The 288,358-nt window shown below is 42.3% G+C and overlaps 1 protein-coding gene across 5 annotated transcripts; it reads right to left on the minus strand.

Annotated features, from left to right (window-relative positions):
- Positions 1-7,695: 7,695 nt before the first annotated feature.
- Positions 7,696-188,782, minus strand: RAPGEF5 (Rap guanine nucleotide exchange factor 5). Of its 5 annotated transcripts, XM_032643882.1 has the most exons (25): positions 188,737-188,782; positions 187,076-187,182; positions 182,278-182,399; positions 180,652-180,820; positions 165,864-165,930; positions 146,492-146,540; positions 118,588-118,661; positions 108,343-108,468; positions 79,517-79,635; positions 78,964-79,052; positions 55,999-56,077; positions 53,423-53,567; positions 51,732-51,829; positions 49,915-49,945; positions 48,888-48,966; positions 46,114-46,281; positions 42,457-42,554; positions 38,857-38,979; positions 36,978-37,156; positions 31,319-31,409; positions 27,161-27,211; positions 26,386-26,473; positions 20,708-20,772; positions 14,812-14,866; positions 7,696-11,815 (listed from the first exon to the last, which is right to left on the minus strand). In XM_032643882.1, exons 3-25 carry the CDS (start codon positions 182,327-182,329, stop codon positions 11,697-11,699), a joined length of 2,214 nt encoding a protein of 737 aa, XP_032499773.1. In that variant the 5' UTR covers positions 182,330-182,399; positions 187,076-187,182; positions 188,737-188,782; the 3' UTR covers positions 7,696-11,696. The 5 variants fall into 5 exon arrangements, with proteins under 5 accessions (XP_032499773.1, XP_032499774.1, XP_032499775.1 ...); XM_032643883.1 differs by lacking the exons at positions 79,517-79,635; positions 108,343-108,468; positions 118,588-118,661; ... (4 more) ...; positions 187,076-187,182; positions 188,737-188,782 and having other exon boundaries at positions 78,964-79,297; XM_032643884.1 differs by lacking the exons at positions 79,517-79,635; positions 108,343-108,468; positions 118,588-118,661; ... (4 more) ...; positions 187,076-187,182; positions 188,737-188,782 and having other exon boundaries at positions 46,114-46,263; positions 78,964-79,294.
- Between the last annotated feature and the right edge of the window lie 99,576 nt (positions 188,783-288,358).

The following is a 288,358-nucleotide window of genomic DNA, read 5'->3' on the forward strand; positions in this document are numbered from 1 at the left end:
AGCTATTAGATGCTGGGCACTGGGCTAGGCCCTACCTGGGTGTCATTTCGATTCATCTCTCATGTAGGTGACCAGCTTATCCCAGTTTGCCTGGAACTTTCTAGGTTTTAGCTCTGAAAGTCCTGTGTCCTAGGAAACTCCTGTCTCAGGGCAAACCGGGACGGTTGGTCACCCTATACAATAATCCCATTATACCAGGGAGAAAACTAACGCTCAGAGAAGTTATCAAAACTTAGCTAAGCTCACAAAGCTAATTAGCACTGGGTCCTGGCTGTGTACCTCAGAAAGTCGGCACTCTTTCCACCATAGCATGTTGCCTCTTCGTGGGCAGGGACTGCATCTTATTCAACTTTGCGTCTTCACGCCTGTCATGATTCCTGCATATATTAAATAGTTGATGGATGAGTGAATGAATGAATGAATGAATGATCGAGTGAACTCTCCAACAAAGAATCAAAACAGCTGCTACCTGGTGACATAGTGAACTAACCAAGCGGTGTCTCCTCCCTCTCTATGATTCTACCTCATCTCAGAATGTAAGAGAATTGGGCTCAGAGAGCACAAATGACTTGCCCAAGGTCACAGCTCCTGGAAGAATGCGGGGCAGGGAGCAGAACTCAGGTTTCCTGACTCACACTCCAGGGATCTTTCTACTGGAACACTGAATGAAATAAACCAAAGGGCAGAGGAAATAGTGGGAGAAAACTGGGCTTATTTTTTAACATCTAACTGAAGACGCTAAGCAGCTCTGAATTGCCAGAATTTGCATCATTTAAAAAACCCCTAAGAGTGGGAACTTTTCTTAAAAGAAACATAACCCTGTCAAAAAAGAGTGCCTCCAAATGAACTTATCTACGAAACAGAAACAGACTCACAGATACAGAGAACAGACTTGTGGTTGCCGTGGGGGAGGGGCAGTGGGGGAGGCATGGATTGGGAGTTTGGGATTAGCAGGTGCAAACTATTACATATAGAATGGACAAACAACAAGGTCCTACTGTATAGCGCAGGGACCTATATTCAATATCTTGTGATAAACCCTAATGGAAAAGAATATGAAAAAGAATATATATATGTATAACCGAACCACTTTGCTGTAAAGCAGAAATTAACACAACGTTGTAAATCAACTATACTTCAATAAAATAAAGTTAAAAACAAACAAGAAGAGTGCCTCCACCTTGGGAGGGCTGAGTACCAGAGCATGAAATACAGGAAGTGCCGTATTTGTTGTCCAGAGGGAGCCTTTGTTCTTGTCAATCCTCCCCACTGTGACCCAGAACGAGTCAAGCCTTGGGTCCACAACAACCTGGCATCTCCAAAGTGGAAGGGCTATTTGGAGAACCAGTGGCCAGGCTCTGCCAGCCAGAGAAGGGGCAATGCCCCACACCCACCTCCTGCACCACTCTGAAATGCCCATTTATCTCCACGCTTATGGGCGTCTTTTGGCTTCCAGGCTGTGTTTGTGCTTTGTCCCTGGCCTTTATTGACCTCTTTGATTCTGTGGGGAAGCTCGGCCCCGGGGCAAACGGGAATTTCAATGCACAATGGAAAACACGGGTTCCTCTAGGGCCGCTGGCTGATCCCAGCCTCTTGACCCTGTCCTTTCCAGAGAAGTTGTGGTCCCAACCCTGCCCGTGCCAAAAAATAAAAGGAGCCCAGTGGCGACCACTGGGGCCAATGCGAGTGACTGAGGGGACTTGCCCTTCTGTTCCTTCTGGGTGTGCCCTTAAGGCTCTTTCCTGGGAAAGAAGGGGAGGGAAGGAAATGAAGCTTTGTCTTTGCTTTCTGTCCCCCCCGACCCCAAGCTGGGGTGGCAGGCTGCCCACTGAAGCCACACCTGGTAATGTTCCAGCTGCATATATACGGCTGGGGAAGCAGGGTTGAGAGAGTGAGGGAAATGCTTAGCCCTCGTGGCATCTGGGAGTGGTCAAAGTTTAGCCCTGGCAGGATTGTTGGGGTGACGATGCGGGGGTGAAGGCTGAGCAGAGGACAAGGACTCTCAGTTCCCCTATCAGCGACAGTGTCGTTGCTGAGCAGGGCTCAGCTAATGCCTCCCCTGGTCTCCGCTGAACTGTGGACAGTGTTCAGAGCCTCGAGGAAGAATGTGACAATGGTGGCCAGGGGCCCCTGGACTGACTGCTGCTGGCGCAGACCTCAGGCCTGGCTTACCTGGAACCTGCTCTGGGACAGGGGACTTGGATTTACCCTGCAATAAGCATTCAGGAATGTGCTGGAATCACTACCAGCTCCACGGACAGGCAAACACCACAACACTGGGAGGGGCCAAAACGACCTCGCTGCGGCTCCCCCTCCTGTCAGGTCTTCTCAGCAAGGCTGTGTTAGTGTCCTGGTGTAGCTATGACACAGTCCCACAAACTGGGCGCCTAAAACAACAGAAGTGTGTTGTCTCTAGGTTCTGGAGGCTGCAAGGTGTTGGCAGTGCTGGTTCCTTCTGAGGGCTCTGAGGGAAGGGTCTGTTCCAGGCCTCTCCCTTGCCTTGGAGATGGCGTTCTCCCTGCGTGCATCTCCAAATTCAACATTCTTATAAGGACACCGGTCCAACCTGATGGCTCACACCCAAAGGACTTCATTTTAACTTGATGACCTCTGTAAAGACCCTGTCCCCAAATAAAGGCACACTCTGAGATCCTGGGGGTTAGGACCTTAACCCGTGAGCTTTGAGGGGACCCGATTCAACCCGTAACAAAGGCCTTTCCTGGCTACCCTGTCGAACGTCTCCCCCCTCTTCCTGGCACTCTGCAATCCTCTTCCTGGCACTCTGCAATCCTCTTCCCTGCTTTAGCTGTTTTTCTTTAGGAACTTCTTATCATCTGATGTACTAGTACATATTTTCCTTATCTGTCTTATTGTCTCTCTCTAACTGGATCGAAACTCCATGAAGGCAGGGATCTTTGTTATGTTTGTGGCTGGTTTCCCATCACCTAAAGTACCTGGCACATAGTAGGTGCTCAAAAAATACACATTTGATGGAGTTGATGAAGTTTGTGGCAGATTAACATGTTACTAATGAACGAGAGGGGGCGGGCTTGCTGGTTGATTTAAAGGAAGTTAAACATTGGCAAGTGTTGGCAACCTCAGGCCCAGGGTGAGCTGTCCCTTCTTCCGTTGGCCTCCCCTGCTTTTCTGCCTTACAAAGGGGACTTCATCTCCAGCCAGGGCTCAGAGTCTAGGCTCAGCCCTTTCGTGCTCACACCAACTGACTCAACGAAACCAGAGAAAGTTGTCCCAACTGCTGAGGACACGAGTACAGAACAGTGAGCACTGGTCCTTCTCAGTTTCATGTCAGAATCAGGATGCTTCTGTGTTGCTGCCAGGACACCTGAAGCTTGTGAGGGGAGCTGCTGTCCTGGAGTTCCCGGGCCTGGGGTCCGAGCAGAGGGACAACAGGGAAAGGGGTGGAGTGGGACCAAGGAAGAGCCCTTCCGGGAGCTTCATGGAGCCCGCAGAGAGGTCGTGGCCCTTGACCCGATGTGCACAGGCTCCAGGTCTGCTCAGCCTTTCTTCTTCCCGGGTCAATATGTTAATGACAATGTTAGGACTAACAACACCATTACCCCAGTTGTGCAGGCTGTGTCAGACATCTTCCTTCAGATCAATCGGCAAACATTCAGGGAGTCGCTGCTTTGTCCCAGTGCTGAGCAAAGCATGTGGGGATTCAGAAGGCAACCACACGTTTGTATCTCACTTCAGCGCGTACGGAGGACGCTCACACGCTTTGTCTGTTTCGTTCGCACGGCTGCCTGGCGGCAAAGATGTTGCTCATCATCTTGTTGGACAATCGAGAGAACTGAGGATGAGAAGTTATGGGCCCACAGCAGAGGAGAAACGTGGGTGCAAATCTTCCGGCACGCATCCAGGATTCATCCTCATCCTCATCATAGTTATCGTAGATCATTTTCATTGAGTGTCTACTATGTACCAAGCATTATACTGAGGGTGTTACATCCATTTCCTCATACAACCTTGTAAGGGAGGAGGCATACGAACCCCCATTTTCTGAGGTGCAGAAACAGCAGCTAAGATCAAGGTGGAAACTTGCACCAGTTCTCCCAACTCTAAAATGCCTGAGCCTGATTTGAACCTGGCAGTCTGGCCTCAGAGGCTACACTGTTAACCCTTTTCCTCACCCTCGAGGCAGCCCGTGTGTAGGATGGGTGGACAGATGCTGCATTATGGGACCTGCTGTAGGAATTCATACAGGGATAAGGGGGTTCAGCGGGGGACGGGGTCCTCCAGGAGGGCTTGGGAGTGCACGCGCCTTCCTTGGGGGGTAGGGAAGGGGGGTGGAAGACAGAAGAGCCTGGCCAGACTTGAGTGCCGGGTCCAGGCTGGGTGCCTGGGAGAGAAGGCAGGGTGAGGCCATGTTATGGGAGCCCAGAACACAGTGACAGCAGAAAGGACGAGGTTCGCCTTTGCTGTGGACCTTCCTTACCCCTCGGGAGGTGGTGGCCAGCTTAGTGCTCGGTAGCAGGCCCTGCTGCGTTGACTCCAGGGCTTTATTTGGCTGTTTACTGCAGGCCTTGATCTCTGATAGGACTGTGGAGTCAGCACCAGGCACAGGACGGGGAAGGGGCGAGGTGCTCCTTTCCGCCCTCGTCCCACTGCCTTTCCCTTCCAGCTGGGGCCCAGCCCAGGTCAACGGAATACAAAGGATCATGAACAGTCCTTTCTTCCCACATCAGCCAAGTCACTTCCTGAAACAAAACAAAACCAATTATCTCTAGCAATCGCAGATCTGAACCAGTTTTCTTAACAGCCAGGGGCTGGAAGGGATCTTAAAGGTCTTCTCTCAGAGCCTCGTCTGATGATCGGATTGCTAGTTGGTTTTAGGTCTGTCTGCACAGCTCTGGTAGGAAAGAGCTCGTGATTCTCAAGGCAGTTCTGGTGATCTGGGCAAAGCCAGTCAGAGCCCCTGCCCCGACTCCAGCTAGCTCTGAATACTTCCCAGCCTGGCTTCAAGATTTCACATCTGAGAAGGAGCAAATAAGTCTCACATACACTGATTTATTTAGCAAACGTTTGGTGCTTTTTTTTTTTTTTGGCCACTGCCACGCAGCATGCGGGATCCTTAGCCCCCCAAGCAGGGATTGAACCCATGCCCTCTGCAGTGGAAGTGTGGAGTCTTAACCACTGGACCGCCAGGGAAGTCCCAGGTGCATGTTTTCAGCTGGCATTCTTACTGGTATGAATCAATGAATCTCCCCGAGTAGAAGAGCAGTTTCAAGGGGATGCCAAGTTATTCGTCTTCTGGAGGCCATCTTCCCAATCTCTTTGGCCCTGGACAGGTAAGTAGAGGCCAGAATGTGAACTTGCATACTATTGAGGTTTAGTTCTATAGCTTGGAAGGTGCTGCTGAAGGATTCTGAGCTAGGACAGACACGATCAGATCTGTATTTTAGAAAAAAAAAAAAAAAAATTGACGGGGGAAATTTAGACTAAAGGGAGGAAGCCTAGGTAGACAGTTGCTGTAATGATTAAGTAATGGATAGTGAAGGCCTGAACTCATGCAGGGAAAGTGGGGACAGAGCAGCTGGTGGAGAACTTGATGAGCAAGGGGTGCTGGACGTGAGGAATCAAGATAGTTCGTTCCCATGGTTTGAACTTGGCCGTCACTGGCCATACAAAGGTTTCCCAGGAGAAAGGGATTTACCTGTTACGAGACACCGAAGAGCCACCGTTGCTGTAGAACTTGGGAAAGATCTTGCCACTGTCTTAATTCTCGCATGTGGGCTCACTGGTTTTGAGCCTTCAATCTCTCTGATGCATTGTTTTGTTTGTTGTTGGTTTTTTTTTTTTTTTTTTTTGGTCGGGACTCTCAAGACCGAGGTGACCACTGCACGGATTTTCTCAGAATGTAACTATTTTCACTCAAGTTCTAACTAGAGATTATAGCCTCTAACCCTCCAACCACACACAGACAACTTGGGAACCTCTAAACTTCTCAGAGGAGGAAAGGGGCCTTCGGGAGAGGCGGGCTCAATACCACTTCCCAGGGTTGCATCTCAGGCGAGTAAGGCTCCACGGTGGGGTCTGCCTTAGGGTCTTCTCTATTAAGGCGCACCTGCTGCCTTCAGAAGCAGGGATGCTTTACTGAAGGACATCAGCAAGTCTAAAGCTTTAGGACTTTCATTCGTCTAAAGTCGTAAATGGAAAACAAATACACAAGTGGCTCATTGTGGATCCAGAAGACTTCGAAGAGCTGGACCAGACCTGGAGCTCCCATCCTCTGAAATCCGATTTTGTAGCTAGTGCACCAGGACCAGAAAGTTCATGTTGAGGCTTGCTAGAACAAGAACCAGCTTCTGAGTCTGCGGGAGCCTTCATCTTCCCAGTACGGGCAATCCCAGCAAAGAAAGTCTCCGAGAATGCTGAGCAATGGCGATTTCCCTTTCCCCTCCGATTCCCTTCTGAAGCTGGAGCCTAGGGCTTCCATCCTCCCCTCATCTCCTGCGTTGCTCCAGATCCAGACCTGAGCCCACAGATGTAGTGATGATGGGTCAGAACGAAGCATCCAAGCTCAGTGGTCCTCCTCTCTCTGCTCCCCAGGGTCTGAGAGCCCATTCCCCCACTTTGGCATCTCTTCCCATTTTCCCTTGTTACAGAGAGTACCACTTCCTAGTGATCAAGAACCCAAGAGAATCATCTGGTCTTTACCTTTTCCTACATAAACACTAGCCCTTTGCATGGATAGAGGACAGCCGGTGGTTTTATCCATCAGGTAATGTGCAAAGTCAGTACTATCACCCCGACGTGGACCGAGGGAAAGGGCCGTTCATCAAGAAAGCAGTGTCCTGGAGACTATTAGTCAGCTTCGGTGAAACTCCACCCGGGTAGTCACCTACCCCCGCCCTGCCACCCAAGTGCAGTGGCTTCTAATGATGATGCTTTATTTCTCACTCAAGGGACACATCCTTCACAAGCTGGAGAGTCCAGTGGATGGAGACACCTTTACTTGGACACTGCGGGTCTCCTAGCAGAGGAGACATGGCAGCCACAGGTTACCTCAAAGCTTCGGTCTCCAAGCCACACGGGTTGCTTCTCCCCGTTTTTCACTGGACAGAGGAAGACATTTAGCCGGTTCTCAGCTCAACATGGTAAACGACATAATCCTCTTGCAGGGGGAGGGGTCAGCACCTGCCAAAGGCCAAGCTTGACATCCATGGGCAGGATGTATAATTCTTCCGGAGGGAGGGGGAGAGAAGAGTCTGAAGGATAAGTCTACCCCAGTGTATATGACCCTCATCTTTCCATTCCAGTAGAGCATTATTACCACCCCTCTGCTTCATCGTCCCACCCGTAGCTTTGGTCCTGCTGCTATTCCAGGCCCAGGGCATCACCACCGGGGCTTGGAGCTTGCCTCAGTGTCTGGGCTGGTAAGGAAGGGAGAGTACGTGGTCCCACTTGAGTGGGGTGAGGTAATGACACGGGTTGTTGGAGTCTCCGCATCCCAGAATACGATGCGATGTCCAGGGTCTTTAGGTTCTACGATAACTCAATGGCAGCACAAGTGATTCAGGCTTCCATGGGTCGCCTGAGAATCTCTTCACCTACCTGTAGCGCTGTCGGCAAGTAAATGATTTCTGAGTTCCACACATCTGAGCGTAATATGCTGCTGGAACACAGGCTACAGAGCCCCCAGACATCACAAAGCAAGAAGCTCTGAGGCATGAATAGTATCTTTAACATCATCTTATATTTGGAAAAGCCGTTTTTTAAAAAAAACACTTGAAAATACAAGATAAGGTAACAGTGACTTATATGTAAGTTTTCACCTTATATTGCTTGGCCATTTTTACATATAAATTATTGCTTGCTAGCTTTGATAAATACACAGCACAGTCATATATACAGAAGCAGAAAGCATGAAATATGAGAAAGAAAATACTGTTAATGGCAATTCTGGTAATTCCACAAATGTTTCATATTTACCAGCTCTTCTAATGGTGGAAAACTACAAAGTGTAGTCCCTGAGAAGTTAGGTAGACGCCCTGACTGTGGGTTTTCTATCTTCTGTTAATGCAAGCTGATAATGTCACAGCGGTCCTAATTAATGATACATTAAAAGGCAAGAGTCCTTGCTTTTGGTCATCGATTTCATCCCAGTATTTGATAACAGTGTAATACGAATAAATAGGCTATGCAAATAAATATTACTCTGCTAAAAAATGTTTAGTATATACAGCTTTGCTTTATATAGTACATTTTCATCTAACTTTTTGGCAATTTTTAAAAACTTTTTTCCAGCACTAGTTTTAAGCACAACGGCTCACTCGTTAATAAGCAGGCTGAAAATTTACGGCCATGTCTTTGAAGCATTTAAAAGAAATGCTATCCATGTTAGATCACCAGAGTGGACCTGGTCTTCCCCATTTTAATGTTTCTGCCTAGTTTCTGAGAAGCTCAGATTAGCTGTGCCATCTAGGGACACTTGGAATCTGTGGTGTGTGTGATGGCTGCAACAAAACCACTGGGCAGGGATCGGGGCAGCAGTGGAAGCCCAGCTCCAGGGATCAAACGTCACCAGCACCTTCTCGCTGATGCCACTGTGTCTCCCTGCTTGGAGGTGAGTATGCATTAGTGCAACATCTCCCTACAAGCTGGGAGGTATGGGTTTTTACTTTGTCCCTATGCTTCTGAACTTAAGGTATTCTCCACCCAACTTGCTTGTGGACAGGGGTCTAGGAAAATGAATTTATTCTAAAGAGATACTAGAATAAAGTGAATGCAGGCCATAATATGTATCACTACAACCATCTGGCAATTATACAGATTATAACTAAGAGTGAAGTTATTATAAAACACTGTAGTCTTTGGAGCATCTGCAAATGTGTATGGAAAAATTAAAAAAATTCTTTTGAGTGGTTGTGATTTTGCCGATAGGAACTTGCCCTGTGCTAACTTCTAAGCAGGGCTGGTTTGCTGACAAATCCAAAGACCCATAGGAGTGTCTGAAAATTGTGCCATAGCAAAAAGAACCCCCTTAGAAGTGCCCACGCACCCGTCGCTGGTGAAGGTCTCAGACGATAGGAGATTTTTCAGAGTGAATGGAGATTTCGTGTGATTGTGAAAATCTGACAGTTAGAAAAGAGCTTACAGGTCCTCCTGGCCACCCTTCTAGCCAGAACAAAACCTATTCCAAAGAGGCCTTGGCAGATATATGCAGAGGGAATATGACCCATCCCTCTTAACAGGGACCCTGCTTAAGTCCCCTGCAGCCTGTTCACTTGGACAGCTCCAGACTCATTAGAAACAGCTTCATGTTGAGCTACACCTGGTTCCCATGATTCTGCCTTGAATTCATTGATTCCAGATTCACGTCTTCTCATTGCTTCTGAAATTTCTGAGAGCTGCTGCCTGGGAGACCTCTGCAGATCGTTGTTAAATTTCAGGAAGATTTAGAGATTTTGACTTTCAGAAGACAGGGATGGAAAAGCACATCTCAACAAAACAAAATCCTTCCCTTTTGCTGCCCCAAGAGCCACAAGACCATGGCTGGAGGAAACAGTGGGCAAGCGCCGTTCTCTCCCAGTCTGTTTCCACCCATACCACGTGGGGTACTCTGACTACACCCTCAAAATCTGTTTAGGTGTGATGTACGTGTGGATTCGTTTGGCCACGCACACATCTGAGTTGAGGTCCAAGCAGCAGGTGCTGTGCTAAAACAGTTCTCCACTGGAGCAATTGCAATACTTTTTGTTGGAGCAATGTAGATCTAATGTGAATAACCATTTAAACTGTAAAACACAAGAGACGATGTCCAAATGGCCTCGTAGGATTAGAATGGCCCAATGCTACTCCCGAGCATAGAGAAAAGACCAGAACACACACTGGTGCTGTAAGCCCACAGCGTCCTCAGTAACTGCCAAGGGAAGCGCTTTTCCAGTGTTTGATCAGCCACGAGAAAAATCTCTTTTCCCTGGTTCTGGTGGGTCTGATCTCCTCCAATGAGTCTCATTCCATTCCCAGGAGCCTGGGGCATTTCTCTGAGTGGACCAGCCCTGGATGGTGCCTTTCTATAAAGCCCTGTTAATGTTCAGGGCTGAAGCTTGACATGCTGGGACAGACTCTCTTTCAAAGTCCTACCTCAAATTTGCTCCCTGGGGCTGCTAACAGGGATCTCTCAAGCTCAGTGCGGTTCCCGAGCCCAGGAAACAGCATTGCTGTAAAGGTGTAAGAAAGCATTGGACACATCTCAGTAATGAGGTGCTGATGAGACATGAAGAAGCGGTCCAAGGAGAGGACCAGGTAGGAGGGGTGAGAGGGGCACCGGGATCACGTGTGTGGAAAATGAATGAACCTAACAGGCAAAGCAGGGCCCTTGTATTTTAGCAAAGTGACAAGGATCTAGCTGGCAGGGGTGGATTTCATTACTGTATCCCACAGGCTTTTTTGTTCATTTGAAGGTTGAGGGAAATCCTCTAACCAGTTCTTGAGAACAGCAAGAGGTCATATTTACTGTAGGAGCCCCAACCTGTAAAAATGGGAATAAAAAGACTTAAAAGACTCTGAGACTTTGGGGGGGAAAAAAAAAAAGGCAAATTATAGAAAGGCTCCCTGCCTTGGTTGGGAGGCAGACTATAGGACTTCTAAGTGTCCAACATACGTAAGACATTTAGATCTTTGGGGTTCTTTTCATTTGCTGAAAGATGGGCAATCACCACTATTTTAACCCCTTGTTCTTCTCCAGGGGAGTGCTAAGTGCTTCACACATCAGATCCCACTTAAACTCCCTGTACGGGCCGTTCTCATTCCAGAGTAATGGACATGAGGCCGCTGGAAGCAAGCAACACACGAGGGCATCGCCAGGCACAGAAAGGCGGGCCTTTGTGACCGTCACCCCCAGAAACAGTTAAGAGTGCCCGCAATGTGTCAGCCACTGTGCTTTTGTCAAAAATCGTATTGTACCCGAGATGAGAGCCTGCTTGCACGTGGAAAGAAAATCCCCAGAAATTCAATGAGTCGGTTTCTTAAAAGTGACTGTTCTTCCGTGTTGGCAAAGCAACTTAGTCTAACTTGCCTACAGTTGTGAATCAGTTGCGCAGAAAAGCATTTCACCTGCGAGCATACATCGCTAAGTGACTGGGGATGCCAAGAAATGCATGCCTTGCCATTTCTCTTCTGGAGATCAGAGCAGGGATGCCAGCTGCCAGTCCTCACTAACTCCCTAGACACAAGTGGCTTTTGGTGATGTCATAGTTCATAAAGACAGAGACCGGTGCGTCTCCCTGGAAACCTAGAGATGCCGTCACTGTCTTCAGGTGTTCAAATGAGCTCCCGCTTGGACAGCCTAGAAATGCAAAGTAAAACTCCTCTCAGGCTCACACACGCTCTTACTGAGACACCTGGTCACCGTATGACAGGAGACGGTCTCTCGTCTTGACGCTGGCGCATCTCAAAGTGAAAATTGGATTGGTTCAACAAGGTGATCCTAAGAAACCAGACTTCTCCATTTCGAGAAAGTTTCTGCCTTCTCCTTCCGACAGCAGCCTCTCCGCATCTCTGGCAGCTGACATCACTTCGCGAGCACGCTCTGGCTGGCTTTCCTGTGTATGTCTTGTGATACGCTGATAAAACTCAGCAACTTCTTTTCTCTCAGGAAAGCAACGTGCTCGGCGCTGCCATCCCCGGAGCTCCCGGGGCTGCGGTTCCAGGGTGGCGAGGCGTGGGGGGGCTCACACCCGTGGCTCGATCCTGTGCGACAGCGCAAACAGGGCCTGCTGGCTGTCAATGACGCACAGGTGATGAACGTAGGATTTTAACTCTGGGTGCTCTTTTGGAGATATGTCACCTCCTATTTTGGGGAAGGAAAAAAAGTCAATCTCATGAGAGCAGTAATGCTGTTTCTGAATACCAGTAACACCCCACCTGAAGGCGTAGAGTAAACCCAGAAGGCAGACTCGCATTGGTCAGAGTCCCAGAAGAGATATCTTTATCTTAATCCCAGAGATGCTTGTCCAGCTCAGACCAGATGCCTCAGGTCAGGTAATTAGACTGGCAAGATGTCTGTTCTACCAACATTGATAGAGCAATTTCTCCTAATATTATATAGTATTTAGTGATTGTTATTATCTCCCTCTACAGAACGTGAAACAGCACACACCTAGCAGGTAAGCGGCAGAGAAGGACCAGAACCCAGGCCGTGAGGCCCCCAAGTCCATGGTCTCGGCTCCCACGCCATGCAGCTTGTCACAGTGACTGCCCCATTAAATGGCTTTCACAGGCTCTTATATCTCAGGCTGGAACTGTCAGAAATCACTGCTAACCTGGTGACTGCACGGACACATTAGTTCTTTTTTTTTTTTTTTTTTTTTTTGATTTTGTATGTCCTTATTTTGGTAGGAAAATCTTTTGGAGTCCTTATTTGGGGGAGAAAAAATTAAGGGAACAATCAAATGAACGAATATCACAGAAGTGGACTCAAGGTTTGGTTTGCAGGCAAAGCAGGTTCAGAAAGTGTGTGGATGGGGTAACGTCCACGCAGCGAAGGACAAAGCAAGGGAGTTTCTACTCCCAGACGCAGGGCGGTTAAAGGGCCACAAGAGGCTCTGGTGCACTGTGAACCCGTGTGTGCCATGCTGCTGACAGCTCTGATAAGGAACCAGAGATAAAGTAGCCTGGACAGTGGGGCAGGCCCACTTCCCATGGTCAGGAACAAACAAACAAACAAAAAACGCATTAAGGCCTGGGGAGATGGGCTAAGCTGCCCTCCAGTGACACAATGTAACTGTGAGTCTTCTTGCTTTGTGGGATTTCAGAGGGAGAAGCCGGGGGTGAGGCTGGAGTTCAGCTGGGGCAGAAAAGGGGCCCCCAGGAGGCTGAGCATTTTAATGCAGAAATTTTATCTCCTGGTGAAAACGCATTTTTTCCTCCTCTGTGACAGATACGTTTTATGAGGAAATAATTTAGGGCTTGTATGTCACGGACGGCTTGTGGTTCTTCGGTTACATAGAAGCAAGGCTTCTTGGTTTCAACAAGTAAAAGCACCAGAGTTAAAGTTTTACCATTCCCCCTTGTTTGGTTTAGAAAACATGATGCTACCGAGGTAGTTTTGTTAACTTTCCAGCCTTAAAAAGACGGCAGGCGGAATGCTTCCAACCATGACAAGTGACCCTTGCATGGCACTCTGTAATCTCTAAGTGGCTTCATTAACATTGTTTTATCCCAAGGGCTGACGTTGTTTAACTCTGCCTATATAAACTGTCAAACTGAATTTAGATAATTCAGTTCCAAACTTGATTTTTAAAGATATATAAATACAAAACACAAACTGGCCTGATAGTTATTTAAATTCCTCCTTTGCCTTTTGCTATGCAGACTTACTCTCTGGAGATGGGAGGCTGGGAGATGGGAGGCTGGCAAGGTCAAGGCCAGCCCCACTGGTAGAACCTTCCTGCCCACACCTGCAGCGTATACAGACCGGAAGCCCTTGGTGAGTGAGACTGAGGTCTCAGAATTAGCTGAGTACCCATAAATACTTGGGAAGCAAAGGGGGGTGAAAGAGATACAAATCCTTTACTCATCAGCAACAGAATGCTTGTACATTTGAATGAATCTCCATGACAATGTTATTGCTATTTCTATTGAAACTGCATTGTACTTGGGTAGTTAATGGACAATTATACAAGCATGTATCAAACGGTATTCCTTGATGTGAGCACTTAGAAAATTAGGTCCTGTGTTTATAATTCTCTCTTTCACACAGAAACTTTGTAATCCACACAGAAGTTCAGTTGCTTTGTTGGAGGACAGTATTACTACCCAAGTCTGGCATGAACGGAATGAAAATTCTTAAGAATATGTACCAAATTGTTAGTAATATTTTCCTTAGGAAGTGGGACTTTGATTGTTCTACTTTAAAGATACTTCTGTATTGTTGAAAAAAATTGTTTTACAATGAGGATGTATTGCTTAACAAAGTAAGTTTTACTTAGTGGTCACTTTTGATTGATTTATAATTACTGAACTCTCTGTTTTTTTAATTGCCCTTTATAATTATAAAGTCTGCACAAGGCGAAGGAAACGGTATGGGCTGGGCAGTCAGGTACTCGGTCTGAGTAACGGCTGAAATTTAGCCTCTCCGAGCCTGAGTTTTCTGCTCTGCACCCACAGGGTCTATAATCTCCATTCACCAGCACGAGGGTCAGGATCCCACTGCCCATGTGAAAGCTCCTTGAACTCAATACAGCTGATTTCCTTCCTTCCTGCAATGTTTTAACATCATTTAAACACAGTGTAAATTATTCTTGAGATTTAAAAAGGAATAAATATTCCTACATACATCAGTCTCAGTGGGGAGTCAACAAAAGCGCTCAGAAAAATACTTTTTCAGTGAAAGGCAGCTCCAAACAGGAAGTTTTCATTGGACAGGAGAAAAGATTCTGCAAGGCTGCTTTAGGCATTTTTACAAACTATATTCCTATTCCAGGAAGGCTCCAAGCAAGGAGGTTAAGGACAGGGTCACCCCTGATAAACCCACGGGTAATTCTGAGCCAGCAGGCAAGCAAACAAGACTTTCTGGGTCAGGGGTACAGCGGGAGCTTCTGATCGTCTAAAGTCACTCTGTACAGTGTACGCTTGCTGCCAGGAGAGGATAAAAAGCTGCCATTTCTTCTCCTACTCTGCCTCCCAAACATGCAGTGATGAAACAGAGAGAATACAGTATATGCATGTGATGTGCATATTATATTTTACAATCTTTTTTTTTTTACCACCAATAGTTGTGATATGGCCACAGTCCATACCAATGTATGATAGACTAACATGCCATACCCAACTTCAATGACTCACCAAACTGGTTAGTCCTGCAGTGTCTCAGTGTTCGGACAGTGTCTGCAATCATATGCTGGAAGGCAAAAGAGGAAACACATCAGCGGAAGGGTCATTTCGGGTGTTGCTGAACTAGCGGTGCTGTGAGGCTGGTTGGATAGTCTAACACCTTTGGGTGTATTTAGAGGAGCTATATTTGGTGCGGGACCTAACTTTAATTGATAATATATATTGAGTTTGGATTACAAAAGAAAATTTGACCTTGTCTTCAGAAACAGTGGCTCTCAACCCCGGCTGCACAGATTCTAACTGAGCCACGGGAAAACATACTGTTAAGAAATGCAGTACAAGACAACCTACTGAATGGGAGCAAATATCTGTAAATGATATGACCAATAACGGGTTAATATGCAAAATATATAAAGAGCTCATACAACTCAACATCAAGAAAACAACTCGATTAAAAAATGGGCAGAAGGGGCTTCCCTGGTGGCACAGTGGTTGAGAGTCGTCCTGCCGATGCAGGGGACACGGGTTCGTGCCCCGGTCCGGGAAAGATCCCACATGCCGCGGAGCGGCTGGGCCCGTGAGCCATGGCCGCTGAGCCTGCACATCCGGAGCCTGTGCTCCTCAACGGGAGAGGCCACGGCAGTGAGAGGCCCGCGTACCGCCAAAAAAAAAAAAAAAAAAAAAAAATAAGGCAGAAGACCTGAACAGACATTTTTCCAAAGATGATATACACTTGGCTGACAGGTATATGAGAAGGTGCTCAATACTGTTAATCATCAGAGAAATGCAAATCAAAACCACAATGAAACATCACCTCACACCTGTCAGAATGGCTAACATTAAAATGACCACAAATGTTGGTGAGGACATGAAGAAAAGGGAACCCTCCTACACTGTTGGCAGGAATGTAAATTGGTGCAGCCATTATGGAGAACAATATGGAGGTTCCTCAAAAAACTAAAAATAGAACTACCATATGACCCAGCAATTCCACTCCTGGGTATATATCCAAAGAAAATGAAGACACTAATTCCAAAAGCCATATGCACCCCAATGTTCACAGCAGCATTATTTACAACTGCCAAGATATGGAAGCAACCTAAGTGTCCATCAACCGATGAATGGATAAAAATGTGGTATATATGTACAATGGAATACGACTCAGCCATAAAAAAGAATGAAATTTTTCCATTCCCAACAACATGGATGGGATTGGAGGGTATTAGGCTAAGTGAAATAAGTCAGACAGAGAAAGACAAATACTGTATGATATCACTTATATGTGGAATCTAAAAAATAAAACAAACTAGTGAATATAACAAAATGAAACCGACTCACAGATATAGAGGACAAACTAGTGGTTGGTTACCAGTGGGGAGAAAGAAGGAGGCAAGGCCAAGACAGGGCTAGGGGATAAAGAGGTGCAAACTATTATGTGTAGAATAATAAGCTACAAAGATAGTACAACACAGCGAATATGGTCAGCATTTTATAATAACTATAACCGGGGTATAACCTTTAAAAACTGTGAATCACAATGCTGTACACCTGTAACATATAATATCGTACATCAATACATACCTCAGTTAAAAGAAATATTTAAAAAAATATATTAAAAAAATGCAGCGCGTCCACCCTCAACCTACCTGTCCACATTTGCATATGCTTTTACTTCAGAAGGTGTTCCACCTTCTCCCCATGAAGTCTTTGTGAGTTCACCTGCACTTGGGAAGCTCCATTCTCAACCTTCCCACTGCTCTGTGTACAGTGTTTATTGGGTTTGTGTTGCTGTAATCACTTTGTGGAACTTTCTTCCTCCTCTAGAGCAAGTATCACGAGAGGGCTTTGTGTATCCAGCACTAACCGTACGGCACACACGTGGCCTCACACGTACTTGCTGAATGGAGGCCAGAAGTTTTGTGGAATCAAAGACTCAAGTAACTCAAATGGTGACAGGAGATGAGATATTTATGAAACAGGTACATTTTCTAAAACATCAATATCTTTACAGAGACCGTTTTCTGTTTATAATGTACATTCCCTTTTATAGTCTTCAGTTTTCTTCTTTATTTCTCTAAGCTTCCTACTGATCTCCAGGCAAAGATTTCTTAAACTCACAGCTCCTTCCTTTGGACAAGATCCCCTCGCCTCATACTTGTGTACCTGCAACCGCCTTCTAGCTCTCTCTACCACGGTAAAGGAAACACGGCATTTAGGACCAGACCAATCTCCACTACACTTCCTCCTGCGCAGTTGCCAGAATAATCTCCAAACACTTGTCATCATGTTCTAGTCCTCTGGAAGGCAACAGCGACTTCATACTGTTTCATACAAAATCCAAACATAACCCTGTAATTCAAGAATCCACATTATTCACGATCTGGTCCTCCAAACCTTCCTAAATGGGCCATCATATTTTTTTTTTAACAATTGAAGTACAGTTGGTTTACAACATTAGTTTCAGGTGATTCAAAATTTATAGATTATACTCCATTTAAAGTTATTATAAAATATTGGCTATTATTACTGTGCTATACAATATATCCTTGTGTATTATTTATTTTATACATAGTCGTTCGTACCCTGGGCCATTGTTTTTCATGTCCTGCCTACACACATTGAACATAGGATCGTCTATATACAGCAAACGCTCAACAAATTACTGCTAAAATAATAATGTTAATACTAAAAATAAATTTACTTAAAATTCAGCAGACCTCCAGAAACATTATTGGAATATGACCTACTTATTAAATTGTTCTCACCGGCTGCATTTCTATTGTATTTCTACTCAATAGTGAAAAATAAACAGGACAGTGATTACAGCAACAGCTCGAGTTGCGTTTGTAAAGGAAATGAGACCTGACTCATGTCTGAGAATGTATTGTTAAATTTCCTTCCCCCAATTTTACCACTATTCCCAGGACAGTTCGGTCGTTGTTTTAAGGTATGGCGTCACCTTGATTTCTATCACGTGCCATTTGCACAGCTGATGTAAGGTGAGGTACTCAGGGCAGCACTGAAACCAGAGCCCTGATCTCATCTTTAGGTTTTCTGAAGGGAGCGGGGAGGAAGCTACGATAAAAGACGATGCTCTTAACACGGAGTGATAAAGAGAAGAAAGGGAGAAAGCATTTGTTTCTTCATTATTTAATGGTCTGAGGCTGAAACATTTGGAGCTGCTGAGGCAGTGTGGGGAACAATGGAAAACTTATTAGGTCCAATAAGCACTTCTGGGTTTCGTGTTCTCTGACCTAATGCGTTGGCCTGGATCAGCCTGATAAAGATAACACACTGAATTATCTGTTCACTGGCTAATACCCATCATGAGGAATTGGCTTCCCACAGGTTAATTCAGTTAGGTTCTACTGGTTCATTACTGTGAAAGATGATGCTATTTTATCAATAGCTTAAGTGAAACCTTGTCTTTTTGCTAAGAAACGTGCTGAAACTACTGACTCTACTAGGAAATTCAGTTTCACTCTCCAGCATCCAAGTACAACATAGGGCTATGTACAATGTAAAATACAGTTTTGTCTAGAAAAAATTCTGACTTCAGCCTGTCTTCTCTGTGCAAGGAGTGGGGGTCAGCATGAGGCATGCTGTACCTTAAATGCCATCTGCTTTGAGGACCAGGAACCCAGTGACCCTACAAAATCTGCTCTCTTTAGAAATGACGTGATGGCAAGCACCTGATGGGTGAGCTTGTGTGCCGTGGGCCTGCTGCACGCGTGTATAACTGCACTTACCTTCTAGCTGTCTTTTTAGTAAGAGTTCTCTTCAGGAATTTGAAATAAAAGATTACCTATTGACGCCATGTTATTTCCTTAAGCTTTATTAAAGGGTTCGGGGTACATACAATTATTGACCCTAGGAGCAGTACTATTAGTTAGACTTTGTTTCAGTCCCCACGGTTAGTTTTAAGTCTTGTCTCTATGAAAGCAAGACCCTAGACTACGTGAGTCAGCGTTAAAAGGCCTCCACTGGACCACTGGAGAAAGCAGGGGAAAAAAGAAAAGAGACGCTGGTCAGAATGAAAGAGAGAGGGTGCAGGAAGCTTTCCATCACTCTTTCCCATGCTTGCCTTTACTGAATTGTTCTCTCACTTGGGGAGCTCCATCTGGGGGGAAATGACACAATGAACTTAACCAAATCACTGGTTCTCTTTGGGAAGGGGGCCAACCACCACTGTACCCTTAACAACTGACCACAGTCAGCGTACAAAGAGTACACTGGCTCTCGCATGTTTCCTCTGGGTTAGTCAGAGGGAAGGGTACTAGACCTTTAGAGGGAATTCCACTTGGTGTGACACAGCTTGTCCCACATCTCTTACATGCTCGCCAAAGCTTATTTGGCGTTCTTAAGCAGAGGTGTTGGCCAAGATTTGAAGTAAGTATTGACCAGAGGCTTCTTATTCCTGCAATCATTTCATTAATACCAAACACTGAAGATTAACCTGTCTACAGACTAGAACGTTAGGGCCTACAGTCTTTGGCTACAAAGAGGGGCCCTGGGATCTTCAGAACATTACTGGGTGACACCAGGACAAATCTCTAAAGAGTAAGTACAAGAAAACCCAATACTTTAAATATCTATTTCGGGCTGTGTTGGTTTGACTGTAGTATCTAAAATAACTGAGCTGGATCCCAAAGCACTTAGTGCACAGAGAGACTCAAAAAGTTACGGACATGTCTACTTCATAACTAATGAGCCAGAAAGCGATCACCCTCAAATCATTAAAACTGAGCTAAGGCAAGCTATCCCAAGACGTCAGTCTTCCAGATTCAGCTGCTTGGGTTTTCAGGTTGTACCAGAGCCTCCTGCACTGGCTCTGCACCGCCTCATCCCGTGTGTGGCGAGTTAACCTCACAATTAGAGCGGGGCACCTCTGAGGCAAAGGTCAGAGGCCAAACCTCGTTTGGACTCATCAGGTGGTACCGTTCTTTGGTCATGGTCTATGGCCCCCGTCTCACTCAACCTTCTCTCAAATGCCTGACCGAGTCTCACAGGGAACCGGGGATCCATTTCTGAAAGAGTTCACACAAATCTATTACCATTACGGAAAAGGTCACTCAAAGTTCAGGGTCTACGGACAGGGGTCCCCGATACCATCTTTAACCGTGCATGGCAGGCTCACCTATGACACTAAAGTTCAACTGTCAGACAAATCCATTCTTGTGGTCCCCAGGGTCTCTTCGGGGCACTCCTATTTCACAGTCGCAGGCAATTCCTCCTGTGCCCACAGCCAGTGAGAAAGGCTAGTAGGAACCGGCTGCGTGACAAAGCACTTGAGAATGTGTCCTGGAAACAGTTCTCAAAGAGGCATTTCAGCGACTTGTAAGAAGGGACTGGCCAGGGACCCCTTTCTCATGAGCTCACTTTCTCACTTTGCACGAGGTGATCTCTCCACAGTGGCATCATCTGTCCACAGGCTGATAGAGGGGTGGTCCTTCCCCTCCCATGCAGACCCTACAAATTCCATCTTCATATCCAAGATGGACGTATCTCCCCAGAAGGAGAGCTTTGTCCCGTGCCTCAGAAGCAGCGTAAGCCAAGACACAGGGAGATGCCTTTAAAGCAACAAGGCTGAACCTCAAGACTGTGAACTCCTGCTGACAGGAACCTTACAGCTTTCATTCTAGTTCAAACACATACACTCAACCACTGATGTCAATCTAATGAAGTTCCGTTTTCAAAAATAAAAAGCAGATTTTCATATTTGGCCCCAGAACTTGCCGGCACACTTATTTTTAACTGGAACGCACTGCGTTGATAATGTACAACATGCAGCAAATAAATCACCGCACATTCAGAGGAGAAAAGCACTTAAACCATTTGTTTCTTGGCGCAGAAAAGCATACACTTCCCTTACAGTGGGAAAAAGGAGAAATAGTGAAGTTTTACGTACCAGTTTTTCAAAATTGACAAGATTATCCAAAAATGTTTTATTTCCTTCATGAATGAATGTTACATCTGAAAATTAAAAACAAAAAGATATATGTACCATTAGGAACGGATCATGACGCAGAGTTGAAGAGGTATAGATGCAATGCAGCTTATTAATTTTTCTTAAACGTTATGGATTATTTCATGCAATTGACCAGGCAACTTGAAACTGAATCTCAATAGTATTTGATGTGAGGGGGCATAATGTATGCGTGTGGAGAGAAAACATTATAACACTCACGCAAGTATGTATCTTGCTTTTACATTGCAGGCTTTGACTTCAACCTGCTTAACATCCACTAACACTATTCTATAACTTAACTGGTCCATTATGTTTTTAGGCCAGAACACCGAGCAGAAAAGAACTGAACCCCCAGAAACAAAAAGGATTTTTAATATTTATGTGTTTGCTTTTTAACAATCCCTGGCAAAGTATATGGATCTGCTTTACTTAAAGCATTAAGGTTTAGATTTTTGGTTTTCAAAGCCAGGGCCTGACTGTGTATCTGAAGTGAATGAGTAATGGGACAGGTTTGGAAAAGGCAAGATTTCTGGGCCTATTCACTGATGAAAACAACATAAGGAAAGTAGGATGAAGATACATTTTCAGAGGACGGGAATGTTAATTTGATTTGAGCCTTACTGCATTTGAAGTGAAAGAAGATATTCAAATAAAAATCTCCTTTTGGTCGCAAAACTTACTGGAGTGTCTCTTCAAGAGACAAGGATTAGTTACAATAATAACAGAAGCTGAAGCTCTGAAAGGGGGTGGCTTATAAAAACTCAAATCAGAGGGTCAGTGACTGAGCATTGGGGAGTCCTCACAGTGGAGAATCAAAGTAAGAAATATACTACAATTTAAAGAACATGCAAATAATCATGTTATATCACAGACATGGAGGACAAACCAAATGAACATCACTTTCAAAAATCTTGTTAAAATAACATGATATAAAGAGGGAAACGAACAGATTAAAATTCCTCTAAATAGAAAGGAAAAGCATTTGCATTTAATCAAGACTTTGATTCTGCTGGTCCCTATGGGGCAATTACGAGATAGGTGCTTGGGAAATCTGCCTGAAACACACCCAGCCGCTGAGCTTTGACTGCCCACCAGGGGGCAACACCAGTTCCACAGTTACAGACTACGCTGATGACGACCCTTTTCTCATGGCATTCTTTATTCACAGCTTCCAGCCCCACCAGACTGCAACGTTTTCCTAAGTTTTCTCCCCTTGATTTTTTTTTTTAAACTGATGTCTTACCAGGGGAGCAATTCACAATTACACAGTCATCTGACAAACTCTCTGGTTATTTTCTTTCACTGTTTTGCTTTCAGAATAGAATTGCAAGCTTTCAACCTCTGACACAATATTTAGAAAAAGAGTAGCCAACACAGTTAGCTTGTACCTTGTTTGTACAGCAAGCAAAGCACTGTGTGTACTCTATCTACATTAAACACCACCTACAAGCCTAGTAACTCCTCACTCGTGGAGAATTCGGATTACAAATGCCCTGTCAGAGTTTCTTCGTCCATTCCCCCAGTGTTCCAAGGTTTGTCATCCGCTCCCTATGTTCCCAAAGATGATGATAATAACGCAGCTTATATTTATTACCAGCGTCAGACAGCATTAACTCATTTAATCCTCACAAAAGACTATAAGGTAAAAGCCCTAGCAGGAAAAGAATGTGAAGAAAGGATGGTCCAAAGAACAAGCACAGCTGGCCCATGATCACAGCTCTAAGTCTCAGAGCCAGGACCCAAGCCCAGGCAGCCTGCTTGCTCTCTCCACGGTGCCTCTCTGGTACCCGAAAGGACTTGGACATTTCTGACCACCCGTTACAGCCACCTTGCTGAATTCATGGGAGACGGGGGCCTCTGCAACTTTTACAGTGTTTCCTTTGTCCCTCTTTCTATCTCCTCCCTCTCCTCTGCGTGGGTGATCTTGCTTAATCTCAACTCTCAAGGACTTGTCGAGGCCAGCGCACGAGGACGGTGGCTCTACTGAGGGTGGGGGGCTGTTAGGCTGATGCTGGCCTGAGGATAAGGCAGGGAAGGTGTGTCTGGCCAGGTGGGGAGGCAAGAGGGGCTGGAAGGGGCTGCTGCCCAGGAGAAGGGGGTCAAATGGCTGAAGGTTTTGATGCAGATGAACGGCAGGTGTATGATGAGGCAGGTGTGAGAAGGATAAACCAATACAGGTGTTTGAGCTCAAAAACGGGGGTCTCAGAACCTAAGTCATGGGCTGTGAAGCAGTTCAGGGTTCAGAGTGCTAGAAATGAGCAACCGCCAGACCCCTTGATCTGGAGACATCTGAACACGCTCCTAACACTTCATATAACAGGACGGGGGATGAAAGGACTCTGTTTGAAGAGATGGCAAGTGAAAGAGAAGGAAGAAACATACAAGCACCTCAACATTCCATTTATTTAAACACCCCCGCAAATGTGCAATAATAATCTGCGCCCCAAGATACAAACACGACCTCAGTTTACCTTCAGACACCTGTTGATCATTCACTCTACTGGAAGGACTACCATCTCCCAAAACGCCACGATACAGATTATTCAACTGCTTTTGACCTTTAGCTCAGCTGGATCCTTTCCCCAACACTTACTTAGGGTTTCTCACTCACTACTTTCTGAACTGGATTCCACAGTATGGGGGGGAAAGTAAATCAGAAGTAAGAAATTCACTGGAAAGTAGAAAAGCTGATGGCTGGAAGCATTTTTAGGTTACCTGCTCACTTGATAATCTGCATGGTATTGGGAATTGACTATCTCAAAAAATGAAACATGGGAGCCCTAATCCTTCTTAACACCCAAGGAGTTCAGTTTGGTCTCTTTCTCTAACCAAAAGCAATGCAAAGCAGGAGGCACAAGAGGGGAGGGCTGGGAAGTTTTCATGAAAATGTTGGTTGCTCTAGTTTACAGCAAATTTTAAAATAATTTTGCATTTAACAAAAGCTAAGAATGTCATTTATGTTTTCCAAAATGTCTTACCTCAGATGTGATATACACATATTTAAAAGTTTCATCCTGTTTTCCTTTGGAAATTATTTCAGACAAAAAAAAGTAACTTTAAATGCAAGAGAGTACTAACGTTTTATAATGGCAAAAAATTAAGATGAAGGAAAAACAAGTGCTTCTTTAAACTTGAGCTTCTAATGAAAAAGAAAATGTTTAATTTACTAGCGGGAATGAGAGAATGTATTTTCAGTAGAAAAAAGGGAAATTCGAAAAGCTGCTCAACATCACTAATTATTAGAGAAATGCAAATCAAAACTACAATGAGGTATCACCTCACACCAGTTAGAATGGGCATCATCAGAAAATCTACAAACAACAAATGCTGGAGAGTGTGTGGAGAAAAGGGAACCCTCTTGCACTGTTGGTGGGAATGTAAACTGATACAGCCACTATGGAGAACAGTATGGAGGGTCCTTAAAAAACTAAAAATAGAATTAGCATATAACCCAGCAATCCCACTACTGGGCATATACCCTGAGAAAACCATAATTCAAAAAGACATATGTACCCCAGTGTTCATTGAAGCACTAGTTACAATAGCCAGGTCATGGAAGCAACCTAAATGCCCACTGACAGACGAATGGATAAAGATGTGGTACATATATACAATGGAATATTACTCAGCCATAAAAAGGAACGAAATTGGGTCATTTGTTGAGACGTGGATGGATCTAGAGATTGTCATACAGAGTGAAGTAAGTCAGAAAGAGAAAAACAAATATCGTATATTAACGCATATATGTGGAACCTAGAAAAATGGTACAGATGAACCAGTTTGCAGGGCAGAAATAGAGACACAGATGTAGAGAACAAACGTATGGACACCAAGGCGGGAAAGCGGCGGGGTGGTGGGGTGGTGGTGGGATGAATTGGGAGATTGGGATTGACATGTATACACTGATGTGCATAAAACTGATGACTAATAAGAACCTGCTGTATACAAAAAAATAGAAAAAACCTATTTATTAAAAAAAAAATTTAAACACACACACACACACACAAAAGAAAAAAGGGAGATTTGTTTTGCTGCCGACAAAGAGGTCTAGATAAACTCAGTAAAGCAGAAAATTGCATCCAAGCTAAGACATAAGTGTGAGGCACCTGACTGCATTAAGTACCTTGGGGGAAAAACCACTAATATATAGCAGAAAGCTCAGCTCATATCTAATTAAGTTAACGGGACATTGTCGACTGTTTTCTCATTACCTTAAAAACATCCACTGTTTCAAAATTTTGTCTTCCTAAAATCAATTCCTTTCCCAGATCTGTCTTCGCTTCCTAGTTTTCCTCTTTGTGTCTAAATAATTCTAAGTGTCACTTCCCACAGGCCACCACCCCCGCTCTCCAGCTGGTGTTTTATTTTAAATAAAAATCAGAAGCCTGAATAAACTTATCTTAGAAATAAACATGAAAAATTAAATGAACTTTTAAGTTGGTATTCTGGCTTTACAATCTCTCCTTATTTCATCCATTTACATTTCGCAGAATCTTTTGAGCTCGAATGAAGCATTCTGTGTGACTCTCAATTGTCCTAATACATTATTGTTTCCCAGAAATTCTTGCTTTATACTAGATGAAGATTGAATAAATAGCTGCAGGGATGCATAGCAACTCAACACTTCTCCAAGCTCTGGCTGTTCTTGAGAGAAGCCGAAAAGCGAGTATCAGCTTTATTGCCAGTGGGGCTGGCGATGGGGGGAGGTGAGGGAGGAGACGGCCAGGCCAACCAGCAATCCAGTTCCCAGGTATTTCACTTCCAGAATCACATTGATGGGTGTAGGCACCGGGGACTGAGCCAGCAGAATTTACAAGCCTCTGAAGGGTGAAGGCAATATAAAAGAGTATTCCTATAATCCCTTGGAAAGAATCAAAACACAGCCAAGAAAAATGACCAACCTGCTTTTCCTGGAAAGCACATAGGTAGGATATATACTAAATGTCAGGAGCATAGGCCAGATGAAAACGAACTTCACTTTCATTAATCCCCTGGGTCTGAAAGAGACCCCCTGAGATCGTTAGTAAATTTAACTAACATGTTTCATGATGAATGATCTGGCGCTCTCTACAGAAGACAAGTTAGTCGACTAACTTGGAGCTGTCAGATACTTTCCCAACTGGATTCACTCCTGGAAAGAAGAAAGTACATTCCCTACCAAAATTCTTCATACACTACACTGCCTGGGTTGACCAAAGGTACTTCTCACACAGCAGCAGGCCACGGGTTGAATCTCTGAAATTTAAGTTGAAAACATAGACCGTGACTGATCACTGTTTGGATTCTTTATGCCAGCCTTATTCTTGGTTGAATTAAGTGAATTGTAGACTCAAATAAGACGATGCTTAAAGCAGAGTAAAGTAAAAACACAAACGTTTCCAGTGCCAAGTTTTGTGAGTCAATCGAAAACACTTTGATGTCTGCTTAAGTACAATTAAGTATTTTAAGCATTTCAGAAATAATTGAACATTTGAAAAACAGTCACAAGCCAACACAGTTAGGGCTGAATGTCAAAATTACTATAAAGAAATAAACTGAGATTCCTTTTCTTGCCCTCTGTAGAGTGACAAATTTCTGGAAGATGGAATTATATAGCATAGAAGATAGAAAACCGTTACCTTTAAGCAATAAGGGCATGAAAGGGATTTTGGGCGGCTTCATCTTTTTGAATGCATCTCGGTAGGCTTTGTGATTCAGGGAAGGATCCTGCCGAACCAAGAAGATTACAAAGAGAAAGAAAAATCAATGTGCTATAGAAACAATTCTAAATCCACTTTTACTATACCATTTGAACATGATTTAGATATAGAGTGGTTCTTCCTAAGAACAAAGTAGATAAAGGGTTCCTAGGAGAATAAACTCACTAAATTAGGGCAGGAAATCTAGGCAATGAATGAAAGTCAAGTTACTGGTTGACAATAATGGGAAATGACTGCAAAGGACAGACACCTTTTGATTGCCCTATTATTCTTCCCTCAAACAGGTTCCTTAAGTACAGTTTCTTCTCCATAGTTTCTACCATGAGGTGACCCCACAGCCTTTTGTTAAGCACACTGCAAAGAAAAACTGCGCTCGTAATGCACAGATAATGCAGAGAAAACAAGACAACAGTTTTATTGTGATCTGAAGAGAGACCGAAAATTGAGTATACTTAAAAATCTGCCTTCTGAATATCATGCCAAGAGGACCATTCTCACTACCTTTTTCCACGGAGAGGAAGAAGTGTTAACTTGCTTCACTCCATAAGAAGCAAAGCTACATTTTCATACCCAAGTGAACTAGCCTAAGCTACCTGACACGGTAGAGTGCAGACACCGACTACTGAAATCTAGAAAGAAACTGGACACCAGCAATCAGTTTGAAGAATAAGTCTACTCCGGCTCAACTACTTACTGTTAAACTTTCAAGTTCAGAAAAAAGTTTCTTAAACTTCCCAGGGATTTTCTAAAAACAAACAAACAAAAAAGAAAAGGTCAAAAGAAATCAGTTATTTTGAGAGGCACTAAGGGGAATGTTCATTAAGTTGTGTTATATATGTCACATTTCTGAACATAAATAGCTCTATCATCTGGTTCTACCCTGATTGCTTCTCATTATGCAGTTTTCATCATTCCTTAATGCGACTTTCCTTGGGAATGTTGCTAAAGACAGGTTAAAATAAGTAACAGCCACATGAATCGGGAATCCAGCTGGTTAAACATTCCACACACTGGTGATCTTTTAATAAAAACTTGGATTTTGGTTCTGTATCTTACCTCTGACAAATGCTCTCACCTTTTTTTTCTTTTTTTAACTTATTATTTTGGGCTGCTTTGGTTCTCCGTTGCTGTAAGCAGGTTTTCTCTAGTTGTGGAGAGCGGGGGCTACTCTTCATTGCGGTGCATGGGCTTCTCTCATGGCGGTGGTTTCTCTTGTTGTGGAGCACGGGCTCTAGGCACGTGGGCTTCAGTAGTTGCAGCATGTGGGCTCAGCAGTTGTGGCTCGTGGGCTCTAGAGTGCAGGCTCAGTAGTTGTGGCCCATGGGCTTAGTTGCTCTGAGGCATGTGGGGTCTTCCCGGACCAGGGATCGAACCCGTGTCCCCTGCATTGGCAGGTGGATTCTTAACCACTGCTCCACCAGGGAAGCCCTGCTCTCACCTTCTTAAACAGTCTTGCTGAGTGGGAAATAATAATGTTGGCTGATGTTTTTTGTATAAATGATATAATTATGTTTCACAGCAGAGGGCTAAATAGTGAAAGCCCATGAAAACCCTAAATGATGAAGCCTGCACTTTGATGGATAGAATCACTGAACTGTAAAGATCACCCACACCAACTGGTGGCATGAAGATTCACAGAGGATGGAAACATAGGTCATCTTCCCAAATAAAAATTTGGGCCTAAGGAAGAAGGGCCTGGAATTTTCTAGCCTGCCTTTATTTATTAATAAATTTATTTATTTATTTATTTTTGGCTGCGCTGGGTCTTCACTGCTGCGTGCAGGCTTCCTCTGGTTGCGGCGAGCAGGGGCTACTGTTCATTGTGGTACGCGGGCTTCTCATTGCAGTGGCTTCTCTTGTTGCAGAGCATGGGCTCTAGAGTGCAGGATCAGTAGTTGTGGCTCATGGGCTCTAGAGCGCAGGCTCAGTAGTTGTGGTGCATGGGCTTAGCTGCTCCGTGGCATGTGGGATCTTCCCGGACCAGGGGTCGAACCCGTGTCTCCTGCATTGGCAGGAGGATTCGTTGTTTTTTTTTAAACATCTTTATTGGAGCATAATTGCTTTACAATGGTGTGTTAGTTTCTGCTTTATAACGAAGTGAATCATTTATACATATACACATGTTCCCATATCTCTTTCCTCCTGCGTCTCCCTCCCTCCCACCTTCCCTATCCCACCCCTCTAGGCGGTCACAAACCACCTAGCTGATCTCCCTGTGCTATGCGGCTGCTTCCCACTAGCTATCCACTTTACGCTTGGTAGTGTATATATGTCCATGCCACTCTCTCACCTCGTCACAGCCTACCCCTCCCCCTCCCCATATCCTCAAGTCCATGCTCTAGTAGGTCTGTGTCTTTATTCCCGTCTTACCCCTAGGTTCTTCATGACCTTTTTTTTTTTTTTTTCTCAGATTCCATATATATGTGTTAGCATACAACCACTGTGCCACCAGGGAAACCCCAGCCTGCCTTTAACATGGTGAAGTGAAAAGCTAGATGCCTCAGAGTAAGTCACTCTGAATCTGAATTCTGCCCCTTTCTAGCTGTGTGCCTGCAGTGAGTCTCCACATTGTCCGATTGAAATGGAGACAACTCATAGGAAGTGTACAGTCCGTGGTCGGTGCTCAGCTAACTCCAGCTATTAACACTTATGACTGTTCTAGAAGATCTGTGAGATTTTCTGTTTCTAAAACAAATCAAAATAATGAGGTAGACCCCACAATAGACTTTTAAATGATTCAAAATTATCACGTTGATAGTTTTGCATCTGGACAGCACACAGGTTGCTTGATCTGGCAGCTACTGTTACACACACCAATACACGTGTATCGATAAATGTTGATAAGACAAATCAAGCGAGAAAAGGTGAAACACAGACACCCGCAACTGATGGCAATTGCTCCTCTGAGCTGCGTATCTTAGTGTGTTGGATATTCCACACGAATATCCCGGTGTCATCTCAAACTCAACATACCTAAAGCCAAACTTATCTACTCCAGGGGTCAGCCGTGGGCCAAATCTGACCATCCGCTTTTGCGAATAAAGTTTTACTGGAGCACTGCCACGCTCATCATTTATCAACTATCCATAGCTGCTCTTGCACGTCAATGACAGAGATGAGTCACAGAGGTGGAGACCACATGGCCTGCACAGCCGAAAAGTATTCACTATCTGGCTCTTTCCCCAAAATGTTTGTTGACCTCTGTCTTAGTTCCTTAAACCGACGTCTTTTCCTGTACTGCCTATGTAGGACAGTGCGATCACTTTCCAGGCCTAGAGACACGGAGCTCACCTCTGCGAGGGAGGCCCACCCCAATGCCCCCAGCAACTCCAGACTCAACTTCCAAGGCCCTGCTTGCTTAAGGCTTTTCAGCCACCCTGAGACAGCATGATTCCTCCATTGCTCTGCTGGGGTCCACCTGGAACCAGTTCAAGACCTCCTTGACCATAGCACACCCTGTGCTAATCTGGCCACGCTCCACCTGCCACGGCATTGATGCAGAGCTGCGCACGTGGCAGGCGGTCACTGTGCACGTGAAATACACACTATGTGAAATTCACTGAATTGTTCTCCTTTCAATGTTTGCAGATCAAGCCTTCTTTCCGGGTATAATTTAAAATTCCACTCTCCTCCCCGGACCCTTGCTAGCCACTTGTTTTCCTCCTGCTCTGATCAACTGTGGCTTTTTTTGCCCACCTCCTTGAATCTCATGAAGTGTGTGCGCATCTGGTTTGCTTAACCAGAGATGCAAGCCTTTTGTCGCTTTTCTTTTGAACCTCTTTAAGGAGCACTGACCCTGACCCTCAGGTCACCACCGCGCATTCCATCAGAGTGTGGGCCCCGACGCAAAGAAGGTGAACCCCAAAGCTGCCCACAGACCGTCGCTGAGATGGAATGTGAGAAAAACAACAGTTGGCCTGTCAGCTTCTCTCCTGCAGGAGTGTGAACTGGGGACCATGAAGAGTGCAGGGTAGGCAGGAAGAACAGCTGAATCTGAGAGGGTGGGGAGAGGCCGAGGGAGCCGCAGAGAGCCACAGCAGGCTGGACCCGTAAAGGAGAAGACTTGACGGTGAGAGAGAAAGGACGAGAGAGAGAGAAATGGTACGGGGAATTAGGTACACAGTCAGTAGCGAATGGAGAAAGAAACGAAAGCCCAAAGAAAGAAGGTGTCGGGGTCATGGGGGAGGCAGAGGGCCCTACATCCGTGTCTGGCTACATTTAGGGACACCCCAGTTTCCATTCTTCCCACGTAGACCCTCAGAGTCCATGTTTCAGAACGTGCGCTAACTTGAGTGGCCCTCTCCCACTTCGAACCCAAACAGCCTTCGTCATACAGCCCTGACAGGCAGAGCCAGGACTGGGGAGGCCCGAAACTTAAAACCTTTTGTGAGTCCTCTTTAGGAAAAAGGCATATAAAATTACTTTTGCAGATTTTGTAAAGATATCCATCATCCACATGAACATACTGCCAGAGGCCCCACAAGCGAGAAGACTGGTAGCTTAAACTCATTAGCGTCTCTGCAAATCTGCTTCTGGACACACAGGTGAGCTTTTGAAATGACCAACAGGGAACTGTAACAATGCCATCACAGGAGAAAAGCAGAAAACTGGTTCTAGCTGGGAAGCATTTTACAAGTCCTGCTTCTTTCATATATATTATAGAACCATTCTGAAGACCATTTGATGAAAATATATCCTGACGACTCGAGACACTAATTTTTAAACATTTTTTTCGAGTGCTACATATCTCATTTAAACCGTTTATTTTAAATAAAGACTGTTAGCTGGACCACTTCCCGTTCAGTTTTATTTGTCCCCAACTCCACCCTCCGTATGGACCCCTAGGGCTCACCTCCCAGGTCTGGGACAGCCGGCTGACAGAAGCAGTGTTGAGACCCATCACAATAGCAAAGAAAGAATTCAGGTTTCTCTGGGCTTTGCAGCTACGGAATAAAAGAAAGCAGAAGGCACTCTGAGGCAACATCCTTTCACCAGATGATCACAAAAGATAAAGCTGCCAAGACTCTCCCAGGCCACAGAGTTCAACCTCTAGGGCAGGGTTGAACTCTGCTCTGTGACCTACACAGTCTTGACTGTCCCTGTGGGATGGGGCGGTATCCCCTCAACACAAATGAAAGGATTCCAAATGCTTCCTTACCTTTAGGAAAAGATCTGTGTTCTTGATACCCTCTGGATACTTCAAAAGATTCCTCCCTTTTAAAAATCTATTTTGGATGCATTGACAATTTTAACTGAAAGCTCTTACATTCATATTTCTGTATATATCCCATACTCATTATAACAGCCCCTGATTCTGTATCTTTAATCTGTATGTTGTCTTTCTTTTTTGAGAAACAAGGCCCTCTTACCTCACAGGGCCCCCTCCCGTTACACTCAGACATATTTTCTTTGCTCTCAACAAAATAGCTACTATGTTATGTATGTATTTAAAATGTGGCATATATTACGGGGATGGTGACTCACATTTCTCATTTAAGGAATAAAGGAAATAAAATGCAAAATAAGGCCATGTTGAGCTCCATTCACTCTGGAAGGTTATATGCTCTGCAGAACATCAATCTTGCCCTTCAACTTAATCAGTCAAAACTCCATTAATTTTCAAAGCCAGCAGAGGGGCTTGAGGCAGCAGAGGGAAGGGTGTGCCTCCAGGTTGGCCGGAACAGCCTGTGAATTCCAGATATTCCTTAATCTGGGATGTATTAGAAAACAACTTCTCTGAGGAAAGATTTAAAAATTTAAAAATTACCCTGACTTAATAATTAAATATGAAAAAAGATGAAAGTGCTTAGCAGTAAGCCAGAGGCATAAAAAGTCCCTAGTATGTGTTGATCGAGCTGCCCTCACATGTCATCTCTTCCATGACATCTCCATCAATGTCTCAGATGGAATTTGGGAACAGTGTATATACAACTCTGTATCCCGATTTTTCAGTTTTATACCATGTTATATAATATATTATGGATTCTTCACTGTTAACATTAATGGTTATAGAACACTTCATCAAAAACGTATTTCATGTCATGAAGAACCTAGGGGTAAGATAGGAATAAAGACGCAGACCTACTGGAGAACGGACTTAAGGATATGGGGAGGGGGAAGGGTGAGTTTTGACAGGGCGAGAGAGAGTCATGGACATATACACACTAACAAACGTAGTAAGGTAGATAGCTGGGGGGAAGCAGCCGCAAGGCACAGGGATATTAGCTCGGTGCTTTGTGACAGCCTGGAAGGGTGGGATGGGGAGAGTGGGAGGGAGGGAGACGCAAGAGGGAAGACATATGGGAACATATGTATATGTATAGCTGATTCACTTTGTTGTAAAGCAGAAACTAACACACCATTGTAAAGCAATTATACCCCAATAAAGATGTTTAAAAAAATAAATAAATAAATAAATCGATGAACTAAAAAAAAAAACAAAAAAAAAACGTATTTCATAATTTGTTTACTTATTCCCTTGTTGTAGACATTTAAACTATTTTCAATTCAATACAATTCAAATCAATGTAAAATGCTACAATAAATATCTTCTGTGAAAAAAACTTTTTACTGTATTTATGATTTTCTAAAATTAAGTTAGACTTCCAGTCATTACATGATTGATCAAAAGCTATCATGACTTTAAAGGTTCTCAACACATATTAAAAACTTCTGTCTCTCAAAACTATAATGATTTCCAGTCGCACAGGTGTGTACAGGAGCATTGATTCAGAACCAGGAAACTGTTTTTGGCTCTTAAAGTGGTAATACATAGAGGCGGCTGTGCCCAGGCCGGTCCTGCCTAAACCTGCCTGTTCCCAGAGCCAGCCTCATGGACTGGACACTGCCCAGTACAGCTGCGCGTGGGTACCAAAGCAGTGAGGGTCAGCCATTTGGGAGCATTTTGGAAATTCTAGCTCCACTAACAGGGGAACCTGGAAAGGCACTGCTGCCTATGCACCTAGTGTCCAAAATACCTGGGTGAACACAGTCCTGCAAGCCCCTCACTGCTGAGTCTCCACTGGGCATGGTCTGTTCCTTTCAGTCTTCCTGTCCAGCCTTGGACTCTGCCTATAGTTCCCCGGTAGGCAAGAGGACCTGAAATTCAGTCTAACTGGCCCCTTTCGCTGGTTTCTGCCAACTGTCTCCTGGGTAGACCCTGCTTGGTATATTCCATGAACAAACAAACAGGACACTTCCCTGGTCTATGGTTCAGCAACTTCCTGTTTCTGAGAAACTGGTGCCTAAAGGCATCAACACTACAACTCTGTTTCCCTTCTGCCACTCTCTTCCCTCATTCCGCCCCTTCTGTCTCATCACACCCTGGCAAGTTCACACCAGCCAGAAGAGACTTGAGTCAGCTCCATCTCCTGATGAGATGATGCCAGGCTCCCCTGCCAAGACGCTGAGGTCAGCGAGAAGTGCCCCATCCCTATGCCAGAGGCACTGGATGCCCTCCCCTTATTCCCAGTCCTCCCACCTTACTGCATGATGGAAGCCCCACTGGTTCTGTCATGGCCCACCAGACATTTTTATACTCTGCCCATCACTCAAATGCAGAGTAAACAGCAAACCTTTCAGACAGCAACTGCCGGAGCTGAAAACAAGACTTTTCGGGGAAATCGTTTTATTATTAGTCATTATAAAAAGTTTCTTCTTCTTCTTTGTATTCAGAATCATTCATCTACACAAAATCTTAGATATAAGTCTCATCTTTTGATCTTTTATGTCCCCATAAACAATTTTCCTGGTTCAGATCTCTTTTTTAGTCATACTTAAAAAAACAAAAACCCACATATACCTAACATCTGAATCTGTAAAAAGAAAAAAAGAATTAATATAGAAATGATTTCTCTATAAGACGAATTGATACAGTACAAATATGGGTTACCATTCCCATCTGGAATCTTCCTTTACCAAGGTTCGTTCATTTCAAGGTAAGAACAGACTGACACTAAAACATTCCAGTTTAGTGTCAGTCTAACACTCCTTTGTGTAAGGAAATAAAATCCACTCAACCCACAGAGGTGGGGGGATGGGACTGGTAAGAAGGAAGGAAACATGAATATGCAAATTGGATGCCTTAGGCAGGGAAGACACTTCATGATCGCCGACATGATTGTTTTCTCTTGGCTATTCCTACCAGTATGATCATGAAGAATTTAACTTTGTGTTTCTGTTGGCATTCTCTTCTATGGGCCAGGGATAGAGACCAGTACAGCAAACAATTCAAGAGCATGGGGCCATATGGCGAAGATGTGAATATACATATTTCATTTCCCTGAGGACAGATATAATCTTATACTGGGAACTAAGCTATGTGGTGTCATTTTACTCCTTAGGACATTCACGTCCCATTTCACCAAGCAACTGGCATTTATAAGAAAGTTTTTCATCCCAAAGAGCCTCACATTTAAGAATGTCACAGGCTATTATAGAAAATGTACTGGCCAAACAAACAAAAAAGGAGCATTCATCATAAAAGTAGTCCAAGATTTAGGCATATCTGTTATCTATCTCTCCTTCCATCACCAGTCACATCAAACACCAGGTCAGGAACCGCCATCATCTCTCACCTAAGTAAACAAAATATCCTGCTTCTGGGGTCTCCTTACCGACAGTTCAGTCTATGTGCTACTTTCAGATCAACCTTCCTGAGGGACAACTTGGATCAAATCCATCTCCTGCACAAAAACTTTCAAGGAATCCCTCCCACCTTCTCAATTCAGTCTAAACTTTTCATTCTGAAATTCAACATCCTTTACAATTTGGTCCCATCTTCCTTTTTAGATCAGTCTCCCACAACTTCCTTACAAACACCTTCCGCTCTGGCCAGACTGGATGAGGTTCCTTTCTCTGACCACATACTCTCTGCCTCCAATGAACTGCTTTGCTTCTCTCCCATGAGTCTGACCTCCACGGACAGTGTGCTCTTTTCCGGAATTCAAAATGCTACTTTCTTCCAAATGGTTTTCTAATCCTCCTTTCCCACACCCTTGGCATATAAGCTTCCCATCCTCTAAAGCCCCTGAAAGAAATTCATCTCATAATAGGGCACCCTCAGGTTCTATTTTGCAAATTAGACATTTGAGTTATAGAAAGTATCCCCCCAGCCGATTGGGTGCAGGCTCACTCTGACTTCCCCACAATACCCTGCATGGATGTGCAAACATTAATGAGTGATCAATACATATTTCCTACATATATTACACTGACATGTACTCAGAAACGGTTTGATATAAAAACTACTTTGAAAAACAAAGGAAAAAAAAATGGGAAGACTGGAAGGTAGAAGGAACTGGGAAAGATTTTGATTAATGTTGCCTGTTTCTGTTGGGAAGCTGTCCCAAGAGTGGTTTCAGAATATTCATCTGGTATTTTAAGAGATGCTCCCAGGAAGTTACTAGAACGTCATTCAATGGACTTTATTGAGTCACTGCTATTTACCAAGTTCAGTACCAGGCACCCCAGGTACAGTGATTGATTAGAAATGGTCCCTGTCCTTTGGAAGCCAACACAGTCCACTGAAGGAATTCTATATAAAAAGGTAAGTTTAGGGCTTCCCTGGGGGCACAGTGGCTGAGAGTCTGCCTGCTGATGCAGGGGACACGGGTTCATGCCCTGGTCCGGGAAGATCCCACATGCCGCGGAGCGGCTAGGCCCGTGAGCCATGGCCGCTGAGCCTGCGCGTCCGGCGCCTGTGCTCCACAACGGGAAAGACCACAGCAGTGAGAGGCCCGCGTATCGGGAAAAAAAAAAAAAAAAAAAAAAGGTAAGTTTAATCAATAATAATAAAGAAGTTTTTTTAAAAAGGAAAAAGAAAACGTGTGCATGGTAGGGGGAGGTCAGGGTAAAAAGGAGTTGACCCTGCATTTGAAAGTCAGGGATGATTTTAGGAAGGAAGCAACATACGACCTAGGTCTTGAAGAAGGATAGCAATTTGCTGGGTAGAAGTGGCCATTCTTGGCAGAGCTAACAACACATGTCCAGGCTTGGATGATGGTGTGCATGGGAAAGGGAGAGCCATTTAGAGTGGCTGTAGCATGGGGTGAGGCTCAGAGGTCAGGTGTGACCAGACAGTGCAGGGCCTGCTAAGGAGTTTGCAAAGTTCATACTCTGGGCATCAAGGAGCCAAAAGCAGAATCTTGAAATGCATCTGACTTTCAATGGTTCTCACCCACCTCACATCACCTTCCCCCATTTTCCTAACCTACTGTAGCTCACCTGGCTACAAGGGTAATTTAGCTGCATGATGGGGCATGTGTGCACTGCCTGCTTTTTTCTACAGCATAGAGCAGAGTGCTTTGGTCTAGTATTTTGACCTTTACTTTAAGATATAAATACTTCAAAGGCGAAGAGAGAAATATTCAAAAAGAGACCTTTTCGATCATTTGGTCACTTAACTCAATAGTACCCTTTTGCATCTCATCCCTTCTTATCATCACAAGGAAAATAATGTACCCTCTCACAGAGAGGAAAAGAACTGCATTTTTTTACCACTAGAAACTCACTGAGCAGCAATTTTGATGAATTTTTTCACCAGCTGCACTCTCTTGCCCAGTTGGCTGCAGAGCAGAATCTCCGTGGCTACCCAGAGCTGGACCTCATTGCATCTCTGGAGTAGGAGGCTCAGGTTCACTGTGTGGTCCCCACTTCCTTGTCTGCTGAACGTGAAGTAGATCAGCTCTTGCTGAAAGACAATGTATTCATACAATTGTTTATTGTTGTAGCACAGAGTCAAGTTGATACAAAATTCAGTTCATTTTTAAGAGCTACTTCAGGTAGGCACTGTCATATCATAACGTGTTAGATATGACAAATAACAATATATTAAATTCAAGATAATTTATCTTGACTTCCAGAAAAGCCTTCACGCAGAAGGCTTACATAACTGTAATTTTTTAGAATGCAAGGATGACACTTTTCGTGAAAACCTAAGACATTCTAAAGTTTAAGTCACAGGCTGAATCAAATCCAGACTTCCCAAACTTGTTCTATGAGCAATGTCAAGTGCAAATGACTATCATTACGTTAGATCCTCACAGGTAGGTTCTCTAGACAAGGGTTCTTACATTTCAGTGTGAATCCAAATCACCTGGAGGCCTGTTAAAGCACAGATTGCTGGGCCCCACCCTCCAGATTTTCTGGGTCAGTAGGTCTGTGCTCTGGCCAAAATCTGCATTTCTAACAAGCTCCCAGGGGTGTGATGATGCTGGTCTGGGTACCCGCTCTTTGAGAACCACTGACATAAGACATTGTCAAATCACAGAAAGACAGCGAGATTAGGACAAGGTACAAAACTGACAAAATCGAGTCAGACCAGTAACTAGTGACATAGACTGACCATATGCAAAGCAATGGAAGTGATGTGCTTCTACCCGGAGGGGTGTGCATGTATATTTTACAGGAGTAATTCACGTTCTCCTATTGCATAAGCACATAAGCAGGGACACATCCCACTCTACTACCATTTGCAAAGTCACAAGTCATTTAGCTTGAACGAGTTCACTACTTGCTCAAATTTAGATCATCAGGTTGGAATGTTGTCAGTGAGAAAATATGAGGACATTTAAAAAACGTTCCAAAGTGAAAGTGAAGCTTGGGGGTCCCTAAATTGGGCACGAGTTCCTTCTTCAGGAGGAAAGGCCTTCTTGTAATGAAACATTTCACTACACAGCAAAGTAAATGCAACATATTGTAGCACAGAGCTGCCTCGTTTTTCATCTCCTGATTCCTGTGAGCCTTTCCACCAGCTACATTTATTCATCAAATGTCAGTAGCATGTTGCCCCGCATCTACTGTTTTATAAATGTTTAAGCTGTCCTCAAGGGAGAGGTTGATGGACATACAAATTTGAAATATATCTCAAAATTTTCAATAGAGTACTTGAAGTCTCGCAGCATAGTCTAAATGTATAGAATGTTCTTGGGAATGTGTGAGTGTGTGTGCATGTAAGTACATACATAAATGCGTTTCTCATATAAGTACTGTAAATAAAGCTCATGGAAAAATAAAAATGTCAATATCAAAGGTATCAAATATAAAATGTCTCTTCCACCCCATTAGACCTTCATATATATATATATATATATATGAATATGTTTCCAAACAAAAAAATAGCATATTTATACTACATTAACACAAATATCTGATTGTACAATATTAGGTGCAAATAAAGCATGATCACGTATTCTGATTTTCCTAGGTTTGGGTCAGTCTTTTAATATATTTAAAGTCCCCAAATATTTTGGGGCCATGGTATCCTAAAGCATAACTAGATCACCAGATGATGGATCTTCTTAAAACCCAGTCACAAACAAATATTCTTCAAAAAGAACTCACAGTTATACCGGCACAAGCATTTATTTTATCATTTCCCTTCTTACTTACCTCGTGAATTGAATTGAAGAGGCTCCAATCAAAATTCATTAATTCCAGAGCAATATCCCAAGTGTTCATTCCCAAAATCCTAATCGACCTTTGCTGTGATTCTTCATTTTCTGCAAAAGGATTCTAAGGTGACAGACAAAAGTAAAAGAATCCTCAGTCAATTCTGAAATATTTGGCACTGAATTGTCTGGCTATCGAAAGGCATTAGAAGCCCACATTAGAAAAAACTCTCGTCTGAGCGCACTTAATATTTTCCCTGGTCCGTTCACTTTCTGTGAGTTACAACCAATTTAGCAAACAGCCTTGGAAGCCGTAGAATGTGATCAATGATACTTCACTGAGTTGCCCCTCCCCCCCGACACACACACACACACACACACACACACACACACACACACACACACACACACAAATCTAATTATAAAACACTGCCCCGGGCAGACAACATAATGAAAGTGAAAGCCCTGAAGTCACTCTGGCTTCTGGTAAGAATTAATGTGCTAGCAGGGTGAGTATAAAAACAAACAAAAGAAATGTCACAGTGCACTTCAATAAAGACAGATATGGCTTTTACAGAATATATGTTTGACGAGTCTCATCCCAGACATACATTTACAAATTTTATTAAAATGCCCATGGAAAGCAAAAAAAAAAAAAAATTTTAAACAGGAAATAAAAAATAAGTTACTTCATTTATACCATGGTGGATGATTATTTTAAATTTTTTTTAAGGGAATAGTTTTTTTGTTGTTTGTTTTTTTAAAAATTTATTTATTTTATTTTTGGCTGTGTTGGGTCTTCGTTTCTGTGCGAGGGCTTTCTCTAGTTGCGGCAAGCGGGGGCCACTCTTCATCGCGGTGCGCGGGCCTCTCACTATCGCGGCCTCTCTTGTTGCGGAGCACAGGCTCCAGATGCGCAGGCTCAGTAGTTGTGGCTCACGGGCCTAGTTGCTCCACAGCATATGGGATCTTCCCAAACCAGGGCTCGAACCCGTGTCCCCTGTACTGGCAGGCGGATTCTCAACCACTGTGCCACTAGGGAAGCCCAATGGATGATTATTTTAAAGTATCAATTCTTTCCCTATACAAAGGGATATGAGTTTGGTAATAATAGTATTTCCTTAAAATCTGACGTAAAATTATTAAATGCCACCACAATTTTAAATCCATTGTCACTGTTAAATGTATTAAAATTATCTGGCACCTTTTAAAAATATTTGATATTTTCTAATTAAGATATAAATTCTCCCATCTGACTTGAACAGCTAATGACGTTAAAATAGTTAATGACTTGGGAAAAAAAAGAAGGGGACTTTGCAAAAATAAATGCCATAGCAGGATAAAGGGAACATTTCAGAATCCAAATATTAGTCTCTATTTTTTGAACTGCAAAATAAATTATTAGCATTTTCAAATTCTTATATTTATGTAAAGGTTTCCTAATTTAAAAAAATGACAAAAGACCTTCACAAGCTTTTCCACAGACTTGATTCTCTTCAGAGTAGGTTTAGGTACAAATTGTCCCTGCACCCCCAGTGTGGATATGGAGTGGAACTCAGTAAGGGCTGAATGAATGATGTGCATGCAAACACTGAGGTGGGGGAGAGCCCAGGTTTCTCAGGAATTGGTCTGGCTAGATTGGGACCAGATGGACACCAGGCTGCACTGCAGACATTCAAAGAGCCACGAGTTGGGAAGTAACACAGATCTCTGCTTAGTAATTTGGAGGTGTAAGGGTATTTTCACTTGGCTTTTTATCCCTCCTACTTTCTCCCTCAATGTGCCCCTTATCCTGGCACTGCCCTCTGGTTACTCAGGTAGTCCACTGCCCTCTCCAAGAAACACTTTCTATTTCTCTATTCCATTCATTCAGGGCTATGATTCCTGCTTTCCACGAAGGCTAATCTATGCACAAGCACAGTGCATATGAGTGGTTTCACATGTTATCCTTCCCTTATAATGTTCCATTTCAACTGAAATCTTTTGGAGATGAAATCACCTAAACTTTGATTCCAATGGGAAATTTTTAGGTGGTGCAAAAAGCTGGTGGGGGAAGCATCCGAGTACAGGATAGCATCTGGCTCAACTCGGAATTCACAGCACCTGTTTATCCCACAAGACACTGCCCCAGGCCTGCCCTCTACTCTTCCGAGGCCCTCGACCACAGCAGAAGAGGGCTCTGGGAGCGCACACGAGGGAACCGCATGAGGGGTCTGTGTGTGGTGGGTGAGGGCCGGGGGGTGGGGAGACAATTAGAGTGTGGGTCCTTCCATCACCAGGAGCCTAGGGCAACTGCATATTAGATTCTCCTCCTTCACAAGGTGCGGGGGAGGGCGGTGGGCAGTCACATCAATCCCATTATCTACTCAAAGGTGCTGTGCAGCATCCTGTCTGTCAAGTTTCACTGGTGGAATTACATCGTGTAATTCCATCGTATAATTACATTGTGTACACAGGCCTGGTGACCTGCAGAAGGACACCCAGCATCGGGAAATCCCAAGTAAGACAAAGGGTTTCCCTCTCCTTTTCTCCCTCACGATGTACAAGGAGGAAGGTGCAGGAGCTCCAGAGTCAAATATAACTGGAATGAAATCCTAGCCCTCTCCCTGGCTTGGCTGTGGGAAGCTAGAGTAAGTCACTCAGCCTCTCTGAACTTCACAAGGTTAGCAGGAAGGTTAAGTGACATACTGTATGTAAATTACTTAGTACATACGTGTCTGGTAGAAAGTGTGAAGGTAACAGTGACTAATGTCATTATGGTAGCTTGATATCTTGCAGATAATTTTACATAAGATACTTTTATTATAAGCAGTTTTGGTTAAGCCACATGGTATACAGATTCCTCCATTATATATACAACAGGAGCCAGATGGAAAGACCCATCCTTGTGATGACTCCATGGAACAGACCAGGACCATGAGTCTGGATGATACAATCACAATCCAGTACAGCCCACTTTTTATGGGCGATGGATCTGAGGCCTGACCCTACCGTTGAGAAAGCAACCATGAGACCGAGGTTTTTAGGAACAACAACAAATCATCTAGTTAGGCGTAAGTGTTCTTAAATTTAGGATGGAAAACAACATACAGTGTGGGTTCTATATTTCTTCATACGCTTACACTTCAGTGGCATCTGATGTTGCACTGTTAGGTGCCATTTTACACAGGGAAGGCTAACCATCCACCCTTTCTTCAAAGGAATGGCACACTCAAAGTGTACCCAGTGGACAGGAACTAAGGACAGAGTCTCCTTCCCTTTAAATCCACACAGGATGCGGTCCTCAGCCTAACCTCCATATAGCCACCAAAAACGAAGAATGGAATTAAGATTCCATCAGAGAAAGAGTCACATCTCTCAAATCCCTTGTTTCACAGGGACTCAGAGAGAAACAGCGTTTGACTTAGGAGGGGTTGAGAGTCCCTAAAGATGGGCCTGCCTTTGACTTCCAAACGCAGTGTTGTTTGAAAAGTGTATTGTTGACTACAGGAGGAAACAGCTTGATGTATTTTTCTAACATTCATTTTAAAACATACAAATACATGGTCTCAGTCTGACGTTTGGGTCTGTGTGTTTCAAGTACAAGGCTAAAGGTACTCACCAAAGTGTCAGCCAGGTCTTTCCGGTAGACATATATCCGACCAGATGCTTCAAGGGATTTGGAGATGGCCAAGTCATTTGGCTGAAGTTCATGCTTTTCTTTATTTACAAAAAAGAGTAATTAGAAACACAAGAACACCTAGTAGGCATTCACAGTACATCTAAAGAGTGAAATTTGCCAAAGAAAAATATTTAAAAATAAATGGGATGTGAAGTAGATTTAATTCAGCTCTGCATATGCTATACAATGATACCAGAGAATCAATGCTCATAATCCATAAAGAGGTACCCTCTGTGATTCATTCATATAATATTTAGTCATTCTTTACACAGAACAGCTTAGGGAAGAAACTAAAATTCATTCATAATCCCATCACTCTAAAGTAACCATATGATAGTAATATTGGTAACAGTTGAGTATATTTCCATCCTGATCTTTATGCAAATATGTGTGTGCACACATGTACATATGGTCAAAATTATTATTTATATGTTTGCATTAATAATCACTATAGATACATGTATTTGTAATTATTCCTTATGTGGTTTTATATTCCTATTTTAAGTACTTACCCACTTGTCAAAATTATTTATAATGTCATGTCATGTGTAATTGGTTATGTAACTGTCTATTATGCCATCATTTAATCTTTCCTCTGTTGAACATTTAATGGTTTCCAGTTTTTTTTGGTCATATAAATTAGATGGCGAGAACCATGCTAAATACTAGCACAGGGACCAGCACATAACAGGGGTTTGATAAATGGGATCCATTATTACAGCAGCCATATATATACTGCCAAAGTCAACATCTTTGTGCATAAATCTTTGGCTGCTTATAGATGATTTTCTTAAGATAGATTCCCAATAGTGGAATTCCTAGGTCAAAGCGAAGGAACGTTTTTAAAGTTTTTGATACAAGCTGCCAAACTGCTTTCCAATTCTTACACCCACCAACGCTCACCATTCTTTTGAATAAGTTTACTGTTTTGCTAAAATCAAAAATAGATTCTCGGTTTACTTTGCATTTCTTGACTACTAGTAAAGGTGAATATTTTCATCTATTTTTTTTTTTTTCATCTATTCTACTTCTATTCTATTCCCCTATTGTTCCTGTCCTTTGGCCATTTTTCTACCATAGTTGGACTCTTATATAACACAATAGGCTTCTCATAGAAAAACGTCCTCCCTCCACCTACAAGATGCAGATGGGAATCGACCAAAGTGATACTCAACTTTATTCCACTGTGACATAATCAGCCTCTCCTAAGGTAGCCCTCCAGTTACCCAGCATGGTTGGAAATACCATATGCCACATCTCTTTTTCTAGATAATCAGTTCAAGCGCCAGATTTTGTTTTGAACATTTCTGTTTGATACAGAGTACACAAATGATACTCGAATACATTCTTTATGGCCCAGCATTGCAAAGATAAGTAGTATTTGTCATGTCGGGCCGTTGACGTCGGCAGTAAATGGTCCCACATGGCCGGGCTCTGACGTTCTTCTATCTCCTCCCTCTTTAGCTACAATTTCTTGCAACCCTCTGTGTGCCCATATATACCTTAAATCTGACTTCGTAAGAGCCATTCTGCATTTGCTATGGAATTTGCATTCTGCAAATGCCATGGCTTTCAGACAGTAATTTTTCCATTTGCTAAGAAGTGTTTTTCTTACTTTCAGATTTGTCACTACACCATGAACGATGAAAGGATTTTAAGCTCTGAGTAACTGGGTAGGTTTCTGCCACTACATACATATATATACCTAACTTGGGTACAAAACAGCTGGAAACCTAGTGAAAGCTGTGAGGGTAATAATACCAGTCCTTTTAGAAAAGTCCACAAAACCTACAACATGGCCAATATCTCTAAACTTTTTTTAACAAAAAGAAAATAACTGTAGATCTCACTGTCATTTCACTTTGATGTAGCATTTAAAACATTTATTAAAAATTACTTAACTAGAGCAAGGAATACATTAAGCTCTGTGGGCTTTTTTTCTTCATAAGAACATTATTGCTTGGGGGATATGAAGCAGCAGGCAGAAAGGTTCTTAACAGACAAAACTACTAATTGATGGAAAGTGACGGCATATTTCCAAACCTGTGAGATAATTCAAGAGATAAACTGATATTGCTAGTGATGATTCGCTATGAGTCTATACACATTAGAACGACAGATGAATCTAATAGGGTGTAAAAATCGGATTTCACAGCCATCAAATAGATATCGGGTAGTAAAAGACCCACTCATTAATTCCCAGATTCACGTGTGGCCCTGGGCCGACTCTGAGTCGGCCTCCAAGGGGGTGTGGGTCTCAGCTGTGCCACCAGGTTCTCTCAGGGTCCTTCTTTCTCCAGCACCTTCTGTCTGCATGGAGACCCAATGATTACTTTCTGTTATGGTATTGCCTTGAGAGGCAAATGCTGATTTTGATGAAGCTTAATACTGTTTAGAATCATTTAATATCTTTGGTCACTTAAAATTAATATACAAATATCATATTTATCTGGAATACCTAATATATTTTATTAAACATTCAACTACTCCCTGATTAAAATTCATGTAGTCCACATGTTTCTGAAATTTTTGCTCTTTTTCTTTAGAGAATGTTTTGATGGGAGGCACAACGCCCAGGGAGAGGAAGGAGTGCCTCACTTAACTAGGACAGGGGAGATGGGCTGTATTTGTTTGAATATGTAATCAACTAGCCTGTAGGCCCATTTTACCTGCCTCTGAGTAACAAAGCGAAAGAGGCAATGCTCCATCCCATAATGCTTTCGCATCAAGTACAATACATTCTGATCTTCTTCTCCTGACTCTAGAATGGTAACAAAGGGTAAACAGGAATGCCCTTTATCTGCTCCCCCCTCCCCGGCCCGCCCCATCTCTGGCTGATTAGTTTACACAGTACTCCCATTTTTCAACTACTGGGACTAAGTCACTTTCTTTGTATTTTTCTCAGGGTTAATAAGATATTAAATAAAGATCGTAAGCCAAAAAAGGAGGCCAGTGACACTGAGATCTGACAGGCTCCAGTGAAAACGCAGGGGTCTGTTCGGGTCACACAGATCAATAGTATCAGCTTGTAATCTGTGTGATCTTATTCAAAACAGACAATAAACCATTCTCTGAGGATAAATAAGGCCCAACAGAGGCAAAAACTATAACCAGGGCTCCCTCCCCACGTCTGCCTGAAGGAACACTGCCTGTGAGCTTTCGGCTTATTGTACAGTTTTTATTTCCTTCAACGGGGAGTCTTTAAGTATTAAACTGTCAGCCAGCAAAAAGACTAGTTCAAGGCTGCCTTTCTTTTTTCTTCGGAAAGTAATTTCATCCTTTAGCAATTTCCCAAGTTAATTTAAATATGAAAACAGAAGGCTTATCTAGAGTACAAAATATGTAAAGCTTTATAATATATTTCAAAACACTGGCGCGCCTCTCTGCTCAGTTCTTGGGGAGGAAATTCAGCATCCAACGGTACCCAACTGTTGTCATGGAAACACCTCTGGTAGGTGGCTTCTTCTTGTTAGAGTGCTCATCCAGCTGCAGACCCAGAAGGGACGTGCTGCACGTCTACTCCATAAAAATGTCAACTCTCTCCTTCTGGAGGCAATCCAGTGAAAGATTAATATTCAAAGACAGAAAATAATTTACCCCCAGAGAATGTGACGGCTACCAGAGCCAGATCCTCTTCCGCATGCTGGATCTTTTCCGCCACAACTCTCAGGATCTCTTGGGCTGTACTGGAAACTTTTGCCTTCACGCTGACATAGGAGTGCTCCGTGATATACACGTGACAGAAAACTGCATGAGGTGAAAGAACTGTGAGTAGACAGAGAACAGCTGTGGCCATGAGGTACAGACGTTTCACCCAAATCAAGGCACCCGCCACACTATTCCCTGTAGTACAGAGCAGACACGGCTAGATTTACATACACAGGCACACGGGTGCCTGAGGGCACTGCAATGCGAGCTTGCACACACGTGAGACGGAGACGTGATAAAGCTGCTGAGCAAGGTGGAGTAGCGCTTAAGCATCCCATACTGTAGTGAGAGACCCACACCATGCAAAAGCGTCTGCTCAGGGTAGAGGCAGCCTGGCCACAACACAGTGGGATCTGTGCAACAGGGACTAGACCTCGGAGTCCCTTCTGTGAGGGTTACTGTGATCTCCCAAAGCAGTCTATTAAAGCGTCTAACATTTCTGTTTTACACTTCACCTCTGGACAGGCACAGCGGCTCAGTAAAGACCACCACATTTTGTTATTTGAATTCTCATAAGCTTATCTAAAAAATCTGTCACTTGCTATGGTTTTTGGCTTCAGCCTTCCTGCTCGTATAAGAATGAACCTCCCCGTGCCGTCCCTCCACCCATATCAAGGTGGTAGTGAGTTTAGTTTTCAAATGGAGGTCACGTTTCCAGCCTTTTTAATTTCCTTTTTCTTGTCTGTGGTACTAATCATTATTACTAGGACATTATCACTATCAGGGTGAATGGGCCCTGGAAAAAATGTTTCTTTATGATTTAATAGCAGAAACTGTAGCAATGGAAATAACTGACACGTTATTTGTCTCTTGTATCAGCCATTCTGAATGTATAAAACACCAGCTTCTTTACTAAAGACAGAAGGACAATAATATACTTATTCTTCTCTTCTAGATTGAAAAAAAAAAAATGGGTAGTGCAGGTCCTAGAGAAATTTCATATGCAATTTAAATGGCACCACAGAAATAAACCCAGGAATGTTTGCACAGAAATGCAAATGAAGCAAAAGACAAACTAGGGGTTTACTAGTACAAACCTCAAAGTAAACACGCCACCAAGAGGCACTGACAGTATTTTGTTTTGGGTTTGGTTGGGTGTGTCACTAAAACCATAGCATCTAACAAATAGCTGTTTTATGTGTTGTCAACAGACTTGTGTGAGACAAAATGTTTTTTTCCTTCCACAAAAAGACGGAATTTTGGAGCAAGGCAAAGCTGCAGTCTACAAATGACTAAATGTGAGGAAAGTTTACAGCCTGCTCAGTAAGATGATAAACAAAAAGAGGAGGGGGGAGGTCTTGAAATACTCAGACTCTTTGAAACTCAGCTTGGAAAATTATACAATTAATTGTAAGACAAATGGGAAAGGAAGGTCAGCAACTGAGAGATGAGGTAAGGTCATTCCATTTGTTCCTCCACTTGGTACAGGTGACACTTATGACCCAGCGAGTGCCATCATGTTTGGTTATACACAAACAATGGAACAGAAGAGGTATCCCATGACATTTTGTTGTTTAAACATTCAATAAGTTGAATAAATATTCAACGTCCACACCTAAAATTTCAGCGCTGTCGGGAAAGGCGAATTAAAAGAGAAAGTCTCCAATTCACAATAGCATGCACATTTGAATTGCTGTGTTTCCCAGCTCTGCCCTTGACTCAACCTTTATCTAAACAGGAGGAAACCATTTCCAGTTCCGTTATAAAACAGTAATGTAGCAAAGCACGCCAAGGGCTTCTCTGGTGGACCAGTGGTTAAGAATCCGCCTGCCAATGCAGGGGACGTGGGTTCCATCCCTGGTCCGGGAAGATCCCACACGCCGTAGGGCAACTAAGGCCATGTGCCACAACTACTGAGCCTGTGCTCTAGAGCCCGCGAGCCGCAACTACTGAGCCTGCCTGCTGCAACTACTGAAGCCCGTGTGCCTAGAGCCCGTGCTCCACAACAAGAAAAGCCACCGCAATGAGAAGCCCTTGCATCACAACAAAGAGTAGCCCCCGCTCGCCGCAACTAGAGAAAAGCCTGCGTGCAGCAACGAAGAGCCAACACAGAGAAAAATAAATAAATAACTTAATTAATTTTTTTTAAAAAAAGCACATCAGCACTTTCAGAGTGCTACAAAGGTGTCTCCCCTGCACTGATGGAGCAGCCCTCTTCAGGGTGGGTCACGAGCCCTTTTGCCAGCAGCACTGATTGAGGACACACTGGACGTGTGGCACTGCCCGGCAGAGCCTTGCCTTGGAGGAGTTTCGACTGCACATCCTTCCTTTCATTATTTTCTCCAAGATTTTCTTCTCTAAATCTCAGGGACTGACTCAGCCAAAGCCCTGCACAGTGGCTTTAGGGGACTTTCCAGTGAGTCACAGGCGATGGGCTGACAGCAGAGGAGAAGGCAGCCAAGGGGAAAGGTTGCCTTTCCAGTCCATTTTGCACATCTCCCCAAGAACGCAGGGGGCTCTTTGCAGTCTCCTTTCCCTACCTGGGGCAGCACTCTGTGATAAAGAAACTGTAACGCCCACAGCAAGAGAAGATGCTAACATGCGTGTCTTAGGGGTGTGGCAGCTAGAAAGGGTTAAAGGCAGGCTGATGTGTTAAAGTTGGAGAACGATGGTGATTAGCTGCTACTCCACCTGCCCCAGAGCCTTGTTCAAACCATACTCACTTTCCTCTGTTTCCGTCACAGTTCCTCTATGCTGGAGCCAGTTCTCCTTAAGACTGAATTGGTGGAAAAGGGCTTTATTCTGCAAGAAGGGAGAACAAGAACAATGAATGAATGTATTGCTGCCCTTTGGAAAACCAGAGCTGTTTGCAACATGTTCCAAAAGAGCGTGCCAATTTTTTTTTTTAATATGAAATCCACCCATCTAATCTTTGATGAATAAGCTGGGAGCTGCCTCAATTAATGCATGTGGAGGTGGAGAGTCTGAGCAACATGATAGACCTTGGCATAGGGAAAAAGCCCCCCAAATGATTCTCTGCAACATGCCGGAGAATATGGGCGTGATTTTTAACACTCGCTACTACAAACATCCATAGCTTCGTCTCCCGAGAAAGACATGGTTTCCCCATCCCAACAGCAACCTTGCTTTTGGATAAAGCCACGTCGAGATAGTTTCATACTTCTGCTGTAGTGAAGCAGAAATGACTTGCTTAAGAGAAACAGGTACGTGACTCATTATGACTATCCATCACCTGATGTATCAGCTCCTACAAAAGTTGTGCCTGACATCTCATTTAGCATTTCCCCCCCTCAAGTTGAAGAGGAAGCACATTCATTCTGGCTACCATCTCTCTTTCTGTTGGGTTGAAGGGTTCCAACCTTCTTCTTACAAGACTTCCTTACTCTTTCAGGCAAGAGTCTTGCATAGACGGTTTTCTATCTTTATATCAATGACTAAAAATCAAACTTATATCATTCTGGGGACGTTGGGGAAACTCTGAGACTCCAAAACGCACCACAAAAATTCAGAATGTCATAAAGTCTAGGGCACCTGGCTGAAACTGAATCTGCACAAGCACAGGGAAAGCTAGGTGAGGTAGGAGTGGGGAGGCAAGGTGCAGCCCCCGGCTCCCCACCTGGCCCTCCTCTGCTAGAGGCAGCGTTCATTAATTATGAAGAAATACCAAGTGGGCCAAGGCCAGGCCTCCAAACCAGATCACCCCGTTTCAGACAGAAGGCGCTGCCTTACCTTCCTTTGTGGTGAATATTCATCTACAGTGCTGAAAGGAAAAGGACAAGACATCAGTCTTTGTCTCAAACCCAGAATAGTGTAGTGATTGTCACAGAGACTCCTTTTCAGGCAGCGGGCAGAGGCTTTTGCTTTTCAAAAAGATAAAACACACAGTGTTCATTAGTTTACTATGCATAACACACTTGACACTGGGCTCTGGATTTCCAGTGAACCAGGAAGAAAAGAAGCTATTTATTCAACAGGTATATTTTGCTTTCTGCCCATAGAAGCTGAGCATTGAGGAAAGAACTGGATTTATTTCCACAGAAATAAAGTTTTCTCATAACTGCCTTTCTTCATTTACTCAACCCCTCGGTAGTTTTCTCATATTTGGCTAGATTTTCGGTGAAATTATTCTTCTTTAGATAGCTAAATAAGTCAGCCAAGACAGATCTTTTCCAGGATGTTTCTATGTGTGGTGGAACTGGGGGATCTTCTGCTGGTCCCCAGCTCAAATCTTATTCCAGAATCTAGAGATACTTCATCACCTTGTACCAAAGACGTAAGAATCATGTCTTAGACAATTTTCTTACTTAAATCTTTTATTTCCCAGTTTTATGTAAGTTTTAAAATGGAATGTATTAAATTCCATTTATTTATTTAATGCATTTAAATGTGTACTAAACCAGAATTAAATTTTCCCAACTGTAAGAAGGCCTGCCTTACAGCATAGATCAACTTCCATGTAGGGGATTATTCTGATGTAAAGGTTTCTTTCTTTTTCTTTTTTGCTTCGTTTGTTCATATTTTCTTACTAGTCTTAGGCTACCGAAATTTATTACAGTGTAGACTGTGACAAAAGACGACCACCAAAATTCACAACATTCATTTCTAACACCCTGCCCCTCATTTCTGAATTTCTAAATGTGTGATTTTCCTGATTGGGACTAAGGTTTATACATAATTTGTTTGCATCCTAAAATTCTTTATATAGCCTTTACTAAATAGGATCTCCCTTTACTAAAATTAAGTCAGGCTTTAAATCTCAAATCGATAATCTGAAAGGCCTGAATTAACATTTTCTGTGAGAAGTGCATTTGTGACTGCTGAAATCTTAATAGGAGTTTTTCACAACTTGACAACAGACGTGTTTTATGTTTAAAAAGTAGAAACTACATTGTAAATCAGAGAACAATTTTTCCCTTCAGATTAACTTTGCAGCTACATCTGAAAACTGAATAATGACTTGATGTTTTCATTTACCAAAATTAATAAGAAGAGTTAGTGGTAAATCAGAGTAAAGTTAGGTATTAGCAATATGAAAGACTAATGATAGACACCTCAGTGATACACCTTGGATATGACAAAAGTCACTGAATAAATGCTTTCCTTTAAGTTTTCTGAATTGATAAAGAAACTTCAGGGAATCCATAAAACTGAACTTTAAAAATGCACCATGACTTGCTGGGACCTATTTATAAAACGTTTTTCCTATTCATTAGAGATAGCTATGAGCTCCCCCAAATGACAAGTTAAATACTTACACTTTTAAAACTAAATAATAATTTATTAGATAATTGTTCTTAATGTACCCAGACTGTCATGGCGCAGTTTGTTTCTACCATACCAAACAGGGTTAAAAAAAAAATAGCCAATAAGCTTGATCTAGTGTTCATTCATCTTGAGATATAAAAACAAATATTTACTACTAGAGAACCTAAGGAATCAAGATAAATCTCAGATTCAAAATGTTCCAAATGATACATATGAGACACCCCTAATTCTATCACATGTGCTGCTTTCTTTTACTAACTGTGATGAGGAAAATTACTTACTGACGACGGTGCATTCCAAGTATCTTTTGAAATTCTTTCAGTTCTTTTTCAAGTATTGGGTATTCATATACATCATCCAGTACATTTCTGTATATGGTCTAGGGGAAAAAGAAAATTTCAGCTTAATTGGTTTGATGCCTATTTTGTAAGGATTAAGATTCACAGAGTGGTTAACCTGCTCAGGGAAATAAGTGGAATCCAGAACAATGCTGGGGGTTAAACCAGGTACCAATGAGATCCTGAGTGGGATTCCACCTCCTAGCCCCTTGCTCAACTGGTGTGGCTCTGTGGAAGCTTTAACAGGCTGTAGGTAGGGAATGGGGGAAACTTAAGAAATCTCTGGCAGGCTACTCAAAATTTCCATGCCTGTTCTAAATTTTTAGAAATACTATCCACATAACCATTTGGGAGTGAAAAAACCCATTGAATTAAACTACCCAGTTTTTTTTTTTTTCTTTTGCGGTACGCGGGCTTCTTACTGTTGTGGCCTCTGCCGCTGTGGAGCACAGGCTCTGGACGTACAGGCTCAGTGGCCATGGCTCACGGGCCTAGCCGCTCTGTGGCATGTGGGATCTTCCCGGACCGGGACACGAACCCGTGTCCCCTGCATCGGCAGGCGGACTCTCAACCACTGCGCCACCAGGGAAGCCCTACCCAGTTGTTTTGAAAATAACACTAGCTTAGTCAGGGACTTGATTTAAACCAGTTTTTAGCTGGATGTCTAAGTGATATCTGAATTTTGAAATCAAAGTGATTTCCTTCATGAAAGGCAAAATCAGTTTAGATATTTGCCTATTCTGAAATAGAACTCTTCCCTGCTCAAATTCCACTGTACCCCTTCTCTGTGTTAACTTGCACAGCTAATACGGTTTTGGTGGCCAAAAGAATCCAACTGTTTACAAGCCATCTCCAGAGAATCATCGGTATTGAAAAGATACTGCAACCTACTAACGATTAGACACATATATCAGCTTATCCAATTTCAAATATAAATCTAGGTTAGTATCTATTTTATAGGTTATTATTGCTCTAATGTCTCAAAATATACCAGGTCCTGAAAAGGTTTCATAATGTATACATTGTCACTATAGGTTTTAAATGATAAATGTTTTATCCCATTATTGTAGATATGGGAATTGTTAGTTTAAAGTTATAATACATTTCAACATATTAAACAGTATCAAGTTTTAAAGTATCTTTTATTTTACATTCCTTAATTATTTCATTTGCAGTCAAAATTCCCATGACTTATATAAAATAAATAACCTTAAATGAGTGATGATAAAACTTGCCTTCTTCTATGTAAGGAATATCAGGCTTCAGAGGTCAAAACCAATGAATACTTTGAATCATAACTTCAATATTACAAACAAGTTAGATGACTGTAACCTACGAATGAGATTTTTGTTTTTGTTTTTGTGTTTTTTTGCAGTACGCAGGCCTCTCACCGTTGTGGCCTCTCCCGTTGCAGAGCACAGGCTCCGGACACGCAGGCTCAGCGGTCATGGCTCATGGGCCCAGCCGCTCCGCAGCATGTGGGATCTTCCCGGACCAGGGCACGAACCCGTGTCCCCTGCATCGGCAGGCTGACTCTCCACCCACCGCGCCACCAGGGAAGTCCACGAATGAGATTTTTGAAATGAGTCATTTGGCATAAAGGAATTACTCAATAACTGGATGTTTTACATTACCTTTAAAAACATTTTTGAATGTTCATCTTCATGTAACCAGTCTTTGTACAGAGCAATCCACTGGGAAACAAGATGCAAGACCTTCCGTTTCCGACAAGGAACATCTGAGTTTTCTTCTTTGCCTTGATACTTCTTAGCAGAATAGGTGCAAATGGTTAAGGAAATTACATTGTTGCAAGTAAAAAATGTGAAGGGATCCGTTTATTCTTGCTTTCACAAACTATGCTAAGGCACATTTTCCAAAAAATCTACAAGTACCTGAATATGCAGGAAGAAAAGAATATGTGTAGGGAGAGTAAAAGGTGTGCACTGAAGAGGGTAAGCCCAGGAAAACGATTCACATAACATGGTGGCAGGCCGTGAGGATAAAGACTGGACGGCAGAACTGACAGCTGCTGACATAGCTCCACAGTCAGCATGGGTTAATGCCACCTCCAAGAGACCCTAGGTGGCCCATTAATCACAAGAGATTAAGGGGCTCCAAGAGATCTGGCCTCACTACATAGGTGGACACTGTTTCCATAAAAGTTAGATCAGAACTGGGCCAGATATACTTTGATCATCAGAAATTCACATTCTAAAGTAGCGCCAAATGAGCACAGATTTCTGGATCATAATTTGTGATATGATTCAAATGCTCACCCTAGGAATTTATGTGAAAAAAAAAAAGAAATGGATAAGTGTGCAAATGTAAGTAAAAAAGGGCTGCTAATTTTCATTTTCCCTGTAAGGGAAAAAAAATATTAAATAGGAATAACCTAAATGCTTCAACCATTGAGGACAGTTAAATAAATTACTGCATATCCATTTAAAGGGCTTTTCTATAGCCATAAAACTGATGGTCCAGCACTATATTTACTGACACAGGACATTCACAGTATACTGTTAAGTAGGAAAGCAAGTAAGAAAAGTATACGTTAGGATCACCCATTTCTATTAACTATGTTTATTTATATATTCATTACCTGGAAAGATATATACTGATAGTTAACAGTGGCTTCTTAAGGTAATGAGATTTCAGAGAACATGAATTATTTTTATTATACTTATAAGCATTTCCCAATTTGTATACAATGACTATGTATTAACTATGCTGTTAAAATTATATAAAAATAACAACCTCAAAGGCAACATGCTTAAAGCCTTAGGAATGAGACAGAAGCTTGGTGCTTTCCAAAACAACCTAGCATTTTTGCCCCCCACTCTGAGTATCTTGGACACACTGAAAAGTTAACTAGAAATAGAAAATGCTATGATACCAAACGCAGGTAGGTTTTGGGGTTACTGGACAGGATTCTGTATTCTTTAATGTTGATATATAATTGTAAAATAGGAATCAATTCTGTATCAGGCTTTGTAACTATTTTAAAACATAATTCAGTCACTGTCTCCCCAACCTGCAAAAGGACATCAAGGACTGAATGGATAAAAATGATGTGGTACGTATATACACAATGGAATACTACTATACATATATATATATATATAAAACTGAATCACTTTGCTGTACAGCAGAAATTAACACAACATTGTAAATCAAATATGCTTCAATAAAAAAATAAAATAGCAGAGAAAAGTAATAGCTAACCCTGAACATTTTAGAATGGCTATATCTGGAGAAAAAATACTTATAATCCTTGTTATGTCACCATAAAATTAAAGCAACTAACTCAGGAAAAAAAAAAGTACATCAAGGACATCTGATTTCTTTGATTTCTACCTGTGAAACAAACTCAAGCAAACACAAAAAGAATCTATTAAAGTATCTATTTCTTCTAGTTTTTCTCTTGAAAGGCATAATATAAAGATTTATCTTACATTATTTCCACTTATGCAAATGTTGTTTTCCTCTTTTCCTGTAACTATCATGGCTTGACTAATGATAAAGAAAAAACTCTTCCTTAAACATTGTGAGGCAAGACACTCGTTCGGAAACTCTGAGTGCCTTTCCTGGGCGTGGCTTTCCAGCCTTTGATCTGTTGCATCTCTTCTTGTTAGTGTATGCAATCCTAAAGCCTCCTTAACTGGTCATCAACCTTCTAATCACATCCATCACCCTAAGAGAGCATGCCCTAACAAAGCTCTGAAACGATGATATTTGACTACGGGGATAAGACCTCCCAAGTGGGGAATCCTTGTCTCCCCCGGGATACTTGCCCAGAAACACACTATCACATATGTATGTTTTCCTATCACATGGTCTGGCACTGACTGATTGTCTTCTAAGTTCAGTTATTGCCAATCCACTCAACCTCTTGACTCTGGTGTTTACCCAGCAGGCCAAATTCATTTCCAGATTCTAAAGTCTTGAGACGTAGGTTTGAAGAAAACATAATATCGACAGCACAATTTACCCACGACGTAGAACGTGAAAACAGCGGCTCTGCATTCATTTCCAGTTCCCCCTGCCTGGTCTGTTTCATTTCATCTTTTGCCTTGGCTATCATGACATGAATATTTAACACAGCCACACTCTACTGAGGGGTTGAGTAAATGAAGAAAGGCAGTTAATTCCTAATGTGAGACATCTGTCTGAGAGGAAGCCGACACAGCATCCTGAAGTTAATGAAGGATATTGCCTCAACAGCGCCTGGCACAAGTCGTCAGTTGTCATGAAGACCGTGTACGTGAGAAGGAAGTCATCAAGGAGGGTCTCTGCAAAGAAAGGAAAATAAACACAAGGTGAGCAAATCGGTGATAAGAGGGGCAGCTGCTTAGCCAAGCCCTGGAACAGTGTGCACAGAAGGAATATGACAAATGGTGGTGGCAGTGGGAGGGGTGAGGTTAGGGGAATTTTAGCCACAAGATACATTATTTAGTAAAGTTATTTTTAAAAACTCTTACATAGAATGCCTCAAGCAATGAGATTTTTTTTTTATTACAAGGCTTTCTAAACATACAAATTTGTCACCTTTTTTTCCTTCCCTAAAACATCATCTATATTTTTGGGTACAGACGTTATAGAAAACCAATGCATAAAAAAAAGTGCTTTTAAAAATAAATTTTATAAGATTTCTGAAGTATGCACTCCAGACCTACAGGGAATGACGCTTATATGTTCTAATAAATAAAGGCTTTCTAAAGCCATTTACCTAAGTCTAGGACAAGAACAACGGATAATAAAACCCAGAGGACACACGTCAGGTTCCAAGGCCATTCACCTGTATCTCTCAAAAGCATCTGTAAGAAGTTGGGAAAGTGGTGAGTGATTTTCTTACTGTTGTGAAGAGAGGCAGAACTAAGTCCAGTTAAAAATGGAAAGAGAGGGCTTCCTTGGTGGCGCAGTGGTTGAGAGTCCGCCTGCCGATGCACGGGACGTGGGTTCGTGCCCCAGTCCGGGAGGATCCCACATGCCGTGGAGCGGCTGGGCCCGTGAGCCATGGCCGCTGAGCCTGTGCGTCCGGAGCCTGTGCGCCGCGGCGCGAGAGGCCACAACAGTGAGAGGCCCGCGTACCACAAAAAAAAAAAAAGGAAAGAGAAAGCAGGTAAAATGGATCATGACATACTCCCTCCTAATTCCTTTTCTACCTCTTCAACCAACAAAAACAGGTTCCACTGTTATTGCCTCTTTGCCTGAGTGTTCTTCGAAAAGTCCAGCTTACATGTAATACGGAACTCCTGAACGGGCAAAGTGACCTCCAATAAAATTTCAAAAATGATAGAAAAGATTTACACTCAGAATGCAAAGTAGACCTTTTGCCATAGTAGTCTTTAACCAATCTCCTTACCTTGAAATTCATTTAAAAATATTATTTAATTCTTATATCATTTACATTCTGGATATCAAATTTTTAGCTATTTGAAATAGTAGAAAATTGTAAGAATAGTGAGCTTGTATCCTAAATAGCACTGATGCTCTCTTACACTACAAATGTGGAAATAGAAAGAACTGCCCAATACACAATTCTATAGCTCTATGCTGAAGATTAGAAAAATTCCAGAATTTTAGAAATAACCAGCAACGTTTCTTTAAAAGTTATCAATGCAAAACAAAAGGCCGTGTTGAAGAACACAAAATTCTGATAAAAAGCGGTTGTGAATGACACCTATAGTCCTTCATGAACTGCAGGGGTTAATTTATTTCCATGGTTTGTTTATGCTGCAAAATATCAAGACAGTTCTGATCCAAACAGGTAAGTGGCTGCAAACAGTAATAGTTGACCAAAAAAGCTTGCTTTCTAGTGGCAAGAGGCCCTTAATTAAAATGAACCAGAGGTGTTAATGAAGAGTATTAGGTAATTTTTTTCAAAGGTATTTATTTTTTTTATAATAGATAAGGATCAGTATTCATCACTAAAAAAAATTAATTCGACAAATGCCACCTAAAATGTAAATTAAGCCTAAACTTATAATGTTGTATCACACTGTAGTATGTGAACAGTCACTGGTCTAACCCACTATTACTCTGTGGAAAAGCAAGTTCTCAAACAGATGTGCTTGGGCCTTGCTGGGCACATATTAAGCCCAGTACAGGAAAACTGGGAATGTGGCTGGTTGCACAACTGAATGTGAGTGGATATGCACAGCAGAGCTGGGAGCTCTCTACTGGAGTCCCTGTTTACGAAAGTTTCCAATCTATGCACAAAAAGGCAGAAGAAGCTTTATTGTAAAATCTACCCCCAAACTAGTTAACCTGGCAGCACAAGTTAATCACTGGCATCCTAGGGAAAAATTTGGAATGTGTATGTGAAATTCTGTGTCTCTTTCATTACAGTGTTTTATTTTTTATTTAATTTTTTTTTGGCCACACCTCCAGGCTTGTGGGATCTTAATTCCCTGGCCAGGGATCGAACCCATGCCCCCTGCAGTGGAACTGCGGAGTCCTAACCACTGGACCACCAGGAATTCCCTCATTACAGTTTTTTAAATAGTTGAAATTAAGATCCAACAATGGCATAATGTCTAAACCCCTAGGATATTTTGGAATGCAACTTGAAAACTATCACTCTGGGATGCTACTAAACAGTTATGTTCACAAATTATAACATATCTCTGTACTAAACATGGTTGATGAGAATCCTTAGCTTCTCTGGTCTAATTGGAAATTAAGTCTTTTTTTGCATTCAATGTTAGATACAGGCAGCAAGGACCATAGAGCAGCCTAGAACCTAGAATTGACTTCAGGCTTTCCAATGGGCCCTTACAGATTGGAACCCACAATATACAGAAACCACTGGGCGACGGCACTGAGAATCTCAGACAATTCAGCATGTAAAATTCTTGGTCTGACACTCAGGTTCAGACTCTTTGGGATGTTCTTACACGTAGCTAATTTAGTGAGGTGGGAAGTATTTTCTAATCAAGATTTCCTCCATGAGTAGCTCAGATTAAAAAGAGCACCATTAACTTTGACAAAAGCATTCATTCCATTCTGGAAGAGCCTTAGATAATGAACTGAGTGGCTGTGAGAGTTTGGTCTGGATGGTGGCAAAACCATTTGGCATTCAATTCAATTAATCAGCTCACATAAGATAATATTTTGTTGAGGGCTTTGACCCAGAAATGCTTATTTCCCCTAAGCTACTACCATATTTAATATTCATCAGCATTTATCTAATTATCTCTCTGCCATAGAAATATTAATTAAAATAAAAACAATGATGCTACATAAAAACATCTCCAGTTAAAAACCTAATGAATAGAATAGCTAAAAATCCAATGAATAGAACAGATTCCCAATACTCCTAACTCAAATCTTTCTCTAACTACCATATTGTTCTGAAATTTTTCTGTATACAAAGAGCTTTCCTTTATTCCTTTTCAACATTGGTATTTATTTTTGGCGCATATGAAAGTAATCGAGTGATATAATCAAAACAACACACTTCAAGTAAAAGTGCATTTTATAATATCCATGCTTCAAAAAAGGCTGTCCCACTGCTATTTAGAGATATTTTTAGAACCACAATGGCTATATAAATGATCCCCTGAAGACTATTAGCCAAAAATGGCCATTTAGAAAGACTAGCAAATCCACTGGCATCCACATTAAAACACTATAATTATCTATTATATTATATACTGCTTAATTAATAGTAATTTAAGACTCTAGGTAGAAAAGCACCTTTGTGTATAAAAACATCTTTCATTTAAACACATTCATAATTGCCATACAGACTAACACTCTGAATAAAAAGATGCATTCATTTTGATTTCTAGGTTAATGAATACCTAGGTATTAATGTACCAAAAACTTTTCTTTGAAATTCTATTCTTTAAATCAATCTCTAAATCTAATCCCAAATTCTTGGCTCATCACTGACAAAAATACTCATCCATCCTTTTGGGAATACCCCTCTTCTTTCCCCAAATAACATAACATTTTGTAGTGGCTTTTTAAAATACAGGAATTACTCTTTGCAGTATAAAAGTAACATGCCAATACCTATCAGAACTGGAGGGAAAATACTATTACAGTTTTAAGAGCAATGTAACCTGAAATAAAATATATCAATATGCTGTCAAAATCTAGACTTGATAGAAATGGCTCTAAAATTCAGGTCTATAATTAGCCATAATGTTAATTAATACAGAACTTTTCCCTTTCATTTGCTACCGTTTTAAGACATAAGAAAAGAATTATGTATTTTTATTTGATTTTACTTGAATGTATTTTTCTTATACGCATAAATTAAAAGATTTTCTCACTGTCACTTTAAGTGTATCAAGCACTAAAAACTTCCATTTTATTTCTGCAAAATACAAGTGTTTCTAGAATATCCCAGAGTTGTGTCAAGGTGGAACGGTAATTGGTTTGGTACAGACTCTTTTTAAAGGTTTCTGTTATATAAATTTAATCAAATTAAAGAAAATGGTCTAAGTGTTTCCAAAAGGTCTAAGCTTAATGCCTTTTTTGCGGGGGGAGGAGGTAAAAAAAGAAAAAACAAAAACATAAAAACGAACCCGGAAGTCTAGAAATCATAATGCATATAGGGTGACTTAGAAACAATCAGAGAAATCTACCTCAGTTATTTTTCAACACTCGCCAGCAAAATGCACTGCCGTAATGAAACCACTCACCAGTTAAAGTGAATTACCAAGAAAGCAAATGAAAAGAGTTTTGACAGACAATTGCCCATAGGAGCCATTTAATCTAAGTAAGGTAATGTGAATATTCAACATTTCTCTACTAAGTCATATCCCCTAAAGTACTGTTAGTAGTTTTGCTTCACCCATATTTCTACTTGAGATGCAATGAAATTTAAGGTGCTCTAAAACATGCTCTACTTAACCTCTATTCCAAGGAGCCGAGAAAAGCTTTGTACGTGAAAGCGCCCATTTCTGGCCCTGGAATGTTACAACTTACCATTATTTTTTGAGAAGCAGTGCCAAAATGTCCATGTAATTTGATTAAGCACAAACAAAAAAAAACTTACTGTTCGTGTATGAATCACAGGTTAAAGTGCGATGCCACCAATACAAGCTCTGCTTCTTGCTCAGTGTATTTTACATTTCAAAAAGCAGTATTCATGGCCTCAAATGCAGCTGTTTACCACAGCTTTTCAATTCACTTAACTCCTGCAGACTTTTACAATTTCACCAGAGTCTTGCTTAGCCATTCTAAAACTGTCAAATCTTGATCTAGTTTTATTTTTAGATATTGGTTGTACAAGAAAGGCTTATTCATTCAATGCTGTTTCTACATCAAACCTGAAAAGTCATCCCTTTAATGACAGGAACTTACGATACGGATTGCGTGGCACTCTTCCAATGATGAAATCCGTTTTCATTTTAACTTGTAAAATATGGTTCTGGAATCCCACCATATTTCTTTAGGAAAGAGTGATTTGCATACAGCAGGTTTTATGTTCTTGGCCAAGTTTAATTGCACATGCTGCCTTTTAAAAATGGCACTAGAAGCAGCATGGAGTATTAACAGCAGCATTTTTATCTTCTCCACACAGAGAAAGGGTCAGTTTTCAGGTCACTCTTGTTACAGAGTGGACGGGCCCCATGAGCTCCTGCTGTCCCAGCCCCAATCAGCTGCTCTCAAGTGTCCAGGCACACTTCATGTATCTGCCAAGTCCGCTGGGAAGCTCAGAACACAGTGTAAAGCATGCAAAGGGAGTCAGAGAGCTGGATTCCTACCTGGGTAGCCTTGAGCAGAGTACCTAATCTCTCTGGGCCTTAGTTAAATCAGCCGCCGTGAAGTGGATGTCACATCCACACCTAGCAGAGTTGTAGCTGAGTTAAATAGGACAGCTAATGCACCTGGCAAAGAATCTGGCATATATCAAGCACGGAATAAATACTACCTGTTCTTTATTCTCCTAAAATTATTTATGTCTGTCCTCTCCCAGTTCTCCAAGTGCTACCAGTCAGCCAACCAAAACTGTGTATTGGGGAATGACTATACATAAGGCATTTGTTGAGGCACTAGGGGTTGACACAGGGAAGCACAACGCTGGTCCGTGGCTTCAGGCTCATAATGAGAAAGGGAGCTGAGACGTGTATCCCCATGGGATGAACTAAGTAAGGTAACACGGCAACTGAGCAACACCAAGCACAGATGTCACAGGGGGTGAAGGAGAGACTCCACAGGCCAGGGAAGGTTGCACCAAACAGGTGGCGTGTGAGACGACCTCCGAACTTCTGAGCAGAACTGGCGGAGAAAGAGGTGAAGGATGTAAGCAAAGGAGTGGGTAATGGGTGTGTGCCTGTGGCTGAGTCACAAACCTGTGGCCTTTGAGCCTTGTTTTGCCCTTAAAGATGTTTTCTGTTAGATGACAATATTTAAAAATCAGAGATCTGGCAACACCACGTCCATATCTCAGATGGCAACCGTGGTTTAGACCTGAGTTGCGCTCTTTACGCAGGGTGCCCTCCCCAGTTTAGCAACAGTTCTGCTCTGGTTGGCTTCATTCGTTCACATGAACTGTCTGGGGACACGCGAGTATGTAAGTCTCAGTCTATGGTACAGTTGTGAAACAGTAATGGAAGAGGTCACATGGTGTAACTGAAAAGTAGAAAAGTAAGTTGGAGCCAATTCCTGGAGTGTTTTTGAGCTCTGGACTAAGGAGCCTGGGGCTCGTTCTATAGGAAAAGGGAAGTGAACGAAGACTTTCAAGGTGAGAAGTGACAAGAGATGCAGATTACACCTGCTGCATCCCGGAAGTCCAACGGGATACAGGAAGAATAAGGAGAGGGAGGATGAGTTTACTTTTAAACGCACTGAGCTTGGGTTCCCTAGGCTACTTTAAATGGAACTACTGAGCAAAATTATCGAAGACCAGAGTTTGCTAAAGAAGGCTAGATGAAGATGGGAGCAACTGTATAAAGAGAGTGCTTGGGAACAACATGAATTCTCAGTGACAATCCTAGGAAGATGTAAGCAGGAGGTTGAGGGTTGAGCTAGGGTGGATGTTCATATTTGGGCAATGGCGGGAGAAAGATGAGTTTAAGAAGAGAAGAAATTGGAGAAGCGGGAGACATAAATGTGATAGAAGCCAACAAGAAAGGACTGGAAAAGAGAGCAGATCATAAGAGTCAAAAGTTGTTGGAAGGAGGTCCATGAGACAGAGCATTCAAAGGCCACTGGATGTGGTGTGTGATGGTCCCTGGTGTGCTGGCTTTAGAGAGATGCCCCTTAAGTGGTAGAGGCATACTCTTGATAGACTGAAGAGAACTAAGGATATTGTTGACACTCAGCTCTCATGCCATCTAGCACGCTGTTTCTCCCCAAAGACTCTTCTTGTGGTTGTGTAGCTCACTGATCAGTAACGGCAGGTGCTCTCACAAAGAGCCAGGAAGACAAATTTCTTCATGATCAATGCAAGTATCATTTTACTTAACAATATAGATGAGAACATGGGAATTGTCATGGGTATGAAGCTTTCAATACCAACCTGCCAGCATCTACCAATAAAATATCCAAAAAAAAATTAATATCCGGTTTGAAGATTCGCTCAGTTTAACATAATCGACCTGAGTTGCTGCATCTTGTATGATTAACATCACACATGCATTCTTAAGCTACAAACTGTGCTCCTAAGTGCCTGTCAATTAAATATTCTAAAATGTCATGAAACAAAGAAAAATTAAATCTTAAATCACCCAATCCAAAAATGGGCAGAAGATCCAAACAGACATTCCTCCAAAGAAGATATACAGACGGCCAACAGACACGTGACAGGATGCTCATCATCACTAATCATCAGGAAATGCAAATCAAAACTACAGTGAGGTATCACCTCACACCAGTCAGAATGGCCATCATCAAAACGTCTACCAACAGTAAATGCTGGAGAGGGTGTGGAGAAAAGGGAACCCTCTTGCAGTGTTGGTGGGAATGTAAACTGATACAGCCACTATGGAGAACAGTATGGAGGGTGTTTAAAAAACTAAAAATAGAACTACCATATGACCCAGCAAGCCCATTCCTGGGCATATACCCCGAGAAAACCATAATTCAAAAAGAGTCATGTACCAAAATATTCACTGCAGCTCTATTTACAGTAGCCAGGACATGGAAGCAACCCAAGTGTCCATCAACAGATGAATGGATAAAGAAGATGTGGCACATATATACAATGGAATATTACTCAGCCGTACAAAGAAATGAAACTGAGTTATTTGTAGTGAGGTGGATGGACCTAGAGTCTGTCATACAGAATGAAGTAAGTCAGAAAGAGAAAAACAAATACTGTATGCTAACACATATATATGGAATCTAAAAAAAAAAAAAAATTGGTTCTGATGAACCTAGGGGCAGGACAGGAATAAAGACGCAGACATAGAGAGTGGACTTGAGGACACGGGGAGGGGGAATAGTAAGCTGTGATGAAGTGAGAGAGTGGCATGGACATATATACACTACAGAATGTAAAATAGATAGTGGGAAGCAGCTGCATCGCACAGGGAGGTCAGCTCGGTGCTTTGTGACCACCTACAGGGGTAGGATAGGGAAGGTGGGAGGGAGACGCAAGAGGGAGGGGATATGGGGAAATGTACACATATAGCTGATTCACTTTGTTACACAGCAGAAACTAATGCAACACTGTAAAGCAATTATACTCCAATAAAGATGTTAAAAAAATTCTTATATCAGAAGTCTCAGGCATGGTTATTCCAAGCAATAACTCTAATACTTGACTCAACTTAAAACAAGGTATGATATTTTTATCTCCTGAGCACTAAGAAGAATCTCTATTGTCAGCTTTCTTTCAAAACTTGAAATATATCACCATTCTGAGTGTTAATTTTTTTTTCCCTTGGTCATTGTGAATCATTAGTGCTGAATTTCAGACAAGTAAAATTTTATTTATTTACTAATTTACTTTTGTTTCTGGTTAAAAGAAATTTTATGGACACTAGAGAGAAGTTATTTTAAATAAAGTTTAGCAATGGATAGTCAATTGCCTATTTTAAACCTAAGAATTAAAAATCTATTCTGCAAGCTTACTCATTTAAAGGAAACACAACTAAGGCTCTTTCTAAGCAATGTGGCACAAGATCTTACACAAACTGAACACTTCCGATACAAGAAAATTTACTTTAATGTACTGCCTGTGTTTGAAAACATTTCTAGAAAAAGTATTTCAACCAGTGACTGACAGCAGACATGCCTCTGTGTCTGGTTTCCAGAACAGTCATTAGAATTCTTTCTTTCCAATATCACATGGCTGCTATCTTTCTCACACAGGTGGAAGGGAGACTTGTGGTTTAGGGTCACAAAGAAAGGTTTGGTTGAAACGGATGACCAAACACCTGTTACTTAGGGCTGAGCACAGGGCTCTCCGCTCTGGTGAAGACAAAGTTGTAAGATAAAGTCTCAGCTTTTGCAAGGATTTGGAATTTGACTGGTGAGATCGTTAAAGGACCACAACGGGCAGTCTACAAGCTCCAGCCTGATGAATATTCCATCCATGTGAATGTCTGAGCGAAACTCCATACCCCATCCCTGCCCACCACTGCCACCCAGCACACATGTTTTAGCCCCAGAGAGCCCCAAACCATGCTTTGAACCACACCTATTCCTTACCGTGCCCCAGGAAGCCAGTGGTAGCTTCAGTAGGTGATGGGGAAACGTCGGCTGGTGGGGGGGAAGACAGTAGCTAGTCTGTATGAAAATAACCATACCAGCCAACCTTTATGGACCACATATTGTGGGCTGTACCACAAGCGTCACCCACATGATCTGAGTTCCTCAAAACCACCTTAGAAGGTAGGTCTTATCTTTAGCAGGATGATGACACTGAGACTGAGATAAGTACAGAGAATAACCACCGGGTTAATGTCGGAAGGGGCCTAGGTCCCAAGGCGTGCTGAGCCACAGCAATGGCTCTCACTGCACAATGTTCTCCTGAGGGTGTGGATACAAACCGTCCATGTCAGGGATGAGAGGAAAGGAAGTACAGGAAAGTCATGGAATCCTGGGTTTGGACAGGGAAAAGCATCCTAGATACGGGAACTTGGTCTTTTTACTGGCCTTGAATTGCCAAAGATGGCCCTATGGCGTCTTTTTCCACCTGTGCGCATGCTACAGTTCCTTTATTCCTACTCAAATTTTGTTATTTTGTTTTTATTTTCTAGCAAACACCTGGCAATAGCAAACAGCTATAAGAGATCAGCCAATTTACTTTTCTAAAAATGGAAATGACAATCACATGGAAGGATTCAGACAGTCCACAGATTCATAATGTTTTTAAGATATTTTAACGATCAATTATACATATTTATATTTTTAAGAATTGAAATGTAAAGGCAGAAAGGAAAACAATTTTTTTAAAAGGTCAAACCATAAAACCCTTTTCTTCTATATAAACTTCTCCGTATTAGACACAGTAAATACTGAAAACCATTAGTCACATTACATTTTGTTCACTCTTTCCCAAATCACAAGAAGTGACTTGCATGTCTAAGTCTTGGCTATACCTCACCTCAGTTATCACCTGTCAGCCCAACATCTGGATCAAAAGACCATTAAACATGTACCAACTGTCACTGGCCAAGATATTTTTGCCTTTTGGCTAAAGGCGCTCATACATATCCCTTGTCTCAAATGGTTCTAAGAAGTCAGTTTTGTTTTACATTAAATGTACTACTTACAAGCCTACGAACATCCTTAAGCCTTTCCGTTAGCATGATTCACGGTGATTTGGCTCACACAGGTATGTAATGGGTACATATGAGTTCTGAAATATCACCAAGAGTACAATAATATAATTATATAAAATTGTATACTATAACCTACTCTTAAAAGAACAAATTTAATTTGTGATATTGTTAAAAAAACTTCTTCAAAGCCATATGACATGAACTATTTCTTGGTATATGTCAAATTTATTTTATGAAAAATATTTCTAACGCCTGGAAGGGAGAATTTTGGAGTGAAAAATGCAGAATTCTCTAGCATGAATTCAGGGGCTCAAATCACACAAGAAAGGTACTTACCGGTGAGTAAACCTTGAGAATTAAGAATACATGAGATTATCTAATGTATAGCACAGGGAACTACATTCAATATCCTGTGATAAACCATAATGGAAAAGAATGTGTGTATAACTGAGTCACCGTGCTGTGCAGCAGAGGTTGGCACAACATTGAAAATCAACTATACATCAATTAAAAAAAAGAATACATGAGATTAGTGTCAACAGTCACTTGTTGAGAAGCATGTAAGACTTCATCCAAACCACTTTATAGGCTTTTAAAAAGTGATTATACAGCACTTTAAATTACAATGTGTTTGTATTACTTTGAAGGGACAGAAATACATAATTATGGCCTCGGGTCTAAAGTATCAAAACAAATTAACATAAGCTTCCATTCATAAAATTTCATGCTATTTTCCTCTTCTTTAGGAACCAAAGTTTGATTTTTCTTGGGCATACTGCTCTCCAGATAGCTTAAAACCAAACCAAACAATACATTTCCCAGTCTTACTTGTAAGCCAGATGTGGCCACAACTAAGTTTTGGTCCATGAGAAAGAAGCAGAAGCCAGGTGTGATGAACAGGTATGTTCTTAACTAGCTCCATCCTGCTACCTGGACTGTGATGCTATATTCACTTTGGTTCGTGGGATGCAGGTCAGACTCTAGGGACACTGGAGCAAAGAGCCGGAAGGAACCTCACTCCTGGCTGATTTCAGAGGGGCCTCACCAGCTCTGGACTGCACTTCTTTATTTTTATTTTCACATGAGAGAGAAGTATACGTATACCTGTTTATGTCACTGTTTGAGATTTTCTGTTGTATGCAGCCATGCCTAATCACAAATAATATATACACACAGAAAATTTTCAGGAACTCAAACACATGATCGGTAATGTGGTCTTGTTCTCAAGTTTCTCAGCTATCATAAGCAGGAAACGTACATTTAAGGAGAGATGAGTGTTGTGAATTTATCCTGACCTCATTACTGTGGATTTGTAGAATGTGCTGATGAAGACACATTTCCCTTTTATGTTTTTGATTATTTTTTAAAAGAACAAACAACCTCCCCAGAAGACTGTCAAATAGTGTAAACTGTCATAATAATTCTGAGATACGCACTCACAGCATGCCGATCAGCACTGGCAGAACTTGAGCTTACTACAATCTTTCTACAAAAGTCATCAGTGGTAAATGAAAACGACTTTGCAATGCCTTCAAATTCAGATCAAACTGAACTAAGACACAAGGAGTCACATTTCGTACGTTCAATTCTTGGGAAAAGATCCAAAATTAGGATGAAAATATCTTCACCCTGTTCTTTTCTTTCTTAACAAAATCATGACACTGGATTTATGATATCTATAAGCCTGCTACACAAAAACAAACTATGTGATATCAAGCAAGACAGGAAGAAAATGTGGGGGGAAAACCTAATTTGCTCTATGTACTCTGTAAATCTTTCTTCATAACAAGTCTATTTAAGGCGCATTCAAAGGGATGTAGCAAGAAGGAAAACACCAGATGCTTTAATATTAGAACTACCATCATGAGCCCTGATATATACAGCCACTCACCTAAAACCCTGTTCACTTTTAGACTGAGAATTTAGGTAGAAATATCCAACCAGGCATGAGATGGGCAATTTTAACTGATGCTTTTCATCTTCACACTAAGTGAAGCCCATTTACAGGATTAAAAGATTTAAAACTTAGAAGACTGACCAAGTATCCTGAATGCTGAAAAGAAGGATAAGTCTGAAGCAGGAAAGGATACAGGATGGCTCTGAAAGTAATTTTCTGTCGCTATTTAGATTACAGCAAGATATTCTGGGGATTACAACAAGGTATTTTAGTTTTCCACCACACTTTCCCTTCACACATACCTACCAATTCTGTCTAATTTCATATTTATTTCTGAGATTTGGGGGAAGGACGGCCAGCCTAATAGCAGCCTTAGCACAAGGCAAAAAAGCTGCAAACAGAATGAAAAGAATGGTTTCAATTGTAGAGCGAGAAAGCCCCAAGGGCAAAAAATGAGGATAATGGGAAATGGGAGGGGAAGGTTATAATGAGAAAGACTGCAAAAAGAAGTGAGGAAAAGCTCAATTATAGGTATGTTAAAGGCAAAAATTCTCCCACTTGAAGAACGTCCCTTTTAGACATGTGCTTGTCAATTACAGCAATTCTGTGCCATTGCACCCTTTACATGAGGCCATAATTTGACTGAAACATGCTGTGAGAGATTAACATGGAGCGATCATAATCAACAATTGCCATTTACTAGCATCCCTTCCTCACACTTACAAGACTGTCTGAAATACATACTCTTATATAGAAAAATCACTTTTTTCCCCATTTTCCGATAGGATGCTAAATTTTTGACTGAGGATGATGTCACAGCATTAAAAAATACACACAAGAACATCTGATAATCTCACTTTAAATCCATCAACTGGAGAGATGGCACACAAGATCTCTGAGGGAGAGAAACAGAGGGAGAGAGAGAAGAGAGTTTTTTCATCCTTTGAATTGTCTTAAACACAGTCTCGAGTAATTTCATGTGCTGATGTTACATTAAAACTATGATTCTGCTAAAATTACTCGATTGTCAAACTGACTTTTGACACAGTATCTTGTCTCCAGAAATTTCAGAATGTGTTGCTTCTTTCAATTCACTGCTCCAAAAATACCTGACTCACGTCACACATTTAAACAAGTTTCTGGAAATACAGCGGGACGCTGGCAAAATCACAAGTGTTTCTACTAAAGTACAATATTAAATATGCCAGTGGACCCCAAATTCACTGAGAAAATATGGTCATTTTTAAAACTTTAAGAGTTAAGAATAGCATTTTCTTTTTAAAGAAATAAAAATCCATTTTCCTTTTAAAAAGAACAAAAAAAGAAGAAATTTATAAGAACAAAAATCAGCACCCAACTGAGAAATTGTGCTACAGAAATTATAGATTATAGAACTATAGATAGAAAAATAGAAGTAGCAGCCTTTGTTCTTAAAGGGTATATATTAGAGAGACAAAATATAAAGGGAAAACTCAACAAAGCTATTACCTTTCTCAAACGCATCTTTATGAGAAAAACTACAAGTAATATTGGATTTGTGTTTAAAAAGCAACCTTTAGGGACTTCGCTGGTGGCACAGTGGACAGGGCTCCGTGCTCCCAGTGCAAGACGCCTGGGTTCGATCCCTGGTCAGGGAACTAGATCCCACATGCATGCCGCAACTGAGGAGCCCACCTGCCACAACTGAGACCCGGAGCAACCAAAATAAATTAAAAAATTAAAAAATATATTTTTAAAAATTACAAAAAAAGAAGGGAACCTTCACCCTATGTCAAAGAGACTATACAGATTTAAGCCAATATCTTATTCATGTAATTATAAAACCGAAGACTATTCTACATGAACTTTGTGACTTATTAGAAAGGGCCTTTATATTTTACATTTAAAAACAGACTGTAATTTTATCTATTATGATTCTTTGAAAATTGACAATTTATTTACATATTTATGGCAACTCTCAGTGTACCAGAGTATTTTGTTATTTGTAATAATTTATCCACCAGCCATTCTAGGAAATTAGAAATTTACTGAACTACAAAGAAAGAAATACCTAAGGTTCCCCACAGTTGTCTACCTAAAAAGATGAGTACCAAATTGAGCACCTGAGTTGGAGGAAAAGCATTTTAGGGGAAGCAAAGAAAATGTAAATAAGGGGAATAAAGCAAATAAAATGTCCAAGGTGAATAAAGGAGAAAGTCCATTCATTTCTAAGCCTTCTGTTCTGGCTACAGTTTACATAGGAAAACCCTCACGGTTTGGGGGGTTGAGGACATCACCACCAGGACAGACTTCACAGAAACAAGAAGTCACATCTGTATTTCATCTAGAATATAATGTGTGAAGGAAACTTTCAAAGATCCTCTATCTCACTTCCCAACTATAGGACACAGCCTTCCCTCTAGCCCATCAGAAAGTTGTTGATATTTTCCTTAGAAGTATTCAAAGAAGAAAGTCTAAAAACTCTTCTTCAGATGCACAAGTTTTTCAAAATCCTTATAGTCAGGAGACTAAAGATCTAATTTCTGAGGTGATTCTCGCCGCTTGTGTATTTCACTTTCCATTTCCTATCTTCAGATCCTCCTGAAATTAATTTCTCACAGCCCTACAATATTTCAGTTTGTTTCTAGGGTGCTCTAGACTTAGAGTTGAACTTTACGTACTGGAAGACATCACGTGGACTAAACATGAAAAGGATGCGATTTAATAAATGCACTCCGATGATCCGGTCTCGTTCGAAATGGGGACGGTATCCCTGAAAAGTAGGCTGTACTCCTCCTTACATCTTTATCCATTAAAAATCTTCTTTTGCCCATTGGTTATGCTGTAATGAAAACTTCCACATTTTCACTATTAATCAGTGTACACTAATGACCTTATACTTCATCTCTCTCACTGCATTTCACCTTGCTTCATTACCAACAAGAGTATTAATTAACCCACAATCTACTGGCAGTGTAAAAGCATCAATTCCCTTGTTATCATATATAGTATCACATGTTCAAAGGTGGTGTGAATAGATTAGTTCAGAAGATGAACACCTCAAATGAAATTCACAGTCATAATCTGATTTTTTAACATTATCTGACGTGAGTGGTCTGATACAGCATCAGCTGCAACTAGGACCTCTTCCCCTACACCCCGTTTTTTGTGTAACCTTCTTGAAGCAGTTAGCCCACCCAGTGGCCACCTTGCTCACAGGTGGAAACCAAGAAGCAGGTCTTTATGCTGAAGATTAGCTCCCTCTTAAGTGGCTACTGAAGTGCCTGATTTGGGGTTTATAGCTAGAGTCGAACGGTAGGTTTTTTATTTCAGTTCTGCCTTGCATCCAAGATTTTAGCCACTAGACAAAAATGATGTCTAGGACAAAGCTAGGAATATATCTGGGTTCACTTTCAGATTCAAATGACCACTCTATCTCTGAAGCAGCTTAGTTAACTTCTGCCTTAGCATCTACGTCCATTAGATGGAGATAGTCATCCTGAACAAGCATCCATCTAATGGAGAGGATGTTTGGATAAACAGAGTGGTGTCAAATCGCGGCTCTCAAATTTGGAAGGGGCCTCAGATGTCACGTGGTCTAAACTCTGTGATTTCATAAATGAGGCAAATGAGAAAGAAATTTCTACACAATTCTAATTATCTCATCACTTAGTCAGTATTAATTTATAAAGTCTTCCAATGTTTCAATCACAGTCAGCAAAAACATTACATTCTCCACATTAGCAATTAGGAGAGAAGCTAAGGGAAATGCCAAAAAACCAAACCAAACCAAACCAAAAGCACAGAGATTATAAAGCAGAACAGAAACCAATATTCTAATATGAGCACTTTTACTCCCAGTACTCTCTCAGTGGCACTTTTACTCCTAGTACTCTCTCAGTGGCACTTTGGGGATTTTCATTGTCACCGTGGATCGCTGTTTCAAGCCTTGGCTTTATCTGAAAAAACAAGCCTTCGCTGAACAGTGGGGTTCTCATCTGCATCTGAGGCACACCCAGGGCAGCTGGAGTTGGTGCCAATGAATTTATTTAGTCTTTCGTTGATTTTTTCATTAGCATGTATGCAAACAAAATTAACCTAATATTTAACACTGACAGTGTCATAAAGCTGAAAAAGACCTCGCCTCAAGTGGCAACCTAGTCCAGTTATTTGTCTCTGAGAAAGCTACTTTCACAGGTCAAGAAGGTAAAAGGCTGACATCCACCATTTCCACGGATTGCAGAGTCTACGGCTCCTAGCTGTCGCCAGTACCATCCAGGGATACTTATACCTACTTCCAACTCCTTTTATTTATTTTTTTCAACTAAGTCTATTTCCTTTGGTTCTGAACTTTGCTGAATAGGACCAGACATTTCACATTCATTCTCTATACTACTTTAAACACATTAAAACATCCTCTAGCTTCTTCATTTTTAAAGACATGTGGATATAGTTCTCCCAAATTTGTGTCTATAATGAGATGGGTTATTTAGCACCACGAACATCCACTCTTTCCCTATTTGCTTTTTGTCTGACTCCCTCCACTAAAACGTAAGCCCCACGAAGGTAAGGAATTTGTGTGTATTCTGTTTACAGCTGTATGTTCTAGCTGTTTACAGCTAGAACAGTGCCTACATAAGAGGTCGAAAATATCTGCGGAAGGAAGGAATTAAATTTTTCTATGGTATTCATTCACCCGCATATAGAAACTGAACACTCAAATATGCACTGCTGTATTTTATTACAGAAGTAGTGTGTAAAGTTAAAAGTAAAGGAATTACAGGGGGAGGGCTAGTATAAGAGCCAGGATGCAGAGTATTTCATCGCTGGGGGAAAACCGCTGCTTTTCTCTAGCAACGTACTGTTTCTGAATACCCCAAAATGGCCTGGTAGTAAAACTCTCTGCAAACGGCTATTACTGGTAGGTGATAAACCAAAGCTATTCTTTGTAAATGTTATAGCATAATTTCCCAAAGGAACTTAAAAAGTTTCCCACTGGACAAGGTTATACACAAACACACTTAAATCATCACCGGGTATGGCCACTGAGCCTTGAATTCCAAGCGTGCTACGCCATCAACATTCTAACTACTCTCTGAGCGAGGCCGAAGAAACACAGCAGTAAGACAGGGCAACATGAAGTCAGGCCAAACCGCCTAAGCCCTTGTGCAAAGCCTAAGTGATGGTGAGGTCAGCACAAAACGACCGCAGGGCTAAGGTCTCCTCCAGATCTAGAATTCTACGGTTCTCTGACATACTTTGAAAGGAAAGGGGTTGACATAAATCTCTTTAGATCAAAGCATTTTAGCGATGAAAGATATGTCAGAACTCATCTCACGTATAACTTGCTCAAGGTCTCAGGTTGGTCTATTAATAGAGCCCAGATCTGGGGACCCAAGGTTTCAGAATCTCATTTTAGTACCCTTTCTACTCTGCTGCGTGCATATTCTCCTTCCTTAGAACATCATTTCTTACAGAAGTAAGCATTCTTGGCTGTGAGACTGAAGGACCACCCAGAGATCCCTGGAGTGTGACAGAACCCTGCAAAAATCCAAATGGGTTTTGTTCACTATACCGTCACCTCCTCATTCCAAGAACTGAGAGCTAACAGCTGTGTGGCCAGTACCTCTGTCCGCTCTGATTGTTTCCCTTTTTCAAAACCATTTCAGTGGATGGACCAGCAACGCAGGTTTGTGAATTTTGAACTCACGCTGCAGAGGCTCTAGGGCAGGGACCAGTGGATACGAGGCTGGACACAGAGACCAGGAGAGGGAGTGGGGAGGGGAGGTGGAGGAAAAGAGAAATGACGCCCGTGGTTCTCAGGGGCAAATTGATAACTATTAGACACTTTGAATATGTCTCTGAAAAAAGTGGAGAGACAAAGTCACTGTCCTAGCTCTGTGGCTCTCACACCTGGCTACATATAGCTTCATCTGGGGAGCCTTCAAAGCCCGTAACTCTTAGGCCCCAACTCGGGTCAACTGAACCAGGATCTCGGGGGTGGGACCCAGACATTGATATCTTGAAAAATGCCCCATGTGCTGCTAACGATACAGCCACAGATAAGATCCACTGGTCTATTATGTGTTACATGATACCACAAAAATAAAAAGATAGATCCAAGATAATTTTACATGCATGTTAATTGCACAAAATCATGGAGAGGCTTACCACCATCTAAAAACTTCCATGTCTACCCACCAAAAGTTTTAGTCCTGCAAAAGCCATGCAGCCACAGCGTTATAAAGGTCTTGCCACCTGCAAAAGAAAGCCTAGAAGAGAGGCACCAAACATCTTTCCAGAAATCCTAAAAGGTAAGGAAAATAAGGAAGAAGTTCACCTAAACTGTCTTCCGTATTTCCAATGATCAGGAAAAAGGCATTCTTAATTTTCCTTCACAAGAAATATGTATCAAGTATTTAGGATACGCTTGGTGCTGGAACGGGAAAGAAGATAAAAGAAAATGAAAAATGGCTTGCCTGCCCTAGCTTCACTCAAGGTTCCATCAGTGCAATGCTCCAAAAAAAGCCATTAAGCTGGCAATGGAGAATAGCTTTGGGACCCTATCAATTAAGTGAGACACTCCTATGATATAAACCAGGTACTTGCACGGAGGTGGTTGCCTCGTTACAAAGGTAAGGGTCTCACTTTCTCCATGATGTAATCAGCCTACTAGGTGCTGTTGAAAGTACACCACCCACACAGAGGCATCCATGCCTTCCGTGGTCAAAGCAGGATGCGCAGACATTTCCACACTGAGTACACAATATACTGAACGATAACCTCATGAAGTAAAAACAGCCATACCTGGAAGAAAGCAGGCCAAGCCTAGTAAGAATCGGCTAATAGGCTTTACCTGTTCCCACTACCTTATCCCCTGCTTGTTTTTTCTTGAAAACCTGTAATCATAAGCACATTTGCTTCAAAAAGATGAATAAAAACCCAAGACATGGGAAAAAAAGGGGGAGCAAATAATGTTATTTCCTCTTGTGTTTCCCCTAAGGTAGACTCATCATAATGCAGATGTAGAAAGAAAAGTCAGTAAGAAGGATTTTCTCTATGTATCCATCTGATCACAGTGTTGTCCCCGGCCACCCCCCTTAGAACAGAAATCGTTATTCCTAATAGAAGCATCTCTAGACAAAACACATTTGATCCTTTCCAGAGACGGGGCTGGTGGTGGGGACCTGCTCCTCTACCCCTCCAGCTCCTCTATTCACAACACATTTTCTTGCTTCTTGCCTTCCTTGTAATTCTCCTGGGCTGGGAATGCCCAGTGACGTCTGCCCTATTTCTGGGAAGATGAAAGATAGAGCTGCTTGATTTTTCCCTAACATTCCAAACGCTTCAAGTCAGACCCTGAACCTCGAAAGAAAAGGTAATCTTTGAAAACAGCTTCAGTCCTTCAACGTTCACAAATAGGTATCCAGTTTCCAGACTCAAACAGTTTTTCTATTTTAAACAATGAAGAATTATTCATTCATTCATCCATCCATCCATCCATCCGTCCGTCCATCCATCCATCCATCCATCCATCCTCTCATTCCAGATATTCCCAGGATGACTGTTTGTGCCTGGTAGTACCAGGGAGGGAAGGTAGGCACATAGGGGATTATGAAAATAAGCATGGTAAGTGTTGTGTGGATCAAGTCATTTATGAAAATCATTAGTAGGTTGCTTGTAAGCATCTCTAATAATGTTTTTTGCTTTTGAAACTCAGTTTGATATGGTGATAGAATACTATATGAATTGTTGTTTGCTATTTCATTTTATTCTAGATTTGGGTAATAACAAAAATACAGTATCTCTTATTTCTATTCCATTCAATTAAGTAAACTTTTTTTCCACTTGCACGTACACAGCAATTACTAATCACCTGAACCTGTCCTTTGTGAGTATAGGTCTCTTAGCCTATTGGGCCTTGCACCTACATTTTCACAATGAAGTGACGTCTGTGGGGAAGAGATGGAAATAACTTGCATCTCTTGCTTGGTTAACTTCCCCAGCCTCTGGTGGGTACAGGAATGTAAGAATCCAGAACAGGCTCATCCCAGCCTCCAGGACCATTTATTTCTTCCCATGAATGCTTTCTTCCTCATTGCCGTTGGGGCCATGTGGATAACCACCATATGGCTCCACCCGGCTCCATATGGCTCCATCTCCCTAAAAGGGGCGCTCAAGAACATAAAAACGCTGCTGTATACGTTTACTGCAGCCCCTTCTCGTTTTCCTCCATCTGTCTTCCATATGTTTACGCGACTCAGACTCCTGCACACGTAGACCTTTTATAGTGAGGGTTGCCAGCCTGACCAAGATAAAGAACATTCACCGCTGTCAGTGACAAGGGGCCCCAACTACTCTAAATATATGACTCGTTTAGTATTCAAACTAGAACGAACTCATAACCACTTTTCTTCAATTTGTAAATGAAATCGATTTTATATTTATATTTTTAAAAATGTTACCAACAAAAGCCACCCAGCGGCTCTTCTGTTGTATTTTCTCCAAGCGCTGTTCGTGAAGTGTGGAAGAACTGCATGGGACTTCCACTTGGGTGTCCCTATCATATTACACGTCAGTCTCTCTCCAAAGTTGACTTTTCATTTTCATAAAACTCTCCTTTGATCAGAGGAAGAGCTGTTACCGTTTTCCCCCTCAGGTGTCCCTGCAAACATCTGAAGTTTTACATGTGTCCTCTGCAAACGCTAAGGAAATGAGGAGGAATGAGGAGAGACTAACCCCTGCGGGGCTCTACCTGCCCGGCTTTGGCCACACCGAGTCGTGGTCCTTTTAGCTTTGCTCGGCACCTGGCAAGAGGGACACACCTGATCCCAGTGTTGGTATAATCGAGAAGAAACTGGGAATACCAGTCACTAGACACCAGGTACAACACTGTTTCCCAGCAGGAAGCCATTCCTGGCATTAGTAACAGGAATTAGGGTGACTTCTCATTCCCAGGGGTAACTTGTCAGTGGGTACCTAGGCCGCCTTTCACAGAAAACTAATGACAGTGAGAACGAAAGAAAAAAGAAATCAAGTAGGCCTAGTACTGGCTTCAGTAATTTCTACTCTTATTAATATGACTTAGACACTAAGTCCTGTGTTATAGAACTGCAGTGCTATTAAAAAGAACGCACTCAGTCCCCCAAACTGCTACGCACGTTCAAAGGTGTCCTCTTCGTGGCAGATAACTTGCCTGTGATCTAGTCCAAACCACCTGTGTAAAGCAGTCTGCTAACCAGTACGCGGAAAATTATGGCCAGTTCCATGATGACTATCTCTGACGAAGGAGAACACGGAAATAGTGCTCAAATGCACAAAATATTAATAGATAGACATACAAAAACCACCCAGCAAATGCCACAACAATACGTTTCTCTTTTAGCTTGTTTGTGTATAAATGACAACTATTCCTATTTTTCCCCAAACACAGATATGCAAAATAAAGTTTTTATTTGAATTTCAAGATCAAACAGTAACACTAATGCAGGATGCGTGATTGAGTCATTTTTGGCTTTTTTATAAAAACACTATTACATATTTCACACATCTTTGTTTCTCTTAATGTCCTTTATAATGCAGTATGGAGCCACACATCAATTAAGTTCAGACAAAACTACTGGGACCCAAGGAAACTCTTGTTCCCACCTAAGTTGTCATTTCACAACCCTTCCTGCATGGGAAAAACCTAAGGAGTTACTTGTACTAATAAAACCAAAAATGCCTTTTATTGACGCAGTTGATACACTGCAAACTGCAGCATCACAGGTGCTACGGTGGCAGCAAAAAGCGCATTTTAGTCAGGGCATCAAGTTGCAGAACTCAGGCTACAGCCAGAGGCCTATTCATTGGAATAACTGCTCCAGGCTGGAACAAATTATAAATTTTGGTTAAGAGAAGCAAGCACTGCCCTTGTGTGATAAAGGAAGTTTGGGTAGATCATGCAATGGTAGTGTTTCCAGAAGTGCAAGGGAGAAAAAGCTAAGTGGGTATTTTGCTCCCAGATTAAATAGAAAGGACAAGAAGCCTGATCAGTAAGACTTCAGTGAATCACAGTTTCTGGTCCGAGACGCTATGAGTATCACATCCTGCACAGCAGGGCTTGCTCTGAGCAGTTTGTAAACCACATGGAAAAAGGCAGAAGTTGCTGCTAAGCTAATAGCTGCTGAGAAGTTGCATTAATTGTTGACTTTTCGGCAGGGAGGCTACTCCCCCCAGCTCAGTGCTTCCCACAAGCCAGGTGCACGCTATAGCTGGTAACCCCATCCCTCATATTCCTTCCTGCTGGACACTGGCTATTAAATGCTGGCCTCTCGCCAACTGCCTTTAGGTGAGATGTGGTAAAAACGGCCAGCGAAACAAGAACATCTGCCTTCGTATCATTTTCTTTGTACAGCTACTTCACAGGCGGCTGCTTGGATCTACGTGCGTCCATTTACTGGATTTAAACAAAACAGCAGGAGGCTAAGGGGGAGGCCCAAGAAGCATATGCTGGGTCAGCCCACTCTGGTTTCAGCTACAGCACAGACGGAGGCTTTGCCCCTCTGGAAACTGACAAGGGCAGCCGCAGCTGTGAGTCTGGAAGCAGGAGACACCCCCCCTGCCTTACCTGTTTCTTTGTCCTGGACTTCTTCCAGGTGCAAGTCATTCAAAAGGTGCTCCAAGATCTTCTCCGGGGTCCCGGACACGACCACGTATCTGTCGGAGAGCAGAGAGTCCACGGAGTCATCCTCAGTGGACGACTGTGAACGGCTGCTCCATTCTTCGTCCTCGTCCTCCTCGTCAATGTATTTGAAAGAAGGCACATCGAAGGTGGGCAAGGGCAGCTCTCGGTCTGAAAGCGCGGCAGAATCCTTCCTCTCTAAATGAGGGTCAAAGACTCTCAGCCGGGAGCTGCCCATTGTGCACGGCTACTAACAAAGGCATCCCCTAAAGGCTCAAAGATCTTGCCATCTCTGTCCTTTCACTGGGAACTCAGTCCATCTGGCTGCTAAGAGCTCTGCAGTCAGCTAGCACGCTGGGCTCGAGAGGCGGAGAAAAAAGGGAGGGAGGGAGGGAGGGGGGGATAGAGGAGGCAGAGAGAGCGAGTGAGATGGAGCGGGAGAAGGGGAGGAAGGCAGGGAAAAGGAAACAGGAGCAAGGGGCTGGGTGGAAACTCTGACCTCCAATCACTCTCTGAGCTCCCCGCCTGGGGGGCTGGGCCGCAGCTCTGCACTTTCTTCAGCACCAGGACGTCCCGGTCTTGCTCTTTAACCTGAACGGTTGTCACTTCATCATCCTGCTTTCATTGCCGATGGGAGTGATGGATGGAAGAAGGAAAAACAGAGAGAAAATTTAAAAGGCAAAAAAAAAAAAAAGAGCTAACTAAAGCTGCACCTTCTCAAGTTGCTTTCCCACCTAATATCTTTACAGATTCAGAACAAATTAGGAATCTGGTCAAGAATCTCCCTCTAATGGTACAGGGTCCAGGCTCAAGTTGTATGGATACATAAAGCATTAGAAAGACATAAATACTTTAAAGGAAACTGGAAAAAAAGAATAAAGTGGGGATGGGATTCAGAGTTCATTTTTATAACTACCTGAATGATGTGAACTAAGAAATCCAAAGTTCAGAGTCTCAAAAACACAATATACTAATTGCATGTGTGCTAAACTCTTTTACCTGGTTAATACTTCTTAAACTGCCACTATATTAAAATTAGAAAATCATATAAAACGTCATTTAAACACTAAAACAGTGAGCAAGCCATATTAAGTAGATGTAGCAGATACATATCATATTCATTTACATCACAGCCTTATTTTAAGGTGGGAAAAAAACTACTCATTCTATCATTCAGTTCATGTTTTACTCCCAGACTTGAGGTGGCCTTCATATTTATCATGTACTTGGTTTGCCAGAATACAAGCAAAAACGGATCTCTAGTTAGAATCTCATCTAGGCTGAAATTCGGATGTCACGGGTGAATGCATTGACTTTCTTCACCGCGGTCCCTTTTAACACGGAGAGAAGGCTGAACAATCATTCATTTCTGCACACACAGCTTCCACAGCCCAGAGCCTAACACGGCCCGCTGACGTGGCTCTGTCAGAGTCGGGCTCACTGCTGACCCAGCAGTGTGGAGCCGACCCAAGTGACACCCAAGTGACAAACACTTCCAGAGTGTGGAGTGTGAAATTCTCCTGATGGGTGGCGTCCAACCAGAGGCAGGTAGGGGCGGAGGGGGTAGGGAGAAACCCATGTAAAAATATTTACCTTCTGTATTTCTGAGGATCTGAGCAAAAGATGGAAGCAAGAAAAGTTGATAGCAAAGAGGCTGCACCTTAAAAATTATGTTGCCTCTTTAAAAAGGGAAACACGTCCTAGGGTTCCTAGCATGCTTCTGTGTTTCTGCTCCTGGCAGAAAACCCTACCTCAATTAGGTACAAACACACAAAAAGAACATTTTCCCGCCCCCCCCGCCGCCCCGCCGCCGTTGGATAAAAAGTACTATGTCCTCGTGCCTTATTATCAGTTCCATAGATTTATCAGAGATGCCGATGTATTTATTCACCTTCCGTAAGAATAGGAAGGCACTATTCTTGTCGTAATTGCCAACCAAATCAGTGGGAAAATGATGATTTCAACTCTCGGTGTGCTGATTCCTAAGAAAATGTAGTGACCTAGTCATTTGAGTCCCCCAAGATCTTCTTAAAAACAAAAATTACTAGTCATTCTAAACAGCAATATAATTTTAAGATCATCCTGTCTAAATCTCTCAGTGGCAAATAATTTTACTATGTAAAACTGATGTATTACACTTCAGCAAGGTCAGACACGCAGTTACTGCGGCAATTAATACTGGATATTCATTGTGAAACTCCCTGAGGATGGCAGTGTGACTCCTGTAACATGAATACCAATGTATAATTGCCATCTTTCATTTCTCCAAAGGGGTTCTTTTGTTATCCATGTGGCTGAAGTGAAGCAAGGTGGCTGGTGAGAGGAGCATAATATTGACAAAAAAAAAAAAAAAAAAGGGGGGCGGGGGGCAGAATGTGAGTCTGGGATACTGAGACACAGAAACAAATAATTCAGTAAAGAGCAGGTTTGAAAGGACAAAAATCTTTCCCTAGCTTTCCTCTCGTCATAAGGCAATATTCATTTTATATGAGCCTGCTGTCATTCTGAAGTACGTTTTACATTCTACGTGTATGTGATATACGGCATTATTAACTTCCGCGGGCCATGCACATACATATGGATGGGAAGGGCTTCTCTAATGTCTGTGTAACTAATATGTATTACAGGGCTGTGCACAGAGCAGCTACACTCTGCTGGGCAGGGGAATAGCTGAACCATACTGATGTACTATCAATAGCACCTTATGTCACAGTGATAGTTTCCATTTTGAAAACCTGTTAAAAAATAAAGAAGCAAAAAAGCAGAAAAATCAATGTATAAAAGGAGATGGAAGTTATCTAAAATTGCCGTGAAAACGTAATAACCGTATGTATTATACCCGGCTCTCAAGAAGGAAGGTGAAATTAATACCTCCTGACCAACCTATGTACCCTTACCTAACTGCTCTTCCTGAAAAACAGCATAAGTACCAGAGTTGAAGTTCTGGGTATGAAACTTTACTCTGGTGCTTGCTTGGTTAAGAATAAAAGTATTTAAAGAACTAATGACAAGAAATATGTTCAATGACAAACAGTTCATGAAATGCAAGTAAAGCATTAAAATGCTTAATTTATAGACAACCACTCAACAAACAGTGAGGGTCTGCTTTGGGTAAGGCACTGTGGCAGACACTAAGGGGCAAGCAGTGGTGAGTAAGACCGATGCCCTGCCCTTAAATGACAAGGTGATAGCTCCATAACAGCGTAAGTCGAACGTGGTGAGCTCCCCCAAGATGAGGCCACACGCAAGAGAGAAAGCAAAGGTAGAGAACCCATGCGATTTGACTGTCAAAGATGACAGATCAAATCCCAGATCTGTGGGTGAAAGAGAATGGAAATGCCATTAAAGGGGACAAAAAAACTGGTTCTGCTGAGAATGATGAACCTGGTTTCAGACAACTGATGTTTCAGTACTGATAACACATCATGCTAGAGATGTTTAGCAAGCAGTTAGAAATAAAGAACTAGGGCTCTGGACAAAGGCCAAGGACAGAGATAAATCTGTGAACTACCCAAGTTTGGGAGTGGATGAGATTGTTGAAGGGAAGCAGGACAGAAAGGGGACTAGGAAGAGAAAACATAGAAAGAAGGAGGAAGAGGGAGGGGATCAGAGTCATGAGGAAACCTACCAAAGAGATGACTAAGCAGTGAAACCAACACAAGCCAGGAGAAGGTGGAGGGCACTGACTCCGGAGAGTCAAGGGCAAAGGCTGTCTGACGCTGTCAAATTCACCAAGATGAAGAGTCTAGGAGGAAGTGCTGAGGAGACCACAGTGGGAAGGCGGGTGTTGAGGTGTAGGTAGATGTGAAGGAAGTGCACAAACAGGCAAGACCACCTCCTTGGAATTTCATCTCGAAAGGAAGGAGTCAGGCTGAAGAGGCTGCCTGGCTGGGCAAGTCGGCAAGGTGAGGGGCTATGGAGAAGGGGCGAGGGATCAGGAACGTGCATGGAGGGTTTAGGCTACAACAGGATCGAGCCTTCCTCCTTCCAGAGAGGATCATGGGAAAGAAGATGGGTGGAAATTTAGAAAAAAATTAGAGCAGGGAAAATAAGGTAGCTGAGGTAGACAAAATGAGATGCCTTCTATCATCTCCGTAGAGTGGGGGTTCCCACCATCTTCTGGAAGGGGAGGTTCCTTGGCGGCCTGAAAACTGTTGGAAAAATGGCTTTAGGGGTTGCAACAGGGAATAAACAAGTTATGAAAAGAGGAATTGCCAGGCAGCTTTGTGCTGCTGAGGGTAGAAAAACATATGTTTATGGTTTTAGGCCTTCCTGCCAAAGTGCTCAGAAATCTGAGTGGGCGGGGGGGACTTCCCTGGCGGTCTGGTCTGGTGGTTGGGGCTCCGCACTGCCACCGTGGGGAGGTGGGAGGGTGGTGCGGTGTGGCCCACGGGTTAGATCCCTGGTCAGGGAACTGGGATCCCCACATGCTGCGCAGTGCGGACAAAACAATTTAAAAAAATTTTTAAATTAAAAAAAACAATTTTTAAATTAAAAGAAGAGAAACCTGAGAGGAGAACAGCGAATGACGCCCCCTCTGCCCACCAGGGGAAGAGATCAGCAAAGGAGACACCAGGAGGGAGGGAGGAGAGGTGTTGTGGGCTGCCGTCAGCACACACGCAAAACAGCCCTTCTCCACAGGGCGTCTGTCTGGTTAGGGAAAGGAGTACGCCAAGAGAGGAGCTGATAAGCGGGCAACACGGAGGGGCCGAGAACAAGCCTCCACAGCAGTGAAGGGAGCAGGCAGGCGGTCGAGGAGGAAGCAGGTGGAGGCTTTGATCAAGGAGGCTGATCTCTGAAGTGGGGCAGTTCAGAGCAGGGAAGACGGAGCAAGGGAGAAGCAGCCCCTAACACCTGGGAGCCGGCCTGGCACTCAGGCTGGGCCTTGTGTTCTCCTGTTAAATGTCACTGATTCTGCGAAAAATCAACATCAGATAAGGCCACTCTGTGACTGTGGTGGGACAACACAAAAACACGGCCACTCGGAAGTCATATCTGAACACAGACAAAGCATAAACATTGATCACGGCAGACAATACCAGAAAGCCCAGCGAGTGAGCAGCGACTGCTGCTTCTTTCCCAGTGACAACTTTGGCTTTGCTCCTCTCCCTATAGATAAGATTTAAGATATCGTCACAGAGTTGCCCAGTTTCCTGATCTAGAGCAAAGCCCTGCTACTTGAAATCCTCCCCAAAGTCACCAAACACAAACCCAAGTCTGGGATGTCCTTTCTTCTATCACCTTCTTGTGCTGAGCTGCTGTGAGGCTCCCCATGGTGCGAGGGCTCCATCACTATACCGAAAGCAATAAACCCAACTTACTCAACTACAGGTGTGTTCCTGGTGGTCTCTGGCTAGGGGACAGTGACCATGGACAAGGGTCATAAGATGCTGCCCTGCCGCTGGCATGGCGCAGTGTGGAGAGCATGGTTACTGGAGTCAAAGATAAAATGCATTTCCTTGTCAGGAGGATGAGAGAGTCAGACCCAGGGATGTTCCTGAAAGTGATGAGAGGATGGGTGAGGATCGAATGCCCGAGGACTTCCCTGGCGGTCCAGCGGTTAGGACTCTGTGCTGCCAAGGCAGGGGGCGCAGGTTCGATTCCTGGTCGGGGAATTAGGATCCCGTGTGGCGCAGCCAAAAAATAAAAAAAAATTTTAATTAAAAAAAAAAAGAACGCCAGCGCAAGGGGCACAGACCTTAGGAGAAGGGACTTCTGTAGGTGCAACACTGAAGAGGAAGGTGCAGTGGGGAGTGGGATGTATTCCCAGAAGGCACCATGCTTCCCACCACCCGTCCCAGCCAAGGCATGGGGGCGCTCAGCTCTGGTTGGTACAGGCTAAGTGAGAATTCTCCCCGCTCCCTGACACACACTTTAGCTCCTAGATCTGCACAAACCAGGTCTTTGCCCTACTCTCTTGAAGGGATGGCAGGAAGAACAAGAAACTCTAAGGACCAGGCCAGACGGATTCTTCACAGCTTTGCCTATGGGATGCAGTCTGGGATGAGCTGGGAGATGGGGGAGGAAAGGAAGTGTAAAAATAAACAGGTATCCTCAGCTGAAAGGGGGAGGGGAGGGGGGAGGGGGAGGGGGAGGGGGAAGGGGAGGGGAGGGGGAAGGGGAGGGGAGGGAAAGATGTTTGATCACAGACCCACAGGACCTTTTGAACAGAGGCCATGAAAAATATGAAAACATAGGAGGGTTTTCAGCTTTTCTCTGCCCCTCATCTCTTTGTTCTATTCTTTGGTGACTAGCTCTGATTTCTTTTCTTTTTATGGCTACACTGCTCCCCTGCCTGCAAATTCTGAATGAATGACAGAACCCGTCCCTTTGACTTACTTTAGATTAACTTCCTTGACCAAGATCAGCTTTTATACTTCTAAGTCCAACTTTTCTTTTTTCATTTATTTACATGAAAGACATTTATTTTTAAGATGAAAATACATATAGGGTAATAAAAATACTGATTTTTTAAAAAAGTAAGGTGAAGAACTGATGTTCACAGTTTAGCAAGTCTACGCTGTCCTGAACCAAATTTCTGACTGCATTTATATTTTCACTTGTCACCAGCACTAGCAAGAAAAAGTCATTACTAAGGGATTTCTCAGGCCTGCTGGAATTGTCACAACTACTTGCTTGATTTTCCATTATCTCTGATAATGGAAAATATTCCTCTCCCAAGTACTGACATAAAGCAGCCACTGGTATTCCACTCCACGGCATTGTGTCCCTGATGCTCTGTGAGTATCAACTCTTACAAGAGGGCTTAGCTGGGGGTTCATGGATGGGCTTTAGTGACTCAGAGAAGCTTCTGAAAGTATATAAAATTTTTATGTGTAGGCACATTTTCCCAGGGAGAGTCCCGAGTTCTAGGTCTCACTGGAGTCTAGGAACCCCAAAAGGTACAAATCGTTCCATACAATGACACTCATATTTATCACTGCATCTAAGTAACCTTCTTTGACAATCTCCTGCTGGTAACACTGCCTACCCAGATAAGATGCCCAAAAAACCCTGTCATGACATCCATCACACTGACCTCTGATTATCTGCTCCCTCTGCGCTCACCACGAAATGATGACATCTCGAGGGCAGGGACTGTGACTTCTAGTTCTCTTCCTAACACACAGCTTAGGACCTGGTACATGATATTAACTTGATAACGGTTTACTGAGCGTGCAAGTTCAAGCAAGAGAGCGAGTGAGCGAGCGGACTACCTTTAAAAGACAGAACTCGATCTCGCGTGGTTCAATGGTCACTCTCCTCTGAGGGCGCCCCTACCCTCTCTGCTTAGTCACTTTCCTATTACCATGCTCATCACATGCGATAACTGTGTTTTGTACTTGAGCGCCGTACTTGCTCCATCTGTCAGAATTCTACCAAACTAAGCTCCCGTGCAACTGACATATAAGAGACCATATAACTAACACGACAATGGGAAGGCATTCACTAAATGGTACTGTCCCTGAGTCTAGGGCACATGGTAAAAAGGGTGTGGGCGTGAACAGGTCACCCTGTGGGTTGAAGTGTGAACTGGGCAAGATGTGAATTTTGTGCCCTCTAAAATCCCCCTTCTGCCCCCTTCGGTTCCAACCAGGATCCTTAACACTCCTCACGTGACCCAGTGTTCCATCATCAAACCTGTGCGAAGCAGGCAGCGCCGGAGAAGCTTTCAGATGGAGAATGCACAGAATCATCTAGCTTGATGCCATGGCACTCAAGAAGTCAAACAAGTAGCACAAGGTGCAATGCTGCTTTCCCTCAAGCTTGTGAACACCATAACTGAAGATGCTAACTTAGTGGTAGGAAGGCATTTGCTATGGACTGAAGGTTGGTGTCTCCCCCAACCCCCAATTCCTATGTTGAAACCTATCCCCCCAAGTGATGGTGTCTGGAGGTGGGGCCTTTGGAGCCCTCATGAATGGGATTAGTGCCCTTATAAAAGAAGTCCCAGAGAGACCCCTTGCCTCTTCTGCCCCGTGGGGACACAGCAAAATGACAGCTATCTGTGAACCAGAAAGTGGGCTCTCATCATATATTGAATCTGCTGACACCTTGATCTTGGACTTCTCAGCCATCAGAACTGTAAGAAATAAGTTTCTGCTGCTTATAAACCACACAGTCTGTGGTGTTTTGTTACAGCAGCCCAAACAGACTGAGGTGGCATTTAGAGCCGACAGCTTATTATGACGCCTTTCATTTCCCAATCTCCTTGGTCGAACTTTCATTCCTCCTACGAAGTTCTCTTCAAGAATCACCTCCTCCAGGAAACCTGCTCCCTCTACCTCCAGTCTGATGTGGCTGGCCCTCCTCTGCAACCCCACAGTGCCACACGAATCCTTCGGGCTCAGCATTCCGAGAAGCACATACTGATGACCTTTTCTGTCTCCCTTCTAAAGCATAAGCTCACGTGTGGGCAGGCACCGTATCTCCTTCAACTTTGAATTCCCAACAAACAGCCAGGTCTTGGCACTTCATAAATACTTGAAGAACCTTACCCAAATGGATCAATGAACAAACAAAATGAGGAATGGATAAATGTGTAATTTGGGGGGACTTCCCTGGTGGCGCAGTGGTTGAGAGTCCACCTGCCGATGCAGGGGACACGGGTTCGTGCCCCGGTCCGGGAGGATCCCACATGCCGCAGAGCGGCTGGGCCCGTGAGCCATGGCCGCTGAGCCTGCGCGTCCGGAGCCTGTGCTCCGCAACGGGAGAGGCCACAACGGTGAGAGGCCTGCGTATAGCAAAAAAAAAAAAAGTGCAATTTTGAGTAGAGGTTTAGAGAACAGCAGCTTACTCTCAAAAGATACATTTCAAGTGCTGAACTCTGATGGTGCTAATACAGGGGACAGTTTGCTGAGAGGTGCTCTTCCTAAGGAAGGGTAATCCAACTACTAGGGTTGTGGATAACAATGGCCTGCACTGTTCTGCATCTTGATCATCAACTTGAGTGTTCGGGACACTCAAACAGATATGGGTAAACTGAAAAGAAGAGCTGCACGCTCGTCACACTGGACAATGATATAGACAGACAAGGGGTTAGGAGATCAAAACGACCTGCTCTAATTCAGGATCTTGGCCTGAGGGTGGTTAATGTGAGGATCACTAAGGCAGCCCCAAAACTTGGCCAATATTTAAGAGGAAACATGGTGAAGTATTTAACCATGTGAAGTGTAAAGCATCATGCAATCATTAGCTACTAGACAATTAAAAAAAGCTAACATAATTTTATCTCATAGTGGTAGAGGTAACCACAGCTCAAGAACTAAGGAGACAGCACTGCCATATGCAACTAACAGACCCACTAGGAACAGGCAACAAGGGAGGGATCCAGCCACGACCAGGCAGATAAATCTATCACATTTATTGAGGGTTTACCATACATCAGCAAAGCTAAGAGTTGCACATCCAGTATCTTATCTAACCATTACAACAATTCTATGAGGTACATACTGTTAAAACTCCCATTTTGATAAAGTAACTTGGCCAAGCAAGATCTTATGTGAGGGTGTGTGGTAAAGCTGAGACTGAACCCAGGCAGACCCAACAAAGGAGCCCTTAACCAGAACCACAGACGTCCCCAGAAGATGGTCACTAATACACGTTAGAGACTAAAAGTATGGAAGGGGACTTGGGCTACCCTGGTGCTGGCAGCCAAAGCAGGCTAATCTGCTTGGCAGATGAGGCAACAGGTGTGTCTACGTCATGCTGAGTTCCAAGAGGAGAAGAGGGTTGCCAAGGACCGAACGTAGTCTCAGGACCACAGCTAAGCAAGCTCAGCCAGGGCAGAGCTCAATACCCCTGGCAAGGGGGAAATGAAGTGCTGGCAGGAAAAGAGTTAAACATGGCAGGGATTAGTGGGATCTGATGCCCACAAAACTTGGGTACCCAGAGACATGCAGCCTAAGATTAGCAGGGCGCCCAGTGCATAAGCTGCCTTCGGCCTGATGGGCTCAAGCACTGGGCAGGCATGGAACTGTACACTTTAATATAGTTAATTTTATGCTACGCAACTTTTACCTCCAACAAAACAAAACAGGGCTGTGATGAGCCTCTGGGCCCAGGACTTTGCTGATCAAAATACATGGGACTCTGCACCAAGGAGCTACAAGGGGGTCTGGGAAACACACCCTTTGAGGTACTGTTCGGGTAGCTGGAATGTCTAAGAACAAAAAGATGGGGAGAATGAAACCACAGCAGGAAATTTTCACTCTCTGAGCTACCCTGCCTTGTGGGATAGGGTGCCATAGGATTACTTGTGATGTTCTAGAAAAGTTACCTTCCGTTAATGGGTGGCTATATCAAGGAAGCAGATGGAGGCTGAATTTAAGGAAGTACTGATGGCAGAGGCAGAATGAGCTCTGTCTCAAACTGGAGCAGAGCTTGTCAATAACATTATTGACAAGTGAAGATGGTTCTTCAGTGAGTGAGGCTGGACAAGATAACCTCAGCATTTTTTCCCAATCCTTAGATCCTACAGAATTCAGTTCTCTTGACATCACTTTTCTTCACAAAAGCCCAAAGTGCTGCCTCTCCTAAATAGGAAAGTGGCATGTGATTTAGTGGTTAGGGATCTCTCCTCATCTTGTCCTATGGAAATTCACACACAGCTTAGCAAACCAAACCACCAATGCCTGCATCTATTCTTGTACCGTTAAATGTGGGTACAGCAGAACTGGAATACTTATCTGAAAGAAAAAATCTCCTCTGGCCAAAAACAATTTTGTCTGAGAACAACCTTCACAGAATTTGCTGACAATGTATCTCATGACCCTCTATTCTCATGGAAAAAAAAAAAAAAAGGAAACAGACCTTAAAAAAAAAAAGTAAAAAGGATATTGCTGGCAAGATAGACCTGATTAAGAGAGCAGCTAAGGGAAAGACAAAGTAAGCAAGATATGTGTCAAGGTGAGTTGTGGTTTAGATTTACCATATCACAAAGTTCTGGCCCGGCAAACACATCATTTGTATAGATGATTCTGGCAGAATGAGAGTATTTAAATAATGATAATTAGTTCTTTTCAAAAATCCTACACATATTGTGATTAATAACTCAAACTAACGCCTAAATAGGACTAATAGAATTCATCATCCCCAAGCTTACAAAATCTAGGTCAAGTCTGACTTCCATAGTGTGAAAGCAAACACAAAGTTGTTACGGAACGTGACTAAACTCCCACAGAAAAACGAGTACACAAGACTGGATAGAAAGTTCTGGCTGCTAGAAAAGAACTGTATTTATTAAATGTTACTGCCTCTAATAATTATCATGTAAAGCAAGTTTTCTAAGAACCCTACAATTAGGGCAAGGCTAGGAATTTGATCCTGAAGCCAACTTCAGCTAGTAAACCTATTGCACAAGAGAGCAGAGGAGATGGGGATAGAATGCAATATCCTGAAATACAGGCACTGTTTTTCCATCACAAGTATATTTTGATATACACTAATAGCTTGATGGATTATTCTGGATACTGGTAGAAAAGAGGCATACTCAGCAAGGGTTCTGAAAGTGTTTAACGGAGGGACTACTTACAGAAGTATGGGTAGGTTTGATAAAATTAACCAAAATATGGTGAGATAACCATGGACCAGCAAAGGGAGATACTAACCACCCCTGGGCTTGAAGGGGCAAGAGGAAGTCAGAGTGAGTACTGGATCCCATTGGGAGGGAGCTGGAGAAGTAACTGAGAGGCTTGCAAGGAGGAGCTGCAGTCCCAGAGGGGTGCCGTCACTGCCATAACTGCAGCAGAAAGCAGGACAAAGTAGGAAGAAACACCCTGACCCCGTCTCCTTCTACACTCTGATCTCCTATGACCCTTCCCATTGCCCAAGCCCCATTTGGAGATGGAAGGCAAGAGATCCGGGCAGGTTAGGTCCATGGGGCTCAGGTCTCACTGCCAACCAGCACAGAGCAGAGGTGAGAATGGAGGAGGGGATGCAAATGTACATGATCTAGCAAACTTGTCCTTCCAGTTTCCAGAGAAGCTTATGTCAGCTTATCACTAAGTTAGATGGCACCATATAGGTCATGGAGTCCATCACCTTGCTGTCAGGAAAACAACTCAAAAACCTAATAGCTTGGGCTTCCCTGGTGGCGCAGCGGTTGAGAGTCCGCCTGCCGTTGCAGGGGACATGGGTTCATGCCCCGGTCCGGGAAGATCCCACATGCCGCGGAGCGGCTGGGCCCGTGAGCCATGGCCGCTGAGCCTGCGCGTCCGGAGCCTGTGCTCCGCAACGGGAGAGGCCACAACAGTGAGAGGCCCGCGTACCGCAAAAAAAAAAAAAAAAAAAAAAAAAAACACCTATTAGCTTTAGGGTAGGTTATATTAGCATCTCCCTAATTGACTTAATCTAATTCCTGTACGTTTTATTTTCTTAACACTCTTTCTGGTCTAATATTTACATCAGTTTACTACAGTTCAGATCCTACACTTTGCTTCATACTCGACACTCCCCATGTGACCCTTGAGAGTTATTAAATCACACAGGTGTTACTGTTTTTTTTATCATAAAATCTTAAATTTTATTAAATCTTTCCCAGAAAGTCCTCTAGATCCAGTATGGAAGTTCTTGGTTGATGACAAGATTGTGGGTGGGGATAGAGAGGAGAAGAGAAAGGCGAAATGGCAGGACAAGTTTCACTCTGATATCTGTTGCATGGGAACAGGGGCTTGGTCTGTCTTGTTCTCTGTGCTGTCCCTCCATCCAGAACAACACTGTCTGTTGAATGAATGGTCTGGTGAATGGTGGGTGAGCAGACAGATTCTAGACATTGGGATGGCCCAAGATCAAGGACAGAGAGGTCGGCAAAGGCAAGGCGGAAGAGGTTCCAAGGGACTCAGCTCAGAGAGTAGGCTAGGGTAGAAAGGAGAAATTTCAAGAGTCAGTTAATGCCTTACAAGGCCCTAGTTTTGTGGCGGGGTTCCTGATTATCTGCAAGGGAGCAGTCAATATCCTTCAGCATCAGCAAGTCTAAAGTACAAACAAGATACAACACCTGCAGCAACAAGCAAGGCGTGATGTCAGCCGTGGTCACGGGGTGAGGCTGCTGTACTCCATCACTTCTGCAGCCCCTTGGTCCCAGATATGGTGGTTATTTCATTCTGCTAAGGCTCAGAGTTACATACACTCTCCCTGGTTAGTGGGCCCACGGGAAAATGCAAAGGCTCGGCTGGGCTGGGAAGTCACTAAGACTTACCCCTTGGATTCAAAAAGCCTAGGTCAAAGGGCAACTGAGGGCACTGCCTTGTGCATATATGATCTGACAGAGGCCTATCAGAAGGTAATTCAGAAGAAATGAGGATGCCTTCAAATTCTAAATTAGATCATTAAGCATTTCCTAACATACTGAGGTCACTGGAAAAAAACTTTGTCTATCAATACTTTGAACCTGTGAATTCCATCAATCCACAGCGTTCACGCAGACAGTTTGCACGACATGTTCACGACAGATTCGGCCACTTTGCAAAAAACTCAGATAACTTAGTGCTGGGAACAGCACTTATTTCCACTTCGCATTATTAGTATATCTTTTGTTTTTTTTTTTTTTTTTTATTTATTTATTTATTTTGGCTGTGTAGGGTCTTCGTTTCTGTGCGAGGGCTTTCTCTAGTTGCGGCGAGCGGGGGCCACTCTTCATCGCCGTGCACGGGCCTCTCACTGTCGTGGCCTCTCTTGTTGCGGAGCACAGGCTCCAGACACACAGGCTCAGTAGTTGTGGCTCACGGGCCCAGTCGCTCCGCGGCATGTGGGATCTTCCCAGACCAGGGCTCGAACCCGTGTCCCCTGCATTGGCAGGCAGATTCTCAACCACTGCGCCACCAGGGAAGCCCTATCTTTTGTTTTTAAAACATCTGTATTGGAGTATAATTGTTTTACAATGGTGTGTTAGTTTCTGCTTTATAACAAAGTGAATCAGCTGTACATATTGGTATATCTTGATGGCCCTGAACATACAATACATATGTTACTTGAGATTTAAAAAAAAATCTGAAATCTTGCTTCCTAGGAAATTTTATAGAAATGACAAATATAAATTTTAGAAATACCTTCTAGTTCCCAAGAATTCTTATATCATTGTGTGTGTGTATGTGTATATGTGTGTGACACACTTATGAAGTTATTCTGAAGGGAAAATATCAATATTGACACTTTCCTCAAGCAGCCTAAAGATGAGATGAAAACCTATGGCAAATTATGACTCGGACAAAATTTCTACGTACTAGTTGCAGATATACTCGTCACCTGGGGTTTGACTAATTCACAGCAGCAGTTTTACAGAAGCCTTTAAAATCTGAGTAAAAAGAGGACAATATGGATTTTAACAGCAGCCCTTGATAGCCTCTCCTGACTAGTTCCTATGGCGTTGGTTTCTCCTCCCAAATTCCTCTTATAGGAAACATAGTTGTGTTTGGAAATGCGTCCTGATTAAGTAAAGATCTAATTTATAAATTGAAATAACTTGAGAAAGCTAGCTCTTAACTGTGAACAGACCCAGTGGAAATATTCTTCAAATTTAAAAAGTATTGGATCCATGAAATTGGCTAAGAGAGTACATCTTAAGTGTTCTCACCGCGCGCGCGCACACACACACACACACACGCACACACACACACACACACAATCTAACGTAATCACGTGAGGTATGGATATGTTAATTAGCTTGACTGCAGTAATCATTTTACAATGTATGCATATATCAAAACATCACATTGTACACCTTAAATATATATGACGTCATATGTCATACGTCAATCATACGTCAATAAAGCTGGAAAAAAATTTTAAATGAAAGTAAATAAAGTGTAAAGTAATACACTTAGAAAATGGGAATGCTTCGTCGAGGAACTCTTTCCAAGTCTCTTTTGTGTGTATATAAATGTGCATTTACACGTGAGTGCTTGCGAATATGCGTGTGTGTGTGTGTGCGTGCGTGTGTGTGTGTGCGTGTGTGTGTGTGTGCACGTGAGTGCATGTGTAACTTTAGAGAGGGCAGAGCAGTAATAAAAAGGGCAGCCTCAGTCCTTATACAAGTTATGGAATGAAAAATTCCTAGTTACCGTAGCAACTGCAAGATCACATGGCATGGAAGCAAGGAGATACAAAGCATCTTAAGTAAACACTCTTGTATTTTCATGTTTTGCACATTCCTTGGTGCTTTTAGAGAGGCACGCCTTAGGTCTCAGCAGGAACCATCTCAGAAATTTATTTCACAGTTTAAAACAAGATTGGGAGAAAGGTAGGACTGTGTCACTCTTGGTTTATTGCACAGCCACAGAAAGTTGGTGTTAAAACAGGTTAAGGGAATTTAAACTGCAATGGAATATTGGCACAATTATTTGAGAGACAAACAAAATTAGAAGGTAAAAAGGAAGAGAGAAGGTTAAAAAAAGACAAAAATGAATTTGGTTGCAATGGAGTAGGTGTTTCTCCCTCTTTTTCTGGAGTGAAGGATGGGTGTGCGGGAAGAGAGGAATGGATTGAAAAGAAATGGAAGTACTTTGATAATAAAGAACAGCAAAACAATCTTCTATTTTCCTGAATATTAATGTGCACTTGGGATGCCAAAGAGGATTGAAATCCTCATATACAAACCTGCCCCAGTAAGAGCCTTGCTTTGTAAACTATGACTCATTGAAGTTTGAAAGTTTGTGTCTACTCTTTACCAAGTATGTATTCTCCCAAAAGCTTGTCTGTAGTTACAAACTGACTACTGTGGTGAACCTCCCTGTCCTTTCTGCTTGCCATTTCCAGGTTAATTCCCCATGGTACAAAACCCTTCAATTTAAAACTTTAAATCTCCAATGAACCGGAATCCTGGAGATGAGACGAAAACCTTGGATTTGCAGAGATACAACTTTGGTTTTGCAGAGATTCGGTTTGAGTGCTTGAACTTGGGAAACATTTCAAATCACTCACAATTGTCCTCTTGACCGAATTCAGGCCCGCAAATATTGATTGAAAGCCTAGCGCTAGACACTGGGGGTAAAAGTTCAAAAAAAACATGGAGATTACCCTCAAAGAGGAAATATTCTTTATGAGAGAGAAATGGGGGAGAGATATAAATTTGCATTTTTAAAAAAACAGTGGTTTGGAGCTAGGCTGTGCATAGCGGTCAATGAATTTGGCCAGTATAAATAAATAGACTCCTTTATACTTATTCCTAGGAGTTCAAGGCAGTAAGATCTGGAAGTTTTTTAAATTTGTCATTATCTGGGAGTTTTATATCTCAGTCCTGCTCAGGACATTCTGAACTCAGAAAAACAATTCCAAATATTTAATGACATGACTTGAAATATGGTTTTAACACCCTGACAGCAGGGATACTTCTGGCAGGATGCTAGATCACCATCTGTCCATACCAACAGCATTTCACAAAAAATAAATTTTTAGAAATTCTAGCCACAGGAGTATTTTTAGAACATAAAAGAACAGAATGATTATTGGCATTGATAGGCATAGTCAATCAGAGTAAAAGATGGCTATTCAAAACCTCCTGAATAATCAACTGGTATCCACTTTAAAATGGCAACATTTCCCCCCAAAGTGTTCAACACTCAGAAGTATGAATGCTGCTGAATTTGGGGGAGGGGGGGTGGGTCTTCAATTTAAGACAGGAATTTTAGAGCTAGAAGAAATCGTAGATGTCCAATCTACTACCCTTATAGATGAGAAAACTGAAGCTCAGAGAGGTAATATGACTGACTAGATTCGTGCTCAATATATTTAATTTGTAGGGAGTTTGTTAACAGAATTTCAATTTATCAAGAATAAAATGGATTTTTTAATGCTGGTAACAAAACAGTAAAAGTTTGAAAATACGAAAAAATTCGCATGTGATAACTAATCAAGAAACCTTACTTTTACATTACAAAAATAAATCCCAGCTATACGAAAGACCTGAGTGAAAAGTGCAACTCTAGAAGAAAATAAAATTGAGTATCTAGCCACAGGATTGGGAAGAACTCTCTGATTTTAAAGGTGATTTTTGAAATTAAAAAAACATGAATCAAGAGTTTTGCTCATATATGTATAAAAATAATAAGAAACAAACTCGGCAAAACTACATATAACAAATATTACAAAGATTAATGTCCTTAACATATAAAAAGCTTATTCAAATCAATAAGAAAAATCCCAATGGAAAAATGGGCAAAGGAGGTGAATAGATTATTTACAGAAGAAATATAACTGGATTGATATAAATTGCAAGTATTCAACCTCACTAGAAAAGAAATGTAAATTTGAACAAGATAATACTGGTCCTTGCCATCAGCCCGACAAGAATACTTAGTTTCTCCTTCTAAGAATCGTAATAATCAATGTGGGTGAGGGTATTACAAAATAAGTACTTTAATGTAGTGCTAATGTATGGGAAAACTGGAACAAGCTTTATGGAGCGTAGCTGAGCGAAAAACATAAAAGAGATTAATGCAGTTCATACCTGTGAGTAGTAATTACTCAGCTAGGAACTTATCCTTAAGAAATATAAATTTACATAAAGATTTTTTTAGAGATGTGGATCTCAGATCACTTATAACAGCAAAAATTTGAAAACCTATTTGCCCCCAAATGGGAAGAGTAAGTAAGTGAAGTATGTTATGGAAACGTAAGGAAAGCTTCATAATGTATACACTGATATAATTGGGAAGGCGAGAGGAAATCGTAGTTAGTTCTCACTAAATTTTTCTGTTCTTCCTTGTAGCTTTCTATGATTTCTAAATTCTCTACAAAAGGCACGTGTTACTTTACTATTAGTAGAACAATTTTAAACAGTCTTTAACAGAAATGTGCTATAAATTCCTGCAAGTTGCCTGATGCCTTGTTCTGGCATTGCCTTGTTCTGGTCAAACACCTATAAACCTCAAGAATGAAGCTTGTTTTCAAAAACAAATTCAATCAGTAAAACAGGACAAGAACTATATACAGTATTCTAATTAAAATATATTTTGTAACTAGAAAATGGGGAGAGAGGAAAATGGTAAACACCAACAATATGTAACTCTCTTTAGATATGAGATCTGTGATATTTGCCATTTATGATTTGTGTCCTTACGTGGTCAGAACCCAGGAAGTAAAAGAGATGATGTTTAATTTAGCAAATGCCTCACCAGAAGGCAAAGAAACAATTTTCAAGAAACAAACACCGTATTCAGAGTACACCCCTTACTTTCTTCTGTCTGCGTATCGCCCTTCTTCACTCTCGTGTCTTTGTTTTCTCATCTTTCTCCCTCATTAACAGTGGGTGGCTTCAGGGCTCAAATCATATCTTGTTCACTTATGTCTCTGTTCTACTGTGTGTGATGCCTGGTTCATCGGTGCTTAACAAATGCTTTTCTCAATGAATATAGGCAAGAATAAATCTTGGCCAAGTACTTTAAAAATCTGCTCTATATATGAAAAGGAGAAAGTTCTACTGAAATTAAAAATTATTTAGGCCCTAGACAAAGTCAACTTTATGTGCCATGGCTGAATAGCCACTACTGGTAACAGCAAGCTAAACAGCTATCTGGCTGTCTCCATCTTCATCTAGTAGGATTCTTTCTAATCATCTGTATGAGCTCAAACACGGGAATCTGAAATAAACTTCTAACGATGGAGAAGCTAAGTGTCTGATTGATGAGGGATGCTGGTGTCTGTCTGAAGACCTCACTGCAGTTAGGTAAGTGAATGAATTCCCCGGAGTCGGTGGGTCACCATATCCAGCTAAGGAATGCACAGTTAATTCCCCCTGAGTCTTCCATAGGCCTGTGCTACCTAACTTTTCTTTTCTTTCTAGGGTCCCCCAGACCGGGAGGTCTGCAGTTGCCATGCTCCATCACTCAGAAGGAAAAGACACCACTCTTGGCTTTTCTTCTGGAGCGGAGCCCTCTCAAAACTTAGGTTTAGGCCAAAACGGGGTCAACAAAACTCACTACACTCTTCCCCGGAGATTCTGGCAAAGCCGGGTGTGGTACCTAAAAACAGAAGTCAGAGCTCAGAGGCAGGAACGGCAAACCACAGAGGCTGGGGCCGGGGGAATAAGCCGCTGCAGATGTTGACTACACCTAGGGCCAGTCAGATCTTTATTAAGAAGGATTTTTCCAGGGTGTGGCGAACTTTTCTCAGGTCTCTGCACATCTCCTCTATATGCCAAGATTATGAATAATACTGAAGGACAGGAATTGGAGATTTACTGACTTGGGACAGAAGTGGGGTCTACTTAAAATTGGGATACAAGTCAGATGAGACTGACAAATTACAATGGAAATGGCATTTAACAGTTCAACGAGTCAGGAAACGTGTCTGCCCGCAAGCATCTGGCATTCAGGTATATTCCTTAAAAGACAATCAGAATAAAATTGGCTCTCTACTTTATTCCAAAGTTTCTTCTCTTGGATTTTAAGGGTTAGTTAGAATTCTGTCTCATCTAAGCTCAAAAGCTTCCCTTGTCCACCTCGGTGTACCCCTTAACCTCGAACTTGTAGGTAGAAATCAGCACCAACTTGGGCCATGGGTGCTCTGTCCCTGCCATTCTATATCCTGTAGTTCTATTCATGTACATCTTTTAAAATTCCAGTCATACAAATTACGAGAGGAGACAGTATTGTCTCCATGCCTTCAATTACCCTCTCGGTTCCCATGATTTTAGAGTTATACCTGAGTACTGTTTTAACACGGAGATCATTTTTAGATCTGTGCTTCCCTATGAGTGTTTAATGAGAAGCACTGAATGCTCCCATTTATTTTTGTTGACAAAACCGTGCCTGTGTTCAGGACTTGCTGTGTTAACTTTCTGATGGGATAAGTGCTAATTAGTAGGAGAGAAGTAGTTCAGCAGAAATGCTTTATTGGAGCAAGGGTCATTTCAGTCAGGCTAGTCTCCATTAGAGTCCCACAACATATACCTTCAGAAACACAAAGAGTTAAAAGCACAAAGACTGAGTTACACCTTTCCCTAACAAACCTGAAGGATCTCCGATAATGACTATTTTAATTAATGATCTTTTGCTTCTGATAACAGAGGCTAAAAGGTACACATTTTACTAGAAGAATATTATCAATGGAAATATTTCAACATCTTCTTGTGATTAATGAACTTCCGACAGAATTGATGGAGTGTAAAGTACGTATTGCCCATTTCAGAGGATACTCTTTATAATCCTATTTAGCAGGTACCAGTTTCTGGGTGAAACTTTTTCTTACCTAATGAAGACGCATCACATCAAAAAAGTTCTTTCCAATGCCTATGATTCTCATAGGAAAACTCCAGGATACTCAGATTGATTGCAAAAAATAACACGTCACCACAATCCCCCGACCTGTAGTAACAGTAAGTTCACCGAACAGGGAGAAAGTGATAGCATCCATCAACCATAAGATTCAGTTTGGGATTTTATTATGCATCGTACCATCTGGGGGTCATTAGAATTCTTTATGCACAAGAGTATCAATATAAACCTTGCTTTGCCTCTATAAATCCTACCCAAGGCAAGATCAAGCAAGGTTTAACGAGTCATCCTCATCCGTGTGATTTTGATCTCACAGGGTCAGATTTTACCTGGACACCTTCCACCCCACCCCCACCTGGGAGGTCACTAAGATATGCTTCTGTGACTCCTTAAGTTTTCAAGAGACCTTCCTTAGAGATCCCTACCCCCGAGCCACTTCCTGCTCATCTTAACTGTGGTTCACTCCCTCTCTTTGTTTCTTGGACCTGGAGGAGCCCCTGATCCTTTATCCTGACTCAGCTCACCTCAATCACGCCCAGCCATTCCTGGAACCTGAACAAAGAGGATACTTACAAGGCTTTGTTAAAATTGTTGAGCCTTGTTCACTTAGTTACTAGGAATGTACAATAAATGAACAGACATGTCATATCTTATTTCTCCTTTTTTTTTTTTTTTTTTTTAATACGGGAGGGAAAGATTGGAAAAGAAAGAAAAAAAAAAGCCACAAAAACCTATCCCAGGTAAACCTAAGTGTGACAGCATTAACTTCTACGGACCCAAACAAGTCTTTTTTTGCTACAGTAATGGAGTGGGTGATTTTTTTTAAAATTAAAGACAAATTTTTATGTAACGACAAATAAGAACATGGTCATGTTTTAAGTAGAATACGGGTATTTAACATGATTTATTAGAAAAATATGTACTGTACATTTACCCACAGTCTGTTATGTTCTGTTACGATATTTTCAGCAATCTTCTATTTTTGCCATCTTAGAACAACATCTAGCGCTGCTGTATGCCAGATGGAACTTTTCCTTTCCACCCACTTCCCAATGCAAAAGGAAAAAAAGGTTCTTTGCATCCCACATGGAAATCTTTTATAAATTTCTTTTCCTCATCCGTATCAACTGAAGTATCTGAATCTCTCAGAAATCACCAAACTCTGGCTGAATCAATGTGCAGCAAATATCGTGCAGCAGAGTAAGCGCATTTAATGTGAACATACATGCCTGCGGGGTGTTAATTAACAGAGAGTATCACATTACATGCAAGTTCAAAATTCCTTTCTATAAAAGCAGGACGGAATCAAAGTCAACTTTTTCAAGAAGAATGATGATGTAGTATATTTAAATAAGTAAGAGTAGAGCTATCATTGGACATTCTGTCTTCACAGCAAAGCTTTACTGTTTATGCTGGTTCCTGTTTTACGTAGTAAAACCAAGAGAGGACTATGAGGAAAGGAGAGTCAGAAAGCTTTGAAAGGAGTGCGCGTGACCCATTCTTTGCTAGCAAACCCATCCCCACACAGCAGCAGAGGAATCTCAAAAATTCACATCTAATCATCTTTCTCTCTCTTGTTTACATTCTTCACAAAAGCTCTGTATGGCTCTTAGCACGCAGTTTTTGGCTAGGCCTTTAGGTAATGCCTTGCATCCTCTGGCCCTCCCCGCCCTCTGACCCCTTGGCTTCAGCCAGTAGTTCTGCCTGCAGGGCTGCATCCTCCTCTCTCTGCATCAGGCCCTTCCTGTCCTCACCCATGCTCGCTCTCCTCTGCCTGGGATGCCCATTCTTCCTCACTTCTCCTGGGAGCTCTTCTGACTCTTCTCTTCTCTTCTTTCTCTTCCTCAGGGACACACGATTGTCTCCCTAGACCAGCTGAGCTCCCTGTGACAAGCTTCCATAGCACCCTGGAACTTAGCATGCAGGTAACTGTGAACTCAGCCTCTGAATTTCTTGCAGCGTTATCTCCCCCAAAGCAGTGAGGTATCAGGGCACTCTGGGGAATCAAGGCACAATGTATATTGGTACCTATGTCTCCATACTCCTTAATGTCTCCATGTTTTACTTCTCTGAGCCTCAGTGGCACACAGTTGTCATGAAGTACTGTCCATCTCTCTGTGAAGGACTGTCCATCTGTCTGTGCATCTTTTCTCTATCCTTTTGTCTTAAAGCACCCATTATAAATTCAAATGAAACCAAACCACCAAAGATTTCTAGTGTTACCTGATCAGACAACAACCTACAAAGTATTAATATGGCTATATTAATGCAGACCAGGCCTTGATAGGGGTAGAGAAAAAAAGAATATAAGGTTGCCAGGGGTCTGGAGTGAGGTACACCACTGAGAGGAACAAAAGTCACAGAAAAATAACCTATTTTTCAATATTTCACCTTAAAGATTTCTTAGACATACTAAAGATGATATGGCTATTTTATTTTTACAAGTAGAAGAAATGAATAAACCTGGGGAGCAGCATCTGTACCATAGGGAATCCAAGATCCACTGAGAATATGGCTTTGATAAATCAAACTAACTGAGACAGTATCAATTTTCTTAACTGGGCCTTTAAAAAAGAAACTTGAATATTTTCAGAAAAATAAATGAGTATCATAAGGACAAGTCCCTCTCCGCTTAAAATGTTAAAAACGTTAAAAACTGAAACTAATATTTTAAAAATGTTGAGACTTGCAGTGGGCTTTCTGTGAGAACCTAAAAACCCAGCTAATGGGCAGATGGCCCCCCAGGCGCCATGAGCACAGCACTGATGTCCACCAGCTGCCATTTTTCCGGAAGGAAAAAAACAAAACAAAAGCAGAATTTAAAGTGAACCAAACTTGTAAACCTTGCTTCTGAAAACAGAGAACTTCTTTTTGGATTGCTGCCACCGTGAATAGGTCCACCAGAGGTGTTTCCCTCTCCCTGAAGGCCTGGGAAATGTGTGGTTCACTTGTTTTCCAAGTGTGAGTTTGTTTCTCCAGCTAGACTGTAAACTTCTTAGAGGCAAGACCTATCTTCTATCACTTTCGTGGTTACTCTGTGACCAAATTAATCCAGATTAAAAATGAACTAAAACAACTCACTCAAGGAAGCCTATTTCCTCTAAAAAGGTATGTATGTTAGTACCAAACCAACACAAAGTCGGGATTTTGTCATTAAGAAAAATACATGGTTTCTACACAGAATTTCTCAGCAGTGGGCAACTTAATATATTATGACTTGCCTAATACATTTGAATTCTGGCTTTCAATACTAAGCAATAATGTTATAACATTCTATTTGTCTTTAGTTTCCTGGTTAAACTAAATTACTGGTAAACTTCAAATAATGCCATGATTGGTCTTAACTTTACTCGCTTAGATGTATAATGCAAGTTTGAATACAGAATGATAAAACCATTTCCTTTTAGTATTTCACGTAGAGTATAAAGAGGGCTTTCACTTTATATTAAGCTGCTTTTTTTTTTTGTTAAGCAATAGACCAAATGAAATGCAGAGACCAACTTCTAGTGTGTGCAGTAAGAGTAGCGGTAGCCAGAATACTCCAACCCACTTCTGCCCTAGTAATCCACAAGCTGCAAACCCTTTGACGCAAGCAGGGGTCCAGGATGAGGCTGCAGGAAACAGGGGAAAGGAAATTCCGGTTGAAGTTGAGAGATAGGGACCCTACCCTGGCAGCAGGCTATGCCAAGATTCATTTTCAGAACGTGTAAAATCCCCTTCCCACCCATATTTCATGCGTGAATTGGATAAGGGGAAGGAAGTAGGGTGGGTCCCCAGACATAACAAAGGAACTGAAGAAAGCAGGGTGGGGAGAGGGAGGGATACAGACAGGGTCCCCAGGGAAAGCATCACTTAGCACGGCTCTCACATACGTTTTACAGGCCTTCATTTCTGCAGTTTGGAAATTAGGAAGTCAAGTTCAGGAGCTGCTTGTTAGTATTTCTACTCTAAAGGTTAATACACTACAAAGCATAAACGACATTTCAGGAAAAACTGGTAAACAGTGCGGCGGTGTGCCATTAAACAGCACCCACATCTAGATGTATACTTTAATCCAGCTATTTCACAGATACTAAATGTGAACAGTTTAGACACTTTAGAAAGTTAGGACTCAAAATAAGCTAGTAGCTTAGCATTCCCTTTTCATTTTTCCTTCCCACACTTCACCACCACCATCCCTTCAACATGTAGCCGTCTGTCTTTCCTTCAGGGCTGTCCTCCTAGTGGTGCCTCTTTCTTAGGACTATCATACTTCTTGTCATCTCAGCTTCCTGTCCTCCTCCCAGGCCTCCCTCCGGTGATGACAGCTGAGAGAAGATGCCACCCAGGGGCAGTCAGACTTGAGTTCACACTTACCCCAGCTCTGCTTAATCACTCACCAGCCTCAGCTTTCTGACTCATCACACTGAAATAATATCGTTTACCTCACAGAAGGGCCCCCTCATCCTACTTTCTTATGAAAACTAACAAAACAAGTCAATGCCTCTTCATTATTTCTAGAATGAAGTGAAACGTCTCAGCCCTCAAAATCCTCCACAGTCTGGTCCCAATCTCATTTCTCACTAACTTTTCCATCTCCTGAATCCTTGTCACCATCTCCCTTACCCCCATTCTTGGTACCCTGGTGACAGAATGGTTTCGCTTTCCAAAAAATACCTTGTATTTTTAGATATTTCTGTGCATTTTCTAATGCTATTCTTTCCTCCAGGAATGCTCTTCTTCAGTTTGGATTGTTTAAATCCAACCTAAAACCTACTTTAAGGTCCACATCAAACTCAACCACTGCCATGAGAAAGAATCCTGCTTCCCCAGGTGTAAATTCTTCCTCTGACACCCACGTATCTCTCTGGGGATTATCACCACTGCCTCCTTGTATTGCTGTTATTTTTGTCAGTATCTTTTCTCCACAACCTGACTTATACTCCTTCAGGTAGGAACCACCATGGTTATTCTGGATCCCCTACAACATCAGCTTCAATAAACGTGTACTGAATGAATAAGCGACCAAGAGTATTCTAGAATAACAGTAGAGAAACACCAAGTCAGACTATGGGTTAGGAGAGCATCTCTAAAATCACAGTTAGTTCTGAAGGAGGCACACACATCATTGCAGCCAATGCCAAAGCTTTGGCCAAATAATTTAGTTCATTTTGAGGTTACCAGAGATTCCCTGTGCTTAAGGTATTGTCCAAGTATCTGGGTCTCAGAAGAAGTAGTCTCCATACTGTTAGCCAGAAACTCCATCAAGCAATTTGTTAACGAGATAAACAGTGTTCTGTAGCAATAAATCTCAGACACTTGAAACAACACTGCAGGACAACAAAACAAGGTAAATGTCTATGTAGCTTTTTGGCAAAGGTGACCAACCACTCTGGTGATAAACAGAACTTTCTCATGTCTGTACCAGGAAACCGTAATAACAAATTCAAAAACTGCTTAGTGTAAACTAGCACACACATTCCCCCATTATCCCCCATCGATAATTGGCAGAATTATCAAATTCTGCCAATTTTACCATCTAAACGACTCAACTTCTGTGGTCTTCTCATTTCCCAGAGCTGCCGCCCTGCTTCAGGCTTACATCTCACACCTGACTCACAACAATAGCTCTCTAAGGTTCTCTCCAACACTTCCCTGTTCCCCACTCAATCTTTCCTCTAAACCAATGCCAGAGAGATCTTCAACAGACCACATCTGATTATGCCACTTCCCTTCTTTGATGGCTTTCCTTTACCAGAAAGGCAAGTCCAAACTCCTTAGAGCGGACTGCCAGGTCTTTCACAACTTACAGCCCACCTCACCCCACCTCATTTCCCAAGAATTGCCCAGGGCTCAACTCATGTGCCTTCCTGCTGGTCCCCCTGCCTAAACTGCTCTCCCTTGTCCTGCCCTTCTATGACCATTAGTCATTCTTCAAGCTCAAGCTCAAAAGTCCCCATTTGGTAACATGTGCCCCTTCCTCTATGGATATAATCATAGAATTAAGCCTAGAAAATATGATGCCCACATAAGAGGCAACTTCTTTAGAGAATTAATGGCCAAATGTTCATCTCACTCTCATAATGTTTATAAGAAACAGCCATTTCTGTCCCCTTCTTAAAGTTCTCACATAATTTTCAACACTTAGGAATGAGTGCCGGCTAATTTTGCCTACAGCTTGTTAATATAAAATAGGAAAACTAAGTGCTTGCTGAGAAACTTGTGATAATTATACATTTAGCTTTTTTTAAGTTTCAGAAGCCCCTTGGCAAAAGCACAGAGTCAAGTGTTTCTCTAATTGCATCCATTTATAACCTAATCATGGCGTTTACCAGTTGAAAAAGATATTAGCTATGCCCACTCAGAAATCTCGAAGCCCCTTCAATTTGTAACAAGATGTACCAGCAACAAAAGCTTTATTCCATCAAATTCATGTCTATCTCTATGCGGTAGTAGTAGTACCTCAAAATAGTTGTCTCATTTTCGCATACATGTACAAAAGGGGATGTGACATTCTAGGACTGGAGAAACAAAGTCATTTAGTGAAAAGAATGGCTCAATAGGCAACTGGGATTCTAACTCAAATTTTACCACTGTGCACTTAAATAATTTTGGCCCAGGAATGGTAGATGAGGTAGTTGACGCATTTGAGAATCACAAAAGAAAGGAAATCTGTACGTAACTCTAGGGTTTGGTCGTTATTGTTATAAGAATAGGAAACTGCAGACCGGGTTTACATTAAGTAAACTGCAATTTCCTCTGTATATTCTGTGTGTTATAACTGAGTTTTCATGAGCAAGAACAGATGACTGCTATCAAAGAGAAAATGAGGGCAGGAAAAATGAAAATGCTGCAATCATCTCATGGACACTGTGAATTCAGTGGGCAAGCAAAGGTACCTTTATAACGAGTGCTTAAGACATAAAAGAGTGAAAAAAGCTACCAGATGATTTTTATTCCTTATAAATTACTGTAAAAAGCAGAAGCACCTAGTATCAAATATCCTGTTTGGTAGAGTACTATGGAAGTCTCAGCCTTGAGGGTTGATCAGTTCAGACGGTGTCACCCTGCAGGAGGGAGACCACAAAATGGCTAAGTTTGGATTTATCACTAAGGAAGAAAGATCCTTCATAGTCACCTTTCCTGACTTTCAGCTTCAGCAGGAAAAGTCTACACAGAAAAGGCCATCATTCCAATATTTATTGATACATCATCTTTCCTCTCAGAAATGTACACACTTCAGAGCTGTTATTGCATCAATATTATGACATTGATGCAAGAAGTAAAAAAACCTTAGTGTTCTCTTTTACAATCTTAAAATGAAGGTGTAAAGAGACTAGTAAGTACACAACTGCCAGCAGAGTTACGTAAGCAAACCTTCCAGCACTAAATTTCCGTCTCATGGTAAAAGTCCTTATAATAAAGAGCAGCGAGTTCAGATTTCTGTTACTATACATTTGGAGTGTATTATACGCTCATTAGCTGTAACTATAATATTCTGGATTCAACTAATAAGGCAAAGGCAACACAGGTACCTTTTTAATAACCATAAAGCTGTCTGTGGCCTAAGGCTGATGATTTCTCATCTTGGTGAAGTGGTACTCTATCTCCTATTGGTTTGATTTTAAAAGATCTCGCCCTCCCCTCAGGTTGTCACTGATCCACTGAATTGAGTATGCAATCCGTCGTAAACTATGTCATCCATTTTAAGGACCACTAAGAAAGAAAAATGTTCCCAGTTAAACTAGGACATGTTTTCCTATCGTCAACTTTAAGACTCATCCTGATTTCAGACATGCTAAGATGTGTGAGGAAAGTGCACCTTGAAATCAATAAAATGTAGCATATGAAAACTACTGCTCTTCTAATTAAAATGAATCGAAAGGAACATTGTTTTGAGAGATTTAGGACATGAACCAGGATATTCAACTATTCTAAGGACGCAGAAGAAGTTAGGGGTCAGTCTTAGATATACATGCAGTCAACCTTCAGGGTGCTTTTTAACAATTCAAACAAGTCCCTTAACTTTTCAGTCGTACCTACCGAGGTGAAGGCTCCTGAGACCTCCACTCGCACTTAAAGCCAACGGTCACCTCTAAGATCATTGCAATCACAAGGCTTTGAAACTGCTAATTATTCTCCCCCGAGACACCGACGCTAACGACTTGCCGAATGGTTAGAGACGCGTTACCGTCATCAAACTAAACAGCGTGCCATCCTTGGACTTCTCACCTCCTCTCCAGCTCAGTAAATCCCTGGCCTTTCTACTGATGGCCTTGGAGCAGAAAAAGCACGAAACAATATTTTTCCCCCTTGGAAAGGGTTGAAAATAAAACTCCAAGAAAAAATTAAAGTCAGAGAAAAGAGATGTTCATAAACACTGAGGAATTTTTCCCCTTCATGAGCAATCCTGGAGAGCTTAGCACGGAGAGTGAAGCCTTACAAACAACAGCAAGAAGTCAACAGACAACAATGTAAAGCAGAAGAAAGTGGTCCCATTGTCTCCCTAGCATGACGGCAGCGTTCTCAGTTCTAAGGCTCAATCTGAATAACTGCTTTCAGGAGAACTGAGCAGAGCGTCCCTTTCCTCCAGTTGAACTACATCCAAACAATATAACTCTCGTTGGAACACGAATGCTCACAAGATACTGGGAAAACTCCCTTCTGACTCTCTCACTTACTGTGAGCATCTAGAAACTGTTCGTCCATTCTTATCTGTCTCTTGTGACTTAGGATGCATTTGTTTGATAACTAGATTCACCCCCTGTGCTAAATATAAAAGTACATCGTAATGTTCTCTCAAAACTCATATTCCACAAACTATCTGATGGGGTGAAACTCCCCAAGTCAAACCTGAAAGCCATCAAATAGACATGCATTCTTTGCTCCCACATATTTGCTCCCATGCATTCTTATGTTTCTACATGATTTACTTCTGTGAAGAGATCTCTTACAAAACCACTGGCTTAGAAAATTATAGTAGTTGTCATTTTTTACTAAGAAGCATGCTTTGGGGGGGAAAAAACCCCCAAACCTAAAGAACTTAAAATAAAATATTCTTTCCTTCAAACATACAAGCAGGCAGAAACATTTTCCACCCCTTCAAACCCGCATCCCCAAGAGGAAAAGGGCTTACATGTTCAGACTTCTCCTGTTCTTTTTTGTCCGTCTGCAAAAATTGACAGTTTTCTCTTGCCAGCTTCTGGACCAGTTCAATTCGCCCGATATCATCTCTCTCCTGAAGTTTGCATATCACCCCAGCCTTAAGAGTTGGAGAAAAAGCAAAGATATACTTAAATCCACAGTCCCAGGACATGACACCACTGCAAAGTTCACCTTATAACAGACTCATCTTCTCTGTCGCCTGGATTAAATCATGGTCTTGGTAAAATATTTTGCCTTTCCAAAATTGAAATTGTAGTATCTTAACCTAATGCCTCACAAAAAGACTTAAAGTGAGATCATTTATCAGTCTAATTTAAGAGAGTGAAAGGCAGAGCAAACTAAATCATTTGCTACTAAAGGGCGCTCCTGATATGCCACTATTTGTTCCTGACAGCCTGTTTCCTGTTACATAAGCCCAGCAAGAGGTTAAAAACTCATGGGAAAGTTAGCCAGGAATTACTCTGGCAATAAGGGTGAAGTGATAGAGTACTAAAAATAACAGTACATAACCTCCTAATTCCTCAGCTCCACCAGCTCATTCCATGTACAAATTCACAGTTCACAAGAAGATCACAAGATAATTCTTCTGTTTTCATAACTGGAAAGTTACTATGGGGCATTATTAGTAAAGTACCTCCAATGTTGCATAAAATCTGGTGGAAAAGTGTATTAAAAATAAACTGCAAAAAGAAAGCTTCAAATTTCATCAGGGTTGAGAAATGGTCCACAAAGCATCATACTTTTTATTATACCCACGTTACCAAATAATAATAATATGAAGAAGGAGAATCTAGGACTTTGATCAGAAACAGAAAATGGTTATATCACACACATTATGAACTGTTTCTGCTCAAATTCTTTCAAAAATCTTTCACACTGACATATCAGGACACGATCTAAAAGGAAATCAGAAGTTACTTTTGGCAGGAACAGCCAAAACTATCAAGTCTTTATTTTACGCTATACAATCTATAGGATTCGAATGGACGCAGCAACATGACCAAATATGGAGAAGGGGGCAGCAAGTGATCACATTTTCAGGGTCTTAACAGTTTGTACTAAAGACACACATTTTGTTGAGTGGGCATCAGAAAAATGGAATTTTCCATTCAAAGCAATGACTAAGTATTTATTCCTAAGGGCAAGGACATCACCTTAACTAGCAGTTTCTCCAACAAATAGGAAGGAAACAAACAAACAAAATCACTGACGTGGCCCAAATCAGATTCCCATGGAACAGCAAGTGGAATTCCTCCACCAAAGTCAGACATTTATGTTTACAGCATCCTTCACAAGTGGTCTTCCAGTTTGTCTCCAAGGTTTCCAAGGACAAGGATCTCAGTTTATCTTAAGACAGCCTGTGCAGTGCTGGAGAGCCAGAATTATTGGAAAGTCCCTTATCATGCTAGACAAAACGCTGAAACCACTGAACTTCAAACAATGAGTACTAGTACTGCCTTTAAAGCAATTGAAAGTATGTCTATTTTTTATCCAATATGACAAACTTCCAAATATTTAAATACCACTATCTATGATATCCTCCTTTCATTCACTCACTCATTCAACTGATTTTATTTGAACCACCACCATGTGCCAAGATCTATTACAGGTTCTAGGGATAGAGTGGTCAGTAATAATAAAAACAAAGTCCCACATGTCATGGAGCTTATATTCACCAGGGGATGTGGATTATATAACATCCAGATATGAAACAGCAGATGGTAATATATGATATGAAGGAAAGCAAAGCAGGGTAAGGGACAGAGAAATGTTATTAAGATAGAAATGTCAGGGAAGGATTCTTTGGTTGACATTTGAGTGGAGATATAAAGGAAGTGAAGAATGTTACAGGCAGAGGAACAGAAGTGCAAGGGCCCTGAGGCTGGGGTGTGTTTGGCATGTTCAATGGAGAGCAAAGGGCACAGCAGGGCTGGAGCAGAGCTGGTAAGGGAGAGCCCGGTGGGACTGTTCAGGGAGGTGAAGCCGACCAGAACATGCAGCTTCTTTACAGGATGTGTAAGAGGTTTACATTCTTTTTCTGAACAAGATGGAAATACTTAGGAATGTTTTGAACATGGGATTGGAATAATCTGACATTTTAACAGGATCGTTCTGTCTTCTGGGTTGAGAAAACACTGTTAAGGTGGGGGGAAGCAGTTAAAGCTAGAAGACCGGTTAGGAGATCGGTCTTCAGACAAGAAATGGCTTGGATCTTGTGGTAGTGGTGGAGATGGGGAGAAGTGATTAAAATCTGGATCTGTTTCAAAGAAAGGGCTAGCAGAATTGGTCTCTAAGATATTTGGCCTGAGTCACTGGAAGGGTAGGGTTGTCATTTCCTGAGATTGGGAGACTTGGGGAGATCTAGTAAGGGATATGCTTATTAGACATCCAAGTGGAGCTGCCGGGTTGGCCGTCTGGAGGTCCAGAGAAGTCTAAGCTGGAGATAGGACTTTGGGAGTCATCATAATGTAGATGGTATTTAAACCAGAGGAAGGACTGAAGATACCAATGGAGTGACGTAAACAGAGAAGAAATCCATGAGCTGAGTCTAATAGTTAGATATTGGGAAGATGAGAATAAGGAGGAGGGGCTCTAGGAGGAGAACCCAGTGAGTAGTGAGGGCGGTGTTTCAAGGAGGAGGGAGTGAAAAACTGTTATCCAGCGCAGCTGAAACATCAAATAAGGAGTTCAAAACAACTGACGCTGAATTTAACAAACGTAACTGGTGACTTTGAAAGTAACTTTTTTTTTTTTTTTTTTTTTTCCGGTACGCGGGCCTCTGACTGCTGTGGCCTCTCCTGTTGCGGAGCACAGGTTCCGGACACGCAGGCTCAGCGGCCGTGGAGTTTTTAGAGGAGTTTTACTTCAAGAAATGGGGCACTAGGACTTCCCTGGTGGTCCAGCGGGTAAGACTCCTCGCTCCCACTGCAGGGGGCCTGGGTTCCATCCCTAGTCTGGGAACTCCCACATGTATGCCGTAACTAGGAGTTCGCATGCTGCAACTAAGAAGACCACCTGCCGCAACTAAAACAAAGAAAGATCCCACGTGCCGCAACTAAGACCCAGCAGAGCCTAAATAAATAAATAATTTTTTAAAAAAAGAAATGGGGCACTAGTTAAAGAGTGATGCTGCAGGGGGCTTTGCTTGCTTGTTTAGGGTGAGGGATATTCCAGCACATTTACCTTTATTAGAAATGATACAGTGTAGAGGGAAATTTGATGATGTGGGCAAGACAGAGGGCATTTTTAGGAGAAATGTCCTTGAGAAGGAAAGAGCATAAAGACCTACTCTCAGAAACATGAATATGAGTATTTCACTCACTGTAATAGGAGGGGAGGTGGAGTACGGGGGGAACATGCCAGTAGGTTAGCATATCTGGTGCTGGGAATGAGGAAATTCTTTTCTGAAGGCCTCTATTTCAGAAATAAGAAGTCAGGTGATTAGCTGAGAGTAAGGACTGTAAGAAGATCCTGGAAGTATAAGAAAAGAAGGCATGTAATGGTCATTTCAGTTCCAAGGGTTGGCAAACTTTTTTTTGTAAAGGGCCAGAGTGTAAATATTCTAGGCTCAGTGGGGCGTGTGGTCTTTGGTGCAACTACCCAAGTGTCCCGTTTTAGCATAAAAGCAGCAAGAGACGGTATGTAAATGAATGAGCATGGCTGTGTTCCAATAACACTTTATTTACAAAAACAGGCAGTAGGCTGTGGTTTCTCAACTCCTGACCTGAAAGAAGAGGCAACCAGACAAGGAAAGTAGAATCAGATTGCCAAGCATTAATAAGGGCCCACCTGACTTTGGTTTTAGATCCTTTTACCATCCTAGCCGTCCTCCTTAGCGTGTATTCGCTTGTCAGGATTTTAATGGAGCCCATAACCTGAGATAATGCTGAATACATGGGCCAATCTTGAAGATGTTCTTTTAATCAATACTAGATCAGCAGTGTTAAGGACGCTCCTTTAAACTATGAAGGCAAGGAAATTATTCAGGGAAATTTCTACACAAAAATTATTAACATTCTTTAAATGTTTTGACACTTAAAGGAATATGTTTCTGTTATCTAGAAAATTCATTTATGTTGACCAACTAGGATTTCTTCTCTCTCCATCCCTGTCATCCTCACGGTGTTTAATATATTGTCCTGCTAGAGCAGAGAGGGTGTTAATGACACTGCAAGCTCTGGACCTGCTCTGTGGCTGCTTATTCAGTAGTGTGATGGATTGGTCCCCATCTCTCTCTGCTCCCCAGTGTGGCAGCCCTGTGTAATAGAGGGCACTTGTGGGATGGGGCCAGGCAGGGGTGGCGCACAGGAGGAAAGCACCGTGAGCTAACTAATTTGGTGAGTGAGAATATGAGTCTGCTACCTTTTCTCACCAGCACAGGCTCCAAAGCAACCGGATTAAGCTTCCATAGACTCCAACTTGGAGAGAGAGTCTTTCCTTCTGTCTGTGGGTGCCATATGTATTTTTAAAAAAACAACTGATAATAGCATCAGCAAAAAAACGGTAGGACTGAGTACAGGAAATTTAAGAGACCTCGACTATTTTTTTGGTTTCTGTGTGAACATGAGTTTTTTGCTTAGGATCCTAAACAGAGACTTTTCTTTCTTGAGGAAATACATTTTTATTAGAACCAGATAACTTGGGTTTACAAATTCTGTATTTTAAACACAAAATGCTATTACTTTTAAAAATGGGTTTCAGATTGACTTAATTATTTCTTATTTATAATTAAATCATCTTATAATTTAAAAAGGAATATTGCTATCTTGATTTTCTGGTTTCTGCATAATTTCTAGATGCATTTTCACAAGATAATCAATTCTACAGCACTCCTTACATATAACTATCAAAAAAAGCTTTCAAGGAGGGTTATGAAAGCTTCTTCATTCCCTAGAGAACTTGAATCCCAGAGAGATGCCCATACATCTTGGATAGCTTTATAAGACAGTCCTCTTTGGAAATACCACACTAAACCAGATGTTCTCTGGGGGGTTCCTTTCACAGTTCTGTAATTTAGTGATTTAATTCAAAAAAGCCATGAATTTATTAATATATTTTGAGAGCTTTGTTATGGCAGGAGAAGCAAGATAACAGCCCTTGATCTAGACTTTCACATTCCTGGACTACTTAATTTATCTATGTGAAAATAATTATAAACAGTTTACCTAACACTGTTAGGCCAGCAAAAAATAAAAGATTAATGTGTAACCATCAGAAGACTTATTTAAGAGCCTTATTTCAAGGTCTGCTTTGAAAAAAAAAAATCTCTGTAATGCATAATTAAAGCTATTTATATATTTTCAGTATTTGAGAAGAGAAATGTTATCAATGTAAATGAAAAGTCTGCTTCCTTTATAAATGGAGTCATAGAAATGTTTGGTCCACTCTTTCAGTGGTGAAATGAAACTTGGACAGAATTCCCTTAGGAAAAACTGCAAACTAAACGAACAGCCTTTATGACATAAGGTGAAAGAGCACAAGTTCTATGTATGGAAGCATTTTCTGCATTATCGTAACCTTAAAAATCACCTTTTCTAAAACACCATGCAAAAATTGCTATCAAGGGAAGGAAAACCAGGATGAAAGAATCCACCCTTCATGAAAGCACTTTTGTAATAACAGAATGCTTTTCAATACAAATTCAGGGTATTCGGGTAAACTCGTATTGATTATTACATAATAGATCCATTTCTGCAAACTTAAATCTTGAATAGAAATTCATAAATTTTTTTTTTTGTTACTTTGAACACAAAGTCCAAATGACAGAATAAAACACTGATGGGCTGGGATGGTGTAATACATTACCTATTTCCAACACAGAAAGTAGAATTCTTTCCAGGAAAATTCAGAAGACAATTCATAATAAATGAATAATTTTAAAAATTTCATTTTATTATCCATTTTCTCAAATTTCTCCAGAGAAAGAAAACTATGACAAATTTCCTACTGGTTGGAATAGAAAAATACACCCTTTGGTAACTGCAGAAAGGATCGAGAAAAGAACATACAGTGAAAAGTACAGGCGATAGAAAGTGTGATGGTAAAGGCAGGTTTACTAATGCCCAGGGCATCACTAGGACGGGCCTCAGACACCGTGTTGGGGCATCACAGCGCCTTAGGAAGCTTTCAGTGATTCCCGGTCCCTCACTGTACAGATGAGGCAGTGCAAGTTCAGGGGGGGTTCACTGCTCCGGTCCCCCTCCCTTGTGGAATTATCTGTGTTGATACACCACACTGGTCACACAGACCCGTCCTCTACAAACACCGTGTGATACTGTGTCCTGCCAAAGTGGGCTGGGGGCGGGGAAGGAGGCAGAAACCGTAGCTGCGTGGAATTTATTACTGTTATTTCCCTTAAATATGTTCTTAATCTATTACACTCATATAATTATCTCTTCTGATGAGACTAAATACATTACATATTTACATAATCGATGAAGTAAGGGGTTCATTCATTACATATATTTAATTCCTTGAATTTTCTGACTAGAATAGGGAGGTCACCGATATTTTATCTTGTTTTGACCTGAGAGAAATTACAGCTCAGATCTGTATACATTACTGATCATTTTGCTAACCAGAGCAGCAAAGTTGGCAAATAATAAAGTAGTTTAAAAAAAGAGAGAATAGGGCTTCCCTGGTGGCGCAGTGGTTGAGAGTCTGCCTGCCAATGCAGGGGACACGGGTTCAAGCCCTGGTCTGGGAAGATCCCACGTGCCACGGAGCAGCTGGGCCCGTGAGCTACAAATACTGAGCTCTGTGCGTCTGGAGCCTGTGCTCCGCAGCAAGAGAGGCCGCGACAGTGAGAGGCCCGCGCACCGCGATGAAGAGTGGCCCCCGCTTGCCACAACTAGAGAAAGCCCTCGCACAGAAACGAAGACCCAACACAGCCAAAAATAAATAAATGAATAAATAAATTTAAAAAAAAAAAAAAAAGAGAGAATAAGTAAATGTAATAAATTCTAACACAAAGGATTGAAAAGGGTCATCTGTTTCCTATGATAGCTATCACAACCTTAAATAAGAGCTTTCTTCAGTCTATTTTTTTTTTTAAATCACACTTTGCTGATAAAACAATCATGAACTATGTGGCAATCGATTTGTATAATTGACAGTTAGTATCACTTAATATTAAAATGAGTGATTCCAATGGAGGAATAGGAGACAAAATAATTACTGAATCCAGGGGTCTATGGCCACCCGAACAAAAGAAAGAATTTCCAAAGTTCAGCATGTTATAAATTACTCATTGAATATCTCACTAGGACCTGCAAAAATTCTACACATTTGATAAAGATTCTTTAATCCTTTAGTCCTAAATAAAGGGTTACAACGAGTGAACGGTCTAGAATGTTTTCTGTAAGTGCAGATACCATAATGGCAGACAGAGCAACACTGCAGCCCAGTCCTGTTAGATACCTTAAATATCCAGACCAGAAAGCAATGTGATACTGATCATGACAATGATAATAACTCCAGGAGGCTATACTTACTGTGTGCCAGGCAGTGTTCTAACTGCGTCACATATATTCATTTGATCTTCAAAACAATTGTCTCCATTTTACAGATGCTAGAAAGGCAGCTTAGCATAGGGGTTAAAAGCAAGGATGTAGGAGCCAACTACCTTGGCTGGATTCCCATCCCCACCACTTAGCAGCTCATCTGTGAAGTGGTGGTAAGTATATTATCTGCCTCATAGGGTTTGTTGTGAGGTTTAAGTATGTTAATAAAAACAAAGAGCTTAGAAGAGTGCGTTTGAAGTACTGTCTAAGTGTTAACTCTCAATACTCTTACAGAAAAGGAACATGGGGCACCAGGGAGTAGTGTAACTTGCCCAGGGCTGCTGTGACAGTGCAGCCTGGCCCAGGAGGCAACACTCTTAACCTCATGGACGCTGCCTGACATTCACGGAAATTCTTTTATGTGCCAGGGTGGCACGCATTTTTATGTTGCTTCATTTCAACCTCATGACAACTTTATAACATCTCTACTTTACGAAGATGAAAACCAAGCATGCTAGTCACTGCCTAGCATGGTGGGGACACTTTGGTGACAAAGACACGGATGCCACCCTACAGGAACGAACTGGTTTAGAGACAATAAAGAACTTGCCTCCAGGCACCAGCTATGAGGAAGAAGGGCTGGGATGTAAACCCCAGGCTACATGCTCCCTTCACTCTTCCTACACATCACTGCATGGAAATAGGGAGTTTCCTAGGCAGAAAAGATATTTTTAGAGAGAAAGGAAAGAAAGGAATCAACATATGAGGAGAGAACTAGAGTTTTCCGGTAGGTGGTAAACGTGGGTACGGCAAGGCCCAGTCTCTCTGGAGTTAGTGACTGCCTTAACCCTTTATACACCCAAAGTTTTCAACAGCCAGGGGACATTTTCCCCATAGTGACATAATTCATCATGTACGGGGAAAGAATGAGAAACCAGTGAGCACTTAACTTGTTTAAGATATACTCTGAAGACTACATAATTATGCATCCCAGTGAATTAACTCATAACTCTCCAAACCTAAAGAGAATCTGTTCCTGATCTAATTATCGATTCACTGGTTTCAATTGGTTTCATGATTCCATTCCTCTGTACATTCTGTAGATGCGCAGAGATGTCACCGTTGCTGAAGAAAAACCACAAAACCTCGTAGAACAAGGTCTATGCATCCATTTGAGATACGTAGAGGAATAAAATTGCGTTGAAACAGACTTTTGTCCACAGAATAAGTCCAAAATAAATTAAAAATAGCACTTTAAATTTAGACACTAAATAATAAACTGTCCTACTAATAACTTAATGCCTTAAGAAACCTTTGAGAAAGCTATCCTTGCCCAGGTTTGCTTGGAAGCCTGAAGTATAATTTCAGTATGAGCCTGTGAATGGCAGCATTCTGAATATCACCACAGCAAAACAATCCCAGACAAGTCCTTATATGAACTTACTAGAACATGACCACCTCTGCAACCCTGGCTGAGAAAGCTAATGTGATTATTCTGACCAGAATCCACAGACTTACAACTTTAAAGGTGAAGTGTGCGGGGTCAACCAAACTAAGAATCTTTTTTTCTCCAGGCCTACTGAGGTACACTTAATATACAAAAAGTCACACACATTTAATGTATCCATTTTGATGAGTTTGGACCCGCGTGATACCAGCATACCATCACCGCAATCCTGAGAGGCCGTTTCCTCTGGAGGTCTAGCTAGTAGAACCGAGCAACGCCCTGCATGGAGTAAGGGCTCAAACGGGCTTGTCTGTTTCCAGAGTTTTTCCACTCCTTTCCCCCTGAGTATAGAGCAGCTCCGATTCTTCTACCTGGGTAGATCAATCAACCCATGGCTCTCTACACACCATGATCGATTTCTCAGTAGGACACTCCCCTGGACCCACTCCTTTCTCGTTCTTATGTATAATAAAATGCAATGGCTTATTTATTCAACATACTTCTCTTTTTAATCCTCACAACTCCCCTATCAGGTAGGTTCAGAGATGAGTCGCCTAAAACTCAAAAGGGTTAACAAACTGGCTTATGGTAGCTAGGTACTTAGCCATATCAAACAAGGCTATAGCTGGGTGTCAAGGGGGTGGAACTCTGAGGAGTGGAGTTGAATTGTTGAGGGCTTGCAAAAGAATGTCCTTATGCCATCTGTTCTGCTTCTCGCCCTGCTGTCCCCACAAAGAATCTCTAAATGCTCTGCACTTACATAAAGTTAACAGTTGATAGCAGTAGGGTACCCAAAGTTTTTATGCTGCCATAGTCTTTGGAGGTCAGCTGCTACTAAAAGCGTGTCCATACCACGAGGTAAATGCTGGTGGTGGGCACAGAAACTTCGCCAGGTGAGGCATCGCACTGATCTGTCTGGCCCTGCCCCGGCTGTCATGCTGTCAGCCGGCTGATTCTCCTCTGCCATCTCCAGGGGACAGTCTACCCTACAGCGGTCTCGCCTGGTTCTTCACTTACTTTGCTTGCTGTCTCTGGGAAGTGAAGGATGTCTCCGGATCTGTCCCTCCCCCATGAATCAAACTATAAACATGAAGAGCAATTTAGGTTTTTCTTGTGAAATATCTCTTATCAAAAATAAGTGCTTCATTCCCATAATATGACTATTGTACAGAACACAAAAGGTGAGACCTGTATCATCTGCAAACACCTGTGCTATCTCACCACAGAAGAAGGGTGTAAGGAGGGGCTGTCACAGAACTTGTCACACCTTAGGATCTGCAACACCTTCAGCCTCTGTCACGGTTACGTGTTTGTCACTGTTTTCTTCATCTTGTTCAATTGCTTAAATAAAAAAAAGAAAAAGAACAATATTAGACAAATGTAGCATCATAAGAAAATTGTTTCAGGTCATTTTCTTTTCAGATGGCAATCTGGCAGGAAAAAATAATGTTAGGTAGAGTCCCAAAATGTAAATATCAGTACTGCTTTTTAAATTATTTGGAGGAAAAGTTTAACGAATAGCACTAGGCACTTTTCATGTACATTATCTCATTTGTTAAATCAGTGGCATTGGAGCAGTCCGATCTCAATTTTCCTCGTCACCTCAACCCATCAAGACATCATCATGTCAGTTTCGTATTTCACCCAAGGGGGAGCTGGGGGTAGAGGTGAAGGCTTCTATCCAGTTCATGTGAGAACATCATTTTTTTTTTTTATGTGATTTTTTTGGCTAATAGTTTACTGTTATATAACGAAGGAAGCGTGATTTTTTCAAACTTAAATATAGTTGATTTACAATGTTGTGTTAGTTTCAAGTGTACAGCAAAGTGATTCAGTTATACATATATATATTCTTTTTCAGATAATCTTCCATTATAGGTTATTACAAGACACTGAATATAGCTCCCTGTACTATACAGTAGGGCCTTGTTATTTATCTAGTTTATATAGAGTAGTGTGTATCAGCTAATCCCAAACTCTTAATTTATCCATCACCCCCCCTTTTGCCCTTTGATAACCATAAATTTGTTTTCTATGTCTGTGAGTCTCTTTCTGTTTTGTAAATAAGTTCATTTGTATCATTTTTTTAGACTCCACATATAAGTGATGATATGATATTTGTCTTTCTCTATCTGACTTACTTCACTTAGTGTGATAATCTCTAGGTCCACCCATGTTGCTGTAAATGACATTATTTCATTCTTCTTTATTACCGAGTAGTATTCCATTGTATATATATGTGCCACATCTTCTCTATCCATTCACCTGTGGATGGACACTTAGGTTGCTTCCATGTCCTGGCTACTGTAAACAGTGCTGCTATGAACATTGGGGTGCGTGTACCTTTTCGAGTTAGAGTTTTCTCTGGGTATATACCCAGGAGTGGGATTGCTAGAGGAAGCAAAATATGTCATATTTGGATTGTACAGAGCATTGCTACCACAAAATTCCAAACTTTGGAGTCTTGAATCTACCTCCTCTCCCATACTTCCCCAGCATCTCCCTATCCAAGTCCTTGTCACCCTTTCTGCACTGGTGCAATAACCCCCTACCACAAAGCCCCTGATTCCAACCTCTCCCTAATAAAATCGGGCTTGAGCACAACTGTTAAATAATCAGTCTCAAAAAATATAACAATAAGTGCCCTGCTTTGGCCTCTGTATCACTCATCTCATCAAGTCTGAACACTGTTCATCACAGAAGGTCTTCCCTGAATTCTCCAGCTTCTTCCTCATCTCCAACTTCACCCTGACATTTAACATCAGAACGTATTGTACCAGCTCTGATCCAAACTCTACGATTTCATTATTTTTCTCCTTGTATAGCCTGCTCTTCCATTTTAACAAATATGTACTTAGTACCTACTAGGTGCTTGGCACTGGGGTCATTCCTGTGAACAAGATAGGTAAGCCCCTGACGTCATGAAGTACACATACTAGCTGGGGGGATAGCTAACAACTACTGTTCCAACGAGTAACAATCATAATTATTACAATAATAATCTTTAAAAATAAGATGGGATTAAAGATCATGATAAATGGTGAAATGACAGAAAACCAACTGGGGGAGGTCACTGCAGAGAGCAGGCCATGCACGGTGCTTCCCTGAGGAAGTGATGTGTGGGCTGAGACCCGAGGGTGAGACAGAGCTGCCCGAGACAGGTAAGAGTGATGCAAGACAAGCCTGGAGAGACCATGGGCCACGGTCAATTCAGATGTTAGTCTAAGAACATGCGGAGGCGCACCAAGGAATTTTAAAATCGGGAAATGCACGATGCATCTATTTTCAAAGGTACTTTTTGCCTGCTCTGTGGAGACCAGACTTACGAGGAGCAAGAAGGAAGCAAGGAGTCCAGTTAGGTGACCGTGGCTTAACATCTGGCCTAAAGATAACCAGGGCATGGACCAGGGAAGCGGCAATGAGCTGAAGAAACATGGAGGACTTGAACTGTGTTTTTGAGTTCATTTGGCAATGAACTGAATATGAGAGGCAGGGGACTGTGCAGGTGGGGGAGGGAGATGAGTAAGAAAAAGTAATCCAGGGTGATTTGTAAGTAGAATAAGGCACTGCTCATACACACTGTACCACTTATTCTTCTTGCCGTCTCCATCAAAAGCAGGCCCCAGACATAGCAACCTCGCCGACAGTGAGGTCGCCCACTGCACTTTTGGATTCAGTTTCCACTGTTTTGTGTACTCTTAAGTACTATGCTCTTTGCTCTGTATTTTTAAAAATATTATTTCACACACCTTTTGCTTTTATATGCCTTTTACGCCCACTGCGTGGTGCTTATGATGGCACCCACCTAAAATACTGTGCACGCAGCATGAGCTCTGTAAAAATTAACTGAGATGAACAACGTCTCCCCAAATGACCAAAACGGCACAACTTGACTACACCTACATATATGAGCTACGTCTTTCATAACCACTTATTAAAAAAGAGGGGAGGGAAAGTCTTCTGTTAAACTCCACGGATAACTAGGATAACTCCTACCAGCTGAGCATTTAAGGGCAAGGCCAGAAGAGTGGAATCGGAGAGAAGCTTTTCTTCTATTGTCAACAAAACGTTCCATTGACGCTACTGTTGCCCAGTTAGGAGGAACTTGAAGAATAAAGAAAAACACTCCTGTTTTCTTTGAAAAACTAGAGGCACAAATGAAAAGGGGAAAATAAAATACAAAATAATATCTGAAACTCCACTTAAAAATGCAATGGGCTGTAGAAATAAGCAAACTAACAGCTAATATAAGAAGCCTTTCCTCATCCTGTAATGGGGAATTACGTTTTTGGAGGGCAATTCAGTAATATACCTACAGGGGACAACCTGGCCCACATGAAGTATCCACCGTACCTTGGCACTTAATTGATGCTTTGTTTGAATTTTTGCCCTTTAAGGTTTCAGTTTTGATGAAAATAAAGAAAATTAAAATTTGAAGTATTTTTGCCTATTACATTCATGTTTTTGTTTCTAAAGCAACAATGTTCTGGTGTCTATGCACTTCTTTTTCTCACCTTATTATACTGCATCATACAATATGCAGGACAGTGAATAGCAATTTCATGATTGAGAGTTCACACTATTTTTTGAGATTTAGGCATAATTCTTAGTACATATAAATAGAACCAAAGGAAGAAGAGACTAGCACAAAGGCATACTTGGAATAAAATAAAAATTCAGTCCTGTACTTCTAGCTTATCCTCAACAACACCGCTCCATTTCTTATCATATATTTGAAGACCTCAAAATGTGTTGCCCAGAGTTACATGTTGATTAACAGAGCAAGAATTAGAAACACAAGTTAAAGGCACGTGGCAAAGGTCACTCAGCAACTGATTGCAATGTGGGTAACGAAGAGACACTCAAAGTTCTAGTAGACTCTTAACCTCAGCACCTTGATAATGAAGAAAAGAGTGTGGTCTCTTATAACACGTAACATAATTTTATTGGAAATAATGAAAAAATATGATTCCAAGAACGCATTTTAGCCAGGGTTTCACATACACCACTTGGGGAAAACACCTTATTTATCGTGGCCTTCAGAGGATTTTATAATCACCCCCATGAAGTCTCATGGACCACATAGTTAGCCACCTAAAAGGGAATGTCTTACTGACCGTTTAATGTGAGATTAATGTCTAGGAATATATAAGGGGCAGCTTCTCTTCCTGCCTTCTCATAGTGCGGCTCGTGTAGAACAAGGAGGAAGCAGTTACTTGGATTCATGAACTGAGTTCGTTTATCTGATTAGAATAAGAATATGTTGGGGGAAACTTTCCTATGCAAATATTGATTCTGGGACAGTTCCCTCCAGTGGAACACAGATACAGGAATGACTGCTTCTGGGACCGAGGGAAGCTCGAAGCCGCACTCTGCCAACATAAACCATCCCCTTATCTCTCAACACACAGAGTCCAAAAGCCAGAAAAGACCTTTGGAAATAACTTACCACCACAAAAGTTACAGCACAAGCTCTGAAGCGTATGCTTTGAATGGTAAACATGAGAGCCCCCGAGAGAACTAAGGATATATGTGGATTAATTAGCACTGATTCACATAAAAGTACTTAGTTTAGTTGTATCTATTTGTAAGTTAGCCAAGAGCAATTCAAGAGGAGTTACAGCCTCTGAGGATGCCAGGGCTCGCCTGAATGTCACTTTCTTGCTGCCTTGGGGACAACAGGTTCTCTCTCCCCACGACTTACTGGGATGGTTGCTAAGAAAACTCTCCTAATAACTCTGTCAAAACTATTATTTAAACACACAGGGGACTGATACACTATCAGAATGATGCTTACTTAATTTCTGATCAATTGTGTAAAGGTCGAAGCCAAACCAGCCGGTCATTAAACACAATGACCGTAATGCACTATGTGACTAGAGTTGCGAGCGTTCTTTAGGAATCAACCAAACTTTTTATTTTTTTAAAATTTACAAACCAACCAAAAATCTTACTACAGACAGAAATTTAGCACTTCAAGTTCCAATGTGAGAAATCAGCAAATACAGTTGAGAAAAATAATTCACAGAGTAACTTGCCAAGAATTAAATTTTGGCAATAATGTCCTCTTTCACCTATGTGGTATTTTTTACAGAGGGAAAGCTGTTTCATGAAGGGTCTCATCTGATGTTCACACAACCTGAATAGTTGGGCAAGTAAAATCATCCTCATCTTATAGATGAGGTGAAGGAACCTGTCCTGGTCCTCCCACATACAACGTATGTATCTGTGGCAGTTCAAGTCGCCCTCGGTCAAGGATGGAGCAGAACAGGCTGGTCAAACTACACATCTGCAAATCCATTCATGTGGATCCTGACCAGGATCCCTTTTCCTTTCTTTTTTAATGAAATAGAACAGAATACAGTAGAAAGAATAGGGAAAAAAATTAAAAGTCAAAGGCATTGCAACTAGTATTTTTCACAAATGTGAATTAGCTACGTGCCAGGTCAAGCTCTTTTGTGTGTCCTGTGGGTTGTGAACATTAAAATGTTAAGAAAACACAGAGGTATCTTCAGGCCACAAGAGGCAGAATCTAGTTCCTCACTATCTAAGTAACCAGCTATTTTCTGGTACCATTCCTGGAGAAACGTCATTTTGTTTATTTTAGGAGGCCTCTCAACAAGACTCCATCCACATTCAACAAGGAGTGTATTCCCCGTGAGAGGGCATGGAAATGAGCTGCCAGCAAGATACACTGATAGAGTACATTCATTTTTAGTTACCAACATACATTCACAAATGCTTCCAAACACTCAATCTTTCCTAATCTTTAAAAAGTAAGGGAAAAAGCAGTTGCAAGCCTCAACTCATCACTATATATGTTTTTGCAGGAAAATTTGCACAATAGTGGTCAGTAGTCACCACTGAGTCATTCCATACAGTATTTTTATTATTTTTTTTTTTACTGTTTAAAGTTTTGTCTGTTTTTTTTCAGTTTTATTGAAAAATAATTGACATACATCACTGTATAAGTTTAACGTGTACAGCATGATGGTGTGATTTACATATATTGTGATTACTATAATCAGCTCAGCTAACATCCATCTTCTCTTATAGATACAGTAAAAAGAAAAGAAACAAAAGGAAAAAAATGCTCCTTTTGATAAGAACTCTTAGGATTTTCTCTCTTAACAACTTTCCTATGTAACAAACAGCAGTGTCAGCTACAGTCGTCATGTTGCACGTTACATCCCGAGTACTTAGTTATCTTTGAACTGGAAGTTTGTGTCTTGACCACCTTCCTCCATTTCCCCCTCCCTCAACCCTCTGCCTCTGGTAACTCTAAGTCTGATGTCTTTTTCCGTGAGTTTGGTTTTTTCTATATCCATTCATCCACTGACGGACACTTAGGCTGTGTCCATGTCTTGGATATTGTAAATAATGCTGCTATGAAATGGGGGTATAGATATCTTTTCAAGTTAGTGTTTTCATTTCCTCTGGATATATTCCCAGAAGTGGAATTGCTAGATCACATGGTAGTTCTATTTTTAATTTTTTGAGGATCTTCCATACCGTTTTCCACAGTGGCTGCACCAATTTACAGTCCCACCACACTTCACTATTATAATCTGGCCCATCCAGCGCCATTTGAACTTCACTTTGAAAGCTGACCAATAACCACTATATCTTTGTCCCAGTTTGTACAGCCTGTCAGCTGAACTTGAGACTGTTGTTTTAAAATTCTTTTCTGGGTCCTTATCATGTTGAAACTCTGAAAATGCAAGTTTTCTGCAGGCTGTCTTTTCTCTCTTTGCCTCTTTCCTCAGTGATCTTATCTGTTCCTATGGTTTCAACTTTCCCTGTTATGCGGGTTATTCCCAAAGCTGTGTCTACATCTCTGCCCTCTTCTCTGAATTCCAGGCCCGCATCTCTGGTTACACACTGAGGATGTTCATTTCACAGACCGTCACGTGCCTGCTCCGTACAAGCTGCTATGATAGGTGTAGTGGTACCACCTCTGCCCTCAAGAAAGAGTCATCTATTTAGTAGGATGTGAGGACACAAAGGTCTGAAGTCACATGCATCACCCTCACTATCACCCACAAGCCTCTTCCTCCTCCGGGGGCCTGTTCTTTAGTTCAGATCGCCACCAGGTGTCTTCATATTCTTCCTTCCCCTCATCCCTCACCTCCACCTCTCACTAGATCCTGTCACTTGTACCTCCAAAACGTTTCTATCCCTCTCCCTCCCTGCCACTGTCACAGCTCATGACCCCGCCACCTCTCACTGGGGCCACTGCCACAGCTTATCAGCCATTCTCCACCCAGATGTTCCACTTCCAAATCGCCAGTCTGATCCCGCCACGCCCGCCCCCCAATCCCTTTAGACTCCTGCCTCTCACCCCTTGGAGAACACGACAGTCACACAGGGAGCTCAATACCAAATCAGACTCCACAGCCCGATCCCAGCGTCTCTGATGCAGTAGGGCTCCGCCCAAGTTTGTGCAGGTTTGAAAGCTTTGACACCTGGGCTCCCTACTCTACTAAACACTGGCCGTCATTCAGGCTGAAGCCTCAACCTGGCCTTGAAGGCTGGGCATTTGGGTCTCACACTCTCCCAGGGCACGCCCCACATTTCTTTGTTTCTAGCCTGGAATGCCCTTGTTGCCACGTTCACCAGGCGAAATTCTTGTCCACTGGGCTCTCCAGCTCAAACCTCATCCCTCTAGTGAGAATCCTTCCGCATCTTCACGACCTGTACCCCTGGCCCTCGACAAAGTGGGGAGTCCTTCCTTCCTGGCCTAACAAAGCTCTTTTTCTATACAGTTATGCTTTTTCGTCTCAGTATTTTATAACTAGCTACACAAACATCTGTCTTTACTCATCTACATCACGAATTCCTCAAGGGGAGAGAATAACTTCTAGAAACTGTGCTGCTGACTACTGGTCTACTTAACTGAACAAGGGCGACCAATTCAGAAACAAACAGATACAAACAGAATAAAATGTCACACCCAGTTTGAGGGAGAGGGTGAGATTATGAAAGAGACTTCAAGGAAAAGGTAGATTCTGACACATGAACGAGGTGGTGAGGAAAGGCAGTCTACATAGAGAATCGGCATAAACAGACGTAAGGTGTAGAAAAGCACGGGATGGGACCAGGGAACAAGACAGTGTTGGGAAACAGCAGAGAACAAAGCTGGAAGAGTTAGTTGGCCTTGGATGTTAGGCTGAGGAACTCGGAAGTCACTTAGCAGCAAGTGAGGCGATGTGAGCAAAGGAAACATCACCATCATTACGTTTATTACAAACAATTTAAGCAAGAATTGACTTGAATTTCCTACTAGGACTTCAGTCTCTTTGAAAATTAGAGCCATATGACATACTTATTTTTAAGCTCTCCTACACATCCCCTCCCCTCCAACTCTAGCCATGCCTCCCAACCCACAGATTTGTACAGAGCAGATGATAAACGTTCGCTGCGTAAAAGAAATGTATTACTTTTTACTAACATTTGAATATAGGTGTGCTGATAATTCTGGAAATTCTTGGCACCCAGACATCATAATCAATCTAGAGTGTGGAGGCTAGTATCACTGCCATCTCCCACATCAGACGCTCCACACTCCCCACACTTGTCTGGAGGCACCTCAAGCCACTGAGAGGGACTCTGGCTGCTTCCCTGCCACCTCACTGACTGCATGATTTATCCCTGCCCTCAGGCACAGAGGATTCCATTTCAACTCTTAGGCCTTTGCCTTGTAGTTGAGGCGGCCCTCCAAACTTCCTTTCCTCCACTTCGTCACAGGTTTTTACCTATTAGGTGTTTTTTTCGGAGTAACATTTAATACATGTCCAGCCAACGGAAAAGTTATTCAACGGAGAAAAATGATAATCTCACCAGAGCAAAGTGTATCATTTAATTAGAACATAAATATTTGCTCCATTGGCAAGGGTAATAAAGAGCTCATCAGTACCTGAGCCCAGCAGCCTGTTCCCTTGCCCTTCTTAAGAGGAAGTGTACCAGAAATGAACAAGTTTCCTTTTAATGCAAAGATGGCTTGTATACAATCCAACTAAAAGAAAACCTCAATGGAAAACAATCGAATTAACCTTAGCAAAAAATTTCTTCAACATTTTTCTCTGGAGACAGAAAGGCTTTCGTTTTTTAAGTGCCTTGCAAGGACTATGTTCTGGTGACAGGACAGGTTCAGGCTGATCACATGATAAAAGATATGAGCAGCAATGATGCTCAGACACTGCAGAACATTCATTCATTAAAAAAGATCCTAGTGTACTCCACTACTCTGTACAGTTTTGCTGAGCAATTAAAATTTTAAAAGATTTATCTTAAGGAGTAAAAGAAAATTATTTCTAAGCCTAACTATGTGCCAGTGAGAAGCTTCATGCTTTAGGCCATCTAGCTCTCTCCCACCCCCAAGAGCCCCAGAGGCAGGTGCCCTTTGCTCCATTTCACAGAATAAGAAAATGAGTGTCTGAAAGCCACTACTTCACAGTAAGGGACTAAGCCAGAACTGAACCTGAGTCTCTTAATTTCCTTTTTTTTTGCGGTAAGCGGGCCTCTCACTGTTGTGGCCTCTCCCGTTGTGGAGCAGAGGCTCCGGACGCGCAGGCTCAGCGGCCATGGCTCACGGGCCCAGCCGCTCTGCGGCATGTGGGATCTTCCCGGACCGGGGCACGAACCCGTGTCCCCTGCATCGGCAGGCGGACTCTCAACCACTGCGCTGCCAGAGAAGCCCTTAATTTCCTTTCACAGCTAACAAATTCTGCCTCAGGGACTGTAAACCAGAAAACACAACAGGTTAGATCTACATGGACACTCTTGTTAACTAAGGTTTTACAGTAGACAAGAAACCTACATTTCAAAGATAACGTTTATTACAACTTTCTGCTACTCACACGATGCTCATTCTTTTTGTTGTTGTTCCTGAATGGTCAGCAGTTCTACTGCTGAAGCTTCCCTTGACATCACAGTGAAATTCTAAAACATACAGAGGAACCACCAAGAATCCCCTAAGAGTCCTTGTGTTTGCAAATACAAGCAGACACTAAACGGTACGATCGATCAATCAATCAATCAATCAATGGGGGCGGGGGGAACCAGACAGGCCAAGAGGAGGCCAGGAAAGAAGATTTGAAAATTTTCCTTAACCTTCATTGAAATCTATCCCGCTAAAATTTAAAGAAATTTCCTTTTATTACACAGTTGGGAAAAAATACAGCATCATTCCTACGCTATTTCTAGTATACGACCTTTGTCGAGTGATATCAACTCACCAACCTTGAACCTCATTACTTGCAAAAGAGGATGATAATAACCGTGACCCCACAGGGTGGGTGTGTGGAAGAAAGGATGGAGGTCAAGGGCTTGATCAAGGGTAGCTACTACTTATGGTATAAAACATGTAATGCGCTTTTTTCTTCTGAATTTTCATCCTTGGATGGAAACTTTTTCCTAATCAGACCCACCTACAGCTGGGGTAGAGCAGAAGATAAAGAACATAAAAATGAAGCCAATATGGATAAACAACAAGGTCCTCCTGTAGACCATAGGGAACTATATTCAATATCCTGTGATAAACCACAATGGAAAAGAATATGAAAAAGAATATGTATATATGTATAACTGAGTCACTTTGTTGTACAGCTGTAATTAACACAACAGTGTAATTCAACTATACTTCAATAAAAAATAAATTTAAAAAAATTAAAAACTTGAATATAAAAAAAAAAAATGAAGCCAATAACATTTGTATTCCGACACCCAAGGCAGAATTGTGCAGCAAGACAACAGACTTGAAAGGGCAAAATCTGTAGAGAATCTCACCTTCCTTTGCACATCAAGAACCAACTCCAAAAGTCTCAGATGACAGATCTTTCTCCTGGGATGGCTAAGCCACAGGTTTGTTCCCCTCAAGGGGACAGTCAGGAAGTAATGGGCTAGAAAAGCTCAAGGCTGTCCCCGTGTTTCTGCAAGTGGACCGTGGGCTGGGGCAGGGCAAAGAGGTAGCAGAGACAGAAGGTCAGAGCAGTCCTGATTCCCCCAGGTGGGCTTGGGCTCTGAGGCCGAGGTCAGTAGATGGTTGAAGGGACACTGACCGCGGGTGCTGGTTTACACACTGACAGGGCCGTGGCACATAGGGGAGACTGCCTTGAAGCCTACCTCAGCCCCACGCGGTGGCCAGTGGACACGCGGTGGATCAGCAGTGAGCATCATAAGGCTAGGGGCAAAAAGGGGCAGAGCTCACTTTTCTGAGTTGCTCTTCTTTCCCTGACCAGGAAGTCTGCAAGGACTCAGAAGTGTCTCCATGGCCTGGGGAAAAGAGGCCTGTGCTGGAGCCTGCCCTCAAAAAGGGCCAGGGGCTGGTTGGAGCATGTAGCAGGGAAGCAGTGGGGATTACAGTTCCAGCAAAAGGCAATATGGAGTCGAAGAGCCAGGAACGTCCAGACACTGACCCAGCCAAGATGGGCCCCTGACTGCCGCTGCAAATCCCACAAGGCAGCAGCCACTGGCATGGGCACCTCTGCAGAGACCAGAGGAGCCCAGGGGCACCATGGGGCTCCAACCACCTCACATGCCAGAAATCAAGTGGTCCAAGAGAGGAGATTTAAACTAGGTCCAGGCAGGACCAACATCCTGAACAGAACATTTACCACAACAAAAGTTCAAATCAGAAACAGCTGAAATATTGCTCACTGGCAGTAGATAGGACCATACAGCATAGCTGTTGAAAATGAAGAACAAAGCATTTCCCACCTATATTTCAGTGCAGTGAATAACTCTGACAATCTGTTACACTACCATTTTTGAGTAGTAGTGTAAATGCTCCAATGACTCATAAAATAAAATAATTGCATAAGATCACCAGATAAGAAAATCAAACCAGGATATATATGGAAAGAAAAAGTTTTGATACAGCATTGGTTATCAGCCCAAACTACTTTTCACATCCATGATGAAGGCACTAAGCCAGACATATTTCCTCTCAAATAAAAGTATACATATTTTGACTTTTCATATAAAACTGATAAAACTACTAGACTGTCCATTTGGTTACAAGACTAACCCTGAAATTATTTGATTCATTTAGGCCTAATGTTACTAGTAAAATGAAGCAGCTTCAACAACGTGGATTTAGGTACAAATGATAAGCCTGAATTCCACACCTGTAGTTAGTTTCAGTGATGACCCTGAGAGGACCAAAGGGTCCAAGGTGCCCAGTGTCCAAGCCTACAGCCTAGGTGTGCTGCTCTAATGCCATGAGATCAGATGATGGAATCTGCTCTTTCCCTGACCAGACAAGGAAGACAGACACTCCCCGGGGCCCACAGGCTGCTTGGGACAATGCCCACCAACCCACCTCCACTGTCAGCAAGAGGGGTTTCCAGCCATGGACTAAGGACAATCTCCAATCTCCCCTAATGCCCCCCACCTGAAGGTGGAAGTTTGTTTTGTTACTAATATATGTTAAATTTGTGTTTGCTCTATGAGGTCCCCCTCAGACAGAGGAAAAGAACCTTTACTTAGCTCTACCTTCAGAACTATGATATAGAAATGGGCCTTTTAAACACAGGAAAACAAAACTAAAAATCAAAATGAAGAAAATAGGAACATATAAAACTAAGATGGCAATTCTATCTGTCATGCTTTTCTCTCTATTGCAGTTAGAGTGGAAGATAATGGGCAACATCTCTAAAAACTTCCATCTGTTCCTAAGGGTAAAAAGATAACAATCTCTGGGCTTCCCTAGTGGCGCAGTGGTTGAGAGTCCGCCTGCCGATGCAGGGGACGCAGGTTCGTGCCCCGGTCCGGGAAGATCCTACGTGCTGCGGAGCGGCTGGGCCCGTGAGCCATGGCCGCTGAGCCTGCGTGTCCGGAGCCTGCGCGTCCGGGAGAAGCCACAACAGTGAGAGGCCCGCGTACGGCCAAAAAAAAAAAAAAAAAAAATTATAACAATCTCACTATAACAGCTAGCACTGAGGAAGAAAATCTTAAATAGCTTATTAATTTCTGGATTTAGGTTCTAATTCCATAATAACACCAATGAAAACATATTGTAAAATCTAACGAGCTAATAATTATACAGTATCCTTGTTATCTCCACATGCTTATACAGGGAATACCTAGAATACATCTTAAAATAAAAAGATCAAATGTTTACTGAAAAAAAAATAACATTAATCCCAAATTTCTCACAGTCATTTTTCTACTAGAAAACAATAACATGATAAGGTCTAAACTTCCTCCATTAATTTTAATAGGTCTTAAAGCAAATGCTTTGTTTCTATTAAATGTCTGCATTTTTAACAGATAGAAGTTAGCCCCTTTTTGGCAAAAGGAGAACCAGACAATCTCTTTAGTTCTGTCAACTTGGAGAATTTATGAGATATGTCTTTGGTTCAGGTGCCCTTATTTAAAGCCAAGGTTAAATTCACTTCCTCTTTAAACTAGTGGAACACCCCACCCCACACAAATGTCTTCCTGGTAAGTTTCGTATAGAAACTTCAGTGAGAATGTTTACTTATTCCGAGTCTGCCCACCAAATAAAGCTTGGTAATAATTCTCTTCATTTACAAAGGTTTTGCTGCCAATGCCATGAGAGTTTTTAATTCTGTTACCATTCCCATGACAAAATTTCCATTCAGGTCAAGAAAGACTAAAAAGTTGGGCAGGTGTCCAATAAATGAGTTAGTAGCAAAAGCATAAGTAACATTTTGATTCCCTCTGCCACGCTTGGTTCATGAGACCAACACCCTTTCTAAAACACCAACTCACTCTGAGACTGCAGATCACACAGACTTCGGAACGTGTTTGTCAAAACATGGCACCTAAATCACCTAGGAGTGAAGAGTGTTTAAAATCCAGATACCAGGGTCTCCATCCAAACTTAATTGGAGTGGGGGAGGGGTGCTGACAGGGCAGGAATTAGCAGTATTAACAAGTGCTGCAGGTAACTGCTAGGCAAATTAAATTTGAGGAACCCTGCTTTAGAAAAACAAAATTTCGTTTAGTTAACCGGGAATTCTGATACAACTGGTCAGAAGGAAACCTAGGATTATTCTTTAAAATATCTATCCATCTCTGTTTCCTCATCTCCAACAAAAAGACTTATGTCAAAATGTATATGCTGAAGTTGAAGTTGTACAATATAAGCCTTCATTGTCGCCAGGGTCAAAATTTCTATCACCAATCTCATTCCAAAAACAGATTTCAATCACTGCAGTATTAAAAATGCAGTATTTTTATAACCATCTGAAAATCCCAAGTAGCTAGAACCACAATTATCCAGCCACTTACAAAGACAATGTCTTAGTAAGAAATTCTCAAATGTTAAGTATTTATGGGTCACATAAATGGAAAGAATAGTACATTAAGTAAATTTCACTTTTTGTCGTCATGGCATCACTTTTTCTGGTAGGATTCAGCTGAATCAAACTGCGTGCTTTGTGTTACATACTATAATACGTTATTTAACTTATATTCGTACACGTTGTGCCCGTGTCATTTTCCGTTTTACTGAGAACAGCTCCGTTTTCACGGCTGTTTATACAATTAGTCTTTTAATGTGACGAATGATGGACAATACCTGGGTTATGTGGCCAAGACAAAGATTTCCCTTGATAGCTCTTACTTGTCAATACAAATGACAGCAGAGAATATTCCCTGAATCGGTGGTGGGGGGGGGGGCGGCTAGAAAGAGGGCCTTGTGTAGAGCTTCACTAAGGAAAAAGTCTAAAAGTAAAAAAAATGTTTGGAAAAGAAATTAAGCTATCAGCAGTTGTTATTCTTACATTCTTACCAAATAGACAGCAATGTATGCTTAAGAGAAGTAAAGCTGCCCAGTACTTGGTACTTAGGACCTGACCTGCAGGACCAGCATGGCCCCTAGCATCAACCAAGCCCACCCTTTCCTTTTATAAAAAATGCAAACTGAGGCTGAGGGAAGCCAGTGACTTGCCAGAGTGAACACTGGCCAGTGTAAGAATCAAAAGATTTCCTGACTACATGCCCAGGCCTGCCAGATTTGGTAGCAGACTATGTTCACCAGACCACAGAATTTCATAACTTTACAAACTTTATAAAAACAGCATATAGCAAGGATGTCACTTCTTAAGGAATATTTTAGTTCCTAAGAGACCATTTTAGCCATTAGCCATAGCTTTCCATTTAATTATCCAATCATCTTTTTCTTTTAATATTTCCTTAACTATTCTAATATTTAATATTTTTAAACATCTACAGACTGCTTTTATTTGGTACCTTAGGGGTATACAGAGAAGCAGTCATAACATTATAAATTGTAAAAATGGATCACGGGTCAATCCCCCTCCCTGCCCTCACCCATGCACCCCGTCCCCCATCAATGTACACCTTTATTCGAGCCCACAGAATTAGTCAGATACAGGGTTTTATGTGGATGCTCGTCCTTTTGGGGCACTTCATAATTAGCATACTAGCCTCTCAGACTGGCCTCCAGATGCAGGGTGGCATGTACCACATGTTCTTCTGGGAAGCAGCTCCCAAACCCCAGAAGACCAAGAACAAAGGAGCTAGCAGGCTCTGGAGAAGCTACCCCGTCAACAGTGTATTAAAGACACCCATTAGTTGCCTCAGTCAGCTAATTAGCTCAACAAATCCAAAACCTAAATCATTAAAGAAAGTGGCCCTGATTGCATTGCTGGGCTCTGATTTGGTGTCACTAACCCAGCAGGGTAGGAACTGGGCTGTTCCACAGAAAACAAAAAACGGTCCACACTGGGGAACTGCCATAGGATGCGAGCACATTTTTTATGAAAGTCGAGCCCTGCCAGGAAGTTTCACTGGTGAAAGAAGTGCACCAGGGAGACTTCTGTGTTTATGCTTTGAAATTTAAAGCAATTTAAATATAAATTGCTCTCCTTTTTGTCATTATGAGAAAGAAAGAAAACGTGGGTTTCAGATCTCTGGTGTGCAAATGGTCATTAACTTTCATTTGACCTTGGGTGTAGAACTAATATTGAATTTATGCACAGGGTACACTCATTATACTCATCTAGTTTCCTCACAGAAAATATGTTCCCAGGAGCTGCAGTGCTAGCAGCCATTTTTTCTACACTCGAATAGAAAACTTGAGTCTCCCTTTCATTCCTCTCTCCCACCTTCCACCCACCTTTCTGCTCCAAACCTCAGAAAACCGTTTCCCAAGGGTCGGCCGCATTTATAAAACACAGGCAATAACAGGTAGGAATCTGAATGACGTAAAATCATTGTCCTGGACCACACGAGATTCAGGAGCATCAGTGCTCAGTTCTCCTTCCCAGTATCTGATTCCCGAAAACACGAACAAGCTCCCATTTAAAGTGATAAATACCTTTGTCTACGGAGCCTTATAAACATTACCTACCGCCACTGAAGTGCCCCTGTAGTGCATTTTTTTTAAAACAGAGGCCCCTAAACCCTGCATTCCCGAGTACACTCTGCTGTGGTTATTATAATTATTCACCTCCTTGGCAAATCAGTTCCATTTACTCTCTTAATTGACATGACCATGTGGAAGGATGAAAAACAAAATCATCTTGCCTTGCTTTGTAATTTCCTAAATTCTAAGCAACCCTCAGGGTTAAAGGAGTGCAACTTCCTACGCTGGATACTCTCAGATCTCTGGTTATTCAGGAGAAAGGAGGGCAAAGGGCTATTTTCTTTTAATGTATGTCACTGAATGGTTATTTATCATTTCGACTTAATAGCTCTAATTACAAAAGACAGCGTCATGGGATTATTTTTTTAAAGGCAATTTTCTTGGTATCCCAGTGGGAGAGTTAGGAAAAATTTACAAAGCGTCTGCTTCATGCATTTTCAATTGTTCCTGGGTTTTACCGTTGTTATTATTTTCTGGATTGTAAGATTTTTACATTTTCAAGTAACCTTTAACCTTGCACTGCCTTGAGAGTTACTGTTTCAAGACTCTTATTATGGTTTTATGCCATTAGATAAAAAAGGAAGATACAACTTGTCAACCGCTGAATCGATCGCTGTTCAGTAAGAATATGCCCTGGTGGAGATGGGATGTGAATGTGCAAAATCCGTCAGCAAGCAGAAGAGTCTCTGGAAATGTCAGAACAGGAGTTATTATTGCACCAAAGACGGGTGGAGATTTTGCAAACTTCAGCAATCAGCGTGGTGTTAGGCAAAGCTCTCTCTTCTTGGGAAAACATCGTAGATCATCAATCAATCAGGAAGACCAGAATGTTGTGTTGAATATTTTAGGGGAAAACACATGCTACTTCTTTCCTCTTGGTTGACAAATGCTAAATAGCACATTTGTTAGTGGGGCTAATGAGACAATCAGTGTGGGTCTGTGCTGACCAAGAAGGAGAGTGATGGCCACTGCCACCACAGCATCCGGGAGGAGACAAAGGAGAAGGAAAGGACACAACACAAACCATGTGGAAATGTCAATTCTTAGAGGACAAGGTGCGCCCTATAAGGACAGGCTGGGAAAGACTTGGAAAATTTTAAGTGATTGAAAATATCACTAAAAATTAAGCATAATATCATAATTGCTTAAAATACAGCTAACAGACTTCTGCCATTATAAACTAGTATTTTCTAGCTTGAACATTCATTATTAGAGATTAGATGAAAAAATTATTCAAGAGAAGACTACTTTACTTTTTTTTTTTTTGCAGTACGCGGGCCTCTCACTGTTGTGGCCTCTCCCGTTGCGGAGCAGAGGCTCTGGACGCGCAGGCTCAGCGGCCATGGCTCACGGGCCCAGCCGCTCTGCGGCATGTGGGATCTTCCCGGACCGGAGCGCGAACCTGTGTCCCCTGCATCGGCAGGTGGACTCTCAACCACTGCGCCTCCAGGGAAGCCCTACAGTTTTTACTTTTAAGAGCATTTAAATTTTTTCAATAACAAGTTAATCACAGAAAACCAGAAAGGGAGAAGGAGTTTGAGATAGCAATAAACGTACCAGCGTGTAAGCCTGTCTTTGCTGCCCCTTAATTTTATTATTACCATCTATACTCTAAAATCCCATTTTATTGTGCATTCTCCTATATATGAGCAATGTGTTCACGAGAGGATTAAAGTCAAACACTGCGCTACATTAAAAGAAGAATCTATCAACTAAAAAGTAAAAAGTTAGAGGACCATAAAAGTTGGAGCAATTCCATAGGCTTAATGGTTATTTTTTTCTTCTAAATGTGCAAAAGGAAAAGCCTGTCTCTGCTGTTAAAAATAATCAGTCAATCTATTTCATTTCTCATGACACAGTGACAGGGATGGCTTTTCTTTGGGAAGCTTCTGCCCTGAAGGAGAATATGTCTCTTCAGTTGTGTCAGACCTCAAGCCTCATTGCAGAGCTTCCTGTCAACATTGACTTCCCCGCAATCCCACAGACAAGGGGCCTAAAGACGGGTGGGAGCCTAAAACTGCTAAAGTTCCTACAACGTGTTATTGGTGACCAGTGATTGTTACCAACAGGAAATCTTCAAAGCTGGGAATTTAGCCAGGCTCTCAGGGTGATAAAAGGCCCTCAGCTTGTCTGATGGGTCCACCATGATTACCAGATCCAGGCGTCGCCTGCTTGAACGTTTTGCACACACACAGTTCATTGTATAGCAAATAGTAATAACCAGGTTGTAGAAATCACATACTCATTCAAATGCCTATTTAAGCTTCAGCATAGGATTCAAAGATGATTAAACAAACAACAGGATTTCTAAGGCTAGGAGAAACAATTTAACACGAATGTAAAACAATGGCTTCCCTCTCATCCTTTCTGGTCTATTAAAAATAAGAAAGTTTCTTAAAAGCTAAAACTAAACACAACAGGTGAAACCATTTTATACAATTTTATGTTATATATATTTTAATATCCCAAAGAAATAATAAATCTTGGCACAAAAATAACACTTTAACCTGAATCCCTGGATGATTTGAGAAAGAAGAAAAAAACTGCTCCTATCTACTACTTGAAAAATGTCAGTTTTCACTCTATTCTTTTCCTTTTCACAAACCACATCTTTACTCCCCTTAATCCAGAAAATTCCTAACAAGGGAGGGGACATTGTGTAGTTGGGAAAACCAGAGACTGGGTGCTGGAAAGCCTGGGCTTGCGCTCTGGCTGTAGCCTTTCTAGCCTGTGTGCTCGCTGGCACAACAATTCACCTCGAAACCGTGAGACTGGGACAATACAAACAATTCCCCCTGCAGTGAGTACCCTGCCCAGTAGCCATTCCCTCTTCTGCTGGTTTTCTTTGGGGAGCCACACCTGTCCTAGCCTCAGTCCGTGGGTCTCGTGGGAGGCTGACTTAACTTCTTTATCCTGCCACCTCTCTATCCTGCCTTCCAACCATGTGTCTACTGCTACAGAGATGGGCATTCCACCCTTCCACCGAGGTCCCCACCAAGACTTCTGTTGGACCTACTAGAAAGAGGTTCTCTCTGCTGAGACTGATTAACTCCACAGATTCCCTGAGACAGTACATTTCCTTGGTGGATTTCAGCTTGTTTATCTCTCGCTTATACCTAAAAGAGTCCTGAATAAAATATTCCCAAGGTTGTGACTCCATTAAGGATAATGAAGGAAATTAATGAAAATACTCATTGTTATAATTAAACACTGGAGCTGGAAGGAATCTCTAAGGTGCCCACATTCTACACCTACCCCCTCACGATACAAATTGGAATCACTTTACAAAAGTCACAATGACATTTAATGGTATAAACAGAGCCTAGAACCTCTTCTTTCTTTCCCAAACATTAATATCCTTGCTACTTAGTTTTAAAACATTTAACCAGATATGGTCTAGGCAGAGAGAGTGAAATATAACAACTGCCAAGAGGGTTTACCAATATGAGATTTCTGGCTTTCCAGAAATAGAAGCCCACCATGGCACACAAATTTCATATGATCTAAAGATAATGAGAGCTAAACGTGCTTTGGCAGTAGATTCCCTTGAAAAGGGGAAGAAACATATCTCTCAAGACTCTAACTGGTGAGCAATTAGCAGTAGAATAAGCAATTCAACAAAAAAGAAAGAAGTGTAAAGATATCTGTGCTAATTTTTGAAAATCTTGTAAAGCCTTAAAATGCTATTCACATTCACTAGGGTTAGCATTTAGAGGAGAAAACTAAAGGCACATCCTAATGGCCCCTTAGAAAATTACAACAAAATGGATTTTTTACTAAGCTAGAGCCTTGAATCATTTATATAATCTATTGATTGACAGTTACTTTTATTTCTGTTTGTATGATGAGCTGAAACCAAAAACTTTTTCTTTATACTAATTCTTGTTTTAATAACCCTTCACAGTGAGACATAAATCTGGCATGACCACCTGAGCCCTAATTAACACTTTTATTGCAAGACAGATATCAGGGTAATCAATTCCTTCTGTCAAGCCCCAGATGTGACAACTATCATTTTAATACTTTTTTAATTAGAAGTATACCAGCTTCTTTTTCTTCTTCCTTAAAAAAAAAAAAACAACTCAAAATAGTTTTAAAAAACAGCAATGAGCATACATAGGAAGTACCATTCTACAGCTACAATTCTGTTCAATTAAGGCTGTGCTTAATAGTTCTTCATTTTATCACCTCCTAACTACTCAGTAATCCATTTTCCTTTTTCAGACAGCTATTGACTTAATGTTTTTAATTCATGAAACATACATTGTGGTTTAAAATTAGCAAGAGCCATATTTGTCCTCGCTCACCACTGTACCCTCATGCCTTACAGTGTACCTGGCATACAGTAGGTGCTCAGTTAGAATTTGATAAAGGAATGAAGGCAATAACCTATGATTTAGGCTCTCATACTTTGCCACTTATTTTTCATCCACTCTCAGTGTCAACTCAAGCAGCGAGAGCGTAGGGCGAATCAGGCAGATAGCTCCTTATTTCCATATCTGAATTCTCTGAATATTTTAATATCACCTTGTTGGTTATTTTTGCCCCTAGATTGTTTCCCAAACTTGTTGTGGTTTGCGGAATGTATGACAGAAAAGTCTGTTTTTCTCTAAAACGATCTTTTCTGTGCTTATACTACTTTTCTAATCAGAAAACATATTCAGTTTTGTCAGGGACAAAATAAGAATGCCAACTATCTTTTTATTAGTCAACTTACATCATAGGACCCTAGCTCATGAAATAGTATGAGGGAAAAAAAGGAGTCATATGGATTGGTAAGACAGAGATAAAATAATCATAATTGACAGATGCTATATTTTCCCATACAGAAAACCCAAGATAATTTTAAAACAAGCTATTGGAAATCATTTGAGTTCAACACTCTTGATAGCCACAAAAGCATGAGTTCTCATACAGCAAAAGTAACCAATTAGAAAAGATAATAGATGTGGATCAACAAACTGATTCAAAACTATATATGGAGAGGGAAAAGACCCAGAATAGCCAACACAATGTTGAAGGAGAAAAAGTTGGAGGACTGACATTACCCAACATCAACACTTACTATAAAGTTACAGTAATATAGACAGTGTGGTACTGATGAAAGAGTAGACAAATAGGTCAATGGAACAGAATACAGAGCCCAGAAATAAACCCATACAAATATAATCAAGTGATCTTTAAAAAAGGAGCGAAGGCAATAAAATGGAACAAGGACAGTCTTTTCAACAAATGGTACTGGAACAACTGGACATACACACACACAATAAAAAGAACCTAGACACAGACCTTACACTTTTCACAAAAATTAACGAAAATGGATCACAGACTTAATGTAATGCAAAACTATACAATTTCTACAATGTAACAGAAGAAAACCTAGATGACCTTAGGTATGGTATGAATTTTCAGCTATAACATCAAAGGCAGGATCAATGAAAGAAAGAAGAAAGGTAAGCTTGACTTCATTAAAATAAAAAACTTCTGCTCTTTCAAAGGCAATGTGAAGAGAATGAGAATACAAGCCACAGACTGGGAGAAAACATTTGCAAAATATATCTGAAAAAATGACTGTTATCTAAAATATACAAAGAACTCTTATAACTCAACAGCAGTAAGAAAACAAGCAACCTGACTAAAAAAATAGGTCAAAGACCTTAATAGGCACCTCACCAAAGACGATATAAAGATAATAAATAAGCACATGAAAAGATGTTTCATAGCATATATCATCAAGAAAATGCAAAGTAAAACAACAAAATGTGCAACACTGACAACAACAAACACAGGTGAAGATATGGAGCAACAGGAATGTTCATTCACTGCTGGTGGGAATGCAGAATAGTAGAGCCAGAAGATAGTTTAGAAGAAGTTTGGCAACTTCTTACAAAACTCAACATACTCTTACCATACGATCCAGAAATCACACTCCTTGCTATTTACCCAAAGTAGTGGAAAACTATGTGTTCGTGGGTGTGTAGTTGAAACCTGCACACAGATGTTTATAGCAGCTTTAGTCATAATTGCCAAAACTTGGAAGCAACCAAGATGTCCTTCAGGAGGTGAACAAATACATAAACTGTGGTACATCCAGACAATGGACTATTATTCAGTGCTAAATAGAAATGATCTATCAAGCCATTAAAAGACATGGATGAATCCTGAAGGCCTATTATTATTGAGTGAAGAAAGCCAATCTGAAAAGGCTACATACTGTATGATTCCAACTATGTGACATTCTGGAAAAGGCAAAAACTATGGAGACAGTAACAAGATGAGTGATTGCCAGGGGATGGGAGTAGAGAGGCACAAACAGGTAGAGGAGAGGGGATTTTTAGGGCAGTGAAATTATCCTATGTGATGCTATAATGATAAATACATGTCATTATACATTAGTCCAAACCCATAAAATGTACAATACCAAGAGTGAACCCTAAAGTAAACTAAGGACTGTGGGTGATACTGATGTGTCAATGTAGATTAATGATTATAACAAATATACCCCTCTGAGATGACGGCAGTAAGTGGGCTGTGCATGTTGGGGCAGGGGGGATATGGGAACTCTGTGTACTTTCTGCTCAATTTTTCTGTGACCTTACAACTGCTCTAAAACGTAAAGTTTATTTTTTTATACAGTGTCATGAAAGACAAAGAATGAGAAACCGTCACAAAATAAGAAGAGTATAACTTTTTTAAAAAAGTTAAATCATAATAGTAACCAAAACTACAAGATACCAAAATATACATCAAGCAAAAAAATGTACAAAGCTTTACGGAGAAATTTTTAAGACAGTACTGAAGATCTGAAAACAATGGAACGGTATCCTAGGTTCATGAATGCAAATACTTATCTCCAAAGTGTCAAATTTATCTGATGACCTATAAATTCAATACACTTTAAGAAATCCCTATAGGGGTTTTCACGGAACTTGACAAAATAAAGCTATGAAGAAAACAGAACAATAAGAAGAAACTTGCTTTACCCCTTAATCCCCCAAAAGTCTTCTTATAGTGTTGGTTACTGAAACAGGAAAGTGTAGTCAAAGGAATAAATAGATCAAAGGAATACAGAGACCAGAAATAAATTCAAGCATATATATATAAACTTTATATATGATAGAGTCAGCATCATATCCAATGAACACTACTGGGGTAACTGGTTTAGCATAAGGAAAACATAAAACTGGATTTCTACCTGACACCATATACTAAAATAAATTCCAGATGACTTGAAGTCTTAGACATGAAAAACAAAATTTTAACACTCTCCATACCAAGCTACTGACCTAGCAATCCATTTTTAGTAACTTATTATGAGAAATTAATTGGTAAAGGGCAAAAAGATATATATAAGAATATATCTTCGAGCCCTTCTATTATCATTCATAATAGGAAAACTATTAAAACCTTAAATATACAACAAAGAATTAGTTAATAAGTTGTATGGTATCAATATAAACATACAACAGCTAACAAAAATGATACAGAGCTGTATTAGTGCATGAAAATGAATCCTATAAAAAGTGGATTTATAGATACAGTAATCAAGGCTAGTACTGATGGATACCAATGGAGTCTGTTCAGTGGAACAGAACAGAGAATCCAGAAATACACCCACAAAAATATGGCCAACATATTTTTGACAAAGGTGCAAAAGCAATTCAATGGAAGAAAAGATGGTCTTTTCAATAAATGGTGCTAGAAAAATTAGACATTCATAAGCCAAAACAAACACAGAAGAATCTTGACATAAGTCTCACATCTTATATAAAGACTAACTCAAAATGGATCATGAACTCAAATATAAAACATAAAACTATAAAAACTTTTAAGGAAGAAAAAGACGCAGGAGAAAATCTTTGGCATCTGGGACTAGACAAAGACTTAACCCAAAGACATGATCCATTAAAAAATATTAATAAATTGGACTTCACCAAAATTAGAAACTTTTGCTCTATGAAAGACTTTGATAAGAAAATGAAAAGACAGGCTATAGACTGGGAGAAAATACTTGCCTAAGGATTGCTATCTAGAATAAAGAAATCTCAAAACTCAACAGTAAAAAAAAACCCTAAAACAATCCAATTAGAAAATGGGCAAAAGACATGAACAGACATTTCACAAAGAAGACATTCGGATGGCAAATAAACACATGAAAAGATGTTCAATATTACTAGCCATTAGGGCAATGCATACTAAAACTACAGTGAGATGTCACTACACACCTATTAGAATGGTTAAAATTTTTAAAAATGCGACAACATCAAATGCTGGCAAGGATGCAAGAGCCTACATCACATATACGTTGCTAGTGAGAATGTAAAATGGTTCAGCCACTCTGGAAAACAATTTGGCAGTTTCTTAAAAAACAAAACATGCGGGGCTTCCCTGGTGGCGCAGTGGTTGGGAGTCTGCCTGCCGATGCGGGGGGCACGGGTTCATGCCCTGGTCCGGGAAGATCCCACATGCCGCGGAGCAGCTGGGCCCGTGAGCCATGGCCGCTGAGCCTGCGCGTCTGGAGCCTGTGCTCCACAACGAGAGAGGCCACAGCAGTGGGAGGCCCGTGTACCGCAAAAAACAAAAACAAAAACAAAACATGCAATTACCAAACAATCCAGCAATTGTACTCCTGGGCATTTAGTCCAGAGAAATAAAGACTTACATTCACACAAGAACTTATACATGTAGTTTTATTCATAATGACCCAAACTGGAAACAACCCCAATGCCCTTCATGGGTGAATGGTTACATATAGTGTAGCACATTCATATGACGGAATACTATTCAGTTATAAAAAGGAATAGCCATTGATATACACAACAACCTGAATAAATCTCCAGAGAACTATGGCAAGTGAAAAGAGCCACTCCTACAGGGTTACATACTGTATGATTCCATTTAACTAATATTTTTGAAATGACAAAATTATAGAAATAGAGAACAGATTGCTAATTGCAGAGGTTAAAGAGGAAACAGAGGTAGGAGGAACGTTAGTGTAGCTATAAAAGACAAACATGGAAGATCCTTACAGTGATGTAAATGTTTTGTATCAATGTCAATAGCCTGACTGTGACACTGTACTTGAGTTTCACAGGATGTTACCATTGAGGGGAGCTGGGTAAAGGGAACGTGTCATCCCTTATCATTTATTACTGCATGGGAATATACAATTATCACAAAATAAAAGAGCACATGTAAAAAATTATCACTTTTATAAAACTGTATATATTATATATAAAATATCTACATATTAATAGAGAAATATCTGTAAATACATACATAAAAGAGTATTATTGGTTATCTCTGTTGGTGAGATGATGGGTGATTTTTCAATTTCTTCTTCATACATTCATGTATTACCAAAGTTTTTCAATGACTATGCTATACTAATAAGAAAAAAATGAAGCTATTTTCATTACGATAAAGACAAGTAATACAGGCTCATTGCACACACTTTTTTCCACTGAACATTTTACTGTATTAATTCTTTGAAATATCATTTAAAAAACTATTTAACATTCCATTTCATTGATCAATTTTACCATTTCTCTATTATGGGAACTTAAGGGTTGTTTCTAATTTCTTACTGTTAAAATAAGCAATGAAATAGGTTTCTTCTACCTGAATCTTCACATGCGTCTCTGATCACGCCCAAAGCTAGACCTCCAATCATGGAGTTACTGGCTTGTAGAGTAACTATGCTAGAACGCACTGAAAAGTGGCTTTTCTGAAAAACTATAAATTTATGTCCCCATCCTTGGTGCATTTGTGTTTCACTCTGTCCCTGAGAGGTTGCCAACGTAGTATTCACACTCCAAGCTCCACAGATGAAATGAGTAAGGAAAACAGACCTGTTAACGTCATGGCGTAATAAAGTCAACTTCATACCAGTCTTTTACTTTGCACAAGCTACTGTGTGTGGGTCTTGCTTACTCCTCTTCATTTCTCTTCACCTCCAGAAAGTTCAAACTTCTTAGCCTGACACCCCAAACCCGCCTCTTTCTGCCTCATTCACTTGGCTGCAGCCACTCTCACATCCTTGCTGTTCCTCAAACTCATTTCACACACCTCTGCCCACGGCTCTTGTCTGGACGTCCACAAGGTTCACCCCTCAGTGACTTCACGTCTTTGCTCAAATGTGCCCTACTGGGGGCCTTCCCATCCCACGCTGTGTAAATTAGCAACCCCCTTCTCCAGCATCATCTGTATTTACTTGCTCTGTTTTTCTCCAGCAATGACAAGAGTATATGTTTTTACATTTTTTTTTTTTTTTTTGGCGGTACGCGGGCCTCTCACTGTTGTGGCCTCTCCCATTGCGGAGCACAGGCTCCGGATGCGCAGGCTCAGCGGCCATGGCTCCCGGGTCCAGCTGCTCCGCGGCATGTGGGATCTTCCCGGACCGGGGCACGAACCCGTGTCCCCTGCATCGGCAGGCGGACTCTCAACCACTGCGCCACCAGGGAAGCCCAAGAATATATGTTTTTGATTATTTCCCCAACTTTTTCCGAAACTTAAGAAAAAAAATTTTTAACCCCTATCCTCCAAGGCACTGTCATCCCAACTCATACAGACTGTAAGTTTTGTCTCCTTATGTTTACAGGAACCACCATCAGCTCTAGCACAAGTTATTTTTAAGACTTCCCTCCTACAACCTTTATACTGGTGTCCTTTCTCCATCTTGGCCTCCACCTATGCAGATACCCATGATCTAATCCCTGTTCTTGGAGGAGCCCTTTTCACACTGCCCGAGCTCTGTGGGTCCGGATTACCGTTCCTTGCGTCTCTTCTCCACCACCCTTACAGCACCCAGTCTCTGCATCCGCTACATCAGCCAAATCAACAAAGATATAGTATAAACACAATAAGCTACTTCATACTAAGGTGTGTTTGATTCCAGAGGTCACTGGGAGAAAAGCAAATTTTTACAGTTTCTAGCTAGAAAAAGGAAGATGTAAAATGTATGATTTCTGTTCTGAAGACATTTCTGTTCCACTTATTTTTTCAAACTTTGGCAACTCTTCGATTTTGTCATAGAGTCTTCACCTGAAAAGTCTTACTCTAGTTTAACATCTAGTTTAACATTATCTAAGTCTTATTCTAGTTGAACATTAATGTTAAACTAGAACAAGACTTTAGCAGCGACCTCCTGCCTCTGAACAGCAAAGGATGCCTCCTCCTGACACTCCTCCTTTCAAAGCGAGTTTTTTTCTACCTCATTGAGTCTCTATTTCATATCGAATTTCAGCAGAGCCTGGCTTTCTCTCCTCAAGATGTATCTGAAAGCTCCCTCTTCCTTTCCACTTCTTTACATCCACAGATTGTTTCCTAAGGTATTAGGAATCAGATCCACACAATCAGTCCCTATGGAAAACGCTTGCTATTAAATGTTATGAGACAATTCAATTATTTTTATAAGAAGCTACTTTGAGATGAAAAATATAAAAAAGAGACCACCATTATGTTATTTAGTTTCCTCTGTCATTATGATAGGTAATGCAATGTGGTTTGCTTTCTTTTCTTGGGTACCTAGACCTTTTCCATGCTTGCAGTGGACTACAAACATATTTTTAATTTCACTTTTCCATGAAGTATGAAATAAAGCAAGGCAGTGTATATCTAGTTTTAAAGAAGTAGATATACACCTGTGCTATTTTGATGGTAGGATAAATAATTTTTAAAACATAATGGAGATACTTTTCTGCATTTTATACCAAAGCTTCCTGAGATACATTCAACTGCTCACAACCACAGGACATGTGAAATATCCCCAAAGAATCAGAACCTTCCTCCAGCCCCATGAAAGACTACTCACCAGACTTCCTTGCTTTCAAAGCAATAACAGCTGCTAGCTCTCTCTGCACCTAATAAAATATTAGGGGGAAAAACCAAATTAGAATAAGAAAAATGTAGCTTTGTTTTTAGATATGCAACCAAAGTTAAGAGCTGTTGCATTAAGTTTGCTGCCATGTTTTTGTTTATTTGTTTTTAATAATATGGAAAAACCTCTGCATAGGAATTTTAGGCCAATCCTCATAGAATCTGATGGACTTACTTTAAAGAGAAATTAAACAGTTGCCAGAATGTACACATCGGAAAACATTGGTACTTACGCCATGATGATAAGTACCGCAAAAACACAACTGTGTAACATTCAGAAATAATGCAAATAAATTATTAAAACAGGCAAAATACTGTGGCAAAGATATTAAATATTCTTTATCTTTCAAAGATTCTAGTTTATAGAGAAATTCTAGAAAAATTGAGGTAGGTGATCCTAGTTTAATTTGACCTCTGTTTGAATACAATGAAGGATCACTTGAGGCCTCACAGGTGTACAGCAACCATTTCAGATATTATGCTGCATAAAAGCAAGTGCTATCAACACACAGGGCAGGTGAAATGGGGATAGGCAAGATGACCTTTAATACCCTAAGTGCCTTAAACCTCACTCATTTGTCCAGATTTTTGCTTGCTTTCTCTCTCTCTCTCTCTCTCTCTCTCTCCCCCCCAACACATATGCTTAAATCCTTTCTCAAAAACATTCTCAAAGAGTAACATAAAACAGAGACCAAAGAAGATAACCACAGTCACTTTCAAAGATAACATGGAAAAAAAAAAAAGATAACACGGGGATAATCTTTGGGAAATCTATGTTTGATAGCAAAAAATTTTCATAATAAGCAAGCTCATTCCTCTTCAGGACACAATCTTTTAAGCTTAGAAGAGTGTGAGAGTGTGTGTGTGTGTGTGTGTGTGTGTGTGTGTGTGTTTGCAGGGGTGGTGATACTGAGTTTGGAAGGGTCCTGCAGCTTATTATACTAATGACATTTTTAAAGGCAGAGCATGAAAGCTCAATGTTAAAGATTTGCTATTGAAATCAATCTAATTTACATTGATGTACGTGAAGGCAAAAGTAGCCCAGTGAGTCACTGGGACTCTGTTTAGGACCAATTTCACAATGACCAGGGTATCATCATCCCTGAAAAGGGCAGCTTCCCCGCCGCGCCCCCCCCCCCCCCCCCCCCCCGCCATACTGCTTTACTGCTGTGCTTTCCCTTGCTGGCTAGTATGAGTGCCATTCAAAAGGGTATATATACTCCCGATTTAACTGATTTGTCAATTCCTTAAGACTTTCTCAGGAAAATTATATTGTAATCAGAAGATAATCCGTCCCTTTCTAACCGTGGGAGTCTGAGACCCAAAAATATTCATGGGTAGAAGAATTTATAGTTGAAGAACTTATGAGGGAAAAGAGAGCTGGGGGAGACAGGAGTGATGATTAATCAGAGGAAAGCCTTTATAAATACTTGTATGTGTAGTAATAAAACAGCAACAAAATAAAATATAAATTAGTGCCTATTTTATATATTTGAAATTACGTGTAAGGTTTATCGTAGTAACAGCATCTCTCTTCAGAATTTTCCTCTGTTACAGTGTCACAAATGTTTGGGGGTAGACAAAGATGCAGATTAGAAACACTCACTGGGACCTTGTGGATGGCTTCCTGATTTTATGAGCTTCTAGGGAAGACTCCACTGTGGCTCAGAGACAGGAAAAAAGCAGAGACGGAAAAGGATGCAGAAGGTGGATCACTTAATTTGCATACAGAGGATCAAAAACTGTCTTCTCCACCCTCCATCAGTTTTCCATACTTGATATTCTCGTCATGAGAGCTTCAGTTTTTCTTTCTCAAATTAGAAATAAGGCTCAAAATAGAAATAGCTCAGAAAAGGAAACTGTTATATTCCCAAAACTGTATAAAACTACATCTTTTCAAAGATTTGGTACAGAAAGAAAGGGAGAAAGGGGATGAGAAAGAAACCAACATAGCACTTTTTGGGAAGCCAAGAAGATGAGAGATGAGCAGTGAGAAAGAAAAGAATTTCACAGTTAAAGTTACAAGGAACCTAAGCTTTTTCCTTTTTTTGTATTTTTCCACATAAAGTAAATGAGATTATTCTACTGTACTACACTACATCCCCTGAACATCTGCAGTCAGGGAAGACATAAAAGTGTTATGTTTCCGCCCCCGACGGAAACTGTTCCTGACCAAAACCCCAAGGGTAGGTTATTCTTTCTCCAAAACACAAAGGGGGAAGAAAAGACCAAGCAAAACACAAACTGGGTAAGATCCCGTTAGAGGCTCCTAGAGCATCTTCCCGGCACTTTTTTTTTTTTTTTTTTAAACACACAAGCAATGATGTAATTCATCATTTTCAATTGTGACTAACGCCTGTCTTCTGGGCAGAAGCTCCTCCAAGGCAGCCATCTTTTCATCACACTATCCAGGGCCATCAACACCCATTCAGTGATCCACAGGAGGTGGATGTAGAGGTAACCTTAAGAGAACAGAGACAGAACCTAGGGAAGAGAAAAAGCTGCCTGAGGAAGGACAAGGAAATCCAAAGGGAAGGCACTCCCCGGCAAGAAGGGACTCGCAGCAGAAATCTTCAGAACATATTAGAAGGACTCAAAGCCTCCTTTAGCAAATAATTGTTAGGTTTATACTGAAAACTAAAACTTTGAACAACTGCAGAAACAGGGACTAGAATTTTCATTAAGCACCAATAAGGGACCTGTTGGCACTGAAAAAGAAATATAACACTCCAGCACCGGTCAAGTCTTCAGGTGTCTGAAATTCTGGCCCACATTTTGGTAACAACCCAGAGCAAAAACCATCCTGCTAAGATGCTCCTGAATTCCTAACATTCAGGAACTGGTTAAGATAATAAATATGTGTTGCTTTAAACCAATAAATTTGGCAGTAGTTTGTCACGCTGAAAAGTCTTTTAGAGATGATTATTTTTTCTACTTGATCTACTTGTGTTGTTGGTTAACATAAGTTTCTCTCAACATGACAGAAGTGGAACCCTCTTCTCAGATCAGTTTCAAAAAAAAAATGTAGACATATAGAGCCAAGAGCCATGATCTGACATTCGCCATTGTTTTTATTTAATGCGGGTGCTAAACCACTGCCTAGGAAATTAGAAGAAATGCAATTAGAAATTCTTAATCTGACAGGAAGTACATTATTACACTGGTCTTCCCTATTACAAGCCTTCCCTACTATGATCTGAACACTTGAGGCTAGATGTATTCCAGAATTCAACATTTTATATAGTTCGGAAAGGTACCCTATCTAGGGCACACCCTCAGTGAGGTCTTGGGCAGTAACTTATAATAAGAAATCAGACACATTAATATTTCTGCGGGGACACATTAAAGGCAGAAGCCCACTGTGCCCCCCTTTGCCTGGCAAAGTAATAAAGCTATCCTTTTCTATTTCATCCCCCACCAAAAACAATTTTCTGCAATGAAATGTATGATTATTCATACTAAATGGGATAAAGACAGACTAGGAAAGGCCTCAGGATTTTCTACTAAATATATTCAGTTTAGGTTAGATTTTTGCCACCAAGTAAGTTATGAAACCCTATTCTTTTTCAGGGCTTTTATATTTCAGAGCTGTCAATAATGGATTGTAAACCTCTATTAACTTTACACTAAAAGTTTCTCCCCATCTTTTTCTCTTGTATCTTCTTGTCAAATACCTATGTAGTCAGTACGTTTTGTCTACCAAGAAATGCTTTCTTTAAATAGCTTGGATTTTCATGTATTTCAAACCTGACTGCACATGAGAATCACTTGGGGAGCTTTAAAAAAACAATTGATACCTGGGCCCCAACTAAATCAGAATCTCTGGGGTAGAGGTCCAGCCAACAGTATTTGCTGCTGCTGCTGTTTCCATGTTCCCTAAGTGATTCTATCTAGGTTGTATCCAGGGCTGAGAAGCACTGCTCTACTTAATAAGATATCTTAGTTTCCCGAAGACTCAACCTTTTAATCTTATAATCATTTCAACTGACAATCAATCTTTACTTTTTATTTTGTTCTCCTCTAATTTAATTCATTTGTAAAGGAACATGGCCTTCACTGTCTTTTAGGTATTAAATTATGATATAATCCAATCAAATGATAAGATTCAGTTACTACATCAGCAGTTTGACAGACACGATCTACTCAAGCACGAGGAAAATTGCAAGGGAGCTTTTTAAGAAGCTTAAACTTTAAAACATAGTTTACTCAGTATAAAAAGAACCATGTAACTCAAAACACATCTGCAGCTTCGGGTATATTTGTTCTTGTGAATATTTAAAGAGAGGATAATTAAGGGACTGATAAAACACATCTCTAATTTTTCTCTCTCCTCTGGGTACTCACCAGCAATTTTAAAATGTTTTAAAATGCTGAAATGTTTTGGCTTTCTATCTTCAATAACCACCAGGACTGTTCACAAAATAGCCCTGAAATTCAACAAGAATCAGAGCCAGTCTTAGTTCCAGTATTTTGTCTTTTTTCTCTGGCACTTTATAGTGCCTTCAGCCTCAAAATACAAATGCTCGAAAAGCTGTTTTGCATCAGTACAAGACTCAAGAGGCAACAGGAAGTGTCAAATGCAAACCCTGAGCGCCAGGGATCACGTCCATGGGAGAGGTTAACTGAGAAGACATGGCAGGCTTCCTGGAGGAACAGACCCTTGAAAACCAAGCGTGAAGCTGGATGGAAAGTCAGCAAAGGTCATTGTGGGAGGACAGATCAACAGTGGCAAAAGTCTTACCTAACCACAGGGCCATTCTTAAAAACTAATTTTAAATAGGATCATGAATTCACAAATTCCCTAAAGGTTTTTAGTAAGTCTATTAATCTTAGAAACATTTAAATGTTGATACCATGATAGAAATGTTTTTAAAACACAGAACCCATTTTCTCAATTACCTAAATTAAATGTAAGAAGAAACATAAGCCAATACTCTTCCCTGTTTTATTCCCAAATGTACTTACTTTTAAAACACTATAAAATCTTAAGATACTATGGACTTAAAGAATTCTAGAAAGATAAATAACTATGCTTCTTAAAGCCATCAACGTACTTTTGGATAAGACACGAACTGAGCAGTGATGGTGGCTAGACTTCTGTCCTATGAAGGAATAACCATGGGCTCAGTAACAATTTTCTTTGTTCCTTGGAGGCCTGTTTTCCTATTTGCAAGTTCATTATTTTGTTCTGAAGAGTTAATATTGCCACAAGAATGACACATGGATAAACTTGTGATTGCCTGTTAATGTCAAGCAATAATTAGAAAATTAAGAAAGTTATTTATTTATCTGTCTAGACAGTACTGCTCTCCATCTAATAGTTTACTTAACAAATAGTTCTTTTCCTAATAATTGCTCTCGCCATATCGAACATGTGTTTGCTAAGCATGCTGGAATGATAAAATATGCTTTTGCTTATTCATCTATTTCAAGGCTATTAGGGATATTTTTTAAATTTCATATAGACATTGTTGAACACATACAGATATGCCTATTCATTTTATTATAACTTAGACAACAGCTGACCATTCAAAGACTAATACGTATATAGAAGTGTCCTGAAACTAACAAAATAAAGTGGAATAAAGTCCTACACGCAGGTTTTTTAAGTCTGGTATTTAAGTCTGCTATGCATACATACATCTACTATGAGACAGATTCACATGAAAAAGATGTGATAATTTTTAGTTGATCGTAAGCATGGTATAAGTTAACAATGGAAACGTGATTATCTAGAAGCGGATAACAATGTTTTTAGGAATATTACTAAAATAACATTCAGGTCAGCAAAAAATGATAGACTCCAGAGAAATCAACATCTGGATTGCATTCGGTTTGAAGTACCATTTGTTTAGGTTTAGGAGGAGTCGAGAGCATCCAAAGGAGGACGACCACAGGGTGGTCACCTCCTTGTAGACAGTGAGATGGATGGAGCAGTCTTCATCTACCTTGTCCTCTCTGCAGGGTTTGGCAGGTTACCCACCCCCCTCTTCTTGACCACTGGGATTCCATTACACCATATGCTCCAGGCTTTTCTCTTTTCTCTCTGACTGCTACTTCTCTTCTCCCAAGGCTTCCCTTTCCTCTGTCTTGGTTTTGATGATCCTCAGTGATCTATGCTTAGCCCTCTAGACCTTCTTCTCTTTCCGTTCATCCTCTCTAGGCAACCTCATTTACTCACAGGGCTTCAATTATATCTGCACCTCCAGGGCCCAAAAGTCTCATATCCATCCACCTCCAAGACCTAAATGTCCCACAAGCAGCTCAAACTCCACATTTCCAAATGTGAAGTCACAGTCTTACCACTTTCCTCCACCCCATAAATCTGCTCCACGGCCCATACCCCCAGTCAGTGAATGGTACCACCATGTACTCAGGGTCTCAAGCCAAGAAGTGAGGTATCCTTGATTTAGCTCAGCCCACCATCTTCTCCCAACTCAGACCGCTGTCTCTCATTTATCTCTCTTCATACCACATCATATATTATATAAGATATAATCTTGTATCTCTCGCTAAAAAACTCTTCAAAGACTTCCCATGACACCAAGACAGAGTCCAATGTCTAATATTGCATATATAGTATTCTTTTCATCTGGTCTTCAGTATCATCTATTTCCATACCTCTTCTTAAAATCCATCTCTTTAAAAAAAAAAAAAAATCCATGTTCCAGCCTTAGTAAAATAGAACACTTGCAATTCAGTGAACGCACCATGGTCTTTCTTTGCTCTGAGACTTGCCACGGGCTCTTCTGTCTGGAATGCCTCCCCACCTCCCCACTTTGTGTGGCTGTCTCTTACTTGTCCTTCAGGTCCCAGCCTAGCTGTCGTCTTCTCATGAGTCCCCCACCTCCCCCAATGGAGTGAAGTTCTCCCTGTTTATTCTCTGATAGCATTATACGTACCTCAGTTGTAGCACTACCACATGCTAGTGAAATCTCCTCTTTAGCTGAGGGTCTCCAACAGTAGACTGCAAGCCCACTGAAATAGACTCCTTTACTCATCATTCTGACCATGACTCCTCGTACCACTCCTGACACGTATTTGTGATCAGGAATGCAAGTCAAGTGTTCGCAGTTGCTGCTGAGAACAGAAGACTTAGGGGGAGCATGATCATTAGCTTCAAATATTTGAAAGGGTGAGGGTAAAATTCAGAACAGTGGAGAGAAGCTGCAGAAAGGCACGTTTTAGCCCTACGAACATTCAAATAATCAGAGCTATCACAGTGGAAATGGTCTACTACGTGAGGTTCAACAGAAGATGCTTTACAAGGGAAGGTAGATATCAGAAGCACCCCGACCAAGGGTTTGTTCTAAAGATTTGTTTTATGACCGCCTCCTATCCAAATCATCCACTATAAAAAGAGAACAAGCGTGAGCCTCCTGGGAGAAGCCGTATCGGTCAGCCTGCAGTTGAACAGGTGGTGATGTTATAGCAATCTAATCTACCCAACAGAGATAGAGGGAGTGCAAATCTTAACAGATGAAAAATAACGGTTGGAGTCCATTCCTTCCTGTGGAAATCTCCTAAATTTCATGGCACAAAGAACAGAAGAAGCTATAGGTGTACTGGCTGAATAAAATCTGAAAAGAGCAAGCAAATGACACTGACATCTTTTCAAAAGAGCAGGTGTATCTGCTCCTTCAGCCTTCAAAGATGCTCATACAATTCTTGATACAGCAATTTCCCCAAAGCCCTAACTGCTGATCAACATGAATTTTTTGACAAATAAAAATTTCATATATATGAAAAGTGTTTTAAGGAAACAACTATACATTGGACATTCTGGGTTTTGCTATAACAATGAAATAAAACATTGATTATGCGTACATCATTAAATTTAAAAAAATTTTTTGTCTCGAGTTATTTTTTTCCATTTTCTGGTAAGACCAGAGTACTTTCAATCTGTGTCACATTTAAATGATTCTTCAATAGATTTATATGACATAATGTATTTAACAAAGTATCTTTAAAGACAATATAATTTGCAAACTCATGTCTTAGTATGTCTTTTATTTCATATTATATGTCATTCCTTACATGTCTTTTCTCAGTCATCGTGCTCTTTGGAACTAAGTTTCTAAACTGTACCAAGAGTATAAGTTCAACACTAGACATTCTAGGGATCTTCTATGGTAAGGATCTCCCATCCGTAGGGGTAGGTCCTATAGAACCTTGCAGGGATGTGATATTAGAAACTCTTGCATTGGCATGAATCCAGATCAACTAAGACTCTTTCCAACTAGACAGTCTATCTACAAAACCCGCTAACACAGGAGGGCTTCCCGGAAGAACAAGATTCAGAACGCAAGATCCAAAAGCCTAAAACAGGACTAGGAAATCTCCTATGCCAACCTTGAGAGAAATTCTGGGATTCTGTTTGTTGAGGCTGAATCACAGCTCTCCACCCCACAGCATAGGACTGCTGTGAACATTAAATGAGTTAATACCTATAAAACATCTGGGAATGGTGCCTGAAACGGTAAGTACTATCTGAGTGTTAGCTATCATCACCACATTACCGTAAGTAATATAGTTGAGCTTAACAATACATTATAAGAGCAAAGTCCAATCTCTAGTTGCTTTAATATTTCATATGTTTAAGACCCTTTTTCCCACCTAAATTTTGACCTCCCTGACAACCAGTAATGCTTCTGCTTATAATATTCCACCTACACGGCCCCCACATTGCAACTAGCATAGAAGGGACTGATGTTTCACCGAAAAGTTGTGAACGGTGCCTACAGTGCTTGTACTTCTAAAAGCTTTAAAAATAAGCTTTGAGATTTCCACAGAATTCCGAAGCTTTTACAGATGTGTGAAAGACAGACTTCAGCTTTAAAAATTCACTTTGAAACTTCAGAGGGATCAACTGACTAGCTGTGGCCTGGCAGCTTTTGACATCTGAGACATAACTGCTGATTAATGAATCAAGGGATTGCAAATACGTATTCAACAAGGAGTGTGTATTAATTTGGTATTTCTGCCGTAGCAAATCACTACCCGTTTAGCAGCTTAAGAAAGAGGACATCCATTTATCATCTCATATTTCCATAGGTCAGGAGTCAAGGGACAGCACGGCTCAACTGGATCCTCTGCCTAGAGACTCATGAGGCCAAAAACCAAGGCATGGGCAGGTCAGTGTTCCCTACTAGAGGCTTTGGGAGAGAATTCCAAGTGCATGCAGGTTGTTGGCAGAAACTGGTTCCTGCTTCTGTAGGACTGAGGTGCCCATTTCCTTTCTGGTTGTCACCTGGCACCTGCCCTTGGTTCCTAGAGGCCTCTCTCTGATCTTTGCACGTGGACTCCTACTTCTCAGAGCCAGTGACACCACACTGAATCCTTCTCATGCTTAGGCTTTTTCTTTACTCTCTCTTCTGCTGTTTCTCTTTGATGCCTACCAGAGCAAGGTCTTTGGATTAGACTGGGTCCATGCGGACAATCCAGGTCTGCAGCCTTACTTATATCTGCAAAGTACCTTTTACCATGTAATGTAATATTTACAGGTGCCAAGCAGCACATTTCATCTTTGGGACCATTCTACCTACCACAGAATGACAACACAGATCCTCAGAGCCCTCCTGAAAAGCTAGCCCTCAACACCTTTTTAGGGTTTCATAGTAACATGTTAAGAGAGTCTAGTCCTGGAACATGATTTGACGGGTGTAACATCTTTACCAGGGCACACCTCTGAGTTCACACCATGGAACCTGAAGACTTGAGAACCAGTCTGAATAAATTTCTAAATTACTAAACCATGCAGCCATGTTTACACTATTTAATGATTCCTAACGGGTTAAAAATTAAAATGCTGTTTAATATAACTTCATAGGTTTCATTTTCTAAACTTCTTCAAATAAGGAGGGAACTCTATATACTACTACACATAAAATGGATAACTACTGAGAACCTACTGTGTAGCACAGGGAACTCAATGCTCTGTGGTTACCTAAATGGGAAGGAAATCTAAAAAAGAGTGATTATATGTATATGTATAACTGATTCACTCTGCTGTACAGCAGAAACTAACACAACATTGTAAAGCAGCTATATTCCAATTAAAAAAAAAAAGGGAACGCTATAATCAAATCCCAAACACAATCGGTTGAGACCTATTCAGTAACTATGAAGTATTTTAAGTGAAGATAATAGAGACAATTGCTTTTTGAACCCTAAATTATTATTTTTAATTAATGTGGACTCTCAAATGCTTTATCTCTCCAAATGCTTTATCTCTCCAATGCAAATGACAGTACACTCTGCTATCGAGGCTGAAATGTGACAGTGCATGAAAAGCATGAGCAGAATGCCTGCACAAGGGAAGAACTCAGCAAAAATCACCCATTCTTTGCCTTTTACCCAGATCTCACTTGGTCTTCTGAACAACAGGCTAATAAATTAACATCTGCGAGCAGGTTTCCTCAATAATTTTCCCACACAGAAGTTCACCTCTGGGACTTCCCTGGTGGCGCATTGATTAAGAATCCACCTGCCAAAGCAGGGGACACGGGTTCGATCCCTGGCCCGGGAAGATCCCACATGCTGCGGAGCAACTAAGCCTGTGCGCCACAACTACTGAGCCTGCGCTCTAGAGCCCTGAAGCCACAACTACTGAGCCCATGCGCCACAATTACTGAAGCCCACGCGCCTAGAGCCCATTCTCCCCAAATACTGAGCCCACGCACCGCAACTACTGAAGCCCACATGCTCTAGGGCCCGCGTGCCACAACTACAGAGCCTGTGTGCTGCAACAGCTGAAGCCTGTGCGCCTGGAGCCCGTGCTCCGCAACAAGAGAAGACACTGCAATGAGAAGCCCGCGCACTGCAACAAAAGAGTAGACCCCGCTCGCCACAACTAGAGAAAGCCTGCACGCAGCAACGAAGATGCAGCACAGCCCAAAAAAAAAAAAAAGGTTCATCTCTGTGTTGTTTACAATAGAAAAGATGGAAAATAACCACAATGTTCAAAAATCAGGGGATGATAAGTCCATGGAATGGGGTACTATGAACCCCTACAAATGTTGTAGGAGGTACTGTTAACACCGAAAATATATTAAGTGAAAAGAACAGACCACAAAATAAAATGGTCATTTTTTTTTACACATTTTACAAAAAATATACACGCAAGAAAAATAACCTAGAAAGTAACAAACACTAAAGTGTTAATAATGAGTTATTTCTAAGTGGATTCATTCTGGGCATCTTTTTTATTCTGGAATTTTAAAAAGTTATTAAGTCTTTATATTCAAGTTAATCTAAAATGTCAGATAAACTTTTAAAATTTGCAAAGTATAATCCACAGTAATGACAACTCACTACCAAATTTACCACCCTTTTTTTTCTTTTTCCGGTACGCGGGGCTCTCTATTGTGGGCCTCACTATTGTGGCCTTTCCTGTTGCGGAGCACAGGCTCCGGACACGCAGGCTCAGCGGCCATGGCTCACGGGCCCAGCCACTCCACGGCATGTGGGATCTTCCCGGACCGGGGCATGAACCCGTGTCCCCTGCATCGGCAGGCGGACTCTCAACCACTGCGCCAGCAGGGAAGCCCTTACCACCCTTTTGACACTTACAAATATAGAAATAGAATTCACCCGATTTCTACGCAGTATCCACATAAAATTTCCTTATATTCTGATTTTTACAACAACATAAAATAACAAACTAATTTAAAATCTACCTTATTCCATCACCACCGAAAACTCAAGTAGTTTTCACTTTTTTATATGCCTCCTGGTCCTGCTTCACATATGGACATACTATTTAAAGCTATGCCATTGAGTTAAGTATGCAAAATTACATTTCATCTAGCAGCAATAAGAAGTTCTATTTTAAACAAGTGCACAAAGAAGAAACCCAACACGAAATATTCATGGATCACCTTTTAAAGCTCCTTCCACCTCCCTCAGATAGGGTTTCACAGAACACTTCACAAACCCATAACTGCAAATATACAATTTTTTTTGACTTTTAAATTTTTTAAACTGAATATAGTTGATTTACAACGTTGTGTTAGTGTCAGGTATACAGCAAAGTGATTCACTTCATATATACTTTTTTCAGATTATTTTTCCCTTGTTTATATACAAACTGATAGCTAAATGATCTATTTCTATTCCTTGTCAATTAAAAATGCTTATGTTTTCTATGTGTATTGCAGGTAAAAATTATTATCTCCATCTTGGGAACAGATACCCAAAAAGCATAATATACTGTATATGTACACACACACACACACACACACACACATACACACACACACTTCTTCCCCTATTAACAAGGGATTCATCAAGACACGTTTTATTCTTGAATGGGTTCTGCACACTGACATCTTTCTGAACGAATGCTTTTAAATAAATACCCCTACACTGGGCTCATTGCAGTAGGCAAAAGACATGTATTATGCTGTTCACCAAAACCAACTTGACAAGGCTACAGTTAAATTAGGTTACCACATGATCTGGGCATGTGCAGATGGTTTCTTTGGAAGTAGAGACAATAACTTAATAACTATTTTAAAAAGTGGTGTGCATGTACATCTGTATCTTTCAGTATTTAGGGATCTATTCCCAGGATGAAGAAAATCACTTTGATGTATGATAGACATAGAACATATTAAGCCTTTTTTATTGACAAAGGAGAGAAAAATACCATTCAGCTCTCTGTTCACATGTTGACAATCATGGACTTTGTGGCATGTTACTGTGAGATCCTTCCTGAGGGAAACTGAAGGAGCTTTATTTAACCAGCTCTCCAAGTGGTCCTAGAGACTTAAAAATCCACGGCCAAAGGCACCTTGAACACTGTAACAGCTGATCAGGGTAGCTCTAAAGCACAATGAGGGAAGGTACTAACAAGCCCCATGGCTTCTTATGAATACCAAGAACAAGGAATACTACACCAAGAATGTGCTACAAGTCCTCTGGGGCCTTCTTAATGCTCTTTGAAACCAGAGCAGTCTTCCAGGGCCTCACTTGACACTTTCTCAAAACTCAATCTACCCGGCCCTTCCCCAAATCACATAGTAGCTCTGAAGCCACTGGAAGGGCTGGAGCCAGGCTACAATTCCACATAAGAATTTTATGTTCCCTAAAGACAAGAAATATAAGATGTTCACAATCCTGTAGCAGCCACACAGAAGGTTAGTCATTCACTGGCAGAGTCACTTTTATTCTCTTAACAAACATGCCCACTCAAGTCTGTGATAGACTTAGAAAATGGAGATTAACTACACTGCTTCTCCATTCCTCAGAGAGGAAGAGGCAGATAGCCAGGAAAAATGGTGAGTGGAAATTAGTATTTCAGCATTTTAAAAAACTGCATTTCTAAATGTGGCAAAATTCATCACTGGACTGTGCTCATCGGGTACTCAATGTGACAGATTCTCCCCACCTTCCCTAAAGTTATTTCTAGACCTAACTAACCTGACGTATCACCTCTTAAATAACTCTCCAAAATTCTAACTCTTTAAAGAGCCAGCAAAACTCAAATCCCATGCTATTTCTGCTTCCTGAACTGGTACCAATATGAACGTTTCCAATCAAAAAAAGCTGTCACCGTTATCTTCAGATACTATTGTTCAACAAGGAATTTCTCCAACGTATCAACCCAACTTGTAGATTCATCAAGAAGAACAAACTAAAGGAAACCTGGCCACCTTATACGCTTCCTGACCCGGAAAGGGTGTAGACAGAGTCCTGTGAAAGACACACCATAAAGAAAATGGTGGAAGGTTCAAGTGAATGATTAGACATGGCAAAGGAGAGGAGTTTTTTTTTTTTTTTTTTTTTTTTTTTTTTTTTTTTGCGGTACGTGGGCCTCTCACTGTTGTGGCCTCTCCCGTTGCGGAGCACAGGCTCCGGACGCGCAGGCTCCGGACGCGCAGGCTCAGCGGCCATGGCTCATGGGCCCAGCCCTCCACGGCACATGGGATCTTCCCGGACCGGGGCACGAACCCGCGTCCCCTGCATCGGCAGGCAGACTCTCAACCACTGCGCCACAAGGGAAGCCCAGGAGAGGAGTTTTAAATGACTGAAAGCAAGATATGACAACAGGCACGTGAGGGGAATGAGATAGTTGACAAGACAGAGAATCTTGGAAAGTTGGGGTCTTTGAGATTCCTAGTATCATGCTTTTGGTGATACAAGACAATTGGTTGTTCATTAAGACTCAGTTCCTTGGGCCTCCATGAGAAGTATTTCCCAAGAGAATTCTATCTAAGGAAAAGATGACACGGGAGAAGAATCAGAGGCCCAGGGTAAGTGCAGGTCTTAGTTAGTGAGAATAAAATCAGATCCTTTTTACCTGTAAAGCAGGATCCCACATAGGGAAAAAATGAGAAGATGACTTTTACTAGAAAGAATGCTAGGAAGCATGAGAGAACGAGTTCATGGTTGATGTGAAAACTGATGGGAGTTATGTCCAACTTCTGGACACTGAGCGGGGCAAAACCTTTCTGCGAAGTTGACAACATGCTGCAGTTATAACCACATCTTTTTTTTTTTCCCCTATAGAGGTGCAAAAAAAAAAAAAATTCCATAGCAGGTCTCTTTTTCTCTAACACTTTCACCAAAAGTTATATATCTTAGTATGGCTATTGGCTTCTTGGGGCTTCATCTGCTTCAAGATCTTCTAGAACTTACAGCAGTCACCCCATTTATAATTTGGGTTTGATTGCTCAGTGGTATTTCTCAGAGGAGTGATAATATACCCCATGAGAAGGAATTTGGAAAATACCACTAAGAGCATCAAACGCAGAGCTTCTACATTAAAGTTTGAGGAGCTGAAGAAAATAAGCAACAGGACAGAGCAGAAACGTACCAACAGAGAAATCTAAACTGCTGAAAATTATCAACTACATCAGCTTTGAGAAGGAATATGCGGGTGTAAGAGTGTCTAGTTAAATGGTTCCCGAGTATTAGATTCTGTTCTCATCCACACTGACCTCTCTTCCTAACTTCTGTATATTTGATTTGTCATTTGAATTCATCTCTCAAGATATGGCCACAAACTCTTCGCCACTACCACCGCCAGGTTCACGTTTATTGTAGACACTCAACACTGTTCTCTTCTGCCATCCAAGTGATGGCTGACTTCGCTGGACCAAGTAGCACAGAGGACCATGCCACATGCCCTACCCCTGTCCTTTTATAAACGTCATTCATATAACCATGGCATCAAATAAGCATCTAATACGTAAAATTCACAACTGAGCCTAACTCACATCAACTCAGCGGTTTGACCGTGTGAATAAAAATCATGAATTTCACTCAGATGTTTGTGTTTTCTTATCTCTACAATTTCCATCAAGAAAATTTAGCCCGAAGTAACAGAAATAGCCCAAAATGGTTTGTTTAGGATGTTGATTTTAAGGAAGCATGAGCTAGAAGTCCAGAATCAGTTTTTATCTCCTATTTAAGGATGTCCATGTTTCCACTTCCTGTCTTTAGATGATGCCCAAGTACTTCTCAGTTCTTTAAAATGCCTCAAAGTTTAGCTGATTTCCTAACTTTACATCCTAAGAACTATGACTGTAAAAGCAATATTTCATTCACTATAAATTCTTCCCTATGTCTAGTTTATCCTGGATTGTAAAACAAGTATATAAAATCTATTTCATCAATTCTGAACACTCCTTTTGGCATATACACTGGGAGAATTCATGTTTAAAAATAAAATAAAATAATGCTCAGAATTTCAAGGACAGGAACTGGGAGACTGTATCATCCAAGGGCCCTTCTTGGTCTGCCAGCTATATCAGACTAACAGAGACTCATAGGAAATGAAGAAGAGAAGATTTTCAAGTTAACAAAATGTGTAAGGTCAGAAGATATTAAAAAGGAAGCTAAGACGTTAAGGCAGAAACCACATGTACCGCGGGGAAAGCCAGACGATTTTCAGATAATAATGCCCAGAGTGTTTCTGTAGACTGTACATAATGGAAGGAGCCTATTATAGCCATGTCCTTTTTCCTTAAGCTGAAAACTTCTTACAAAATTTTCTTCTTTAGGTTTTCAGATGTCAGGTGCTTGGGAGGGTGGCTCTTTCCTGAAACTCACCAGCAACGTAGCTGGAACATTTTTATTGTCCATGTTTGTGTACATTTAACAGCTGTAAGTCTGACTGAATTATCAAGACGTTTTTATTTCTGTACACATTGTCTTCCTATGTTCCTTTAATATGAAAACTCACTAGTGTTTTCTTCCAGGGTAGAATTTTAGGTATTATTTTTTTAGATGACAGGACCTTTCTCTTGATTAACCTGAGACTAAGAAATAAACTACTTTAAAATGAGGATTTTGGTTTTTTTTAAAGATAGCAACATACAGGGCTTCCCTGGTGGTGCAGTGGTTGAGAGTCCGCCCGCCTGCCAATGCAGGGGACATGGGTTCGTGCCCCGGTCCGGGAGGATCCCGCATGCCGCAGAGCGGCTGGGCCCGTGAGCCATGGCCACTGAGCCTGCGCGTCCGGAGCCTGTGCTCCGCAACGGGAGAGGCCACAACAGTGAGAGGCCCGCGTACCGCAAAAAAAAAAAAAAAAAAAAAAAGAGAGCAACGTACAAAACCCTGAAGTTTGAGTAAAAGGAGGTGAATATACAGGGCAGTACAGTAAACTCTATTGCGGGAAACTGCTGCCCCCTTTCCAGTGCCCCCTAATTACGCAAACCTTTTGAAGACCACTTTAACAAGTCTGCATTACAGATGTCATTTTTGCTTTCCTTTAATGCATTTAAGGGTCATGCTAGATGATAACTGTTACTTGACTGATGTATGCAAACATCTCCCTTCCTACATGGTGTTAACAGCTAGGTAACAGAGTTTTCATAGCAAAGCCAACAGGAATAACTACATCGTGAAGAGGTGAAGCACAACAGTCCCTTCATAAATGGCTTATACAACGAACAGAGGAATTTTAGAACTTAGATATTGTCTAGTCCAGCACTCAATTTGGCCAGGGTCATAGTGTTGGAGGAACTAAGAATCAAGGTCCACGTGCTCAGTTCAAAGACAGTTTCACTATTCCAGGCCGATCAGCCATCAATTAAGACGTGAATTTTTCTCCTCTACCCTTTATTCTCATTCCCACTCTAGCACCTTACCTCAGTTTACTCAGTCTTTTAGCTTGGAGATTTTTTCTAGCAAGATTACCTCAACCAAATACATTAGCCAACACTTTGCTGTCCACCCTCCTTTTTAGAGGCTTTCTTGAATTTAACTTTCATGGTATAAACCATTCAGTATTTCCACCTCACTGTCCTCTCATCTCCCTACTGCCCTCTTATCATGGGTGCTGCCCAAGACTCCATCTTCCACTACGCTCTTCAATCGACAACCTGGACTGGTTCCCATAACTCTAGCCCTGACCTTTCTGAGTTCCAGATTCGCGCCTCCAGGTGTTTCCCGAATATTTTTACATCCTTATGTCCTCAAACTCAGTGTGTGCAAAATTACATCATCTCTCCTTCCATGCACTTTACTCAGTTTCCTAAGAGTATCCTCACTTTTCCATTCGGTTATCTGACTTCTCCTCTACATGTACCTGTCCTACTGATTTTTGTTTTGTTTTGTTTTGTTTTTGCGGTACATGGGCCTCTCACTGTTGTGGCCTCTTCCGTTGTGGAGCACAGGCTCCGGACACACAGGCTCAGCGGCCATGGCTCACGGGCGCAGCTGCTCCGCAGCATGTGGGATCTTCCCGAACCGGGGCACGAACCCGTGTCCCCTGCATCGGCAGGCGGACTCTCAGCCACTGCGCCACCAGGGAAGCCCTACAGGTTAACTTTTTAATGTGCCTATCTTCCTGGTATAGCTGTAGGAACCACATCTTACCTGTCTGCTGCTTCTGAAACTTACCTACTAACTGTATTACGTTATCAAAAAATGAGGTGTAGTAGTTAAGAGAACATGATTAGGAAGCAGAAAATTCTAAGTTTAGATCCTGGCTTTGTTCCTTTCTAGATGGGTGACTATGGGCAAGTTACTTAACCTCTAGAAGCTTTCACGTCTGTAAAACAGAGATAACGCCACTTATTTCACAGGGCTGTTGTAAAGTGTAACGTGTGTGTGTGTGTGTGTGTGTGTGTGTACGTACACACACACACACACAATGTTTAACATAGTATTTGGTCTGTAGTGAGTGTTTTTTTTAAACAGATGGCTGTTAACAATTTTGCACCTAATAGGCACTCCTCTTCGGTCAATATTTTAAACTGCAAAGGTCATGTTAAATACTTTTTCATAACACGATGTCAAGATTTCATTTCATGTGAAGTTTTTTTTTTTTTTTTTTTTTTTTTTTTTGCGGTACGCGGGCCTCTCACCGTTGTGGCCTCTCCCACTGCGGAGCAACAGGCTCCGGACGCGCAGGCTCAGCGGCCATGGCTCACGGGCCCAGCCGCTCCGCGGCATGTGGGATCCTCCCACACCGGGGCACGAACCCGTGTCCCCTGCATCGGCAGGCGGACTCCCAACCACTGCGCCACCAGGGAAGCCCCATGTGAAGTTTTATACCACTGAGCACTGTATTTAGCCAAAAGTTACTTTTCTAAGCTACATTCCAGAAGAGTAGGAAAAACAACTTTTAACTTTCAAGCTGTGCCCAGATGCCAAGACTCAGTGTACGAACTGTGTAAGATCAGTTTCATTCCACATATATAACCCAAGCCAGCATGACTTTCAGCAAGCACCGCTTAAAGAATGCAGTTAAAGAAGAACTCAAGAATCTTTGGTAAGGCTATTTCGTTTCCAGAAAGCCCAGCCAATGGATAAAGATTTTGTGAGATAGGATTGCTAGAGCCTGTCAAAAACCGGAGCTCCATGATTAGAGACCATGGCCAGCTTTTTCTAGGAAGAAGGGGATAAGCTTTCCTTCAACCAACAAGTCAGTTACTGACTCTAATTAATGGCTTTAAAAGACATAATGAAAATGTTGCAATCTACTACATTTAAAAACTGAGGACTTGATCTTTTGTTGGTTGAGGTGATCTTTTTTTCCTAATGAAACATACAGTCTTTTCTCCTTTGTGCAGCAGGTCACAACTTTCCCTACGTTAAGTTATACTGTATTAAAAAAAAAAAAATCTTCCACTAAGGTTCCAGGAACTTTCCACCAAGAGCATCTATGATCTTGCAGGAGAGGTTGCATCAGAGAACAAGTTAATGCCACTGACTCCTTTTGCCTTGACGTGGGCCTCCCACAGTGATGAGCAGCCATAGGGCAAGTGTCTCTCTACACCACTACCCAGACTGCCGCCCTTCAAAGACCCCTCATTATCTCTGCACCCCTGGGCAGGGAAATCACATGGCCTTACCGCAGACGTTAGACGACAAAGAATTTCATCGCTGCTCTCTTCTGAGTCTTCAATTTTCTGATGAGATCTTTGAAAAACAAAGAATAAATTACTCTTCAGCTTTGGTTGTTCAAATTTATTCACCAAGTGATGGGAATACATGGTAAATAATAGCATTATTGCTTAATACATTAGTGAAAGTGCCCATGCGAGTAACACGGTGACAATAATGCCATAGGATCACAGTTCTGTTGCAGCCCAACTGTTCCTTCGAAATCAATTAGCAAGAACGTCTTTCCCATACATCAGTTAAATCCTGAGGGCTGCGTACTGCTCTCGAAATGATACCACAGAATAATCCTGACACACCAGATTTACAAACACGGGCATGCACAGAGCACAAGTGGATGGCGAATATAACGTAAAGTACTGACATTCCTGCTCAGTCTAAATGAAATCCAGATTCCAAAAATATGAAACATGAATTTTCCACTACATCTGAGTTTCAGCCCAAACAGATTTATTATGAAATGGTATATTAGAAGCCTAATACTGTGATAGGAATTACGTTCAATACAACAGCAGAAGCACTTTGGTCTTTTTTATGAGACCACAGCCCAGTTGAGAAGAAAATTATGCCTGTGTTAAATAACTAAGGAGACATACAACACAATACACAGTATAAGATCAGTGTGTTTAGAAAAATTATCTTTCTAATGTAATTCACGAAAAATTTTCACCGCACGAATGTACATGCTAACATAAAAAATTATCTACTTCAGACAAATCTTATAAAGTTACATTTTTTTTCCTGACTTGGTCAAAGGAAAAAAACATTGACTAATGCCAAGTGAATATATGTAATTGTCTCCCAGATCTATTTCCACAGGCAATTCCTTTCAACACCTGTGGACTGGGGGGGATTGGTGGTAATTGCCTTGCAGAGTGGCGGTATGGCACTGGCAGTCCAGTGACTGATTTCAGTCTCGGGAACTGCAGTGGGCCAGCTGGAGCGTGAGCCTCGCGGGGCAGGAGGGCTTCTCCTGGCTCCTAAGACAGCTAGGAAGATGCTCTTTAAGAAAAGAAAAGCCAGGGCTTCCCTGGTGGCGCAGTGGTTGAGAGTCCACCTGCCGATGCAGGGGACACGGGTTCGTGCCCCGGTCCGGGAGGATCCCACGTGCCGCGGAGCGGCTGGGCCCGTGAGCCATGGCCGGAGCCTGTGCTCCACAACGGGAGAGGCCACGACAGTGAGAGGCCCACGTACCGCAAAAAAAAAAAAAAAAAAAAAAAAAAAAAAAAAGAAAAGAAAAGCCAGTCGAATCAATTCTGGCACTGGCTTCCTGTTTCTGTAAATGTTATTAAACCCTTTCAAAAGAAAAAAAAATCCCACCCTTCAAGTCAGAGCAATGAATTACAAACTACTGCCTTTACAAGAATTGCATGTTCTGGATATGAAACAGTGGGCATGTTGTCAAATAATTTCATTCCTAGTGCAGTGAAGCATCTGAAACATGACCTTGATAATGAACATTTCAAACAATGAGCCTTATTATTAAAATGATCTATTCACAAGGTTTCCACACACACGAAGTTACACTGAGAAGAGATCTGCAACCCTTTATAACATAAGCCACCAAACTAGGTTTATAAGATTATGCCGAGGTGACACACAGATCTGAGAGGAAATTAGGAGCCAAGAGCATTAGACAGAAGAGCACCAAACAAGGGCTTCAACGTCCCGTGTGTGTCTGTGTTGAAGCGCAAGCTGGTCGTGCCCACTCACGCCTCTCAGCCCCCAGCAGCACCTGAAGGATGAGTTAACGTGCGTGACGTATTTCGCATTAGCACAGATTCTGTCATGAATGTGTTTTCAACAAACTGCTGAAAGGAACTCAAAACTCCAAGGGAAGCTCTTGTGTATGTCACTGATCGTGGCTATTTGATGAGTAATGGCCAAGCTGTTGCTAGCTCAGTGACAAATAATTCATCTCTGTTCAAGCAAAACTATCTTTCATCACGCTTCCAATACAAAACACGCCTTGGCAGAAACGTTTCTAAAGGAAATACATGTAAGACAGACAGAGTGATGCTCTCCCGAGAGCTGTCCCACAGCCCGTGTCCCATTTTTATCCCCTCAATCACTGTAATTTACACCCAGAGCTCCCAAGTCCTTCTCTAGCCCCTGAATCTTCCCCGAGCTCACCCTGTGTTTCCATCTAACTTCAATGTGGCTCTAAGTGACCATTCCAGAACATCTTCACCCACATGGGAATCTCACAGGCTCCTCAAACTCGACGTAACTTCCACTGACATCCTCTTGCCTCCTGCCCTCACCGGTTCTGCCAGCGCCTGTCACCACTCAGCTTTATGTCACCCTGCAGCCCTTCCCCGCCTCCGGCACTCACTCCCACCGCTTTCCAGTCACCAGATCCTCCTCTGCTCTTCTACTTTCCTCCCCACGAGCCGTGCTGACAGGCCCTCACCTCCACAACTTATTTTAACCACCTTCTAACCAACTTGTCTCTGCCTCTCCTCCTGTACCCCATCTCCTAGAGATGCCGGGATTCTCCTTCTAAAACCCTGATCTGGTCCTGCTTTTCTCCAGACTCACACCTTCAGGGATTCTCCCACTGCCTGCTCGAGAATTCAGAAAGACTCTTCCTTTCCGCTAGGGAGTCCCAGGTCGGCCCTGCACCAGCAGGTACCTGCATGGCACCTGGCGTGGAGAAGGGACGTGGGAGCAGGACTGAGGGGGACAGGCAAGCAGTGGGAGAGCTTGAAAGGGGGGAAGGAAAAGAGAAGGGTGATGCTCCCCGACTCCCCTTCCTGCCTCACCACTGTGGCCCCTCCCCGGCTTAATGCCCAAAGGCCCAGAAGTACCAGACTCTCTTTCCCCAGTAAATGTATTTTTACAAAATGAGATAAATTCTGATTATTTTATGATATAAATACACATCAGTGCAACTCAGTGAAGACAAAGTCCACACCTGTCAGATCAAAACAGGTAACGAAACAGGTGGGACAAGGGAGGATAAAGGAAAGAATCAGCTCTAATACGTAGTACACCATTTTACATAAGTGACTCGAGCGTCCGTGGATTTTGGTATCCATGGGGGTCCTGGAACCAATCCCCCACGGATACCAAGGGAGGACTGTACTTGCATATTTGCCCCAGTGTTACCAAAGGGGGCTGTGCTGCTCAGTGAAGAAGAGATGAAGAGAGACTCTGGTTGGAGAAAGGGACAGAGAAACCCTGGCTGGACTCAGCCGCCAATGGCAGTGACAAGTTGACATAAGAAAGAGAAGAAAAAAGGAAGTGGCCCCAGGAAGGAAGACCCATCCTTGAGGGTCTGTGCCAGCAGGAAGCTCTGGCACAACGGGGGTCCCCTTTGTGAATTCTCACGGCTGCTTCTCAAGGTCTCTGCTTGCCAACAGCCCAAGCCTGACCCTGTAACCCTCCAAGGCAAGTGCCGGATCCTAGTACTGTGAATCCTAGTCTGTCAAATCCTAATGCCTAGTCTTTGTAAATGCACGAGGTCTGCAATATCTAAGGGTGCCGTTGTGAGGACACAGGAACGGCAAAAGCCTCTGGTCCTCTGCCCTTGTCCCTCTAACCATCAAACAGGACACGTGATCATTCCACTCAACCCCCACCGAAACCCAAACCAACCCCTGCCCTCCCTATAGGCTTCCCCCGCTTAACTACAGGCAACTCCATCCTTCCAGTTGGAAGTAATCCTTGAGCCCAACAGCCCGCCCCCCACCTTACAGTCTACACTGTGTCCATCCCCAAATCCTATCAGCTCTGCCTTCAAGGGATGTCTCCCTTTTGACCATTTCTCACCACCTCTACTCCAACTGCTGTTGCTCCAGCCACAGGATCTCTCACCTCGACCCAGGAGCCAGAGTGGTCTTGTTCATATGTAAGTTAGATCATGACCCCCCTCTGCTCAAAATCCTCAACTAACTCCCTGTCTTTCTCAGTATAAAGCCAAAGCCTCTACAGGGGCTGACATCTCTCACTTCTCTACTCCATTCCAGTCACTCTTGCTTTGCCTTAATGCTTCTGTCTTGGGCCTTGCCCTGACGGTCCCCTTATCCTAGAACACTTCCCTCACAGTGCACACTGCTTCTTCCCTCACATCCTTCAAGTCTCTGTCAACCTCCTGAAGAGGCCTTTCCTGACCCATATCTCTATCGCTCATTTCCTACTTTATTTATCTGCATAAAGTTTTCCACCATTAACTAACATAAATCTGTTTGTTTATGAAATTGCCTGTCCTCTCCCCTCCTAGACTACAGGCTCCACGGGAGTAGAGATTTCTGTCCGTTTTGTTCCTGCTTCCATCCCCAACACTTAGAACACAACACAGTCCATAGGAAGCATTCAATAAATCTTCATTGAATAAATTAACTGAGGACCTTAAACTTCAGGGGATGCTCTGCTATCAGTCACCATCCCCGGACGACCACAGCACAAGACATTAGCTTGTTCTCTGCAGTCAGTTCAACTGAAGGACCCTGCTTATACTCGAGCTATTTCCCTCAGCTATTCCATCAGCCTCCCAGCTCCCTGTAGCAGTCCCTCCTCTCAGTGACCTCCCTGTCTCTAAAATCCAACATGAATGACTTTCTTATACCAAACTCTAAACAGCTGTTAACTTTGAAAATATCTTAAATAAAATAACAGCAACCAATGGTCACCCTCACTTCCTCATCTTCCCCTAAGAAATAATTAGTACAGTCTTAGTGACAGTTTCCAACCTGGCCAACTGTTTGACAACCATTTACACAATTCATACTGCATCAGAAAAGCAGCAGGAAATTCCCCACCGCAAAAGGTCTCCCAACACAAACTCTCAGCTCTGAGAGGGCTAAACAGTCACGTAGGGTTGATTTCCAAAAAAAAAAGCCTTAGGAAGTAGCACACAAGAGCCATTATCTGGGCGGTAGAATTCACTTTATACCAGTCAGGTCCAGTATAATTTCTAGAAACTTGGGTTTAGCTGGTATTCCTGCAGGGGGTCCCAAAATTCTCTTAGCAAAAATTCCTTCATGAGAATTATGTAATGAGTTTGAGATTATTCCAATGACGTTTTTCAAAATAAAGCTTACCATAAATCTTCTATATGAGAGAGAGAACCCACACTCCTTAATCAGGTTTTGACCAAAATATTTGTGACTCAAGATTCAAAAGCAACTAGTATCATCTTGTAATTGGAAAATCCTACTTCCTTTTCAACAGTGGAAGAGGTTTCCTGGGATTTCAGGATGGAAAACTGGAAGCATTTCTTATAGAAATATTATCTAAATAATATCATTTTGCGTTTGTATATTGATGTAACTAACTTTAAAAATGCACAAGTTCTATCTATCTATATCTACGTCTCAATATTGAATGGCATATTCACTGAGTTGCCAAGAGCTACCACTCCACACATAACATGGTTCCTGAAGGAAAATGTGTTAAATGTGTCCAACAACCATAAAATAGACAAACATTTGGAGTCTAGTGGTTCAAGAGGTGTAGACCATGCATAACTGGCATGTGCTAAGCCAGGTGAGGTGTCACACAGGACCTTCCAGGCACACGTGAGCCAGCACGATCCCAGGCCCAGGCATGTTGCACATGACAGAGGACACAGACAATCAGTTTTCATGTAAGTTGCTATTACTGCCATCCCTGGGGCTGTCATTTGTTTCTGAGTGTTTCCTACATATACCCTTACATCAACCTTCGCCTTAAACAGAGAATATTCTAGACTGAGACTTCATGAAGGTGGGGCGCACGCGTGTCTCCAAATCAGGAAGAGGATGTCCCTGGGGAATTTGGGGCAGGCCTGTCCACCACCTCCCACCCTGAGCCAGGCTGACGCTGCCCTGCCCCGCCCTGCTTGGTCTGGAGGGACCTGAGGAAAACACAATTTTTAGTGTGAACCTCAGACTACCCCTGCTAAAGGCTGGTGAACTTCTAGGGCATGGAATAAACCAGAACCAAGACAAACTCTACAGGAATCTTTCAAACACGATCCCACGACAAACAGGAGATGCACAGCACACACATATACAAAAAAAAAAAAAGCACATAACACTTAGTGGGCTTAGCAAAATCCATCTTTAAGATACTCTGCCAACACAAGTGAGAGTCGCTTAGCCTGATCTGTGATTCAGGGGCATCTTGGGAGAAGTAATATCCAAGGTGAGGTCCTGATGGAAAAGGAGTGGCCCTGGAACTCAGCCGGACGAGCAGCACAGGGAAGTGGGGAATGGCAAGAGATAAAGCTGAGGACAGAACAGTCAGGGCCTGTCTATTGCTGCTATAGAGTTTTGGTTTTATGCTGAAGGCCATGAACTTCGGCTGTAAAGTGAACACGATGGAAGGAGAAGTACCTAGAAGAAGATATAAAATCAAAGGTAGGTTTGCTTTCGTCCTCTTAAGATCGAGAGAACCATTTGTTTGAGAAAGGAGAACAGTCAACAGAGAGTGAGGAACTGAGAAAGCAGGCATGGGAAGTGTCCAAGGAGGGGTAGGACCCATAGCCCAGGCAGAAGGATGAGTCTGGAGCAGAAGGAGGGACTCTTCCTCCACCATGCTGGGAAGAAATGATGATAAGTCAGCTGACAATGCCAGAATCCACGATTTCTTGGACAACCCAGAGTCCATTCCACACTTGCTGAATGTCAGGCAAGGAAAAGTATTAGGGACTTTCTCTATCAGAATTACTTCCTGGGCCAGATTTTTAAAAATTTTTCCCTAAGAAATCATTGCCACAAAAGAGAATGTTCCTCAAGGGACCCACGGTCAATCTCTACTGAAACCAACACCTACTGACCCCAAGGGGATAAGAAGGTGTCATATCTGACACTCAAGTACTGTCCCACCTACATTTTCCCATAATATCTATAACCGGACAGATCTATTTTGCTTAACAAAGCAAATTCCTATTACGAAAAGAAAAAGTGGGATGGTCGAAGAAGGAGAGACGGATTTTTTTGAGATCACTGACATCATGTATACAAAGACCTGTTCAACCTTCTCAAGAGAAGATAATTTTTCATAGCATCAGTCTATCAGTTATGCTTATAGAGGAAATTTACCAAACAGTAGTAAATTGTGAATGTGACAGGTTTTATTAAGGTCCAGGGTATACAGTGACACATTCATCTAAAATTGAATAAAGTTAGTTATTACTAGTATCTCTTTCACATTTTATATTAAAGATTTGAGAACTAATGCTTCATATTTAATTAAACAGCTACATTTCGAATGCTGGCACAGCATGCCTAAAAGTTCGATTGTTGTTAAAATTCCTGTACTGTTCCTAAATTGATGTGCTCTCAAAAAGATGAGCTGTCTCTTCCCACACCTGGAATAAGTCTGGTCTGTAAACAATGGAAATTTTGGAGGACTTAGCGTTTCCTTCGGAGAGGGGGTGATGAGTAATAACAAAGACTGAGACAAGCTGGGTTCACAGCATTTTTTATACAAAATAATTTAAAGTGATAAATGAACATTTTCTTCACCTGATTCTAATACAAAACTTATGCCAAGTTCCATCATGAAAAGTTTTTTGAGAAATACTCAAAACATGTTTGTGTACTCATCCAGTCTCTCCTCCTTTCCAAGGTTCATAAAATGAGAACCTAATTAGGAAAAGTGAGGAATACAAAGGTTTGGGACACGGGAATGACAAACGTGAAGTTGATCTCCCCAGTTAGAGGCTGTTAATCTAGCACCATTGCAGAAATTAAGGATGCCAATGGATTTCTCATGTTGCTTGTACATGTCAGGTAGAAAGGGACACGTTAGGCAGGATAAGGAGAATAAAGGGAGCAGAGGTGACAGGGTAGTTGGTGGTGGTACTATTATTGTATATAAGGTCCTAAGAGAAGGCAGGAACCTGAATTTTGGGAGTCATCACTGTGGAGCTGATATTAAATACGTGACTGGGTAAGGGTACATCCAGAGTGAGAAGAGAAAAAGATGTCTGAAGACTGAACTCCAGGACACTCCCTGTTTAGAGGTTAATGTTTCCAAACGTAGGTTTTATTATTATGCATGTGTGGTAAGGCCAACAGATCAGGAGATGACTGCCACTGAAAAGACAGGTCAATATGGGGAGAATTAACATCTCAGCAATACTGAATCTTCCAATCCATGAACATGGATAGATCCTCTACTTACTTCAATCTGATTTTTTTTTTTTTTTTTGCGTTATGCGGGCCTCTCACTGTTGTGGCCTCTCCCGTTGCGGAGCACAGGCTCCGGACGCGCAGGCTCAGCGGCCATGGCTCACGGGCCCAGCCGCTCCGCGGCATGTGGGATCTTCCCGGATCGGGATACGAACCCGTGTCCCCTGCATCGGCAGGCGGACTCCCAACCACTGCGCCACCAGGGAAGCCCCAATCTGATTTTTTAAATCAGGCTTATGAAGTGTCTGACATACAACTTTTACACATGTTCTTGGATTTATACCTAAGTATTTCATAATGCTTTTTGTGCCAGTACAGAGAAATACATTTTTTTTATACTGACCTTGTAGCCTGTGATCTTGCTAAACCCACTTATCAGGCCTAGTAGGTTTTTTGTAGATTCCTTGGGATTTTCTATGTATATAATTATGTCATCTGCAAAGAGAGATGGCTTTATTTTTTTTCCTTCTAATCTTCATACACTTTCTTTCTTTTTCTTGCCTTACTTGCACTGGCTAGTATTGCAAAGAAGTGATAAGAGGCAATGTATTAGCCTTGTTCCCAATCTTAGTGGGAAAACATTCAGTCTTTTGCTATTAAGTATGATGTATGATGTAAGCTGTAAGTTTTATGTAAGGTTTTATCAGATTGAAGAAATTCCCTTCTAGTCCTACTTTTCTGAGAATTCATATCATGAATGGATGTTGAGTTTTTTTCAAACGATTTTTCTGCATCTATGGAGTTTCTCGTATAGTTTTTTCTTTTTTGGACTGAATCTGGTGAATTACATTGTCTGATTTTTAGATGTTGAATCATCCTTGTATTTCTGGGATAAATATTATTTTATGATATATTATCATTTTTATATATGGCCAGATCCAATTCAGTAATATTTGATAAGACTTTTGTGTTTCCATTCATTTTCTTTTTCTGAACTTTGTCATAATACAGCTGGCCTCATAAAAGGTCTTACATAACTTACACAACTGTTACAGGGCTAAGCACAGCACTTTACACAAACCTGATCATCAGTAAGTGCTGTTATGTAAGTTACTCAGTAGAGACTAGACCCTTTTCCTTACCTGAAAATTAAGAGGAGCAAATTCAATTATCTAGGAAATCCCTTCCAGATATAAATGCTTATGAAGCTAAATTTACAGAATTTCAGAAGTGTCAGCCAAGTGGCAATAGGTACCATGCTCAATCAAGTCTTTATGTTCTGAAAAAATTCATCTGGCTTCTTTACGTAGTATTTTGAGACTCTGATTTAATTAACTTTCACGTTTCCTATCACTTAACGGAGTTTTCTGTAAGGCTAACTTTATAGAACAGTAGATTTCAACCTTGGTATGCATTAGCCTCACATTTAGAACTTTACAAAAAGTACTGATACCCATGTCTCATCTCTCTACTCCAATCCTGATACAGCAGATCTCAGGTTATACCTGTTTACTTTTTAAAGTATCATGGTTGAGAACCAGTGCCATGAAGATCACTTCCAAATTCACCATCTGCCTTCAATTCATGTTACTGCCTGCCACCAAGTACAGAGGCCTGCCCTTTTGGCGAGTTACACAAGCTGTCTTGCCTCAGTTTCCGCATCACAACTCCAAACTACTGCTGTGAGCATTAAATGAGTCATATGTAAAATGCTCAGACTACTGCTTTGCATGTGGTAAGTACATGTGAGTGTTAACTATTACTGCTATTTTTTGTATTATTGTCACTGCCAGGGCAGCTTAGGCCAAGTGACCAAGCCATTTGTTCCCCATTTTTAAGTGGGGGACGCCTTTAACATAGAAATAGATCACAGACCCATAAACTCTGTACCTGTTGAGCAAACTATATGACAAAAACATTACTGTGAATTCAAATAAATTGTATTTTACTTATTTCGGCAGCATCTATATACAGTTAAGTCATTCTTTCTATTCAATACAAAGACAATGCTTAGCTTCCCTATAGATGTGCAGACCCCTGCAATCGATCTGAGCCCCGCCCCCCGCCCCCCCCCCCCCCCGCTTGTGACCCACTGCTCCAGCCACATCAAGCTGCCTTGTACCCTCTCAACACGCCACCCGTCTTCCTAACTTCCTGCCCTACACACTGTACCATCTACCTCAAGTGCCCTTCTGCTTCTCTACCTAGAGCATGGAGTCATGAATGTTAACAAGTTCATCTCAATCCTCTGGGCTGAGCTCTTCCTAGAGTTGGTTAGTGAGGAATGCAAGGTGAGCCACACCATCCAATTAAGTACTCTGCTCATTAACAGCAACAACGAACAGGTGTGGGGTTTTTGGTTTTTTGTGTTTTGTGTGTGTGTGTGTGTGTTTAACACATAGGTTAGAGTCAGGGAAGGTCAGGGTGGGATGCAATGAGAGGGAGAGCTGTTTCAGCAGAGGTCAGGCGACTGAACGGGGTGTCTGTGGAAGCCGCAGCCAGACCTCAGGAGCAGCACAATGTCAGCTGATGCTGACATTGCAGGCGGACGCATCAGCTAGGACCACTGGGCACTGATCAAGCCGAGAGACACAGACCCAACCGACAGTAGGCTCCACAGTAACAGCGCACCCCAGTCACACTTCAGGGGTCGCTAGGCAAGATCAGTGCGGATGGGAAAGGGCTAACCTGACAGGCAAGCCTGGTCTGCTAGGGTCGAGGGCCCACACCACTCACCATATCCCCGGGGGCTGTCTTGCTGAGGAGCAAGGAGAGGGCGCAGAGAGACTGAACCTTTTTACCAAAATATGCTCAACAGCTAACAAGGAAACCTTTTAAATTTCCTTATTAGAGTCATTTTACTGGATTAGGCTACAATTATGGGGCTTCTCTTTTCCTTCTTTCTGGCTGTCCAGCAGGACAGAAGCTCATGTGGACAACACAACGCTTAGAGAAAAATGAAGAAGTTACCTTTGCCTTTCCCTGCCTGATTGCAGCATAAGTTAAATTTTAGCAATCTTCCATGACTCTTCTAACAGCAGCATAAGTGTTAACTGCCCTGTAATTGGCAGAATATAGTTTTATGTATCAAGGTTCACAGACTCTGTTATTCGGAGTACCACCACTCCCACCCCTGGGCAAGCTGGGAGGGCTGTAATACAGGGACTTGAATTAAAACAGCCAAGCTCCCGCACAGCCTAAATTCTCCAAGTCAGCGTTAGACAGAAGCATGTCTTACTCATCCTGGAGGAATTATTAGGCTGCCTTTCCCTACAATGTTACTTCAGCGTTCCTAACTGCCCCACCCCAATAAAAAAGAGTTAGGAAAAAGGACATTCCGGATGATATGATTTGCCTTTCAGTTTGAAGAAGATACCACGATTGTTCTTTCTTCCCCCAGAGACAGTACCCTTGAGAACAAATGCACTCACTTTTTTCAAAGTATCTATTCAGTTTGGATAGAAAAGTCATTTTGTATAGCATACGAATTTTGTTTCTTCACATTAGCCTAGAAACCTGCATTAGCTCCATTTTCCTTCCTGCTTTAAACATTTTATTTTAAATGGGAAAAAAAATCTATGTTTCTTTTTTCTTTTTAAAAATGAATCTTTACAGAACAGTGTTTACATAGAGACATAAAGTAGTTTCCTCACATAATTTTAAAGGGATTTAGAGAGAAGACGGCAAATTAGAACGACCCCAATGTAGAACTGCACAGGCAGACTTCAAAAAGGTTATTAAAAGAACCACAGGACCGGGTTTTCAGCTTGTGAACGGACAATGTAAGTTAATCAGTCAAGAGGATTTTAGAGGGCATTTTCGGTAGAATAGGTAAAAATGAATGGATAATACAGTGGAATGGATACCGTAGGACTAAGAATGACATAGAAGAGTGGAAAAAAAAATTGAAACAAACAGCAAGAGCAGTAGGTTACTAAAAGTTAGGGCTGATCATAGACCGCACATATCACGGAAGTTCTGTGGTCAAGGTAGGACTTGGACTCCCCCTTGAGGGGTGGGTAGAACTTGACAAGGAAAGAGCAGAACTTCACAAGGCCTGAGGGAATAAACGGGTGTGGGCTAGAATGAATGGAGATCACCAGATTAGAGCAGAAGTTATGATGGGATCGTATGTGTTGAACCTTAGGAAGGGCTGTGACAACCCAACTGGCAGAGGACAATGTCCCTAGACATCTTTTCTCTGACCACAGTTTACTCCAAGTCTGGATAACCTAAACTTGAGCTTTCAAAAATTTGGCCCAAAACATTATATCAGAGCTTAGAAGTTTGCTTTATAACTCTAGTATGGAGTAAATAAATAAACACACACACACACACACACACACACACACACACACACACATATATTTTTGCTCCAGAAGAGACTTGCAGTGGGTTCAGTAATTTTATCTTTTTATAGTATATACTTATAATATGGGATAAACAGGTCTATAGCTCCCCAATGCCAATTTTCCCAGAGGAATTACCACCCCCAAACGTACAAGTTCACACCAAGAGAAAAAGAACGTGCTGATAGGCATGCTACAGTGATTATCAACCCCAGAGGCATGACACTGTATACAGTGATCAGTGTAACAAAAGACTGCAAGTAATCTGGAATATTAGGAACCAAAATTTTTTTTTTTTTTTTTTGTGGTACGCGGGCCTCTCACTGCCGTGGCCTCTCCCGTTGCGGAGCACAGGCTCCCGACGCACAGGCCCAGCGGCCATGGCTCACGGGCCCAGCCGCTCCGCGGCATGTGGGATCTTCCCAGACCGGGGCACGAACCCGCGTCCTCTGCATCGGCAGGCGGACTCCCAACCACTGCGCCACCAGGGAAGCCCGTGGAACCAAAATTTTTAAATAGCTTCATCTTTAGAACCTACAGTAGACTCAGGGATTCCCTGTAAAAAGGTCATCTCACTGGCATTCCAAACTGCTTCCTCGGTGGGAGAGAAAGGAGATAAACCATGAGGACTGCTTGCGAGTTTACTTCAGACACCCTTATACCCCGTTAATCTGGGTACACCCCCTGGGACTGCGCATACTTCCGACTTCAGGATGGGAAATGGTTAAGAAAAGCTGCCAGAGAGGGCCAGTCCCACAGAGTCACAGCCACCTCTAGCTTAAAAAGCATTCCACTTGGGCTTCCCTGGTGGTGCAGTGGTTGAGAGTCCGCCTGCCGATGCAGGGGACATGGGTTTAAGCCCCGGTCCGGGAAGATCCCACATGCCGCGGAGCGGCTGGGCCCGTGAGCCATGGCCGCTGAGCCTGCGCGTCCGGAGCCTGTGCTCCGCAACGGGAGAGGCCACAGCAGTGAGAGACCCGCGTACCACAAAAAAAAAAAAAGCATTCCACTCCTTCTTAGAAAGCTTTTTAGCATTTACTGAAATGCTCCTTGACTATTGCTGGGCAACTTCTGACCTACATTAAGACCACATTACATTAAGAAACATTTTCCTTACTTAGACAATCGAATGATGCATTATATTTGCTTCACCATGGCAAGGTCCTCTATAAACAGCGCTGGTGCCAGTGGCACTGAATTCATAACCATTTCAGAGTCAGTCTAACATTTTTATAGCTTCTGGTTATAACATCTCAGAAAGGGAAGCTAGAATGACCCCCATAACTCTTGGGCACACACTCTAGCAGTTGTTAAAAGCGTACGTGTTACAGCCAGACAGACATGGAATACTCCACACACCACTGTGTGACCGCAGATAGGTTACCTGATCTCTATGCCTCAGTTTCCTCACTTTAAAATAGTAGAAACTGATGAAATAATGAATATAAAGCACTTAGCATAGTTCCTGACATAAAATGCATCCTCTACAATCAACCTATTAGTGTCTCATTAATATTCTGACATTTTATTTCTTTTCTAAAAGCCTGTAATAACTGCTCCGTACTGTCTTTTTTGTTTTTTTAACAAGAGTAACTCATCTTTGTTATGGTTGTGGGTGCTTCTCCCTGAACCTATTTTTCTTACCCATGAGATGAGGATAATACCACTTGCCCTGCTAATCTCAACGTATTCTACAAATTGAATACATAAAAGTTGCTAACTGAAATTTTTAATCTGCAATTCATCATACTGAAATAAGTTTGTCATTAGTGCTGTGGATAAACAAAGGCATGTCAGGATCATCACATCATGACTCAGTCCTGTCCCCACACCCCGTCTCATGAATTAATTTTCGTTCATATTAACCATATAGTGACTCAGCATCTTCATGTGATAATGATTCATGGGTTTTAATTTGCCAACTGTTGCTTCTAGATTATTTTCAGAAATGTCTGTTGAGCTCTTTCTTAGGAAAGTCACGACTTGGAGAGAGGATAAGATGTCAGTTATTATTTTATTCCAACTTAAGCTAAATCATGTTTATTCCCAACTTATATCATCTACTCATATAACAATGATTAAACTAGAAGCAGCGTGGTACAGCCGGTAAGGCATGGACTTCTGGAGTTTGAATACCAGTTCAGTCATTTATTATCTGGACTGAATTTTCAGCATTTTACCTTTCTGAACCTGCATCTGAGAAATGGGAATAAAACAATTACTTCTTAAAGGAGATGATCTTAAAAAGCAGAGCACAGTCCCCAGACACAGGGATGGCTCTCTAAGTGAGAATAATTTTACAATGGAACAAAACAGCATCTACTTACAGTTCACAGATGCCAGCTCTAGTGGGAATGAGAGGCACCAGCTGCAGTAAAAGTTTGACACCGTTTTGCCACGCCTCTTCTCTTTCAAATTCACAGTACAAGTAGCTACACTCATCAGACGAAAACTGGTAGAAAACATAGGTATCTTGAAAGCATAAATGCTGGTCCACTGTTGGAAACAAAAAAGGCGTGGATCAGTTTTGTAAAGTATATCATTTAGAGAGCCATAAACTGAATAATAAATTGAAAGGCCTACTAAGTATTAGGGAGAAGCCAGGGATAGGATGATAATGAAGTCCATTCATGTTCACAGTCCCACTGAATTAAAAAGGACCTACTGACCACCCTATTTTTATTACTTGAAGCTCTGGCCAGCACATTCACATGTATTTTACAACTGTTCTACTTCAGGGACAGGTGAAATCAACAGCAATTCAAAGGCAGTAGAAGAAACTTTTATTTTTAGCGGCCCAAAGCAGTACATTTAAATACTGTGGTGGTACACAAATACAACACTATGGCAAGATTTAGATCAGTGGTTCTCAACCAGCACTGAGGGCATTTAGCAATGTCGGGTGACATTCCGCGTTGCCACAACTAGGGGGTGCTACTGGCATCTGGTGGGTGGAAGAAAGGGATGCTACTAAACATCCTATAATGTACGAGACAGTGCCCCCTCCACCATTAACTAAGAATTATCAAAAAAAAAAAAAAAAAGAATTATCTAGCACAAAGTGTGAACACTACCAAGGTTGGGAAACCCTATTTTAAAAGAAATCAAGACGTGGAGACTTTTCCAAAAAATATTAACACAAAATGTTTTGCTAAGCAGAAACCTGAACCGCACAAGCAAGCTGATAATTATATTCCTCAAAGGCAGTTAACTGTTTTCCTAAAGAAGAGCATCAGGTGCTAGGTGGGACCGACTAAGATTACACCCACATCCCCATCTGTACCACTTTTCCACAGTGGGACCTGGGGTGTGCCTTTCTGAAACTTACTATGTTCTCTGACCCTCAATATTTATCATCTATAGAAGAAAAGGGCTTCTCAGTGACAAACCAGCACCTGAGTGATAGAGATAAATAAGGAATCCAAACTGCTTGACTTCTAAGTCTTCCATTCCCTGGCTGAACAAAGAAAAGAGATATCCACCATCTATTTTAGCTTCTAGTTAACATCAATTTTCTGTTCTGTTTCAACAGCTTATTTTCACAGATCGTTTATGACTACTTACACAATTAAAATGGCATACACATGCTACTCATAAAGTCAGTTTCTGATGACTATTCTAAGTACAGCAAGACAACTCACACATTTAGAGCAACTAAAGATGTCACTGATTTTTTTAAAAAAATTGTGTGCATCATTTTAAGTAGAGAAGAGGGGGTAAGGGAAAGACTCTTACAGGTAGTAGTTAATGAAACAAGTACCTAATTATTTTTACAAAAGGTGTGAGAAGTAACAAAAGATGAACTGTCACGTTCATTTATAAGAGAATGCAAATATTTACCAGCAAACACAATTTCCATCTAGATTATAATATCATCTAGGAAATCAAACACATTTTGGTCAAGTAGCTTAACAACATAATGATTCTGCGCCTTCAAAACATGTAACACTAACCTGATGACATAATTCCCATATCCAGTAGGAGCTGCCAGACCCCTATGGCCATAGATCTGCATTGGACCAAAGGACAGTGTTCTAGAAGCCAGTCTACCAGTTCCGACCCAACGCAGCTTCTCCTGGACAAAAGCAAAGCCATTCCCAGTAAGACATGGTTGCCACCCATTTGCCAAAAAAAATGAAATTTAATACCGTCACTTTCATGTGCTTTTAAACAAACAACTCAAGAATAAATGACACGGACCTCTTATCCATCTTTCAGGTTTCAGTTCAACTATCGCTTGCCTTACAGAAGCTTAGAATCATATCCTCTTATACTTCTTCTTCGCATCACCTAACATTTAGCAATTATACATCTTTCCAAATGATTGGTATCTCTTTTTCTCACCTTGAGAATAATTTTCAGGAGAACAGGGACTATGTGTATGTAACATTTAGCAATTATACATCTTTCCAAATGAATAATATCTCCCTTGAGAACAATTTTCAGGAGAACACGGACTATGCGTATGTAACTTACGATTAATCGCCAACATCAGAACAGTCCAGGCCCACGGTAAAGTCTCTGAATACATACATTAGAATAAATGAAGGAATAAATTTAGCAGCCCTTTACCTGAAGACAATGCTTCTGCCTTGGTAAGACAAGTACCTCGAGTTGGTGGTGATCAGCTTTGGTTCAAGCAATTACACATTTTAATCTCATCTCTTTGAGAACAAAATAATTCCAGGGTTAGACAAGGCTATACCACAGTGAGTAGTATGAAGTTTTGTTTTCTGATCTTTAAACGGAGAGTAAATCTTAATATTTGTCTCAAAGAACAATACATTTGACTGTTAATCTTTTTAACATAATCTAAGCAATCTGCCAAGCAGCGTAGATCATAAACCCATAAACCTGGATGATGGATTCCACTAACCACGTGCAAGAAATACTCTCTGTAATCCTTAAAATACATAGCTGTATTCAAAGAATGCCCCAATTTGGGCATCACATGCGGTACTTTCATGCCTACTTCCCCATCTTTATCAGCTTCAGATGAAAAACCAAACGAAGAAAACTTTCTGAAGTTTTTTTAATTTGCAGAAATTTCATTGAAACCCACTCTTCCGTATGGAAAAAAAGGTCACCCAAAATTTTTTTAAAGAGGTGTATCATGTAAAAGGCTATCTTTCTCCTATATTTGGTATTTAAGGACCAAAAGATGCCAACATTTATTTGTATTCCTAAAACAGAAAAATATTGTCTATCTTTTATGATTGGCATAGTTATAAATACCTAGAAATCACACAGTAACCAACATTATGAAGAAATGCCATGAGATGCTACATTTTCTTTAGTGATGGAAAAATAAGGTAGTAAGCATTTCTGCTGAGATATCTGAACAAATATTCTACTTTAGATAAAGTATCACTTTTTGGGAGTAAATATTTGAAAGATACTCTGAGGCCATTAAGGCAATTCCAGATTGTACCAGTTGTACAATTCCAGTTGCAGGTTGGCATTAAGACATAAGAAAGATTAACAGTCAAATAAATGGATGTTTTTTGAAACAAAACAAGAAAACAGATTGCAACAAAACAGGCAATTAGACCAAACCGTCAAATTTAACTTCTACAGGACACCTTTCATATTAAAGGCTCAAAGTGTTAATTCCTCAACACCTCTGTCAATTAGCCCGCATCTTTGGGCTTGCAAAGCACTTTTATCATCTTATTCCTTATTCTCAGAACAATACAGACAGCTCCTCAGCCTGCTCTGTGTCTGACACCACCTGGAACACGGCAGGATACAGCAAAACATTTACGAAACTAAACTGTCAAATTGCAAATGGTGACTGGACAGATGCGTTGGCCTGTTTGTTCACAGCTGATGAGGAAGACGTGCCTCAGACCAGGGCTTCCCAAATTGGTGTTTAGTAGGAGTCAGTCCCCTGGGGCATCTTGTTGACGTGCAGACTCTGATGCAGTGTGGCTGGGTGCAGCCTCCGAGCCCTCATTTCTAACCGGCTGCCGGGTGATGCCGGTGACCCAGCCCCACCTTCTCGTTGGGAAGGGCTCGGTCTTGGGGAGGTGCAGGGCTGAGTGGATATGCTAAAACACGGTCCCGCCGTGACTGCTGTCATGTGTAGTTATTACTGAATAATCAGGCTCCCGTGCTCGGAGCAAGCTACTGTTTCGGGGGCACACGATCTCTTTCTACCCCCATCTCCAATTTAACAAGTTATGTTTTGAATCGCTTTCAACAATCCATCTGCACCAGGCAAAACATCACTGGGGTAAGGATGAACACTATCACTAACACCACCAAAGCAAACAAAATGAGGTAAGCTGCCGCTGCCGTTAACTCACACCCCCTTGACTTGCGGACCAGATCAGCAACAATCCATTTTAAATACCTAAACCTCCAGGACCGAGGGGAGAGCAGTGGAGAAATCAGAGATGCCTGGAAGGGAGGAATGTGAACACCCACGGCAGTTCTTACTCCCCGTGTATTTTCAGTCTTGTACTGAATCCAGCAACTGTTCCGAGTACATGCAGATCTAACTAGCGTTGCCGTACTTGACAGGAACATTGTGATATGGAGGTGACTGGCTCCAAGGCCAATGTGATTGCCATAACAAAACATTAATTTTACTAATCTCTGAAGTTGAAAATTCGCTTTCTCTTGGCCTCCTTCTGTCTCCGGTTACATTTTTAGTAATTAATTCATAGTATAGTGCAGAGAGAACCCTCATCTCAAATGTCAGTGGGGCAGTGATATTTACACACTTACATGAAGCCTCAAAAAACTAGTATGATTTTTCCTATAGTACCAAATAAATGGAAAACATTTCACAGTTGCGAAAGTAATCCTCATGGGGTACATGGAGAACGCTTTGCTCAGTTTACTACCAGACAAATGAAAATGACCCAGCCTAGGCAATCATATTAGCACTTTGTCTCTAAACCCAGAGCATTCATCAGTCCTTAGATTATAAAAGAAATGAGGTTCTGGCCTGATCACCTGGAATCTGAAATAGGACAACTCATGCTCTCTCCACATTCTACTCCCACTAAACCCTAGGCATGTTCTTACTTGGATGGATGGTTCTTTTCCATGAACCTGATTAATGTACATCTCCCAATTCTTTTTCAATCTATATCCAATCAGAAACAAAACTGAGAACAAGGACAGATCCTACATACAGCCTCATGTGGGGACTGGAATGAATCCTATGAGCCTGCTGACAACTAAACCCAAAGACTTACACAGGCAGACCTCATTTTATTGCATTTTCATTTACTGTACTTTACAGATACCAAGTTTACAAATTCAAGGTTTGTGGCAACCCTGCATTTAGCAAGTCTATCGGTGCCAATTTTTCCAATGGCATTCGTTCACTTTGTGTCTCTGTGTCTCATTTTTGGTACTTATCACAATATTTCAAACCCTCCACCAACAGAAAAGATGAGGACCTGCTGAAGGCTCAGATAACGGTTAGCAAGTTTTAGGAATATTTTCAAAATTAAGGCATGTATATTGTTTTCAGATAAAGCTATTGCACACTTAACAGACTAGAGTGTAAACATAACTGTTGTAGGCACTGGGAAGCAGAGTAACTCATGTGACTCACTTTATCGTGCTATTTGCTTTACTTCAGTGGTCTGGAACCAAGCCTGCAGTATCTCTGAGGGATGCCCATACATGCAGTGTCAGTTTAAAAAAAAGGGGGGGGGGAAATTAGGCTTGTCTAAAGTTGACACCACCATCTATTTTTTAAAAAGGCGGGGGGAGCTCTACGTGAAGTAATCCAACAATCACCACAGCCCGTCTTCCAGCCTGTTGCATCTGCTTGGCCTAGGCTCTAAACCAGTGGTTTTTCAGACCCTGGGCTGTGAATTCCTTATGGGAGGGTGGGGCAGTGACCTTTGAGCTTTCTCAAGAGGTTCACAATTCCATATACACAAAAGCATTGTTTGTCAACAGAATAAATCATATCTAACCTATGCCGAATGTGTCAAAACTTACGGAAATACTGTGATTAATTAACATGGGATTTTAAAGTGTTAATTCATTATAGTTCTCTCATCTCCACTACACAGTTGGTCAATGGTGCCAAGATAACCGATTCTGCCAAATTTTTTTTTATCAGAAAGAAGTTGTTGGCATGAGATAGTTGCTGACAGGGAAGGGACACGAAGAAATGATCTAGGGTGTGAAAACTCCCTAAAGCTTGATGTGGATGTAGTTACATAAGTGTGTGTAATGACTAAAAATTCATCAAGCTGTACCCTTAAGATTTGTGCATTTTACTGTATGTAAACTATGCTTCAGAAAAAAGGATGGGGGCTCATCTTACTCAAATAGGTTGGGAACCACTATCCCCAAAAGCCAGCCCATGATGGAATTTTTCCCATCTGTGGCGAATGGAAAAAAAGAAAATGACTGTAATGAGTTTGTGATAAAGCTAAATTTAGTTAACTTAAAGAAATGTCTTTATTCTGAGACCCTTTCCTACTTTTTTTGTTATCATTTATTCTGAGTACTCTCCCTATTCTTTATGGTATTGTAATCTTCCAGTTGTAATCTCCCTATCTTCAGACCAGGAGTCCAACTGTGAAACACTCGGCTAAGTTTAATTAAGAGAAAAGTCACCATACCACCAGTATCCCAAATAGACACTTCAAACAAACCAACCCTCCTACTACTGATAATTGCCCATCTCTCTGTGATCAAGGTTATGACTTTAACATGTTTTGGGGTTTTTTTCTCAAGGAGAATTTCTGACAAGGGGTTAGGAAACTGTGTTACCTGTAAAATCCCTTGAGGTTCACCCTGTCCTTTATCAGGTCAGCTGCCTGAACGATGATAATATTCCTCAGTGCTCTTCCTGCACAAGAAGAATTCTCTCCATAAATCTACACGGAAAAGACAAACACTCACTGAGAATTCAGAACAATGATGTGACAATTTGTGAGCTGCCAATGACATACTATATAGAAAAAGTTATGGCCAAGTCCCTAAGCTTAAAACACTTAACTGCTTTAACTATAAATAATTCCCTTTTACAGAGTTTCCAGGGCAAAATACCTGTTTTTTTAGATACAATGTTTGTACCAATACAGCAAATTGAAGAATATTTATATATGAACTCTGCCATATTGATAAATGCATACTTGTAAATGTCTTGGAAGCTGGGAAAATAATTTTTTCCTATCTAGCAAGCATCTCGCACCATGACACAATTTAATAGCAGGCTTCCGTGCTTTGCTTTTAAGCTTCACTCAACTGCAGAGTTTACAGTTAATGCCAAGCATCCTGGTTTCATCTACTTCACAATTCCATCTAGCAAATAAAAATTTCATATAGCTTCTTTTTTTAATCTTCTGATTTGTCCATATGCATCTCTGATTCTTGGAGGATGAAGCAGGGTATTCCTCAGATCTGGAGAGGTCTATGTCCCACTTTATAAACTACCTCCTTTTTCTATAATTGGCAGCTTCGTCCACAGGGCAATGTTGCTTCACAAAGGAAGCTAAATGAAAATGAACCGTCTAAGTAAAGGCTCATGAAAGTGAAGATATATTGAGGGTACATGCTAACATCTGTTTACTTGTTTCTTGCTGAACTCTTTTTGCACCTACAAGATATTTTATGTCTTCTCCCAAGGCAAACAAATCGATAATATATTGACTATAACTTGATCCGGAACACTTCAACCCCATCCTTACACTCCCTAAATTTTCCTGTAATCACCTCCTAAACACAACCTAAGAAGAAAATGTGAAGGACAGGAAATGATTTATTTTTAACATGTTAAATCTATTAAAAAAAGAAAAAACGACTTAAGTCCGATAACAGAAAGTATTACCATAAAAGAGGTATGAGTCAGCTGACACTTGACTAGTCCTGACAATGTACCAGTATTCATTCACTCAGTCATTCAAAAAACACTGAGCAGCTATCAGGTCCCATTCCAGATGCTGGCGATGCAGTAGTGAGCAAAGCCAAAACGGTCCTGCCCTCACAAAGCTCACAGTCTCCTGTTATTCTAAAATATGCAACCCTGTCAGCTGATTTTTTTTTTTTTTAACATAACGTAATGAAGGCATCCCCACCTTGTTTCAATGAGCATTCAGAGATATTCCACTATTAGATAACAATAAATATAAATAAGCCCCTTTTACACAAAGTTTTCAGAGTAAAATATCCAGTATTTTTAAAATACAGCATTTCTATCATACAGCAAATTGAAAATATTTATATTATATATGAACTCTGCCATGTTCATAATGCATTCATGTAGAGGACTTGGAAAATGGGAGAAAAATTTTGTCCTATCCATGACACAAGCATCAGAACATTTCAAACACCTTCGGCCGTGTCATCCCAGGTGAAGGAGACGGCATGATCAGGAGCAAAGGGAAGAATCACTGTTTCAGAAAATGCTGTAAGAGAGATAAGAATCATACCTGGGAAGGAGTAGGTTCAAGGTATGGATTGGAAATTCTTCTTGATAGAGTCTACATGAAAAGAAAGAAAAGGGGAAAATTAGAACCAAACAGAAAGCTTTGTACTATGAGGACACAATATATGCGACCGTGGCAGGCCCAGCAGTTGTCTAAGCCAAAAAAATGTCATGGGCCATGGAGGATGAACATCTTTATTCTCACTCAGTGTAAATATCTGGTCAACATTCATCCCAATGGGACAGGATATTCCATGGGAACGGTTCCCAATCTACAGAGCGCAACTTTAAAAAGTGCAACAGAAAAACAAGGATGTTTGTATATGTATCACTTTGTTCTCAGTGTGATTTTGATCCCATTTCTCCTTTCCCTTCTATTTCCACTCTCACCAACCCGAGCTCCAGCTCTCATCCCTGCACACCTGGACTGCTGTTTCGGCTTTTCAGTGGATTTCCCTGTGCTCCAGTCACGCCCCCTCAGGCCATCCTGCAAACCTCAACTGAACAGAAGTCCCTATATAGCCCCTCAACTGATAGTAGGTCCCTTCTTGCTTGTCAGTCCGAACCCCCAGCCTGCCCCTCTGGGCCCCCCACAGTCTGCCTCCAACAGATTTCTATTCTCCTTCTACCTCCGTACATGGCTTCTTTGACTCAACATGAGATCTGGTCATCAGAAGAAGCTGCGATTCATACCTGCCTCTGCTCACACCGTCCTCCACAACCGAAAGCCCTCCGTCTTCCCTGCTACACCCCTGAACCCCACTGAAGTCCGGGTCTGTGCAGTCACCTGTTGGGTGAAGCTCCGCCCACCCACCCCAGTCCACTGCAGTTTGTCCCTCTGGGAGCTCTTTGTTTTCTGACTATTTATATGGCGGCTCCTGGGTGCTCTGCAGCACTGGCTATCTTTCTATGTGTGCATTTGCCCCAAAGAATCCATACGCTCCTTGAGGCAGTGCTGGCAGCTCAACCTGCTTTGCTTTCACAGCCTCTAGCACACAACCTCACACACACAAAATGTTTATTTTTCTATTCATTTATTACAGATATTTATATCTCTGCATCAACTGAGTATTTGCTCAGTGATTTGAATTGTAGGAGCTTATTTTTCCTACCTAACAATCCAGTAAGCAGCACCATCACCCACATGTGTAGAAGCGCAATAGAAAACTATTATCATTTCCCGTTGCGGTTTAGGAAAAGGAACAGAGAAATGAACACTTACTGAGCTTCCAACCTATGTTTAAAAGCTCTTTACCGCTATTCCCAAGCTTTCTGTCTTTTGAGATCCCATAGTTTTTAGTCCGCCGCGTCCACTTCTTAGAATCGCTTACAAAACATACCCTGCCACTCACTGCCTTCCAGCGTCTGAACCTTCTACCAAACTTTAAGCTAAGACAGAATTCTCATTCAGCCCCTTGCCCACTCCACACAGCTCCCATATTACTTCTAATTAAACTGAAACAAATATACAGACTCTTTATCCAGGAATGCCAATTGGCTGCTAAAGATTTGCAGTGGCTTCCAAGAAAAAAAAGAAAGGTTTAAGATAGGCCATTTTTAATTGCTATGTGTTAAAATAAAACACCCACTCACCCCTTCTGGTCTAGTCTATACACATTCCCAACCGGCCCTTCCTAGGCCTTCTGTCTTCTGAGCCTAGGCATTGTATTCACTTACTGAAATACTGAAGTTTAAAATTTGCATCTACACCAGATTTATAACTTGAAGATGAATCATCATGATAAGTGATTTTTTTTTTTCCTAAACAGCCTTTTAAAAGTCAATATGGCAGACCAGAATGACAATCTTTATTACTCATCTAATTGCCTAAATCAGCTCAGAAAAGCAACTACTTCACATAATCTAGTTAAAAAGAAAGCTTCCAGGTAGAAACAAGCTCTAAAGAATTAGGCGGGGGCACTTTCACAAAAGAAAGCAGAAAGGCTTCCTTTCTCTCTGCCGCCAGCCCAAATCTGGCTGTCTCGCACAATTCCACTTCACAGAAACTTCCCGGTGGATGGCTTGTTACAAAAGATTGGTAAGGTGAGTCAATAAAGCCATGGGGTCCTTCCATGCCGACTAGATAACAGTGTTAGATAAGCTCCTAGCCCACAGGGGATCAACCAGAGCAACCCAACAGGAACTGCCTTTTACAGGACACAATACCTAGATTTGTTGTCAGAAACTCCTGCGAAGCCCGCTCTTAACTGGCCCCGAGGGAGCTGTGTTTCCTGAATGCTCCAGGACAGCAGCTCTCAAACTCACCTGAGCCGGGGAAGCTCAGCGCTCTCTGTACCACTCCGGAAAGGACTGATCTGTTCAACTTAAAATAACTACCGTAACTGTACTTTTTTTTGAGACCACTTTACGTTAGCTGTTGGTATTGACTAAAAATAGCAAGTGCCAAAGACTTAAAGAAAAAAGAACATGGAGGAACTGACCATCCATTACCTCATTTTTCATAGATACTGTGAAAGGATTGTTACATAATTTTACTGGGGAAACACCATGGGCCAACTTACACGAATCTGAGAATGACTGCTCGGAAGAACCTCACAGACTGCTCTCCCAACATTTCCCTGAAAGAGTAGCACAAGGACACCCTTGAAGATGCACCCCTCGCCATTCAATATTCTTTCCCTCATACTCAATTACTCAGCTGTTTTCATCCCATCTTGGACTCCCTCGGTTTTGTTTCTCCTCTCAGCATTTCAGGGCTTCATCTCATCACTGTTGTGGCAACTAACTTCCGTTCCTTTCCCTTATGAAGCACCTACTGATCTCCTTGCCAGGTACAGTGGCAGCTCCAGAAACAGACATGTGAACAAGACCATCCTCTAACTTAGAAATCATTTATCAGAAGACACGGGATCTCAAGAACATTTTAAATAAATCAGGAAGAACATTTCTTCTTCCTAATTTCCTATCAATTTACTCTATAATCTTGGATGTCTGGTCCAATTGATGCAGGTGTCCTCTTTTAAATGGCTCTCACCATGATATCTCAAATATAAAGCCCAGATGAAATGATTCTTTTTCCCCCTTTATTTCCAATTTCCTAGAATTACTTAAGCTAGATGCAATGATTCTTTCATGAAGGACTTATATGGACCATAGAGAGAAGACTAGTAACAGTACAAATGAAATTAGATTTTAATTCAAATTTATTTCTTCTCCTCTCCAATTTAATGAACCATAGAAAATGATTCCATAAATGACTCCGTGCAAACCTCATATTTTAAACATGTGTTAGAAAATTGCAACCCTTTAATATTCACAAATGAACTTCCAGAAAAAATTTATAATAAATTTTTTTTTTTTTTTTTTTTATAATAAATTTTATTTACTCAGAAGGATAACTCAGAGTAAACTCAGAAGGCTTTACTCAGAAAGATAACTGGTTAGCAATCATATATTACTTTCATTTTTTTTTAAAGTTAGGGGTCCACTAAAGTTAGATGCTAATAGTCTCTGAGGCTGGGTCTGAACCAAAAATGGAACTTATTTCAGAGTCATTGGAAATATCGTGCTAAACTATATGGTAGACTTAAGGCAAATTTTTAAATCAGCTTTTAAAGGACATGCCTTAATGCTCTCCTTGGATTGAATTAAAATACTTAGGCTACAAGGGAAGAGAGAAAGGAAAGGAAAAAGAATGAATCACTTCAGTCACCAGAGAAGTATGACCTGCTTTGTTAAAATAGGAACCAACAAGAACTACCAAATCTGTTGATAACTTGAGAATTCAGTTCACAACACAACTTGCTGTCACCTTCAGCCATTGTCCTTTACCCACTCTGGGTGACCAAGTAGAAATGAACATGTTAAAGTGGAATAAGTGTACTTAGATTTCTTATCATTCTAAGAAGCCAAAAGTCTCCGTAAGTAACTAGAGGGCCCATGTGTTAAGAGACCATGCACTAAAACAATTAAGGCTGTGATCCAGTAGGCTGTGCAGTAGAGTTCTAAGGCCTGGGCTGGGGAGAGAGGTCCTTTTTAAGCCCCAGCATACCCTTGCATCTCAATCAAAAGTTGATCCAGGTGAAAAGGACAGAATCCCACTCAGCCAGGCAGTTGGCTTGAGAAGGACACGGTCATCACAAGTTCGGCATAATGCAAACTGGAGACACGAGTCGAGTGCTGATGTGGAAGCACAGGGCCGGGCACCACAACTCTTTCTGCATCAGGCCCAACCATTCCTTGAGGCTGCAAGGGATGTGCTCCCAAAGTCAGTCACAGCCACAAAGGCCACTGTAACAATATCTTCTCAACACAGCCTGGCCAAACCGAAGTCAATGATATTCTCAAAATCAGAGTTTTCCACTGCCCTGTGATGTGTTAAAAAACAGAATGAAAGGGAAGGTGGCAGAAATGCTTACTGAGCACCTCCTTTGTCTTAAGCACTTTCCCACATTAGGAGCTGCACCCACCTATTCATACATCTACAGACAAGAGCCCTGAGGTTCAGAGAAATTAAGGAATTTACTTAAGGCCCCAGAGCTGGGAGTTACACAGCCAGGGCTGGAAGAATATTGTGATTGATTCCGAAGTCACCACTCTACCGTAACATGCTGTTTGTTACTAAGTAATAAATGAGTTTCTGCTGTGTGCTAGAGATTGTACTGAATATTTTACATGCAATATATTGCTTAATTTTTGAAAAACTATGAGGTTTTAATCCCATTTTACAGATGACAAAACTAGACTTAAAGAGGTTAAGAAATTCACCCGAGTTTGCAGCCCAAGCCTGTCTTTAGTTACTTCAGCATACATTTATCTTATAACATGGAATGTACTGATTTAAGAATCACATGACAAACAAGTGCCGATAACTGCATAAAGATGTCACAGATAGCTGTCTCTGCTAGATCCAGAAGTTCGCAACCCTGGAGGTAAATTAGAACCATCTGGGAAACTGAAGAAATAATCAAACAGGAGCTCAGGTCCACAGAATTAGAACCTATAGGAGAGGGACCTGCGTGGGTTTTTTCCAAGCCCTTCGATGTAGTTTTAACATGCACCCCGGTCTGAGAAAAACTATAAAAACCAGTGGTGGGAATTGGCAATTTGAACCTCTCATCATCCGCCTGCTGCTCTGTAGTTTGACGCACTCCTCAAGTGATCCGAACACAGCAGAGGTGCAAGCCATCCGAACAGCCCTGGGCTCTGAGTCTGAGCTTCTAAGTCTGGCTTGTGTAGAACAAAGAGCCAGTGTCTCAGGAAATCCCACCTTGCACCTGTTCTCTGGTGTGTGTTTTCTATCCACCACATCCCAGACGCAGCCCTAAACCAAGGAACCTCACGTCCCCAGAGCGGCATCGTACCTACATACCTTCTGAAAGGACATCCCCTTTTAACGACATCCATAGCATTAGACTTAATTTTTACTTCCTACTGCTAAAGGACTCTCTTCTAGTATAAACATGTTTGCCCCACTTAAAAGCTAAAGGAGAAAATTAAAGTGGGGCTTAGGAATACTTATAAATGTTTCACAATCTTGCCTGCCTAGGGAGACAGATTGGCAACAACCAGCAGCTTCTGGGAAAATATATACAATAGGTACCACAGAAACAAACCCCAAAGTGTCATCAACGTGGTTCTATTCATTCCTTGGGCAAGTATCTTTCTTCTCTGCGTTTATAAACAAGAGAATGATTTTGCCTAGCCGGGTGGGCTTCCTTGGTTAATGCAATCACAGAAAAACCTTTACGGTTTAGGCATCAAGTGACTGAAGATTTTTGGGTCAACAGTTAAATTGTCAGCTTACTTATCTCCACGTGTCACTGAATCCCCCTACTTGCGGTAAAATCAACCTGCCCGGTCACACCTGGACTCTAGCATGAACCCTTTCCACAGCAGCCAACGTGAAGAAGCTCCCACTGGCCAAATATGGGACGATTTGAGCAGTAAAACAATGAAAGTATTGCATTAAACCAGTAGGATAAATACCCATGAGTCCATACTGATATAAATCATTGAATTAAAAAACTGGGCTGGGGGAGGGGTGGGGAGACAGCTCTTCCTTATAGAATTCTTTCAATTACTAAATGCAACGAAAGGAGGCAAAGAGAATATCAACATTAGGCAAAGAACACAGTACTAAATGTTACAGGCAAGAATCATCGATGGATGCCAAAATTAGTGAACAAAAGTATGGCGAGATACAGGATATCTGCATAGTGTCAAAGTGTCTCCCCACAAGCTATTAAGGAATACTGAGGAAAAAATAGTAACCTTTCAGTGGAGCTTCGCAGACACCTCCTTAACTAAGTGATAAAACTTATCACCAACCATGAGACTTGACAACACTTGCCTGCTGATATGATACCCTGAGAAAGGCACTTTTAGGGTATTTTTGTCAAAATGCATACCTGAATTTAATGAGACACATCAGACAACTCCAAGTTGAGGGACATTCTTCAACATAGCTAGCTTGTGCTCTGCAAAAACTGTCAGTCTTGAAAGAGTAAGAAAAACTGAGGGTCCCCAGATTGGAGGAGAACAAAGGAAACTGACAAGGAAAGGCAATGTGACCCTGAGTGTGATCCTGGACTAGGATAAAGACCTTAGTAGGACAGCTGGCAGAAAGTGAACGAGGTCTGTATTTCAGTTACTTGAGTGTCAATGCTGGTACTGTGTATCAAGTGCACTGTGGTTATATAAAATGTTAACATTTGGGGAAGCTGGGTGATGGTTATAAGGCAAAGTCTCTGTATTATTTGTATGTTTAAGTCTGAAATTATTTCAAAACGTAAAGTTCAAAAAAATAAAAGCCTCCTGGGCTTCCCTGGTGGCACAGTGGTTGAGATTCCGCCTGCCGATGCAGGGGACACGGATTCGTGCCCTGGTCCGGGAAGATCCCACATGCCGCAGAGCGGCTGGGCCCGTGAGCCATGGCCGCTGGGCCTGCGCGTCCGGAGCCTGTGCTCCGCAGCGGGAGAGGCCACAGCAGTGAGAGGCCCACGTATCGCAAAAAAATAAATAAATAAAAATAAAAGCCTCCTTCCTCCCTACAAATAAATCCTCAAAAAAATTCAAAATACAGCATGTAAAAGCTGCTCTCACTGTAACATTATCATCCTGGCTACCCAACAGAATGATCCTCCTTGCCTCCTTGACCACTCTGGCCTCTAGCATCTTCACACAAATCAGATTAACCTCCCTAAAACCTCTCCTTACATATCATCTTGTTACTAAAATATATAATTTATTTAAAGACAAACAGTTTATGCTCCCTATGTGCTCACAGACAATATCCCAAGACTTTACCCAAGCGGCCAGTCCCCTCACTGTCTACATAATCCAGGCTGCACATCTCTCCTGCAAACTTCCCGCTCTAGCCAGGTGGCTGGTCTGATTTTTACTCTGCAAACCGTGTGCGTTCTCACCTCTGTGTGCAAGCCCTTGCCATGACCTCTGCTCCCTGTATTTCTTTACATTTCCACATCCTGCCCTTCCTTCCATCCACACAAATGCTACATGAGGCCTACCCAAGCCTTGAGCCTCCCGTGACCAATCTCTTCCCCTAAACACTCCATACTTGTCAGTATTTGCCACTAATACGGCTCCCGGCTCTATTTGCATGTGTAGATCATCTCTCCTCAACCAGCCTCGTAAACCCCCAGAGGGACTTCAACCTTCTGTCAATCTAGGACCTTCTACAGTATACAACAGGGGCTGAACTGCCAATGGCAACTTCTTCCCATTGCCACACCACCTGGTGATCCAGACTCTCAGGCCAAGTAGTAAGGTATGATACCACCCCCTCAAAACCTATGAAACCCATCAACACCTCTGCCACCCTTCCCCCCTTGTTTTCTCTAGTGTCTCAACTCTGTCTTAAGTGGTCACATATGAAGCAAGAGTATATTTTTATACACTGAATAATTTCTGTGCTTGTTTTAGAACTTAAAGATCCATTTGAATACCAATGATTTCTTTGTAGTGGAAAACATTTCAATAAGTCACTTTGTGTGGGGTCTTCAAGAGGAAAGAATGTTCTCTTTTCCTTTCCTATATTAATGCCAAGTCAGAAATGAGCAAAAGAAATACAGGAATAGGTATCTTGCTTCCCTTCATCGGCTCTGGAAATAAATTAGTCTCTTAGATGTTTCTTGTCAATTTGTACATAAACTGTTTAACCCTGCAAAACAATAAAGGTGATAACATACAGTCTTCTGGCAGACGGAAGACTTACAAACTAGTTCTGGTTTTTATTTCTCAATTACTCAACTAAGCCATACACAGAACCTCAGAAATAATAGCCCCAAACAGGACATCCTGAGGTCTCCTGGCGCATTCCACGGCCTTCATCTAAGCGACGTGAAACAGGTGGGAACCTGGATTAGGGGGCCACAGGCCAAACTCAGCCTGCCACACTGGGTTCATGGTGTTATTGGAACACAGTTAAGCTGCTGTGTTTACATATGGCCTCTGGCCGTTTTCCTGACAAAAAGATTCACTCTCCGGCCTTTTACAGAAAAACTTTACCAATCCTGGTCTAGATTATCAAATTTTACAGTGCAGGAGGAGCTCTGTAATCTCCCTAGCAATATATCCCTGTGAGTAACCAGTAAGAAGTTTTTTCATTTTGAACCAAATGATCTCTCGCTGCCATTTAAGATTATTTCCTCCAAAACTGTTTAAGGTACATTTCCACCTTCACTGACATGTTACATAAAAGCAAGAAATAGGTCAAAACAATTATTGGCTCCCAAGATTAAAACAAACACGAACTTCCCTGGTGGCCCAGTGGTTCAGACTCTATGCTTCCACTACATGGGGCGTGGGTTCGATCCCTGCTCAGGGAACTGAGATCCCGTATGCCACACAGCACCGTCCAAAAAAAAAAAAAAAAAAACATGATGGTGAAAATAAACAAGGAGCAATTAGTTTCACGAACTCCTTTTAAGTTAGGAATTTCCAATCTATACCGTAATGCAGACTAGCAAATCCAGGAACACATGTTGTTTCAAACATCTGAATCTTGCACATAATATTCTCTGTGCCTGGAATGCCTTTCTCCTCATACATTTAAGAAGTAAGTTTCCGTTCAGTTTATGTCAAAATGTATTCATATGCTCAAATCCCCACTCCCTGCCCCGTCAGAATTTCTCTTAGTTACTTCAAAGCACTTTAGGTTCCAGTTACATATTTATATTAGGTTTTCCTAATTCATTATAAGAATCTTAAAGATAGGGTCTATATTCCGCTCATATTTATAAATGTCCACGGTGTGTAAGATGATTCACTGCATACAATTAATTCTCATTAAATGTTTGCAAAGGAAAAAAAAATCCAGCTCTCAATATCTTAATTCTTTTTACCTTTTGGAGTTTACAGCTCCTTCCTCTGTGCATTGCACCTTATTCTCCTGGGAGGCAGCCTTGCCTGGTGGTTAGGAGCATAGATCTAAATGTGCATTGCTTAGAATCGAAACCTCTCTGTACCACTTAAAAGTCAGGCATCTGTAGACAAATTAACTTCTTTGTACCTCTGTTTCCATCTCTTTAAATGGGAGAAATGAAATCTGCTCATAAGGTTCTTGTCAGGGTTACATGTCTTAAAATAGTGGTTCTCAAATCGCTTGCATCAGAATCACCTGGAGGGCTTATTAAACCAGATTGCTGGGCCCCATCCGAGAGGTTTGGCATGCCTTAGGTCTGGGGCGAGGCTGTGAATCTGTTTCTAATAGGTTCCCAGAAGATGCTGGTGCTCCTGGACTACACTTTGAGAACCACTGACTTAAAATATTAAAGGGCTTACAAAGGTGCTCACTGTATCATACGTGCTCAGCAGGCGTTCGCTCCTTTTTTTTTCTTTTTACAGCCGAGCTACATGGCATGCGAGATGTTAGTTCCCCGACCAGGGATCGAACCTGTGGCCCCTGCAGTGGAAGCACTGAGTCTTAACCACGGGGTTGCCAGGGAAGTCCCAGAAAGCATTCAGTGTTGTTTTGGGGCACTCAGCAAACTTGACTGTTATTACATACATGAATGTGGGTCTCCCTTCCTACACTGTAAGCTGCTCCGGGGACAGGGGTGTATCTTTTTCATCCACATCCCTAGGACATGGCAGAGTACCTGTGACAAAGCAAGGCTGGAGCAGCTCTGACAGAATTCTCTGCCTCTCACCCAAGGTTCCTCCCGGTCAGAAGAGAAAGAAAATTCTTCTACGGGGCACATGCCCAGGATTCTCACAGCAAGCACCTTTTGGACATTGGCTATTTCACTCATCCACGTGACCCATGGGGGTGAGGTCCTGTTTCCCATACTCAGGAGTCTGGAGGAGCTACCTCAGAACCAATCAGTTTTTATCAGGTTCTTGGGACCATGGTCCCTTCCCAAACGGGTGCAGAATTCATTTTAGAACCTGACAGGATCAGTATTAACCATGGCAGTTTACAATTTCACATACACAACTTATAAAATTCATGACACGTGCAATGATACCAGGGTGATGACACAGATCCTCAATTGGCAACGTGGCAAACAATCCTAACAGCGGTGCTGCGATCCCACGTGTGGACTTGCAGCATCACAAAAGGTCATTTTTCTAACTCCCCAGAAGTCATTTAAAGGAGCCGGCACTCCACTGCTGCCTATGTCGCGCAATCTCCGTTTGAAACGTCATCCTCTTTTTGGAGGTAAGAAGAGAGGCATCGCATCCTGCCACTTGCCGCAAGAAGCAGGCCTATGCCTTCCTCCTCTGCTGGCTCTGATCACACACAAAACCGCGAGCTCTGTCGGCCTTCACTTACTTCCCAAGCCCTCAGTGAGCTGCCCCTGGAGTCCTACAGGCTCGTGAGACTTTCTTTATCCTGGTCACACGTCCTCCTTCCTCTCGTGAACTTTTCTTTTTTTTTTTTTGCGCCACCAGGGAAGCCCTCGTGAGCTTTTCTTTAAGCCTGAAAATTCACTTTAGAAACGCACCAGTCTCCACTTCCTTGTACTCTAACAGCCATACGATGGAACCACAACTGCATTCACATCTTGTACGTATTTCCTTTAGTATTTCCAGCAACCACACCCCAACTATCACTTCTCTACATTTGCTGACATCAGATGCCACCACGGGCCAGGTTCAGCACAGGGTCACTTTCTCCCCAGGCTCCCTCTCTGTCACGGGTAATGAGCCTTGTGCTGCGTTGGTGCCAACAAGTTTCTTGCCCTGACTGTACGCTTACTCTTTCTGTTCCTTGACACTGATTTAGATCTCCTTCTCCCTCCACTGAATCCCCTTCGTTCTGTCTTCCCGCCAAATTATTTCTTCCCATCTGTCTAGACACCCTTTTTCTTCCCTAACAAGTCATCATAGAGTCTCTCCTCAAACGGTGGTCTCCTCCCCGACAACTTTCTACTCCAGCACAAAGGTCGCGACAGTCCCAGCAAAGAGAAATGGTGATCCCTTCAGCCAGAAGGAGACCTAGAGCACATACCCCGCAGGTCACCCAGCGGTGTTCAGAAGTCCCGGAGATCAGGGGATCTCTAGTTCTCTGGTTTCACTCTGGAAATCCTCCTTTCATCATAAGAGGCATCAGCAACTTCCAATCAGCTCTCGCAGCTCATGAGGGAGCCTTCCGGAACGCTACTAAAACCACCTGGCAAGTATTAATCTTCCTCGGGCCCCTTCTCAGCGGCTAGTAATCAACAGTTAACTACCTCCTTTCTCCAAGTGCGGTCTGTGTGGCAGCAGTGCAGCATCACGTGAGCATTTCCGGGAAATGCAGACTCTCAGGTGCCACCTTAGATGCACTCAATCAGGAAGGAGGGGAAGCTTAACAAGATCCCCAGGTGAATCACACCACAGTAAAGTTTGAAAAGCATTCAGCCATACTACCTAGATATGAAATCCCGCCTCTGCTACAAATGTTTTTACATCAAGATATCAAAAGAGGTCCTCCTAGAAAAAGATGATATGAGGCAAAATGAGTTTTGAGGATGTTGCTTACTTTATTCTCCCTCATTAAAGCTGAAAAATGCCCCTAAGTCAATTAAAGATGTTAAAGAATTCCTGCAGTAAATAAACCTGTTTAATCCAACATTTCTTGAACACATCAGCCAAAGAATTTTAATTTATCTATTTTTATAAATATCTGCTACCATCTCAAAGCACATTTATTGGTATTAACAGAAAAGAGTTAATTGAAAAGCCTGTCTCAGAAGCCTAAGCACCTCCACTGGACAATTACAAAGCACCACACTGACTTCTCCAAAGCTCTCCTGCTGGCCTGTTTACCAACGACTCTTAAGTACGTCTATCGATGAAGTTGAGATGTGATGTTACCGCCTACCTTCTTGCTTGGGGAGGTCAAGCAGAGAGCAGCCTTGGCCCCAAAGGCGGGACATTATAAAGCCAAGACGAACCAGGGAAAGAGGCCAAACACCAGAGCTACTTAGCACTCCGATTAAAGCAGCCTGTACTGTCATCCCGAACTTTCTAGGAGGAAGACATTCAGACGCCGATTTACATGCGTTCTGCTGTATAAGATCCAAAAGCAACTCCAAGTTTTTTGTGTCCACCCCTCCTCCTGAAGCATAATTACTTTAAGAGGTACTTCATAAGGAGTTCCATTTTTAGAACTTCCCCAATTTTTAGTTTTAATCAAATTTTTTTAAACTTCATTTTAAACACCTACAACTGCACTTTCTCCTTATCTGCATGAAACTAGGTAACAAACTTAATATCTTCTCTAACTTGACTCAGCTGAGCTAGAGTCAATCCCAACCCTAATCTTTTAAGAAGCCCCATTCAAAGTATGTTAACATTGATCATCTGCTTTTAGACGAGAGACCCAAGGTTAATAAAGTGCCCTACATTCCAAAAGTAGGTGACTGCGGAATTAACTGACACAACCTATATGAATGACAGAGGAGGAGACACTTTGTTAGGGTATGTTTTTTACCACCAGAAAGGGTTTTACAGTCCTTGGTTTTCTAAAAACACCACTGCTGTTACTCTGCCACCGGCACCCCCTCCTCCGAGCGAGTCCAGGCACCTGATGAAATGTTATGCAGCCACTACAAATATTTTAAAGAACTTGTAATATATGTAAGTATCTTGGTGAAAAGTCAAAAAATAATAATAAAAAATAGTAAGTAAAACTGAAGAGACAGTATAAGGTCAACGACGCTTAAAAAACAAATAGAAAAGAATATGCCAAAATGCTAATAGTAATGGTTTTTGTGTGATTGGCTACTGGTAGATTTGTTTGTTTCCGTCTTTTCAAACTTCCAGTTTTTCTCCATTACATATATTCCTTTTATAACCAGAAACAAAAGATAAAACCCCCATTTATACCACATCCTCCACCTACAACCCTCTAACGGAAAGGCAAGGTTACACAGACGTAAATGGTGACTCTATGCATACAGGATTAAGAACATGTCTACAGTCAGAAAGAAATCCAAACTTACATTAGCTCTAATATATTTATGGGTTTGGGAGGGGGAGATAAACCTCTAGGTAAAGAGCCAAGAAGATACGACAGGTTATAAAGAGACTGCTAGGAAAGATGTTTTCACTTGTTCCCCCTTTCTTCTCCATGGAGTCCATTTCGCACCCTCCCTGCCTGCCCTAAAGAGACATGGGCCTGGACAAGATCCATGGAGAGATAAAGGGTGACAAGACAATGAAAAGTGGGGAAGCTGAAAACATACAGCAAGAAGAGATGGGGCAGCCCTTCCATTTCTAAATGACCCTTGGTGGGTAAAGGATATAGACTGGGTTCTGCCCAAAGTTCCTATTCTAATAACATCAGTACGCAGTCTGTGTCTGTTTTGTGGCCAAGTTGCTGAAGTGTTAGGATCACTTTCTCATGCCATTAACCTCTGAATACTCAGAGCTAACAACATCTAAAGAAAACAATTCAGGAAGTAAATACCCCAAAGTCAAATACCAATAGTTTGGGCGTTCCCAATGTTTGAATTTAATTGTCTGTACACAGCCCGGTTAGACACCAGCTTCCAGGGGAAGAATGCAGATACACAATGGATTATGATGTAACAGCTACAATTAATACATGATATGAAGCCATGTGGTCAATGTAGTTTCTAGTAAATTCTAACTCCCTCCTCTGTCCCAGAGAACAGGTACTGCATTCACTACCCTCAGATATGCAAACTGCACATCAATTTTTTAATGAATTGTGATCCTCGTGTTTAGAACACTGGCTTCATCAGAGCCATCAGCAAGAATGTAAGTTTTGGGGCTTCCCTGGTGGCGCAGTGGTTGAGAGTCCGCCTGCCGATGCAGGGGACACGGGTTCATGCCCCGGTCCGGGAAGATCCCACATGCCGCGGAGCGGCTGGGCCCGTGAGCCATGGCTGCTAAGCCTGCGCGTCCGGAGCCTGTGCTCCATCCGCAACGGGAGAGGCCACAACAGTGAGAGGCCCGCGTACCGCAAATAAAGGAAAAAAAAAAGAAGAATGGAAGTTTTGGTCCAGGCCTCTTGGGCTTCATTGTCCATCACATCCCTTTCTGAGTCCTGAGCGACAACTCTCCAGTTCAATACAGAAAAAAAATGTCAGTACTCAGACATCAACATGAAGATTGGGACGAAATCCTCAAACTGTAAGAGAAAAAGGAGTTCTAAAAAGCCTTTAAGTACATAAACAATTAACAACTTTTCCACACAGACCTTTCACTGAAGGTAAATCACCAAGAGAGTTGTTGCTGTTGTTTTTTTTAACATCTTTATTGAAGTATAATTGCTTTACAGTGTTGTGTTAGTTTCTGCTGTATAACAAAGTGAATCAGCTATATGCATATGTATATCCCCATATCCCCTCCCTCTTGCGTCTCTCTCCCACACTCCCTGTCGCACCACTCTAGGTGGTCACAAAGCACCGAGCTGATCTCCCTGTGCCATGCAGCTGCTTCCCACTAGCTATCTATTTTACATTCTGTAGTGTATCTATGTCCATGCCACTCTCTCACTTCATCCCAGCTTACCCTTCTCCCTCCCCTTGTCAAGCCCATTAAGAGAGTTGTTTTTAAAGCAGTTACTAAGCTAGAATGAAAACTGTTTTAAAACTCATTTATGGATCGCATATAAAACTGAATTAGACCAAAATTTTTGCAAAAGAATGCAAGATTGAAACCTTTTCATATTTCCTAAGTTATGCCCCTCTCCAGGGTATGAGTCCTGCAGATGCAAGTATTTCTACACCATTTTGAGTCTGCAGTTACGCGTGTCCCTTGAAATAAAATGCCAAGACTCCTTCAAAAATAGTTATAAGAGAAACTGAGGTGACCAAGAACTTTCAAGAAAGAAGGAGTACGTTCACAGAGGGGACAGCAGTGAGCAAGTAACCAAGGATTTCCTTCTATTTCTATTACATATTTTAGAAGCATGAATTAGAAGACACCGCTTGAGTTAATGGAAAAACTTAGAATACTAAAATACTGTTAAAATCCTAAAGTAAAAGCGTACCTATAATAAAGCTTTTATATCGTTCTGGCTTTAAACCCACATATGATTCTGCAGATTGGATGCATAGCAATGGGAGTGCGCTTAACACTATTGAATGTATACTTAAAAATGGTTACGATGGTAAATTTCATGTTACATGTATTTTAACGCAATAATTTTTTTTTTTTTTTTTTTTTTTTTTTTTTTTTTTTTGCGGTACGCGGGGCTCTCAGTGTTGTGGTCTCTCTCCCTTTGCAGAGCACAGGCTCCGGATGCGCAAGCCCCGCGGCCATGGCTCACCGGCCCAGCCACTCCGCGGCATGTGGGATCTTCCCAGACCGGGGCACCAACCCGTGTCCCCTGCATCGGCAGGCGGACTCTCAACCACTGTGCCACCACGGAAGCCACACCACAATAATTTAAAAAAATCTTAAACCATATTTGATAGGTTTTGAAATTCCAAATTTACTTAAAAATGATAATCTCAAAAACTAAGTAAATAAACACCTAACTAAAGCCATATTATGCAGTCTAAGGCTCTTCTGGGCTCACGTTGCCTGTGAATTGCCTGAGCCTCCAGGCCATGGGGCTATTAAATGCCTTGTCAAACCTACTTCTTAATTTAAATGAGGTTTTAAATAGCAACGCTAGAAATGTGATCAGGAGCAAAGGAAGCTCCAGGAGTTAATTACCACAATTGTGTACCTGTGTTTTCTCCTTATAAATATATTTAAATGCATCACAAGAGTCATCAGAGTCACCCAGTATAAATAAAGCCTTAAATAGGAAGATGAAGACGAGTCCGGTTCCACCTGCAGAGAACAGAACTGGGCTTTCTCCACTCTCACCCACATTTCTGTAGTCAAGATTCAATGCTAACAGAAGGTTTTCAAAAATCGATCCCTATTTCTTATTGCTGACTACATTTGACACACAGAGGGGAACTTCATTTTGAAAGCTTTCCATTTAAAAATTCATTCCATGACTCATGGCAGGCTATTCCTTTCACATAACTCTCACTTAAGTCCTGTGTGTCTCAAGTTGAACAACAAACACCTTGCCACAATCATGGTCCTGTTACTCACCGGGTAATGCATTCAATTTTAAACCACCTGTCTGGCTCTCTCCGACTCATCTATGCCTGAGGGAGGAACCCACCACTAGGTGAGCAGAGACACAGCTGCAGTAAGCTATGGCTGTTTTTTTTTTTTTTTAATCATTGCTTTTTAAACTTTTTTGACTACAACCCACAGTAAGAAGTACATTTTATGTGGTGACCCAGGTCACACAAACGTATGGATGTATATAATTGAAACAAAATGCTTTTAATCATCCCGTTATACAGCCTGCCAAATGAGATAAAACCTGGGCCCACTGTTACTTTATATATATTCATATTAAATGCTAACATTTCATTATAATGATTCTACATTTCTCACGTTAAAGAGTCAGTGAAAAAAAGGAACGAAACTGGGTCATCTGTAGTGAGGTGGATGGACCTAGAGACTGTCATACAGAGTGAAGTAAGTCGGAAAAAGAAAAATATCGTATATTAACGCATATATGTGGAATCTAGAAAACTGGTACAGATGAACCAGTTTGCAAGGCAGAAATAGAGACACAGATGTAGAAAACAAATCTATGGACACCAAGGGTGGAGAGCGGGGGAGGGGGTGGTGGGATGAATTGGGAGACTGGGATTGACATGTATGCACTAATATGTATAAAACAAATAATAAGAACCTGCTGTATAAAAAATTAATTAAATTAATTTTTAAAAAGTCAATAAAAAAATTTTTAAGCTACTTGAATCTTTAAATTATTCAATAGATATTTAAATATTCATATTTACATATTCAAAAACAGGCTGAACTGCAAGACCATACACCAAGATATTATATGTGTTTGTGCGGAGAGAGAGACAGAGTAACCAACTAAACCTGGGACCCAAAACAGCAGATTCAACACATGGGCTACACCTAGTCATTGATTTTTTTTTCTTAAGTAAAGCTTCTCTATAAATGCACTGTGCCCTGGTTTGTCAGAATAACCAACACTCTTAATAATCTTACTTAAGAAAAAGACTATTTCAATAAAAGAATGGACAGATGTAATTGTCTTTGAACCAAATTGAAGAGGGAAAAGAATACATATTACAAAAATCTCCTTGGACTTCCCTGATGGCGCAGTGGTTAAGAATCCGCCTGCCAAGGCAGGGGACACAGGTTTGATCCCTGGTCCGCGAAGATCCCACATGCCGCAGAGCAACTAAGCCCGTGAGCCACAACTACTGAGCCTGCGCTCTAGAGCCTGCAAGCCACAACTACTGAGCCCACAAGCCACAACTACTGAAGCCTGTGTGCCACAACTACTGAAGCCTGTGCACCTACAGCCCGTGCTCCCCAACAAAGAGAAGCCACCGCAATGAGAAGCCCACACACCGCATCGAAGAGTAGCCCCCACTCACCACAGCTAGAGAAAGCCTGCACGCAGCAATGAAGACCCAATGCAGCCTAAAACAAATTAAAAAAAAAATTCCTGTTCTCTTTAAAATATTAATTATTAATATTAACAATAATTAAATAACATTAATAAGCAATAATGTTAATTATTAAATATTAGTATGTTTAAATATTAATGCTACATTTTAAAAAGAGGGGGGCTCCTAAAACCCTTCACAGAGGTAGGATGATTTATCATCTATGAGAATTTCCATTCTGGCTGTTTCTCCTTGAACAAAACAACAGGAGGAAAGAGTAAGGGGGATGTTAGTAATGATCATGAAAACATAGTAGCAAAAAAAAAAAAAGAAAAAGAAGACACTAAGTGGCAGAAAAAAATTGATACGCTATCGCTCAGGGTGACAGAGTAAAACTAAAGCCCCAGTTGTAGAGACTGTGATCTTTATGTGCTTCTGTTGCTAATAAAGTTCCAGAATCGATGTTTCTGAGGGAACCAGGAAGAACTGAAACAAAGCCCTTAAACAAAGGTTGGCAATTCGTGATAAGCAAAAGCTAGTTCCAGCAAAGAAGAGGTTGTGGGCGTGGAAGCAGCCTGCAGCCCAGACAGCGACCTGGCATTATATTTAGCAGCTAAAAGCCGAAATATATGTATACATATGCACAACCTCAGCTGGAAATGCATACTCACCAAACACTGAGATACTGCTTATTATTTGCCAGTCACTGTTTTAAGCACTTCTTACAAATATGAATGCATTTCTATCCTGGAAGGCACAGAATGGTTAAGTAACTTGCCTACAGTTTGTTCAGCTGGTGAATGGCAGAGAAACCCAGGCTGGTTGTTCTCAACATTCGTGCTCTTAATGTTTACATTCTGTGGCTTCTTCTCTGGAAACATCCTTGGTTCCCGCCCCTTCTGAAGCCTACCTCTCCAGTCTTGCAACAATTCTGCAGGCCGACCTGCCCTCCGACACCCTTCTAGTAATTTCAGAGTTGGTTTCTCGTGGTTGCAATCAAGACCCCTGACTGACTCAGTCCCAAATCCAATTACAGAAGCAAGTTTAGGTGAACACAAACGGCTCCTCTGAACGCTGGCCCAGTAACAACTCAATTACCCAAGGACACTGGCAAGAGGGAGGTAGGCTTTGGGGGGAGCACATTACTTGTCACGTAAATGAGCCAAATCTTCATCCTATAGGGTGGGAAGCAAGAGCTATCAGGAAATTTATGAAAGCAAGAAATAGTGGGTTTTGTTTTTCTCAATGTCAAGCAGAAGGCAGGTGGATTTTGAGTGGTCAGCCTCGAAAAACTTTGCAATTTTCTACCTGAGTCTACTGAGACAAGCAGCTATGGGTACCCTTAGGCCACAATTCCCAGGACTTCACATACACAGAAATTTAAGAACTGGAAAAAGACAAGCAGGATTAAAAGAAATACTCTCCTTTTTATCCAGTCAGCTGCCTCTCTTCCCACATGGGCTATCTCCTACGTTACCTTCCTCTGCCTGACCCAAGGTCGAGTTTGAGGGCAGCTGGCACTATGCTTAGCTGGCACTGAAGGTGGAGACCTGGCACTGAGCAGATGCAGCCTGAGGACAAGGCGCTGGAGGGGGAGGAAGTGGGGAGGACCAGGAGAGAGGGAGGCCTCCATTTCCATCTCCCTGAGGCCACAAGGCAGGACCAACTCTGAGGGACCCACAAGAATGAGAGCAGACTGCCCTTTATGTCTCCTTCCTGGAACCAAAACACAGAAACTTCAAAAAATGTCCAAATACCACCATTCAGTCATTTAAAAAACATCCCCTTTCCCTCTATTTCCCCTCACATAAGCTGACTTACACACGATTTTTCATTCAAACACACACACACACACACACACACACACACACACACACACACGCTCTCATAATTTCTTAAATAAGTGTCTCAGGAATCTAAGACCTTCTGTATGGAGACCACCTCTGGTCATATTTCTTTTTTTGTTTGTTTGTTTGTTTTGCGGTACGCAGGCCTCTCACTACTGTGGCCTCTCCCGTTGCGGAGCACAGGCTCCGGACGCGTAGGCTCAGCGGCCATGGCTGACGGGCCCAGCCACTCCGCGGCATGTGGGATCTTCCCGGACCGGGGCACGAACCCGTGTCCCATGCATCAGCAGGTGGACTCTCAACCACTGTGCCACCAGGGAAGCCCTGGTCATATTTCTGACAGTTATATTCCTTTCAACACCAGGAACTTATTTTGAGTTCTTGCTAATTTTAAGCTCCCCATGAAAACAGAGAGGAAATCACTAAATCCTGGCATCCTGACCTTCCAAATTCTCGGACCTCTCACTCCAACACCTCTATCTCACACCAGACCCTCGGCCCCTGTCACCTGGACAACCTCCTCCCAAGGGATTTTGCTGCCTTCAACCTCTCCTTTCCCCATTCTGCACCCCACCCACCTAGACTAGACTTTAGGAAATGTTTTTGTCAACTGATGGTGACTGCAACCTTCACTGTTAGATCCCGTCCACATACAGTCTCAACATTATTCTGTCCCCCAGACCCATATATGTACTGCATGGAGTGGTTCTCAAATGTCAGTGTGAGGCACAATAGGAATAAAAACAATGTAGTACTTTTCTGTAGAACTATGGAGAGCAGTTCTTCATTAGGGGGTGTGTTCTGAAACCTGAAGTCACACATTAGTTCTCCATTAAAAAAAAAAATTTCCTAGGGTAGGGGCTTTCCTGGTGGCACAGTGGTTGAGGGTCCGCCTGCCGATGCAGGGGACGCGGGTTCGTGCCCCGGTCCGGGAGGATCCCACATGCCACGGAGCGGCTGGGCCCGTGAGCCATGGCCGCTGAGCCTGCGCATCCGGAGACTGTGCTCCGCAACGGGAGAGGCCACAGCAGTGAGAGGTCCGCGTACCAGAAAAAAAAAAAAAAAAAAAAAATTTACTAGGGCATTAAATACAAAGTCTGGCAACCTCTACTGCACACAGGTTTTGCAATGACACTTTCCATTGCTGATAACAAGGTTAGCACAAAGACAAACTCAAGACTGTTCATCACCTTCCCTCAATTTACAGATCCAACCCTTTTACCCTGTACTCCTGCCCCAGCCAGGCCCATCCCTCAGTGTCCCTCCTACATGCCATGCTCACTTCTGCCCTGACCTAGTCTACTGTCTTCTCTGCGTGGTATAGTAAGTTAAGTCCTGCTGTCAGATACTACCTCCCCCCAGTAGTTCCCTTCCATCCTGCTAATCAAGCCCAATCTCCTTTCTCCTCATAGTATATATTGTCTAAACCAATTATTCTTAAATGGGCCATGGTGACATCCTTAACTTAGTTGCTATTTGCCACAAAAGCTTTATTACTAGTAAGAGAAATACTGAGGTTTAATTTTCTTAAATCAAAGCAGATTGGTTTTTTAAAGCAATATACCGAATAGATCGGTGGAATTCTTATGGGAGAAACAATCTACCATTTGTTGACCAAGGATGCAACGTAACCCTGGGATGGTCAAGCAGGTGAGCGCCATGACCATGATTCCTGTGTCTCATGACAGAGGGAAAAGCTGAGAGCCACTGGAATGGATCAAGCAGCACCGGGCAAGAGGTTTTCCATGAAAGTTCATGACATATAGAGACAAATCTTAAGTCTTGGCATGTCATACTCAAAAAGAACAAACTTCCTCTTTTATACCTATAGGCACTCCAATACTTGCTAAATTTAATTAATTACTACAAGAAGAATCAGACAAGTTTCTCCACCAGACTATGAGCTCCTTAAGTGGTCCCCAATCTAGCTCCCTGAGGGAATGGTAGCAGGTACGCTATAATATTTATTGAATTAAAAAGTAGTGAAGTTTTATGGAAGGAAATAAATGTAAGTATACAACTTCATGTACAGTTTAGAGGAAGTCTAATGGAAATATCCCCCATGTGTTCAAGCATTATTAGGAACCCACTATGCTCCAGGCACTGGTCTAACTTACAACCACGTATGAAACAGACAATAATCCTTGCCCTTGGGTAGCTTACATACTAGTGGGGAAAGACTGAGCATAAACAAAATAAATAAGTTAATTATCAATTATTTATTAGAAGGTGGACTAGGAATAGGACACGGGAAGGAGGTAAATGTTACAATCTTAAATAGGGTGCCCAGTGCGTCTCATCAAGAGAATGGCCTTTGTGCCAAGACTTGAAGTAGGTGAGTGGGTATCTGGAGAAAGAAGCTTTCAGATAAAGGAAACAACAGGTGCAAAGGCCCTGAGGTGGGAGAATGCCCAGCATGATGGACAACCAGCAACAAGGCCACTGGGGCTACAGCAGTGAAAGAGGGTAAGAAGGTGGCTTTATTAGATCTGAGGACAAGACTGTCTTCTTTTGTCTATAAAACAAGTTCTTTGCACTGTTAACACACTACTCACATTTATATCTAATGTAAAATATTTCAGAATCTCTGGGCAAATCAAAATGCAGTATGTACAACCTTTGCCGCCTAATAACTAACCTTGATTGTTATTTTACACCTGCTTTGTTCTTTTCCTACTGTAACAGCAAGTTTAATTTTTGAGATCAAAGAACTATCAGGAACATAACTGCTCAGGAGAAGTAGTGTTTGCAAGCCTTCGTTAGAAGGATACTGTGTGTCACATTTCATGGGAACTGGCAGATCTGTTCTCTTGCGTTCATTTGTGCTTTCATTTCTTTCTTGAGGTCTTAAAGAAGAGATAAGCCTATTTCTTAGAGCTGTATCCCAAATGATTAGTTGAACTGTGATGCAGCACATAAGATAAGACCAGATACCACCCTTACCAAGGTAACGCAGACCTAAACCTGGCAAACAGACAAAGCCCGGCCCTTATGTCACCTCCACTTAAAGTTTTCCTCTCGTCTCCAGCCCAGGGAGGTAGATGTTCCCACTTTGTGCTTCTAGGTGCTTTTTGTTCTATCATAGTCATTATTGTGCTATGTATTTTGCAATTTGTACAGCTTTGTAAGACTATATTGTAACACTACAAACATGTTTACCTCCCCAGCTGGACGTACAAGACTGGTATTATGCCTTTATTCACTTCTGACTTCTCTGCTCCTGCATCCTGAGGGAGACATTCCTAATACCTGTGTCCCTTTTCTCCTTCAGAGCTCCTGGGAAGAGGACACTTCCCTGATGCCTGGCGATGAGTGAGGTCATGTGACTTGCTCTGGCCAATGAGATGAGAGCAAAAGTCCCTTCAGGCAGGTGCATTTAAATGCCCTTGTGAAATTCTCCATTCTTTCTTCACATTTCACAGTCATCGTGGAAGGTGATGACACGGAAATGCATCATGGAAGCAGAGCCACCACATGGAGGACAGCTGCCCTGGCAAGCACCCAGACACAAAATGGTCTTTCTGTGAATAAGAAATAAAACTTCTGCTGTGTTAAGCCACAAAGATTTGGGGGTACATTTGTTACTGCAGCAAAACCTAGGCTATCCTGACAAATCAGATGGTAGGTGCCTTATACAGATTTTTAGAAGGAAGAAAAGATACCAGGAAATGCAAAAGTGAGGATGACTCACTGGACAGCAGTCTGGGAATGTAAGGGGTAGGTGCTACATTATTAAGAAGCTGCCTGCAGCAAAAGAATGATTAACAAAATCATTAATCCACTTTACTCTGTGTTCTGTTTAGCCTTGTACTCCCACAGCTAATTGCTTAAATGAAGGTTCTACATTTATTACGGTCATTAAGAAATGAAACTGATTTTGAATTTCACAATCTTAGTTCTCACCAGAGGAATACCTTTTTGAACACATCCTTTGACCAGGACAGAAGTCTCTATTTAAAGGAGGTAGTTTTGAAAATGTAATGTTAATCAGAAATCAATGTTTGTAAACTCTGCATCCCCCAATGGAGACCAGTTAGACAGTGGTTATTCAAGCTCTTGCAGAAGTTCCTCTTGTCTTGGGAAATTAAGGAAGGGAGTGGGAAAGGGTGATATAAGTGCTGTAAGAGCTTAAATCATCTTAAAAAAAAAATTAAGGGAGGTTGGATAAGGGCTTCCCTGAGAGTCTTAATAATCTTTAACATGAAAAAGTGGGCTTGAATCACCCAAACTTCTAAAAAGAGCATGTAGCATCCCCTTCCATATCAAACAGCCTTCAGCTGGAGCCAGGTAAATGGTAAAAGGATGAAGAAATAGGAGGGCTGTGCAGGGAAACAAGGAGAGCAAACAACAGGATGAGCTGATTCAGAGAAGACGTGCAGGGAAAACGGTCCACGAGAAAAGCCTTAGGGAACAAAGCTTGGGGGAGGACGTGCAGAGAAAAACAAGAAGGGTAGAGCCAAAGGAAACCAAACCCACAATGAAGATGGATACCTCATTCAAAGGGAAGTGAGTAAGGAGATGAGTCCTCAAAACACCAGGACAAAGGCTCCCAGAGATTTCTCCGGGCCTAATCAGAGATGGAGATACTAAGAAGAGAAGGGCTCCTTCGCCAGGCAGGGAGATGGGGAGGTCTTCCACTCTAGGAGGTGGAAACAAGGTAGATCAGCAAGGACCGTCCGCACCCCAGGGTCTGAGACTGAAAAAGAAGCCTACGATGGGGGCCCAGCCATGCCCCCTCCTCTACACTGAGCTCCTCTTTGTTCCCTGGGCAGGATACAAACTCTCTCGGGATCATCTGCGCTAGAACCCCTCCTCACTCTCTGGTCAGTTTCCACTAACAGGTGATGCTCACACATCACCGCTTCAAGGCAGCCTCCATCTAGGAAGGCACCATCCCCTTCCTGGTAGACTTGGGATCCTCTCCTCTGTGGCTTGTCTTCTCTGGGTGCCCAGCCACCAAGTCCTACTGGACAAATGACCAGAAAGGAGGGAAAATTCAGCAAAAACAAAGGGCTCATATGCCTTAAATCTGTGCCACGCTTACACAAGGTGATTCATGATTTGCCTCAATTGTATGAGGTCACACCCCCCAACTCCCTCACATAGCCATGTTTTCTGACACATAAATATATGAAAACCCAGAAAGAGGGAAAAAATTCCAGAATTCATTCTTCCTCATGGAGAATTTTTCTTCTTCCTAAAGAAGTGTAACAACAGAAAATTTGAGATCAAGGGCCTGTTTTGTCTTTAAACATTTCATTTATTAAGACAAAGTATTAAGATAACCTTCACTATCCCCCCCCCAAAAAAAAAATCTCTACAAGCTGTGAAATAGTTTCAACCTGGGCATAAAATTTCAATATAAAAGAATTGATAAACACACAGAATTGGTACGAGTTTGTGCTGTGGTCCTGCTTCATGGTGAGGTTACTGTAGATGATGATGTGGCTGAGTGCCAAAACCATGAAAAGTGTTTTTCACCTTATTGACACGCCCATCGCTGGAACCCATGGGCAAAGGAACCGAAGGCGTAATTATTCTATTCAACTACCTGTTACTTTGTGAATGTAGTTCTGGCAGGCATTTCAGAACATGTTCAATATACTGTGACAAAATTTAGCCAGATCAAAGTACCACAAAAAGACCTTAGAACTCCTGTGTATAGACTAACAACGCTAAGGGTGTCTGAGAAAAGGGCAGGGGCTGGAAAACGAAAATCAAAAAACCTGTCCAGCAATTGTAGAAGAGGAATGCAAACTCTTCATATAAAAGCTTCTCTGACTCTGAACCCTAGCCGTCCAAGTTTACGCTCAGAAATGATGCAGGAACGGCACTCGGGTCACATTTTGGCGCAGTTATAGCTTCTCACCATAAACCTCCCAGGACCTTCCGAGGTTAACCCAGCATTCGTTTAGAGGCCAGTCCCCTTCCCTGCACTCCTCACCTCTACCCCCCACCTAAACTTCAGGGGCTGGGCCAATCACTGCCCATGCCCACTCCATTCACAAGGTTCTTGGCACCCAAGGCTACACCTTCTACTGTCACTCTTCCCCGCACTGCTCTTCCTTAGGCTCCTATATCAATCAAGGGTCCTCTCAAAAGACAGCCTATCGAAGATGTGTGGGCAAGGTTCCGAGACCCAGCAGCAGAGGCTACAGAACACAGGGGTTAGTAATGACAAGGCTTTAACAGCCATAGGCAGGAGGGACTAGGGGAAGACACAGCTTTACTGGAGGCTGGAGAGAGCTGAAGTGATGGAGGAGAGACTGGCCTGTTGTAGCTAGTAACAGACGGTCACGGTCACTGCCAGTACCACACTGAAGGAGACAGGAAGCAGAAGGGGCAGACACCCACCCCGACTCCTCTCCTCCCCGGCCTTCCACTGACTGAACGCAAACCAAAGCCACATGGCGCGAGCCCTAGTGATGCACATCCAGAGGGCAGACTCCAAGGTATAGACCAGAACACAAAAGAGGGCGCAGGGGGTTGACAAACAGAATTGATTCGCTCAGCTGCCATGCACCCTTTATGTTTCAAATGCTCATTGCTTTTGGAACTGCCACTCACTTTGTGGAAACCAATAAGGGGGAGTTTCCAATATTATTAATTCAATCAAGTTCTTAAAGTCACAGACTGCCATCTTGGCTTGTCCTTCCATTATGGAGGCAGCAAACAGAACACCAGGTAGACTCCTAGACTCAGTAATTTTCTGATGTTGAAGGGGACCAAACTTTTAAGGCCCTTTAGACCAGTGCGAGTCCATGACCCAGCAGCATTAGCATCACCTGGAACTTGACCGAAATGCAGATTCTTGGGCCCCATCCATGACCTATGAAATCAAAGTCTCTAAGATTGGGGCCCGAGAACCTGTGTTTTAACAGGCTCTCAGGGATTCTCAGGTATGTGTATGCTACAGTTTGCGAAGTCCTCCTTTAGACCCCATTTTTGACAGCTTTAGGGAGAGCAGACCATAGATATCCTATCAGAGACCCTTCCAGCCTAAAGAGCCCTTGACTCTTAACTTCTTCGCTGTGACCTTTAGCAAGATACCAATGTCTGAGCCTCTTACTTAATTGCTATCACAATAACCAATAAGACCTATTTCAGCTTTTCAAAGGGCTTTATCCTGAAAGCCCTCAGATTTGTCATTTCAGGCAATGATGGTGACGGCAGCAAGGACAACAGCAGCAATTCACACTAAGCCTTCTCAACACAACCAGTTCTGTCTGAAAAGCGCTGTGCATATTAATTTACTTCCACTCCCACCCTGTGAGGTGGGCACTGCCTTGGCTTCACAGCCGGTGAGGTTGTGCCCTATGTAAAAGCTCAGTAACTTGTTCTGTCTATACGCGAAAGAAATGCCTACTCCAGAGCGATGAAAACAGTAAAATAAGAATGTGAAAGCACTTTGCAAATGTAAAGTCTTACATAAATGACAGCAGAGTGAACAGTCAACTACTGATGAACTGAAAGTGCTGAGTTGTTTTAAGCTCTAAATTTATGAGATAGTCAAGGTAGATTAGAATATGACTAGGAGGCGTCTTTTCTTTCTTTCTTTCTTTTTAAAAGAAGTTATGTGCCAAGAAGAGTAGGAAATTTCGGGGTTTCAATGGTTGCTATTTGAAGATTTTTCATACATTTTAAACAGTAGAGGAAAACAAATATTGATGCTCATTTAAGGCTACGAAATAGCTTTCATTGATGACAAGAAATAGCAAAAAAAACTCTTATCTAAAAGATAAAACCACCTGGTAAGCTCTCCCCAGACACAAAGGACTGCAGTCACAAGTTCTCTTCTGACACCTCTTCCAGAATTCTGTTTACGGCCAAATGATTTAATCTTCTAGAAACAGATTCACAGGTATGTCCTTTTTATTCTTCTGGTATGACAGATTCTCGATTTAATCAGAATCTTCCTGTTCCTTCAAATGCTCTTTCTACTAAAGCAGTATCTTCCTCCTCTTCAACTCAAGAGATGAGGTGAATATTAAAGATCCATCTTTCCCTCTGTCTAAGATATGCCCCAAAGTGTTCTGGGGGTTGAGGTGGCATCTCAATGGAGAGAGACCACTGCTCCGACCTTGGTTGGACAGACAAGGGCCAAGAAATGAAAACTGGTCCCCTCTCCCACCATCAATTCCATCATGATAGAATACTGGTATTCCATTTTAGAGACGGAGACTCAAAAACATTATTTGACTTATCCACACAGTTGTTAAATGACAAACACACAGAAAAATGTCCTCTCTCCTATACCAAAGCCAAATTCTATTTTCATGTATTGAAACAGGCATCATACTTCCCCTAATATCTAAAAGATAACGTCACACATCTTCTTCTTTCTTTTCCCCTACAAAAGAAGATTTCATACCTACATATAAATTCACAGCACAATATGATGGAGTGAACCATTTGTAGTGTTTGTTCATTATAATGAACTCTAAATGTTCAACATTTAGAGTGTTAGACCAAACAGAAGTGATAAGCCGTTCACTTCCCTCAATAGTAATAGGTGAGAGCAAAACAAATTTACAGTCAGCACCAAAGGCAAAAGTGTTGGGCAATCATAAGTATTTGCATGTACACCTCCTAACAGCTGCAGGTAAATGATTTGACAAGGTCAAATTTGACTGAACTGAACAGCAAAACCACCAATGGGGCTACAGCATAAGTTGCCAGACAAGTTTGAAAAAAATACAGGAAGACTACGAGCTAGACTGCAGAAGTCCTGGTTTTCTGGACTCTTTAACTTTAGAAAGGTATGTTTTGCCTTTATTAGAAATCCTGAATTATGTTTTTTCTACACATAACACAAATGGTGCAAAATGCAAAGAAAAGCATTTTACGAGGGAGAAGCCAATGCCTCAGGAACAAAGCAGATAAAACATAAAAAAGATTAACTGAGTCCCAAAAGATAAGATCTGCCAACTCCCCACATAATGTACAGTGACTCAAAGGCCAAGTCTAAATCTATTGGCATTTGGGTATACTCAAGGTTCTTAGTTTTAAAAAAAAAAAAAAAAAAAAAAAGGAATTTATACGGGAAGTTTAACTTTTAAATTTTACTTAAAAAGAATCTGGGGCTTCCCTGGTGGCGCAGTGGTTGGGAGTCCGCCTGCCGAAGCAGAGGACACGGGTTCGTGCCCCGGTCCGGGAAGATCCCACATGCCGTGAAGCGGCCGGGCCCGTGAGCCATGGCTGCTGAGCCTGCGCGTCTGGAGCCTGTGCTCTGCAGCGGGAGAGGCCACAACAGTGAGAGGCCCACGTACCGCAAAAAAAAAAAAAAAATCTGGAGGGAACCAATAATAAAGTTTCTATGTATATATAATTTCACCTTCAACATTACTTTAAGGATATTCATGCTTTTTGTAGGAAAAAATTTAAATGTATTTTCCTCTGTCATTTAAGTCATTACGTAACCAATTATCAGTGCTCAGATAAATTGTTAATATACTCTTCATTCAATTTTTCACACTTCACAAATAGGGGTTTTCTTTGTAGGCACCATTTTATTTTATTTATTTTTTAACAGGAGAAAATCAAACAAAAGTTTAATAACATGTATACATGGGAGAGATCCAGAAGTGAGTGATTTGTATGCACCATTTTAAAGCTGTGATTTACTTTGATATTTCTACAGATAAACTATTCAGCTACATTTAAAAACTAAAACATGGCTTACTATAGTTCTTTTATTCTAAGACACCAAAATTTTAAGGTATACTATCAATGTAATAATAGTTTTACAAGGAAAAAAGTAATATCCCATTATATGACCACATCAATTTAACACACATCCCTATTTCAAAAGTATTAAAATGAAAAAGAGAGAGAGACTATAATCAAGGAAATACATTCTTTTATTTGGAGAGAGGATACAGCAGAACAGGTAGACCTCGTAATGTGGAGCCAGATTTCCTGGGTTCAAATCTTGCATCCTCTACTTATTAGGTGATCTCAGGCAACCTACTTAGTCTCTCTGTACCTCATTTTCCACTTTAGACAAGAAGAAGCCAATGAGAGCACCTGCCACACAAGGCTGTTATGAGGGTTCAATCGGTTAATGTTCTTAAAGTACCTCAAACGACCGGGACATGATAAATGTTATATAAGAATCTGTTAAATAATAATAGTTATCACCATCAACGCCACCACCTCCCAGGGCTCATTGAATCTTTTGCTACATTTAGAGGTGAGCAATTTCCAATTCAACAAGCCAATAAAATGCTTTAATTCGGGAAAATATTTGCTGAACGAGCACTTCATACTATGCCAGATTTTTAGAGGAAGATAAAAAGTAAAATAATTATAGAGCCATGGTGCTGCTTCTAGAAGAAGGGCCTTTTAACTAGGGGTGTGTGGTGACCCAGGCTTCAGAACATCCACAATCTCTCTGACATGAGATACAAAACTATGTCTGCACGTGCATTTTTCTAGGGTGCTATCCCAGATTCCTGAAAAGGCTTGGGTTTGGGAAAAAAAAAAAGTTAAGAGCCATTTGCTTCAGGTAATCACACATTAAAAGGTAAATATCCCAAAGCTTAACTTTATTAAAAGATACTTGTGTATTCTCAATAACTTGATGCAATTATAAATGGGTTCATTTACTTTGACAGGTATGCACACTTCCCCCTTCCTAATCTGAAGTTTCTTAATTATCAAACAAGTCACCTTCAGAAATGTAACTCCTGGGTTACCAGAAACTCATTCTACCTCCTCTGCCAGTCTTCCTGAAAAGGAACCTACTTGCTTTATAGATCTCCAAGTCCATCTGTAATACGGAGCTAGTCAGCTTCCAAACCACGTGAGCAATGGCTTCCAGAATGAGTCATCCCAAACCTTCATGTTTCTTGTACAATGGCTGATATTGCTGGGAGATGACAGACAGCTGCTGCTCAAGCCATCGCCAAATCTTGCGAGTAATTAAAGATCGATCCTGGAAGCCATTACTAAAGACATGGGAAAGAAAATAAGCTGTGTTTTGCACTAAACTTGAAATGTCTGGGGCACCCACTGTTTCAATACACCACGTTATAATTATTGTCAATGTCTTAGACAGCATGGTTTTGGGGAAAGGCCACAGATTTTGGAATCAGACGGTCCTGGGCTCCATTCTACCTATACTATTCCTAGCTGGGTGATCATGGAAGGCTACTTAACCTCTCTGGACTGTAGTTTCCTCACAGGTGAAAATACCTGCTCCCTTTAGGGGACTATTGAAGTTTCAATCTGATAGAAGACGTGCCAGAATCCACAGTGGTGTCTGTGGCTTTTCCGTTTTCCATACCCATTTATGAACGATACATCATAATAATAACTAGCCATGGAAAAAAGTCATTGATTTTAACGATTTCAATTTCCCATAGAATCTAATAACCTCTCACAAATTACTCCCAGGTAACATATTCATTACTGGAAAGGTCAGTATTCCTAACCAGGGTTGTTATGAAATACTGAGGCAAAAAAATGACAAGTACTCCAAGTCATCCCCAATGAATTTTCTCCCACCTTTCCATCTATTTTTAGCTGCACAAGTTACCAATTACTGCCAAATCAATTTAAGAAACAGTGCAAGTGTGAAACTCAGACTATTTTGTTATGGCACCAGTATTTAGACACTATCTAAAATATTCACTATATGTTAGGACATCGCGTTTTTTCCTAAAACTTGGAAACTGACATTGCATATGAAAGCAAAATTTTTTGTGCCTAGATTTCCAGAAATATGTCTCTGAAAGTCCATTTGCCTAGAATAAGCATCCAGCTGGGGAAGGAAAAATTTAAGCTCCAATGTGTCCCAAACGTCCCATACACTGTCTCTCACAAAAACCTGATCTACAGTGTGTCTCATTACAGAGGAAGAAACTGAGGCTTAGAGAGCTCAGAGAATAGCATGCAAGTGATAGCCCTGTGACTCAAACCCAGCTTCTGAAGCTGTGGCCCAAGCTCTTTCCCTCTGATCTAATTATTCAACCAAAGCCTGTGTGAGGGGGTTGGAGGGGAGAGAAAGAAAGTCAATATGGCATTAACTTGCCCTTGAGGTCCTTTGCTAGAATTACAAGAAATTAAAATAGAATAAATGAATCTGTAATTCCTTTTCCTTCTTCCCAAATATTTTTAGAGGTGACATTCACGGAGTTTTACTTTACTTATAGACATGGTCAACATAGATCTATGATATCAAAGTTCGAGCTGGTAGGAAGTCAATGTTTCTCAAATAAAACCAACATGTGCCCTCATATCTGACCTGACTCACCTTTCCTGAAAGATGCACACCTCCCTTTAATGGCCTTCATCTTCTGACAGGCTACCATAAGCAGATTAAGAAAAGAAGTAAGCAGGATGAATTCACAAGCTTTTTGAATTGATCAAGGTGGGCCTGGGTGTTTTTGCTTAGGACACACTGAATGCACCTTTTAATCTTAGTAAATATTAGTTACCGTACACCTATAACCACAGTAGCTCCCTCCCCCCAGCCCTCAGTTCCCCTACCCCAATCCCAGTAGGTGGATCACAAGTCTCTTTGTGCTCCAATGAAAGAAAAGTTAACGTGTGGCATCATCAACACCATGAACTGACCACTGTCAGAGTGGAAGGTCACAGGGGCAGGTACAATAAGGCTATGGGCATTCAGAATAAGACCCTTTGCCCTCAGTGCATTTGAGAGAGTCAAGTCAGAGCATGGACTATGGAACCAGACTGGCTGGATTCAAACCTCCCTTCCCCTACCCACTCAATGACCTTGGGCAAGTTACCTCTGGGTTTCAGTTTCCTCATCTGTAGAATACAAATAATAGCATTGAACACACAAGCTTGTAGTGAGGGTTAAGGTTTATATAAGAACATGCAAGGCACATAATTAACTGCTATGAAGTGTTAGCCACTGATTTTAATTTAAATACAAGGAACAAATTACATGCTTTGCCTATGAGAAGTGTGTATAAAATGACTATAAATTGGCCATACTGGTATAATTTGGAGCAGAATGTGCTTCTCAATCAACAAAGTCTCATTTCCAGCAGAGGAGGGTGTTAAGTCACACCTAAAACATTCCAGCTCGGACACAGGAAACGGGCAGCTCTGTTCTTCTTTCAGAGGGAGTCATGGGGTAGAGACTGTGATAAATGAAAAAGTGAGAACTTCCAGTGTCTCAAGTCTGAAGAGCACTTGTCACGTCATCGGGACCCTGCCTGAGTGAAGGGTGGCTAAAGGGAAGGGGTCAGGGGAGAGGAGACTAATCCAAAGGCTGAGCATCGCTGGAGGACTTCGGTGAACAGTCGAACTGGCACAACTGGTGAATCATTCTAGCTGCTGAAGTGAAACAGATTTCAAGGAGATGAAGAAAGTGGTAGAACACTGCAGAAAATATCACAGCAGCCAAAGCCCAAAATAAGCCAGTCCCAGCAGCCTGACAGTATATATAGAAAGAGGGAATGGTAGTTACCAGTTATTTTATTAGAGGGAGAAAATGAGTCTTAGAAACATCTGATGAGAAGAATTCTAAAAGAGACAAAAACTTAAGATGAAAGGCTTAAAATAAAGGTTAAAAAAAATGCAACCACTAAGAGAGGAAAAAGTTGGGGGAAACAAATGGTTTTCAGTAAAAAGAATCAGTACTCCTTGGAAAATGGCTGATTTTGGGTCTGGGGCAGGAAATGGACAAGATAAGCTTAGAATACCTTGTGCTGGAAAGCAAGAAAGGTATTAGCGACTACTAGGGCCTTGTAAAAAGTATACAGGAGATAAGTAGAAACTGAGCATCAACGAGAATATTGACTTCAATGGATTGAAACAAAGACATTAAGATCCACAAGATCTTACTGATACTTGAAAAAGAAAAACTCATTGATTATCATGGGAGGTTGTTAGGGCACTAAATCATAACTCAGAAAATTGATAAAAGGAAAAAAACTAAGCTTTTTCCCTGTCTTTTCTACACGATCTGATTTTCAGGAGACCTAAGTAATTCATGAGGGTAAATTCTTTATAGACAGAATCCCAATTGATAAATGCAAGAGGAATGACAGATTTGCATCATCATTTTGCAACCTCTAATGAAATGGATCTAGGTTACAATCATGAATGACCGATGCTACAATCATTAGGTGAAAGGTACAAAGGTAAGCTGACCCCTGAACCCTGAACCCACTAATCACTCTTGATATCTCAAAGAGAGAAACATCCAGACATCACGTCTTATGATGTGATGCAACACTTTTACACAGTAACACCTACCAAGGATGCTCGCCTTTAAGTCTGAATCTAATCAAGCCTCTACATCTCACTGCCAGATTACAGGAAACATTGAAAATAAAGGTACAAATTAGACAACACCACAAGTAAGAAGTCAGCCCAGAAGCGGGACATTCTACCTGACAAATGACCCGCTATCTCCATCAAATCAAAGGCATGAAAAAAGGAGGGGGGGGGGGCGGGAGGGGTTGTTATAAAATAAAATAGATTTGAAAACCTAACAACCAAATGCAATGAGACCTTGTTTAATTCCTGACTGCAACAAATCATAAGTGAAAAGACATCTTTGAGAAAAATTAAATATGGGAATTACATTAAGAAATTTTGTGAAATTTTTTGTTAATTTTTTGTGAACTTTGTTAATATTTTGTGAATTTTGTTAATATTTTTAGGTTTGAGAAAGCCATACAATTTTTATGTTTTTTTTCTTTTATTCCTAAGGAAAAAAGCCCTTATCAGAGATGTAAACCGAAACACTTATGAATGAGATGACATAATATTTAGGATTTTGCTTTAAAATATACCAGCCCCCATTAAAAAAAAGTGGGGAAAGGAGAAATAAGTGAAACAAAACTGGCAAAATGTTAATAGCTGCTGAAGGTAGGTAGTAATTATACTATTCTCTCATAATCTCCATAACACAAAGTTTAAAAAAAGAAACAAACAATTAAATGGCTTTGGTGGAAATTCAATCTGTGCCTTATCTTACCGCTGACATTTTTAGGAGGTCCTCCCCGAAAGAAAAATTTAGCCATTCCCCACTTAGCCTAAAGCAGTGCGAAGAATCTTAATCAGTTTGCATTCTGAATTCAGTATGATTAGAAGTGACTGAACCAAGGAACCAGGAGTTCTTGTAGTAACAAATGTCAGCTTAGTTTTTCCTCATAAGAGACAGCCTACAAGGCACCTGGGTTGGGCAACACAACCCACAAAGAGCTTATTAGATGACAGTTGATGTCAGATTGTCAAGATCTGTGGGAGCCCAAGACAGCATGAGCAAGAGTCTCACATATTCCTAAATCAGATCTTGGTCAATACAGAAGTTGCAAACTTTCTTACCAACTTGTGTAATGCACAAAGCTACTTTCTTACCAGTAGTAATGAATTTGTGCTAACTTGTCCCTATAATCAGTCAGCTGTAATCTGGAAGTACGGCTCACGAGATACAAAACTAAAGGTCCACAAAAAGATCTAAGCCATGATTCATTTGCACTGGTAACCAAGGGGCTAACCACATGACCCCAGGTGCTTACAAGTCATCCACTGGTTTGGCACATATTTCTCATGTTTTTTTTTGCTTGTTTGTTTTTTGCGGTACGCGGGCCTCTCACTGTTGTGGCCTCTCCCGTTGCAGAGCACAGGCTCCAGATGCACGGGCTCAGCGACCACGGCTCACGGGCCCAGCCGCTCTGCGGCATGTGGGATCTTCCCGGACCAGAGCACGAACCCGCGTCCCCTGCATCGGCAGGCGGACTCTCAACCACTGCACCACCAGGGAAGCCCTCTCATGTTTTTCTCTTTCCTTCAAACCCTTCTGTTATGGACTGAATGTTGGTGTTCCCCCAAAATTCATATGTTGAAGCTATAAGCCTCAAGATGATAGTGTTTGGAGGGGCTTTGGGAGGTACTTAGAGTTAGACTAGGTCACGAGGGTGGTGTCTCCAAGATGGAATTAGTGGCCTTATAAGAAAAAGGAGAGATATCAAAGAATTAGAACAAAAAAATTCTAAAATTTGTATGGAAACACAAAAGACTCCAAGTAGTCAAAGCAGTCTTAAGAAAGAGAACAAAGTTATAGGTATCACACACACACCCTGATTTCAAACTACACTACGAAGTTACAGTCATCAAAACAGTATGGTAAAGCATAAAAACAGACACACAGCTCAATAAAACAGAACAGAGAGGCCAAAAATAAACCCACGTTTATATGGTCCATTAATCTATGACAAAGGAGGCAAGAATATACCTTTTCAATAAATGGTGCTGGGAAAACTGGAGAGCTACAGCAAAAGAATCAAACTGGACCACTTTCTTACAACATATACAAAAAGAAACTCAAAACAGATGAAGGACTTAAATGTAAGACCTGAAACCATAAAACTCCTAGAAGAAAACATAGGCAGTACAGTATGATATCAGTCTTAGCAATATATATATATATATATATATATATTTTTGGATCTGTCTCCGCAGGCAAAGGAAACAAAAGAAAAAATAAACAAATGGCACTATATCAAACTAAAAGCCTTTTTTCACAGTGAAAGAAACCAATCAACAAAATGAAAAGGCACCTTACTGAATGGGAGAAGATATTTGCAAACGATATATCCAACAAGGGGTTAATCCAAAATATATAAAGAATTCATACAACTCAACATCAAAAACAAAAATAACCCCATTTAAAAAAGGACCTGGGGCTTCCCTGGTGGCGCAGTGGTTGAGAGTCCGCCTGCCGATGCAGGGGACATGGGTTCGTGCCCTGGTGTGGGAAGATCCCACATGCCGCGGAGCGGCTGGGCCTGTGAGCCATGGCCGCTGAGCCTGCGTGTCCGGAGCCTGTGCTCTGCAACGGGAGAGGCCACAACAGTGAGAGGCCCGCGTACCGCAAAAACAAAAAAGGACCTGAAGAGACATTTTTCTAAAGAGGAAATGCAGATGGCCAACAGGCACATGAAAAGATGCTCAACATCACTAACCATCAGGGAAATGCAATTCAAAACCACAATAAGATATTACCTCACATCTGTCAGAATGATTGTCATGAAAAAGACAACAAACAACAAGTGTTGGTGAGGATATGAAGAAAAGGGAACTCTTCTGCCCTGTTGGTTAAGGTTATAATTGGCACCGCCAATATGGAAAACAGTATGGAGGTCCCTCAAAAAATTAAAAATAGAACTACCGCATGATCCAGCAATTTCACATCTGGGTATTTACCCAAAGTAAACAAAAGCATTAATTGGAAAAGGTACATGTGCCCCTACATTCACTGCTGCATTATTTACAATAGCCAAGATATGGAAACAAGCTAAGTGTCCACTGATAGATGAATGCATAAAGAAGATGGCGCATATACATATAATGAAAGATTGCTCAGCCATTAAAAAAAAATGAAATTTTGCCATGTGTGACAATATGGATGGATCTAGAGGGTATTCTGTGAAGTGAATTAAGTTAGAGAAAGACATATACTGTATGAGCTCATATGTGGAATCTAAAAAACAAACAAAATGAAAATAGGCTCAAAGATACAGAGAATAAACAGGTGGTCATGGGTGAGGGGGCAGCAAAATAGGTGAACAAGATGAAGAGGTACAAACTTCCAGTTATAAAATAAATAAGCCATGGGGATGTCATATACAGCATAAGGAATATGGTCGATAATACTGCAATAACTTTGTACGGAGACAGACGGTAACTAGACTTGTGGTGATCATTTTGTTATGTATGCAAACGTCAAATCACTATGTAATACACCTGAAACCAACATAATATAGTATGTCAACTATATTTCCATTTAAAAAACAAAAAGGAAAAGGGAAAGACAGAGAGATCTCTCTCCCTCCATGTGCACCAAGGAATGGTCATGTCAGAACACAGCAAGAAGGTGGCCAGGAAGAGAGTTCGCACCAGAAACCAAATCTGCTGGCACCTTGATCTTGGACTTCTCAGCCTCCAAAACTGTGAGAAAATATGTTTCTGTTGTTTAAGCCACCCAGCCTACGGTATTTTGTTATAGCAGCCTCAACAAACTAATACGGGTACATATTTCACTCATTTTTCTCTTTCTTTCAAACCCTTTCCAGCTCCTTTGACGGGAAGGTTCCAAAAACACAAAGGTGGTTCCAGAGCCAAAGGAGGGGGAAAAAGTTGAAAATTACGGGCTTCCAATATTGGAAAATTTGACAATCTTCCTCCAATAAAAAAACTGGCCATGCACTTATGAAATATGTTTGGAAAGTCCCAAAGAGAAGTCATACAGTATTAGAACTAAAGAAGGGCGAATAAAGTATACATTATTTGAAGTAACTGCATTCAGAATAATTAAGTAAATATGTATCTAGGCAAGGTCCACCACAACATCATCCCAGGCAAGGGAAACACGAGCCTCTATGCAGATGAATACTCTAGATCCATTGATAAAGAAACCCTCAGCAATTCTGCTCACAGATTGCCTGGCTGCCCTCACATCTTCAGTACTCTGTGCCATGAAAAAGTAACTGTCAAGGATAATAGGAACATGATTTGACCTACTTTTCCCTAGACACCTGCAAGGTCTATAACTCTGGTTCTTGTGTTTATTTAGTTATCACATCTCTGGGACACATTTCCTCGCTTTCTTTGCAGGCAATCCTATACGTCACACGTTAAGGTCATTTGTGGGTAATTCCTAAACTCCCCTGGTCATGGACTTAAAGATGTCCTATTACACTCAGCTAATCCTCAAAACATCCTTCTGAGGTACATCATGTACAGTCATCCCTACGCGGGAAGAAAAATTCTTAGGAAAGTAGGAACACAGCCTAGAAAGGCCGAAGACCTCCATCAGTTCAGACCCCTCCCTGACCAGATGAGTCCGTACCAAACCCAGTGTTTCTCCCTAACTCTCAAGTTTCCACAAACTTATCTTGCAAGAGCTGAAAATCCCCCAGTAAGATCTTTTAAGGCAGACAACCAAGACTTCTTTTTTAACTTACAGTCCAAAATATCTACACTGTGGTAGCTTCTCGGTCAAGTCTCCTTAAGGATGGCGAATTTTTAAAAGCTCAGTAAAACCCACCAAAAGGTGCCCAAGGCCCCGGTGAGCAGGGACACCTGACAAGTCAGCCCCGTGGCCAGAGGCTCCTCGGCAGGGCCTGCTGGGTGACTTATGAAAGACCCCAGGCCGCCCCGCTTCTCTTAACCGCAAAACACGTCTGACCTGCTCGGGCCATTAGATGCCCTTAGAACCCAATGAGGCACCGTCCTCCACCAGGAAATCCTATCGAACACACCAGCAGGAAGTCAATATTTAAGATTCTGAGGGAGTCGCCGAGTACTAAGTGCTGGCGACTCGGGAACCCGGGAGCTAAAGCTCGCCCCGGAGCTTCCAACTCCGAGGTCTCCCCCTCGTCCGTAGCGTCGGCCAGAGCCAGTGCCGATGCCCAAAGCTTGCAACGAGGCGTCCCAACACCAGCGCACACGTCTCATGCCCCCTGAAAACGGAGATCCCACTCATGGGGCCCGAGGCTCGCTGTCGGGAAAGGGCTGGCCGACTGTTAGGCACCGGACACCTGCAGCTCCCTCTCTGGGGACAGGCAAACAGCCCTTCTTCCGGCGATGCTCACGTTCCCGCAGCCTGAATCCAGGTGCGCTTGGGTTAAGTCAGGTGCACCTGGGGGAAGGGCAAACCTTCGCTCCCCTGGGGGAACCCCACGACCCCACCGTCCCGGGTCCCTCTTCTGCCCAGTCTCTCACAAGGGGACCCCTCCCGGAACCTCCCCAACTTCCAGACGCCCGCCTCGGTCGCCCGCGAGGGTGGGCGCGGGCTCCACGTGCGCGCCGCCCACGCCCATCCCGGCCGGCAGGACCCGGCCACTCACCCGGCCCCCGGCGGCGCTGCGCTTCCTCCGCAGAGTGAGGCCGCTCCGCAGCAGCGCGGGCAGGTCCCGCAGCCGCGGCCGCGGCGGCAACTGCAGCGGCTCGCGCTCCGGCTCGCGGGCGCTGGGGCTGCGGCGAAAGGCGCCGTCCGCCGCCGCCACCGCCGCCGCCGCGGCCAGGGCCGGACTCTCGCACGGCGGCTGCATCTTGACGGAGCCCACGGCCATCCTCATGCCCTGAAGGCGGCTGCGGCTGCGGCTGCGGCGCCGAAGGCCCCTCTTCACCGCGCTCGCCTCCGCGCGCCGTCCAAGCCTTCGCTAGGCAGTGAGAGGGCGCGACTGCGGCTGGGGCGCGGGGCGCGCAGCCCGCCGCTGCCCATTGGCGCGCGCCGCGGCCCCCGCCAGGCTCAGCCCCGCGCACCTCCCCTCCCCGCCCAGGTGCGCCCGGCCCCGCCCCGCCCCGCCCCGCCCCGCCCTCTCCAGCGGCACACCTCAGCCCGCGGACGTGGACGCCCGTGGACCTGGACCCCGGCAGCCGCTCCTCGGACCTTTGGCACTGTCTCTTCCACAGGTGCGGGATCCCCGGAATCCAGCACCAAACCCACTCAACTGCCCGGCCCATCCCCCAACTCCCTTTAGTGTGAAAAGTCCCGCTTCACCCCCTTTTCCTCTCTGCCAGCGTTGAACTTCGACCAAGCGAGCTGGGAAGTCTGGAGCACACCAACCCCACCCCGTGTGCACAATGGTTTTTTTCCCCGTTCCCATCACAGCCTGGCTCAAAATCGTAATCGCTATTCCCAAAAATGGTTTTTGCCACAGAACTTCAAAATAGGCTCTGTATTCTGCTACAAGTCAAACACCAGTGAGGTAGAATTGCCCCCCCGCCCCCGCCGTCCCCTCTTTGACACATTCATCATTAAAGGCTAAGGGGAGAAGACTTTTGTTCGTTCGTTATGCTAGGTGTTTAGCAAAATAGGTTCAAGTCTGGTGACCTGGAGGTGAATCTCTGCTAACAAGTTGGAACCTGACCTTCCCTAAAAGCCTGATGCATATGATGAATGTGCTTGGTAAAGCGTAAAGGCCTACTGTGGTGTGAATCATTGTTTACACCATTCCAGGAGGTAGGAATAGTGGAGCCCTGGGAGTGAAACTATTCCAGCAGGGCCTTAATGTCCAGATAGCTGTGAAACTTCACCTCCCAGATCAATCTGTCTTCAACAAGGGCCAGCCAGCGCTTTTACTCCTTATCAGTAGGACACTGGGGTCCCTACCTTTGCCTAAGACTTGTAAGAATTGAGTAAGCTTATTCACATTAAAAAAAATAAAACTGACAAATGAGAATTACAGGAGATTGGGGCCCTTGGTTGTACCCTCAGCCCTCACAAGGTAGACGCTTGGCAAATATATACGGAAATATGGCCACGTAAGGAAAAAAGAAGAATGACCTGTGACCTCTGCCTTCAAGAAACTTAAAACTTGGCCCAGGACTAGATACACATATAAAATAACAAAGATATTGCCTTGTACTCTTGGTAATTGCCAAGTGAGTGTGAATAATGAGCATTGAGGGCCACAGGAGCGAGGAAATCCTTCTGGTCTGGGACAGGCAAAAGTCAATGAAGGGAGCTTGAGCTGTGCCTTCAAGCTGAGTCCAGAAGCTTCAACCAGGCAGAAAGAAGGGTGCCGGTCCTTTGAGTAAGAAGGAAAAACATGAGAAAAACACCAAGGTGGTAGGACACAGAACATATTGGGCACTGAATGTGTCATACCGGTGGGAGAGAGGGATCATGTGATAGAGAAGAAGGAGAAAATATCAGAATGGATGCTGGTGACACACTGGAGAAGGCCTTAAATCCTGTCACCTAAAGCTGTGTGTGTTTACTGGAAAGGGCCCTACAATAAACTCTATCATCCATTACAATTTCCAAATACCTATCTCGTATATTGAAGGCTGAAATCCCATTTGTATGTACCATATGAGGGTACCAGCTTATATAATGTTGAAATACTTCTGCTTCCACTGGTAGTTCGGCATTGCCTTGAGCCCCTATGTCATACTCCATACTCCAAACTCCCTCCTGAAACACCAACTAAAGGTCCACTAGACCTTTAGTCCTGGTCCAGTAGAGGCCCTCCAGGACACTTGTGGTCAGTTATCACTCTGATTAGGGGATGCTTGTGCCATATCACCCCTGATAATACCCTTTGAATCACACCATGAACCTCCTCTGCTCTATAATAGAACACATGTGTTCTGACTCCTAGGCCAGATCCTTGGTCTTCACACTCTTTCACAGTGCTTCTCAGTGCAAGACCAGGGAGTTTGGACTTTATCCCATAGATTCTATGGTATTGACCAAAGTTCTAAAACTCAGTATCAACAGGACCTTTGGAAAGTTGGCTTGGGGTAAGCTGCTAAATGACAATTACCATATAGCCGTGGTGTAAGACAGGCAATAGGGAATAGCAGGAATGTGTAAGCAGAAGAGCTATGCCACTATTTAGCTCAAATCAAGCAATACCCCACCCCAGGACCTTTGTACTTGCTGTACCCTCTGCATGGAATACACTTCCTCTGAAATGCTGTCCAGTAGAACTTTCTGCAATGGTGGAAATGTTCTGTAAATGCTTTGTAGCCACTACTCATATGTGGCTTTTGAGCACCTGAAATGTGACTAGTGTTCCTGAAAAACTGGATTTTAAATTTTATTTAATTTTAATTAATATAAATTGAGAGAGCCACTTATGGCTTTGGGCTACTCTATTAGAAAGCATAGTTCTAGAATTCAGTGTTACCCTTCCTCTACTCCTTAAGCTTTTTTTAACTGAAATGTCTCCATTTCAGTGAGGCCATCCATGACCATGTGATTTTAAATTGTGGCCCTTCCCATCTGCCCCTTTCCTGCTCTCTTTCCTAGCCCTCCAATGTTGCCATCCAACATTCTATGTATTTTACTTATCGATTTTCTCTGTTGTCTGCCTCCCCACAAGAATATAAGTCCCACAAGGGCTTGAAAGTCTTTTTCCTTTTGTCCAGTATCTAGAACATATTAGTTGAAGAACTGAATTTTGCCACATATAAGGACCCAGTTTTTCAAAAGGAGCTTAATCTGGATTTTTACATAAACTCTCCTGATTTTGCAATGTTGGAAGTTAAAACAAAAAAGCAAATCCTATGTATGTCAACATTGCACAGGTCAAACAAAACCTGAGAGCTGATTTTTACTTAGGAGAATGACACCATCAAAGTTAAAGTTTATGGAAATACATATGGTAAGAAAACACAAGTTTTATTGGCTATTTGCAGTGAGGGGCAATGGGAGACCAGGAAGATAACTCTGACTTTCACCTAGCTACAAAGGGATGAGGGTTTGAATGAGTGGGGTCAGTGGAAACAGAGAGAGGTTAGATGTCAGAGATTATAAAAGAAAGCTCCTCAGGACTTGGATGCATGTTAGGAGGAGTAGAAAAGTACTTCAGGTGGTGATACAGATTGTATTTTACAAAGATGACCAACACAGCGTCTCCTATCCCTACGATCTTCTGCAGTACAATCTTGCCACTCCCCCATGAAGAAAACAAGATTTATTTCTCCATCTCCTTGAACCTGGGCTGGCCCTATGACTACTTTGGCCAGTAGAATCCAGCAGAGGTAACAGTACCTGTTCTGTAGGTAGCCCCTAACTGACCTGGTAGCTTTCACTTCCTACTCTCTTGGGACGCTGGCTCTTGGGATGCTCCCACTCAGAGCCCAGCTTCCTGTGAGAAGCCCAAGCCGTCTGGAGAGTCTAGATAGAAGTGCTCTGGCAACTGAGCTCCCATCCAACAACCAGCATCAATTGGCAGCCATTTGTAAGCCATTTGGAACCTCCGGTCTAGCCACGCCTTCATGTGACCCCTGTGCTAGCTAATATCTGACTGCAGCCACGGGGAGAAGCCAAAGCAAGAACTCCGCAGCTGAGCCCAATCGACCCACCGAACCATGAGAGTTAGCAGCAAATTGTTTTAAGACACTCAGTTTAGAGGTATTTGTTACACAACAATAGATGACCAAAACATATGGCTCAGAAAAGTGTGAAGAACATACTCCCTTATGAATTCAAATAAATAAATAAAGGGAGATTTATATTTGTATGTGTGTGAAGAAACGTGAAGTTTTTTTGCAAGTGGTCAGACTTGGCTACGTGAGAAAGGAAAGAAGGGAGGTGTTTTTCAAGCATAATTAAAAATTTTTTTTTAATATTACCTATTCAAAAAAATTCAATTAAAAAAATGGCTCTGGATTTAGAGAAGTCAGGAAGTAGGGGGAGCTGGTTTTGGGGATTTTCGTTTTACATAGCAGTTAAACTAACTAAACTAGAAGTCACCCCAGTGAAAATCTGACCAGCAAGAGCAGAGGGTGAGCTGGAGCTCAAGAGAAAAGAATGGAGAGATAACTATGTTGGGGACCAAATATCTGAGAGTAAAGGGTGGAACTGGACTGCAGTGCTCAGAGGACAGAAGGGAGCAGAGACACAACCCCTTGCTACGCTGGGCCCTTGGAGAACACACAGCATGTGTCTTTCCACTTCTACTTGCATGAAATTTGAAGCAGTGACTCACCTTGGTTTTCCCCCTTTAATTTCTGTGATCCCATGTGATTATCAAGAACGCCAAGGAGAGACTTTCCTGGTGGCGCAGTGGTTAAGAATCCACCTACTAATGCAGGTGACACGGGTTCAAGCCCTGGTCTGGGAAGATCCCACATGCCACGGAGCAACTAAGCCCGTGTGCCACAACTACTGAGCCTGTGCTCTAGAGCCCATGAGCCACAACTACTGAGCCCGTTTGCCACAACTACTGAAGCCCACGCGCCTAGAGCTCGTGCTCCAAAACAAGAGAAGCCACCGCAATGAGAAGCCCGTGCACCGCAACGAAGAGTAGCCCCCGCTCGCCACAACTAGAGAAAGCCCATGTGCAGCAACGAAGACCCAACACAGCCAATAAATTAATTAATTAATTAATTTTTTAAAAAAAAGAACGCCAAGGAAAGCCTCTGTTAGCTGGGTTTTTTCCCTTGTGTTTTTCCCCTCCCTGTGTACCTACGTATCTCCCGATAAATGTACACAATGTATGTCATGCTAAAGAGTCTCCTAACACCATAGCTATCAGTCCTCCTTGGTGTCCAACCCTTCCCAACATCTCTTGTTTTAATTTTTCCTCTATTTAAGATGTTTTGCATTGCTTTACCAGCTCTCTGAAATGGAAAACCTAAATACAATTTCGCCCCTCTATTCCAGCCTGCCAACACTTTAATATGTAATGATCAAAACGGATTGAATCAGACCTTCCCAAGGACTAAGGGTGAGCAGTGGGAGGTCAGAGGCAGAGTTTGCACTAGAAACCCAATACAGCGCATACAGCCTCTGCTGAGAATAGCACGTATAACTGTGTACTTGACACTAACGTTACTTTTGTTTTCTTATGGAATGAATATGCAGGCAAGAGACATGTAGCAAAATAATGAAACATGTTTCAAACCTAAAAATGTTAAGCCTTACTCATTTTAGTGTTCAAGCGTCATAAATAGAGCTATCAGCCGTCAGATGGTTCATGACAAACCTGTGTGATACTGTGCTATTATTTGTGTAGTACATCACACACTATGCGTCATGCAAACATTTCCCTCAGGGATGGTACATTTTTTCTTACCCTATTAGCATTGGTGGCTCCAGCCAGAGACTGGCTGATAAGGGTGGATGCTCCTCCTTATAAGTTTGTCCTCTATTCCTTACACTCATAATCTTGAAACAAAATCCTTCTATTCATGCCTTTTTATAGGCCATTTACTGTTATCATCCTGGAAATTTCTTTTTTTAAGTCAGGTGTGCAAGTTTACCAGGCCCTTGGGTATTTAGGACACTGGTGCAAAAAAATACCCAAGAAGACAGAGCAAGAAGGCAATAAGAGAAATAACTTGACCAACAGACAGCAAGAAAGCCAAGCCAGTCTTGTCCCATCCTCCCTACTCTGCTATGGAAGTCTACTCATCCTTTCACAGATCAAACAATATCTCCTCCCAGAAGCCTTCTCTGCTCTGCCCATTGGGATTAATCCTTCCTCAGGTAAACCCCAGAGTATACCTACTACTGTGAATCTACTTTCACAGCCTCTCTTATCACAGTTAGTCTTGTATTTGAGTTAAATGTTTGCGTGTAAGACCTAGATGAGGTTATAAAACCCTGGAGGGCAGAGATGATTCATTTTTGTATTCCCCTCTAGTGTCTATTGCAGTGCCTAGCACACTGTAGATGCTAAGTTAAAAAATGCCTGCATGAATGAATGCTGGATGAACAAATGAATGAACAAAGCTGTGATTAGCCAAACACTGTCATCCTAGGTTGAGGAAAGCAAGCCAGAGGTCTTAGCAGATGCAGAGTCTCAAAGGTCACAGGAAAATACATTATCCCAAGGGTGATGGGAGGCTATAAATGGACTCCAGATGGTGGCATGTTCAGATCAGCAGGGAAGGAAGATGATTTTAGCATCAGTATGTAGAGTGCTTTAAAATAGGGAGACGTTGAAAGCTGGGCAGCCAGCAAAGCAGGTTACAGAATCCCAGGCATGAAGTATTAACTTGGTAATCTATAAAATCGGGTTAATGGAAACTTCTGTGTTTTCCTTATAATACTTGCATCCATGCATTCTGTGAAGAGTCTCTGTGCTAATTAAATGAGGTGACGCTTATAAAGCTGTTTGCAAACCTTAAAGCACTGCACCTAGAGCACTGCCATCCCGTAGGGGTGAAAGGGAAGGGAGAGATGAAATGATGCCTTGGAGAAAGCAGAGCCTGGACCAGGACGGCAGAAGGGAGTGGGAAAGCAAACAGGGTATCAAAGGTCATACCCAAACAGAAGACAGAGACCTTTGACATTATGTTTCTTCCTGTTTGTTAATTTGAAGCATCTGTAGCATTGACACAAGCTAAGTACAGAGTAAGCAGTCAGAAAATCTGCCTTAGAGCATTCTGGCAACATTGTATGAGTTCAAATTGGTATTCAAAGATCTTGGTGAGAAGATATAGATGTGGGGCTAGAGAACACTCAGAGCAGGAATGTCTCCTAAGTTCTTAAATATAAAGAAGCTCTTTAGCTTAAAGAAGATGACAGCACTCAAGGGACAACAAGGTCATTGTTTTCATATACCTTGAATACACAGAAGAGAAATTGGACTCATTCTATACAGAGTTAAGACTGAAGATGGAAACCACAGAGTAAAATTTCTTCTCAACATAATAAAGGCTTTTCTATCCACTTAAAGTCCATTTTGAACCTAATATAGTCCTTACCCTTGCAAAATAGGGGGCTTACACCAGGCTTCATGGAATTTCGTTTTATCAGATGCATGATTGGATTCAGTGATCTGTAAGTTTCCATCCAACCCAAACATTCACTTTTTTCACTGGCCCTAGTGAATACTGAAGTGGTTACATAAGGCAGCAATTCTCAAAGTGTGGTCTGGGGACCTCTGGGGATCCTCAACACCCTCGCAGGGGTTCCATACGGTAGAAACTATTTTCTTAATAATGCTAAAATATTATTTGTCTTTTTTGTTCTCATTTTCTCATGAGGATACACTGGTGTTTTCCAGAGGCTACGGACATGTGATATTGCAACAAACGGAATGCAGGAACAGATAAGGCACTCCAGCAGCTCCTTCTAAGCCAAACATCAAGGAAATTAACAAAAATATAAACAATGCCATTCTTTTCACTAACTTTGTTTTGTTTTGGAGAAGTTATTTTTCATGAAAACATATTTCTATTAACACATAATCAGTTTATTAAATGAATTAATAAATATTTTAAATTTTTTGCTCTTTTCAATTTTAATACAGTAAGTATCCATAGACATGACCCACAGAAAACAAAAACTCAATAATTTAAAAGTGTAAAGGGGTCCCAAGACCAAGGAACTTGAGAACGGTTATTATAGGGCATGGTTAGAAAAAAATTTCTCTCTGATAGTAAGAAAGGACGGAGATGTGAACAGGCTAAAAAAGCTTTCTGCCTTGCTCACTTCCCAGCTACCTTTGCTGAAGTAATACCACTTTCATCCTGACACGGAACTAGTGATTTCCACAAAGGTGGCTACTAGAGGGCCCTGGGTGGTAGAATGGGGAGACCCGTGCTTTGCAACCAGATGGGCCTGAGTTTAAACCCAGATTTTTCCACCTTCTAGTTACATGGCCTTAAATTACTTGACTTCTCTGAGCCTCCATGATATGTTCTGTGTAATACTAATACTACCAGGTTGCTGAGAAGATTATACAGGATCTACATGCAGACTCTAACCCAACGAGGTACCTCTTAAATCGCAGCTCTCTATGCGGCTGGAGCTGCTGTTGATCAATCCCAGGTGAGGCCCAAGGAAGCCACGTGACCTGGTGAACAAACAATGGTCTAGATATGATCTTCACCAACTTTTCCCACATAATCCCCTCTCTAGGCAAACCCCAAATCTTTACACAGGTTATTCCCGAAGCACCTTCTTTACTGCCAACACCCAAAACATAACTTCCTCATCCTTTCTACTCTGAATACAGCTATGGGGGAATAAAACAAACACTGAAAGTGCAATCAGAAAACCTAGGTCATGTCCCACATTTCTTGATTTATTAGCTCTGTGACCTTCACCAAGCACTTCACCTCTTTGAGCCTGTTTCGTCATCTGTAAAACAGGTGATAATAAAACCTAGTCTGTGGGATGGTAATAAAGGCTAAAGTAAATAATGCCTATGAAAACACCTAGCAAAGAGTGAAATATATATGTGTTGTTGTCATTAATAAATCCTGTCTATTCTATGTTCAAAACTGGTCTAACCTAAAAAATTCCATAGTGAATACTTAATCAAAATTATCTCCCCACAAACACACACATACACACATGCAAGTACATGGTGATTGGATAGTAACATGAAATTTTGCACACATTTTTACAAGCACACAAACTTTGTGAATGTGTTCTAGGCAATCCCCCAAATTTGTTTTTCTAATCTAAAGCTTTGTATCAAGCCCGGATAGAGAGAAACACTTGACATATCAATCTTTATTTCTAAATAAACCTACTTAAAAGAGGTAATGTTGATAAGAGCAGCAATGAAGAACTTTCTTAGGAAATTAAAATGTGACAGTCATCTGATTCTCTCCCTCCGACCTGGTCCCTTAGGAGGGAAAAGAGGGCTTGAGGAAGAAATGCTTGAAGGGGTAAAAATTCACAACTGCTATTAGCAGAGCTGCTCACTAAACCTTTTATCTGCAGGTGCTCTTTTAGGTCTATTGATTTAGTACTAGGAAGAGCTGTTAGTCATAAAGTTTCTGATTATGCCTGATGAAATGTCAAAACCCGCATTGTCGAGGCTGAGAGAATCTGACTCTGTTCTCCAGTTGATTCAGGATGAGACAGTTTTGGTCGTGGTCCACTGGGTTATGTGCATATTTGTTCTCCCTGGCTCCTCTTTGGCTGTAAACTTTCTGAGGACTAATGCCATTCCTTCCAAATACTGTGTGAATTCCCCATCACTTACAGAGTTGTTCTCTGCAATGATGGGCATTACACGGAACTGTAGTTTTATGATTTCAGATCAAAACTGATATCGTTTCACTTTTCAAATATGTAGATTTGAAACATGTTCTCAGATACCATTCACAATAGTAACAACAGAATTTCATATTTATTTACAAGGGAGACTCAGAGGATCAACAGGTGTTAATATTTGTAAAGTCTTAATAGTTTTTCTCAAGTTGTACGGACAAGATTCTTTTTAGATCTCTGTTTAGGGTGTAGACATTAGAAGAGAAGAAGAAATGTGGTCAAGAGTCCATGAAATCATAGGGAAGACTTGGAAGCATTATGGAAAGGTGAACGGGCTATGTCTTTGGCCTCAGTTCCATCATTGGCAAAATGAGGAAAATCATAGGACCTGCCTCATTAGATTATTGTCGGGAATACATGAGATATTAAGTGTAAAGTACCTAGAACAATGCAGGCACTGTCAGGAGTACAGGTGTGTTAGAAAGTATCTTTATTACTCTCTTCAATCTGGGCTACATAGATTTTAGAAGGTCTGGGAACTTCCTGAAATCATATGAAGAATGCCTGTGTACTTCTCTGATGAAAGAGACATAGGCTTCATCATATTTTCCAAGTAGGTAATCTAATAACAAAAACTCCTAAGACCCATGACGCTTGGGCTGAGCCTAACTCCCTAAATGTGAGCGTGTATAGACCAGAAATGAAGACAGATATAAGCTGCCCCATTTACATTTGCAGCATTAATTATGAATTCCACTACGATTTAAAGGGTTGCTCCTTCTTCCGTGGACCCCTATCTAGTACAAGGGGATCACCCTCCAGCACCCTACCACCACCACTACAAGATATAAGCCTGAAAATGAACATAAGTTAACACTCCACGCTGGTGTTTGTCAGGTAGACCAGTATCTGCTGGCAAAGAAGTTTTTGGAGGGATTGAGGGCAGTCTGGGAAAGGGCAAAACAAGTGGAAATCTGACAATCCTGTTGATGCTCAAATCCTACAGATACCCCCAGAGAAGAAGTGCCAATCACCACAAGATCAGATATGACAGGGAAAATGCTAGAGGAGAAGATAGTAAAGAAGGCATTTACAGGAGGCTACTTTGCTTTCTGTTTCAATTTTGCATTTGTCTTTCTAAGGCAGCACAAATCCTCCATAAGAAGAAAAAGACAGATGGGATGACAGAATTTTGTGGCTGTTTTCTGGAGCATTTACTAGAGAATTTAAGACTCTTCAGAGTTACTGTTGGATATGTATTTAGAATAATTTTCTGCCATGACAACAGGTAATCCTCATAAAATTTCAGCCTCTAACAATAGGGCAGAAATGTTGCATTTCTAGTGTTTCTGCCTTTCAGTTTGCAATATTAATAACCTTGAATAGCTACTCAGTATTTGAAATAATTGAAGCTGCCTTGCTTGAAATCTACTTTATTGTTGTTGGTGACAAAAATGATTAATTCATTTCTTCTCTCTGGACAATTTGGACAACTTCTGGAAATGGGCCTACTGCTTGAAGATCACACACTTTTGGTTCACATCACATATCTCTGGACTCCAGCTAGAGGTGATGCTGATTTTGCTCTAAGAAGCATATCAACATTTGATGTTCTTTTCTCTTTCTGGCTTAATTATAGATCATGCCCAGGAATCAGACAACCAATATTTATAGAACATCAATCCCGCGCTCAGCACCGTGTGCGCTACAGATGTGGATGACAGACTTCATTCCCTCAAGGAGCTCAGAAAACAGTTGGGAGAGTTAAAACAATCACATCGGAAAAAAGAGAAAACTATTCAATAGTCACTAAGCCCTACTGTGTTCTCAGATGGAAAGATGAATAATTGGGGGTTCTTGCCCTCTGTAGTAGGGGAGCTCTTATTAAGAACTTTTTTGGGGGGAAGAGCTTATAAGACTTGCAGAACTTCAAAGGAAGAGGAGATCAGTGAGAACTGGCAGAGTTAAGGAAGACATCATGGCTCAGGGACACGTTGAAGGATGAGAAGGGTTTAGACAGCCAAGCAGCGGGAAGAAAGAAAATCATGGAAGTTGAAATGACCAGCTAGGCATGATGCCCAATGCCAGGGGGCTATACACAAGCTGCACACCCATACGCACTGGCCCTGGAAATGATCGTGGCTTGTTCCCGGTGACAGGAAAAAGCAAAACGTCTTGAGTAATGGAAAATGAGAGCACGCTGGGCTGTTAGGGACAGGCTAGAATGTGGAGGGCCTCGAAAGTCAGGCGGAGTACCTTGGAAGGTGTGTGGTAATCCACAGGGAGCACAGTATGTTTCTTAGCTGGGGACGGACATGGTGGAAGCATGCTTGGGGATAATTAGCCAAGATACAGGAGGCAGAGTTGCCTAGAATATCTGGAATTAAGATCAAGGAGGCAGACTTGGAGGTATCACAGGGACACCCGGTTGAGGTGATGACAACTGAGGCTGCTAAGTAGTCTAAGCAGGAGTGGAGAAGAAAGGAAGAGTTGAACATATTGAAGCAAAACCCAACAAGATGACAACGTGGGGAATGGAAGATGAAAGGGGATTCAGGCAGGGGTGAGAGCTGCTTTTGATGACCTGCCCCAAACAGTTTGGGTGCTCAATGCCTTTGTCTACGATAATAAAACAATGTGGAATCTTCAGCCCAATAAACTCACTTGCCATTACTAAAACAAAAGAAACACAGAAAATATTTTTAAATTTTAGGAAAAATTCTGGGAAACCAAACAAGGGACTTTGTGCTTCGCAGTTCAACGCTAACTCCGTTTGCATCAGGGCCAAACTAATACCCCAACAGGTTGCTAGGAGAAATTTTCCTGCAAAACATGTTTAAACTAAAGACAGGATTAAGGTCCTCATAATTTACAGAATGACCTACTTCAAAGGAAGTCCATTTAGAGGTAATGGGTGGATTTATAGGAGTTTGTAGATTTACCCAGAGCCTATTTGAAAACTTCCCTCCATATAATACTTTAATCAATTCACAGGGGAGGCTTTTCTAAATAATTAGATGGAAAATAATAGAGTATCACACACTTTTATTCTTTCCTTTTTACCAGTAAATGAGCAGAAGGTAAATAATTTGGCTGAGATGCGTGGAGTGAGTCAGCCGCAGCTCTATAAAACTGTGGTTCTGGCCTTTAGCCCTGAGCTGAAGACCATGTGGCAATAAAGGTGATTAAACGCTACAGTGGTGGACCCCTGAACGTTTCATATAAATCCTTTAAGCCAGCAATACTTCTTAGGATTAATGCACTAATAGAAAAAGATTCACAAAAGATGCAACAGAGAAATAGCTTCTGTGACAGAACCTTTCCTATTGCGGCAAAGATAAGTGATCCTGCTGGCAAAACAGCTGCAGAGCTTACACACATGGTCAGGTGAGGCCTTGTTAACGAGCTCATCTAGAGCCTTGTCCCAGAGCCATCCTCATTCCAGAGCTGCGGGTCTTGCTGTAAATAGTTTTCAGATGGTTAAGGGGGCCTGGAAGGCTGAAAGTTACTTAGTGTGGAGTGTCCTTAGCATTGCTCTGAGTAAGCACTGAGAAGACCTCAACCTCTGACTGCACTCCATCAGCCTGAGAGTAACGCGGGCTTAGGGTCAGTGGTCCTTAGCAGAAGCTTTACTGCACACACAGGGCAGCTTGCGTTGTTCCTAAGAAGTCTGTTTCTCTCACAGTCTCTTGGACTCCTATTCAGAAGCAAACCCCCCTACCACACCCCCATGCACAAAGAAAACTTCACAGCAGTTGTTACAGCAGCCCCATAAGGAAATAGGTGGCTCAGGCACAAGACAAGTTATTAAAATCACTCTACACTGATGCAAACACGCCTACCCAACATGGAGATGTGATGCAAGGGCACAGGCTAATCGAATGCAATAAGCACTGGAAGGATTGGGCTTTTGTGTTTGTGAAAAAAAAAATGCAGAGTGGTGAATTTGAAGCAAAACCTTTTCCACAGGCAGGACTGTAGAGCACCCCTCCCTGCAAAGAGAGGCTCCAGGGTTCACCAGCTGATGGACCACTTACCATCTTACCACGGAAAGAATGCAATGCAGTGTGTCATACTGTGAAATTAGAAACCGTAGCAGCATCTTTAACTATGGACGTTTCATATGCACACACAGGTAGCCAGAAAGCAGGTTGCCCTAGTTCTGGTCCCCCCAGAATCACACCCTGAAATAAGAGTTCTAGAGCAAGTAGTTTGCTTGGGAGATGCTCCCAGGAACAGCAATGGAAGGATGGAGAACTTCAACAGGGATAGGAAGGAAGCCAAGAAAAGGTGCATTATCAAGAAAGATTAATACTTGATATTTTAATCTGGAGCTTAATACTGCTGCAGAACTCTGGAAGCCAGTGTAGAGTTATAAGAGTTACCCTGTTTGAGTGTGAGGGAGTTGGGGTAGTTATACTCCAGTTACCATGGGTCATTGGGCATCAATTCTCCAGGACTTCCATTCTACACTGAGCACTGATGGGGTAGGTTTCAGGAATCAGGAAAAAACCTCCACACACACAGATGTGATGCTGGCCGTTTAACGTCTGGCTGGCGTGTGCTACAGCGATGAGACCCAGGGGGACATGGGCAGGACATGGACAAGATCTGCCATACACGCCTTCCTCAGAAAATCCCCCAAACACTAGGCCAGGAGAGAGAGTTTTTAGGCAAAAATGCTCTTTCTCCCAAAGTGCATTTTTCTCCCACTTACTTTAAGCAGATGCCCATTTCCTATTTTCTGGAGTTACATGACTGAAAAGAGGCAAAGGTCCAAGGGAAGAAGCATGTATTAGTTTGCCAGGGCTGCCATAACAAAGTATCACAGACCGGGTAGTGTGCACAACAGAAGGGGTCCCCAACCGCCGGGCCACTGCCAGTGCACGGCCTGTTAGGAACTGGGCCGCACAGCAGGAGGTGAGCGGTGGAGCTTCATCTGCCTCTCCCCACCACTCGCATCACGCCTGAACCCTCCCGCCCCACCTCCGTGGAAAAAGTGTCTTCCACGAAACCCGTCCCTGGTGCCAAAAGGGCTGGGGACCACTGCACGACAGAAATCCATTTTCTCACAGTTCTGGAGGCTGGAAGTCCAAGATCAAGGTGTCAGCAAGTTAGGTTCCTCCTGAGGCCTCTCTCCTTGGCTCGTAGACGGCCATCTCCTTCCTGTGTCTTCAGATGGCCCTTTCTCTCTTCATGGCCATCCCTGGTGCCTCTTTGCGTCTCCAAATTCCCTGTTCTTGTAAGAACAGTCAGAATGAATTAGGACCCGCCCATATGACCTTGTTTAACCTTAATTACCATTTTAAAGGCCCTATCTTTAAACACAATCCCACTCTGAAGTACTGGAGGTTAGGGCCTCAACACGTGAATTTTGAGGAGGGGGATGGAAATTCAGCCCATGACAGACAGTAATTAGCACATTCATCATTTAGATTTGTAAAATTTCTGTTAAGAAGGAAAGTAGTAGTTACCAGGTTCAAGCAAACGATTACAGTTGACAAGAAACGAGTATGTGGAGCCCTAACTTCTCTTAATTTGGAAGAGACCTTCCATGAGTTCCTCAGGATCTCAGTCCATGATGTGAGGACCCCCTGCAATGAGACCCCATATGCTGTTTAGTAAGTCATAGCTCCACTGTATTAAATCCTGAGTGCAATCTATGGAAGCTGTGACAAGAACTGACCTCTCCTGAGTGCCGTCTGTGCATCAGGCGCTGTGCTAAGCTGTATCTATAGCTATTAAGTGATTCTTGTAGGTCTGCTAATTATTCACATTTAACAGAGGAGAAAACAGGTTTAAAGAGGCAAATTAACTATTTTTAGTTCTTTATTAAAGCAACTGAACCTGTCTCTTAATTAATAAGAATACAAAGACAAGCCTCCCTGCACTGCAAGTTTTAGAGCGAATGTAGTAAATATTTGAAAGGTAAACCTATTAAACACTGAGATTGGGCTTGGGCGAAGAAGGGAAGAGTAGGGTAATTAGTAAGACTTTGGACTTGTCCCAAGAGGCTGACTATGTAATTGGGAGAAAGGAGAAATGTACCAGGTAAAAGGGAGATAGAACACAACCGAGTGCAGTACAAAGCCTCACGAGAACTCAGGCCAAGAAGACACTGATCCCAGCAGAGAGGACACAGGAGAGCTCGAAGGTGCAGTTGGCACTCAAGCTGAATAAACTGCAGTATGGGACACGGAAGTAGGCATGTTCACCTCATCTTTCTCCGTTCTTCAACAGCATGCACTCATAAAGTTGAGCAGAGAATTCGAGCCCAGCAGCCAGGAGCACTTCCATACAGGAGGTCAATATCTGAGAGCAAATCCTTTGCAACGGGGACACTGTGCACGGAGTCAGTGCAGTGGAGGAAGGAGATGTCCGCGTGTGGGCTCCGCACGAGCTGTGGGTGTAGGCTGTCGGCATGGAGAGTGCCTTTATAAAATTAGGTGCCGGCATTCAAAAACTGGGAGATTTCTTACTGAACTCCAGCTTTCTTGGCCACTCTGGACAAATCAAAAGACCTGGCACCCTGGCCCACACGCCTGCCTGAGGCGAGTGGAAGCTCCTCCTTGGCTAGACGATGCTCTCTGCATTTGTTCGAGCCCCTTCGCTCCCTGTTGTTTTGCAGCGGCTGACCTCACTTCTTTAAGTTAGCTGCCTGCCAGGACCCTGGAGCACCTGGGATGTTGTCACTTGGCTGAGTCTCATAGTGAGTCAGAGGACTGAAAAACTCTGGGCTTTAATCTTGTCTCTACTATTTTACTACCTGTTACCTCAGTTTCCTCATCTGTTAAGTGGGCATAATAGTGTACTCAAATCTATAGCAACCACTTAATGTGTGTAATTTGCTTAGCATAGCATCTGACCCATAGAAAGCTTTAAATAGAGGTCAGCTCTTATTTGTTACTGTTGTTCTAGGGTTTTGTCAGTGTGGGCATTTGTCTTTGGACAATTACCTCCCTTAGAGAAAAATGCCAATGGAGCCAAGGTCTTCCATTTGGGCCATACGGAGGACAGTTAGTTTTGCATTATTCCAAAAGCATTTCTGCAACCCCGGCTCAGCCTGGCCATCTTACACGCATGTCATTGATCCAAAAAGGCACCAGGAAGATAGTCTAGAAAAGCACTCCACTGACAGAGGGGTTGGTGGCATCTCTTTTGTAGATGAGGTACAAACACTTCTCTTAACAACAACAACAAAAAAAACCCACCTCCAATCTCGATTGTACTAAGGATTTATGCTAAATCCAAACAAACAAAACTCTATTCTGTCTTAAGAGTTTAGGTTGTAGAAATAAAAATGTCCCTTCATGGTAACACTTTAGACAAGATTAAGGGTAGGAAAAGGGTATTAATACATTTACATACATGAATTATATACATATTCATAATTATTCCTCAGCTAATAATAACCTGAGTTAACATTCCCTGAACAGACAGGGACTGATTGCAGAAGAAGAGGCGTATGGTAAGGTGTGGGCTGCCAGATTAATCCAGGAGGCATTTTTAGTTTGTACTGAGTAAATCCTACACAGAATGATGGAGACTCGTCTCCCTTGAGAAACTGCATAACCACCAAGTGGCAAGACTCAGGGACGGTACCTCTTCTATTCCTTTCCCTGCTATAGCATAGAGGCTGGAAACAGGGGCCAGACTCCCCGGTTTCAAATTCCATGCCTGAGCAAGTTACAATTTGTCCAACCTCAGTTTCTCCATGTGAAAGAGGTATTCAATGAATCCCTCCTACCCAGAGTTGTTGTGAGGATAAAATACACAGAAAGTGCTTGGCATAATGTCTGACATACAGTAAACACTCAATAAAATTAGGCATTTATATTACTGTTATTAATTAAAGGTCAGTCTCTCTTTTTTAAAAAAATTGAAGAATAATTGATTTACAATGTTGTGTTAGTTTCAGGTGTACAGCAAAGTGACTCAGTTTTACATACATATATATATATATATATATTCTTTTTCAGATTCTTTTCCTTTATAGGTTATTACAAGATATTGAGTATAATTCCCTGTGCTCTACAGTAGGTCCTTGTTGGTTATCTATTTTATATATAGTAGTGTGTATATGTTCATCCCAAACTCCTAATTTATCCCTCCTCCCGCCCTTTCCCCTTTGGTAACCACAGGTTTGTTTTCTATGTCAAAGGTCAATCTCTTGACCCTTTAAACAAAATGCCCAGAATGCTCACCAGAAGTAGAGAGAATATTGTGTCTCTGGTCTCTCTTGAGTTCCCTGACACCTTCATGCCCGGAAAGGAGAAGGCACACTTGTTTTCCCTCCTCCAGAGAAATGCAGATTTGTGAAGGTGAAGAGGATATGTAGGTGGTTGGCCTGGAGGGTTCAGCTATAGAAGCACTGCAAAAAAGAAGACAGAGGTGCAGAGCTGAGAAAGCAAGAGCGTCTGATCTGGGCAGAGAGTGGGGCAAGACAGAGGACACTCAGCAGGTATAACTTAGTCTTTCCCTTGATCCCAACACAACACCAAAAATGTAAATGTAATTGTTACTGGGCACCCAAGGCTTCCTGTGGGTGACCTAAGATGAACATTTCTGGCATTGTTTTGAATTGAGGTACCATTTACTTTTAGGGGAGCGTGAAGTCGGATTCATATTTCTGAATCTCATCTAAAAGTGAAATTTCAAATCAGGTACAGTTAACCATACTGAGGGCAACTTCTCAGCAAAATTAACAAAATGCACTTCCTTTATGAACAAGTTTCAGTATTTCAATATTCTGGATTTATAACCAGACATGGGAATAACAGGTCCATGGGGTCTTCGACTATTAATTTCCCCCCCCTAGGTCTGCTTGGAGAACTCCTTCCCTGTCATAGTCAGGATGTACAGACCCTGGAGTGAAATCCTGACGGACCCCATCAGAAGAGCACACTTAGCTAATGATTCTTCTTACCTCTCTCTTGACTTGTAGATTCCTGAGAAATTCTGTGGGTGAATTTTATGACTGACACTAATTTATACAGGGTTTAAAAGGGTCCTTTTTGCCTAACAGCCTCTCCTCAGGAGAGTAAAGCAGTGGAGCTGTAGCAAGAAAGTATAGACTCAAGTCAAATGCAGGGCAGGGGTGCCTGGTGAAATCTAATTTGGAACAAACGGATCATTGTGGATAAACACACTGTTACAGGACTGAATTAAGATCTGCCACATCAGGGGGTACAGGCTGTCCTTCCAGTGCCAGAGGGAGTCTTCCCTCTTCTGGGAAACAGCCAGGGACTCAGTAATGAGAGAGAGGCTGAGATGCTTGCCAGACAAACAAGATGGGGGAGGGGGACAGGTGCCTTGAGAGATGATAATTAGCAACTAGAAGCCAGGGGACCAGGGTGGAGGTGAAAGGCAATCCAGCTACTTGATTTTGTTTACCTTTTCCTGCTGACATCTGAAAAGCATCACACTGACGACCATCGTGCTTGAATCTACAGTGCTTGATTGGACTATTCGTGTAGAAATGATCATTTTGAAGACTTTATGCTTTTGTCTTACGTTCCCTTAATATGAGCCGCAGGCATGGGTTTAGCTATTGCCCAGACAGCCTCCTATCTAGCGTGGAGGTCCCTGGAGGGAATGCCCCTAAGACTTAAGCCAAGTTGTCTGAGAAATGTGGAGAGGGAGCCCTTGACACTGTTCCACTGGGAGACACGGAATGTAAATTCCTGCCACTTGCTGCAGACTCCAAAAAGCTCTTGAGCATTTGCGTTTGCTTATGAAACATGCTCTTGACTTGATCAAATGAAAAGTGATGTGAACCCTGCCCCCCGGGTTATTTATCCCAGCAGCAAATGCTCAGCGTGTCTCAGATTCTATTATCACGGAAGCCCCTGTGGACCTCGGGTTCTTTTTCTCTGAATTTAAATGAGGCTGGTGCCTTTGCATCCGTCTTCATAGGTCATATTTTTGAATGACAGAATCATCTTAGAGGCTGTGCTCTGGGCCATGCATAAGGGATGGTGGGCCACACCAATTAAGGAGGCCCAGCTCCCATGCCAGGGGTCAGCCAACCAGAGCCCATGGGCCACATGCAGCCTGCCTCTTGTTTTTTAAATAAAGTTTTACTAGAAAACAGCCCTGCATTTTCTGATGGATTGTCTATGACTGCTTTCAAGCTACAGCAACCAAGTCGAGTAGTTGGAAGACTGGCCTGTATGGTCTACAATATTCTCTAGATGGTCCTCTATGGAAAAAGTTTGCTGACCCCTGCCCTGTGGCATGGCCCCTTCTGCAGACGTCACTGGAACGCCTGGCAAAGGGCAGGATGGAGCGGGAAGCATGACTTAAGTAGGTTCCTTTTCCCCTCCCTGTGCCCATGGACCCCCCACTTCTTCTATCACTCCTTACTCTTACCATAGGAATCCTTGACCTTCGGGTTCACAGAGGTGAGTGAATTACACTCTTCAATCCACAGCCCAGCAGTCTGGGTCCATACGAGGCCTTTGCTTGCTGATTTGACTTTATTTCATTTACCCCCTTCACCCCCAGCGCCCCCCCCAAACCCCCCTCACTCTTCCTTCCCATACGCATGTCACTCTGAAGTGTCTGATATGCAGGGACCCTTATAAAAGGTGTAATGTTGTTGGTTGTGTGTTTGTGTGGTTTTTTGTTTTGTTTTGTTTTGTTTTGTTGCAGTACGCGGGCCTCTCACTGTTGTGGCCTCTCCCGTTGTGGAGCGCAGGCTCCGCACGCACAGGCTCAGTGGCCATGGCTCACGGGCCCAGCCGCTCCGCGGCATGTGGAATCTTCCTGGACCGGGACACAAACCTGTGTCCCCTGCATCGGCAGGCGGACTCTCAACCACTGTGCCACCAGGGGAGCCCTGTGTTTGTGTTTTTAATGTACATAAATGATACTCTGTTACAAATCTCATTTCATTTTTTTTTCACTAACCATTTTCATTCAACACCATGTCGTTGACATCTATGCTTTTCGTGTACATCTAGTTCACTGTTTCTGATTATACCCCAAAAAGTTTTAGGGGAAAAGACAGATTTTTTCTCAAGAAGTGGGAACTCTGGTGTATGAGTTCTTCGTAACACTTGTGACATAGTAGCTCCCCAGAGAAGAATTTTCTAAAAAGAACTTGCCATACATAAAACACAATAGAGTTTACATTAATCAAGAGGGTTGCTGAATTCTTTATCATCCCTAGTGTCAAACTTACTTCTGAGGCCCTATTTCTGATAGGCATTCAGCATACTCTGTACTAACTGCCCCCCGCCCCCCCCCCCCCCCCCCCGCCCAGTATATCCCTACAAGCTCATTTGTGGCCAGCCATTCCCAACCATATACTGTCTATATTGGGTGCTGAGTGAAAACCAAGGTTTTGGGTTTCTCAGAAGATAGAAACTCAGGTAGGCCTACCTCTAAAGGGGCAAGAAAGAGCCAGAACAGTGTTAGTTCCCAACAGCTGCTGGATCACCTCCGCTACACCCCAACTGTGAGAAAAACCCAGCGGGACCGTAGTTCCCTCTTGCATTCCCTTATCATATGCTCGGTTAGGAGGGTGTGTTTGGTTTGGAAGCCTTCCCAACCCTTAGGCTTCCCAACTTCTCAGGAGTTGGAGGGTGGGCTGAGCAGAGAATTCTGGTCATTTGCCAGATAAATGGTGTTCGAGCCATGATTTTGTGTTAAACTCAAGGGAAGACTATTCAACTTTGACTAATCCTTATTTCCACAAAATACAGTAAACAGTTTCCTGGCCAAAGCTTTTAATCTCACATGTCATGAGAATTTATACTTTCATGTTGCTTTTTATATCATTAGAAAAAAAAGAACTGTGTCTTTCGACATTTGATATGTATCTAATACGAGAATAGGCAATAAATGATAGACTAAGGATATGCATGTACATTTATAGTAATATTTGAATTCTAATGATGTTAATGTTATCAGACTCCTAATAGAGATCCAGAAAGCTTTTGTAGGGTGTTTAATGTACCATTCAAATTACTACCATTTGCTTCCCACCCACCCCCAAATTTTAAGGCAATGCTAATTTATATTTAGGGCAGTATATATTGAGAAGGGGAAGTGGTGAATTGAAAATGGGGCTGATTTGCTGCACGATGTGATGGAATGATCTCTTTTACTGGCCCAGAGACTTGAGACTTTGTGGAGGACGCTGACAAGGACTGTAGCACAGGGCTTCAGCATGGGTACAGCTGCCTCCTAAATCGCCCCTATGGAGTCCAGATCAACGCCAATGGGAATTAGGCTAATTAACGAAGAGCTCCTGACAGACCATAATTCATCACTTTTGTACCTAATCAATACCACCTTCAACTCAATTTCCTAAACTTACCATTGGAATGAAGGGCCTGTAGCTCAGCTCATGGCTGATTTTTTATACGAACAATGTCCCACCACCAGAAAGCCCACACACAAAATCAAGCTTGTCAGAATAAAGTAACTTAGGCTAACTCTCTGCCTACCTCTTTATGAATCTGACTTCTACCCACACACATCTCAGCACTGCAGACAGACAAGCAATCTTTCCAACATGCAGTTAACGAAGGTTAAGAGAACCTCGCTGAAATTGAATCTGGGAAGAGCTATACCACTAGTTTATAGCTAAAGAGGTTGTACGCTCATTACATTGAAGTGCCCATCAGGATTAAAGCAAGAAGTTCCATGACAGGAAAAGTCTAGAATGCATCAATGAGGAAGGCATGAAACATAACAAAATTCACTTAAAGATCTTTTTTAGGATAAATAGTCACAATAGTGAAGATTTTCACACAGGAGACTACTATTTTATTCATCCTAATAGATACCTAATTAGGTATCTTTAAGGAAAAAAAAAAAAAACAAAAAACTTTGAACAAGAGACTGCTTCGATGCCACTGCAGAATCCAAGCACTTGGTAATCACAGCGGCAGTCAGCTACCGACCCTATCTGCCCAGCAGTTGCTCTGCTGAGAAACCTCTCTCCTCTTTCCTGCCTCTGTCCCCAGCATGCATTCCAGAGTTTAGTCTCCTTCTTGAGAGTGCCTTAATGATACATGTTCCGCTATTTGTCATCCTCCCACCCACATTCAAAAGTTGCAAAATGTCAATTGTCATTTTGTTTTTAGAAAACCAAGAAAATTGTTACTTCTCATGTCAGCTTCTCATGTCAGTTACTGAACAGCAACTCTTTTTAGAACTTAGGTGATGGGCACAAGGGACAGAATCTGCTGGGTTTTCTTAAGCTGAAAGAGACATAGACTCTGTAACTAACTCAAAATAACAATTTTTATTTTAAAAAATGAAACCTTAACTTATGAGTCAGAACTCTCATAAATGCATAAGCTCAATATTTTTTTCACATTTGCTATTTATTTAGTTTTGGTTGCGTTGGGTCTTCGTTGCTGTGCCTGGGCTTTCTCTAGTTGCAGCAAACGGGGGCTACTCTTCGTTGCAGTACGCGGGCTTATTGTGGTGGCTTCTCTTGTTGCAGAGCACAGGCTCTAGGCACGCGGGCTTCAGTAGTTGTGGCACACGGGCTCAGTAGTTGTGGCTCGCGGGCTCTGGAGCACAGGCTCAGTAGTTCTAGTGCACAGGCTTAGCTGCTCCAAGGCATGTGGGATCTTCCTGGACCAGGGCTCGAACCTGTGTCCCCTGCATTGGCAGGCAGATCCTTAACAACTACACCACCAGGGAAGCCCCACATTTGCTATTTATCTGCTTGTTTATTTATTTTGATGTGGACCAATTTTAAAGTCTTTATTAAATTTGTTACAATGTTGCTTCTGTTTTATGTTTCTGTTTTTTGGCCGTGAGGCATGTGGGATCTTAGCTTCCTGACCAGGGATCGAACACAAACCCCATGCATTAGAAGGCAAAGTCTTAACCACTGGACCGTCAGGGAAGTCCATCACATTTGCTTTTTAAAATGTACTTACTGATTTCATTTATACCTACACTTTAACAAAGCAAATAAGAAGCCACACTACTTCCCTTATGGTTTCAGATTTCGAATTGCAGAGTCTCTTAAAATTTTCAAGACTGTGTTATGTTTCAAAAGGACTGGCCTAGATTGGGAGGCAACATGAAAGACAAAACATTTCTGTCTTTGTGCCTCCTGACACTGTTTAGGATATAAGCTATTAAGCTGGTCTATCATCCTACTTTTCCTCCCCATTCTGGCTTGTTTCCACCCAGAACCCTTTGGGTTTTTTTTATCATTACCAAGCTCTGTGCAGAAAAACAAAATATATGTCTAAAATTCATGAGCAATGAATGGTTAATATAATGCTTGGAGTGGGGTGGGGGAGGAAAGGTTTCTTTAGCATTGACTGCCATGAAGAAAATATTTCTCTGATTCCGATTTAATCTCAACTCTTAAGGGCTACTAGCCAGTAAGTTCTATCAGGCTCCCAGCTGTCCTATCTGAGGTAGGGCCCAAAGGTCAGAAGAACCCATATTGAGTTTATGACAATATTTCCTCTCAATATTCCTTACTCAGATTATTTACCAGCAGATATGGTAATGGAAAGGCTGTGGTTAGAAACCAGCTCTACCTGAGAATAATATAATGGATTCTACTTTCCTTAGAAATCAACATATTGAATGCTATTAATATCTGAATAGACAATTACCTTCAAAGTTGCTAGAATATAAGTTTCTAGAGGGCAGAGATTCTTCTGTTTGCTCAGTAACATATCCCAAGAGACCAGAATAGTGCTTGCACGTTTTAAGTGCTTAATAAATATTTGTTGATCAAATGAATGAAGTCAGAAGGTAAGGTTCAGCTATCTGTGTATTTAGGAGTCTGCGTTTGGGAAGTGGGAATAAGGAAGCAGCTGGAATTAACTGTGAAAAGAGATACCATTGGCTCCTACTAGAGATCACTCTTTTGAGAGGGTTTGCTTTTCAAAAGGGTTAGATTTTCCTTTTAAGTGTAAGTGACTCACAGAAATGCTGGCTGGCAGAAGAGTGGTTACAGAAGCAAAAACAGGAACATCTTAATCTGCATGTCTGAACTTTTCTAATTCTAAAATTCACCTAACAATTGTCTTTTCCCGTGCAAAAACTTTATTTGCAGAAAATAAAGTTAGTGAACACTGTATTTCCAACTTTGAGTTTTTCTTCAAGGACTTTTTTTTTTTTTTTACTTTATTTATGGCTGTGTTGGGTCTTCGTTTCTGTGCGAGGGCTTTCTCTAGTTGCGGCAAATAGGGGCCACTCTTCATCGCGGTGCGCGGGCCTCTCACTATCGCGGCCTCTCTTGTTGCGGAGCACAGGCTCCAGACGCGCAGGCTCAGTAGTTGTGGCTCACGGGCCTAGTTGCTCCGCGGCATGTGGGATCTTCCCAGACCAGGGTTTGAACCCGTGTCCCCTGCATTGGCAGGCAGATGCTCAACCACTGCGCCACCAGGGAAGCCCAAGAACTTCTTCTTAAAAACTGTCATTAGCAACTACAACTTGTATACATGAAAAACTAGCATGGGAAGTCTTGTTTTTTTTGTTTTTCCATGGTGCTTAGCCTAGGTCATTGTGACACCCAGGTCCCACCACCTAAGCATATCTAAGAACCACTATAGATCCACCTCGGCATGGTCATGACAAACAGCAGTCCAGAGATGAGGGTCCTGGGACACACCCCCACTTAGCCACTAGCAAAATGTGATCTTTGAAAAGTCAAGTTGCATCTCAATTTCACCACCTGTAAAATGAGCTTAAATCCATCATCCATCTATCTGAATTGAAATAGTCATGATATGAAAATATTTTTTAAATTATAAGTTAAACAAGAAATATAAGCAAGAAATGCATGGTATGGTTGGACCTATATATTGGCACAATACTTTACTCTCATTCCTGCCCTAAAAACAACTGAGGGAAAAGAATATTCTGATCACGTCTTCTGGAAAATTCACGTATATGATCACCTGCCTTTCACACCTCTGATGGCACCCAAAGAGCTGTGGTGTTTGTGAAGGCAGCTTTGGTTCAGTACCGGTCTGTCAATTAATAACTACTCCCTGAGTTAGTTAATCTCTCTCAGGTCCAATTTCTCCACCTGTTACATGGGAATAAAGAACAGAGATGCTATAAAGTGAGAACAATGTACAAGTGAATTGTAACAGGAATAGTAACAACGTATGTTTGCATATTAGTTTTCTGCAGCTCTGAGATTCAAACTCAGGTCTTCTCATTTCAGATATAGCCCCCTTTGCTTTATTCCAGAGTTACACTTGTTCTTAAGTAAACCTGATGATTATTCCATGTATATGGAGAAAATATCTGTGATATTTTGGCATATTAAGTGTCATGTGCCTTATTAAAATATCATCCTGAAGACCTCACCCTTGAAACAAGTTGTAATTGAAGAGACAATTTACAGAATTCTTTGTGCACTTGGATCATTAAGCCTCCTTCTCAGGGCAAATTTTGCTTATAGTAACCAGTATCTGGGCCAATATTATTGGCCAGGTCTCTATAAATAAAACACGAAAATGTAGTTCCTAATTAAAGGTACTGGTCTCCACGATGAAAAGGACCAGACCACCTCCTTGACAAGACCTGGAAAAAACAGTCTCATCACAGCACTTCTGTTAACTACCCTTCCTTCTCTGCCTCTCTTTTTGGGCTGCCCTAATTCCCTGCAGAAAGAGTCTCCATATTGCCAGCTTCCTGGTTCTTACTTTCTCCTTAGAACGCATCTATATACACAAAGATACTAATTGAAGAAGAAGAGAAAGAGGAGGAAAGAGGAGGAGGAGAAGGTTTTTTTGGTAAGAAGTTAAATAGTGTTGACACTGGAACAGTGCAGTGACTGGGGGTGAAAAGCGGCACCCACGCCCTGCGCAGGGGAAATCTGAGATAACATCACAGCTGGACGTCTGTGGTTCTGCATCCTCGGATTCAACCAACTACTCATCACTACATGATGAGTACCTATTCATTGAAAAAAAGTTCCTCGTATAAGTGGCAGGGGAGGGAAGACTGGGTCGCATATTTTAATCCCATACACTGATGCTAAACTACTCCTTCAAACAAATTTCCATATCTTCACTTCGGGGTAAAGCTACAAAGTCTACCCATTACTTTTTTTTATTGTGGTAAAATACACCTACCATAAAATGTACAATTACGGCCATTGTGTAAGGTATATAGTAGCATTAAGTACATTCACATTGTTGTGAAACTATCACCACCATGCATCTGCAGAACTTCTTCATCTTCTCAAATGGAAACTCTGTACCTATTAAACAGTAACTCCCCATTCCCCAATCTTCCCAGTCTCTGGTAACCTATAATCTACTTTCTGTCTCTATGAATTGGACTACTCTAGATTTCTCATATAAGTGGAATAATACAATATTTGCATTCTTGTGTCTGTCTTATTTCACTTAGCATAATGTCTTCAAGGTTCATCTCTGTTATAACATGTATTAGAATTTCATTTCTTTTTAAGGCTGAATAATATTCCAGTTTATGTATATACCACATTTTGTTTATCCATTCATCCATCCATGGATGTTCAGGTTTTCTCTACATTTTAGCTATTTTGAATAATGCTGCTATGAACATACGTATACAAATATCTGTTCCAGTCTTTGCTTTCAATTCTTCTGGGTATATACCCAGTAATGGAATTGCCAGATAATAGGGTTATTCTATGTCAACTTTTTTAAGGATCTGCCATACTGTTTTCCACAGTGGCTGCAGCATTTTACATTTCTACCAGCAATGCACAAAGTTTCCAATTTCTCTATCCTCACCAACAGTTGATATTCTCTGTTTTTTCCAATAATAGCCATCCCAATGTGTATGACATGATATCTCCCAATGGGTGTGATGTGGTATCTCATTGTGGCTTAATTTACATTTCCCTAGGAATGAGTGATATTGACAATACTATTGGTAGTATAGTATTGACAATACTATTCCTTTCTGAATCAACTAAAACTCACTGGCTGGATAGTCGAGGCCGCTTAGCACTGCCTCACACCTTATGTGAGCTGGTACCCTCCCCACTGAGCTTCCCAGTCTCCAATATCCTGCTGGTGTCCCTCTCCTTGCCACCCTTTGGCTCAACCAAGCAGAAGTCAGAGGGTCGGGGGACTTCTGATGTAGTACCATTTGGCGTCCCAGGGTGCAGAGCAGGATGGGGTAACAAGGAGATGATACATGGAAGGACAAATGGAACTATCTACCATTCTGATATTTTAATGACTACTTTATATCCATCGCAAAATCTAGTATGATGATGGGTTCATGGTAGATAATAAATGTTTATAAACTTGAAATTTTTTTTCACCTGATGTCTTAAGGCAGAAGTTGAGATTAAGTTTGTGAACTACCTACTTTACTTACAGCTTCAAATAGTTAATATGGATAACCCATCCCTGCCAATGTAAGCAACTGTTTTGCCTTTCCAGCTGTCACAGGGGTCACACCATCAACTTCTCCTCTCACCATCTGTGCAAAGGGCCAGTAAATGGAGAATTGTTGAAGCTGGATGTTGGGGGCATAGTCTCTCTACTTTTGTATATGTTTGTAATTTTCCCTAATAAAAAGTTTATTAAAATAAAGATACCAACAGCTTCCACCAGTCATACGGCCCTCCTCTCACCACAGGGACCTTGGAAATACAGTTTTTCTCCTGACTGCATTATCACTCCCCAAAAAATTTAGGTTCTGGTATTAAGAACAAACGGGAGGCTGAGAGGAACCAAGATGGCGGAGTAGAAGGACGTGCTCTCACTCCCTCTTGCGAGAACACCAGAATCACAACTAGCTGCTGGACAATCATCGATAGGAAGACACTGGAACTCACCAAAAAAGATACCCCACATCCAAAGACAAAGGAGAAGCCACAATGAGACGGTAGGAGGGGCGCAATCACAGTAAAATCAAATCCCATAACTGCTGGGTGGGTGACTCACAGACTGGAGAACACTTATACCACAGAAGTCCACCCACTGGAGTGAAGGTTCTGAGCCCCACGTCAGGCTTCACAACCTGGGGGTCTGGCAACGGGAGGAGGAGTTCCTAGAGAATCAGACTTTGAAGCCTAGTGGGAATTGATTGCAGGACTTCGATAGGACTGGGGGAAACAGAGACTCCACTCTTGGAGGGCACACACAAAGTAATGTGCGCATCGGGACCCAGGGGAAGGAGCAGCGACCCCATAGGAGACTGAACCAGACCTACCTGCTAGTGTTGGAGGGTCTCCTGCAGAGGCAGGTTGTTGGGGGGGGGGCACTGTGGCTCACTGTGGGGGCAAGGACACTGGCAGCAGAAGTTCTGGGAAGTACTCCTTGGCATGAGCTCTCCCAGAGTCTGTCATTAGCCCCACCAAAGAGCCAGGGTAGGCTCCAGTGTTGGGTCGCCTCAGGCTAAACAACCAACAGGGAGGGAACCCAGCCCCACCCATCAACAGTCAAGTGGATTAAAGTTTTACTGAGCTCTACCCAACACCAGTCCCTCCCATCAAGCCTCTTAGATAGCCTCATCCACCAGAGGGCAGACAGCAGAAGCAAGAAGAACTACAATCCTGCAGCCTGTGGAACAAAAACCACATTCACAGAAAGATAGACAAGATGAAAAGGCAGAGGGCTATGTACCAGATGAAGGAACAAGATAAGACCCCAGAAAAACAACTAAATGAAGTGGAGATAGGCAACCTTCCAGAAAGAGAATTCAGAATAATGATAGTGAAGATGATCCAGGACCTCAGAAAAAGAATGGAGGCAAAGATCGAGAAGGTGCAAGAAATGTTTAACAAAGACCTAGAAGAATTAAAGAACAAACAAACAGAAGTGAACAATATGATAACTGAAGTGAAAACTACACTAGACGGAATCAATAGCAGAATAACTGAGGCAGAAGAACGGATAAGTGACCTGGAAGACAGAATGGTGGAATTCACTGCTGTGGAAAAGAATAAAGGAAAAAGAATGAAAAGAAATGAAGACAGCCTAAGAGACCTCTGGGACAACATTAAATACAACAACATTTGCGTTATAGGGGTCCCAGAAGGAGAAGAGAGAGAGAAAGGACCAGAGAAAATATTTGAAGAAATTATAGTTGAAAACTTACCTAACTTGGGAAAGGAAATAGTCACCCAAGTCCAGGAAGCACAGAGAGTCCCATACAGGATAAACCCAAGGAGAAACATGCCAAGACACACAGTAATCAAATTGGCAAAAATTAAAGACAAAGAAAAATTATTGAAACAGCAAGGGGAAAATGAAAAATAACATACAAGGGAACTCCCATAAGGTTAACAGCTGCTTTCTCAGCAGAAACTCTACAAGCCAGAAGGGAGGGGGATGATATACTTAAAGTGATGAAAGGGAAGAACCTACAACCAAGATTACTCTACCCAGCAAGGATCTCATTCAGATTTGATGGAGAAATCAAAAGCTTTACAGACAAGCAAAAGCTAAGAGAATTCAGCACCACCAAAACAGCTCTACAACCAATGCTAAAGGAACTTCTCTAAGTGGGAAACACAAGAGAAGAAAATCACCTACAAAAACAAACCCAAAAGAATCAAGAAAATGGTCATAGGAACATACATATCGATAATTACCTTAAATGTGAATGGATTAAATGCTCCAACCAAAAGACACAGGCTTGTTGAATGGATACAAAAACAAGACCCATATATATGCTGTCTTCAGACCACTTCAGACCTAGGGACACATACAAACTGAAAGTGAGGGGATGGAAAAAGATATTCCATGCAAATGGAAATCAAAAGAAAGCTGAAGTAACTATACTCATATCAGATAAAATAGACTTTAAAATAAAGAATGTTACAAGAGACAAGGAAGGACACTGCATAATGATCAAGGGATCAATCCAAGAAGAAGATATAACAATTATAAATATATATGCCCCCAACATAGGAGCACCTCAATACATAAGGCAACTGCTAACAGCTATAAAAGAGGAAGTCGACAGTAATACAATAATAGTGGGGGACTTTAACACCTCACTTACACCAATGGACAGATCATCCAAAATGAAAAGAAATAAGGAAACAGAAGTTTTAAATGACACAACAGACCAGATAGACAATTGATATGTATAGGACATTCCGTCCAAAAACAGCAGATTACACTTTCTTCAAGGTAACTGACTTCAAGGTAACTGAAGTTTTAAATGATACAACAGACCAGATAGACTTAATTGATATTTATAGGACATTCCATCCAAAAACAGCAGATTACACTTTCTTCTCAAGGTAACTGACTATACTGCTGAACTGAATGAATAAACATTTTCAGAACTCTAATGGAAAAATGATCAATTCAAAACAGTGCTAACAAAAGATCAAGATGAAAAAAAAATTAATTATATGGGACTGAGTGAACTGATGAGGATGATTATAATTTTTGTGACTTTCTGTTTGAATAAAAAAAAAAAAAGAAATCGGGGACAGTGGCTACATTTGAGGGAGTTGTGCCTGGAAAAGCAACATGAGAGGAACTTCTGTGTTCCTGGCAATGTTTTGTTTCTTGATCTAGATGTGAAACACACTGTTCATTTTATGAAAAAAGACAAAAAAAAAGAAAAAATAAAGATACCAAGCTCCACGACTGACCATGTGAAGGAAGGAACCACCCACGGTCTTGTATACCCATCTGTTTTTTGCATTGGGTAATTAACTTGGAATTTATGGGTAAATATTATTAGATTTGTTTTTTGAAGTTATATAATTCTGCAGAGACTAATGCTGAAGGCATTTTTAATGTTTATGATATATAAACATAAATTATAGGTCATTTTATATGGTCATTTCAAGTTGCACCTCTTGTTTGATGAGTATACCAAATAACATTTAGATAGCATTTAAATACCTCCTATAATTACACCAGAAGATCTTTCCCAGAGTTACTGAAACTGGTTGCTAATTTTGCTTCCAGATACATAAAGTACTAGAAAAGTAGCCAAAAAAGAGGCATGGACTCAAAATGATGCCAAAAATAATAATAGAACTTTAAATGCTAAACAGTTTTTTAAAAAGCTCTTCGCTGGAATGAAACACATTTACTCAAGTTGTTTTTCCCTCCAGCCTCCTGCTTCTTGTTATAGATGTGCCTTTCCGGCCGACTTCCTGATCCGTTTGTGGGCCTCGTCCTACTGAGTCAGCCGGTCGCAGCTGTCTGGGATGGATGTGTGGAGCTGGTGGAAGGTGAGGTGGAGAGTGAGATGGGGACTGAGCACTTGAAGACATTTTAAATAGCAAAAAAAAAAAAAAATTGAGGAGTACTTAATGGTCATCATTGCTCTTCCTCTCTCCATAGGTACCATGAACTGTACTTGATGATTGAAGCCAAAATTGACCTGTTTGCTTTGTTTCTTTGGTGAAAAATGAAGATCAAAGATTGTCCTCTGGTTGTCATCATGTCCTCCACGCACAAGTTATTTTCTGTTACAAATGGCTTTGCAGGTCATGCAAGGGGTAAGCAAGAGTACATTTTTCCATCATTGCTTTGAAAAGTGTACCAGGACATTTCATACCAAGCCATGCCTCTAAGTCTGGTTGTCCCTATTCATGAGCTCAAAGAAAAACCATCAAGGGAGCCAAGACACAGCAATGGGTATGGTGAACTCCCTGGTCCAACCAGTTCAGCCTGGATCCTTGAGATCCTCCCCCAGTGTGGACCACTTTGTGCAGAGGGCCACTCAGTGCTTTCCTTTAGGGAAATCTCCTAAAGTCAAGTCCAGATTTCAATCATTTCCCCCAATTTTAGGAAGAGACATTTCAGGTTACAATTTCCAAGCAGTCAACACTAGTTCTTGCTTTTGATAATAAAAAATTAAATGAGACAATGTATAAAGCCTGTAGCACAGTGCCCTCCCTACACATTGCTAAAGTCGATAAATGTTAGCTCTTTTTCATGATTATCTTCACCAGGAATATGGCCAACTTTGTTCTCAATTACTTATTCATTCACTTAGCAAATAATTATTGAGCATGTACTGTGTCAAGCTCTGTTTTTGGTGAGTAGAGATGCGGCAGTGTACAAGCGAAGCAAGGTCCCTGCTCTCATCAAAGGAACATGCTTTGGGAAGGAAGACAGACAATAAATTGTTAAACTAAATAATTTCATTTAATAATTGCCATGAATTAAAAAAACAAGACCATGGGGATAGAGAATGATTGAGGGGATTGGGATGGGAGAGAAGTTGGGTCCAGAGAGAGTGACCAAGAAAAGCTTCTCCAAGGATGAGACTTGGGAGATACTGTGGAGTCTGCCATGTGAAGATTCAGAGGTGGGGCATCCCAGGCAGAGAGAGCAGCAGGACAAAGGGCCTGAGGTGAACCCCATCTCAACACTGGGCTGTATTACCATAGGCGGTGGATGCAAAGCTACTTTCCTCTGTGCTGTCATGTTCACAGTTTCCTTTTCTAAGGCATCTAAGCACTTGACCTGCAATCAGAATAAACTGCCACCAGAGGTGTGGTACTTTGGTACCACCTTTATACAATGTGGTACCATCCCATTGATACAAATAGGGTAGAAATTTGAGTTGAACCAATGAGAACTGTCTCCTTGAATCAGCATTGCTTGATGTCACTTAGACTTGCTGTGACTTACTTCGTTCATCCATACTACAAGAGGAATGGGTTAGACCAGGCATCTAAAACTTTAATACACCTTCCAGCCCCCTGGGGATTTTGCTACATACAGACACTGACTCAGTGGGTCAGGGTGGGACCTGAGGTTTTGCATTTCTAACCAGCTCCCAGGTGACACAGATGTTGCCGGTCCTTGGACCAGACTTTTGAGTAGCAGGAGTTTAGATGATCTCTAAAGTGCCTTCCAGCTCTAAAGCTAGAACTCTGTGTTCTAGGCTTCTTACGACTTGAACTTCAAGTCCTTGATATTATTTTAATCACCTAAAGATCTGTGTAACCAAGACATAGGTCACCTTCCCGCAGTACCCAGCTTGTGCTTCCTTCTGGTGGTCCAGGCCTTCTGAGTCGAGATCACTGACTCACAGCAGCTCCCTCCCACTGCAACACCTATGCATTTTAGGGCAGAGACCAGTGAGCTTCTTTATTAATTGTCAAGTCCAGCATGATAAATGAGGAAGCTTCGGTTTCCTAAGTGTGCCAACATTGAGACTAGAATGGTACGGGGAGTTTCCCCAAGTTAGCAATAATAAAGGAGCATACTATTTTAATTTCTATTATTTAATTAATGAATACAATCTTTGGGTTAAATGTTTTTATATGGACTTCCATATAGTTCTGGAAGTTCAATGAAGGATGTTATTGCTGATTTTACCTTAATTATCCCTGTTGGGTTTCACCTTGAGAGGGTTATAGGCAGGGAAAAAAACAAAAAAACAAAAAAACCACCTAGATTCTTACAATTAAAAAATCCCTCGACTCTTCACAGCAAGATCAGTTGCCACCTTGGCTTTTTACCTCTAAAAGAGGGGACTGAAGTGGGCGGTTTCCCACTGCTTGTCAGAAGAGCTGTAACAGGCAATGTGAAGGGGAAGCGAGCAGATACCTCAGGAAAGTACTGGTTCTGGTTAAAGAGACTGTTCCACTATTTAGTAGAAAAGAAAGGGGGCATAATGGGGCATACTGTAATGATGGCTTACATGTGAATGTGGCCTCAAAGTTTTCAAAGAAGTGACTATGGTTATCAACATTTTATGACCAAGGAGACTGAAGGCTCCTGAGAACTCCAAACTGCTGACTGGTGGGAACAGGTCTGAACTTGGGGCTTCTATCCAGTGTAATTTTCAGGATGTAAATAATGCTGCAATTACATGACACTAACCTAGCCTTTGCAAACGTTCCCAAGCTCACAGAGAGCAGCACATAGAGGAAGAATGAGAATCTGTCCAGTAGGTATGGATGAGGCGTACAGAGAGCTGCATGGCAGAGGTATGGGGAATGTCCTGGCAAAGGCAGCAGACTCGAGAAAAAAGGCAGACGAAACACCGTTTGGACCAAGTGTCCTATTTCCTTACTTCCTTCAGCGTTCTTCTCCTCATTCTCCCAAAGGACATCAATTACTTGCTAGTGAGCACTGACAGCCACAGCAGTCGAAGTCTTGGGGCAGGGGAATCCTAGTTCGGGGGAATGTTCTCCCATTGAAAGGACGTGGACTCCCTGCCCTGCCCTCCCACTCTGGCTCGACCCCACTTCATCTGGCTCTAACTGTAAAGACAATTTCCCAGAGAAGCAGCAGCACGAGGGAATGGCCTCCCTCCCTTGGTTATAACAAATGGACAAAGGACTATCTGGTTAAACACCAGATACCCTCTACGGCCCTGTCTGGGCTACAGAGATTGGCTCTAGCTTGGTGAGAGGGCCTTCTTCCCCATGCGTAACTCTCGCCTGACAGCCACAGAGAGAGCCCGTGCAGTATCACGAACTGTGTGCACACTTCCTAGAAGCCCCAGGCAAGAGGGGAGAAGCGGCTGGAAGCATCTGCAGTCAGCCTCCAGAACCGAAGCAGCTGTAAGGAGTTTCTGCTGCAGTTCCTCACCTTGCTCGGTTGCAGGCTGCTGACTCTTGGAAAGGGAACCCACCACCAAGTGCAAATCCAAGATGTGACTCTTGGCCCAGAAAGACCTGATGACCCATTCGAGTTCCTACAGGCACCTCTTGGTCCTAATGCCCTGTTTTTACTTCCTCCCCTTGCTTATCTCGGGTAACCTAGGAGGGAACTGAGAGATGTAAATACTGTTTCTGATAGTGGAGATCTGGGACCCGATTGGCAAGGAGGGGTGTATTAAATCTAGGCTGACTCAGAGATGTCAGCAAGGACAGCAAGGCAGCAGGCATCTGCAGGGTCTTGGGCAACTCATTAGGGGGGAATTTTAGGAACAGAAGAGGGAGAAGTTGTGGTGAAGACCAGTGTTGAGGAACAAGAATCACCCGCCCTACACACACTCCAGACCAGACTTTCGCTCCCCAAGGCCATGTCTGGGGACACACAGAGAGACGCAAATCCTGGGTGACAGAGACAGTAAGGCTCTTTCCATGTTTGGGAAAAGAGAGATGAAATGTCATTGCCAACTAAGTTTCATTTCAATAAACATTAATTGAGCACTTACCTATGAAATCCCAGACACCATGATCAGAGATAAATCAGAAAGGGGAGAGAAACAAACTCTCTTCGCAGCCTAGGAACAGGGCTTTATAAGAGGTAACCCCAGATTCCAGCTCCTAACAAGGAATCAATGCTCTTTCACAAAATGGGGAGAAAGAAGCTGTGGTCTGAGCTGCAGAACAGACAGCCTGGCTCAGGGGCAATCCAGAGGGAGCCCAGGCCAACCCCAGACAGGTAACCCAGGGACCCAGACTGTGCTTACGGTTATACTGTCAGTCGGTTACAAGTAGATATTTAGGATACATCAGCAAAAATCTCTGCCTTGTGGGGTTTCCATTCCTGGGGGAAGAAACTGTTCATAAACACTAGTTCAAAGACTAAGTAAACTATATGGTTGGTATGTTAGCAGATGCACGTATGGAAATAAAGAAAAAGGGTAGAGCGGCGTGAAGGGATGAGAGGTACCGTAGTTTAAAAGTAGGGTAGGTCTATTTGAGAAGGTGGTGTCTGAGCAAGGACTTGAGCAGAGCGAGGTCCACTCAACGGGTAGATGTCAAGGATCCTGAGAGTAAACCATGGGCCCTCCTTCCTGTGAGTCCATCAGGCCAGTGCAGGCCTCTCCCTCTGCAAAGTGAGGGCCTAGAAAGCAGGCTCTGTGTGCTCCTGTCCTTGTCCTTCTTCTCGCACAAGACCTGGTGTTTAGTAAATGTTCAATTAAAGCCCAGGGAGGAGGCACATTCCAGAGAGGCAATCCTGGGCCTGCTCTCGTGTGGGCCCCTTTCCCCGGCTGAAGAAGCCCCTGGTAAAACTCTGGATATACACATAGTGATGCTGCATCATTATGACAAGAGAGGACATCGAACAAAGCCTTCAAAATAATTTCCTATCTTCATACTCTTGGATGACAATCCCTGCATAAAAGCTCTATGGGTTGATGTACCCCAAACCCAGTCGACTAAGAGACCTGTTACAAACAGTTCTCTGTCTTCCTAAGGTTGTTAGATAATCCAGTCAGAGTACAGGTCTTTATAATAACCCAGCGTGACCGTCTTTGGCTCCATCCTTTCTAAGACCATCTCATAGGCCTCCTGAGATGCACTTGGCCTCACCTGCGTCCCAGACCTTCAGCTGCTTGCTTTGCTGCGGCAGCCGTTGCTAAGCTGGAACCTCTGAGGGCAGCGGGCAGGTTGGCCTTGCCACCGGAGGCCCATCCGCGGAGACAGATGCCCAGAGTCCCCAGCACCTCTGGGTGCCCTGAGATCTGGGCCACGGGGCACAAGACCTATATCACACCCTGACCAGGTGTTGTAGAAGGAAGTCCAGGGGACTGGAAGGGAGTGAGCAGGTAGTTCTCTCTGCACCTCCCTCTTGTGGCCTCTGTCCCCAGAACAGAGAACACACAACAGGTAAAGGTAAACAGTAAGAATTCTGCTTCTTCCCTTGGACACATGCCCCACACATGCATTTCAGTTGTCTTTATTCTATGTTTAAGACGTAGCCATAAAAACTCAAGATTAAGTCCCACCCACAAGACAATGCTTCAACTCTTTCAACAATAACAAAACACAAAGGACTCGGGTTCCTCCCAGTGAAAAAGACCATATGATTTCTTTCACTCCTGGAGTCTGTTTTCAGATTCACACCTCTCACTAGCCCTCCACTTCCCTCTCCCTGTAGGAAATGAGCAATAAAGATACTACTCCGGGTTAGAGGCACCATCTGACAATAAGACACACCATTAAGATGCAAATTGCCCCTGCGTGTGTGTGTGTGTGTGTGTGTGTGTGTGTGTGTGTGCGCACGCGCACGTGTGTGTGTGCAAGCCTGCTACTTCCCGACTCGCAAAAGCCTGCTGATGCTTTTAAGCTCTGCTTTGAAATTTTTTTTAACTCAGACAATTTTCCAGGATTTTATTCAGCTGAACTCATCAAACGCACTTTGTCTTTTCCATCATGGATCAGCACAGGCAATTTTCCGAACGACTCTGGAGGAATTGTTCTTTTAATGTGTTTCTTCCCTGAGATCTGTTTGCCTCCTTATGAGCTGAATCTGACTTTCTTTAGCCTGTGGTGGAGGTTGGCAAGAGTGACTACCTGGTCTTTTTCACAAAGAAATAAGATATCTACTTTTCACAGCATGTTCCCTTTACTCAGGGCAGGCTCCTGGGTTCATGCGTTTAAATTGGACACGGAGTGATTTTTCATGAAGTTTCAGTGCCTTGAGGCTTACCAGCACACTCCTGTAGATCTGGCCTAGACTCAATAAACATTGCTCTCGGCTCTGAGAGCATATATTTCTGCAGGCCGCTGGGGGCTGATTAGGAAGTTCTGTTATAGGACCGTTGGCTCCTAGGCTTCATTCTAGGCAAGCTGGTTTATGGAGAGGACCTAAGAATAAAAGCTGTGTGGAGAGGATTTCTGCGGGGGGATTCTGTGCTCACTCTTCTCACACAGGACTCTGTGACGCTCCGCTCTCAGCCACATTCTAGGGTTATCTCCTTTGCACGAAGGATAACTTTAAAACACTTAGGGCTCCCCTGGTGGCGCAGTGGTTGAGAGTCCGCCTGCCGATGCAGGGGACGCGGGTTCGTGCCCCGGTCCGGGAAGATCCCACATGCCGCGGAGCGGCTGGGCCCGTGAGCCATGGCCGCTGAGCCTGCGCGTCCGGAGCCTGTGCTCCGCAACGGGAGAGGCCACGGCAGTGAGAGGCCCGCGTACTGCAAAAAAACCCAACCAAACAAACAAAAAAGACACTTAGACTGGCATCCTGGACCCTTTGCAGCATAGCTGCAAATCATCTCTCCACCTTTAATTCCCGCCCCTGAGCCACGCTCCTCCACAGCAGCACACCCAGCCCAGAGCAGACGCCAAATCTGCCATCCCCAAACCCACCTTCCGTTTGCCCTTTCTTTACGGAGATCCCACTGCCAGAAAGCATCTCTCTCACCTTCTGAAATCACACCTACCTTTCCAGGCCCAAATAAAAGAGCATCTCCTCCAGAAAGCTTTCTCAGGTACCCCACTCCAGTTGGAATTCATTTTTTCCTCCACTCCCTCCACATTCTGTGCCTCTATTTCATGGGACTTAATAGAAGTTTGGGCAAAGGAAGGTAGGAGAAACTGGAGCAAATCACATACAGGCATTTTGAATTTCACTCCCCTTTTTGTTAAGAGGGGAGTGCGAATGGAAACTAATGGAAGCAAAGCAGGAAAGGCTGGTGGGTCTGAAGGAGACAGAGTGTTCCAGGATATTCCAGCAGACTTAGGGATGAGGTCTCCATGGGACAGCCAGAGAATGGGACCAAGGTTTTAAAACCCAAGGTGGGGAATGAGAGCTGCAGTTTGATCTTCATCTAGGTTGGCGGCGATGCAGAGAGAAGTTGCCTTATATAGGAAGTGCTGTCCAAAATTCCCTCTGTCTCTGGGGTCAGGAGCAATAGATTGGGGGGGGCCAGAGTTAACAGGGCTAGAGCACTCATCGCAGACAGCGTGATGGCTCTTGCCTTTGCACCTCTCTCATCCACTTTACCTGGAGCATCTTGAGGGCAAGGATCAAGCCTTACTCATTTTGATACCTCCCACGTGCCGGGACTGGAGAAATAAGGGTTGTAGAACTGAATTGAATTAAACTGAATGAGCCCTGGTAAAGGTTTCTATCCTAATGGTCTCTTAATAGCATCTTTAAGAAAACTAGATTCAATGTTACATAGCTTTTTTTTTTTTTTTTTTTTTAATGTTACATAGCTTTAAAACCCGTGTTTAGCCTGAATCAGCTTCAATGAGGGAAATGCTTCTTTCAGATAGGTATGTGTGTCTGGAAATATAAAACCACCCAGGAGAAAGGGCCTTCATATGAAACATTATCTAAGCCCTAAGCCATTCAGTCTAGCTTTGGTACAACAGTGTGTGAGGTGTCTTCTCTGTTCTCTTTGCTCTGAAATGTAAAATCTTTCTCAAATGTGAAAAAAGTGCTGATATAGCCAATTCATGTCTATTTTATAATTGGGGGAAAATAAAAGTATACACATACAAAAAAGGAAAATAAAAATATTCATGCCACCCAAAGATAAGTGCTTTGTTAGCATTTGGTTGTATGACTTTCCACCCCTTCCTCTAGTGTCTCCGGACCTCACCTCAGGTCCAAGAGCTACAGGTGTCCAGAGTCCTACTCCGAGATGATGGCGGCATCTTTTCTGTTTGGTCATTGCCCAAGTCTTACCTCCTTTCTCTTTCTGGCTTCTCCCCCACTCATTTTAGGATCTCACATTTTATGCTTTCTCTTCTTTCCCTGTCTGTCAAAACCTGCTCTCAGGAAAAGCTCTAACTCACACACTCTAGAGTATAAATGACAGATAAGATTTTGTGTGCTACCCATTCCAGAAGTATATGCATTTAATGAGAAGTGAAAGCCTAAATGAAAGAACTGCATCCCCAATCCGCAGCTCTAGAGTCCTAATAAAGTACTTCCTTACATGTTATGTCTGGAGGCAGACTCAGATCGTGGCATCCTGAAGGACACCAACATTGAGGGCTCTCCTGATTCTTTTTTTCTCTTAAGGACCCTCCTTAAGAAACTCTGGTAGATTCAAAATTATGAATACAAAATTATCTTGAAGAAAGCTGTGTAAGTGAGGTACTCTCAAGTTCAAGCTTCAGGAGCTTGACAAGAAACTCACTTCCGATTTTTTTCAGTGATCCTTGCCATCCAGTGAAATTGGCAAAGTGAGGACCATTAGCCCCACTTTACAGAAATGGAAACTGTAAAGAGAATCACAGCAGAGAATCACACGGTAAACAAAGAAAACTGTGTAATGACAGACACTGGTGGTACCTATCCTAATGAACAGGAAGCAAGAAGAATTAAATGATGTCTTGTAAAAAGGAAAATATTTCAAGACAATATGGTACTGGCACAAAAACAGAAATATAGATCAATGGAACAGGATAGAATGCCCAGAGATAAACCCACACACCTATGGTCAACTAATGTATGACAAAGGAGGCAAGGATATACAATGAAGAAAAGACAGCTTCGTCAATAAGTGGTGCTGAGAAAACTGGACAGCTACATGTAAAAGAATGAAACTAGAACGCTCCCTAACACCATACACAAAAATAAACTCAAAATGGATTAAAGATATAAATGTAAGACGGGGCATTATAAAACTCTTAGAGGAAAACATAGGAAGAACACTCTTTGACATAAATCACAGCAAGATCTTTTTTGATCCACCTCCTAGAGAAAAGGAAATAAAAACAAATAAACAAATGGGACCTAATGAAACTTCAAAGCTTTTGCAAAGCAAAGGAAACTACAAACAGGATGAAAAGACAACCCTCAGAATGGGAAAAAATACTTGCAAACGAATCAACGGACAAAGGATTAATTGCCACAATATATAAACAGCTCATGCAGCTCAATAGTAAAAATACAAACAACCCAATCCAAAAATGGGCAGAAGACCTAAATAGACATTTCTCCAAAGAAGTTATACAGATTGCCAACAAACACATGAAAGGATGCTCAACATCACTAATCATTAGAGAAATGCAAATCAAAACTACAATGAGGTATCACCTCACACTGGTCAGAATGGCCATCATCAAAACGTCTACAAACAGTAAATGCTGGAGAGGGTGTGGAGAAAAGGGAACCCTCTTGCACTGTTGGTGGGAATGTAAATTGATACAGCCACTATGGAGAATAGTATGGAGGTTCCTTAAAAGACTAAAAATAGAATTACCATATGACCCAGCAATCCCACTTCTGGGCATATACACTGAGAAAACCATAATTCAAAAAGACACATGCACCCCAATGTTCATTGCAGCACTATTTACAATAGTCAGGTCATGGAAGCAACCTAAATGCCCATCGACAGAGGAATGGATAAAGAAGATGTGGTACATATATACAATGGAATATTACTCAGCCATAAAAAGGAATGAAACTGGGTCATTTGTAGAGACGTGGATGGATCTAGAGACTGTCATACAGAGTGAAGTAAGTCAGAAAGAGAAAAACAAATGCCGTACATTAGCGCATATATGTGGAATCTAAAAAAATGTTACAGATGAACCCGTTTGCAAGGCAGAAATAGAGACACAGATGTAGAGAACAAACGTATGGACACCAAGGGGGAAAGTGGGGTGTGTGTGGGGGTGGGATGAATTGGGACATTGGGATTGACATGTATACACTAATATGTATAAAATAGGTAACTAATAAGAACCTGCTATATAAAAACGTAAAATTAAATTAAATTTAAGAAAAAAAAAAAAAGGAAAATATTTGTAGATGAGATTCAGACCCACATCTCCTGGCTCCAATCTTGCTATTCTTTCTAGTACCTGTGCCATCTCACTGAACAGAGGCTATAGCTCCCATCTGTTGAACCTTTGGCCAGTGCTTTCTTCCCTAGGCCCAGTGTGGTCTGACTTCCTTAAAAAGAAAAAAAAAAGGTACTATTGTTGCAAATTTGGCCTTTTCATATATTATAAACATGGTGAAGAAACAGAACTAAGAGTATCAGACTTCCCTGGTGGTCTAGTGTTTAAGATTCCATGCTTCCACTACAGGGGGCACAGGTTCGAACCCTGATCAGGGAAGTTCCACATGCCATGCGGTGTGGCCGAAAAGAAAAAAAAAAGAAAAACTAAGAGTATCATCTTAATACTTAAGGAGTCCTGAGAGAAATACGGATGTGTCATGTTTCTGGTGATAGGAGTGCCCAGAAAACATCCATGCCAAATTTCTACGAAGTTAATTACATGGTAAATAGAAAACTCACCATTTCTAGGAAGTCTGTAATAAAACCTTCTGTTAAAAATTAAAAGAATTATTGTCAATCAAAGAATAGCATCCTAATTTCTCTTTTGACAGTTTGAGTGTTCATACCCAGGGCTTTCTTAAGGTAGAGCACAATTACACACACTAGGAAAAACGTTGGAGTTTGGACAGGCCTGTGAGGTGGACAGAAACAACACCTGAGACATGGTTTGGATTCATTCAACAGTAAGAACACACTGCAACACTGTGAAAAATATGCATCAATCTTGCTAATTTTGTTTTCAGCTCAATTATGTGAATGATATTGTCAACAGGGTTTCCATTCACAATCGTGACCTCCTGGGACTGCGCTGTGAACAGTCCAGGCCGACTTACTGGAGAATGACAGCCATGAGATCCTGTACCATCTTCCCCGCCCACCACTGCCTGAGCCGACAGCCATCCCATCACCAGACATGTGAGTAGGGCCACGCTAGACCACCCAGCCCCTGACGTGAGAGCTAGAGCAAGTCCAGTCTGTACCGTTTGAAACTGGCTTAGAGTCTGGTCTAGATCAAAAGAACCACCCAGGTGATCCACAGATTCATGAGCTAAATAAATACTGTCTTAGGACATTAAGTTTTAGAGCAGCTTGTTTTTGTAACTAACTGACAATAGGAAACAACTATAATATATTCTTACAAAGAATTAACTACTTTGAGAGCATTTTCTGCTTTAAGGATGACTGAAACTTTAGCATTCTAAACTGGTCGTCAATATTCCATCTGCTTTAATATCCTAGACTGGTGAACTGTGTAGTCTGAGCTTAAATAACTCCACACTATGAATATATTCACACAGAGTCACTGGCGCACGTGTCTGGCAAGAATGTTGTTCTGGCAGTCATTAAAAAGCAGAAAAGTAGAGTTTTCAGAATCAAGTGAACTTTTTCCAATGACTAAATCTGACTTTGCTCTCACTGTAAAGATTCAGTCATTTCTCTTGACATCTCATCAAATAATTAAAAATTTCTAGATAATGTTATAATTATGTAGTAGAATTGTTGGGAATAAACCGCTATTATGCATAGAATAATCCCTCTACAGGCTGTTTGGCAGGCTGGCCACCTATTTTTGTAAATAAAGTTTTATTGGTACACAGTCACATTCATTCATTTACATATTGTCTGTGGCTGCTTTTGTGTGACAACTGCAGAGTTGAGTAGTTGCAACAGACACCCTATGGCTGACAAACCCTAAAATAGTTACTTTATGACCTTAGGAAAAGTTTTCCAACCCCTGCAGTACACCGCAAACATTTCTATAGTAACCCTATTAACATAGCCAATATGAGGATACGCCAAAATTACGAGCTCTGGCTTGACAAAACCTAACTGATCGCATTGCAGGTGGAGATAGGAAGAAAGGAAGGCGGGGTATGTGGGGCTATTGTTACCAAAAACAATGTAGGAATGCAGTCCTGTTGGGTCTGTTGGATGGATTTCCCCCCATTAAGCTGCGGCTAAGTTATACAAATAGGTGAGCCAGTGGTCATAAAGGATTTCCACAAAGTCAAGCTCCAGTGAGCTTTGCCCATCTGTTTTTCTGTAGCCCATTCATTAATCATGTCCCTTAGGAATCATCTGATTCCTTTTCCAGATCCGTAGTTACATTTCAGGCATCTTAAGGCAGGCAGACTGCTCAGCTTGACATTCACCCTCCTAAGCTTTGGTTTCCTTGTTTATAAAATGACCACCAGGTGGTCTCTCAGGTTCCTCCCGGGTTGGACACCATGATTCTGAGCTGGTGCTAGTGATGGTGGTGTTGCTGGCATGGCAGGAGTTGTGGCAACTAGTGGTGCAGGTCCACCAGACCATCCATTCGCTGCACAGGCTTCCTTGGATCCTACAGACCTGCTGATCCCAGCTCAGCTTTGCACATGGGAGTCCTGAGCCTCAAGTTCTGGCAAACCCACATTACCGAAGGGACAAGGTACCCGCTGGTGCCTCACTCAGTGAGGCCACAGGTAGGCAGAGGGCCAAATGGTGGTGCCTCCAGCTTGTCCAAAAAAAGAGACAGGATGTATATCTGTCCGGCAGGAAGTGATTCTGAGCACCCAAGTGTTAGCAGTATAACTCTAGGTGTTAGAAATGCCAGTGCTTGTTAATTTTCTTCTTTTCACTGATGTGCAATTTTACTATGGTGTACATGGTATAAAAAGAAAAAGAAGCAACAAATGGTGTTTTTCAAAGGACCTCAGTCCCATCACTAAGGCAACAGGGATGACTGGGGCAGAATGATGATCAGATCCTTCCCGGCTACACTTTTTCCACTCTGAATCATGACCACCTCTCTTCCCTTTCAAATCTGGCCTTGACGCTCATTCTAAAATATACTTCCCGTGCACATCATGGGTGATGTGTCTTGGGATCCTCTTCTTAACCTCAGGCCGGTTTTAGCCTATCCCTGTGTTTGGGAACTTTTTGATTCTGCTACAGGAGGGACTCCAAAACCTCCTTGGCCATTAGAAACACCTGGGGAAATTTAATGTGCGATATTATTTCTGGGGGCCCAGACTGGTTTAGCAGCTCAGGGGCAGTGTTCAAATAGCTGTCTTTTTTACGTTCCCCAGGTAGTTTCAATAATCAGTTCAGTTTGGGGCTCAGATCCCTCTGGAACCACAGTCAGTCTGGGAAAGGTAACCTCAGTCTCACGCTGGGCCTTATGGACGCCAAGGAGAGAAACATGGCAGAAGGAGGAATGGCTTTCCTCTTGTCAATCATATTTTCCCTTCCAAACCTCTTTTTATTTTTATTTTCTGTATTGGTTAAGAACCCAACCTCTAAAACCATTTTGCCGGCCTCCTCTACTTGGTTCTGCCACTATCTATTTGTAGGACTTTGGGTAAGTTTCTTAACCTCCCTGTGCCTCAAGTTCCCTTATCTGTAAAATAAAAATAATGGTACTGCCCGCCTCAGAGGGTTGTTGGGAGAACTATATAAATTGATATATAAAGTACTTAGAGGAGTACTGGGCTTGTGGTAAAGCTCATTAATGGTGGCTTTTTTAAAATCATTATTTGACTTGTTTTGGTCCAGCATGCCACCCTAGGCACTCGTGCCTTGGCCTCTTTTCTAGGCCAAGTTTCCTTAGGGCACTAGAGGAGGTGCCAGGTCAGAGAGAAAGGTTTGGGATGGGCTTGTCAATACTCATGCAGTTACAATCCCAAGCACAGCATTAGCTCACAAGGGACGTATTGTGCAAGTGAGCATCTCCGTGTCAAGGAACATATAAGTAGGGGCCACCTACCTCAGGGCACCCTCTTCTTTCCCATCAATACGGCTGCCCATTTGGAAAATGTGCAACATTTTAAGATGTAGTTATCAAAACGATAGACCCTGAGCAACTGGACAAGGTGAGAATTTTCATCACTTGCCGTTTCATGTTAAAATTGTGGAGTCTAGCGAATTCCTTACTCCTGTTCATGCTGTGGGTTAATAAACAACAATAGCCAAGGCTGATCACAGGCTGAGGGAGAAAAAAGCTTTCCTCCAACCTGTCACCTCTGTACCTGGAGCAATTTGTGATGGCAGAGCTCCAGAAACTTCAAAAAGCTGTCACTAACAGTGTAACTGTGGTCTTTTACACATACAGGAGACGTGCTAGGTGGTGGCTGCTTTTTTTGAAGCTACATATATTAGCAACCCACAGTGAATCCGTTCTTTATTTTTAGGTACCAAGCATGATCCTTTCTACTCCCAGGCTGACATTAGATACTTCACCTGATGATTTAATGAGCACACCTCCCAAAAATAGCACAATTATCTATATTTACAACCCAGGTATTTCTAGCGTCACCTTATGTTTGGAGGTGGTGTTAGCATTTACTGGATGCCCTTGAGGAAAAATAAATGCTAACCGGTGTGGAGAATACCCCTCCAGACACTTACATTTAGTCACTGATGGGATTAAAAAAAGCACAAGAATTCAACTGAGACTACCTGAGTGTGAGGCCCAACTCCAAACTCTGTGTCTCTTTAGGCACATTTCTTGAGCTCTCTGAATGCCTCTTGAACCAGGCATCACATCCACCTCAGGGGGTGTGGCAAAGAAATAAATGCTTACACGTATTCCAGTGGCTCCCTATGTTTCCCAACTACCTTGCAGCTGGGCAGGGTCATGTGACTAGCCCTAGCCAATGATGGGTGAGCAGAAATGACCTGTGTCCCTTCCAGCTGAGGCAATGAAAAACCCATGTGTGATTATCCCACCTCTCTCTTCCCTGGTCCAAGGGATTGAGAAGGCCACTTTCTTCTTCAAGTGATGGAGTTTACAAGATGGTGGAACCTCTGTCAGCCTGGGTCTCTGAGTGACTTTGCAGAGCTGAGCATTCACTCCCCCCTCCCAGCATTCCTATCTCCTCATGGACCCTCAATCAATAGAGAGTTTGAATGAGAAATAATCTTTGTTAATATGGTAGCATAGAGATTTTTGAGTTCTTCAGGGATTTCTGTTAAGGGATTTCCAAGGTTACTTCCTCCATTCCCAGTATGACATAGCCCATCCTCTCTAACAGCCAAGGTCATTGTGAGACAGTAAGATGTAGTGGTAAAGAAAGTGGGAGTTCTGGAGCCACACTACCTTGATTTGAAACAGAGCTCCGTCACTCATGAGCTTTGTGATTGCTCTGTGCCTCAGTTTCCTCATTGAAACATGGAGGTCATTCTTCAGAGGATTATTATAAATGCCAATCAATAGATATAAAATCCTTGGGCTTCCCTGGTGGCACAGTGGTTAAGAGTCCGCCTGCCAGTGCAGGAGACATGGGTTGGAGCGCTTGTCCAGGAGGATCCCACACGCCATGGAGCACCTGGGCCCGTGCGCTACAGCTACTGAGCCTGCGCTCTAGAGCCCGCAAGCCACAACTACTGAAGCCCGCACACCTAGAGCCCGTGCTCCACAAGAGAAGCCACCGCAATGAGAAGCCGGTGCACTGCAACGAAGAGTAGCCCCTGCTCGCCGCAACTACAGAAAGCCCGTGCACAGCAGCGAAGACCCAACGCAGTCAAAAATAAATAAATTAATTAATTAAAGAAACTTTAAAAAATTAACTTGCATTAAAAAAAATAGGTACAAAATTCTTAAAACAGTCTTACACATAGTAAGCACTCAATAGATAGCAGTCACTACTAGGTGAATCATTTAGCATGTAGCAGGTATTCCGTAAATATAAGTTTCCGTGATCACATCACCCTCTTCTCTTCTTTGGATCAGTGATTCTCTGGCTGCACATTAAAATAACTTAGGGAGATTTGAAAAAGGACCAAGCCTAGGCGGCACCACACAGTACCTGATTTAATTAGCCTGGGTGGGACGCAGGAGTTATAGTTTTAAAAGCTCCTCGGGTGCTTCTACCGTGCACAGCCAGGGTTCAGAACTACCCTTCCACACTTGTCAGCAAATTACTGCTTGTCTGCTGGATACTATCAAATTTTCCCAAACTTGGTAAGTGACAACAAAAAGACAGGGGGTTTCCTGTGAGCTGACATCATTTCCCAACTCCAGAAGGGTGGCATTCAAACCACAAAGGAAAAACCAAGCCCGTGTTATGCTGATTTGACAGTCTGGCTGACAGTGTATTTTTCTCTCAAGCCATGGTACAAAGCAGCTGATCTGCCACAGCATTTACTAGATCTGTGGGAGAGGGATATCTGAAAAGAATAAGGTTTGTTACCCAAAACACCCAGAACTGCAGTTACCTACTGGTCTAGTTAATCAGTTTGGGTTACAAGAAACAGAAGCCGGCTGTGCTGGTGCAGAGGATGGGATGGGAAGATGCAAGAGGCAAGATCATGGATACCGGGGGGCCAGAAGCCCAGCCCTGCGTGACCACAGGAAGACCACCCCTGGGTAGTCAGAAACCGAGAAGCCTTCTTCCTTTCTCCTGGAAGCCACACGACCACGCTCACCTCTGCTCCTCTGATAGGACCTGCGCTGTCTCTCTCAGTTGGCTTGCTCTGGCTTGCTTCCCCTAACACAGCTTCTGGTCCTGACTGCACTGAAACTCCTTGGCTTGAATTCTGCAAATTGGAGGCAGTATATTACTTTATTCAAATTTGCTCATTCAAATCTGATCATTCCTACTTGTTTATTTATACTGGAACACCCAAACCGCAGGGCTTGGGCCACCCAATACATCGGGTGACCTCGGTTCAGGAATTCACTCCTGGTGTCATCAGCTGTGGTTGAGGAAGGAAGACCACAATATAGAACCAAGCGTTAAATTGCAAGTCTCAGCTGGGCCACCAGGATGTTATGTACACCGGGTTTCAGCCTCGAGTTGGGAGATGGACAGCCATGCAGATACGTCAGACGGGTGGTGAAGAACCAGTTCGATGACTCTCAGACTCTCGCTGAGGAAGACAAAGTCAAAAGAGGATTTCTAAAGGTCACTTCTGTGGGAAGAGCCAACCTCCCTGCCTAACCCGTAACCCCAGCTTTAAGAGTCCCCACTCAGAAACATATGAGTAGGGAACATTGGTTTCCTGCAGGGGCCCAGGAAATTGGCACCTGATCACACCTGAAGAAGCTGACGTGACCTGTGGCAACAGAGTGGACAACAGTATCTGGGAAGGAACTTTCTATCAGCGGGTCAAAAGTGTGTGAGTCCTGGGGACCCGATGTGGGAACTGTGGTAGGAACGTCAGCCTGTGGATCCTACCCAAGGCGGTGGGAATCCAGAGTAAGAAGTTAGGGGTCATAATACCAGGAGCAGAAGCTGCAGGGGGATCAGGAGAGGCCAGCCAAAGGAGAGGGGCTGCCTGAGTTAGGGAAGCTGTATGGGAGGGGCCCAGGGGCGGTCTCCGAAGAACCCAGCAGGGCAGCTACGAGGGAAATTGTGTGCTGCCATCTGATGACAATACCAGACAAGTATAAACCCACCTTCCTGTTGCTTCAACCCTGAAGGTCCAGAAAATGGGCCTTTTTTTTCCTGTTTCTAATCAGTAATCTCCAAGAGCAGTCAGTTGAGCTGAAAAGCCCCGTGCAAGCTCCTAACAATTCACCTGCTGGGCAGAGCTGCTCCCGAATGTGGCGTGTTGCCATGAACCTCATGGGGTTATAGGAAGATGGAGCCAGTGAATGGCCACATCACCTTTCATTCCCAAGTTTACCAATTAAGCGAGAACAACCAAATTATCTCCTGCTATAGTCCAAGCAATAGGGTCCGTACTGCAGAACATATAAAGATAAGACGATCGCTGCCCATAACGTATTTAACTTACAATAAAGAGGGAAAGACAAGTACAGAAATAATCATAATGATCGGCAAAGCCTCTGAGAGCTTAAAAAGGAAGACCATGCCATTCTGAGAGGGAGAAAAGACACGGGGCATAGAGAGAGGTTGGGACTATGACTCTTTGGTAAGTTGTGATATTTAAGCTGGTCTTGAACTGGTAGCATTTCAAAAGAAGGGATAATGAAGGGAGAGGAGAAGGAAGGCCATTCTAAGCCCAGTGGAATTGCCACTGCTGCCTGGTCTACCATAGGAGATTTTCCTCCAAGCTAAGATAGGGGAGGTAAAAAAGTTTCACCTCCTGTGCAAACTCTGGTCTGTTTATGGGTTGCCTGTAGTGCTCTGTAAATGGACGTAGGCAAGTATAGGAAGCTCTGGCTGCTATAACAAAATACCATAGATTAAGCGGCTTAAACAACAGACATCTGTTTCTTATAGACCTAGTGTCTAAGAAGTCTAAAATCAAGATGCTGGCCAATTCAGCTCCTAGTGAGGGCCCACTTCCTAGCTTGCAGGTTGCCACCTTCTTGCTATAACTTCACATGGCAGAAAGAGAGAGAGTGAGCTTTGGTCTCTCTTCTTCTTCTTAGAAAGACACTATTGCTGCCATGGGGCCCTATCCTCAAGACCTAACCTAAATCTAATTACCTCCCAAAGGCCCCACCTCCAAATACCACTGCAATGGTGGTTAGGAGTTCAACACATGAATTTTGGGGGGACACAAACATTTAGTCCATAACAGAGTGTTCTGGACAATTAATAAGGAGATAAATGGCTTGGGGTATAGGCATCTAGTAGGAATCTCTACTTTTCTCTCTGTGAGCTGCTGTTATACATAGATTCTTAAGCCCATGGATGGACTTGGAGGGTCATGGGGGTTTGAAGTTAAATGCAGATTTTCATATTTTGGTGAATTTTTCTGAGGTACTAGGTTAGAGATTTCACCAAATTCTCAAGAGATTCATGACCAAGAAAGGTTTAAATCACATAGCTAAAAGAAAGAAGGAAGGTGGTTAATGTATCAAATTACTTTGGCTTGAAGAAGAGAGTTACAGTAAAGGAGGGGGTGTTAGGTCCCTTTGGATCTGGGAGTGTTGCAGAATATTCCCTTCCAGACATGACAAGTGTACTGAACTCAGGGTGTCTGGTCTATCTATGAAATATGGAACTATTTACCAAAACGGGGGAGGGCCAGAGTCAGAAAAAGGAGGAGTTTTCTGAGCTTCAGCTTCATCATTGTCGAGCCTGTATTTTTAACTTTACTTTCTAATGGCAGGAGGCAGGGCTGTCTCTACTCAAGGACATGCATAAAGCCATGGAAAGTCCCTTAAATTTCCCATGCTGACTGGATACACCAGGAGAGATTCTGCTTTGTTCTGAGGCAGGGATAACAAAAAGATTTCAACGCGCATACATCTCTGATATGTATTTCACGGTTTCCTGTAGTGTTATGTAAAGAAGTTTTCTATAACTTTGTATGGAGACAGATGGTTAATAGACTTATCACAGCGACCATTCCATAATGTAAGCAAATGTCAGATCACCTGAAACTAATATAATATGGCACATCAACCATATTTCAATGAAAAACTAAGGTTTCTAGACCAAGCCCAGGCTCAGAGGAAGTTTTTGCCTCATCCAGCTGAGGTAATTCTCTCCAAAGACTCCTACAAACGTAAGCATTTTCTGGGGAAAGTAGATCAAGATGCCCTTAGTGTTCACAAATAAGGATTAATGGGTTAGAATAGCAGGTTCTCACACATGGCCGGTGGGAAAAGAGCCTGTACTTTGGATGCTTTGAGAGAAGGCCTGAGTAAGCCCCTGAGGGTGAAGGGACAGGGGGAGGGGGAGGCAGGATGCACCTGGGAGTACTCTGGGAGGAGGAGACCATGACAAACAACACAGAAAAATGTTAGGCCCCGAGGAGTCCTAAGGCAGTAGGGACCTTCTGACTGTTGAGATAGAAACAGACAGACACAGCACTGGGAACATCTCCATAGCAGTTCTTCACCAGGAAAAAAACTCACCACGAGTCAGGACTGTAGTAAATAGCTCCAGGAACTCAGAAAGAATGCTCGCATGCCCTTCACACAGGTACCGTCTGTCAGAGGGCAGGCTCTGTAATTTCTACACATTGGAATCCCACAGGAAGCTTTTAAAAGACCCCCGATGCTGCCTCCACCCATGGAACTAAGCTCGGTGATTCTTAACCTCAGCTGAGCAAGCTTTGAAAAGTGGGGATGCCTGGGTTCTCCCCTACCCCGTTTCCATCTAGAGACTCTCATTGAATTGAACTGAATTGGTCTGGGTGCAGCCTGGGCTATTTACAGTTTCCCCAGGTAATTCTAATGTGTAGCCAAGGTTGAGAACCATTGCCTAAGAACAACCTGGGAACCAGAGATTCTGATCCAGGAGGTCTGAGATCTACACAGGGGCCCAAGAAGCTATATTGAAACAATCTTCCAAAACCAAGTGGTACCCGGATTCTACTTGAAGAGATAATGTGCTTGGCTGTCTCTACATTATACAAAAACAACAATATGAATGTAACTGTGTCAATTCAGGAAAAGCGCTCAATCTGATCACCTAGCCTTGTATAGACCTAACACCTGATTGATTGATTGAATTTTTCCCTTTTCAAGCAGTTATCTTGATATCGTATTGAAAGGCCAGTCACACGCTATTAGTTTAGGCATTTTAATTACATTGACTGAACCATCCCATCAGAGTCCATAAAGTCTTCATCTCATACCCTCCATGCCCATCACGATGCCTGGCACACAGACAACAGGGAAGTAGTAAGCGGAGCGAAACTAGTAGTTACCTACGGATCTTTTAAAAACGCCAGGCCCCATCCTAGACTAAATGAATGGAAATATTTGATATGGGGCCCAGGCGTGGGACCTATCATCTGTTTGGATGAATGAACCAGTGTTTTAGCCAAAATAACCAAACTGGGGTGTGTGTAAATGCTGCCTCAGTCTTTCTCTGATTTCACCCTCCTTCTCTTCAGGCTGGGGAGTAGATGCCTCCAGTTAGCATGGCAGATGGGATAACGCATAAGCCTCTCTCTCCTTATCTTCCATTTCTCAACTAATCCCCTAAACAGATTTGTCACATCTGGGGAGCTTTAGTACTTGGGAATTTGCAGCTCTCTGCAAAGTCCTCCCTTGAGGGGCCAGTGGGCTCCCAAGGGGGAGATACAGCCTCACATTAGCATGTCTAGGGCTTGGCTGAATCACGCTCTGGAAAAACTGAGCCTTGGGGAAACTTCTAAAACAGGAGGAGCCAAAAATGCCCGGCACATTCGCAGTGAATCTGGCCACCTGGGATGGGCCAGCAGCAGAATGCTTTTGCCGTCAGCCCTGCTCACCGGGCCGGGTGAGCCACAGCGGCCCTTCGAGACAGTCAGCGCTGAAGGCTCGGTGGTCACACCCTAGGGCCTTCCCTCCGCGACAGCTGGACGTTCATGGTGGGGCTTGCTCTTCCCAGGACGGTCGCCCCATGTCCCCCCAGGTATTTGCTCACACTGACGTTAATAAGAAAGCACTCCCTCATCCTACAAATGTTAGTCCACTGGAAACATTTTAGACAGAAACTTAACACTTGAGGATTCGGTTTTCTGCAAGGTTAAGTGTGTGGTTGTGTTGGTTTTTCAGACATCCTTCCCAAACAAATTGGTCATTTACATTCAGGATGGGTCTCTCCCGCTCTGAGAAGAAGCGTTGCTGACACCATGGTGGCAGCCTCCTCGGCAGTACCTGCCTGACCCGGTGCCCTCGCCAGGACTGACCTCTGAACTCAGAACCCAATGTTAACACAGAGAAGCAATGCTATGTCAGTTATGAACAGATGCAGCCCTACGTCCCCCTACGTTAACCCTGGCCACTCTCAACCCTCCTCACGTTCTGGCACACCAAGGGTAACACTGGGCTCAGCAAGGGGCCTCCGGGACCCTTCTCCAGGGCAAGTGGGCATTGATTCAGACTGATGGGTGCCCCTGTTAGGCTGGGCAGTACCTTATGGCTGGCATCCCCGTGCACCTCGTATCCCTCCACGCAGACCTGGAGCCATCCGCCACCGTCTCCGCACAGCTCAGCACATCCTGTGCTCTGGGGTAATCCCATCCTCCAGGGACTGAGATTTCTGAGTCTTCGGCCCAACCTTCTTGAAGTAGCATCAGCTCACACTTACTGACTGCCTGCCTCTGCTCTGGTGGTCCAGAAACCAACTTCTCTTCCTTTCTGAGGCTGAGTTCCTACGCTGTATTCCTGCCTCGCCAACTCCCAGAGCTGGGTGTGCCGCCCCATGGGCATGGCTGAGTTTGGGTGCTTTAGGGGCAGCACCACCTCTGGAAGAGAAAGGAGGGTTTCCGGAATGGGATGAGGAGAAATCCGAGTCTCAGGAAGGAAGAGGGCAGAGAAGGGAGATGAAAGCAATGAGGGGCACGGGAGCAAGCTGGGGTGCTGGTGCAGTGAGGTCCTGAGCATGAACCCGCAGTGGAGGCTGGACACAGAAGGAAGTTGCTGCCTGTGGGTGGGGCTGGCTCAGCAGGAGATAGGTGGGCTTGGAGGAGTAAAGGGAGCCCAGGCCCAGCTACTGAATTCTCACCTGGGTCCCTTGTGCCAACTCCTTCCCCTGGTGAGCTGCTTAGCCCTGGACCCTGCTAAATCTGGGGTTCATCTCCATCCGGTCAGTCAGCCCTGCCCCAGACCTGGGGTCCATCTCAGGAACTCTCCCTGATGTCTGGTCCCTGCTCTCTGAGACAGACTTGCCAGAGACAGCTGCCCGTCAAGGATCTCTACATGCCACTGAGATGAGGTGACACTGCAGCAGAGACCTGAGGATGGAGGGGGTAAGCTATGTGGACGTGTGGGGAAAGGGCCTTCCGAGCAAAGTGAACAGCAAGTGCAGTAGCCACGGAGTGAGCACGCACTTGGCATGTTCAGGGAATGAGTGGGAGAGAATGATCTGGGGAACGGGGTAAGTTATGGGGGGGCACGGGTGATACCACATAGGGCCTTCCGGGCCAGATAAGGAAGCTGGATTTTACTCTGAGTGAAATGAACAAGATGCTCTTCTCAAAACCTCACACAACTTGCAACCCGAAACAGCTAAGGCGACAGGGAAGAAGCAAAGATGAGCTGAAGTCGAAGAAGCAGGATGTGGTCCTGGTTCTAGCTGCATCTTTGTGACAAAGCACGATGCCAAGTTCTACTTCCCCTACCCTGCAGCCGGGCCCTTCTCCCGGGAGGCAGCCCCTCCCCAGGAAGAACACCCTGTTCCTTCCCCTCTCTGTCGACCTTGCCCTTGGGTAGTTAGCCTTCCTTGTCCTACGTCACCAAGTATGAAAACTGTTCACGTCTCCCTCCTTGGCCCAAAGGAAGAGACAGGAGAGAATGGACAACAGCCCTGGTTGGTCAAGCCTCTTAGCATGGGTGCTCTGTGTGGGGGAGGGCATGGGGGAGGGGTACTGAGAAGGGGAAGTTGCTGAGACTTTTAGATGAAGGGGAACAGAGGGACTGGCCCTAAAGGACAATCTTCCCTACCTTCCCTCTGTCCCTCCTCTCGGTCCAACCACCACGCATTCCCTAGGTTGAAGCCTTATTTCCTGTTCTTCCCGTTGTCAAGCCCAGTGTCTCTGACTTCATTCAATGGCAGGAAACCCTGACCTGGTTCATAAAATATGCACTGGCCATGTCTACACAACTTTACCCATCTCCCCACACTCTGCCCCATACTCCTTGGTGACTGGAGACTTTGTCTGGCCCAGAGACAGGTGACAGTTAATGGCCAGGATTCCAGTAGGTCACTATATTCTAGTTATAACTATTGTTGTCCAAAGAATAATCTGTGTAGCAAACCGCTGTACAACATGTCCATACTCAGTAGAGTTAAAAGACAGCTTTTAAAATGATATAGATATAATCTATATCTATTGATCTATCTACTCATCCATCCATCCATCTATCTACCTGGGTCCCCAATAGAAAAGTGGATAAAGAACACAAAAGGCGACCAATAAAAGAAATATAAATGACTGAAAACCTTGAAAACCTCAATCTTTCTAGAACTCAAAGAAATGTATATTAAAACATTGACAGTAGCCAGTGAACACGAACAGTAGCCAATGCTATTCAGAAAATGGGGAAACAGACTCTCTCAAGCATTACTGATGGTGATGTAAATTGATATGACCTTTCTGGAGGGGAATCTAGTAACAGGAAAATTATAAACAGACATACCCTTATGCAGCAATTTTGCCTCCAGGAATTTATTCTTAGGAAATAACTGAACAACTCCACGAGGACATATGTACAAGGATTTCCAGGGAAAACCACCTAAACCTCCACAGTAGAAAACTAGTTAAATAAATTGTGATACATGTATACCACAGAATTGTCTTTAGCTACCAAAAATGATATAAAGCTGTATTTATTGACATGGAAAGGAGTCTACAATATAGTAAGTATAAGAGCTAGATTACAAAAGTGTGCAGTGCATGATAAAATTGTTTTGAAGAGTCTATGTTAAATGTATCAAAAGCCTGGAAAATATATATGCCAAAAATAAATCATTTTTGGTTACCTCTGTATTATAGGATTCTGTTTGCTTTTTACTTTTTCGTATATTTCTGCGTTTTCTGAATTTTAGGTAATGAACATTTGTAACTTTTGAAATCAAATAAAATCAGTAATGCTGAAATGCTCTGAAAAGTGAAATGAAATGCTTGGTCAGGAGACCTCAGTAGAAAGGAGATGGCCTTTCCCTTCTGCTGCCACCTGAAGCCAATCCATCACGGCATCTCCAGATGGGATTATGCTTCAACCATCTCAGGCAGATGAGTATCTATCCTATTTCTAAAGCTCCTAGAGAAAGAGGCTTCAAAATTTACCTTGACAATCCATTCCAGGGTTTATCAAATCCATCTGAAAAAGAAATTTCCCCTAATATCTAATCTGAAACACCTGTTCTGTGATTTAACCCATTGCTTTTCTCCTTCAACTTGCAGTGAAAATAGGAACTGGTGGCTTCCGTTGGTCCTAATCAAGAGGAATTATTTTCCAGAATATCTAAAATTATATACATCCTGCAAGTTAAGCACATGTTCATACACACACACGCATGCACACACACACGCATACACACACACTTACTTTCAGGACTCTTCAAACTGGCATTATCACATAAGTAAACATTAAATTCTGAGCCTTAGGCCCAGTCGAAGAAGCCATTTAGAAAGCCCCAGCCTATCCTAGGCAGCTCGGAAGCATGGAATTGCAGCCCCAGGTTGTTTCTCTGTCTGTTCAGCAGTGACACTGTCAGGAGGGTAACCTGGAGCAGGAACGAGAACTGGAGATGCTGCAGGAAGATATCTCAGACTTGTTCTGGTTGATAAGAAAGAATATCACCCCCAAACCTCAAGAAAAGGAGAGAGCAGTTTGCTGATGCTGACAGGCCACGTGAACGATGCATTGTGACAAGAGCTTTCTGTCTCTCTGCTCTTTAATTCCTCCTCCAACCTGTTGTCTCCCTCCTCTTCCTACTGTTCCTTCCTGTTCTCTCCCTCCTCTTCCTACTGTGCCTTCCCTTCATCACCTCCTGCCCAATCCGTTATCTTCAACCCCATCACGGCTCGCATTTATTGTCCATTTACCATACATCAGACACTGTTCCAAGAAATCTACATGTACTCGCTTAATTCTCACAACCACCCTAGGAAATGGATTCCACTACCCACCTTTTAAAGTGATTTCATCCAAGAGATCTGACCTCTACTTGCTGGACACCAAATGGTGCCTAGATGCAGCCTTTTGGATCCACAGGGGGGCTCTCTGACCCTAGAGGGGCTCTGGGAGGGGAGGACAGATGTGCTCAGGAGCTACCATGGCTCAGGGACCGAGGGAGCTGATCAGGGAAGAGTAGTGGAGACCTCAGGCTGCGGAGCTTGGAGCAAATGCTGTCATGTCTCGGCCTACAATCTTTGGACGTGCATGCTTTCCAAGATGACTTGCAATCACCAGGTGCTGCTTCTCTGTGCCTGGGGGCTTTAATTCCCCAAACCAGAGTAGGCCACTCTGCCCCTGGGAGCAGCCCTCAAACTCAGCAGTTGGTATATAAATACCCCGGCCCCCTCAGGCCTTGAGCGGGATTATTCTGGGTCATGAGTTTTGTACTTTTTCTCCATGGGATTAAACCACAGCCGTAATGGTAACTGATGTGACAATCATCTTTATCAGCTGCCTTCATTCTCCTGAATTACTTCCCACTGCCCAGTATATACTACTTGTACTTGAATCCTCATCTCCTTCTTGGGAGAAGGCAGAGTTTATGACAGGCCTGGTTGGAACTCCAGCTCCAGTCCTTCCTCTCTGTATGACCTTTGATGAGCTATGACTCTGAAAAGGGGGTGAGGTATTGCAGGGGTTAGACATTTCTATATACGAAGTTCTGGCACTCAGGCACTGAAGAAAAGCCCATTCTTACTATTGCTGTGAAGGGCGTTCTGTTATGTGGTCACTGTTCCTATTCCTAAACAATAATGCAACATCTTTTCCTTCTGCACTAACACTTCTGGAAACTTTAACCCCAAAGGCTTGCAGCTGACCACTCTCCGGTCTTGGACCAGTAAAGCTAACAGCAAATTTGACCTGTTGTAAAGACCTGATATATGAGACATAGCTCCGGAGAGTTCAATTTGTATTTCAAAGAAAGAATTGTAAGTAATTTTCCAAGAATGAGTTTTCCACCCACTTGCTAATTTAGAGATGCTCATTCCTTCCTTGGGTAGAGGGCTTTAATGTTGACAGAACATTTCCATCCTACTGGTATAACTGCGTTTGATTCTTACATCAGATCCTTGTGTCAGTCAATATAGGACATCTTGTGCTCCCACAATCTCAGTGCACCCACACAACAGACATGTATTTCTTGCTTGTTCTCTCATGAGTCAGCTGGGGAATCGACCCCATGTCATCGTCTCTGCAGCGTCCATACTGACCAGACAACCATCATCTGGCATACGGCTAACACTATGGCAGAGGGAAAAGAGCAGTCGGGAGCTTTCTGTTCTAGCAATTAAATGTTGTGCTCAAAAGTAACACTCTCGGGCTTCCCTGGCGGCGCAGTGGTTGCGAGTCCGCCTGTCGATGCAGCGGACACAGGTTCGTGCCCTGGTCCGGGAAGGTCCCACATGCCGCGGAGCAGCTGGGCCCGTGAGCCATGGCCGCTGAGCCTGCGCGTCCGGAGCCTGTGCTCCACAACGGGAGAGGCCACAACAGTGAGAGGCCCGCGTACCGAAAAAAAAAAAAAAGTAACACTCTCATTCCCTCTCACAATTCACTAGCAGGATCTGGTCACGTGGGCAAGAAGCTAATCCTACCATGTACCTGGAAGGCAGGCAACAGGGAATCATTGGTATATAAAACTAATGATTACCATCACCTTATTCCTACCCATTTTATTTTGGAAAACACGAGTTTTTTTTTTTTTTTTTTGGAAAACATGAGTTTAAGTGCTTTCTTAAAGTCACCCAGGGAGTCGGGGCAAAGCAGGACCTGGGATCCTAGTGGTTCCTTCTCCCTGAGATGCCTGAAGAAGACTACATTGGGAGATGAAGGTCCCACCCCTTTCTCACCTCTCTCCAAATTCAACAAACCCGAACCATCTTTGTAATCCTATCCACTGGCAATCTCAAGGTTAAGGACTGAATGGTGAAAGGTCAAAGAAACTGACTTTCTGAACTCAGGGATCAGATGACAAGGGGAATTTTTTTCTTGAGCAGTAGGTTGTGGAAAGGAAATTGGCTCCTACCTCTGGCCGGGTAGAACTATCTTATTCCCAGAACCAGGAAGAACTCTCTAACAGTAGGATTTTAAAGCCGTCAGTCCATATCTCTAGCACGTGGTGTTCTCTGGAATCCTGAAGCTTCTACCCAGTAGCGCCTGGAACCTGCTCATATCAGCCTGCAAGAATCAACTGTGTGCATCTTTTCCCGGCTCTACAGTCAGCACAATGGTGGCTTGAAATTGGCCACGGTAGGAATATTTACACCACAGAAATTGGAAAAGCTATAAGTCAGGGCTTTTTTTCTCCTAGATTGCTGGTTATTAAACACATCCCAGCACACTGCTGTTCCTACCTTCAACTCTTCACACATGCTTGGCTTTCCTTCATGCTTTTGCCTGCCTCATGGGCATACGTGGAACCTTGAGAACTGGAAAGCTTCTCTGAGGAGAGGGGTTCTGCTTTGTCTCTTTTTCAAGTTCCTCCCCTCCCTGGCACATACTTACATGGCCTTTACTTTACTATTTGCCAGGCCTTGTTCTAATCACTATATGTGTAAAGTCTCTCATCCCTATGAGGAAGG

Source organism: Phocoena sinus, chromosome 9 (genome assembly GCF_008692025.1).
Source record: "Phocoena sinus isolate mPhoSin1 chromosome 9, mPhoSin1.pri, whole genome shotgun sequence".
Taxonomy (NCBI): Eukaryota; Metazoa; Chordata; class Mammalia; order Artiodactyla; family Phocoenidae; genus Phocoena; species Phocoena sinus.

Bases quoted from the DNA above. Each gene is read 5' to 3' on its own strand.
- RAPGEF5 (XM_032643882.1), bottom strand. From the start codon at position 182,329: ATGGCCATAGGGGTCTGGCAGCTCCTACTGGATATGGGAATTATGTCA. The intron at 118,662-146,491 runs GTGAGTAGTCTT...TTTTTATTTAAG, and splicing joins TTTGAAAGCAAGGAAGTCTG to CAATTGAACAAGATGAAGAA. The intron at 14,867-20,707 runs GTACGTAAAACT...TTTGCCTTCCAG, and splicing joins TTGTCAATTTTGAAAAACTG to CATATGATTGCAGACACTGT.